This window comes from Cervus canadensis, chromosome 19 (genome assembly GCF_019320065.1).
Source record: "Cervus canadensis isolate Bull #8, Minnesota chromosome 19, ASM1932006v1, whole genome shotgun sequence".
NCBI lineage: Eukaryota > Metazoa > Chordata > Mammalia > Artiodactyla > Cervidae > Cervus > Cervus canadensis.
The window spans coordinates 34,048,539-34,307,174 of NC_057404.1; the positions used below are offsets into that span (position 1 = coordinate 34,048,539).

General features: G+C 37.5%; 1 protein-coding gene across 8 annotated transcripts; it reads left to right on the top strand.

The window, feature by feature from the left end:
• Window positions 1-6,378: 6,378 nt before the first annotated feature.
• PDLIM5 (PDZ and LIM domain 5) lies at window positions 6,379-230,114 on the top strand. Of its 8 annotated transcripts, XM_043438400.1 has the most exons (17): window positions 6,379-6,531; window positions 10,130-10,267; window positions 74,449-74,600; window positions 133,203-133,245; window positions 135,203-135,294; window positions 144,639-144,656; window positions 144,971-145,143; window positions 145,531-145,567; window positions 170,434-170,550; window positions 172,767-172,913; window positions 173,657-173,788; window positions 180,889-181,073; window positions 206,261-206,435; window positions 217,922-218,102; window positions 222,078-222,198; window positions 224,665-224,780; window positions 226,671-230,114. In XM_043438400.1, the coding sequence occupies exons 2-17, from the start codon at window positions 10,172-10,174 to the stop codon at window positions 226,758-226,760; spliced, it is 1,875 nt and encodes a 624-aa protein (XP_043294335.1). In that variant the 5' UTR covers window positions 6,379-6,531; window positions 10,130-10,171; the 3' UTR covers window positions 226,761-230,114. The 8 variants fall into 8 exon arrangements, with proteins under 8 accessions (XP_043294335.1, XP_043294332.1, XP_043294327.1 ...); XM_043438397.1 differs by lacking the exons at window positions 135,203-135,294; window positions 170,434-170,550; window positions 172,767-172,913; window positions 173,657-173,788 and adding exons at window positions 138,422-138,438; window positions 142,064-142,078; XM_043438392.1 differs by lacking the exons at window positions 170,434-170,550; window positions 172,767-172,913; window positions 173,657-173,788 and having other exon boundaries at window positions 134,876-135,294.
• The last annotated feature ends 28,522 nt before the right edge of the window (window positions 230,115-258,636 follow it).

Below are 258,636 nucleotides of genomic sequence, written 5' to 3' on the forward strand. Positions count from 1 at the left end.
TGGGTCTCCGACACTGCAGGCAGCTTCTTTACCATCTGAGCCACTAGGAAAGCCTTTAATATAAATGTAAAATGTTTTCAGAGAAGAATTTAAAAGTACAAAAGCGAATATGAGTAAAATAAAACTATAAAGAGTTTCACTACTCAGAGGTAACCATTGATAGCATTCATATCTAGACTTTTTCTATAAATTTTAAAATGTAAGATTTAATGTCTAAAGTAATAATATTCGAGTAAAACTGGATGGATTTTGTTATTAATTTATCAAAAAGCTACAGTTATTTTGTTAAAGTTTTTAAATTGTGAGAAGGAGCAGGCATCAAACTTTGGCTGAAGAATACTTTAAAATATGCTGTCATATGAAATAATGAGATTTTAAAAATATTTAAAGATTCCAGTTTCACATCTCATAGATTAAAAAAAATACATTTTGTTCACTTTCTTCATTAGTTAACCTTTTCACAGCTGGCAGAAAATGGCTTTAAGGAATTTCCCAGAATTAGTTTAATGAAATTAAATGCCAATAAATGTATGCACATTACATGCTGGCTGAATTTGACGTGATGTGTATTCCATCTTTGGTAGAATTAAGTATAGTTTTGGTTTATGTTATTGATCCATATTTGTTTCTTCATATCTTTTTATATCTTAAAAATAATTCTAAGCTATAATCAGATTTTTGATGAATTGATTCATCATTCTTAGCACAGCATCTCTTACACTTTGGCTAGGAATGACATGCCTTAATACATTCCACTATGACTACACATGTGGATATCTTCCAATGAAAATATTAGTTTCTTTGCTTTTCCCAGAGTATATAAATGAATTTTAAAAACATTTAGTAGAGTTACTGTCTTTTGGGTGGAGAGATTTTACTGTAAATAAAGCTTGTTAGAATTAGATTTTCCCCAAGGATCTTTCCAATCCAAATACATTTGCTTAAATGACCTTATTTGTACACTAGTCTTGTTAATAATTATGTCTTTGTAGCTCTACCATTGATGGAGAGACACATGGAAAAGCCTGAGAAATTCTAAACCCAGACAATGTGAAAAACTACTCAATGGCTACGTAAAGATTACATCGGTGGATTGGGACAAAACCACACTTAAAGAAATTGAGATTTATAAACCAATTAAATTTAAATTAATTTGGGGCTAACATAAGCTTATATTTTATGGTGAACTTGGTCAATTCATGTAGTTTTATAAAAACATATATGAGTTGCCTTATTCCCACTATGTATATATTAAATGTTCTCTAAAAATCTGAAATTTAGAAAATTTAAGGAAAAAAATTAACAGCCTCATAATCCCATCTCCCAAAGATAACTAACGCATATACTTTGCTATATATACATAGACAAGATCTTGATTTAATAAGTTTTACTTGTGATAAATAATTGTGATTGTTACTAGCTCTTTTACTGATTACAAAATTGACAATATACAAATAAAATATTAATTTACAGATTTTAAGTGACAGTGAGTCATCACACAACATTTTAATCTAGTGGGAATACTTCTAAAAAACAGAAAATGCCTAATTCAAAAAGTCATCAATTAAAAAAATCTCAAAACCAAATCTAGTATTTTCCCCCAAATGAGTTTGCTTTTAAAATCACTTATATCAGCAGAATATGGGACACGGTAAATGGTCAAGAAATAAGCATGCATAGCATTTTAATGATTTATCCAGGGTGGGTGATGATAAAAATCACCAGCAACATATCAGTCAGGACCCTGAGAAAAAACAGATTGTACCCTCAAAGGTATTTAATTTAAAATAATTTAACAAAGGGACTTTGTATAGAGGTGTAAACATACTGTATTCTCCAAAAGTGACCTAGTATATTTTATAAATAAAATCTAAATTTTCTTTCTTCACATTTTCCTTAACTCTTTTAGTATAACAGTGTGAGATGTTTTTACATGGATAGCTGACCATTTTAAAATTTCTCTCTTTTTGCTTTCCTAACACACTTCGTTTTAATTGATTTTACATGAATGTAAATTTGGAAACAGGAAAATGCCTCCCAGGCTGGGGAGATGGTTTTCTGGGCACTACCAACTAATTGGGAAGCTATGTTCCAGGCCCATTTCTTACTTTCTTGACTTTCTTCAAATAATATTCTTTTCAGACACCAAGTTTGCTTCGTTGCTGTTGTTGTTTTTAATTTTGGCTGCATTGGATCTTAGCTGCGCTGTGTGGGCCCTCTTAGTGGCAGAACGCAGGATTAGTTGCTCTATGGCATGTGGGATCCTAGTTCCCCTACCAGGGATCAAACCTGCACCTCCTGCCTGGACCACCAGGGACATCCCCAGACATGAAGTTTTTTCAGTGATTGATCTACATGTTTTGTTTCTCACTAATCTTCAAATCACATATTGGTTTCTCTTTCTGACTACTCCAGACTCCTCAAAGAATTGATTTTCTCTGGGCAAAACCTCAGACTAGCTAAACCTGGATCTGATCATGAGAACTATTCCTCCCCTTTTGAAATCTCAAACTTGGAGCTCCTGAGTACTTTTTTCAGTGTCCTTACTATCTACTCTTCTTATTGATACCCCTCACTGACCAACTGGGTCTTTTTGCTTACAGCAAATTGTCAGTGAAATGCATAGTCACTTCACAAACTTGGCCACTCTTCCTTCATTAATCAGTCACTTATTAATACTACCCCCCGAACCCAGACTTGAAACTTGGGAGCTACTTTTGAGAAGTTTAAACTTCTTTATAACATCTTCCTCAAGCACACATTTACTCAGTTACCTAAACTTCATGGATGTTAGAGTTCTTAGAGTCCTTCTCATCCATTAACTTCTTTCCACTCTCTGTGCCTCTTTTAGTTCTGGCCCTTCTCCCAGGACTCTGTAGTAAGCTTTAGAATGACAGTATGCCTCTCTCTCTAGATTACCAAATGTTTCTTTAGGTATTAGAATAGTTAATACTTCCTCTCCATCCCAGATTTTAAACATTAAATACTGATACCTATGAGTGGTTTATTTGCCTTTCAGAATTAGGATTTAGAAGATAAACTGACTTAGAATAATATAGGAACTTTTTAAATACTGGCACTTTATAGTTTATTGGGTGCAACTGTAAAAACTCATCACGGCCATGCCAGCTTGTAATTTAAAGTTTCTGTTATTTTTGAAGTACTGCAAGAGGAATTCTGAGTCATATATTGGATAATTAAAATGTTAGAGCAAACATTTATACATGGAGGTAAATACTGTGTTGAGATGGAATATTATTAAAAACTCTTCCTGCTAAATTAATCTTTTGATCTAATTTCCTTTTCTCATTTTAGCTTTTTGTGTACTGGTTTTGAAAGAGTGAGGCTGTTAGTACATTTTTTTTTTTTGGTGTGGTGAATGCTTCATTGCTTAGCCCATAGGGTTAATGAGGTTAAGGACATTGGTCTGATTTCCCAATGGTTCAGTAATCTTCCTGTAGTCTGTAGTCACGGACTGTCCTCCAAACCATGACCAACCATTTCATAGATGTCAGTCATGAGGGAGACAGAAAAGGGGAGTCAGGATAGCTCAGTCAATAGCTCAGTCAATTCATTCTAAAACAAATTAAGGCAAATGCCCTACCAGAAGTGGTTCAGGAGTTTCGCCTTCTCTTATTTAAAAGTAATTCAGCCTTTATTCAGGGCTTCCCAGGTGGCACTACCATAATTTGCTACAGATTATGCCTCTATGGCCCTCAACAGTGTTAGTTGCTATAGTTTTCCATCTTCTTTCTCTTGTCTTTAAGTTGGATGGTTTACTGAATTTACTGAGATGCAGTGTGTTGAGATGAAAAGGATGTAGTTTTTCAAGTCAGACCCTCTGTTCTACTTCTATCACTAATTAGTTGTGTGCCCTTGGTTAAATTTCTGAATCTCCAACTTTCTATTTCTTTCTTTGAAAAAAATAACTATATGGTTCTAAGAATTAAATAATATACATAAGTCAATAAATAGTACATGCATAATAAATGCTAAAGTTCTCTATTTATCTTTTGTGATACATAAAACCTAATCAGTCAGGAAAGTTTTACATGGTTACCAGTTATTTAACACTTTCTTGGTGCCAAGCATGCTACATATATATATATGTAGTTTATATATATGTGTATGTAGTTTATATATGTGTATGTAGTTTATATATAATATGTATATGTAGTATATATATGTATAATCTCTACTTCTCATGATAACTTCAAAAGGTAATTTATAATTATTTCTTTTAAAATGAAGAAACTGAGATGAGTTGCTATCTGGGGTGCATGGTTCTCACCAAAGCACAGTTTACAGTAAATTGGGGGTACAGGGATATTTCTAGGGAAGTGATTTTTAAGTATTATAGTTGAATGACCACTTGGATATGAAAAAAAAAAACATCCAGGTAATCATTTCACAAAAAAATTTTTGTTTGTGAAAAAAGCAGACTCTTGGGGCCCATTGGCAAGGATCCTGGGTCTGGAGGCCAGGAAATTACAGTTTTAACAAACTGCCTGTGCCATTTTGATGCAGTTGGCACTTTGGAGAACACTTGGGTAAATATCAGCCTATGCATCCAACTTGGATTTGGTTCATTTCCCCAACACCCCAGACTTTAAACTGTGGTAGGAGGAGGAAGAGGATTCAGAGGTAGGCTATCATCTATAGGCTAACACTGATTTGCATAGGTAGGTAACACTCCCAGCTCTTCACCACCTCAAGATGCTTATCTTCTAGTGATACCTCTACACATTGCCTGCAGTTATTGATGTCTTTAGTCAACCTGGTTTTATTTAGGATCAAATTAATTGTATTAGCAGTAAACAGATGAGGAGGAGCAGAGAGCGGACCCTTACAGGGTAATTCTAGCCATTGCCCTGTGGAAGTGTTACCAGCTGCAATCTCTTGAAACCTCAGTTTTCTTGACTATAAATGGGATGACATTTGTCTTATAAAGTTAGAATAATTATCAAGTGTAGTAAGAGTTATTACATTAAGTATAGTAAAAATTATTACACTGCCTAGTGTATGGTAGGTGTTTGTAAGTGGCAGCTATTGTTACTATTTAATTATTTATATATTTTGGGAGGGAGATGTCAAACATGACAACAAATATAAAAGCACTCTGTAAACCAGTTCACACTAGGAAACCCTTCCCTCCAATATAATCTTTCAGAGAATGTGATGAAAACTATGGACTAGTGCTGTCCAATGAAAATATAATAATGTCAGTCAACATTGGTAATTTAAAACATCTTAAAATCCACATTAAGAAACAGGCAAAGTGAATTTTAATTGTATGTTTAACAAATATAAAACTTTTACTACTTCAACATGTAATCAACATAAAATTATTAACGACATTTTATATTATATTTGTCATAATAAGTCTTAAAAATCCATTTCCATTATAACACAATGTGGACACTACTTTTTCAGTGGTAAAATGAAATGTACTCCGATCCAAACACTAAGGTTGTTTTTAACGGAGGCATGTTATCCTACTTCAGTTTTTAAATTTAATTTAAACTTACATAAAACAAAAAATTCAGTGCTTCAATCGCAGTAAACACGTTTCAAATGTTCAGTAGCAACATGTGATAAGTGGTTACCGGTTTGGATCGAGCAGTTTGGGGTGTTCTCTAGAATTTTGTTTGCACTTCTTGGGGACCCACGGACTCCATCAGCCTTGCTTTACACGTCCCATGGTTAAGAACCATCCTTTTCACATATTATAAGCCAATTCACAGTTCAAAACAAGCCTAAAAGTTACTTTCTCTTATGTTCACTGAACATTATTCAAATTTGCTCATGAATAAATCCCTTGGGCTAAATCTAACACCTTTATAGAAACTGGAAAGTGGACTATTGATCTGGACTTAGAAAATTAAGCTGAGGTTATAATGGTTGAACCACCTTTGGCCGCTGCTCTTTTTAACACGGTCTTCTGGTTTGATTAGAGGATTTAACTTCTAGATATTAAAGTTGCTAATTTTCCCTTTCCTAACAGGTCAACTTTAAAGACTTCTTCTCTTCTCCGGGCACATAAAGCTTGTTCAAAAAAACCAGGCAGTGGCCGCTGAACTTGCATAGATAGGGATTTATCCAAAGCCCTCTCCTATTTTTAGCCAAAGCAACTGCTTGCCAATTCAGTTTCTGGAGAGAAAAATGCATCCACGACAAAACAAACAGGCCGAGCGGACCTTTGTCAGGTACTGCCCCAAACCCCCTAAGACTGCTCCCACAGAAACTCCGTACTGCAATAGTCTTTCCGCAGCAGCTTCGGCTCGCTGCAGTTAGCCCACCGCAGATTCGGCCGCAGGCTTCCCTCAGCTCCGCGCAGCCCTGATGGTCCGGGGCGTGGCCGGGAGCGGAGAGGGCGTGTCCTGACTCGGGGGCGGGGCCGGTGTGTGTGTTGGGGCAAGGGGGCGGGAGCCAAGAGGCGGAAGTTCCCGCGGGCCGTGGGGAAGGCGCAAGCCGCGCGAGTCACTTGTCAGCGCTCGTCTGATTCGGAGGCATCGCGGCGCCGGCCCCGAGGTGAGTGGCCGCCTGCAGGGGATGCGCGTCTCTGAACCCGGGTGGGGAGGAGGGAAAGAAGGAATCGCCGTGTACTGAGCGCATGGCGAGAAGTCCTGCTTAGGGAGAGACGGTGGTGCGCCTAGCGCTGGGAAGCTTCTCAGGTGTTTGCTGGACGCGGATCTGCGGAGGTGGGAGAGTGGCGTGGGAAGAGGACTGTCGGGGAAACGGCGGCGCGGAAGCGGTCTCCAGGCCAGAGAACGGGCACTGGAGCCCGGCCGGGCTGGGACTAGCACGGCTGAGGCAGGGGCGCAGGAGTCGGGCGAGGGCGGGCCACCATCCGGGTGCTGAGCGCCTCTGGGCACCCACCTTGGAGTCTGGGGATACTCGCGTCCTGCGCAGTGTCCTGGAGGTGTGGAGAGGAAGCGGGGCTAATTTTTACTTGGGCTCACTCTACTGAGAAGCATCTATTACTCCCGGCCCCCCCCCCCCCCAACATTTAGGATTGTGTAACCTGTTAGGGGAATAAAGCTTGTTTAAAAAACAAAGTTGCGTCCAGGAATAGAGCTTGTTTAAAAAACATATCTGTCGTAAACGCCAGATTTATTAATGCTTGCGTACTTGTTGGGGGCTTTTTTAGGCTGTGCCTCTAATTCGTTTGACAATAAGTGGAAAAAGGAAGGGCGTATGGATAGGGCAGAGCCTGGAAAGAAAATTGGTGGCTGCGCTGGGCAGGGCAGGTCTAGGGTGTGATCGCCAGATCCTATCCCAAGGCCGCCTTCCTGACCACGAGGACGTTGGAACCCGCCTGCCTCGGAAACAGCCGGCTCGGGAACCTTATTTGGCAAACAGGGCTAGGCGTGAACCTCTCTGCTGGAAAACTGTCTCGTCGGCTACTTTCATCCGCTGCTTGTGGCTTTAATTCTTCCACTCTACCTCCGCAGTCTCTCAATCTGGGGAAGAAAAGAATCTCAAGATACGTCTTTAATTTCAGACCCTTCTCTGAGCCATTCATCACGAATTCTTCTTTCCAGTCTTCCCATCCACCGAAGAAGTTAGGATAGAAGTGTGGGAAATACCAGGCTTCCTAGAGCGAAGACATTGTTTGGACTTTCCCTAAGAGAAAATCCAACACTATACAGAAGTTCCAACATTTTCTACTTATTTGAAAGAAGAAAGGCTGCTCAATATTTCCTGCCTCCTTGGTAATTTAGGAGGAGTTTGGGCACTAATAACCAGACCTGGAAAAGGCCAATAATATTACTGTTGCTTTGGTTTCTGACTATTTCAAGTCACATGAAACTGGCAAAGCGAGGGAAACGGCACTGTCTAGAAATGAACTGACCCTGGTTCTATAGTGTGGCTGTGTGAACTTGCCAGTTCTAGAGATTTTAATAACAAATAGGAGAAAGCAGGAAAGGAACTTCCAAATAAAGGGAGTTGCAGGTACATGGGTTAATATATGAATTAAATACATTTTCTTGTAGGCAACAATGGGATTAGGAAAGTTGAGCCTAACTTTCACGTTCTTCTTTTGAGGAAAAGTTAAAGATTAAAAAAGGAGGGACATATTGCCTGTGAAATATCTGTTGGCTTTATACACTTTCAGTAAATATCGTGTGCCATCATACAAATAATTCTTCTCCACAAGTTCTCAGAAACGCTTTTATTATAGGGAGAAGGCAATTAAATTATGTATATTGGGTGGTTTAGTCGCTAAGTCCTGTTCTGTCCGGCTCTTGCGACCCCATGGATTGTGGCTCCTCATTACCTCGTTACTGTTCATTTTTCACCTGTATCTCATAGTGTGATGTCTGGTTTGGCCTTTTCATCTTTTTGGTGCCTGTTTCATTAGTACTGGTTTTGTTGCCTAGTAGTTCAGTGAACTACTATGCCTGGGGAGAAGCTTTCTCATTTTTTTTTTTCCCCTGGTAGATGTAGTGCAGATTTCCAGTGAATTTTCTTGAAGAATTTAGACTTATTTGAAAATTTTGCCTCGTTTTCCCCATAGGAGAAGATGGAATCTGCTTGCTTTTAATATACCCAGTTGTTCAAATATCTATATCTGCCACTATTAATTGATGTAATGGAGTAGAAATTTGGAATAAGTTAAAAAATGAAATATTTTAGGACAGGTAATGATTTGGTTAAACAACAGATTTTTCCAAGGAAGTAGGTCTTAAGCAGCTTTTTTTCAAAGTGTGGTTTTCAGCCCAGGTGGGATGCATGAGACAAGTGCTCGAACCTGGTGCACTGGGAAGACCCAGAGGAATCGGGTGGAGAGGGAGGGGGGAGGGGGGATCGGGATGGGGAATTCGTGTAAATCTATTGCTGATTCATGTCAATGTATGACAAAACCCACTGAAAAAATAAATAAATAAATTATTAAAAAAAAAATAAAGTGTGGTTTTAAATTATTTATTGTTATATTACTAATATTTTAAAGAAGCAAATAGTACATTTCTTAGTATTACATTTTAGAAAATCCCTATTCCTCCTAATTTCTCCCACATAATCACCATAACAACCAATACCAAGCTCTGAATCATGCTTTTTTTCCTTTAGTTTTTTTTTGTTATATAGAAGTACATGGGACCATGAGAGTCATTTTGAGCTCCCTTCAAGCAAAAACATAGAAAAAAGAAAGCACCGAAACACTGGTTCTTTTCTAAAGCTCTAATTCCCTTTCATGCAATAAGATTAACTCTGTATTCCTACCATGTTTAGTCAGTCTTATACACTGTGTGGTAAATGCTCACTCCACTTTGCCTGATGATGTGTGTATGTAAAACAAAAAAGCAGGTTCTGACTCAAATATCACTGTGCTAGAATATTGCCACCCACTCCAGTATTCTTGCCTGGAAAATGCTGTGGATAGAGGGGTCTGGCAGGCTACATACAGTCCGTGGGATTGCAAAAGAGTTGGACATGACTTAGCAAGTAAACCACCACCACCAGAGTATTGCCCATCATTGCCTGTCTGAAGGAAAAGTGAATAATTTAAGTGTGGAAAATACCATGTCCCTATATGAGAAAATGCAAGTTGTAGTTTATGATTAGAGAAAATAGTTTTTATGCATTAAGAAACAACGTCTCATTTTAAAGAATTTATTGTTTGGAAAGCATGAATGAGAGTCTACCATTTGCAGTTCTCTTCAGATGTTAAAATAACTTAGAATTTAGGTAAGTGAAATGGACTCTTGCCAATTTCAGGCAGAAGAGGTCAGGCAAAATCATTTTGAATTAAACCTGAAATATAGTTTTGTTCTTTTTTTTTAAAATATAAAAAGTGTTGTAAGGTACCTTGAATTAAAGTTTATATGCAAGAAGCCACAAATTGTATTCTAGCAAGTTGTAAGACTGGTCAAATGTCTAGAAATATACTCTGATATGGAATTTTTAGACTATGGAAATTGGCATAAGTTTAGAAATTGCATATTAGCTCATAGATTCCTTTTCCTAGACTGAAATGAGAACAATATAAACTTACTCTGCATATCCCCTCTTTCCCCCAAAACAAAATACTGAAGATAATTTAGTTGGGTTTATATTCAATACATTTAAATATGTAATAGCTTTTCAGATAAGCATCCTTGTTAACCATCTGATTTTCTTTCAGTTTCTTTCATTTTGAGGGATTGGACTTTGCGTCATTAGAACCATGAGCAACTACAGTGTGTCCTTGGTGGGCCCAGCTCCCTGGGGTTTCCGGCTGCAAGGTGGCAAGGATTTCAACATGCCTTTGACAATCTCAAGTGTAAGCAAACTTTACAGATTTTGTTGTAGATGTTCACTCAGTGCAGATTTTGTTGTAGATGTTCACTCAATGCATAGTCCTAGAAACATCACGGCTGAGTTGTTGAAATCTCTGAATGTCCTGTGCTGTACTTAATAGAATTGCTTATGGAATATGATCTGAGCAGATTTAGTTAATTGTCGTAAAGAATCCGCTGGGGAAGGAAATTGGATAATTGATTTCAATTAAGCATATTTTCCTCCCTCTTAATAAAAAAAAAATGGAAAGCGTTTAACTGGGGGACAGACTCCAGATCTTTGAACTGTCACTGATCTGGACCTTAGATTCTTCAAATGTGATAGGAGGTTGTGACTGTGGGATGTTCACTGTCACTTTAAGTTCCAAAAGCTGTTTATTAGAAACTGTTGATCAGTATTGGGTAAAATAACTGTTTTGGTGTTATTTCCTCAACTTGCTCTCTGATGAAGGTGATAGCCTACAGTAAAATGGCCAAAAGATACTTATCTTTGAAGAGGAATTGAAGGGCTTGGATCTCCAACTACTGGGTTGGCCAAAAATTTTGTTGGGGGTTTTCCATAAGATGGTACAGAATAGAGAGTCAATCTTTGAATAACTGAGATTTGGCTGTTTACCTCATTATGGATTTAGTTTGAATATATTCTATGTATATATTTTAAAGATATGTTTCATGATGCTAATGATACTTATGAGGGGAGTAATAATAGCTTTCATTTATTGAGGCTGGACTGGGTATCAGGCACTATTTCACTTTCATCTCCAATAGGTAATTTTTGCTTTTAATTAGTTGTATGACATTTAAAGGATTTTTTGTATATTCGAATAAATATGAATATCTGTTCCCTTTTACTTGCATGGTAGCATAATATACACACTATTTCACACATTCCTTTTTTTCTCAACAGCTTTCCATGGAGAATTTTCCTGATTAACATGTAGAGTGTTTCTTTTTATTTTTAACAGATGTATAGAATTCTTTTGTAGGGAAGTAACATTTACTTAGGTAATCCCCTACTGAAGTGTGTTTATACTGTTTCCAGTATTACTTTTACAAGTAATGCTGCAGGGGATATCATATATACGTGATTATATATGTAATTTTTGATAGGTTGTGCCAATTTGCACTTTTGTCCAATACATGAAAAAACCTATTCCCCAAACAACATTACCAGCAAACTTTTGGACTTTTGCCAAGTTTTTTACCTCCGTCATCTTAGGTAATTCTCACACCAGCCTGAGACATAGTGGTGGTATTCTCATTATACAGAACTGTGCTGTGAGCTCCCATGGCTAATGTGGAAGAGCTGGCTTTCAAGCAGGTATACTCGGCTGCCTGCTCAGTAAGCTTTATCATAAATTTAGGTAGATTCTTTCTCTAGTTAGATATTTAGAGGGTTACCTTTTGGTTTAATTATATATGTACTTGTATATAAATAATTATATATATATATATATATACATAAACACACTGCTTCTTACAGTATTATATACTACTTGATTTTGAAAGATTGAAAATAAGTTTGTAACAGTTATGTATCTCAATTAAAATGCTTCAAATCCAGTTTACTAATGAAGTTTTCCTTGTTTTTTGGCTTTGAATTTTTAAATAGTTATCTTTATCTCCAAATTCCATCTTGATTTCAGCTACTCAGGTTTTACAAGGAAACACATGTATGTAATCCAGTCTGCAAGTTTTAGGGCTTTGCATGGTTGGATGAAATTTTAACTGTAAAACATTCTTGTGAAAATGTGTCTTGTGATTTATTCCTGTTTGAGGGGAGCAGTGTCTTTTTGCCTCCTACCAAAGAGCTATTATGCAGAAAGGAACAATATTTGAATATTGTCTTTTTTCGCATTCTGTTAACATCATTTTATATTACTTTTGAATATCCTCATTTGTGACAATGGACTAAAGAAAATTGTGGTTTAAATACTCCCATTTTTTGTTAAAAAAAGATCCAGAGACAAATGAACACCCAATGGAACATACTTTGTTGTTTGATTATAGAAATGCAAATAGAGTATGTAGATATTGTGATGCTGTGCCTTTAAAACCGTTGTCTGCTTGTTTTCTGGCAGACAGTCTGAGCTCCACGTTGTGATGCTGATATTAACAGAACAGTGTGTACATGCATATGTGCTCTCTCTTGGCGCAGAAAAAATGCTTTCCTTGTGTAGACAGGGTGCTAATTAAAGGGTTTTGAACATACTGATTAAAAGAGACTATGGTAACAAAGCTGCTGAGTTATTTCTGTTCTCTTACAAAAGTCTCTGCCATCTCCTGTGACCTTTTTGGGTCTTGTGCAGTGGGGCATGCAATTCATTCTGGACTGCAGAGGATGGAGGGGGAGGGGGAGGAGAGGGAATGTTGGCGCAACTTTGCTGTTAGGCTGTTGGCCTTTCATTGTAGTTATTTTTAACCCCTTGTGTGGTTCAGTTTAAACATGTGCAGTAACATTGCCTAATAAACATGGGTGCCTAATAACTAATTTATATTGTGGTAGTAAGATGATTAATGTTATACCTCATCTTAATTAGTTCTCTGGTTATATTTATTCTGCCTTCATTATGTAAAATTATTGGGATATATTTCAGTAGGCACCAGATTAATTAATAGTATCAAGAAGCAATTAAAACCTGAAAGCATGCCTTAAAACATAATTTAGTGATTCTCTTATTTTGATAATGTGTATGGAATTCTTAACAAGGTCTGGCATGATAATTGCTCAGTTATCTTTTACAATAATAAGAAAAAGAAAAAATTATTTAGAGACTTGAAACATCAAATGCCCCATAATTGTAGGGAACAGTTGCATATTTTTAAATTTACTGTCTGTTGAAATTGAAAAATAAAAAAATGTACAAGTTTGTGCTTAGCTAGGAACCTGCATCTAAATAGAGTTCAAAAGTATAGTCTTTCCTCTGGTCATGTATTATTGTGTTGAACTTTAAAGTGTTATTTATGGTTTCCTTGTAATATTGGAACTCAGATATCAAATGTATTTGAGGTAAAGAAGTCATTGGCTGGGACTTGAACATTCTGTTTTCTTAAGATTTTGTCGTTATCAGCATAGGAATATATTGACTATGACTTGTTTCTTAAAGCATACAAACTATAAAATTTTCGCATTATGCTCAGATTTTGTTCTCCATCTCTTTTGTATGAGTTTTGCATACTTCTTTAGTTGGTAGGTTTCTAAGGTAAGATTGGTAATTCTTGCAAACTTTTTGAAAAGATCCTCAAATTGCTGTAACTGCCTGATTACATATCATTGTCTTCAATTTCCTATCCTTAAAGTGGCGTGTCGGCTACTGGAGTTTGTAGGCTGTCTTTTTATGACCCTATATTTATGAAATTGCCTTGAAGCCATGGAATGTAGGGATGGTTTCATTGTAGCAGTGTGGGTTTGCTGGTCTTTGCCAATATATTTTATAAGAAGAAATAGGAGACTTGTTGCACAATTCAGGGCTGTATTTTGGCAAGTTGATGACCCTCACCATGGAATTACAAGAAAGATACTGTATTTGTGAATAACATTTTAACTACAGCATCCTAAAATTCAAACACTCTGCTTATGTTATTTTCTGATATATGATATTAGGATCTTCCCTTAACTCTCAATATTTGGATTTCCTGAAGGTTATCTCCCAATTCTTTATAAACACATCTGTGGTGTTTCTTTAGCAGATCAAATGAGGTCAGACATTTCAATACCCAAATAATAGAGATTTTGATTCCAAGAGTTAGGGGAGGATCAGTTGTCACCAGGTCAGACAAGATTTTAGTTGGTTTTGAAAAGCAGAAGATGTGTATTATTTCTTGGAGTATGGAGCCCTATTTCGGAGTATTATTGATACATAGAACGGAGAACAGTGAAAACGCTTTGCTGTGAATTCATTCATTCAGTAGTTAAAGGGACCTTTCGTGGAGGCCATAGAGGAAGAGACAAAGTTTCAGGGAGTACAAAGGTTGGGGAGAAAAATAGAGTACTAAGCAATGTCATAAGACCTGTCACAAGACAATATTTGATGGAATGACAGAGATAAAGATAAGTGTTTCTTGGTTTCAGTGGACACAGAGCTTTTGTGTTTGTTTAGGGTAGAGAAATTACCTACAGGAGAAATTAATTGAATTGGTCCTTGAAGGATGAACTTTGAACACCTCAGAGTAAGTGTTTCTCTGTGTTGGTTTCCAGTGCCAGTGAAAATGAAGACTTTTTTTTGCTATTGCTTGACTCTGGGTGAAACTGTGAATAAAGCTGAGTGATTCTCCAGAGAGGCCAGCTGCAGAGTTCCCTCCAAGAGGCGGGTAGAAAGAGACGTTCAGTCCTCAAGCTGAAATGAGAGAACCATCCTACCTTGAATAAATGGATCCATTGTTAATTTTAAGCTGTTGAGTATTTTCTTTTACATTCCCTTCCAACTACCCTGTCATTATGCCAAGTTAGAAAGTTAATAATTTAGCTTGCTTAACTGCATAATGTATATTTCACATGTATTTTCACCCTTTGCTTTAAAATATTAATTACTTATGTGGAAGCCTCAGAGGCTTGCCTTTACTACATGGCAGTTTGCTGTCATTGGTGGTTGCAAGGTTCAAGAATCTCAAGATAATTCTGAAGATTTTTTCTGGTCTGTTATTTGTAAAAAAATGAAAGTCTAAATCAATTTTATTGTTAAGTTAGTAGTTAGAGAAAAAAGGCTTTTTTTTTTTTAGTTTTTAATGAATATTGGGCATTTTAGAAAGTTATTTGTTAACATAGGAATTTTACTGTTATACAGGATTTTTGTATCTGATGGAAGAAACAATACTGTAGAGATTGAGTCAAGTAAGAATAGCACTTTAGACCTAAGAAAAGGAGATTTTCATACAAGCTACTCATTTACTCGTGAGTTAGGTCTAATATTTACTTAAACTGAGAATAACCAAAGCCTGTAGACTCACTTTCAGTCATTTTTGAGAATTTTCAATGCAGAGAGCTTGTCTTTATGATGGTTGCTGGTCAGGCTACAGTGTGAATATACAGTTAACCAGATACCTTTGTCTGAAACATCCTGTTTGTAGTAGTTCTTACCCAGATTCCCATGTACTGCAAGGCCCTTCGTGGCCTTTCCCCCCAGTTACAACTTCACAGAAGAGAAATCTGATATGACTTCATTAATCTAGAAACACCCATGTCTCTGGCTGACAAGGGATTGCTTCTTTGGCTAGAAGAGATAATTAGGTTTCAGCTTTAGGAGGTGAGACTCTAAGCCTTTGTTTGAATTTTTAAGATGAAGAAATACTGAGTATATGATATAAAACTTCACGAAACAAGATCCTCACTTGTGAAATATTAATATATGTGTGGATTTGCAAATAAATGACACAATAGTGGGATTGAAAAAACACCAGTTTAAGAAAGTAATGAGCAGTGACCATGGTGGTCCCTCATTTAGGTATTCTGGGTACAGAGTCACTGTATAACCCTACTGGGAATTCAGATTTGTGTTTTAATTGCAGAGTAGGAAATCACTTTTGTAGCATAGACACTTTTTTTTAAAGGTAATAAAATATTTAGCTATGGACGGAACAGACAATATTGAATGAGTGTTTAAAGTCAGATTTGGAAGAATTTTTTATAGTATTAAAATGGAATCTCTCAAATCATCACTTCCCTGTCTTCTGTCACCTTTTTATCATTTCTTTCTTATGGCTTAAGTGGAGTTATCTGTCCTCTGTCAATACCCAGTTTTCTTTTACAGCTTAGATTGTTACCCGTTTTGTGTGATTATTACTGGAACAAAGTTCATCAGCCCCACTGGCCCTTAGTCTACTCGGTAGAGCTTGAGCAGTTGCAGCAGGTGTCCCTGTCCAGCCTAAATGCAGGAGAGTGAAATGAACTGGGAAACTTGACTGGACGAAATGAAAAAGAACAAGTCAGATGGAAAGTGCAAAGAGGTAGTTTTTAAAAAGTTACAGTGGGAACAGTTGTTTACTCGATCAAATATGGTACTCAAGAAATCTTAACCCTTCATGCTTTCCTCCCTTTTAAAGTTTAATTAGTTTATGCTTCTCTTTAGGTAAGACATTCATGTGAGTTGAAAGTCAAATGACTCATTAGAGTTTAGAGGAAAGAACCTCCTGTTGCCCTATCATTCATTTCTTTTGCCTGCAAGCAGCCAGTGTTTGCAGTTTCTTGTGTATAGTGCCAGGGGTAATCTATACAGATATGTGAAAGTACATATGTAGCCTCACTACCCTCCTTTTCAACACAAATAGTGTCCTTAAAGACATACTATTTTTTTTTTTGCATTTTGCCTTTTTTAACTTAACCCCAAATCAGTAAATATGTCTTCATTCTTTTTGTATAGCTGCATCGTATTTGGATTTATCATAATTTATTTAGCCAGTTCCTATGGATGGACAATTAGATTGTTTCTAATCTTTTTCTTTTAGTAATACTGTGGTGTAATTTTTGTATCTGTATCTATATCTATATTTTAGGCACATATTTGAGTATATCTGTGAGATAGATTCCTAGAAATGGAATTGCTGAGTCAAAGGGTTGTCTACATTTTGACTGATCCTGCCAAATCTCTCTGTGGAGACACTCCTACCCACAATAGGAGAATGCCAGTTTCCTCATACCTGTGCTAGCACGTGTTTTGACAGACTTTGATCTTTTCCAATCAGATGGGCCTATTTCCATCTTTCTCCTTTTTTACAGAGCTTAATCACCAGTATTGTACTGAGGATTCTGTATGTTTTTTTTTTTTTTTTTTGGATTCTGTATGTTTTTAAGTGGCTCATTTTTTCCCCCATTTGTGTGAGAATATACAGAATGAAAATGCGCTGATTTTCTTTAAATTATTTCATTAACTTTGGAGGGCTGCTGTTTATTTGAATGTTTTCATTTAGAGCTCTGATGAATAATTATCCTCTTATCACTTGCTTCCTATTTCCAAATGAATTTCCTCTTTCTGTTAACATATTACTTCCAAATATATGGTGAAATAATTTTTTGTCTTTTGTGAAATAGTTTTTGGCATAGTGCCCTGTGATAGACTTTCTAAAAAATTAAGCAGATCACATTGAATAGATTTCAGGTTGTTACTTTGGAGATTTTCCAGTAGCTTGATATATTGTGTAATATCAAATCCTACTCTTGTCTGTCTCCCTTTAAAGGATGTGACAGAGAGACTGACCATAATGAGGTATTTGGCCTGGTCCTTGGACATAGTAAAATTCAGCCTTAGGACCCTCACTGTTTTCATATCAACGTTATTAGCCAGTGGAGTATAACAAGTCACAACAGTTTCTAATGTTTCATAGCGCAGTGAGTCAGGCCTTGGGAAGGCATTCTAGTATGTGGCACAATCTAGTTCTTTGTTTCATCTGAGTGAAGCCGCAGAGAATGTAAGTGTTGGTAACCTTGATGACAAGAAGGGTCGGGATGCCAGGGCTGTTTGTATTTTATATGCTTAAAGTTGAGGGAAGTAGGGATTTCCTTTTAGTCTGTTGCCGCAAAATTTTAAATATGATGAGAAGGGTTTGGAACTACATAAGAATGTGCACCATTTGTTACTTGAATTCTGTGACTTGTTAACCGTTTGCCTAAGATTCAGAAATTGATTTAACAGTGATCACTGTTCTTCATGATAATTATCTTGGGTGGAGTTTGATTGACCAAAAGAAAGTTTTTTTTTTTAATGGTATTAATAACTGAATTCCATTTATTGTTGATTCTGTCAGGGACTTAAGTGTTGTGATTGGTTCCATTAAGTATCCAGTTATTAGACCAGTATTTCTCTAATGATTTCTGAGATATTAACTTTTAGAGATGGTAAAATTTGAAAGTTTAGTCAGGCTGTAAAATGCTTGCTAGAGGAGGTTGTGCATATATTCTGAAAGTGTTTTCTTCTTAAGAGAAGATACTGGAGGACAAATATCCTTTAGAAAGCAAATGCATTATTCCTTAACTAGCAATCCTTAGAGATAGATGTTCTGGAGAGAGATGTTTGTATATAAATACAAGCATTGTTACACACGTAATTTTCATGTGGACTGTGGACATTCTCCTGAAGTATCTCCATGGTGCTGACTTCCAAAATATTCTAGGAATGGTTCTTTTGATCTTTTTATGTTAGACATTTCTGTTTGTATGTACCTTTATTCATTCTGGAAGACTCTAGTTAGTTGATATCCAGTTCTCGGAGTGGCACTTTGATAGTTTCGCAGACAAAGGTGTTTCTGAACTTCATCACTGGCTTGTTCCCGCCTAGGCTGGTTCCTCATCTTCAGGCTGGCATCTTGCCCAGGCAGGAATTCTGAAATCCTGCATTTACTGTATCTCTGCCCTATTTAAGAACTGCAGGGCTTCCTGTTACTTACTGCTTAACTCCTCTGCCTGCCATTCAGGCTGCATGTCAGTGGGCCCATTTAACAGAACTCAGTTTATAGTCCAGAATGTTTTGAACCCTGAAGTCCTTCGTCTCTTTATTCTTCATGCACAATACCTTTGTTTCTTAACTCTGAAGCCTTACCCATCCATCAGGGCACTTTTGTATACCAGGTGCTCTTTGAAATGTTTGACTGCTCCAACTTACTGGGGTCTCCTTTCTTTCCTATATTAAATAATAATGAATATGCATTAACATTTATTGAGCCTGTATTATTGTCTAGGCCTTGCTCTAGATATTTTGCACATGTTTGATTATTTAATCCTCTTAACAACCCTCTGAGGAAGTATAATTTAAAATCTCTGATCCTCAGATGAGGAAACAAAAGTTAAATAACATGCCCAAAGTAGCACAGCTGGTAATTGGTTAAGCTTAGGATTTGGAACCATTTACACTGAGTAGAAGTAATACTGTGATGGCTTTAACCAGCATGCTCTATTTTCTGGGAACAGATAACAGCTTTCAGTACTGACAGCCAACTTTGTGTGTATGTCTCTTAAAGAGAGAATACATGCTGTAAAATCAAAGACTTTGAGATTATATTTTAAAAATATGACTGTTTTCTAAACTGATCATTAATATCATCAGTGAGATTTTTCAAATGTAGCTTCTAGACCCAGACTTTGAATTCAGTATGTTTAGGGATTCTCAAATGCTTTATGGATGTTTCTCATGTACCATTGAATCACATTTTGTACACTCATGTTTGGGAACCAAATGTAGCTTTTATTTATTTTTTAAAAATATTTTTATTATGGATCTTTTGTTATTTGGATCACTTCAACAAAAAGATTAAGGCTAAATTGCAGTGAAATTGCCACCAACTAAATAATGTGACAGATCTGCTTTTCTCTAAATCATAGTCTTTTCACTTTTTTCAGAGTTCAGTCACCATAGGTCAAATCCCTTTTTGGAAATAAATGTCAGTTTTAATAATACATGTTATCAGGTTTTAGTTCTGTTTATGACGCTGAATTGTCTTTGTGACAAGAAGCTCTGGAGCACCTTGAAGCTGGCACATTACTTGTAATATTTTAATCCTACATAATTAAATAATGTTAAATTTACCAGAGACTCCTGGAGGAATCTTTGGTAAATTTAACCAAGCATGTAACAAGTATACTTGGTTTTTTCCATGCCTCATTGTTAAGCTAAAGCGGTAACATTGACGTTAAAAGGAACTGAGGAGAGTCTTTTTAAGGCCATGAGCCCGAGATCAGTTGTCATGTTATGTTTCATAGCAGTACTGTTCAAGTATATATAAATAGTTCATATACTTTGTTACGTTGTGAACCCCTCTCACCCGGAAAAAAAAATCCTACAGCTCTGGGTCTTGTTTACTTAAAATCATGTTAAAATTCCCAGTATGTGTTCAGTGATTGTTGACTGATGATTCTGATGATGGGGACAAATGGAAAGCCTAGTTGCAATTGCAGTCGTTTCTTGTAGAATTGTTTTGTTAATGAATATGATTGATAGTTACTATTAACTGGTGAACCATTTTGGTTTTCTTTGTTTTTAATCCTGGTCAGGTTTTGTTTCTACGAAATGCCCCAGAGGTTACTTAATGTAATAGCCCTCTGCCTCCCTATACAGTCTTCCTGCGTGTCAGCCTGTATTTGTTTTCTCTCTATTTGACCCTGTGGTTCTATATCTGTCCCTTAGTGTCATGCACAACAGAGGAGAACCCTTGCTCACATTATAGCCTTCTAGGTGACTGAGTTATATTTCCCTTTAAGTCTTGTGGATATTCTGTTGGAAACCATTTCTTCAAATGTTTCTTTCTTGGCAGTTGCCTCTCTTCACAACCACGAGCATTTGCCTTTAAAAGTAGTTCAGTTTTAGATGTCACTTTATGTGTGAATCCCAGAACTGAACCTCACACCTAAGATATAGTAAGACAAGTGCAAAAGTTTAGTTATTAAGTAAAGAAACTGATTTTTGTGACTGGATAGTGCAGAGTTTAGAACTGCTTTGGGCAGCGGGCTTGATAGAATTTTCACTATTTTCTCTGTATACTTTTGTACTGTTTGAAATGTATTCATATCTTTTGTCTAAAAAGTGAAAGAAAGATAAATTGGCCTATACTTTGTTCACATGCAAACTCAGACTTGCCTGGACATATATGGAGCTTAGGAGAGCCTAAAAAGGAGCAGGTGTGTGTGTGTGTGTGTCTCTGTGTGTGTGTGTCTCTGTGTGTGTGTGTGCGCACACATGTGCTGTTTACGTGAAAGACCAAGGGACTTCATGGGAAGGAATTCAAGAAACACATAATTGAGGCATATTCAAAGCTTAGTCCTTGGAGATTGTATTATTATCATTTATTATCTTTTAGGAGAGATGGGTAAATTTTTGGTAGACCAGAGTACAGTCCTCTTGGTATTGTCTTCTGGTGCTGCGTTTTCCCTGAATGACTCATGCCACAACCCTAAGAGGAGAAGGTGTTAATTAACACACACTTGTTATCTCCTACTGTGTACCAGGCTGGGCTAGAGAGGGTGGTTCTCTATTTTCTGACAGAAAGGTACATAGAACAAGATATGGAATATATGAAGAAGCTTGGAAGTAGAAGAGGACATATGTGGAATGAAACTTGGGAAAGGACCATGATAAATGTGCATTGACCATACAGCCTAGTCAGGATAGCAGGGAACTTCTGGATTAGGATCTGTAGAATCCCTAGAGGAGACAGAAGTAGCAGCAGTAGACAGCATTTGCTATCCTACCTCGAGGCATGGAGCCATTTATTTAGTATCATTATTGAACACCTAACGTATGCTCAGTACTGGTCTAGAAGCTGAAAGTACAGAAAACAAAGTCTTCATTGTTATGAACCTTATAGTCTAGTAAAAGAGACTGTTAACTCTCGTGTATAGGGAAATGAGCAGTGTGACTTAATGAGGTGGTGTGCTAGGGAATGAGTGAAAGTGAAAGTCACTCAGTCGTGTCCGACTCTTTGCAACCCCATGGACTATAGAGTCCATGGAATTCTCCAGGTCAGAATGCTGGAGTGGGTAGCCTTTCCCGTCTCCAGGGGATCTTCCCTACCTAGGGATCAAACCCAGGTCTCCTACATTGCAGGTGGATTCTTTACCAGCTGAGCCACAAGGGAAGCCTAGGGAGTAATTGGGGGAATGGTCTACGGGGGAAGGGTCTTACTTTAAGTTCAGCAGTCAAGACAGGCTCCTCTGACTGAGGAAGCAGCATTGACTTAAGAATAAGAAGCCAGTCATGGGAAGATGAAGGAGAACAGCTTTGCAGGCATAGAAAACAGTAAGTGCAAAGGCCTGGAGACAGGAAGGATGTTGGTGTGTTCAAGAAGAAAAGGAGACCAGTGTGGCAGGAGTGCAGTGAGCAAGGAGGCAAGGGGAATGAGATGGGGGTGAGGGGGGGAGCCTAGTGTCAGAGTGAGAGAGAAGACGGTTTAATGTAGTGCGGGGAGATGACATTGGGGGTGACGGGACAGCGGGGATTTGAGAGGGATTCTGATTCCTCTGGATTGGTGCTGAGCTAGGGAGAGTGGGCTCCTGTTACTGTGATTTTACCATATCTGCAAGCTGGTGTATTTTAAAACTGGTTTTGATAGAAATTTCAGGGGAAAAATTCCAAACATTTTTTAAGCAAAGGAATAACCATATAGCCTTCCAGGGTGGTTACTTGGAAATATCTTATGTTTTAATATGTTCATTTGGAAAAGTTATTTATGTTATAACAAGTACATTATTGTTTTCTCATTGTTAATTGCACACTGATGACAGTTTTCCTATTTTGTGCTCTTTTATTATCATCACTGTAAGAAGCAGCTTGTTTCCCAGATGGCTTTTGTTTTCATTTCCTTGTGATGTTATGACCTTTTCTACTTTAATAAGGAAATGTTGCATACAGATTCAGGAGTTGTTTACAAATTATGCTGGTAACACTTTTGTTAGAGTCTGCCTCAAAGATAAAGTGAATGTTAGGGTATTTATTCTAAGTCAGATATGTTGAGCTGAGAAAGATTTTAATAGTGTCTATTTTTAAAAAGAATATTTTAGTCTCTTGGTTAATGTGCCCAATGCCAAAAGTTATGTTTTGTAGCCCTTTTATTATTTCAAGTGGAGGGAGTTTATGAAAGTTAATGTTTTTCATTTCTGAACCTTTCGGAGAGGTCACATGACAGGATTAATATCTCATAAGAGAAGGCTGTTCTTAAATGCATTGTTAATGGATAAAAGTGCTGTCACTATCATGTAGCTATAGGTCTGCATCGATCATAATGTCTTAGCAAATGATGAAACTTCGTACTTCATATTTAAGGTCAACTTTTTGTAAATTCAGGGGAAAATGAGCCTTGTTATGAGTTTTGGGGTATATTTGCAAAATAATACTTTACAACCAACTTAAATCTATGTTGCATTAGGTATAACAAAATAATATACTAATGTAAATGTCATTTTAGATATAGTTTTCTTAATGATTTTATCTTAAGATTTAAAGTAATCTAATAGTAATTAGAGGCAGAGGAACCAGAGATCAAATTGCCAGCATTTATTGGATCATAGAGAAAGCAAAGGAATTCCAGAAAAACTTCAGCTCCATTGACTGTGAGAAAGCCTTTAACTGTGTGAGTCACAACAAACTATGGAAAGTTCTTAAAGAAATGGGAATGCCAGACCACCTACCTGTCTCCTGAGAAACTTGCATGTGGGTCAAGATGCAACAGTTAGAACCTTACATGGAACAACTGACTGGGTCAGATTGTGAAAGGAGTACGACAGGACTATGCGTTGTCACCCTGTTTATTTAACTTATGTACAGAGTACGTCATACGAAGTGCCAGGCTGGATGAGTCACAAGCTGGAATCAAGATTGCAGGGGAGAAGGGCCAACAACTTCACATGTGCAGATAATACCACTCTGATGACAGAAGGCGAACAGGAACTAAAGAGCCTCTTGATGAGGGTGAAAGAGGAGAGTGAAAAAGCTGGCTTAAAACTCAGCATTCAAAAACTAAGAACATGGCATCCAGTCCCATTCTTGGCAAATAGAAGGGGAAACAGTAGAAGCAGTGACACATTTTCTTTTCTTGAACAGATGGTGACTGTAGCCATGAAATTAGAAGGTGCTTGCTTCTTGAAGGCTATGAGACACCTCGACAGCATATTAAAAAGAAGACACATCATTTTGACTATAAAGATCCATATAGTCAAAGCTGTGGTTTTTCCAGTAGTCATGTATGTATGTGAAAGTGGGACCATAAAGAAGGCTGAGCGCTGTTAATTGATGCTTTCAAACTGTGGTGCTGGAGAAGACTCCTGAGAGTCCCTTGAACTTCAAGGAATCAAACCGGTCAATCCTAAAGGAAATCAGTCCTGATTATTCATTGGAAGGACTGATGCTGAAGCTCCAATACTTTGGCCACCTGATGTGAAGAGCAGACTTATTGGAAAAGACTTTGATGCTGTGAAAGACTGAAGGCAGAAGGAGAAGAGGGCAGCAGAGGATGAGATGGTTAGATAGCATCACTGACTCAAAGGACATGAACTTGAGCAAAATCCAGGAGATAGCAGAGGACAGGAAAGTCTGATGTGCTGCAGTCCACGGGGTCTCAGGGAGTCAGATATGACTTAGCACTGAGCAACAGCAGCAGCAGTAGTAATTAATTTTCAGCCTTAAAAGAACACTAGAGGCAGTTGTGATTATATCATGATGCTTGGTCAAGCATCCATGACTGTTTTATTACCAAAGCTAGTGGAGTAGTATTTTTATTTATTTATTTTTTTTTACTGCAGTCCTTTGGGGTTTGGGCTTCCCTGGTCGCTCAGACTCTAAAGAATATGCCTACAATACTGGAGACCTGGGTTCAATCCTGGCTTGGGAAGATCCCCTGGAGAAGGGCATAGCTACCCACTCTAGTATTCCTGCCTGGAGAATTCCATGCACAGAGGAACCAGGTGGACTGCAGTCCACGGAATTGCAAAGAGTCGGACACAATTGAGCGACTAATGCACACTGGCATTTATATTTTATCCCAAAATATAATTTTTTAATTTTAGTGGAGAATGTTGTACATGCTGTTTTGTGTAGTAATACCAGTGCAGGCTCTGGAGCACAATGCCTCGGTTTGAATTCTGGCTCTGTAATTTACCAGCTGTAAACATCTGGACAAATTACTTGACTGTGTCCCAAGTCCTAACTGTCAAGTGGGGGAAAAGTAATATTTACATTATAGGGTTGTTGAATTGAATAAATTAATACCTGTAAACTGCCTGGCACATAGTGAGAACTCAGTGAGGTTTGCCTAATAATAACAAAGATTATCTTATATTAATAACTATTTACTAGTAATATCTGGTTGAAGCAGTTTGACACTATTATTGAAATAATGTTTCTAGATCCATCACTTCTTAGATAACATCATCTTCCAAACCAATTCTGGTTTTCTTTTTCATAGATTTTTATAGAAGATTCTTTAGAAGCATTCTTCTCAGTACATACACAGACACACAGAGACATACATGTGCACACATATATACAACCTACACAGACTGCAGTTCGAATTATTTCATGAAACATTTTTTATAGAAGGTTCATAAGAAATATTTGTTGAATGAATAGCCCATTTCCTTCTTCCATCTGTTATGGTCTGCCGTACACTGTCAAAGAGATCTGAAAGGATGGTTAGCACCAGTAGTAACCTCCAATTAGACTTTCTTCCCTTAGTGATTGCCTTTCACTATGGCTTTTTTTTTTTTTTAATTCTTTTAAAGAGACATTATAAGCTGTATTGCTGATGAGATACAGTTGCTCTAGAGAATAATGTTCTCTCCAGTGAAGGATGTTGTTGTTTACTTGCTAAGTTGTGTCCAATGCATTGACTTTAGCCCTCCAGGCTCCTCTGTCAGTGGGATTTCCCAGGGAAGAATACTGGAGTGGGTTGCCATTTCCTTCTCCGGGGGATCTTCCCTTTCAAGGGATTGAACCCATAACTCCTGCACTGGCAGGCAGATTCTTTACCACTGAGCCACCAGGGAAGCCCACCAGTGAAGGATAGATTTGATTATAAGAGAGAATATGTAGTGGGATGTAGACGAGATAAGCTTAGCAATGTTTCTGCCATTTGTACCATCTGTTTCTAAGAGTGCTGGCGTATCATCAGCCTTTGTGTATTGGTCTCTGTGCTCCTTCCCGTGCCCTCCTGTTTTTCTGACCATAGCCAGCTGGACCTGGGTTGGGTGCCTGACCATCTATATATAGGTGATATAGCCATCTAATAGACAAAGTTGGATGATTTATATGTGGTCATACTATGTACAAGCCTTATGAGTTTTATGAAATATAACATTTAACTATTCTGAAATTCAGCCATACAAGTAAATGTAAACCATTGCTATTCATTCATTAACTTATTTACCTACTCCATAAATATTTATTGAACATTGTTATATGCCAGGCACGGTCCTAGACCTACATGCCTTATAAGCACCTGTATCCCTGCCTACGTGCTGGGCACTGGGGGCACAGTGCTGTGAATAAAACAGAGTCTGCCCTCCCAGACTGATGTTTTAGGGACGTGAAGACGAGACAATAAATAAGTAAAAATAGTTGGTGATAAAATAGTATGGGGCCAAGCAAAGGAGTATAGGGAAAAGGAGTGATGTTTGAATGCAGGTTACTGATTTATAGAAGGTGAGTAAATAAGGCCTCATAGGTAAGGTGACATGGAACAGAGACTTGGATGAAGTCGGGGGAAGAGCCTTTGGGGCAAAGGGTAAAGACCACAGCATGAACATTTGCTTTGCATGTTTCAGAAACAGCAGTATTTGAGTGGCTGGAGTAGACTGAGGGGGAGAGTGGTAGAAGATAATTTTAGAGAGTTGAAGGTAGTTATTTTCTAAGATCAGTTGGTATTAAAATCTACAGCAGGTTAGTTGATAGGACAGTGGCATTTTGCTGCTAGTTTAAAATAAGACCTTGTCAACAAAATGAAAGCTTTTTTTTTTGGTTTGGTTTTGGAACATAGTACTGTGGTACGCAGTAAATATTTTCCCTGAATTCTGATTGCAGTGTTCTTTTATTCAGGATTGATACTAATTTTAATGCTATGTAAGGTTTAAACGGTTATAAATATTGATATTTGTATCCTTAGTACTGTTGTATATGTGCCTGCTTAGTCGCTAAGTCCTGTTTGACTCTTTGCGACTCCGTGGACTGTAGCCTGTCAGTCTCCTCTGTCCATGGGATTTTTCAGGCAAGAATGCTGGAGTGGTTTGCCATTTCCTCCTCCAGGGGGTCCTTCCAAACCTGGGGATCGAACCCGCATCTCCTGCCTCTCCTGCATTGTCAGGCAGATTCTTTACCACTGAGGCACGTAGTTATAAACGAGAAGTAAGGTCATATTTCATATATAGTTCAGTGATAGTAACTTTTGTCAAAGGGTGATTGCTCATTAATTTCATTGCCTTCACTCTTACAAGAATACTTAGTTGGAAAGATAAAGTGAAACAAAAAATTATTTTTGTCTTTTCTCTCCAAGGTTTTGGTTTTACACTTGTTTTTCAGCTTTATAATAGAGATTGAGAAATTTTGGTATGTTGGGTAATCACTAACAGGCCGGTTATTAAAGGCATATTAGTATGTAAAATGATTCAGTCTACTTGGGGATTTGTCAAATAATACTTGAAGTTGGCTTTTAAGTTTTACTTTCAGAAACATTTCCTGGGAAGCTTTAGTCTGAATACAATGGATGATCATTAAAACACTTCATTTACACATGGTAGGAATGACCTTTTGAAGTTAGCTAGCTGCCCAGGTGTATGGGTAATCATTGTCTAGTTGTTTTTACTTCTGTTACAGTCACTAGACTGTGTTTCTGTTGAAATTTAAAATAAAAATAGCTAAATATTTTCTTGGGGAAGGTCTGTTTTCACACAGGTGCTTTATTATCATCACTGTTAGCCTTCATTTTTTTTTGACTTAAGTTTTATTATTGTAGACAGTTACTTATTATCCCAGTTAAAAATCAAGTTAAAAATTTTGTAGTCAGTTGTTTTACCTTTTGTATCAATGAAGCCCCATCCTTTTTTAGTTTGTCTAAAGGAGGTGCAAGAAATGTTATAAACAGAAATTTTCCAAGAAGATTGCTGTATTAAAGGACAGGTTTATTCTAATGGAGAGCTGCGTTCTAAACTAATGGTAAAGCCCCAGATTAATCCAGGTAATTTGTTTTTCTAGAGTTGGTACAATTTAAGACTGATTTCTCAGTGACTTTGTGAAACAAGTGTTTTCTTCAGCAATATTTGGAAGTTGATTTAGCGGGTTGTTTAGATAATTGGGTCTTGTGCTTGTCTGGTTTTGGTGATTCACATTTTTGCGAATGCAATAGATTTGCGTTTCATGGTCAGATATGGCCTTCACCAGAAATTGTTATTTGTATTGATGTTAATTTTATATAACCTCAATAAAGTCATAGTCTTTCTTTGAAGGGGAAGACAAAAATTAAAAATGATAGCAGAAAAGTAGAATGGTGGTTAAAGGGGTTGGAGGGAGAGGGAGATGGGGAGTTGTTCAATGGGTGTAGAGTTTCATTTTTGCAACTTGAAAAAAGTCCTGGAGATCTTGAGAGTTTGTTTGGATGTTCTAGTAGGGTAGGTAGCACAGCTACCCTTGACCGAAGACCGGTCCTCCTCTATCAGAGATGGTTGTCTCTTTGACTGAGCACACAGCTTCAGGAGCGATGCACACGGAGGGGTGAGAGAGGAGGGATACTTGCCTAGGCAGGCAGATCAGCTGAATCAGCCCTGGTGATCAGTGGGGTGACAGGTGTTGCAACCAGATCACCCTCACATTCAGTTTTGGAGATCTGTAGTACAACAATATGAATATTGTTGTGACTTTTATTTGATTCTTATAAAATATTAGTATATAAGCCCTTGCTAGTTCTTATTAGTATTACAAATACACATTTTAAAAGAAAAAGCGTTTTTTTCTTGAAGTGCCAAAGAAATAGTAATTAGCATTTAGATAGGAATGAGTAGACAGCAGATTATCACTAACTTTTACTTGAAATTGTGGGAACTAAAATTTAACTTCAGGAATTAGTGTGGTTATGGTAACATGATTTCTTAACAAAATTGAACAGATTTACCAGGGAATAGCCTCTATATTTAAAGAGAGTGAAAAGTTTACCCAAATTTGTAAACCACCTCCCAGTTTAGTAACTCTAAGGCCATTCCTTTCTGCCTTCTCTTTAAACACATGTATATGCCACAAATATTATGTATATCCAGTTCCCAGGTCTTTTAAACTATTAAATGGTAACTCTTAAAGTTGCATCATAACTAAAACAAAATATGTTGTAAATATGCCTGCATATCTCATGAGTGTGAAGTGTGAATGTGTTTGATATTTTAGTATTAACTGATTAACATTTTGGTGCAAATACACCAAATAATGCAAAGCTTACATATACATAAGGAAGCGAGTGTCCTGTTTTAGCTATGGTGATCTGGAATCATTCCCCTTGTTTCCTTTATAGTTTTGTAGCACATGTTATTTTTGATTGGATATTATTTGTAATTCTGATATTTTGAACATTTTAGTGTAGTGGATATGAGTGTCACTTTGTATTTTACATAACTCAAACCTCTTCCCACTTCTTACTGCCTAAAAATATAGTCTGGGGAATTGTTGTGATGAACTGTTATATTTTAATTAAAGATTGTTCTCTGTCATTGTGTCTTTTATTTGTAGAGAATACTTTATCACAGTCTGATTTTCAAGAGGAAAAAATTTTGTTTACTTTTGATTATAAAAATTATATATATACATTCTAGTTAAAAATACATAGTTAATGAAGAAAAAACCAAAACACCTCACCAAACTTGAAATCCAGCTACCTAGAAAACTGTGGACATTTTCGTAAGTATTCTTAAAAACAGACGCTTTACCAGCATTCTTCATTAACAGTCCATCTCTGATCTTCTTTCACCATCAATATATAAAGACTTTTATCATCTTTGCTTTTGGTTGGTTATATCGTGTTTGAGTGCCATACTTAAACATTTTGGGTTTTTATGTTGCTGATCTAAAAGAGATGCAGTGAGGGTAGGAGAAACAGGATAGATGGTGTGTGCAGCAGCATGGACTCTGGAGCCTGTCGTTATGTGTTTGAATCCCAGTGCTTAACATTTTCTGCTCTGTGACCTTGAGCAAATCACAAAGCTTCTCTGAGTCTCTCCCTTCTCATTTGTAAAGTGAGATTATGAAGAGTGTACTTACACTATTAGATTAGTGTGGAGGTTGGGTTCATGGTTTTTAAGTAGTTGAAAGTGAAAGTGAAGGTCACTCAGTCATGTCTGACTCTTTGTGACCCCATGTCCATGGAATTCTTTAGGCCAGAATACTGGAGTGGGTAGCCTTTCCCTTCTCCAGGGGATCTTCCCAACCCAGGGATTGAACCCAGGTCTTCCACATTGCCGGCTTCTTTACCAGCTGAGCCATAGGTACTTGAAATACCTGACAAAGAGTGCATGCAATATAAATATAAACTATTTTTGCTATTAGTAGGGATATTATGGTTGTTAAATTGTAGGGAGAGGTAGATTTCAAATGGTTTTAGATCTTTAGTCCAGGCATCAGCACATATCCTCTTGCCATTTCCCTATGTCTTCAGAAGTCTGTGCATGGCATTACTCGGTATCTGTTGGATGAAGGAGGATGAGGGGGAGGCTGGTTAGAAAGGAGGTTTTGAGTTTCAGAGACCTGGATAGAATTATTGTTGGCAGTTGTCCATGCTTTTCTAGCCATATTGCCTTTGGCATATCTTGGGTGGCCTTTGACTAGAGCTCCTCTAGGTAGAGCCAGCTGAACTTCCTGTATCTTGGAGCCTAGGGAATAGTTTTAGAGATTCTCAACCCAGAGCCAGAAAAAAGCAACTTAAGTCAACTTATGAGTTAGTCAATTTTGGCGTGTAGTCTAGCCTGGAGGTGCACTTACCATTTTCTTCATTTTTGTATTTAAGTGTTCTTAAAGCGGCTTCCCCGGTGGCTCAAACAGTAAAGAATCTACCTGTAATGCGGGGGACCTGGGTTGGGAAGATCCCCTGGAGGAGGACATGGCAACCCACTCCAGGATTCTTGCCTGGAGAATCCCCATGGACAGAGGAGCCTGGTGGGCTACAGTCCATGGGGTCACAAAGAGTCCCATGACTAAACAACCAAGCACAGCACACAGCACGTTCTTAAAGCATTAAAATGCCATGTGTCATTTGAAAGACTCTTCTTCTGGAATTTGCCTTTTTGACTTCTCTATTCAGTTTTTTTTTTTAAGGGTGAAATTGGAGAAAAGGAGTGAAACTGAGATTTCTGTTCAGTAGTTTTTCATATTAAAAAGGTTTTTATAAATGACCTGGAATAGATGAAATGTAACGAAACAAAAAATTTAAGGAAATTTGACCTGTGGGTTCATGGATTTGTAAAATTTTATTTTAGTGTAGTCTTCTATGAACCTCCTTAAAATCAATGAAAAGTTATTAATCAGATGATCATTTTTTGTGGTAAGTATACATTTAAAATAATATTTGATTTATGACTACCAATTTTTATGTATATTTCACTTTTGATAGCAAGTTAGGCACGTACGAAGTTAAAGAAACTTACTGGGACCTGTAGAATATGGGTTAGTGTAGTATTACAATTATGTAGTCAGCCCTCATTTCTGGGGATTGCATATTTGCAAGTTCTGTGGGTTCTACCAACTGTGAATTGAAAATATTTGAAAAAAAATTCCAGTAAGTTCCAAAAAGCAAAACTTGAATTTGCGATATTGGCAGCTATTTACATGTCATTTACATTGTATTTACAACTATTTACATAGCATTTACTTTACATTAGATGTTATAAGCAGATGATTATTATAAGTAATCTAGATATGACTTAAATTATATGGAAGATGTATGGTAAGTTATATGCAAATACTATACTGTTTTATGTAAGGAACTCAAGCATTCTTGAATTTTATATCTGCAGGGGCTCCTGGAGCCAAAGTCAACCCCCTTCTTACTAAGGGATGATGATTATACCAGGTGACAGTGAAGCTCAGTCTGGCTGGCTGACTAGAAGTGTTCGGCTATCAGCAGGACTATTAGGGCACTGGTTGAGATTTATAGTATCAGTGATTTCTAGAGACAGTGATATCTTTTATTCTGTAAAACACACCCAAACTGCTCTTTTCAATATACTTTTTTTTTTGGTTACACTTTTCTTACTCAGTTTCCTTCCCATTATTGGTTAGTCAGAATGACCCTTTAAGAGAGTTTGATGAGGATATCTTTGTATATGGGATTGTTTTCAAGGCAAACTGTGGTGAGACGTGAAACTATTCTTAGATTATCTTACATTAAGATATGGAAAAGGTATAGATAAAATATTCTATCATGTCTTGTGATGTTTTTCACATACAAGCTGTTTATCTACTCTTACCTATATCATCATCAATTTATGGTATTTGTGTTTGCTTTTATTCTGATTTTTTAGTCTTTGCAGAAATATCAAGAGTTGTTATCAGTCTAATTTTCAAGCTTCTGAATAGAACTTCCCACTGCCTTTCACCAACCTTTGAATTTTTCTTCTTCCTGGAGAAAATGTCATTAGGAGGAAGGGGAAAAAGGAAAAAGTTGAGAGTTTGAGAGGAGGCTAGAGCTAAAGATTACTTCATAGTACATTACTAAATCAGAAACCATCTTTTTATTTAATTCATTCTTTAAAACACTACTTCTTTTATTTAATGTGATGACTTTTTAGGTAAATGTGGGCCACAGAGCATATACCTTAGTGTTAGAATCATTAGTGTTGAGTAATTCTGGATCGTGGGTAATTTATAATCTCAGTTTTCTGGTTTAATATATATTTTTTTTTTTCTTCCTAAAAAGTAAGCATTACCTGTTATATTGAAAGGTCTTGATTTTAGGAACCAAATGAGTCAGAGTCCAGTTAGGAAAATTAAAACACTTTAGGTGTTCTTTTATTATTTTGGCAGCTTGGCATGTGGAATCTTAGTTCCTGACCAGGGATTGAACCTGTGCCCACTGCAGTGGAAGTGTGGAGTTCTAACCACTGGACTGCCAGGGAATTCCCACTAGAGGAATTTTGAATAGGAAATTTTATTTCATGGAATTGGTAAATAGGTTTTGGTAGAGTAGAGAAGCCAAACACTATGGTGGGGAATTCTAGAGATGAGCAACAGCAGGAAACCATTGGCATCTTTAGGACAGAGAGAGGCAGTGGGAAGATGTAATGTCACCAAGCCAGCCTGGATGTTGGGACCATGTGGCATGGGCTAAAAACCCCTGAGAGGGCTCAAGCCCAGAGCTGGGACCACAGAACCTGGGGCCAAAGAACTGGAGTTGGAACCATAGAGTGGATGTAGAAAGAGGAGAAATACCAAGGCTTCTCTCCTACTCTCTAGGCCTCTGCCACTGGCTCTCTTATTGGTGGAATCTATTCAGAAGCCAGAGCAAGGGAGCCTGGGAATGCAGTTCCCTGTCATACAGTGGGGGGCAAAGAAGGACAGGGCATTGATTTAAGAACAAATAGACAAATGATCAGTGGAGATTATACAAAAAATGTATTCTCCCCCGCCGCCCCCAAATGCCATGAGTGCTTTTCATATTCTGAGACACTGCGCCTCCTCCGTGGCCCAGGATCCTTGTACTATATATAAGATGGATATAATTACTATGTATATCGTGTCAGTTTTCAGGAAACATTTATATTTAGTAGTATTAAACTGTTAATTACATTTGCTGCATGTATTTCTGCCAGTCTTTTTTCATTTTTGTTGTACATGTATATGAGAGACAGAAATTTATCATTTTCTTTTGTTTGCATCTTTTCCTCTTTTCTTTTTCAAAGAGTAGGCAGTTAGTTCCCTTGAGATATTTAATAAGTATTCTATCCTGTCATCTGCTTTTTCTGGGTTTTCAACATTTTTAAACTCTGTAATCCATCTGGAATTAATTTTTGTGTGGGGTTGATATTTATTTTAATGTCAGTTATTTTATTTTATTTATCATAATGTCAGTTATGATATTTATTTTAGTGTTTCATTTTTAAAGATTACCTGTGCTTGGAGAGCCTTAATATTTTCTCTTTAAATTATCTTGTTTATGTTGGCTTTCTTTAAATTGGGTAGATACTGATCTACAATTATATTCTAGATTTTATTTGAAGTGTCATCCTTGCTGATTTTTAAATTTATTGACTGTAAAATGTACATCTGTGTTTAATCATCTTTTAAGTGGCTATCCAAAGACTTTTTACCTCCTTTGTAAATTAAAAAAAAAATCTTAAAATGTCATGTTGAGATTTAGGTTGCTTTTAAGGTCTTTTAATTGTGCTTAGTCACTCAGTTGTGTCTTCATTCTTTGTGACCCTATGGACTGTAGCCCACCAGGCTCCTCTGTCCATGGGATTTTTCAGGGAGGAAATACTGGAGTGGGTTGCCATTTCCTTCTCCAGGGGGTCTTCCCGACACAGGGATCGAACCCAAGGTCTTTTAATGTTAATGGACAAATAGGTACAAGTTCAGTATTGATTCATGCATATTTGTTAATTGCTTTTTATGTGCAGGTCCATAGAAGACTGTCAAGATTTTCACTTTTTATTTAGTTTAGTCATGGGAGAGTAAAGTGACTGTCTCAAATAATAATTGTCTAAGGTGTCTTGAACTTGGCTTTTTACAATTAATTGCTGTAATCATATCAATGTGGTATTTGTGGTATGGAACATTGTCTAAATTTAGTACACAGGGAAGTAAAAGTATGAAGTGAAAGGAAGGGTAGGTTACTTAATTCTTAACTCCTTACCTTTTTTCTAGATAAATTATTGACTTATGATGAGGATATTGGAACTCTGAAAATCTCTTAAGTTGAGAGATCATCAGTTATTTTATTTGCTTCTGAAATGTAATATATTATTATTAAATATTTGTGTAGTGACAGAATGGTTAACTTAGCATTTAAAAAGAATTGAGTTATAAGGGAGGGTGAATGAGGAAAGAGATAGGTTTAAAATGTATTATTTCTTCAGAATAGATTCTGAAAAACAAACCCCCCATGTTTGGTTTTGAAGTAAGATATTTTTGCTTTCAATTCCTTTATGATCACAGTTTTAAATTTTGGTGTAATTGGTATCAATCAAAAACTTAAAAAATGTGAATTTTTGATGTGGCGATTTTCAACTATATAAATAAACAGAATATCGTGAGCCTACTATATCTGTCGCTGAGGTTCAACTAAGCATGTAGTCAATTTCATTTTATCTATATTCTCATTGACTTCTCCCCTTACTTCCAGATTCTTTTGAATCAAATCCTAGTTATATCATTTCATCCAAATAGTTCAGTATGTATCTCAAAAAGTAAGAACTTTTGAAAAAACATAACCAACAATATCTTTATGATACCTGAAAAATTGACAGTGATTTCCCTTTATCAGCAAAGCTTTTATTTTCCTGATTGTCATTCACAAGTATATATGTGTGTCTGTATAGTAATTGTTAGTATTTTTAACAAATAATATCTGGATTTGTTTGAATCAAGATCCAGATAAGGTCCATTCTTGGTTTTATACATTTCTTATATCCGCTTTAATCTGTACACTCCTCTTCCATATATATATATTTTTTGCTTTCAATTTTATGCTTAAAAAAACTGAATCATTTATATTACATAAAACATTTTTTTGAGAGAAACTTTACTGTAGAAAAGTAGAGCTGGTTCAACATGTTTTCCAGATTTGTCTTTGTGTACCTACCATGTTGATGATTTTTTGCTACATTCCAAGTTTACTTGTCTTCTCTGGTGGCTCAGATGGTCAAGAATCTGCCTGCAATGCAGGAGACCTGGGTTTGAACCCTGGGTCAGGAAGATCCCCTGGAGAAGGGAATGGCAAACCACTCCAGTATTCTTGCCTGGAGAATCCCATGGACAGAGGAGCCTGACTGGTGGGCTACAGTCCATGGGGTTGCAAAGAGTTGGACACGACTGAAGTGACTTAGTATGCACAGGTTTGCTTACTATTTTCATGATTGTTACCCTGCTTTTAAAACCAGAATTCATAATTTATTCTAATTATTCACATTTATGGAATCATGGTTTTAATGTCTTTGTTATATTTTAAAATACTTGTTAAGGTCAGTGTTAACTATTATGGATAGAACTCTTCATATATCATCAAAAATCATCTTGAATACCACAGTTCAGGAAACACCGCTTTGATACTGTTTTTCTCCTATTCCCTCCACTCACTTTCTGGGTTGAAATCTCGGTTACCCCAAGAGGCACAGGTTTGAAACCTTAGATATGTTTCCTGCCTGTGTCCAGAAACAAGGTACATTCTGTGCAAAGTGTGGTTTTACCAGCGTGCTGCTAGTGAGTTGTGTTACCAATCTGAGATCATGGTCTAGACAGCTCAGCATTTTCAGGTTCAAATTCCCTTATGTGTGAGCTATAATTTTACAGAGGAAGGCAAAAAAAAATAAAATGCAGGAACCTGCTTCTGGATTTTCATTGAAATCTTCAGTTTATTATTGATAAATGGAATTAGGTGATGGCTGAAAACATTTTTCTTTCTCTTGAATAGGATTTAACTTTCAGGGAAAGTTAAATTTGAGTATCATAAATTAAGAAGAAAGTACAGTGATAATTTTTTTTAAGTTTCTAAAAAATTTGTGGAGAAGGCATTGTAGCAAAATTTGTTTGGATATATTAGCCTTGGGAAAAATGGAATTTATTATTTTGTGTAGATTGCTGCATTTAACTCTTCTGTATTTAAAGATTATCCTTATTTATGTGTCAAAATAATGAGCTGCAAATAACTTGCAAAGCTTTTTCATACACATCCTCAGTTGTGTCTCATGTTACCTTACAATGACTTATCCTCATTTTACAAACTAGGAAGTTGAGGGACACCCAGAGAAATCATGTGATTTACTCCTAGACACACAGTTGGTCAGAGTACATACTGAGAACCCTGTGAAGATCTGTCTTATGCCATAGTGAAAGGCTACGGGATTTGAAATCATGTTCTGGATCTTGTACTATTTATAAGCTAAATTATATAGACTTGGATAATTTCACACCACTAAGTAACATTATCAGTTGGGATAATTTGCTATAGAACTTTCTTGGGAACAAAGTTGAAAAATATGTAAGTAAGAGCCATATAAAATTTTTTAATTTACAAAATGCTTTGAGTTCATTATAATGACATTTTTCATATTAGTAACATAATCTTTAGTAAGTACTTAGAAATATGGATTTGTTGCCTTTTTAAAAAGTTTTTATAGAAGTCTAAGTAATGAAACAATAACTGGAAGGCATTCATATATTTTTTTTTAATACAATTTATTTCCTCTGAATTTCCTTTTTCTATAATTGGGAAATTCAGTGTACATTTCATTCATTTCATGAATTTTGAAAGGCTCTGGGGATATAAAAATGCATAAGATATTTCATTTCACAGTCATGGGAGGGATACATACTTAAGAAAACAAGTGAATTTCAGCAGAGCATAATGCTTTATTAGAAGATGAAAGAGTGCCATGAAAGTTTTGGGGAGGGATTAGTTATATTTGTATGGTATTATATACAGGACAAGACTTATATTTCTGTTATTTATCTAGGCACAAGGAGTTTATGCCTATAGGGAGCTGTTGGACAATGAATTATAATGAGTAGCTTTGTTGAAACCTCATGTGATTAGTCAGATGAGGCCTTTCCCCAGCCCCAACCAGGAGTACCTCTGCTATTAAGAGGAGGGGTGTCATGAAGGAGGGAAGTGGAAAGGGAAAAAGAAGCTGATGTTTTGAGAACAGAATCATAAGGCAAGTACATGCCTTAATGGGCATCTCCTACTTGATAGATGGACAGAAGAAGGTACAGATCTCTACTTCTGTCTGTTTTAACGTGGCCAAATTCTGTTTCTCTCTTGTTCACCTGTCTTTGCTAGTTTCCAAGTTTATTTCTCTTAGTCTTAACCGTTTAGTCATGATAGCACTGTAGGATTACAACTGCAATATGTCTCCTTTTGGTTATATGTTATTATTGTGCTAGGACTGTGTCATCAAGTGACGTAATAAAATATTCTACAAACAAGCATTTGTTTCACACACTGCATGACCAATATAATATACATGCAGTTGGGAAATTATGTGATTAAAGTGAGGTGAACTAGTGCATACCCCTTATGCTTAAGGAATGATATAACCTCTTCTGTCTCTTAAAAGGGCTTCCCTGGTGGCTCAGATGGTAAAGGATCTGCCTGCAATGCAGAAGACCCAGGTTTGATCCCTGGGTCGGGAAGATCCCCTGGAGAAGGGTATGGCTATCCACTCCAGTATTCTTGCCTCGAGAATCCCATGGACAGAAGAGCCTGGAGGGCTCCAGTCCATGGGGTAGCAAAGAATCATAAACCATGTGATAGCTGTGTGGTAAAAGGTGAATAGATTATAAATCTGGGTTAAGGATAGTAGGAGGTCTCAAAGGTCTTCCTCATGGTTAGGAAGGCAGAATTGGGGAGTCATTGTGCTTCTCTAGATCCCTTAGAGTCACCTCTCAGGTGAATCCTATACATTTAAGTTCTGCCACCTTGATGTTAGTTCTTACGCTCCAACCATTCAGGGCAGATCTGTAGGTTACTACCTAAGTATCTAGCTTAGCACTAGCATTTCTTTCCTTAAAAATAATTTTAATTTTTTTGTATTTGGAAATATAACCAAATAGTAAAGGGTACTGTTCAGTAAGGATCCTTTTGCTTTTGATAGGTAAAGGTTGCATGGCGTTTCCAGATAAAAACACTATACTTGTAGCATTAAGGTTGTAGGAGATAAAAGAAAGATCTTTTGTGAGTAGGATAAGTTGGTATGTTAGACCTCATGGTAAGCTCGGGGGAAACGGTGAGATGACTTTTCTCATAAGAACCTTTTGGGTGATACCCACCGCCATTTGCCTGTTTAGTACTTTTCGTCAACACTTTTCCATACCATCAGTGCCTTTTGGGGTGGCAGTGGTACCCAGCTGAGAGATTGCTCTCTGTAGATTCATTGCAGCTGAGTCTCAGTGGATATTTGCTAGAGTACATTTCCATTTGCCTGAGTGAGATTCCCTCCATTCCCCACTGATTTTCTTCTCATCTGGAAAGTGGACATGGTGCTCAGACTTGCTTGCTGTTATTTGTAGCAGTTAAAAAGTAGATGAAGTCTGTGTATGTGGGTGGCTGAGGAGAAAGCAAGCCTTTATTTTCTTGGGCTCCAAAATCACTGCAGATGGTGACTGCAGCCATGAAATTAAAAAACACTTCCTCCTTGGAAGAAAAGCTATGACCAACCTAAGCAACATATTAAAAAGCAGAGACATTACTCTGCCAACAAAGGTCCGTCTAGTCAAAGCTGTGGTTTTTCCAGCAGTCATGTATAGATGTGAGAGTTTGACTATAAAGAAGACTGAGCACCAAAGAATTGATGTTTTTGAACTGTGATGTTGGAGAAGACTCTTGAGAGTCCCTTGAACTGCAAGGAGATCAAACCAGTCCATCCTAAAGGAAATCAGTCCTGAATATTTATTGGAAGGACTTGATGCTGAAGTTCCAATACTTTAGCCTCCTGATGCGAAGAACTGACTCATTTGAAAAGACCCTGATACTGGGAAAAATTGAAGGCAGGAGGAGAAGAGGACGACAGATGGTTGGATGGCATCACTGACTCGATGGACATGAATTTGAGCAAGCTCCGAGAGTCAGTGATGGACAGGGAGGCCTGGCGTGCTGCAGTCCTTGGGGTCGCAAAGAGTCGAACATAATTGAGCAACTGAACTGAACTGAGGAGAAAGAATGGGAGCCTGGGGCAGTGGTGTTCCTGGATTCCCACCTTTACACTTCTCTTTTGTTGTTGTTTAATTGCTAAGTCGAGTCTGACTCTTTGTGACCCGTGGACTGTAGCCTGCCAGGCTCCTCTGTCCATAGAATTCTCCAGGCAAGAATACTGGAGTGAGTTGCCATTTTTTCCTCCAATACTTCTCTTTGCATGAAGAAAATAACTATTTCCTTTTTATTGAAACCACTGTAGAAGTATTTTCTGGTCTGTGTTGCAGAATAGAATCCTAACTTTGCAGCATAGGTAACATTTTGTTTTACTTTTACACTAGGACCTTTGTTGCTAAAAGCTATTAGTACCTGCCGGATACAGATTTTGTCAGTGAACTTCAACTAGAGCAGAATTTGACTAGCTAGGATGGAGAGGTTATGAGAAAAAAAGCATGTATTTCAATGTAGTTTGAAATTACTGTTTCATCAAGAGTCACGTGATTCAAGACCATTCTCCTTCTGAACAGGGTTTTGAAGAAAATTTTGAATCTGGGTAAGTTCTTGCAGTTTGTTTTTTGTAAGTTGTTTGCAGCTTTCTTAACCTCTTGCAGCCTGGCCATTCCTTAAAAGATACAGCCTCTAAGATGATGGCACGTGAACGTACCCCAAAAGTGGCTGTTTCTCCTTGCTGATTTTAGGCTGTCAGTACTCTTTTAAAAATTCTTTGGGGATGGAGACTTTATCGTGCTTCAGGTGGTCAGAAATCGCATCGTACACTGTGAATAACACGGGTTTTTCCCATAGTGTGGTGGGAGTATTGAGATTTTTCTTTGAGTACTTGAGGATGGCTGTATGTTTCTTAAACCTCAGAGAGTGTAGGGGAGTCTCTGGAACAGTGTTTCTTGGCCCACCTGTATCAGAATTACCTGAAGCTGTTGATAAAAGTACTCATTTCTGTGCTTCACTCTAGACTTACTGAATTAAAATCTGTGGGAGTAAAAAGTAGGAATTTGTGTTTTTAATGAGCAGTGTGATTTCAGGATGCAGATATTCGAGAGATACTGTTTTCAAGCCTTCCTAGATTCCCCCACTTCTGTAACAAGTCCCTCGATCTGTGTGTTTGTATTAAGGCGCTGAATTAACCTGTTCCATTGGTGAGTGCATCCTTCACTCTCGGCATTTGTTGTCTATGCCTTCCAGCTTGTGGGATGGTGGCTCTCCCATCTGTGTGAAATCAGCTTTTCCATTGGTTTTTCCTGAATGTTTAATGTTTGACAAAACATATCTTTGTCTTGGAGTAATTGATACTGTTCTTGAATTGAAATCAACTTTTGTCTGCAAATAGCCAGGGAGCTGTTTTTCCTTTAATAGTGCTTCTCTGACTTGTCAGACTTCCCTGGTGGCTCAGACGTAAAGAATCTGCCTGCAATGCAGGAGCCCTGGGCTTAATCCCTGGGCTGGGAAGAGCTCCCGGAAGAGGGCATGGCAACCCACTCCAGTGTTCTTGCCTGAAGAATCCCCATGGACAAAGGAGCCTGGCAGGCTACAGTCCATGGAGTCGCAAAGAGTCGGAGACGACTGAGCGCCTAAGCACAGCCCGCACATCTGACTTGCAAGATTCCTGTTCAATCAGAATGAATTTTTCCAGAAATTCCTCTTACCTTCATTTTACTGAGGCAACCTTTGTTTTCTTTTCTTTCATAGGTGTTATTTTTTTAGTCACTCTTGCCCAAAGTCCTTTAGAAATGGAAGTGTAATTTTAAAAATTGGTGCCATCCTTAAAAAACTTACTTATACCCTTGAATTGTTTTGAAAAATGGCAGTGTCCATTTTTGGTCAGTAAATGCATACTATAAGTAGCCATGACAAAAATGTCTTCTTTTTTTGTACAAAAATTTCACTTCCAGGTAAAATTTATAAGCAAGCAAAACTTTTCCCTAAACTTGAATCTGTACATCTATAAAAATAAAACGCTTAACACCTTTTAAAGTGTTTGTACTTTTTGAGTTGTTTCTTTAGCCATGGCAAGTTCAGTTTAGCTAGTAGGTGTTTTTGAGACCTCCTGTTTGAGCATGTGTTTTGCATTCCCCCTTACCAACTCCTTCCTTATTGAGCTGTTTCAGTTGTCATAAAAGGCCTTACCCTTTGCTGAAGCAAATGCCATAAAGGATTTGCCTCAGGGGCAATTATTTCTCCATGAGTTAAGGTGGAGTAAGAGTACTAAGGAAGTGAAGTGAACAGTACAGCTTATCTCCTTTTATGGAAAGTAGTTTTGCAGGAAGAATTACTTTGTACACCACCCACGGAGGGTGAGGCAGTTCAGAAGATGCCTCTTTTGGAATGGTCATGAACTGTGTGTTTTCTTCTGTTTGTGAAATGCAAGTAGCCTAGAAGATTTGGCAGTTCTTCAGTCTCAGATAGTATGTGGGCTCTTTTTAGTCCTGGGGGAATAGGATGGTCAATGGAAAGTAGTTATCCTAGCAGCTGTGAGGCAGGCACACGTCAGTCTGGGACATTCTGTTCCTAGTTCTAGAATTTTACAGGCCGATGGGGAATGTTTGATCATCTTAGGTTACGTGACATGCAGTTCCTATGAATGCATATCCATGTAAGTTAAACATACTTTAGGTAGACACTTGTGTATGAGTGGTAAATATCACATAAATGGTGAAGTCAATCTACAGTTTGATTATCAGGTAGTTAAAATTTACTGCTTTTGTGGTTTTCATCATGATATGAATCTTACTAATTAGGTGTAGAGTGTCAAGAATGTTGACTAGTATTTGGTAACACCTTTTAAAACATGTATTGTTATCTAAAACTTAAAGTTTAATGCCATTTGTAAAATATTCAAATAATATAAAGGTATACAGGGTATAAAATAAAATTTCCTCAGTGTCTTCTGTCCTCTGTTCTTCCCAGGTGTAATCTTTCTGTCTTTTTACTCTTTTTTCTATGTTTTAATGTGCATCACCTTCCTCCACTAATACACATTGGTACGCATTGCTATGCAGCTTTCCTTTTTTTCTTTAATACATATCATAGATATGTTTCCAGGCCAGTACATATAGCTATTTATTATTGATGTACATGATTTATACATCATTGTTTTTGAATTGTTTTTTATATACAGATTTTAAAAATAAATGTTTGCTTATTTATTTTCACCTGATACATATCTTTATGTAACTGTTAATAACAGAAAAAATTAAATATAAAGAGTATATAATCTTACTGATGAGTGTTATGAGTTTTATGAAGATTTCCCATTAAAATTAATTAAACAATTGGAAAATGACCTAAGCATTTTTGTCAACAAGGAAACTATAAAATATTGTAAACTCTGTTTATGAATATTTTTCTATATATTTGATTCTGTGTAAAACAGTACTGTGTAAAATGATTTTTAGATTAAAAAAAAAATCTTTGAAACTTTGACATCTTCTAATATGTATTCCATTAAGTTTTTCTGAAAAATGTGTAACTAATGTGTTGTATCTCTGAAAATGTTTATTTAAAGATTTATAAATAAAGTAGCTAGAATTACAGTCCCATATGCTCAGCAGTGGCCACAGGACTGGAAAAGTTCATTCCAATCCCAAAGAAAGGCAATGCCAAAGAATGCTCAAATTACCACACAATTGCACTCATCTCACAGGCTGGTAAAGTAATGCTCAAAATTCTCCAAGTCAGGCTTCAGCAATACGTGAACCGTGAACTTCCAGATGTTCAAGCTGGTTTTAGAAAAGGCAGAGGAACCAGAGATCAAATTGTCAAGATCCGCTGGATCATTGAAAAAGCAAGAGAGTTCCGGAAAAACATCTGTTTCTGCTTTATTGACTATGCCAAAGACTTTGACTGTGTGGATCACAACAAACTGTGGAAAATTCTAAAAGAGATGGGAATACCAGACCACCTGACCTGCCTCTTGAGAAACCTGTATGCAGGTCAGGAAGCAACAGTTAGAACTGGACATGAAACAACAGGCTGGTTCCAAATACAAAAAGGAGTATGTCAAGGCTATATATTGTCACCCTGCTTATTTAACTTATATGCAGAGTACATCATGAGAAACGCTGGGCTGGAAGAAGCACAAGCTGGAATCAAGATTGCCAGGAGAAATATCAATAACCTCAGATATGCAGATGACACCACCCTTATGGCAGAAAGTGAAGAGGAACTAAAAAGCTTCTTGATGAAAGTGAAGGAGGAGAGTGAAAAAGTTGGCTTAAAGCTCAACATTCAGAAAACTAAGATCATGGTATCTGGTCCCATGACTTCATGGGAAATAGATGGGGAAACAGTGTCAGACTTTATTTTTCTGGGCTCCAAAATCACTGCAGATGGTGATTGCAGCCATGAAATTAAAAGACGCTTACTCCTTCGAAGGAAAGTTTTGACCAATCTATACAGCATATTAAAAAGCAGAGACATTACTTTGCCAACAAAGGTCCATCTAGTCATGGCTATGGTTTTTTCAGTGGTCATGTATGGATGTGAGAGTTGGACTGTGAAGAAGGCTAAGCGCTGAAAAATTGATGGTTTTGAACTGTGGTGTTGGAAAAGACTCTTGAGAGTCCCTTGGACTGCAAGGAGATCCAACCAGTCCATCCTAAAGGAGATCAGTCCTGGGTGTTCATTGTAGGACTGATGCTGAAGCTGAAACTCCAATACTTTGGCCACCTCATGCAAAGAGTTGACTTATTGGAAAAGACCCTAATGCTGGGAAAGATTGGGGGCAGGAGGAGAAGGGGACGACAGAGGATGAGATGGCTGGATGGCATCACCGACTCGATGAGCATTAGTTTGAGTAAACTCTGGGAGTTGGTGATGGACAGGGAGGCCTGGCATGCTGCGATTCATGGGGTCGCAAAGAGTCGGACACGACTGAGCGACTGAACTGAACTGAACTGAACTGATGCTATGTACTATTTATCCATAGTGGTTAAAATTCCTGACCATATCCTTCCATGTAACAGTGGATAAAAAGTTAGTGAGACGACCCAGAGTAGTAAATGGTCAAAATTATTTTGTATATTGCATATATTGCCTTTCTTGAATTTTTCTTTAGTTTGATATTTGTAATTCTACTTTATGGAGGCTGCTATTAAAATAAGTCAGTGTTTCTGATAATTGTGCAAATGGTAAGTGGCAGCAGAAGCCAATTTAGGGTTGAAAAAAAATGTGGTCCAAATGTGAGAATCTGAGAGATGATTCTTGATGATGCAGGTAGGTAAATGATTCTTGAGACTAGCATTTTACTGAATAGCCAACGTTGCAGTCTTAAATAATTCAGTAAGTTAATTTGGGTTCTATCTGGACGAAGGTAGGAGTGGATTCTAAGTATACCTTTCAGTTCTGTGTTTGGTTCTTTTTGTATTATATGTGAAAATATATTTTGTACTAGAATATTAAATGACCATATACCATTGTTTTTTATACAACTTTATCTTTCAGGAGCTCTTTATTCTCCATCTCTGTTACAAAGCAGCACTATCTATTCCCAGTGGAAATTTTTATACACTAGTGTGAACTTTGCTTGTGTTCACTAACAGAGATTCTTGATGTTTTGATCTAAGGGTGTGGCCACGTGCTCATTGTGGAAAATGGCAGTGATCACCACCTTATTTGGAATAAAAGCCAGAAATGAATTCTGACCTTGGTTTAATTGGCATCTAATATTTGCATTTGAGACAAGAAACAACCCTCTTTCAAGCTCTTTAGCTCATTGGTTGTTTGATTAGTTCTTCTTTCTGACAGGTCAGTTTATTTCTCTTCCTTGGTTCTTGTCTCATTGCAACAAACACTTGCAATGATGGACTAAAGAGATTAAAACGACAAACAAGTTACAGCTCAGTTCAGCTCAAGCAGACAGATCTTTTATTGGCCACTCCCAAGACATGGGCGCAGGCTGATCCCGAAGGACTCATGGTCCTCCTAGTCCCTCTTGGCTTCCTCCTGTTTATGCTTCTTATCTCTTCCTTTTGGTTGTGCCCTGTGCAAAACAGAGCTTGTACCCACCCACCACCAATCAAGAAAGGGAAATGCAAATGGGCACACGCTCGAGGCTGGTTGACAATTACAGGTTACAGAACAACAGGCTCTGTTGTGTATGTCTTCCCATAATTTAGTCTGTTATAATCAGATGTGTGTATGTGTAGATTACATATGAACCCTTAGTGGGCTCCTAGCTGCCTGAGGTTGCTTGGAGAAGCCCCTGTAGTCGGTTTGTATCCTCTGTGCCTGTGGCGCATGTGCAGGAGTTGAGAAAGTCTGTGATGATTTTTGTAGTGAATCTGTGAGCTTTCCTGCTCAGGCCTAACTTCCTCCCTGACAATTCCATATCTTCTTAATTCTGACATGGATTTTGATGTTTTAGGGTTAGTATGATCATATTAAAGTCCTGGGACTGGTTCATACTGAAGTCCTGGGACAATTTCCTTTTGTTTTGAACTGAGAACAAACTGGATATTGAATAATCTCTTCAGAATGTATCTTCAGTGTTTGGCTGACCTGCATATTATATTGCTGTTCCTTTATGCCTTTGGAAGTTTTCAGTGACAACCAAGGGTCATAATCTTTCCAACTGAGATGTGTAAACTGTGCTTTACTCTTTCATAGCATCAATAAGATGAATATCCATTTCATCATCTCTATCTCATTTAAGTTAGAGGTTTCTCATGCCAGAATCAGATAAGGGAAAGAAAATAATTTTTACAGTATGATAGAGAACTTTAACTTACTTTTAAAATATGCTCTAAAAATAATTACATAATTGTCAATATTGATGTACTTTTTTCAGCTTTAAGATGCTGAACTAATTCCAGAGGAGCTGTTTAGTTTTAAGAGTTGCTTCCCTCCTCCCCCATTTCCCATTGGTTAAGAGATAATATGACCAAATTAAATTTATGAAGCAGACTCTCCTATGTGTGCTTTGTAGATTAAAAGACACTCTAGATTTTTATTACAGCACAGTGTGTTGGAATTATTGATTTTTATGGTAAACTGTGCTTTCTTACCTAGTAGAAGTTTAGCTTATTTTTGGTGAATTATAGACAGTATTCAAATGCATGTTTGTGTTTCCATGATGGAAATAAAAAAGAAAAATAGCCTTATAATCCCAGTAGGAAGTATATACTACCAAAATATTATTTTCTGTGCATATAAATGTTTATTTTAAAATGCAGAAATGGAATCACCATGTGTTGTAGCCTAAATTTTTAGATTTATTGATGTTTAGTTGGCATACAATATACTGCTCATATTTAAAGTGTACAATTTAATAACTTTTGACATATTTATACACCGCTAAAACTGCTATCACCACAATCAAGAGAATGACCGCAATATATTGATCACTCCTATAAGTTTCTTGGAAGCTCTTGTGGTCCATTCTCTCCACTTCCCCCACCCTCATCTCCTCATCCCAAGCAACCACTACACTGGTATGCTTTCCATCACTATAGATTAGTTTGTGTTTTCTAGAATTTTATATAAGTAGAACTATATAGTATACATTTTTTTGGTGTGAATTTTTTCATTCAACATGATTATTTTGGGGATTCATGCATGCTGTAGCTAACAGTGGTTCATTACCTTATATTACTGAGTAGTATATCTTTGTGTAGATACAGTATTGTTTGTTTATTTGCCTGTTGTTGGATGTTTGGGTTATTTCCCAATTTTGGCTGTTAATTTACAAAGAAAGCTGCCGTGAACATTCATCTACAAGTCATTGTAAAGATGTGTGCTCTCGTTTTTCTTGATTAAGTACCAGCTGGGAATTGGCTGCATTATCTGGAAGATATATGCTTAACTTTTTAAGAAGTTACCCAACAGTTTTCCTCAGTGGTTGTACCATTTTACATTTCCATTAGCAGTGTGTGTGCGTTCAGTTTTTGCGCATCCTCACCAACACTTTGGTATGATCAGTATTTTTAATTTTAGCCATTCTAATAGGTATGTAGTATCTTTTTGTTAAATCAAGGATGAATTGTTAGAGTCTTCAACATGTGGTGTACTCTTTAAGTCTTTTTTTTCTTTAACTGAAATGAAATTCACTTAAAAGTAACAATGCTAAGGTGAAAAATTCAGTTGCAGTTTAGTACATTCACAGTATTGTGTAACTACCACCTTTATCTAGTTTTCAAAACTTTCCATTATCCCAAAAGGAAATCCCATCCTCATTAATTAGTTACTCTCCATTTCCCTTTCCCCTCAGCCCTTGGCAACTACCAATATGCTTTCTGTCTCTTACATTTACCTAGTCTGAATATTTCATATGAATGGAATGATATGATATGTGATCTTTGGTGTTCAACTTCTTGAACTTACTACAGTGTTTTTGAGGTTCATCCATATTAGCAGATATTAGTACTTCTTTCCTTTTAATTTTGGAATAATCTATTGTATGGCTGTATCACATATTTTTTATCCATTCATCAGTTGATGGATATTTAGGTTGTTTTTAATTTTTGGCTATTGTGAATGTAGATGCTGTAAACATTCATGTACATGTTTTTTATGTGGACATATGTTTTCATTGCTTGGGTATATACCTATGAGTGGAATTACTGGGTCATATGGTTAATCTGTGTTTAACCATTTTAGGAACTGTGAGACTGTTTTCCAAAGAGGCTGCACAGTTTTATTTCCTAACAGCTCAGTTATAAGGATTGCATTTCCCCACATTCTAGTCAACACTTTGTCTTCAGTGGGTATGAACTGGTGTCCCTGTTGTTTTGATTTGCATTTCCTTGATGGGTAGTGGTTCTTTTTTTGTACGTATGGACATTTGAAGCACAAGTGTTTTTAATCTTGATGAAGTCCATTTTATATATTTTTTCTTTTGTTGTACCTTAAGTGTCACATCTAAGAAAGCTTTGCCAAATTCAGAGTCTTGAAGATTTACTGCAGTATTTTCTTCCAAGAGTTTCATAGTTTTAGCTATTGGATTTAAGTTGATGATCTGTTTTGAGTTTATTTTTGTGTGTGGTGTGAGGAAGGAGTCCAATTTCATTCTTTTGCATGTGGATATGAAGTTGTGGAAAGCTGTCTTTTGGTTTTATTTCCTTAATGACTGATGATGTTGAGTATCTTTTTTTAGTTAAAATTCTTTCCAGCTTTACTGAAATATAATTGGCTTATAACATGTAGGTTTAAAGGGTGCAACATCTATTAAAGTATATAATGTATATATTTTGAAATGATTACCACAATAAATTTAATTAACACATCCATCACTTCACCTAATTGTAATTTTTTTTGTAGTGATAACATTTAAATTCTACTGCCCTAGCAACTACTTTCAAGTATATAATACAGTATTGTTAACTGTAGTCACCATGATGTATGTTAGATCCGCAGAGCCATTTCATCTTACAACTGTATTGAGTATCTTTTGTTTGCTTTTTTGCCATCTGTGTATTTTCTTTAGTGATATATCTTCTACTTTTTCATTTAATATGTCATGGACTGAAATCTGAGTATAGAGATCATTCAGTTATTGACATAGAAAGAGATCTAATTTCATAATCCTTTTAATGATGGAATAGTATTTAATTTTATGAATATATTATAATTTTTAAACTTTGTACCATGAAGGTGGTTATTTACTATTAAAAAAGCTATTGCCCTGTACTCTTATTTGACAGATTAAGTACTTAGAAGCCTAAGTACTGGGGTCAAAAGTTTATATATTCTTAAGGCTTTGATAATTATTGCTAAATTGCCCTCAAGAAAGACCATACTCCAACAGTGGGAGCATTTGAAAGGGTTAGAAAAACCTGTGGAAGCATAGATCTTGACTAGATCATACTTATTTCTTGACTAACTTTCATGTCTCTGAGAACATTGTAGCTTTTTTCTCCTTCTGATTCATATTTCTTAATATTGCTGAGATTTAGAGCTACATCACTTAGTGAATTTTGCTTTGTGTATCTGTAAATCCCACATCTTTTAAGGCTGAAGCTAGTGTGGCCCTCTTCAATGAAATCTTCCAGCACCATAGTGTAAATTTATTCTAAGCATGCACTGCATTTTATATATCTGTCTTCGAATTCCAGAACCTCCCACTGTGCCTGGCATCGGTACTGACTAGTTAAATTATCCATGGATCAAATCAGATTTCTTGTCTATGTTATATTCTACAGTGTATTTTTCATATTAATGCTAATTTCAATTTGAATAGTTTCTTGGTCTGATTATATCCCTAACTTCTAGCATTAAATGAGAGATCCAAGTTGTGTCTGAAATCTAGATGTCATCAACACATATGTTAAAATAACTTTTTGTGTCTTTCACAATTTTGTGATCTCAAATGCACAACTCTATAAGCCTGATTGTTTTTAATGTCTAGAATTACAGAATTAAATATTTTATTAAATGTTAGTTCAAGATTTTTTAGAAAAGATTTTCCCGTTAAGTTGCAGTAACTCTAAGTATGGTTCAGTTAAGATTGTGTTATAAGTTGACTTTAACAACATCTATTAGGTAGCTGGCCAAAATTAAAATGGAACTTAGTTACTTTTTTCAAAAAAAGCTTATCTGTTGCGTTTAGGCTTACAGATTTGTCCATCAAGCAGTGAAGACATCAGTTTCATATAACCAGATATCTAGGAAATTTTAAAAAATTAGAATCTTCTTAAAGAGTCGGACACGACTGAACAGCTGAACTGAACTAATGTTAACTTGAATGTAGTAAGTGAATGTATTCCTTACTTTGATGGAAAAGCAGAAATGACTGTTCTACTGCCAGTATTAGAATTCTTGTAGAAGCCCTACAGAATTGATGAATATGTAAGAGGACATTTTTATGAAGATCAGTGCAGGCTGGTTTCCAAAGAAAGTCTGGGGAAGTATTTTTGCAACTTGAACAGCACTAATGCAGCAATTTGAGTTATTTGGGGGCTTGGCCAGCACACTGATGCCCAGAAAATGTCTGGGCTGACTCCTTGCCAGATGCACATTTGACCTAATAAAGGAGAAACTAAAGTGACTGACCACTCACTGCCAATTTCAGTTTCCGTTGGACTTAATTCTAAAAACTAGAGCATAAATAGATAACAGTCTACAAATTCAATTAGTTAGAGAAAATACACATTTATCTAAAATTATATTTCTTATTGTAGTATAGTTCTGTAAATTTTTTATTGATGGTAGTAAATAAAAAGGCATTAAAGTTTGAGTCTTTCTGATTTCAGAAGGTTTATGCCCAGCAGGTGTGACACTTTCAAACTCACACCAAATGAGTGAGCTGTGATTTAAGAATTGCTTAAGACTGTCCTCCTGCGTAGGTTTCTGTCTTGGAAGACCATTTTACATGTATGTTACCCCACTGTGAAGGGACAGTGTGGTCAGTAGCTCAGTTGTGTCCGACTCTTTGTGGCCCCATGGATTGCAGCCCGCCAGGCTTCTTTGCCCATGGAATTTTCCAGGCAAGAATACTGGAGTGGGGTGCCATTCCCTACTACAGGGGATCTTCCCAACCCATGGATTGAGCCTGCATCTCTTGCATCTCATCTCCTGCAGTTACAGGCAGATTCTTTACCACTAGTGCCATCTGGCAAGCCTATGCTTTATGTTTGAGTCTTTGTCATATGTGTTATTTCCCTCAAAGAGAGGTATTGTCAATGGATTTAGTTGAATTAAACTTAAATTAAAATTTTAAATTAAATTTGATAATGATTTTGCGTTCCTGGTGATAGTGCTGAACATTATGAGATCATGTCTTAACAAAAATTTATTTACTGTCAGTGAAATATTTCTGTTTAGTATTTTAAAGTTGAAAAGATAATTTTTTTTACTTTACTATAATGACTACCTTTTATTTTAAAAAGTGAAAATAGTAATTCACACACTTAATACCAGTATCCTAATGGAGGTTAAAAAGTAAAGGAACAGTTTATTCCCAATGAGTAAACTTTTATACAGTTATAAAAGATGGTATAATGATGATAGAAGTATGGTTACCAGTTATACGAAATTCATTTTGAAAAAACAAATTGACTGTGCTTATTTGTTAAGATACCTTTTTGAGGACTTTAACATTTCTATTAGAGAGAGAAAGTGGGCAAAACATCTTAGTACGTTACTCTGGAATTCAGGCTTATGTGACTTGTCTGTAGAGCGTCCCAGAGATTTATGTAGAGATCGTGAAACAACTTCATTTAACAGAGTGGGCACCTCTTTTGTGTTAACTGCATATATTACTGCAGCATAGGAGAATGTGTGTCCAGTGTCAGATCATAAGTTCTGAATCACTGTTTGCCGTCAGCACTTTTCTCTTCAAAGCTGCCAGACCGAGGGTAGACCTACATGCTGTGACAGAGTTTTAACTTGCTAGACAGCCTGAGAGGAGAAACTACGTTCATTGTTCTGTTATTGGAGAATCCTTGGAGAACTATTTGCCACTGCTTAGCGAAACCTAGATGTTCAGCCAGTAATCCAAATGAGGAGTGACCTGCCCTTTGAGGTCAGGGCTAAGCACTGAGAAATCAAATGCGTGTGTGCTTTAAAAAGCAGGCTTGTTTGGATTGTACCTGCAGAAAGATATTATAGTTACCTTTATTCCTCACTCAAATTCAGTCACACAATTTAAAATTGAGTACTCCAATGAGTGATTTCAGAGGTCTTTTTGCTCATGACTAAAAATGAAAATTAAATATATTTATCAGAGATGCTTTTGTGTTTTCATATATTCATTGACTTTTTATTTTATTATTGTAGTAAAGTATTGTGTATGTAGTAAACTATTGTGTATGTTTTCCCAGCTCAGGATCTTCACTCATACTGATCACTTCTTGGAATTCTTTCTGCCTAGTTAACCCCTGGGCTTTCTGAGTCACCTAGTCGACCCCTAGACTGGTGGAGATACCTGTATTATTTGCTCTCATAATGCCTTGCTTTAAAAAAAGGTAGGACACTTAGGAGAATTATATTTAAGTACTGTAGTTATGATAATTATTTAATTAGTGTCTACTTTCTGTGCTAACTTCACCAAGGCAGAACTGTGTTTTTCCTGTTCACTGCGGTATTGCCTATTTCCCACTGCTTTCTTGGTGTGTAAATGGATACGTACAGAATAAATGAATATATGGCTTGCATCTGTTGCAAGATGAGGAAGGGGAAACTGAAGCAGGAGGGAAGATCTCTGAATAATACATAAAGTTTTGAGTGTTTATTTTCCCCTTTTCAGCTATTTTGGAAATAGGTTCTTCACTTCTTAGTGTGTGACTCGTCACAAAATGGTTATGTTTTTGATCAAAGCTCTTTTCACTTAATTATGTGATCTTATGATTATAACTGTCTAATATTTTATTCTCATTTAGAAGTTAGCTAAAACAACAGCTGTAAAAGCTGTTAATGGTATAAATACTGAGAGAAGAAACTTTACTCATACGTTTTTATTGCAAATTATTTCATGGAATTGTTTAGGATTGAGCACTATGGTCTACTTGAGTAGGTAAAGGAATTCTATTCATATGAATGAGAGCTTGAACATTGTAAAAATGATTTGAGATAAGATTGATTAGAGCAAATATTAACCAAAATGTATATAATAGATGTTTCTGGAAAAAGTGAAGTTATGTCTATAGAAGATAAAAAGGTAGAAATGATGTTTTGGATACTCAGGCTTTTATATGCCATGAAATAAGTTACAGCAACTGAAATGATATTTATTTTTTAATTTTTTATATACTTCTACTAATTTTGAAAATATAAAGTATAAAGAAAAAAGATCATGAAGTTGCTCATAGTCCTGTCTAGTTCCTCCTGGTAATTCCTGTTGACATTTAGAAAAAAATATTTTCTAAATTTCTAAAAAAAATTTTAATTCTTTCAGATATCATAATATTTAAGACACAAAAATTGGTCTTTGATGTTCTAATATAGTATTATTCAAAGTGTTGTTCTAGAGAGTTGTCAGTTTGTGGTAACACAAGTTCAGAAATTGAGAGTATTTAGAAATTTTTATAGCATTTTGAGATAGTAATTTTATGTCTGTTGGATATAACAGTAGAAATTTGGGGCTTATATTTTATATATTTTAAAAATTATTTTTCTGATAATTTGTTGTATTTTTATGAAAGTATTGATCTGAAACAGACTGGAGGTTTAAAAAAAAACTGGCTCTTTGCAAATCTTTTGAGGAGCCATGCTCTGTGTGAGTTTATTGATCATTTATATTTCATTGATCAGTCGTATTCCTCTCTTACTAGCCTCCTTAGAGAGAAAGTCCAGTCATCATTTACCAAGGGCTCCCGAGACAATCATACCAAAATTAAAATGTTGGGAGGAAACAGGGTATCCCTTATCTTGGAAGGCAGAAACTGGCAGTCCACCGCCTCTGCTCCCCAGATGAGCCTGTGAGTTGGACTCTAGAGTGAGATTAGTTCAGTAGGAAAACTGTAGGGATTTTAAAATGAAAGGAAATTGGGGGCCAGGGAGGTGGTGGAGATCCTGTCTTTTCTGCCACTTTCCCTCTCTTTACTTCCTCTTTCCTACTTCTCTTTTCTTCCTGCCTCCTGTCTTCCACTTCCTTTGTTTTCCTTCGTTTTTGGTCTGGATGGCTAGAAATTTTGGTAGAGGGTGTGTGTGTGTGTGTGTGTGTGTGTGTGTGTGTGTGTGTGTGTGTGTGTGTGTGTGTGTGTGTGTGTGTGTGTGTGTGTGTGTGTGTGTGTGTGTGTGTGTGATGTATGGATGCCTGTTGAATGTGTGTGTGTGTGTGATGTATGGATGCCTGTTGAGTGTGTGTGTGTGTGTGATGTATGGATGCCTGTTGAATGTGTGTGTGTGTGTGATGTATGGATGCCTGTTGAGTGTGTGTGTGTGTGTGTGTGTGATGTATGGATGCCTGTTGAGTGTGTGTGTGTGTGTGTGTGCGTGCGTGCGTGCGCGATGTATTGTTGGTTACCAGGGTAGCAGTTTAGAGCTAAACTTTTAAGGGAGAGAGATTTCCCTCCTGCTTTATCCGGTCTAGTTTATCTGAATAGTAGGGACAGATAGATGGGATTCAGGAGGTACTCAGAGAGTACAACATGTGCCTTTGGCCGGAGTGTGCCATGTGTTCTCAGGAGGGAGAGTGGCAGATGATGTGCCAGGTGGGAGGGCAGCCCAGCAGGGTCACAGGATGGACTTTGGAATCACACTGCCTGGGTTCCTGCCTCAGCACTGTGACCTCCTAGCTCTGTGACCTTAGACTAGTAACTTAAGCTCTCTGTGTCTTAGTTTCCTCACTTATAGATTAAGAATGCTAGTACTTTATCGTCTGTTTGTGAGGTTAATTAAATGAATGCCATCTAACTCTGCAACGTTGATTCCCCTTTCCTCCTACTCCTCTTCTGTATTACTAGCATCAAGCCTGTACCAGGCAACATGTTGCAATAGATTTCTGTGGATGTTGCCGCTGGTGCAGGATGGGCACATAGTCAGATTTCTTCCTTCCTAGTTTACCATTTTGAAAGTTTTTTTATTTTTTAATTTTTTTTAATTTGGAGAATTTTTATGGCATCTCTGCATGCTTGAAAATTATGGTAATGAAATAGTCTTGCAAAAGAATAAAACAAGCCACTTTTCTTGTGAAGAAAAGTGTTATTGATTTTTAAATCAACAGACAGAAGCTTGTGATGGTGATGATCTTTGTGTTTTCAAGATTGGAGGTATTAGGTGTTAGATATTTCTGAAATTGTTTTCTGTATCTCCGTGGAACCAATAGTCACAAAACAGGCATGGGAAAGTATATTGTTAGAGTGGCAAGACACCTTGCATTATACGATTTGCACTCTCTCCTCTCCCCCATCACTCATTTTCTTAAACAGGTAAACAGACTCGAGACAGATGTGCTCAGTGTGGGTGTACTCGTTTTAAAAATAACTTTCTTGAATGTTAATTCAGTATTTAAATTATTACTACAAGAGGATTCCTTAACCTTTCTTTAGCCAGTAGAATTTTTAATTAAGAAGACTTTTCCACTGCTCTCTCCCCAAATAATATTGTTTTATAATAGCCTTTCATCATGTATCAATAGAAGGAAGATGTTTTTGATGGTACAACTTCACATTGTAAGAAAAACAGCAGTAATATTATCTAGGTTGTATGTGAATATATTTTAGAGATCTGCCCAATTTCTCTTCCTAGGTGTTTGTATCTGTCACTTGGTCACCAGAAGGAATTTTTTTCTTACCAGTTAAACCACTCAAACTCTGATGATAGTCCTGTTTTAAGAGGCCCAAACATCTGATTACCTGTACCTGTTTCAGTATCTGAGACTGCTTCTCATCTGTCAAACCCTCAAGGAAAGTTATGAAAACATCTAACTCCAGACTGCTTGGTGTTCGCCCCCTTTTACGTTTTCACTCTTTTGTTTGTTTCTGTGAGCTCCGAAGCTGCAGGTTGTGACTTTGGCTGTCTAACATCTAGTTACTTAATATATTTATTGTATATGGAATGATAGGAAATTAGCTGCATTTAGCTCACCCAGCATCTCTTTATTCCTATTTGAAGCAATTACTGTTACATCATTATGGGACAATTTAAATATCCAGTATAGGGATGATATACAGTCCCCTGTATATCACTCAGTTCTTTCTGGCCTAAGAGACCTCCCTCTCTCTTGTTTCTTCCATTTACCAGTATCATCACAGTTTAACAGAAAGTTATTTTACTTCTTTTTGAAATTATTTTGAAGCTGTGATTATTATTTATTTTGATAATATATCAATAAATTCAGTTTCTCTGAGCTCTAGCTAGATTGAAACTCATATATATCATTTAGCATTTGCTGTGGTAACACAAAAAACGTTTACAGTCTGATTGAGATGACTGATGTGTAATGAGAACCAGCACTTCATGATTAGATTACTCTCATGGAGAAAGACCATTTACAATGTGTGACTGAAGTTGTATAGTGGTTTCTTGCATCTGGCTGTTTACTCACCAATAGTTTATCTGTACTTTGTTTCTCCTGTTCAGATTCACGTATCCCCTGTGTAGCACCCATGGCTGTCTACCTTATGCTTAGACATACCCGGGAATAGAAATTTTATTACTTTGCAAGGAAATCATTTTATTCTGGAATGTTCTGAATGTTTTCAAGTCCTTATCTGCGCTGAGAACTGAAATTTCTCTTTTTGGATCATGCACCTGCAGACTCTTGTTCCTGCCTAGAGGATTTTTAGATTCTTGGGTCATCACTCAGACCTTATAAATCAGAGTCTCTTGTAATGAGTTTCTATAACCTGCACTTTAAAAAAGTGCCCTGAGAGATTTTGATCAGCCAAATGTAGGAGTCACTGCTTTGTAAAACACAGTAATTCTAGTATATCTTTATATACACTCAGTCTTTTCAATACCATCCATTTTTTTCATAAGTAATTCCTGGTATGATGTAACTTCTGGATCTTGTACTTTTCTGACTGTGGTTATTTCTCCATTCCTGAATTATACATAATATTCCTTATACATCTAAACATACAAAGTACAATAGGTCTAACACTTTCCCTATAGTGGCTAGTAATTTTTTCGTCATGCAGTCCAAGACTATGTCCATTCTAATGGCAGAAAGCGAAAAGGAACTAAGGAGTGTCTTGACGAAGAGGAGGGTGAAAAAGCTGACTTAAAACTCAGCATTCAAAAAACTAAGATCATGACATCAGGTCCCATCACTTCATGGCAAATAGATGGGGAGAAAATGGAAACAGTGACAGACTTTATTTTCTTGGGTTCCAAAATCATAGTGATTTTGATGATGATGATGATGATGAATGCAGCCATGAAATTAAAAAATGCTTGCTCCTTGGAAGAAAAGCTATGACAAACCTAGGCAGCATATTAAAAAGCAGAGACATTACTATGCCAACAAGGGTCCATCTAGTCAAAGCTATGGTTTTTCCAGTAGTCGTGTGTGGATAGGATAGTTGGACCATAAAGAAGGCTGAGCGCCAAAGAATTGATGCTTTTGAACTGTGGTGTTGGAGAAGACTCTTGAGAGTTCCTTGGACTGCAAGGAGATCCAACCAGTCCATCCTAAAGGAGATCAGTCCTGGTTGTTCATTGGAAGGACTGATGCTGAAGCTGAAACTCCAATACTTTGGCCACCTGATGCGAAGAGCTGACTCATTGGAAAAGACCCTGATGCTGGGAAAGATTGAGGGCAGGAGGAGAAGGGGGCGACAGAGGATGAGATGGTTGGATGACATCATCAACTCAGTGGACAGCTCAATCAGTGGACATGCTGCTGCTGCTAAGTCGCTTCAGTCGTGTCTGACTCTGTGTGACCCCATAGATAGCAGCCCACCAGGCCCCTCTGTTCCTGGGATTCTCCAGGCAAGAATAGTGGAATGGGTTGCCATTTCCTTCTCCCTCAATGGACATAAGTTTGAGTAAACTCTGGGAGATGGTGAAGGGCAAGGAAGCCTGGCATGCCACAGTCTGTGGGGTTACAGAGAGTCCAAGATGACTGAGCAACTGAACAGCAACCAAGACTATGTTACTACTTAAAAATAATAAAACCCCTAACAAACTGTGACTTTGTTGACTCAAAGTTGTGACATGGCCTTCTAAAATCTCACAGCTTTTATTTTTGTGAGCTCCTTGTTAAGCCTTCCAAATTCTATTGAATTTCTCTTAGAATTTTTTTTGCTTTTGAATACTGGGTTATAGATTTATTCTTGCCCATTTCTGTATCTTCACGTTAAGAAAGAGCTTTTAAGTCTTCTTTCCACAATCCAGCATACTACTCTTCTTTCTACCTGTTTGTTTTTTTTTAACATTTGTGAATTGGTATACAAAAGTATTAAGTCTATAAAAGGTTGCTGGAAACAAATATTCAATCGGCTCTAAGAAATGGAGCTAGTGTTATTGATTCTTTTAAATTTTTATTGAAGTTTAGTTGATTTGCAGTTTGTGTTCGTTTCACGTGTACAGCAAAGTGAATCAGTTGTGCATATTCATATGTCTACTCGTTTTTAGATCTTTTCCCCCCATATAGGCCGTTACAGACTATTGAGCAGAGTTCCCTGTGCTATACAGTAGGTCCTTATTAGCTATCTATTTTATATATAGTAGTGTGTATATGTTAATTCCGGTCTCCCAGTTTATCCCTGCCCCTCCTTGTCCCCTGGTAACCATAAGCTTGTTTTCTACATATTGATTCTTTTTTCATTTGAAGTATACTTGTTATACTAGTGTTATATTATTTTTCAGTTGTACAGCATAGTGATTTGATATTTTTATAAGTATTGCGTTAATACTTAAGACATTTGAGCAAGCTCTAGGAGATGGTGAAAGACAGGGAAGCCTGGCGTGCTGCAGCCCATGGGTCACAAAGAATCGGGCACAACTGAGTGACTGAACAACAACAGCAGCTTCACATACCGTGCAGAGTTATGACCGTGTTATCATAAACTGTGTCCCCTACCCTATACGTTACGTCCCCACGGCTTCTTTCTTTTATAATTGGTATTTTGTACCTTTTAGTCGCCACCAGCCTTTTCGCCCATCTTCCTACACCCATCCCCTCTTGCAGTGACTAGTTTATTCTCTGTATTTATGAGTCTGTTTCAGTCTTATTATTTGTTCACTAGTTTTGTTTTTTAGATTCCACATATAAGTGGAAATGTATGTACAGTATTTGGCTTTCTCTGTTTGACGTATTCACTTAGCACAGTACCCTCTTGGTTCATCCATGGTGTTGCAAATGGAAAGTAATAATCTATTTTATTTGTACACACACACAAACACACCCCCCCACATCTTTATCCATTAATCTATTGATGGACATACTTTGGCTACTATAAACAATGCTGCAATGAACATGGAGGTGCATATATGTTTTCAAATTAGTGTTTTCATTTTTCTTGAATAAATAGTCAAAAGTGGAATTACTGGATTGTGTAATAGTTATGTTTTTAATGTTTTGAGAAGCCTCCATACTGTTTTCTGTTGTACTTTTACCACTTTATTTACATTACCACCAGCAGTGCATGAGGATTACCTTTTCTCCACATCCCCACTAATAATGCCTGTCCTTCTCAAACTACTCTAACAAATTGTTACTGACATTTTTTTATGATTGTGGAGTAATTATCAAGTGAAAATCAGAAAGAGTTCATTCATTTCATCAAATACCTAAATATAGTTTTAGATTTTGGGTGAAGAAAATAATTATAATTGTTTCAACTAGATCTGGGTCATATCTGCGAGTTTTTAGTGTTTTTGTGTATTTTATATGCTTTAAGGAGGAACATTTTTGGTTTGAGAATTGCTTTGGTAGGGCAGAATGCCTATTGTCTCTCCATCACTTGTTGCTTCCACACAAAATAAGGTAGAACAAAAAACCCCACTTATTCAAAATATCTTTACTCTTGAAACTTGTTGTTTCAGAGAATTCTCAGTGAAAAATTGTTTCCATCCCATTGTTTTTTTGCCAGAACCATTTTTAGTCCATGAAGTGTGCCTTTGACTGAAGAATCTGTTGCAAGGAATATGTTTCTTACCTGAGTTTTTCCGAGTTATTAGACATCACATGTGAGCACATTGGTTTCTAGTTTAAGTCTATAATGTTGAATAGTGTTGCTGGGGAACTTAATGGACTAGTTTACAGGTTGTTGCTCCTGGAGGAAGTTTTCTAACTCAAATAATATTGTAACATAGTGTGCTATTTTCCATCTTGCTTGGAAGTTGGGGACATGGCTTACAATAATTGCCAGTGAAGCAGAATAACTAACCAGAGGGTTGCCAGATAGATTTTTTTTGGAAATGTGTTCTTAATATTTAACTTTTTGAGTAGATATTTGCGTATATGGAGGAAATGTTAAGGCAAATGTGTTTTGGAAGAGATGGAAGAGCATGTTGCTTTTTTCATTTGCTGTCTTTGTCGTTTTGCATGTGGAATGGAAACTTTTGTAAAACTTGTAAAAAAGTGCCTAGCATAGTGCCTGGCATGTGGTGAATAGTCAATAAATGGTGGTCTTGTAAGTGTTATGTTAATTACACATACTTTTAACAATGATGATATAACTCTGTTACCTCCCCTTTCCTGTCCCCTCTCCTCCACATAGTTTCTGTCACACGCATCACACAAACACGCACACACATGCATGCACACACACACAGAGGCATGCATGCAAGGTATCTTATGTCCTGGTATATATCATGTACTCACTATTTGCTGAAAGAATGGAATTTTTGTTAGTAATCTAACTCAAAGACTTTTAAGTAATACATTGATCTTCTATCATTCAATAGTTGTAGTATTGATATTTTTGATTTATACAAGAAAAACTCTATACAGATGTTTAACTTCTACCTCTACCTTTCTAGATTTACCAGAAAATTCTTCCTTTCTTTAACGGTAATGGCTTAGTCTTAATCCTTATATTTAAATGACCCTGGGCTCTTACTCTGAAGGGAGGAGATGGTTTGAATCATTGAAGCCCTGATGTAGTATGTAGGAAACCGGGTGAAGATGGCACAGCAGACAGTATGCTTGAGGCGTGTTCTACAGGCAGACCAAACCTTGGTCCCCTCCACTCGCGCTCTCCCACCTCTATGCAGACTTTGCACTGCTGGGAACAGTGACGTTGCTTAATACACTTTCCCTGACTGCTGTCAACACTATGCCCCCTGCCAAGTCGCATGTTGCCCAGAGCTAAGACACTCATAGTATTCCAGTCGCACTGGAACAAAAATCCTTCAGTGTTGCTCTAATTTCTTTTACACTGAGTTTAAAAAAGGAAAAAAGAAATAATGGTGCTGACATGAGAACATTTCCTTTCCATGTCTAGCTGCTGTTTGTGATCATGTGTTTGCTTTCTGTGGAGGGAATAAAACATCTAGGGTAAATCAATGTTTTGTGACTACAGACCTGCTAGAAGTGCTATACCATCATTTGGTGCTATCTCCATAAAAGCCAACTGTGCAGGCTGGATAACTGGGCTAGAAAAATAAACCTGGGTTGGTAGGAAAAGGCACAGGAGACCCATAAAGGGGTGTTGATGGTAGTTCTGACCTAAACAAAGTGAGATGGAGGGAAAGGATTCCCAGGATTTTTTGTTTCTCTCAACAAATCCCAAGAAGAGTAAATAAAATAATTCCATGTACAGAAATGTTAAATCCCTGGGTCCAAGCGTTGATGAGTCTTAGTTCTGAAAGGCCACAGCCGTACAAAGGAAGCTGAGATTGCAGTTTCAGAGATGGAAATGGGGTGAAGACTTACCTGTCTTCTTTGAGGGATGAGATAAAGTGCATGGTAGAAAAAGCCCAGAAAGGAACCAGGAGTTGACAGGCATGGGTTTCTTGGAAACAGCACGGTATCTAGGAGTGATGGTTGTAAATGTAAGCAGTCTTCTAAGAAGACCCACATGAGTTGATGTGGAAGCAGCTTGTAGGCTTCAATTCTTCTGAAGTTATTTATCGTCACGTACTATTCCGCTTATTGTATGCCTGACATTTGATTAGTTTATCTGCATGTTTATATATTGATTTTCTCTTTCCTGTTGACTGAAGTGAAGTTCCATGAGGGCAAGGACTCGTTTTGTTTGTTGTATCACCATGTCTAGAATAGCTTGGCACACAGTAGATACCTAGCAAGTATTTGTTAAATGACGGAATAAATGAGTATTTGCTTTCCCCATTAATCTAATAATTTATTGTTGTCGTTAGTATCTGCTCCATATGTCCTCACTCAGTAGATGTATAATGAATGAATGAAGGCATAATTCAGCATTAAATGTCAGAGGGCTCAACTGCTACCAGTGGAAAGAAGATTCTTGTTGAGACTAATTCATTCTAAAAGAAAAACTCATTTGGGATCTGAAAAAGTAGATAAAACTAGAGTCTCTTCTCTCCTAATTAGCTCCAAAATCCAACCTTTTGAGTTTCTATTGTTGACACAGTTTCAGGTTTTTGAAAAGCACCCGTGTTTGCCATTTTAGTGTTTTATAATAGAGAAATAAGAGTAAAGAGTAATATGTATGAAGTAATTGGAGAACAACACAAAATTTACTTTAGTGCCTGAGTAATGGATACTAATTGTAATGACTGTAGACTAATGAGAGGTTGTAAAGTCTTTGTAAATATTTATTATGGTTTATAGTTGAAAGGGACCCTAGAACATTTGATTCAACTCTCTTTACAGCTGAGCAGAATGAGGCCAGAGGGGTAAGTGATTTGCCGAAGGTCACAGGGTTTGTTAGTAGTAGAACTATAATTACCCTCAGGTTTCTTTTACAAAACTAAGGATTGCAAGGGTGTGGATAATGGACACTATCATACAAAGTTTGCAGAATTGTAAATGTCTGCAAATATTCTTGTATGCCAGTCTAGAGTCATGGATCAAACATTTTAATGTGCATACCTTCTTAGAAATAATTCCTAAAGCAAAAGTCAGATAAGTGTGCCAAAATAAAGGTACAGTATTTTTCATCACTTTAACATGAGCCCCCAAAGTAGAAATAGGTTGAATTATTAAATAATAGCCTATTTGCAAAATACCTTTAATTTCCTGTGTGGTGACTCATCAGATGTTTATTGTGTGTTACGTTTAAGTCTTTGTACGATGAACTTAAAAAGAAATAAAAGATATAGTCCTTACCTAGGAGGAGCATTCTTGCTGATCTGCTCACCTGCCAACTGTCAGTTACAGAATGAGATGAAATAAGGTTAGAAATGAAGAGTAAGTATCTAGGAACTGTCATAGTTGGACAGAGCAATTTTATGTCTGTTGAGTCTGATGAGAAATAATTTTGTCTTTTATTTTGAGTGATTTCTTTGAGTTTGTTTTTTCAGTACTTTATTGTAGATCACAGAAGAATTGGTAAAGGCAAATGTGGGTGGGAGGGGACTTCTGCATAAGTGGTGTCCACCACAGATGGTTCGAGGAGCACTGCTTTCTGGAGAGCTGCATACAGTTGGGAAAAGTGAAATAGTAGAAACCAGTAGATGAGGGGAAGGGCCATGCCTGTTCTCAGAATTCAGTATTGAAGGTAGTGCCTCATTGAAATAGACCCTTATTAAATGCTAGTGATTTATGCTATGAAGATTTTAAAAGCGAGTCCCCATTTTGTTAAGGTACACTTACCTGCCATTTAGGCTTTCCTGGTGGCTCAGGCAGTAAAGAATCCACCTGCAAAGCGGGAGACCTGGGTTTGATCCCTGGGTCATGAAGATCCCCCAGAAAAGGGAATGGCAACCCACTCTAGTGTGCATGTCTGGGAAATCCCCATGGACAAAGGAGACTGGCAGGCTACAGTCCATGGGATCTCAAGAGTCGGACACGACGGAGTGACTAACTCTTTAACTTACTTGCCATTACCACATGAAATTATGATTTTCCACCACTTTGCATAAATATTAATAATTCTGTTCTGAGTTATTAAATTTTCTTGATGCTGACAGACTTTTTTTGTTTTGTTTTGAAACATGTTTAGCTTGTGGGTTGTGAAAGCTTGTGATTTGTTTCCTTGTCATCGAAATAGGCTAACACTGGTGGTTTAGGAACCACGCTTTGAGAAACACTGTTCTAAGGTTTCATTAAATCATTAGTTCTTAACATTTGGTCATAGATGCCTTTGAGAATTTGGGGAAAGCCGTGGGCCAACTCAGTGGAAAATACATGTATACTTGACGATTTGCATACAATTTTGAGGGGGATTCATCTCATCATTGAAAAGAACCTTATGAGAAGGGAGGGTTGAAATGTGTGAATTTCAGTTAATCTGTTCTCAGGTAAACTTACAGTTGACTAAAATGGTTTTGAACCTTTACAGCTCTCTGTGACATTTCTTATCGTGTTCCTTATTATTGTAGAGTGGACTACATAGAAACTAATTTCTCTGTAAGTAACAAATTTGTTTGATTTTGAGATGTTTGTGGATGTACTCTTTTTTAACAAACCACCATGCTTTTCACATTTCTGGTAGAATTATATTCACACATTAACTGCAAAGCGCAGGAATTTTTAAAATACGTATGGATTAATTGTAAAATGAAAATGCTTTGTGGCATATTAATAGTGAATTACAGTTTAAGAAGGCATGTTTCTGTTTTGTTAGGTCACTCTGTAGAGAATAATAAAGATATTATTTCAATTAAGAAGGAATCATTGTGGACATACATTTAGACTGCTAAAACAAACATGTTTGAACTAGATGGCTCAGTGGCTACGTAAGGAAGGAGGCGTAATCACTTCCTTTCTTCTGTTTGGTTTTGTAAGACATAATGACACATACTTTGAGGTATTCTCTTCAGTGCTACCATATAAGGTGGATTCTCAGACTTTTGGGTAAAATTGATTACAGTTTGACTCATAAGCCAAAATAAAGTCCATGGTTAAAATAACCAGTGCTCACAGAGTCAGGATTTTATAGACTTAAGAGAGACATCAGTGATTGCTTGCTTTATTTCACCATTCTAACCTGCAGAAAGCAAAATCACTTTATTGCAAACAAAAGATGTTAAAGTGAATTCAAAGTAACCTCCAATTTTAAGGGGGTATGTTCATATTACACATTCAGGCCGAAGATAGACATTCTCTATGTTGCTGAGTTGCATTTGTAGGCTGATTGAGGCGCCAGCACTCTGTAACGATAAACAGCCCAAGACAGAACATCTTTGAGTGCTGAGTAATGTAGAGCAGATTAGCAAGACTGGAGTGATAGTGAATAAACTGGGACTTGGAAATAAAAAAGAGTATTTCTCACATGTTCTTCTGCTCACCTGAGTGGCTGAAAACTCTGACCTTTTTGTTTATTTGTGACATTTCTTGGTGATTGAGTAGCATTCATGATTTGTCAGGAAAGCAGGTTCTGTGAGTTCTCATTTGGAGTTGTGTCCATTCAGTCTTAGGTTTTTATGGGGTATGGTAGTGTAAAGAATCACATTCTCAGTATTCTGGGAAGCATGTGGGAGATAAATACCTGGGTACTTTCAACCATAGGTTTCTATCTGGAGTCAGATTATTTATTCTACAGTTGGTACTACCAGAAAATAAATTTTAAAGCAAAATTAAATATTGTCCACTAATTAGGTATTTTTTAAAATGAGATTTTTCTCTTTGCTTTCTTCTGTCTCATGAAGGTCCTTTGGTCAGATTGATAGAATTTTTTTTTAGTATATGTATTTCTCTGAATTTTGGTAATGGCACTTAGAAAAACAATAGCTTTTACTTTCCCAGGATTTAGTTCCCATGGCTTTTGGACATGGAAAATTTCTGTTAGTGTTTCTTTCTCTAGCTGTCATAGTTATGTTCCTTTTTTACATTTACTAGCCTGATGGCATTCCTGTCATACCCATGGTTTTAAGGTCACATGTTTCCAAACATCCCATATTTGTTGAAAATATGCAGAAGGTTGAAATTGGCACATTGGTGATAACTCATTACATAGGTACCTATTTCCTACTTGTTACCTGTAGCATGTAATAGGATCAATACCAAAGTAAATTTCTTTTGAACCAGCATAAATTGTTGTCAGTAAACAACTGACTTATGTTATGTTACAATTTACTATTGTAAAATGATCTTTGTAATATTCTTGGGCACATATATTTTCAAAAAGTCATTTTTATTGCTGGCACCTATTTTCTGAGATTTGTAACTACTGACTTATTTTCAAGGGAAGACAAGTAAGAGATTTTTTTGTACATATTGAGAATTCCCTATGATTTGGAAGGATACTTTTCATTAGAGAATTCTAAGGTAGTACTGGAGTCACTGCTTTAGTTATACATTTTGCCTTTTTATGAAGAATCTTTGTGCAATATAGCAGCTGTATTAAACGTGCATTTTATAGATAAATCTTAGGTAGTTAGATTTATTTAAAATGTTATCTGCCATGTTGGCTCCTAATTTTTAAAAATGAAAGCTATATAATGCTTTCTTTGATTTTGTTTGTTTTTTTACTATGAGTTCAATGATTGGTTTGTTTCTGTGATATACTATTAAGAGGTGATAGCTATGGGGGAGGATTAGTTTGACAGGTATGTCTATAATGCCTATGAATCCTAAGTAGTTTACTGCTTTGTGGATAAAACAGATTTTCTCTTCAGTGCATTTTGGAGATTCTCACCTAAGTGATATGCTCTCTTGAGATAATATTTACTTTTGATGCGGTTTCCTAAGGATGTGATGCTACTTTCTTCTTCTGTTAAAAAGTTTAAAGAAGAAATACTGTTGGAACTACAAATTTGTATACAGGCTAAGCATTTGGGAGAAGTTTAGTTGTAAATTTTACTTGAGTCCAGTAAAGTTAATGACATGTTTAATGGCATACATAAATATTACTCTGAGTTAATTGGCTCTGCATCATAGTTATTAATTATAGTTGTATAGATTATTTTATCATAATTGTTCAAATCAAAGTATAAGACCTTCTTGCTTCTTTAATTACTATTTTGCTGTTGTATTCAATTTGCATATTATTTTGTACAAACTCAGTGATGTACAACACACTCAGAGAGAAGGCCTGGACCCCAAACCTGGGGCATCTCATAACTTTCTTCGTTCATGTACTTGGTTCCCTGTTCTGCCTTCCCAGGGCCCTCCCTTGTGATGTGTTCTTTTGTCTTCTTTCCTTCCCTGACCCCTAACTCAGGATTTCTTCACCAATATCACCTTATTGATTCTTGCTCTTTGGCCTTTTGGTACAGCGCCAGACTGTCGTGAGTGCTGATAATGAGGCCACCATCCTGTGGGAACAGAGTTTGAAAAATTCAGACTTGAATAGTAGTAAGCAGGGAGGGAGGGCCTGTGAGCTGGGGTTCTGATTCAGCATTGTATCAAGCTCTTTGGCTAAGTGAAGAGAAAATTTAGGCTTAGAGAAGCAGAGGGAAGAGAAGAGGGCTGTTTGGTCTTCCTTTAAGTAGGAAAGGGAAAAATAAGCCTGACTCGTCAGCTGGAAAAGTTGTCTTCCCTGCCCTGTAGGTCCTTGAAGTAGGTGACCAGCATGTGTGAGTTGATGGCGTATTATGGTAACGATAGTGAGCATTTACGGTGCGTGGTGTGAGCTGTGTGGTATGTGTGTGTTAGTTGCTCAGCTGTGTCTGACTCTTTGCCACCCCGTGGACTGTAGCCCACCAGGCTTCCCTGTCCATGGAATTCTCCAGGCAAGAATACTGGAGTGGGTAGCCATTCTCTTCTCCAGGGGATCTTCTTGACCCAGGAATCGAACCTTCATCTCCTGTATCGCAGGCAGATTCTTTACCATCTTAGCCACCAGGGAAACCCATGTGCTCTGCTGGGGCCTCACTTAATCTGCTCAGTAGCTCTTGAGGCAAGTGAAACCCTAGTCCGCATTTTCAGGAAGAAATATCTGAAGCCTCGAGAAGCCTGGTAAACTCATGGTGCACACTTAATAGGGGACCAAGCATAATATGAACTCACGTTCGCTTAACTTCAGAATCTTTTCCTGAAACTCTGTTCTTGCTGTGCGGACAGAGGCAAGTCACTTAATCCCTTTGGAGTTCTCTTTTCCCATCCGCCGAGCAGAGTAAAACTACCTGATAGTGGTGAGGGATGATAATGGGTCTCCCAGGATCCTTCACTTGCTGTTGGTGCTCAGTAAGTAGTTTTATTTACTTTTTCTGAGTCATTTCTTTCTCAGGACAGAAAGAGTGACAGGAGCTATCCATCCAAAATGTAAGAAAATTTACCTTTGGGTATTTCCCAGTTGCAGCAAGATGAGGGAAGCCCAAGTCTGTGATGCCATTTCCTCTTATATCTTCCCCCCACATCACGCACACATGGGTGCACATGAACACACAGTCACACATACACATACAGTCTGTCCATCTGCTTACTGAAGGCTGGGCTTTCTTTTCAAGAGAGGACTTCTTATAATTCATAATTAAAAGGGTTAAAGTGTAGCCCTAAGGGTGAGGTTTAGATCCAAGTGCAGGTGATTAATTTTAGATCCTTTCTTATCTGAGTTAATGGGGAGGCTCAGTAAAGATCCCATTCTCTCTTGAAGAGCAGATAGTTATCCTGCTTTCTGCATCAATAAACCGAAGCTCAGAGGTTGTTCCAACATCTGCAGCCATATCTGCTTGCAACTTAAGTGAGACCACAAAGCAGTGTTTTTAAAGAAGCATACAGCTAAAATTAAGTTTATGGAAAATTGGACAGCAGTACTGAAAAATGTATTTGAAGATCAAAAGAGAAGCATTTGTTTGTGATTAATTTGATTTATTCTGGACCGGACCCAGGAGCCTCCTTTGACTGCTTCCTTCCTACACATTGTGCATTTATGAAATACACACATACTTATAGCTGTCATATAATATGGACAAGATTTATTGGTGACAGAAAGTTGTTACTGACTGCCTCGAACAAATGCAAGCTATTTAGACTTGCCACAACAAAGAAGAAATGAACTATGCAAATAACAAGTGACCTTGTAGTCTTTTCTTAGCTGCTCACAATTTATAATAGTGATACATCCTACCCAATTAAGGGGGAGATTTCATCTTTCTATTGAGTGGCTGCCTTGAGGAAGTAGTTCTGGGGATAAATAAAAGGTCATGGGAGTTTTCAATGAGATGCCATCTTTAACAGTTTTACATTTGTTTCTATGCATTGGGCCTTTTCCACTGGCATTAGTTTAGGCTTTTCTGCTCTTTAAATTAGTGAGTAGAAAGCCTAAATATTGAATAATAAAGATGGTTAGAGATTTAGAAAATATGTTCATGTCAGAAACTCAAAATAATTAATATTACTAAGCTCAAAAAAACTGTAGGCAAAAAGGAGTTTGGCAGTTTAAATAACATGAAGTATACAGATGGCAATAGACATTTGTTTACATTTCTGATAATTGAGAAAGTTTTGAGATTAAATACAATTAAATTCTTTCTAAGCTAAAACTCCATTACTTTGACCACCTGATGTGAAGTGCTGACTCATTGGAAAAGTTCGTGATGCGGGGAAAGGTTGAGGACAAGAGAAGGGAGCGGCAGAGGATGAAATGAATGGATGGCTTCACTGACTCAATAGATGTGAATTTGAGCAAACTCCGGAAAATAGTGAACAGGGAAGCCTAGTGTAGTTCATGGGATCACAAAGAGTCAGACACAGCTTAGTGATTGTACAACAACAACACTGAAAGTTACTAAGGGGAGTTGTGACATCTCTTTGGAAATTCTAGGGAAAATATATTAACTGTGTATCCGAAATGTGTTCACTTAGTTCTGTTGGAAATGTTGTTTGATTTTTGACCTTTCTTAGGTTAGCTCAGCCTAATGTTCATCTGAAGATTCTCATTTTCAGATTAAAATTATTTTTTTCTCTTTGATGAATTAAGTATATTTTGTCAGAATTTAGCATATTAATCTGATGGATGGATTTATTGATTCCTTATTTACTATGGTTTAATCAGATATTTTTCTAATACCTACAATATTCAAGGCTCTTGAGAAGACATAATGTAAAACATGATCCCTGAGGAGCTTGTTTTGAAGTTGTAAACAGGTTGACTACAGATTATAAATTGCTTGTATATCAGGCTTCAACTTTATTCTACATTGTAGGAAGCAGAAAATATTTGAAACCTTTTCACCCTCATTTTATAAATAGTTGACATGATGGAACTCTTCAGTGTGAGATGGTAGTTGGGCCACCATTATGGAAATAAGATGAAGGAAATGGCACGGAATTTGGAGAGTTTGGCAGTACGGAGGTCTTTAGAAAACTCTTGCTTTAGACAGCAGGCAAGATCAAGGTGACAGACGACCAGGGTATATGGACTGGCATGAGAGGGGAAAGGAAGATCAACAAAATTTAGCAATTTCCCTGGATGTGGTACCCAAGGAAAAGGCAGAATTCACAAGGGCTATACGACTTCTATGCCGCATGCTTTAAAAAGAAGGGTGGCAGAGTAAAAGCAGTCCTAAACAGATAGATAATTATGAGACATTGGATCTGAACATCTTGGGATCGTAGCATCTCAGAATCTAGTAGGCTACTGGATCAAAGGAGTGAGAAAAATGTTATCCAGTGTGTGACATTTGATTAAATTATTTACTTAATTGTTCACTACCTTTATATTACTATTGGACTGGGGATATTTAAATTGCTTTTGTTGGGTACATTTTGCGCAAATGCCCATAGGTTTCAGTCTTTCTTTTTAAAGGCGACATCTTATGTTAGGAATTGTGAAGTAGGTAATTTAGCTGTGTTCTGTTTGTGGTTAGAAAAATTTCTTTTTTTATGCTTACTCTTCTTGGTTAGAACAACCTAGGATAAATAATGTAAACATAATTTTGTTTCCATAATTTTGCCTCTTTATCAGGATTCAAATTTCAGTTCATTTATTTTAGTATGGAATAGATGTTTCTTTGTCCTACCAACAAAATTGTTCAGATATGACTTTTGTTTTAGGATTAGAGTTATACCTTTGTACAGATAGTTCACAGATAGATAACCTTTTAAGACTGGAAGGAACCATAAAAGGCCTTTAACATCATCTAGTACAGCCACCACATTTCTTGGGTTAGTAATCTGAGATCAAGAGAAAATAATAACAGATAACATTTATTAAGCTCTTATCTCACATAATCTTTATAAACCCCTACAAGTAAGTCCCATGGAGAGCAATGACATCGCTATTACAGCTTTAGGAATTGTTTTCTTGGTAAATGTCCTTTATAATTTAAACAGTTCAGCTCTGTGCAGGAGAGAGTAACAGTATGCTATTTAATTAAATAATTAATATTTATATTAATAAATACTAATTATTAAAAGACATTTCACACCTATTATTCAATACAGTAAAGCTGTAGTATTTAATGTAGGTATTATTATTTTTAAAGACTTTTTCTTACTCTTGACACATACACATTTTAATAAATGTTTCTGTCTATATAGTATTTTAAAATATACTTAATAAAATTCTATCTTAATGTTTTTCTTCTTGATCCTGTGGTCCTGGAATTCAAATTAGATTCATTTAATTTTTATTGAATTTTGGTATTACTTTGTCAGTCATATAGTATATAATAAAAAATGTGTCTATATGTATGTGTGTGTATATATATATATACACACATGTGTATATAATATAGCTATGTTGATCAATTTGATATGTGTTAAATTTTAATCTGTTTTGCTACTCTGCAAATTTTATTTCTTTGTTGTCAGCATTTCATTAACTTTTGTTACCTCTAACTATCTGAGCAGCTGAGAGGAGTTGTTTGTTTACATTAGTACAATGATGAAAACAAAATCACTACAGTTGACCCTTGAACTCTTAGAGATTAAAGGCACTGACCCTCTGTGAAATTGAAAATCTGCCTGTAATTTATAGTCTGTCCTCTGTCTATACAGTTTGGTTCCTCCATATCTGTGGTTCTGCATCCCTGGATTCAACCAACCGTGGATTGTGTAGTACTGTTGTATTCACTATTGAAAAAAATCCACATATAAGTGGACCCATGAGTTCAAACTCATGTTGATCAAGTGCAACTCTATGTACTACATTTATATTATAATAGAGAATATTTCATTGAAAGGCTTGAAGTCTTTTTTTATACTCTGTATCTGTTGGATTTTATATGTGTGCTGTGTGTGGTAAGTTGCGGCAGTCACGTCCCGTCTTTGAGACTCCATGGACTGTAGCCTGACAGGCTTCTCTGTCCATGGAGTTCTGCAGGCAGGAATACTGGAGTGGGTTGCCATTTCCTACTCTAGGGAATTTTCCTGACCCGGAGATGGAACCTGAGTCTCTTAGATCATCTCCTGAATTGGCAGGCAGGTTCTTTGCCACTAGCACCATCTGGGAAGCCTAGACTTTACATATCCTTACTCAAATAGATATTTTTTCTTACTAATTTCTAGAACCTTGTCCATCATTGATAGTTATATGTTAAATGAAATAGAGTTCAAATTGAAAATCTTAGTTCTTACTGACTTCACAATGTATAACAAACGATAGATTTTGCCCGTGTTAGATAACATATGCCATCCATTCATTGAGCATATTATTTTATGAAGGTCTGTAGTGTTAGGCACACTTCAGCTTTAGGGTAGTGGGAGAGAAACACAGACATGGGCCTGCCTGAATGGATCTGATAGTCAGTGCTGTTTCCTTGCTTTTAGATCCAAATAGTTGTTCTTGTACACTAGGATTTATATGCCTTGATCATTATTTTTAAGGAAAGAATTAGAGAATTGATAGTAATCAAAACCTACAGAACATACAATATTCATTTGTATTATTGCTTTGCTTCCAAATTATGAGTTCCAGCACTCAGCCATTGTTCAGTTTGCTGAGGGATGTTTTTCTTTTAGTCAAATAGCAATTTTAGTAAAATGTGCTCTAAAACATTTAGTTTTTTAAAAGTTGTGGTAAAACGTACTTATCATAAAAGACATTTTAGCCATTTTTTAAGTGCACAATTCATTAATTGCTTTTACAGTGTTGTGTTTGTAGAGAACCCACCTGCTAATGCAGGAAATGTGAGAGACATGAGTTCGATCCCTGGGTTGGGAAAATCCCTGGAGGAGGGCATGTCAGCCCACTCCAGTACTCTTGCCTGGAGAATCCCACGGACACAGGAGCCTGGTTGGTACAGCCCACAGGGTTGCACAGAACTGGACACGACTGAGCGACTCAGCACCACTCCACAGTGCTTGCAGCCATCACCACTATGCACTTCCAGAATTTTTGTTCATCCCAAGTAGAAACTCTGCTTGAGATCTTTACTTCTAATTTTTAGAGAAAGTGGGCTTCCCTGGTGGCTCAGTGGTGAAGAATCCGCCTGTCAGACAGATGTATGTTCTATCCCTGGGTCAGAAAGATTCCTAGGAGAAGGAAATAGCAACCCACTCCAGTGTTCTTGCCTGGCAACTCCCATGGACAGAGGAGCCTGGCGGGCTATAGTCTGTGAGGTCACAAAGAGTCAGACATGATTTAGGGACTAAACAACAATAATATTAGAGAAATTACAACAACAACGTTAGAGAAATACTGCTTATTTTCTTCCTTTTTCGGGTCTAGTCTCAAGAATATGGCTTCTTCCAGCAACCCATGTTTAGTGTGACCTACTTGTATTTAACTGAATTCTGAGCTTGTCATTTTAATTAGAATGGTTCCTTTTGGTTTGTACTTGTTCCTTATTTCTGAGTATCTATTAAAAATGCTTCATCTTCCATTTTACTGTCATTTTATATTTATTTGCTCCTTTTGGAGCAATGAAATAGATCCATATGGAGTTTAAAGGAGATCAAATTAAATGTAAACATGTATAACGTTTTGTAAGGAAGGGAAGAAAGATTGGAAATTAAAGACTGTGGTACACAATAAAGTCTGACAGTCTCAGACACAACTGGTTTTCTTCCCCTCCTGCTAAATGCCTGGAACAAGAAGCCTGTCCAACATAAAAGATATTTGGACCTGTGATCTAAAAGAGTTCAGTCCCTCAAACACTGGTCACGAATTGGACTCAACAGGAAGGATTGTTAGTATATCCTTCATCTGTATTAATCTTTGTGCTGAAACAAAAATACAGCTGTTTAAAAGAGTTTTAAAAATTATTTCTGAAAGAGTATTAAATACCCTATTCAGATTACTTTTTTTCCCCTAAAATGTGGTTTCCTTGGCTACTTCTCTTCCTCATTTGTAACAATCACACACTCCTATTACACAATAAAGAAATGGAGAAATTACCAAAGACTCTTTTTCAAACAATTATTTTAGAGTCTTAGACAGCAAATAAAAATTTAAGAAAATAAGTGTAAAAGTCATTTAAATTTTTACTTTACCTGTTAAGTAAGAAAATTTGTATTACTTTGTCTAGTAGTATATGAGTATATTTTCTTTTGATATGACAACAGTATAATTTTCATCTGTGTTTATTTTTAAAGAATGACGGTCCTAATGAAATATATTTTTTACAGCTAAAAGATGGTGGCAAAGCATCCCAGGCAAACGTAAGAATAGGCGACGTGGTTCTCAGCATTGATGGAATAAGTGCCCATGGCATGACTCATCTGGAAGCCCAGAACAAGATTAAGGGTTGTACAGGCTCTTTGAATATGACTCTGCAAAGGTAAATTTTTTTCATTTGGTTCTGATACAGAAAACAACACTGATGAATGTGTTTTTGTGTGTCTGATTCATGGTGTTAAGTAAGAAGCAGTTTCTACTGCCTTTGTTTCAGGTAGATAAATAAGAAATAGACAGACTTTTACATTGGGTATTGAGCAGTATGAGAACTGGTGAAAGCTTTGGTTATAAGGCATGTATTTGCATACTCATAACTATTGTGTGTACAGTTTCATAGAGTTTAAGAATTTCTGCAATTTCTCAGTGGAATGCAGCCTAAGGATTCTTGTTATAGGGTAAAACTCTTGACCTTAATATTCTAGGCAGTGTATTAGAAGGTATTCTTTTAAAATATTTGGCTTTTCTTTTACCATAAGTATGTTTTTTGCCTTTTATCCCAGATAGAAAAATATAATTTTAATATATTTATTTGAGGTCCTAATTTTCTGAACTTAGTTTGGCTTCAGTTTTAAAATAGATAAACATTTTGTTGATTATATTATATCAGGTCTTTTCAGCATCCCAACCTTTGAACTGTATTGAGATCAGCTAAATTGCTTCTTAAAAATACTGCTAGGAAACTTGTACAGCCACTATGGAGAACAGTGTGGAGATTTCTTAAAAAACTGGAAATAGAACTGCCATATGACCCAGCAATCCCACCGCTGGGCATACACACCGAGGAAACCAGAATTGAAAGAGACACGTGCACCCCAATGTCCATTGCAGCACTGTTTACAATAGCCAGGACATGGAAGCAACCTAGATGCCCATCAGCAGACAAGTGGATAAGAAAGCTGTGGTACATATACACAATGGAATATTACTCAGCTATTAAAAAGAATGCATTTGAATCAGTTCTAATGAGGTGGATGAAACTGGAGCCTATTATACAGAGTGAAGTAAGTCAGGAAGAAAAATACCAATACAATATATTAATGCATATATATGGGGTTTAGAAAGATGGTAATGATGACCCTATTTGTGAGACAGCAAAAGAGACCCAAATGTAAAGAACAGACTTTTGGACTCTGTGGGAGAAGGCAAGGGTGGGATGATTTGAGAGAATAGCATTGAAACATCTATATTATCATATGTGAAATAGATCGCCAGTCCAGGTTCGATGCATGAGACAGGGTGCTCAGGGCTGCTGCACTGGGATGACCCTGGGGGATGGGATGGGGAGGGAGGTGGGAGGGGGGTTCAGGATGGGGAACACATGCACACCCATGACTGATTCATGTCAATGTATGGCAAAAAACCCTACAATATTGTAAAGTAATTAGCCTCCAATTAAAATAAAGAAGAAAAATACTGCTAGGAATCAGAGTATCTGGAAGTAAGGACCAAGAATTATATATTAATCAGTTTTCGATGATTATGATGAAATACAAAGTTAGAACCACTTCATATGTTGGGTTGAGGGGAAGGTAGGGGAAAGAGAGAATGGAAGGAGGGTTCTTGAATAATGGCTGTGAACCTGTAGGTTTATAAGGAAGGTAGCTATTCTTTACCAGGTGGTCATAAAGGGTTTTAAGCAAGTCTTGCTTTTTATAATTATATTAATGGAAGGATTGTCTGTTCTATAAAATTTGGAAAATGCCATTTCCCCCCAAAACATATCATGTCTTTGTCATTGTTTAGTCGGTAAGTCATGTCCAACCCTCTTGTGACCCCATGGACTGTGCCCACCAGGCTACCCTGTCCATGGGATTTCCCAGGCAAAAATACTGGAGTGGGTTGCCATTTCCTTCTCCAGAACATCTCATCAGTTCAGTTCAGTTCAGTCGCTCAGTCATGTACAACTCTTTGCGACCATGTGAATTGCAGCATGCCAGACCTCCCTGTCCATCACCAACTCCTGGAGTCTACTCAGACTCATGTCTGAGTCGGTGATGCCATCCAGCCATCTCATCCTCTGTCGTCCCCTTCTCCTCCTGCCCTCAATCCCTCCCAGCATCAGGGTCTTTTCCAATGAGTCAGCTCTTGTCATGAGGTGACCAAAGTATTGGAGTTTTAGCTTCAGCATCAGTCCTTCCGATGAACACTCAGGACTGATCTCCTTTAGGATGGACTGGTTGGATCTCCTTGCAGTCCAAGGGACTCTCAAGAGTCTTCTCCAACACCACAGTTCAAAAGCATCAATTCTTCGGTGCTCAGCCTTCTTCACAGTCCAACTCTCACATCCATACCTGACTACTGGAAAAACCATAGCCTTGACTAGACGGACCTTTGTTGGCAAAGTAATGTCTCTGCTTTTTAATATGCTGTCTAGGTTGGTCATAACTTTCCTTCCAAGGAGTAAGAGTCTTTTAATTTGATGGCTGCAGTCACCATCTGCAGTGATTTTGGAACCCAAAAAAATAAAGTCTGACACTGTTTCCACTGTTTCCCCATCTATTTCCCATGAAGTCATGGGACCGGATGCCATGATCTTAGTTTTCTGAATATTGAGCTTTAAGCCAACTTTTCACTCTCCTCTTTCACTTTCATCGAGAGGCTTTTTAGTTCCTCTTCACTTTTTTCCATAAGGATGGTGTCATCTGCATATCTGAGGTTATTGATATTTTTCCCAGCAATCTTGATTCCAGCTTGTGCTTCTTCCAGCCCAGCGTTTCTCATGATGTACTCTGCATATAAGTTAAATAAGCAGGGTGACAATGTACAGCCTTGACGTACTCCTTTTCCTATTTGGAACCAGTCTGTTGGTCCATGTCTGGTTCTAACTGTTGCTTCCTGACCTGCATACAGGTTTCTCAAGAGGCAGGTCAGGTGGTCTGGTATTCCCATCTCTTTCAGAATTTTCCACAGTTTGTTGTGATCCACACAGTCAAAGGCTTTGGCATATGGCATTTGGCATTGTCATATGGAAGACATCTCATGCCTTCCATAAATCGTTGTTTTTATTATGAGTCTTTATGAGGGGAATAATGTATGCTATATATTCCTATTATTTTTAATATGAAACCTTTTTATTCTTGGAGTCTCTCCTGGGAGGATTTAAAGGATATATACAGGGTAAATTACATGTAATTTTCTGAATGAGTATCAATTTTGTCTTAAAAGTGAATAGGAGAAATCTATAAAAACTTAAAGAGATTTACTGTGCTGTATCATGACTTTCTGACCAGTTCCCGTTTGGGTGCATATGTGTGTGTGTCTGTCTGTCTGTCTGTATGTTATGTCTTTGTGTGTTTCTGTGTGTGAAATTCCTTTCATTGGGACTGTTGAATCAAAGTTAATGTGTATTTAAATTTGGAAAGCTAGTAGCTGTTTGTTTCAGTCGATACAAAAGTAATCAAGGAGAAACAATAACTTTGCTAAAAAGTTATATTTTGATAGTCTGTTTTGTATATTGAGACATATAACACGAAAATTGTTACTAATTAAGAGAAAATAGTCATTTTAATGATAGGCATTTTTACTAAGTATGAATTTTGAAAGGGAACCAAGAAGTTAAGAAGCTTGATGTGTCATGAAATATCAACACAACAAAGCAAATATGGTGTTAGGTTGTCTCTCCTATTCTCAAGTGAAAGTTTGTGTGTGGTGTAAACTTTTTTTCTGGGCTGTATATAGTTTCTTTCATAGTAGCCTACTTGTTTTCATATTGTGCTCACTATTTTATGACCTAGTACAGTATCTTATTTTCTGTTGAAAAGACTTCTGGTTCCATGACAGTAGATGAAAACCAGATGTTACCCTGTTTGGGTGGGTTTCTAGTTTGAGTAATCTGCTACTGATTTTAATAGATTCTTTTAAGCTACTTAAATGCAGAATCTCACAAGCCAACTTGTTACAAATACTTGGAGATACTACTTAATCTTATCTTCATGTATCTGAAGATACATGACCCAGATGTGTATCTGGAGTGTATCTGAAGATACACAGACCCAGAATGTGAGAGAGAATTTTAGAGTCCTGTTTTTCATTGTTATTATTCTCAATTTTTCGAACGCCTCTTGTATTAGGTTATGTCAGTCTGAAAGAGATTTGCATTTAAGAGAATTCATGGTATAACCCTGACAATGCTACTGAAGAAATACATTTTGCTTTTTTATGAAAAAAATAAAACTTTGAAGAGTTATCTTTAATCTTGCCCTATACTAAGGCCATTTTCTTCCTAAATTCTCTTTCTTATATCAAGGCAAGATTTCTTTTCCAACTCATTTAGTAATTTGAACAACAACTCCTTACTTGGCTTCCAGTCTCCTCACCCTCTTTATTCCAGCTCTCACCAACTAGTCTGCTCAGAATTCTCCTTCCAAATTGAGTAACCTACAACAGCACTTTCTCTGTTTTCTTCATGACTATCTGGTACTCTCCTTTACAGACTTGTCTCTAGTCTGGTTTCTCTAGAAGCAGAACCTGAGATGGGATTCATGTACAAGTGATTTATCAAGAGAGTTGTTTCATATGTTACTTATAAGGGAGTGAATGAAGCAGGACTGGGGAGAAGAAACTGAGGTGAGCAAGGATGTGGTTTCAGGGGATGTCTATCTTCAGCTTGCCCCAGGAGAGAACTTGGGAACAAAATTGTACCATGGAGTGAGTCTTGTCTTGAGGGAACTAGGTTTTTGTCCCCTCTCCCCTGCATTTGTTAGTCATTGGCCACCATTGTCCTCGAAGTGTGTGTGTGTGTGTATTCAGGGGAGGGCTAGGAGCTTCTGTGACTTCCACAGAAAGTTGCTGGTGTGAACCATTAGTAGCAATATAGGGAGCACCTCGGAGCTTATGTACCAAACCAGTAGACTGGTTCCAGAGGACCCACACTGGGCACCAGCATCATGTGCTGTGAGATTGCATCCAGACTGAAGACCTTTATTCAGAGGATTAGGCTCTCTGTGACCCAGGCCCAATCTGGTTGTCCTCCTCAGATCATCACTACTCATCAGCAGATATCATCTTTCCATTTAAGACAGATTTCTTACTGTCACATGCCTTTTTGTCCTCTTACAAACTTTGCTTCAATGGAATGCCTTCCCACTTTTTCACTGCCAGTGAGTGCCTCCACATCCTCAAACCCCATATTGAAGCTTGTCATCACCCCGTAGTCTTTTCTAACTTGTAATTTGTTCATTTCCCCCCCTCTAAACTCCTGTGACAAGTTTATACTGTTTGAGTTAGCATTTAATTATATACTAGATACAACCAGGACAGTTAAGACAGATTCCATGAATTATATACAAGTAAGCCTAATTGGTTAATAGTCATACTTTATACTGCCTATGTAATTAACTGATTACTTCATGTACATTCAGAGAAGGCAATGGTACTCCATTTGCCTGGAAAATCCCATGGACGGAGGAGCCTGGTAGGCTGCAGTCCATGGGGTCGTGAAGAGTCAGACACGACTGAGTGACTTCACTTTCACTTTTCACTTTTATGCATTGGAGAAGGAAATGGCAACCCACTCCAGTGTTCTTGCCTGGAGAATCCCAGGGATGGGGTCACACAGAGTTGGACACAACTGAAGTGACTTAGCAGTAGCAGTCATGTACATTAGTTCTATTTCACCAACTAGACTCCTTAAAAGCAAAGACCATATTTATTTGCACTGTCATTGTTTGATAACATCTTGTATAGTTTGGTGTTTTCAGTGTCATTTGATTGGTACCAGCATTATTTCTCAAACTTGGCATTATTCATTTATTCCACAAGTATATTTTGAGCCATTACTATATGCCAGACACTGTTTTGGATGCTAAGAACGTTGAGCAGTGAGCAAAAGAAGCAAAAATCCCTGTTCTCATAGTGCTGATCTTTTAGTGAGCAGAGACAGACAATAAACAAGTAAAAGTGTGTAATATATTACATGATGATGTACTATGATATGGAGAAAAGCAAAGCATGTAAGGGGCATAGGGAACACAGGAGTGGAAAATTGCAATTTAAAATAGAGGTGGTCAGGAGAGCCTCAGTGAGAAAATTATTGGATACCTGGATCACGAGTGCCCCAGGCAGAGGGAAAGTTTGGTGCAGTGGCCCTGTCAGGAGGGCCACCCAGGACGGACGAGTCATGGTGGAGAGTTCTGATAAAACTAGGTCCACTGGAGAAGGGAATAGCAAACCACTTCAGTATTCTTGCCTTGAGAACCCCATGAAACAGTATGAAAAGACTAAAAGATATGACACTGACAGATGAACTCCCCAGGTCAGTAGGTGCCTGACATGCTACTGGAGATCAGTGGAGGAATAACTCCAGAAAGAACCTGAAGAGACAGAACCAAAGCAAAAACAACACCCAGTTGTGGATGTGACTGGTGATGGAAGTAAAGTCCGATGCTGTAAAGAGCAGTATTGCATAGGAACCTGGAATGTTAGGTCCATGAATCAAGGCAAACCGGAAGTGGTCAAACAGGAGATGGCAAGAGACCGTCAACATTTTAGGAAGCACCAAACTAGGATGGAGTGGAATGGGTGAACTTAACTCAGAAGACCATTATATCTACTTCTGGGGGAAAGAATCCCTAAGAAGAAATGGAGTAGCCATCATGGTTAACAAAAGAATCCAAAATGCAATACTTGGACACAATCTCCAAAATGATAGAATGATCTCTGTTCGTTTCCAAGGCAAACTAGTCAATATCACAGTAATCCAAGTCTATGCCCTGATCAGTAATGCTGAAGAAGCTGAAGTTGAATGGTTCTATGAAGACCTACAAGACCTTCTAGAAGAACTAACACCCAAAAAGATGTCCTTTTCAGTATAGGGGACTGGAATGCAAAAGTAGGAAGTCAAGAAATACCTGGAATAACAGGCAAATTTGGCCTTGGAGTACGGAATGAAGCAGGGCAAAGGCTAATAGAGTTTTGCCAAGAGAACGCACTGATCATAGCAAACACCCTCTTCCAGCAACACAAGAGAAGACTCTATACATGGACATCACCAGGTGGCTAATGCTGACATCAGATTGATTATATTCTTTGCAGCCAAATATGGGCAAGCTCTATACAGTGAGCAAAAGCAAGACTGGAAGCTGACTGTGGCTCAGATCATGAGCTCCTTATTGCCAAATTCAGACTTAAATTGAAGAAAATAGGGAAAACCACAGACCATTCAGGTATGTCCTAAATCAAATCCCTAACGATTATACAGTGGAAGTGACAAATAGATTCAAGGGATTAGATCTGACAGAGTGCCTGAAGAACTATGGGCAGAGGTTCATGACATTGTATAGGAGGCAGTGACCAAGACCATTCCCAAGAAAAAGAAATGCAAAAAGTCAAAATGGTTGTCTGAGGAGGCCTTACAAAGAGCTGTGAGAAGAAGAGAAGCAAAAGGCAAAGGAGAAAAGGAAAGATATACCCATTTGAATGCAGGGTTCCAAAGAATAGTAAGGAGAGATACGAAAGTTTTCCTCAGTGATCAATGCAAAGAAATAGAGGAAAACAACAGAATGGGAAAGACTAGAGATCCCTTCAAGAAAATTAGAGATACCAAGGACTGTTTCATGCAAAGATGGGTACAATAAAGGACAGAAATGATATGGACCTAATAGACACAGAAGATATTAGGAAGAAGTGGCAAGAATCCACAGAACTATACAAAAAAGATCTTCATGACCCAGATAATCACAATGGTGTGATCACCTGCCTAGAGCCAGACATCCTGGAATGCGAAGTCAAGTGGGCCTTATGAAGCATCACTATGAACAAAGCTAGTGGAGGTGATGGAATTCCAGTTGAGCTATTTCAATTCCTGAAAGATGATGCTGTGAAAGTGCTGCACTCAAAATGCCAGCAAATTTGGAAAACGCAATAGTGACCAGCGGACTGGAAAAGGTCAGTTTTCATTCCAATCCCAAAGAAAGGCATTGCCAAGGAATGCTCAAATTACCACACAATTGCATGCATTCATTCACACGCTAGCAAAGTAATGCTCAAAATTCTCCAAGCCAGGCTTCAGCAGTACATGAACTGTGAACTTCTAGATGTTCATGCTGGATTTAGAAAAGGCAGAGGAACCAGAGATCAAATTGCCAATATCCACTGGATCATCAAAAAAGCAAGAGAGTTCCAGAAAAACATCTATTTCTGCTTTATTGACTATGCTAAAGCCTTTCACTGTGTGGATCACAACAAACTGTGGAAAATTCTTAAAGAGATAAGAATATCAGACCTCCTGACCTGCCTTTTGAGAAATCTGTATGCAGGTCAAGAAGCAACAGTTAGAACTGGACATGGAGAACAGACAGATTCCAAATCAGGAAAGGAGTATGTCCAGGCTATATATTGTCACCCTGCTTATTTAACTTATATGCAGAGTACATCATGAGAAACGCTGGGCTGGAAGAAGCACAAGCTGGAATCAAGATTGCTGGGAGAAATATCAATAACCTCAGATATGCAGATGACACAACACTTATGGTAGAAAGCAAAGAACTAAAGAGCCTCTTGATGAAAATGAAAGTAAAGAGTGAAAAAGTTGACTTAAAACTCGACATTCAGAAAACTAAGATCATGGCATCTGGTCTCATCACTTAATGGCAAATAGATGGGAAAACAATGGAAACAGTCACAGACTTTTATTTTGGGGGGCTTAAAAATCACTGCAGATGGTGATTGCAGCCATCAAATTAAAAGATGCTTGCTCCTTGGAAGGAAAGTTATGACCAACCTAGACAGCATATTAAAAAACAGAGACATTACTTTGCCTACAAAAGTCCATCTAGTCAAGACTATGGTTTTTCCAGTAGTCATGTATGGATGTGAGAGTTGGACTATAAAGAAAGCTGAGTGCCGAAGAATTGATGCTTTTGAACTGTGGTGTTGGAGAAGACTCTTGAGAGTCCCTTGGACTGCAAGGAGCTCCAACTAGTCCATCGTAAAGGAGATCAGTCCTGGGTGTTCATTGGAAGGACTGATGTTGAAGCTGAAACTCCAATACTTTAGCCACCTGAAGCCAAGAGCTGACTCATTTGAAAAGACCCTGGTACTGGGAAAGTTTGAAGGCGGGAGGGAGAAGGGGTCGACAGAGGATGAGTTTGGATGGCATCACCGACTCAATGGACATGAATTTGAGTAGGCTCCAGGAGCTGGTGATGGACAGGCAAGCCTGGAGTACTGAAGTTTGTGGGGTCACAAAGAGTTGGACATGACTGAGCGAGTGAAACTGAACTGAACTGTTTTCATGGGCCTTTCAAAAGTTGGGAGAGAGCCTTAAGGAGTTGGCCGGCTCTACAGCAGGATTTGGGAGAGAGATGGCTTTGTTATTGGAGAGAAAGGCTAGAAGGAGGAGCAGACCAAGGTTCTCCCAGTCTTAATCGCTGCTGCACTGTCTTTTCCTTCTAGTGCGGTAGAGATAGTGGACCATTACCACTTCTGCTCATCTCTCCCCAAGAATCCCCAGGGGGAGACTGTAAGAGAGAAAACGCATCTTTGTTTTGAAATCAGAGCCAGCAGCAATATCTGTTCATTAAGCCCAAACTCAAAATCCTAAAATAAGATTTAGATAAGAAAAAATAAGGTAAAAGTACTTGCTTGAGTAGGGTTATTTTGGAACCGTTTATTGTATCTTATCTAATTTGGAGGGTTGTTGTTCAGTTGCTAAGTTATGTCTGACTCTTTGCAAGTCCATGGATTGCAGCATGCCAGGCTTCCCTGTCCTTCAGTCTCCTGGTGTTTGCTCAAACTCATGTCCATTGAGTTGCTGTTGCCATCCAACCATCTCATCCTCTGTCGTTCCCTTCTCCTCCTGCCCTCAGTCTTTCCGAGCATCAGGGTCTTTTCTAATGAGTTGGCTTTTTGCATCAGGTGGCCAAAGTATTGGAGCTTCAGCTTCAGCATCAGTCCTTCCAATGAATATTCAGGTTTGATTTCCTTTAGGATTGATTGCTTTGGTCACCTTGCTATCCAAGGGACTCTCAAGAGTCTTCTCCAACACCACAGTTCAAAAGCATTAATTCTTTGGCACGGTAATAAAGCTCATATACTATTTCCATTGATATCCTAAAATAATAAGATGACTCACTATATTCTAGTATCTAATGAATATAAAGGTGTGAAAGATTTCATTTCAATTTGTTTTTTACCTTTGCATAGGATTAGAAGATATTTTTTCCCCCTGAAACTGGCATTGATTCTAAGAGCACTAGAAACTAGACAATGAAAAATTATATTTCAAATTATTTTTCCTCTTGTGAGAATCAGGCAAATTGTAGTATGCTGTTTTTAACCATCAAGTGCTCTTTGCCTAGGTGTGTTTGATTCACATCAAAGTGGATCATTTAAAAAGTTCTGTTATTTTGGCTAATAAAAGAAAAAAACAATTTTCTGAAGCTTTGATGTCAAATAACTATGAGCTATATTAGAGTTGGAGCCTATGAATAAGATTTTTAACTATTTCATTTTATTTCGGTAATTCTCTGCATAAGATAGATAAACTTGCTACTGACTTACCATGTGAATTGAGGTAAATTGCTAAATTTCTGAGCCTTTATTGTCGTGACTAAAATGAGGTCATGAGTATTTCTATGTTCCCTAAATTCTGTTTCTTGTTCTGGTTTTTCAACTGTAAATGGGTAAGTTCCGTAGAGCTTGCTATTAGATCACACTAACTTAAGTTTGCTTGTTTTGGCTGAGAGAATCGGGAAATTGGACTTTCTTCTTTGGCGTTATCTTAAACTGTGCCAGGTTAGCAGTCACTTGTACTACCCTGCCGACTTTAAGGTGAAAGGTAGGTCAGATGGATATTCAAATAGCACTTAATCATAAAAAAAAATACTCATATGTTTCCCTGTTTTATATTTTAAAATTAATCCTCTCAGAATCACAGAAAATATATGTAACTTTTCTAATCTTCCTTGTTTTCTTGTTTTTACATTAATAGTGGCATGTCTGTGGGTTTGTTTACTTATTTACTTTGGTTCCTTAGGTTTCATTTAATATATAGTTTGTTATGATTGAAAGTGAAAGATCTAATGAAGGACTGAGTATTGAAAAATATTGATGTACTCTCTTATTGCCTCCACCTTCTTCCTCATCCTTCAAACAACAGAAAAATTGTCAGACGTCCAGTAACTACTACTAATGAATGACACATTGGAATAATTTAATAGGTACATTGAATTACAAGAAAAAAGAAGTAGCTTTGGTACCACACTGAAGCTGTTAGCCATCTTTTGTTTCATTTTAATGGATTGCTTAACATCCTATTACTGTTAAGTTTAATGAGTTCAGCTCTGTTCTTTCACTATGAGCATAGAGACAAGATTTTTTTTAAGTTTTTTTTTTTTAAATCCAAGTTTTCAGTTCTCTCAGATGTTTCAATTCATGTGAATTAAAAGGCATTTAGTTTGATTATCTTTTCTTTCAGTTGGAGTGGCACATTACCCCACCTCAGGTTCTTTTTGCCCCTTTGGTGTTGCACATGCGTTTTGTTTCTTTCCTTCTTTTTGGTGGTGCTAGGTCTTTGTTGCTGCAGGGGCTTTTCTCTAGTTGCAGAGAACAGGGGCGACTCTGCATTGCAGTACCCGGGTTTCTCATTGCTGTGGCTTTTGTTGTGGAGCTCAGGCTGTAGGATACTCAGGCTTCACTAGTTGCAGCTCCCGGACTCTACAGAGCACAGGCTTTATAGTTGTGGTGAATGGGCTTAGTTGCTCGTCGGTATGTGGGATTTTCCTGGACCAGGGATTTTCCTGTCCTCTAAATTGGCAGGTGAATTCTTTACCACTGAGCCATCAGGGAAGCCCTTCATATGCTTTTTGAATGTGTTTTCTGCTATTTAGATTTTACTGTTTGGTGATTTATATTGGTTTTAGTTTCTTTTTTTAATTTTGTTTGGAGTATAACATTTGCAGGACTGTGATTAAACTTTCCTCCACCTCATCATTAAAATTAGAAGTGCTGCTTAGGAAAGGGGGTGAGGGCAAGCAAACCATTGACATCTCTTTTGTGCAAATCTTTTCACATATATCATTAAATCCTCCCATCTGTCCACTGAAGAGTGAGTTAATATACCCATTTTCCAGATGATTTATTTTATGGTATCAAGAGTTTATGTGACTCCCCTAACAAACTTCAGTTCAGTTCAGTTCAGTCGCTTAGTCGTCTCCGACTAAGCCATCCAGCCATCTCATCCTCTGTTGTCCCCTTCTCCTCCTGCCCTCAATCTTTCCCAGCATCAGGGTGTTTTCCAGTGAGTCAGTTCTTCGCATGAGGTGGCCAAAGTGTTGGAGTTTCAGCTTCAACATCAGTCCTTCCAATGAACACCCAGGACTAATCTCCTTTAGGATGGGCTGGTTGGATCGCCTTGCAGTCCAAGGGACTCCCAAGAGTCTTCTCCAACACCATAGTTCAAAAGCATCAATTCTTCGGCGCTCAGCTTTCTTCACAGTCCAACTCTCACATCCATACATGACCACTGGAAAAACCATAGCCTTGACTAATAAACTTAGATCATGTCAAAGACTATGCCCTGTCTACTTTTTTATGCTAGGACTTAGTGACTATGGTCACCTAAAAAAATGTGATAAGATAGGATTCAATTGGGGAAACTCTTTGACTTTTTAATTGGAAACAACAGTGTCTCTTTTCACTGTCACCTTTTTGTATTCTGTAGTAAATATTATACATAAATTGTTTCCTATGTGCTTCATAGATCCTATATGGTAGAATAAAACTAAAAGAGATAAAGGAAGCTAAATAGGTTGGTGGGTCACTAGACAGGAACATTCATTTGGGTATTGATTTGTATGTATAAGTTGCCTGTCCTAAATCAGAATATCATCTTTCTTTTTCTCTCTCAAGTTTATTGGCCTGTTGACTATATTTGCTAAATTATTTATGTATTAATATCTCTTCAACAGTCTTCTGTATGTATCCCATGAATAACTCAGGGTTCAGGAATTAAAAAAAAAATGTTTTAAAGACTTTTTGCTCAATCTGATACTGAAAGGAAAAGATACTGTAACTGTCAATTAACAAATCCATCAGCAGACATGAAAGAGAAGTATTTCTCTTTTCTTCATTTCAGTAGGGATAAAGACTGTTGAAAATGAACTTGAAGTCTCAAGTTAGTGCATCTCTTTTGACAGTAGCAGATTTGGTAAATATGAGTTCATCAGGGTGTATTTTGCATTTTGAAATTCTTACCAGAACTTTGCCTCTTGCCTCTTGAAAGCATGCAGTTATTTTTAAGCATAAAAATTACTTTCCTGAAGGAAAAATATTACTTCAGTAATAATTCTAGGAAATAATATATTAAAAGACCTGTTTAAAGCTTTATTGTAAGTTTTTAATTTATAGAATATTTCACATGTGCAGAGTTTTTAAACAAGGTCGTAAAGTAGAGATATAAAGAACGGGACTAGTAATAAAACTGGTTTTGAGTTGGTTTGGTATAAACCTTGATCCCACCACTTCCTAGCTGTGTGACCTTAGGCATATTACTGAGTTCCAGTTCACCATTTGTAAATGGGCATAGCCTTGTAATAACTGCCTTCTAGAGCTCTTGTAAAGATTAGATAAACACACATGTAAAGAACCTAGAACATGACAGAGAGAAGTTTTGTCTCCTTTCTTCCTGTTTTTCTCTTAAGTGTAAGTAACTATTAATACAGTATCCATTGTAAGGTTACGTCCAGGAGGTCATATTTATTTTGTTTCTTAGCAACAAAATGGGTGTGACTAGAGGGAAGTGGGGAGAAAATGAGAGGGCAGTCGGGTAAGTAGTTATCTTCGAAAGTCAGAAAGATGATGATGCCAAGTGTTAGAAGAAAGGATTCTTTAGTTAAGTGAGTGGTTTTTGATCATACAGCTGTAATTAAAGCTTTTTAAAAGCTTGAGGGTGTATAAACATTATGCTGAGTGCCAGCTAACTACTGCTTTGGCTAAGAAATTGTCTCAACCAATAATTTATGGCAGCAAAGAGAAATCAGTATACACCTAGACTTGTTTATTTGGCTAATTCCTCTTGTTATCCTTATAGGAACAATGCAGATGTAATTCTGTTTTATTGTGAGTTAGCCCAGAAAGACAAGCAAAATAAACTTTTTTTTCTGTCACTCAACCAAATTCATGTATATTCCCTTTAGTTTCCTGAGTAACATTAAAATCAAGTTAAATTGCAAACTTTTGGACTGTGTTTTTATGATACTTAAAGAAATAATTTTCTAACTTTTCATCAACACTATCATTACTTAAGTTTAGTTGGAAAATTTCTTAATGTTCCAAATTTTTGAAAATTGTACTTTTCTATATTTACCTTATGACCAGAAGCCATAAAGGGTAGATATAAAGAGAATGATTTATGATTTCTGCCTTTAAAGAACTTGTATGTATTCATTAAGACGTTCATTGAGATAAGAAGAGACAGAGGTGCTACATAGATTCAAAGAGGGCAAGACCCAATTGAAATGAAAAGGCTTCCTGGAGGTGCTGTATCTTGGGCTAGACCTTGATGAGAATGCCATCTCGTGGAGGTTGCCAGTCCCCAGACATCTGTTGGGAGGAGCATGTGGACCATTTTCAGTGGAGATAGGAATAACAGATTCGAATAGTGCTTTGCAGATTTTTAGACATTGTGATATTAAAAGGTTTTATTGGAAAAGTGACATTTTTCAGGATAACGTTTAGTGAGACTGCTTGGAAAAAGGTGGAGAGAAACAGGGAGACTGATCAGGCAGTGTTGCTGTAATGTGGCTACTTGAGGGCTTGGAATGGAAAACAGAGGAGAAACATAAGAAATGAGAACTTGTGAACAGTAATTCTGAAAGCCACAATAACAGTGTGGATGTGAAGAAAGAGGGAAGAACCAAAGACTGCTCAGGTGTCCAGCCTGCTTTACCCAGGCTCCATTCTGCTCTCACCTTCTCCTTTTTCCTCTCCTTTCTGGAGTCTGGCTTCTGCTGCTGTCAGGTCTCTGAAACTATGTTCTCACAGGTTCCTCAGACTCAGAACTGAGCTCTATGCTTCCTTCTCAGCACTTAGCATCTCCTGCCATTTAAATTGATGAAGGGCCGCCATTCACCCCATTACCCAGCTCAGAGAGACTCATTCCTTGTCTGAACCTCCCACGTTCGTCTCTACTGTCTGTTCAGTGCAGTTTATATAGGTCTCAAACCAGATGGGGCTGCTCTGATAACTCAGTTGGTAAAGAATCTGCCTGCAGTGCAGGAGACCCTGGTTCGATTCCTGGGTCGGGAAGATCCCCTGGAGAAGGGAATGGCAACCCACTCCAGTATTCGTGCCTGGAGAATCCTGTGGCCAGGGAGCCTGGGGGGGCTACAGTTCATCGGGTCACAAAGAGTCGGACTCGACTGAGTGACTAGCAACCAACCAAAACAGACTATGGATAGAATAAATTAGCATAGCCACAGGGTGTGGTGGTGAAGAGAGGTTCAGCTCCTAGTCATAATGCCTATATCTTAAACAGAAAGGTTTAAGATCCATCTGTTTGGCATATACTAATCGAACATTTGCTGTCCTGATCACTGCGAATAGAAAGGAAGTCTTCACACCTGCCCTCAAGGAGTTCATAGAGTGAAGCACTGATTTCTAACCTTGAATAAAGACCCATTTTTTCATTGTCAAATATTTCTTGGGTAATCCTTCCCTTACCACGTTAAGGTAATAATTGTAAACTGCACATTTTTAAGTATCATGTTGTGGTTTTAAATGAACAGGAAGGTTTTTTAATTTTATGTTCAAGAGTCTACATTTCTTTAAAAATTCGAATATATACTGATTGAAACAGATTAAGCAGACTTTAAACAGTGTTTAGTACCCAGAAAAATTCATGAATCATTTGTGAAAACTGAAAATTGCGTGCCCTTTACCTCCAGCTGCTTCATGTGTGATTCACAGATTGTGAACCACTGGTCAAAAAACACATAAGCCATCTGGAAGTAGAGAAAGAGGAGCAGAGACATTCACAGGGAAGACGAGATTAAGGAGAGACACCATGAGACTGGGGAGGGAAACAAAGACAGACAAACACAGATAGCAGGACCATTGGAGGAGTAGAGTAACAGGAGACAATTCTCCTGGTCATGACAACTTCTGGCAGATTAAAAAAAGACCATGGTTCCACAGCGTTGAATTCTACCAACCTTCATTTTAAGAAAAAAGCTAATTTCAGAGTTTAAAAGGAGTAAGCATATAATACTTCCTTGTGTTAAAAGAAAATAGCTCACTGAAATGTTGTGAAGTAATTAGCCTCCAACTAATAAAAAAATTAAAAAAAAAAAAAGAAAATAGCTAAGAAAGATGTAATATGCACCCTAAGTGGCAAGAATATCAAATCAACTTTTGAAGGGAAGAAATAATGTTCTCTTTTTAAACACCCCAGTGCCTGTCAGTATGACTTGGACATAGAAGATACTCAGTAAATAGTTACTGCCTTGAATTGTAGAGATTGCTGCTTTTAAAATTACAATAGTTTTTGCTACTTTTGCCTGGTAAATTTAGAAATAATTCTTAAAGTTTTATTAGTGAGACAGAGTGACTAACTGCTCATTCTTGTGTTTTGATGGCAGTAGTCTCTTTGGAATTCCAAATAAACATTGCCTTCCACAGCATTGAGAGCTTTTGAAAGGACTGAAATTCAAGTCATTCCCAACTGTCTCCAGTGGCTGTTGTTGCTATTTAAGGGCTCAAAGGCTGAAATAGCTTAGGCTTTATATGAGTTGGAAAGTAAATGGGAGTGATGGACTGTGCAGAACACAAGCATAGAGTATTTATACTGTTCAGCTTTGCAGCTTACTTTTTCTTTCATGTGTTTCAAAGGCTGTATTGTCCTAGTAAACTAGCTTTATAAATAGATTTCTAAATGTTGCTAGACCCAATAATTTGTTTTATCAGCTATGCTCCCTAGTAGCAGTCTTTTTCTAAAATTTAAAGCATATAAAAATAATCTTTCATTCATCTATTTTTTTGTATGTATGAATTTTAATTTATTGTGTAATATGGTAAGAATTCCTTTCTGTACTACAATAAAAACCCATAGATGATAATCTTTAATTCAGTGACCTCTTACAATTGAGTCTGGCTTTATCTTGACTCCTTTGGCTGAAGTTTATAGCACCCTTTTCCTGTGTAATTCATCCTGTTACAATGAGTACCAGGGGCTTTCCAGGTTCTTTTGTTTTACTGGAATTTTGTTCTATAGACTGTGTTTTGAAATAATGGATTATTTATTTGTCCAGAATGTTTTTGTTATCCTGAAGATGGATCTGATTACTAAGTGATTCTTAAAACTAAGAAAAGTATTTTTGTATGAAAGATAAGCTATTTAACTGCCTCTTTCAAACTGGATTTTAATCTCTTTGACACAGTGAAATATAGAACAATAGAACTTTCCCATGTTCCATAGATTCTATAATGTTTATGTAGATTTCATTTTCTAACGAGAAACTTGTTCACTTAGTAAGGCAAAGAATTATCTCCAAGGCATCAAAGTAAATTGTTTTTTTATTGAAACTTTCAAACTTTACTGCAATATTTTTGATTTGTACATGTAATTTTTGTTGCTATATAGTTTTTACAGTTGGGATTTGTATTACGCAGAATTTGTATTATTAATCCATTGTATTGGTTATAGCAATATTTATGTTTCCAAGGACTTTAGATAATAGTTTTTCTTCTGAATTAGTTGATGGAAAAAGTGTTAAAGTTGCTATGGATGCCATCATTAATAGTAGCATTATTTACAGTTGCCAGGGTATGGAAGCAGCCTTAAGTGTCCATTGACAGATAAATGGATAAAGAAGATGTGGCAGATGTACACAATGGAATACTACTCAGCCATAAAAAAGAATGAAATTTTTGCCATTTGCAGCAACCTGGATGGACTTGGAGGACATTATGCTAAGCTAAATAAGTCCAAGGAGGATAGACACTGTATAATATCACTTATATATGGAATTAAAAAAAATGAACTAATGAACTAGTGAAAAAAAAGAAGTAGGCACACAAATACAGAGACAAACTGGTGCTTACTAGTGGGAGAAGAAAAGGCAGAGGGACAGCATACAGTAGGGGATAAAAAAGGATTGGTATGGGATTATATGAAATCATGTATGTGAAACTTCTGAAAGCTGTAAAGCATTATAGTATGAGAAAGTAAAATAAAATACCAAACACTTAAAAAAAAAGTTCCTAGGTATGCAATTTCAGTCTTACTTCTTAGTACACAGTAGGAATTGAGTAAGTAAAGCATATTGAAAAAAAAGAAACAGGGGTTTTAAATTCTTACTCCAACAAGTTACTGAGCTAGGAACTTTATATACTTGAGTCATTTAATTGTCACAGCTGTTATTGAGGCAGATGTTGATATTAACCCTCCACTTTACAGGAAAATAAAAACTTCAGAGTCACACAAGTTGTAAGTAAGCCAGAAGTCAAGCTCAAATCTGTTTTCCTCCTAATATAATGACTTTTTCTACATTGTCACATTGACTCTTTAAACAAAGGAATTAAAAAATATTTTTATAGTTATTGTAGTACCTGTTGTCTAAAAGTTCATTTTACTTTTTCAAATACACCACAGTAAGAATTTTTGCCATTAAATTTGTTCCATAGGAGGTGCAAAAACAGGCAGTGATGGAGACATTTGTTTGAAATTCCAGTACATTTCAAATTCCATTGAAAATGCTAGCAAGTAGTCAATGCTTTCTGAAAAATTTTCTTTTTAGAAGCTCACAAAATAGTCTAGCAGTAATACTACCTCATCCATTCCTTTAGCAGCTCCAATGTATACCTTCTCTGGATAAATTAAAGTAGCATTAATAATAAAGCTGTAGAACAGTTTTTCAGTTGAATTAAAATGCATGGCTAAGTACAAGTATAGAGACAGACTTCATAGATTCATAGCATTTTAAGAGTTTGTAGCAGCTCCAGCTGTCAACCTGTGGAGCTCTTCTTAGTTCACCTACACCATTTGTCTCTATTTGTAGTTCAAAATTTCTTTGTGACCTGTAAAAAAAATATCTATAGTGACCACTCTTTGACTCTGGATTGGATTAGTGAGGCAGAGGAGAGTCACAGAGGTTGGCCTGTGAGCTGAACCTTCTCACTCCAACACTTTTCACCCAGCTCTGCTCTTTCCTCCTCCTGTTTTGTGGTCTGACTATTCAATACAGTGTTCTTTAGCTCTCTCATCAGTATCTTAACCCAGGTGTGGGAAATATGCTGGATTTTATCTCATCGGTATCTTAACCCAGGTATGGGAAGTATGTTGGATTTAGTAGTAAAGTGTTTATAGGAAATACCATAACTGATAAAGAAGCCAACAGATAATAGTTTTGTCTTTTCTCCTACTTTCTTTAAGTTGCTCATCTTCCTGCATTTCTTTCTTTAGAGCCTTAAGATCCCTCCTCTTGACTCTGAGGGGTCCAGATGTTCTCCCTGAATTATACATGTCTGAAGCATGAATAATCCATATGCAATTGAATTACAGAAATAAGAAAACTGTTTATGTTAGTTTCACTGGACATAGAGACCTTAAAAATACTAAAGCACAGCTGCCTCCCCCACCCTATCACTCACTCCCCTACAACACACACACACACTCACTCAAATATACACACACACACACACACACACACAATCACAGGTGGGATGACTGGTGATGGCAGGAAGGAACAGAGTAGCATTGTTCCATCACCTGAAGTTTTGAATTCTGGAAAGGAAGAATTGTTTAGACTAAGGGCAGTGAGAGAGTTCGCAGGGATGTCCCAGAGAAGAGAGATCCTAGTTCAGAGTGATTCCACGATTCGAGTACCGGGCAAATTATAGGTTGGTACAAAAAGAACTTCGTTTTCCCAAGAATCAAATGAGATGGCTGTCCTTAAAAGCCTTGTAAAACACGTTAGCAAGATGTGAATGAGTGACAAGATGAACTGAGTTTTTCTGTAACTTGTACATACACACGTGTATCTAGATATAATATAGAATTCACAGCCCCAGTTCCTTTGTAGTGTGGAAAACTGCATGTGTACTTTAGGCTGCTAACTGAATGTGTTGGCTAAAGAAGACTTTAATGGAGAATGGAGAAATGTCAGGGAAGATCGGGGCCCCTGAGGCCATGATGTGTGGGAGACAAGGCACCCTCTTTTTCTCCCTCCCTTTCTCCCTTTCTTCTGAAAGCATGTTTACCTATAGTTAAATGTATGAGCAATGACTATGCTAGAATCAAGGACTGGGTAGAGGAAAAAAATGCATCTCTTAGTTCAAGAAGCCCCTAATGGGAAGGAACAGAATGGAGTTAGAGGGTTCAGATTATTCTACAAGGTTCCCAGTTGTCATAAATCACATTTTGAATTTTGGTTCTTAGTTAATGGGAAACTGTGGAAGAGTTACTTGGGAATAACAGCTTTTAAAACAGTACTTACTGAGCAGATACTGTATGTCAGGGCATTCTTTTAAATGCTTTATGTGTAATTTGTTAACTCCTGTGAAGATTTCTGTGAGGCATGGATGCAGTTCTTCTTCTTCTATCAGATATAAGGAAACGGAGGGAAACTATGCCTGCAATCAGCTATGGGGTTAGCGCCTAGGTATTGGGGCTGTGTGCAGTATGTGTTAGGCCTGGGGAGGGGGAGACAGATAGGAGACTGTTTCACAGGTGTACATGTAGGTGGGAGCTTGTGAAGGCCCAGTGGTGAGAATTCTTCTGATGGTGAGGCCAGAAAGTTCCAGAACTGGTTGGGTAAGTTTCTGGTGAGCAGCCTTGCTGATTCCGGTCTTCCTGCTTCCTTGCTCTTGCTTCTGTCTCCCATTTAGGATTCATTCTGTTGCTTTTGTTTTGGTTTTCTTCTCTCCAATTAGTAATGCTTATTTACTCATAATTTTAACAAATATTTTTCAGGTTTTTAGTTGATGTGAAGCTACACTAATTTGCAGTTACAGAAAAGAAAAAAAAGAAGCATAGTCCCTGTCTTAACCGAGTGTATACAGATCAGATAAGTGCAGAACTTGTAATTCAAGTCAGTGTGAGGAAGGCCATGAGAATGACACCAACTTCTGGTCAGACATGTTGGTGTGTATACTTCATCTTCCATTTGTATTTCTCAAGTGATTTGAGAGAGCTTCATCTGGTCTGGCGAGATCTGCAGCTCCCTGGCATCTCAAAGGTCAGAGCTGGGCCCCTCATAGGGCCATTACGTAGTCTATTTTTAGAGGTATAGACTACTTACTGTCCCTGACAAACACAAGCCCTTCCCAACTTTCCCAATATTTTGGCCTTAGAGAACAAAAATTCTCATTCATGTGAAACCTCATTCTTATCTGCTCCTGGACTGTAAGTTCCTAAGGGCAGAGGCCAGGCCGCTCTTGTTTGTAGTACTTACGTTCTGACCTTCCTTGTATAGAATTGGCCCACGATGTCTGCTGAAATAATTGTTGAATACTGCATCTGAGGGTGAAGCTTTTACCAAGAATTAGGAAAATTCTGCCCCTTTACCTCCGTCCTCAGGTGTGACAGATATCCTGGGCAGAGGAGAGGATTGCTGTTCTCCACTACCTTGCTAAGTGAATGGAGTCAAGGAGGTAGTGTTTGGGGTCTTAATGGGGTCTTGCATTTTTAAAGGGTTTACGTTTACTTCTCATTTTGTTCACCAAGTCTTTGTAGGCCATGGCCCTGCAGAGAAGGAGGTTTCAGTGATACACGTACCTTGTAGGTGAGGGAAGGTTTGGGGGCCCACTGCATTTCCTGGGCTGTTTAAGTGGCTGTGTGTCTTTTCTGGTTAGAAGTCATTGTATTTAATATCGATACACTGACTGAAGCAGTATTTCACTTGTTGGGTAATGAGTAGTTTTCCTTTTCTTTGTTAAACCATTCACTCTGTTTTTATAATTCCGTCTATTCCCAGTGAATTCAGATTTCTTTTATTTCATCTGTTTAATAGATTGGGAGTGAATAACATGTTATCAAGGCTACTAGCATATTTAGTGTTAGCCTAAGTTACTGATATAAATGAGAAAATCATTTAAAAGTTACTTGTCTTTCCTTGAAACAGAGCTTAACAATTACAGTTGCTAATTTTAAAAAATATATTTACTGGGGTACCAAGTACACATTGGCAATTCATTTCACAGTGAGAAAAGAAATTTGTGATGGTTTTCTGGAAAACATCAAACATCCATGGAAAAATTCAAAACAGATATTTTCATGTAGAATAGCTATCTCTCTCATATATTCATTCATTAATAGTAATCACTGATATTTACCATATACTTACAGATTAAGGTGCTTTGAATACACTCACTCATCAGATCTTTTCAGCACTTTTTTTTTGGTCCTGTATTTAATAGTTTCTGGTAGCTGATATAACAGATTACCAAAAACTGAGTGACTTAAAACAACAGAAATTTATTCTCTCACTGTTTTGGAGGCCTGGAGTCTGAAATCAAAGTGGCAGAAGGACTGCAGTCCCTTTGGAAGCTCCAGGGGAGAATCATGCCTTGCTTCTTCCACCTTCAGGTGGCTGTTTGCATTCCTTATGGCTGCATTACAACAGTCCCTGCCTTCATGGTCATTTTCTCTCCTCCTCTGCATGTCTATGTCTCTGCTCTTCTGTCTCTTATAGGAGATTTGCCGTTGGATAGAGGGTCTACTTGGGTAGTACAGGATGATCTCATAGCAAGATCTTTAGCTTAATTACATCTGAAAAGACCCCATTTCTAAATACGTAGCACTCACAGGGTCTGGGTGTTAGGGTATGGACTTGTCTTTTTGAGGACCACCATTCAATCCATTATAGTTACATACTCTTATTACCCAAATTTTCCAGGGAGGCACTGATTGAGCAGGGGTTAATCTGTTGTGACCAGGAGCTGTGCCTTTCCACCACCACACTGAGCTGCCAATGCTAATTCATTCTGCCTAGTCTGTAGATAGTCTGTTTTGAGGCATTTTGTGTGATAGCTAGTCCTTTATTTAATTAGGAATTATTCCACACTTGGTAAATTTTTTCTACTTGTTGCATAGTGTCTGTTTTGGGATGTATATGCATAAGATCCATTAATGAATTCTCTTGAAAAAGATGGGAGTTACTGTGCCATGGTTAACTCCAGCAGAACAAAGGCAGCATAGACTAGCTTTTCTGGTTCAGTGAGACCAATCAGAAACATCAGAGTTCTAATCCTGACTCCTGACTTCATTGCTTCCTAACTCCAGGACTATGAGCAAGTTACTTCAGTTCTTAAAACCTCAGTTTATTTACTCATAAATTAGGAACCTCTATTTTGCAGAGTAGTTAGATTAGTTGAAAAATTAAACCTCAGCATTTAAGAAGTAGTTTGCCAAATCAGGGCTTCCCCATGGCTCAAATGGTAAAAGAATCTGCCTGCAATGCAGGAGACCTGGGTTCAGCCCCTGGGTTGGGAAGATCCCCTGGAGAAAGAAATGGCAACCCACTTCAGTATTCTTGCCTGGGAAATTCCATGGACAGAGGAGCCTGGGGTCTACAGTCCATGGGATTGGACACAGCTGAGTGACTATATTTCATTTCATTTCATTGCCAAATCAACTACACTTCAGTTAAAATTAGTTTACCTACATTAAGCATATACGTTTTTAAAAACTATCATTGCAGTGTATGTGAATGTTTTATTTAGTCCTCTTTGCTTTTAATAAAAGTCATGATTTTTGTTTTTATTTATTTTTATAGATTTTTTTAAAAATTAATTCTTACTGGAGTTGAGCTGTGTTACAAGTGTGTGTTGGTTTCTGCTGTACAGCGAAGTGAATCAGTTATACATAGACGTATATCCACTCTTTCTTTAGATTCCCTTCCCACTGAGGTCACCACAGAGTGTTGAGTAGAGTTCCCTGTGGTATACAGTAGGTTCTCATTAGTTATCCACTTTATAGTTGTATATATGTCAGTCCTAACTTCCCAATTCATTCCACTTCCCCTTCCTCCCATTGTTAACCATATGTTTGTTTCCTACATCTGTGTCTGTCTTCCTGATTTGCAGATAAGTTCTTCCATACCGTTTCTCTAGATTCCATACGTATGTGTTAAGTGATTTGTTTTTCTGTGTATGACTCACTTCACTCTATATGACAGTCTCTAGGTCCATCCACGTTGCTGTAAGTGGCATCATTCCATTCTTTTTTTATGGTTGATCATATTCCATTGTATATATGGACCACATCTTCTTTATGCATTCTGTTGATGGACGTTTAGGTTGCTTCCATGTCCTGGTTATTGTAAATAGTGCTACAGTGAACATTGGGATGCATGTATCTTTTGGAATTATCATTTTCTCTGGATATATGAAGAAGACTGAGCACTGAAGAATTGATGCTTCCAAACTGTGGTGTTGAAGAAGACTCTTGAGAGTCCCTTGGACTGCAAGGAGATCCAACCAGTCCATCCTAAAATCAGTCCTGAATATTCATTGCAAGGACTGATGCTGAAGCTGAAACTCCAATACTTTGGCCACCTGATGTGAAGAGCCGACTCATTGGAAAAGACCTTGATGCTGGGGAAGCTAGAAGGCGGGAGGAGAAGGGGATGACAGAAGATAAGATGGTTGGATGGCATCACTGACTCAGTGGACGTGAGTTTGAGCAAGCTCTGGGAGATGGTGAAGGACAGGGAAGCCTGGTGTGCTGCAGCCCATGGGGTCGCAAAGAGTCTGACACGACTGAGCAACTGAACAGCAACAACATCTGGATATATGCCCAGGAATGGGATTGCTGGGTCATGTTAGTCCTATTTTTAGTTTCTTAAGGAACGTGCATACTCTTCTTCATAGTAGCTATACCAGTTTACATTCCCACCAATAGTGTGGGAAGGTTCTATTTTCTCCACATCCTCTTCAGCATTTATTGTTTGTTGACTTTTTGATGGTGGCCATTCTGGCTGGAGTAAGATGATACCTCATTGTAATTTTTATTTGCATTTCTCTAATAATTAGTGATGTTGAGCATCTTTTAATGTGTTTTTTGGCCTTCTGTATGTCTTCTTTGCAGAAATGTCTGTTTAGGTCTTCCGCCCATTTTTTGATTGAGTTGTTTGTTGATGTTGAGCTGCTTGAGTTGTTTATATATTTTGGAGATTAATCCCTTGTCAGTTGCTTCATTTACAAATACTTTCTCCCATTCTGTGGGTTGTCTTTTTGTTCTGTTTATGGTTTCCTTTGCTGTGCAAAACCTTTTAAGTTTGATTAGATCCCACTCGTGTGTTTTCATTTTTATTTTCATTAGTCTAGGCAATGGATCAAAGAAGATCTTCCTGTGATTTATGTCAAAAAGTTTTTCTGCCAGTGTTTACCATCAAGAGTTTTATAATATCTGGCCTTACCTTTAGGTCTTTAAGCCATTTTTAGTTTATTTTTGTGTATAGTTTTAAGGAGTGTCCTAATTTCATTCTTTTACATGTAGCTGTCCAGTTTTCCCAGCACGACTTGTTGAAGAGACTGTCTGTTCTCCATTGTATATTCTTGCCTCCTTTGTCATAGATTAGGCGGCCAAAAGCTATACTTTTAAAATAGGTCTCTATGTTACAAATGATGGAGGATGCTTTAAAAAAAAAATTTTTTTTTTTTTTTGGCTGTACCCTGGTCTTTTGGGATTTTAGTTTCTCAACCAGGGATTGAACCCCAGCTCTCAGCAGTAAAAGCAATGCGTCAGCATCTTTGATTATCCATGTACATATGTGGTATATTTTTAAAAGCCTAGATAATATTTGCTTTGCCTATTTGTGGCATCTCCCTCAGTAGACTTTGGTTTTATTGTTTATGCTTTTTTTAAAAGATCGTTCCTCTTACTCAGCTCCTGACACACATACCAAAAAGGGAAAAATTATAAGAAAGAATGTTCCTGAGATCACAATGTTGGATTATTGTACTCTCAGCATTTTGTGAGTGCTAGCTTCTTCCTAAGGAAACATTCTTGTTAAGGTTGGAGGTCAGTGTTTCTTTTTAAGAGTCTTTAATGTTCCAACTCTAAATAATTCCTAGATGGGAAACATGGACATCTTTCACTTATTGCCCCTTTTAAGTAGATGTTTATTGAGAATACTGGTTGCTGAATAAAACAAACAACCCCAGTCTAGTTGTTCTTACTTATTCTTGTTTTTCACAGTTGCATAAGCCTGTTTGATAATAAGGTCCAGTTGTGCAGATATATTTTTAATCTATTTTTCTGATGAAAAGACTGACTTTTTTCAGTCTTTTCAATATTGTCTTCTCTTACCCTACTAAATTCCTGACAACTGAGACATTTTCAAAAATACATGTTTTGGAAAACAGCATTTTTTGAAATATGTCTTATTTTTTGGTATTTTATAAAAACTTGTTAGACTGTAGTCTTAACATAATCTGTCTTGAATAGCACTGTTGTTTAGATAATGCAGAACCCTGTGAAGTTGTAGGCCCAGTTGAGTAGTATTTGTAAATATTTGTTTTCCACTTTTGTGCAGATAATAATAGATGCAAAGTTTTTGACCATTAGTATTTATGATGCTTGCTTCCAGAAGAGTATATTATCACAGAGTTGAATGGAGTGATGGGTTTTTAAAAATTATTCTGACCCAAATGATACTGCATTATTCACACTGCTCTTGCTGTTCATCTTTCCCTGGAGTAGAACACGGTTTGTTCCTACCACAGCCCGTTTAAAGATCCTCACCAGCTCCTTTTCACAAAGGTGTACATCCATGTGCACACACATATTTCTGTTCAAAGCAGAATGGTTTCAAGGTGGAAGTAGCAATGTAGAAAAAGAAGTTCCACTTAGAGAAGTATATGTAAGTAGCAGTTCCCCTTTGCATTTACTTATTTTTTAAATTGATATCAAACAAAAGCTACAGGCACACCTTGCAAACACTGTCGGTTTGGTTCTAGAGCACCACAATAAAGTGAGTATCACAATAAAGTGAGGAACATGAAGTTTTCGATTTCTCAGTGAATATAAAAGTTATATTCACACTATTTTGTAGTCTGTTAAGTGGGCAATAGCATTATGTCCAGAAAACAGTGTACATACCTTAATTAAGAAGTACTTTAGTCCCAAAATATGGAAACTTTCATGTGAGCTTTCAGGGAATCATAGTAGTAACATTAAAGTTCATAGATCACCATGACAAATATAATAATAATGAAGAAGTTTGAAATATTGTGAGAATTGCCAAAATGTGATGCAGAGACTCAAAAGGGGCAAATGCTGTTGGAAAAATGTACCAATAGGCTTAATGGATGCAGGGTTGTGACAAACCTTCAATTTGTAAAAAAAAAAATCACAATAAAGTGAAGTGCGGTAAATGCAAGACAGGATCTGCCTGTATTTGGAAATCTTTTGGAGTTTACTCTGAAAAGGTTCCAGATGTATTGTTTTTCTGTACTTTTACTCTTAGGAAATACATTAATGTGTTTAATATTTATCTGATATTAAGTGTAAATGAAAACTTCTGTTATCAATAGAAAATGTCTGAAACATAGGTGTTCTTGATTTTTTTTTAGCATCTCATCTATAATTTGAAGTAACTTTTGAAGTATAAAGCTAAATTTAATCTATGGGATTAAGTATGAAAGCATCAGGCATGTAAAATTTTTAAACTATAATGTTTTAGGATCTATTATACATATGTAATGTATTATACATATAACTTATAATATTTACTTAATTATATTCAACCCTAGCATTCCTTTTGGCAATAGGTCATTCCTTTTTCAAATCTAAATATGTAATGGATTTAACATATTTGAAATTGCATTTGGGTTATATTGTGGTTATCTCAATTAGCATCATAACATAATGTTTTATAGTAACTGTTAGTAATTTTAAGCTTAGGGAAGAAAAGCATTTTTCTATGGTTAGTGGTAAACTTAAGTTATCCCTAAAACCTCAAGGCATAGCTAATTCTGAATAACTGGATTTCTAGATACATTGACATTAAATACCTCAATTCTTTAAAATGTTTACTGTAAAATTTTCAAAAAAGTCTTTCAAAATGATTTCTTTGTGTATTAGTTTCTTATTGCGGCTGTAACAAACTACCACAAGCGTAGTGGCTTAAAAAAGTCACAGATGTATTGTCTTACAATTCTGGAGGTCAGAAGTCCCAGTGGGTCTCCCTGAGCTGAAATCAGAGTGTTGGCAGGGTTGCCGGGTTTCTGGAGGCTCTAGGGATGAATCTGTTCTCTTGTTTTCAGTCTTCTGGGGATTGCCTGCTTTCTTTGGCTCCCGTTATTTCCCTCTTTCAAGGCAGCAGACACTACAGAGCCTCCCACCTCACATCTAGCACTGACTTACAGCCTTCCTCTTCATATTTAAGGACCCTTGTCATTATATCCGGCCCCTTGGATAATCCTGGATAATCTCCCTATTTTGAAGTCAGCTGATGAACAGTCTAAACTTCACCTTAAGAATACCTTAATTCCCTTTTGCCATGTAATTTAGCATTGTTTACAGGGGACACCTTTGGATTGTCCATTTGGGCCATTATTCTGCTTACCACATTTTGCTTTCTTCAGTTCAGCTGCTCAGTCATGTCCAACTCTGCGACCCCATGGACTGCAGCACGCCAGGCTTCCCTGTCCATCCCCAACTCCCGAAGCTTGCTCAAACTCACGTCCATCGAGTCGGTGATGCCATCCAACCATCTCCTCCTGTGTCGTCCCCTTCTCCTTCTGTCTTCAATCTTTCCCAGCATAAAGTCTTTTCCAATGAGTCGTCAGTTCTTCACATCAGATGGCCAAAGTATTGGGGTTTCAGCTTCAGCATCAGTCCTTCCAATGAACACCCAGGACTGATCTCCTTTATGATGGACTGGTTGGATCTCCTTGCAGTCCAAGGGACTCTCAAGAATCTTCTCCAACACCACAGTTCAAAAGTGTCAATTCTTCGGTGGTCAGCTTTCTTTATAGTCCACCTCTCACATCCATACATGACTACTGGAAAAACCATAGTTTTGACTAGATGGAACTTTGTTGGGAAAGTAATGTCTCTGCTTTTTAATATGCTGTCTAGGTTGGTCATAGCTTTTCTTCCAAGGAGCAAGTATGTTTTAATGTAGTCTTTAGTGTCTTCTAAAATAGTCTGCCACTGTTTCCATTGTTTCCTATCTATTTGCCATGGAGTGATGGGACCAGATGCCATGATCTTAGTTTTCTGAATGTTGAGTTTGAAGCCAACTTTCTCACTCTCCTCTTTCACTTTCATCAAGAGGCTCCTCAGTTCTTCTTCACTTTCTGCCATAAGTGTGGTGTCATCTGCATATCTGAGGTTATTGATATTTCTCCTGGCAATCTTGATTCCAGCTTGTGCTTCATCCAGCCTGGCATTTCACATGACATATAAGAAGGCATTTTTGCCTTCTTAAAGTGTTGAATTATGTGTGGGGAGTTGACTAATTATGTAGATTGCATGAGATAGGAGGTCTGACTGATTTATCTTATCACCATCTACTGCCTTAGAGTGATTAAAAGTTGCTTCCAGGCTTCCTCAGCTTGGTTGGCGGGCCTTCTCTGTGGTTCACTGGTACTTTTTGTAGGTTGACTGTACTTCTGCTAACATGGTAGGGACTTTTTCTACCAGAGTCACTAAGGGGTACTAAGGGGATACAGATCAGTGTTTGTTGGGTTATTGATCAGTGTTTGGACACTCTTTCTTGCTCCTGGGAGTAACAGTGCTATTAAATAATCTTTCAGTTGTTCACTCTTTTTTTTTTTTTTAACTGAAAAACCCATTCCCATCCTTATTGTCACATCTCTCAATATTACCCCACTTGATGTATTTGATGTCTGGTTTCTTAGGGTGCCAGTTTTTTAAGACGTCTGATCTTCTTCAGATTCTAGTCTTACCCTTGTCTTTTTACTGTCTGCTGTACCCTTTGTTCTTCTTATTTTTTTTTTCTTGTATACAAGAGTGCATTTTTTTTTTTTAAGTTGAAGAAATGGAATTTTGAGTAACTTGCACAAGGTTACACATCAGTGGCTGATTAAGGGTTTGACCCTAAGGTTACTTAGTCGAGGAGAGCCCAGACTTATGGCTTCACTGAATTGCTATCCCACATTCATTCCAAACCCTGAGCTTTTTCTTTTGAAATCCATTTATCATGACTTTTTAATAAAGAAGGCCTTGCAACTAGAAAAGAGAACCTTAATAATTTCGTTTATCACCAGGAAGATAGAAATAAAATGGACTGATACTTTCACTCTGCATTACCCCTTTTGAAGGCTGAAATATGAAATCTGAGGGATGATGCCTATGTTTTAGTAGATTCAGTAGAAACAGTTCATATACCCCCAGTTCTTAACTTGGGAAGAGATAAGGAATTGGGCTGTTTTTTTTGACAGCCTTATAAGGGAAGATAAGAGAGGAAATAAAGGGGTGAACCAAAAGACATCAGATATGAAGTGCCTGTTTACTCCCTGTGAGTCACTCACATTATTCTAGTTAAAAACATGTTAGGAATTCATCTAATCTTCTTCAGGGCACACCCACTTCCCTCTAAGCCCAGTATAGTTCACAGATAAATTGGTCTTTCTCAGCTCACCACTTTTTGCTAGGCAGTTACCTTGCCAGCGGAGATTTGACGTCCTGCAGCTGGCCAAACTTCCTATTCTCAGTTTCTTCCTTATATAATCGGGTACCTGACTAACAAATACTTTATCTAATCCTAAATGTTCCATTGCCTTGGCAGGATTTCCATAAGTTGAAAAAGCCAACTAAGGTACTGAGTACATAGTGATGGTCACTTTGTCCTCTAAGTCATGTTTTGCTTTATTTGACTACTCTTCTTAAGGTAAGAATACTGGAATGGTTAGCACTGACTTCTCCAAAGGATCTTCCTGACCTAGGAATCAAACCCAGGTTTCCTGCATTGCAGGTGGATTCTTTACCATCTGAGCCACTAGGGAAGCCCATAGAGTATATAGTGAGTTGCTAAATGACTTCTGTACTCCTTAATTTCTTTTCTTCCTTCCTTCCTTCCCCTCTCTCTCCATAATTTCTGTCTTACTCTGTGCATTCTTTTCTCTTGTTAGATTACCTGTTTGTATGCGTTGCCAGAAAAGGCCCTTGATGGACATGGCCTCTTGACAGTTGGAACTTATGTTTTAACATATTTATATTTCTTTAGTTTTGAATTTTTCTTTTAGAAGGAGAGAGTGCATAATAATTATTCTCTATATTGAAAAATGTACTAGAAATCAGGCTCCATAGTTGGAGACTGTGCTAGAAACAAGGATTCATGCTGTTTGCTTCTATTGTCAACTTGGCAGATCTAGAAATCTTCTATGCCTTATTGATTAAACTGTAAGAATGTTTGGAGTTAAATAGATTTGGCATCTCAATAGTTCAAAATATTTAAGTCATTATTCTTGAAAGTAACTACTGCCTCTAGCAAAAATGTTTAAGGCTATATACATGATAATTTGGAGCTGAGAAAGTTCAGTTAAAATGTCGTGGCTATAACAAATTACTACGATCTGAATCTCCTGGATAAGTGAGTTGTTCTCTCTAGCTGAGTGTCAGAGCTGAAGTTTATCTGGATAGCATTTACTTGATTTCTGTATTAGAAAATGCATGATTTGGCTTTTCTGGAGGATCAGAATGTTTTTTATAAACAGCATTTATTGTAAGGGGCCAAAGATGCCATTGTAAGTAGTGACATGCTGTAATGGAAAAAGTTATTGTTTAAAAAAGAAAAAAAAAAGACTAGCCGAGTAGAAAGGGTTTCCCTGATAGCTCAGTTGGTAAAGAATCTGCCTGCAATGCAGGAGACCCCAGTTCCATTCCTGGGTCGGATCTGGGACCCAGATCTGCTGGAGAAGGGATAGGCTACCCACTTCAGTACTCTTGGTCTTCCCTTGTGGCTTAGCTAGTAAATAATCTGCCTGCAATGTGGGAGACCTGGGTTTGATCCCTGGGTTGGGAAGATCCCCTGGAGAAGAGGTTACCCACTCCAGTATTCTGGCCTGGAGGATTCCATGGACTGTAGTCCATGGGGTTGCAAAGAATCGGACACGACTGAGTGACTTTCACTCACTCACTTACTCTCACTCAGCAGAGTAGAAAGCAGGCACTTTCTTGTCCTTCTCTTCTGCATCACTTGCAGTGTCATGGAGTGTGAGAGACCATCCCTGACAAGAGATAGCATTCTAGCTGACATTTATTTATTCCAATGCTTACAAGTTTTCCTCAGGCTTCATGAAGACGTTGCATCATCTTCTGTCTTTGATATATGACCATATCACAAAGATCTTGAGCGTTTTCTCTCTTTCTTCTTTATAAACAGAAGTTTATATGAATTTTGAACTGAATTATATAGTTTGAACTGAATTCTGAGGATTAGGCTCATTAACCTTTTGTAATACTCTGAGAGTTTTGTATTTTAGCTGTATGACAGATCAGTTCTTGAATGAACTTTTCTAATAACATTCACCTTGCTACTGGGTGCATCGGACGTGGTGAAAATCAGGACAAGAGCCAGGTATGAGAACACCTGTCACATAATTAATAGTATCTAAATCATTGTTCTACTGATGTATATATATTAACTCATGTAACACTCACAGCAGCTTTCCTGTGAAGTACATGGTAGTCTTACTCAGTACGTTATGTATGAGCCAAGTAAAGCACAGAAGGATTAGGTAACTTGCCTGAAACCATCCTTTTAGTAAATGGCAGCACCATGCTGGCTCTCCTTCTGTCGTATCCTACCCTTAGTTTAACAGATAGATCTTTAGTGTGACATTTTGGTGCTCTTAGGGACTGCTGAAATCTAAATGACTGTCAGCTTAGCTCCCTCCTGTCACCTATCTCTGCTCACCCTTTCCTTCACACACACACATCCCTCACACCCTGCAAAAATACCCTATGGACAAAGTGTTAACTGTGCTACTAAATTTAGATTGTACTTTGACTCACTGTTCTATTTTCTGATTCTTTTCTCTGAAGTCAGCATTGTATAAAAGCTACCCTCTCTGTTGGCACAGCGAACGAAGCAGTCACTTTCCCCAGCCATGTTTACTTGCTCTCTTAGTCAGAAGTGGCTTCTTTATTACTGAAGAAGGGGTGTTTTGCCAGCTTCTTTCCTCATTTATTCTTAACCACTTATTAAGCATCCCTGGGCCAAGTTCTTTACAACTGCTAGGAGAATGGAGATTGGTGAAGTATAGCATGATCAGAAGCTTGGAGTCTAGAAAACCGTGATTCTAAAATTCTTCAGTAAATCTTCAGGAACATAAATCTTTAGGAAAATGATAACGATACTTGTGCTAGTGGTAAAGAACCCGCCTGCCAATGCAGGAGACATAAGAGACATGGGTTCAATCGCTGGGATGGGAAGATCCCCTGGAGGAGGGCATGGCAATACACTCCCAATATTCTTGCCTGGAGAACCCCCATGGACAGAGGCACCCGGTGGGCTACAGTTCACAGCGTCACAAAGAGTTGGACACAACTAAAGTGACTTAGCACGCACACACCAGTACCTTGTGTCTTTAAAATGGCTTACAGAATATAAAGCTTCTATTTATATGCTTCCTTGCTGAAGTCAGTGGTACAATATCTGGCATATACACAAATATGCTCATACTGATTTTATAATAATAGAGTTATAAAATTATATAATGATTGAATAGAATTGTCATCTGAACACATTTTCTTAATTTGCTTATTTACAAGATTTGATTTAAGACATCTCTAGTCTTAAATATCATTTTTGTCCTAATCTGTGTTACATATGAATTGTATTTCTATATGAAATATATTTTATTCTCATCTTTTGGATTCAAAACTACAACATTTCAGAAAGATTTATGTATTATCTATTTAGCAGAAACCTTTCAATTACTTTCTAGTATATAAAGACTAAATGAATCACAGAAGATAAGGAATTTGAAAGACTTGTTAGCAATCATTTAACATGTGCTATTGTCCTTGTAAAATTATTTTAAGCTCTATTTGTTGTCACACACTGAAGGATGAAGGAAACAATCTGGCTCTGGCTGGAGCTTATCACTTCTCAGAATAACTTTGGTGTATTATCTTTAGTGGCATTTTAGCTTAGTTGGCCCACTTCAAAATATCCATCAGAGACACCAGAGATTGACTTAAACTTTGTGGCTGCATACACATCTAATTTTGGAACCCTCAAAGTTTGGAATTTGGAAACTCTTATTTTGAAATTCTGCCATGTCTGACAACAGTTCTTTCTATTTGAGGGGCAAAGGGGAATAGTTCTGATACTTGTAATTAATGATTTTAAAAATTACCTCTCATTAAAAATTACCCACCAAAAATATTTTGGCATATTATTTTACAAGAATTACTAGAAAGAAGTCCATGAAAATAGTGTGTAACCTGTCTTGAAAATACATTCTACCTGAACTATGAAATCAAGATCCTTATCAGAATAAAATTAAATAGAATAAAATTAAATATAGAAAGGACTGAGAGAAGAAATGCCAACAAAAGCAGAAAGAATAGAAACTCGAACTTTAAAGATGCCCATTTAAAAATTCAAATGAAAGAGCAAACAGTTGAGAATACTTGAGTTTAGAAAATTTTAAAGAACGAAGGGAGAGGTTGCCCTACAGTAAATCACAGTGTAAAGACAAGCGCCATGAGGCTGCAAAGTCATTTTAATTTTTTTAAAACTTGTTCTCAGCTTTTGCTAGAAAAGGTCATTCTCATCTCAGACTTTTCTGGCTAGTCTGTCTCTGGCTCAGTTAAATCCACAAGTCGCCCCTGCCGTGAAACTATTTCATTTATTAATTAGCATTTATTTAGTAAATGTATTGTGTACCTGTTTTGTGTCAACCATTCTGCCAAAAGCTAAGGAGAGAAAAAATGGTAATCTGAGTGAGGGCTAGTGGATTTACTGTTTGCATAGGGCCCCGTGAGCTGCGTGTACTCAAGGTGGCCTAGTGAATTTATGAGTGTGCAGTATATCAAAGGGTAACCCTTAGCTCCTCCAAAATTAAGGTCCTGAAACTTTATTAAACTTATTATTGAACTTAAAAAGCTCGAGGCAGATTACTGGGTTCCATCCCCAGAGATTTTGGTGCCAGAATGAAGTTTCTCTCCCTCCAGAGCCCATGTAGTTAACCTCTGGCCCTTGCTGCTTGTTTATTTATCTCCCCCAGTAAATGTTAAGATCCTTGAAAAAAGAATTCATTTCTTATTCAGCTCCGTAATGTCTCCTACAAACCTGTTGTTGTTGCTTAGTCACTAAGTCATGTCCAACTCTTAGGACCCCACGGACTGTAGCCCAGCAGGCTCCTCTGTCCATGGGATTATCCAGGCAAGAACACTGGAGTGGGTTGCCATGCCCTTCTCCAGGGGATCTTCTTACCAATCCAGGGATCAAACTCCTGTCTCCTGCATTAGCTGGTAGATTACCACTGAGACACTAGGGAAGCCTCTAGAAACGTGTAACAGAGTCTTAATATGCAGGAGGTGCTAAAATATGCATAAGCATGAGGAATTAAATCCAGGTAACATAATGGTTTAGCTAACCAGCCTCTATGTCCAGTATATGACCCATAAAGGCAAAACTGAAAACAACTGAGGTCAACTCAGAAAGGAAAATCTTCCAGTGCAGCTGCAGTATAAATTGTTCTCTAACAGGATATGGAGGAGTGGAAGAAGCTTCCTTTCTTTTTGCTTTAGGAAATGACATTCATTCTCTGAAGGAGGACTGATTGATTTTTTTTAACTAGTATATGGACTGATTATTTCTTGTATATTAAATAGGCAAAGGTATTGTAAAGTTCACTTAAATAAGGTAAATTTTTTGGCTCTACCTAATGATTTTTAAGGAGAAGGAAATGGCAACCCACTCCAGTATTCTCGCCTGGAGAATCCCAGGGACAGAGGGGCCTGGTGGGCTGCCGTCTATGGGGTCGCACAGAGTCGGACACGACTGAAGCGACTTAGCAGCAGCAGTGGCAGCAGCAATGATTTAAAGCTTGCTAAAGCAATCCTCAGGAGCTGCCTGTTGGCTCATAAGAGTGTGTTTCTCTAGCTGAGATGACAGGGACATGGATGTGAGTTTGTTTTACTGTTGTGAAAAACACATACTTTGGAGATTCTTTTTTATGTATTATTGCAGTTCACTATTTTCAGAATCTGAGGAGCTCAGTATCCTTTATAAGTCATATATTCCATTTAGTGGCAACTGTTTCATGACAGTGTAAGATATACTCTAGTATAATTTAAAGATACCACAAGTTGTCAGGTTGAGTGGCTGAGAGATTTGTTTAAAGAAATGTGGACAACATTCTTGTGGTTGGAAAAAAATAGGGAGAAAATGAAATTATTGTTTAAAAGCTGTTTTTAAAGCTCTATTATGAAATGGATTATATCTGAGACTTAGGGTCTGTTTTTAAAATAAAAATTAGACTAGATTCCTTTTTTGAGCTTTATGATGTTTTCTTTTTTAAACCTTTTATTTTATATTGGAGTATGAAGTGAAGTGAAGTGAAGTCGCTCAGTCATATCCGACTCTTTGCGACCCCTTGGACTGTAGCCCACCAGGCTTCTCTGTCCATGGGATTCTCCAGGCGAGACTACTGGAGTGGGTTGCCATTTCCTTCTCCAGGGGATTTTCCCAACCCAGGGATGGAACCCAGGTCTCCCGCATTGCGAGCAGATGTTTTAACCCCAGCCACCGGGGAAGCCCATGTTGGAGTATAGCCAGTTAGTTAACAGTGTTGTGATAGTTTCAGGTGGACAGCAAAACCACTCAACCATACATATATATATGTATCCATTCTCTTCCAAACCCCTCTTCCATCCAGGTTGCCACATAAAATTGAGCAGACCCTGCGCTTTACAGTAGGTCCTTGTTAGTTGTCCGTTTTAAATATAGCGGTGTGTACGTGTTGATTTCAAACTCCTTAACTATCCTTTTCCTCCACCCTTCCCCCAGGTAACCATAGTTCATTCTCTAAGTCTAGAACAGACTAAATTCTAACTCTGTAAGTATCTTCTAAGTAGGAGTCACGTAAAGAGACAGTATTAATTTCTGATTTGTGTTCTGTGACCTCAATAGAGTGTTTGTTGACTAAGTGAATGAAAATAAAGGTCTTAAATATGACAGAGTTTTCTCTAAAGGTGAAATTTTAATGTATACTAGTGTTATATAAGTCAGAATAAAAAATTTTCCCTAAGCAAAATAAATAAGTAAAATAAAATAGCGAACATAGAGAAGGAAAAGATTTTTTTCCTTCAGATTTTGCTTCATAAAACAGTGGCTATTTGCTACTGGCTAAACCATGATTGCTCAAGTTTCATGTGGTGTAAATAGGAAAAAAGGCCCATTAGGGAAACTTTAGGCCCATCTGTGGCATAGTCATAGGGTCTGGAAAGGACAAGACAGGACTGGGTAACTTTAGGCCGTCTGGTTTACCCAGTGCTTCTGGAGCAGAAGGGGAGTAGCTGAAAATGTAGTGAAGGGTTTGTACGTTGGTAGATACGGGTTTCTTTTGTTTTTTAGTAAGCAATTTTCTTATGTGATACTTGAAAGTATTAGGCATAAATTCACTCTTTATATATATTCCTAATGTTTCTACCTTATTTTACATTTTGAATCACCAAATGTATTTTTAAAACTTTATTTTTAATCAAAATGTTTTATGCAAATAGTATAAGAATTTAAAAGGCTTGTTTACAGAAAAACTCTCTAGCAGTCCCTTTTTTGCACCTCCACCTATCTGTTCTCTTGCATCAGAGGCAATCAGTTATTTCTTTCGGTATTGACCTTTGCATTTCTAAATAATCTTCAAATGCTGGCTCTTGACTCATCAGTTTTAATTATTATTCACTAACTGCTTTCGGTAGGTAAGCATCTTGCCTTACCTCTAGCTCTGTTTCTCTAGCTGATTCGTCAGTGTCGTCGTTTTGGGAAGATTATTTAGCAATATATTTTTAAAAATCTGTATCCAATCTTTTCATTCATAGAATGTAAATGCTCAGTTTTGGAGAATTCAGTGTATCCATTCAACAAGAGTGCCCCAGTATCCCACAGAGAACACTTTCAGGTATTGTGGGTCCTAAAGGAGCATGTGAACTGTGGCCCTTCCGGTCTGTGAATTAGCTTGGTGTGCTGGGCCAGTGACTGCAGGTTCTTCATTTCCATTAGTATACACATATATACTTTTAGCATTTCAGAGAGTATGTATAGATGTGGCATTGGAGGATGAATGGGTTAAGTAAGTTTGTGGGAAATGAGAAAATGTTTTCTGAAAACAGTTTTCTAAAAAAAAAACACCCTTCTTTCACATTATATATTTATTTATATTGTTCCACAAGGTTATCTCGACAGATAATGTCTTCGCAATCACATTCTCTTTGCTAGAGATGAGACATTCATCTTCCCTTTTATTATTGGACTTAGCATCTTTCTATTGTCTTTATACAGTTTTCACCATTTTATGACTTAAAGTTAGTTAATTGCTTTTCTGTGTCCTTTTAGGTGGGTACGTGATGTGTAATCCCTTTAGAGTCCATCTTCTATTAAGAGATTACAAAATCATTTGAGTTTAAGTGGCTTTCAAATTAGTGCTGTTGTGTTCCTTGTTCTCTTATCTTTTTTTTTCCATTTATTTTTATTAGTTGGATGTACAGAACAGACTTTTAGACCCTGTGGGAGAAGGCAAGGGTGGGATGTTCTGAGAGAACAGCATTGAAACAAGTATACTATCAAGGGTGAAACAGATCACCAGCCCAGGTTGGATGCATGAGACAAGTGCTCAGGGCTGGTGCACTGGGTTCTCTTATCTTTTATTTCATGCACTTTTCTCTTTAAAAAAATATTTAGTGGCTTCTTCCTATTTGTAAAATAGTTACACCTTTCTTGAAAATCATTTGGAAGATGCAGAAAATGAGAAACTCATATGCCATCCAAAGAAGACAAACATATTTATTATGTGCTCTTCTAGTCAGACAGACAAGAAGAGTCATGTCATGCACATGCATTATCTAGTCATGCACACAAAGATAATGCCTTCTCTCAACACAGACTTCAGGAATATAGAGGTGAACAAGATAGATGTGGTACCCGCCATCACGGACCTGCTACACTGGCTAATAAAATAATCAACATATATTAACGTAATTCTTTAATTGTAATTTTGACAAATGTATGTGGTATAGGAACACAGTTTTTTTAAATTGAAGTATAGTTGACTTATCATATTATATTAATGTTGGGTATATGGCATAGTGATTCAGAGAACACAGTTTTAAGAAAGGGCATAGCATTATCAAATTTGTGAGCAGGTTTTGTCATTAAAAAAATTATTGTCACAATATGTAATTAAATGCCTCTGTAACATGCCACATTATATATATTTAGTTTTCCAGTGATTGTAACTTTGTCAAATAGTACTTCTCTTTAGGAGATATTATAGAATTGTGGCCTAGTAAAATTGAATATTAGTGTGAAGAATCCTTCTGCTTTTTACTTTATCTTTCATATAATAAACTTTTTCATTTGACTCTTTTATTTCAGTCACTGCTGAAGTGCCAGGGTAGTGAGATACACTGCTCACACTGCATCTGCCTATGGAAGAATCAGGTGATAATGGTGAAGTAGATTTATTTTATAAATACATGGGAATGCCATGCAAATTCTAGACTGTTTTATTTGCTGGCTATGAGTAATAGGTATAGTGCTAGATGGTTTACATACATGGCATCAATTAATCCTCCTTCTTGTAATGATCTCAGCTAGACCTTCTTTTTAGTGCAAGTCTGCTCTGCCTTGATGAATGTGCCTTCTAAAACACTGGTTTCTTATAACCATATGCATCAGTGTTCCAGCACATTTAACTGCTAGTCTCTTTTCTTCAGAAGTAACATTAAGACACATAATTCAATTAGAAGGTGCAGTAAGTCATCTTTTGTTTTCATAGGAGTACCAAAGCATAAGCATATGCCCTATCTGCTTTGGAGTAGGTTACCTAGGAAACAGGAGATTGGTAAGGTGCTAAATTGCAATTTTATGTGACAGACAGCTGAAAACAAGGCCATGTGTGAGAGCAGCCAAACCCTTAGATTTTGTGCATGTCAAAACGGGAACAAAGATTAAAATGCAAGTTTTAATTTCCTTAAATATGGATCCCAACATTAATTGAGGTATGCAGCTCACACACAGCCTTGGATGTGGCCTGTGAACACAGCTGCAAACTCTGATCTGTAATTTTTATTTATTTTTTTTTCCCTGTATGATGGAGCCTTGGGGTTTGTAACCCTTGATGCAAATGAAAGAGAAGAACACATACAGCAACATACATATTTTTTGGCTTTGGTGTTTGTGTCATCGGAAGTTTTTTGTTCATAAAACTTTAGTACTTGGAAGCACTTGTGGAGAAAGTTTAATATGCTGGATTTTTTTTCTTGGGGATTGGGAGCAGAGTATGTTCTCTGGCCAGTCTGTGGTAGTTTCTTATCTGTGCAGGCTCCATTGCTGATCATGGCGATGATTTCAGAGGCACCCAAGGCCTGCACTGTCCCCCTTACATGACCTCTGCAGACAGGTGCCCAGAATCACCTGCCGTGGTGAGCCTCAGTATTGTACCTTGTGTTCAGGGAAGTGTGCGAGGGGATTGCAGAAAAGGAGAGTCATTGACCTCACCTTTCTCCTCCATCTAACTTTATAAGAACCAATGTGTCATCACCAAGCCCTACATTGTTGCCAGGTGAAAGAACTGTTTAGAAAACCAGTAGACCTTAGTTTCATTCTGGGATTTAGGGATGACTGTATATTATGGATGATTTGGAAGTGAGTTCTCTCTCCCATTGCTGCCAAAACTCCCCCAATACTTTCTCATTCTTATGGCAGCCAAGAATGGACATTTTCTCAATTGGGACCTGTGAACTGGCTTTCACAAAACTATATTGTGTTTAATGTCAGACTCTTACAAAATCCTAGAGCCTGGAAGATTACAAAATTTATGTTCAGCTTTCATGTCATGGAGAATGATAAATATCATGGCTGACATTAAAAGAGTGTGTATTTGTGGGGCAAGCACTATTCTGAATATCTTACAGACATTTTTCCTTTAGTTTTCACAAAGCCCTGTAAGATGGATTAGTATTGTTATTGTTCTTAACTTACATGGGAAGAAACTGAGAGAGAATGCCTAAGTAACTTGTTGTAGTTCAGATAACTAGGGCATGGAGGAATTAGTGTTACTTGAAAACCAGGTTTGCCTCTTGGTCAAGCCAAAAGACACAGCCAAGCCAAAGATCAGGAGAAAGAAAGATTTATGACGTGCAGCAAGTAAGGAGAACTTTGGGGATCTTTATCAAAGCAGTGTCTCCCTGAACGGCAAAATCGGGGACCTTTTAAGCTAAGTGTGCATGCAGATTCATGAAGGGGGTCTGCACAGAGGAGAATTCAGCATAGAATTGGGGCAGCAGTTGCCAAGCTTTAGTTGACTGAAGTCATGAGGGTCAGAAAAGGTCCACATCATCCTTCCTTAGGTTCTCACCAGTCTGGGGTTTTAGCATCCTGTACCTGGGTTAGGGCCTTGGTTCCTGCAGAACTCAAAGATATGTTATCAGATGGTTATGCATATCCCTTGAGAAGGAACTAGGACATTGTTTTGCCATTGAACTAGTGTTTCTTGACAGCTTTTCACTTGTTCCTGAGTTCCCTTAATTCCTTTACGATCATTAATTACTGAGATCTTTCACAAGCATTGTGGCCAGGCTGAGATCACAAAACAGCTTGGGCCAAAAATGGCTTCTCTTATGTCAAGAAAACCGTGCCTTGTTCTTTTTCTCTGGGGACTCCCTACTGTATCTACTTATGCTAAGATTTGATTCTGGGACATCTGCTTTCAACTCTGTGAGATACTGGACATTCTAGGGACTACATTGCTTATTAAAGTGACCAGGCTAAGAATTTTTAAAATTTACTTATGGTTTGCTTGCCTTTCAGGCAGGTTGGGCTTATTTGCCAGTCTGTCCTGAGTCTCACATCTTGTTATAAGTAATAAATGCTTAAGAGAAATGAAAGAGTTAGCTAATGTAGACAGTTTTTCTGAAAGAAAAAGAATACTGTATGACGCAAGCTGTGTTACAGAGGTGTTCACGTTCCCCTGAGCTGCAAGGCACCTTGTAGGCAATCGCCCTCATCTTCTCCTACGAAAGAGCCCCTGTGACGGTATCACAGCTCCTGTGTGAATATCATCACTGGACAGCCCTTTCCAGGTAGACAGCTCAAACTAAGAGAAAGCCCATTTCACTGAAAGCTCACGATCAGTATTTAACAAGAGCATTTTAGAAAAGCGGCCAAAAGAATTAAATATCAGAATAGTTATGGAAGAAAAGAAGCATTGTTGTCTTGAAAGGAATTAGGAACTTTGGTATCAGTTACAAAAATGCGTTTTTCTTTATTGTAAATGTTTTTCTAAGGATCGCAGTACAGAGCGCATTGTGTGTTTGTTTCTGAATTGGTTCTAATCTTTTGTGAGGTCTCAGGTCCTTCTGTGAATCTTTGAAAAGAGGAAGTAAATATGACAGGAGTCTCCTATTTCTGTTCTCTAGAGACTTTTTAGGGGACGCTTAACATTGTGTGTGCATGCTAAGTCACTTCAGTCATGTCCGACTCTTTGTGACCCTATGGACTGTAGCCTGCCAGCTCCTCTGTCCATGGGATTCTCCAGGCAAGAATACTGGAGTGGATTGCCATTTCCTTCTCCAGGGGATGTTCCTGACCCAGGAGTCAAACTCATGTCTCTTATTTCTCTTTAATTGGCAGACAGGTTCTTAACCACTGACACCACCTGGGAAGCCCTATGCTTAACGCCAGTGTGAGGGAAACAGTGAGGATGTATTTTTCTCTCACTAAAGAATCAAATATATTTCAAGTTGCTTGTCCTGAGAGTTAAGTATTGGTGTTTGGCTTCTCTAAATTTTCACACATTTTCATATAGGGAAAACATTCATCATCCAGTTGTTTTTAAGTACTTGCTAGGAGCATTTATAAGTTTTTGTAACAGTTTGACATTGCCAGTTTTCAATGTTTTGATCAGTGGATTTGTTGGAACAATACAATACATATGATAGCCTGTGGTCAGCAGTTCTGTTCTTGTCAATGATTGTAATTGTGTCAAAAGCAAATTTGGTGAGATGGAGCTTTAAGACATGTCTGAGCCAGACTCTTGTGTTAATTGTTGTTGCTACATCTGTTTATTTTGTGCCTTTAAGGATATTATTGAATGTAATACTTTCTGCAAGTTAAAACTAGCCTAATATTGTTTTGTGAATTGGCTGTTTCAGTTCAATGAGTATTTTTGTGTGGCCTGTTAGGCAACCATCATGTTTGTTATCAAGCTTCCAAACCCTTCTGAGTTCTCTGCCCTCCTTCCGCTCCCCCCACCTGCCCCTAGTCAAGAGATTCAAAATACTGTTCATCAAACTGAGGCTCATATGCATTCAGTTTGAGTCAGGGCCAGCATCTCCTCTCCCCCTTTTTTGTTTTGTAAATAAAATGGACTAGAACAGAATATATTATAATGGATTGCATGTGAAAATACGTGTTTTTGTTGATTCAGATTTGTACCAGTTAGGTCATGAAATTATACTTTTCCCTGTGTATTGTGATGAAAAGCTTGAAAACAGTGGTCTACTTTGGTGCTGCTCAATTTGCAGCCCCTGGACACTGGTACCAGTTCGTTTCTTCCTGGTCTACAATGGGATAAGTACTGAAATTGAGAAGAAGCATTTATAAGTTTTTGTAGCAATTTGACATTGCCAGTTTTCAGGGTTTTGATCAGTGGATTTGTCCCATTGAAAGGTGTAGCCCAGTTTGGGTGTTGTTGAACTTGCATGATGAGACACATATATTTTGAGTTGTTTACCATTAAGAAGCACTATTGGGGGATATTTTTATATATGAGATTCACAGTATGGTGGAGAGAATGAATTGTCTCAGGATAATAAGCTTATTACCTTTTGGTAACATAGGCAGAATGTGTTTCTAATTTGCTAGAGTTTCAAATTTTCTTCCTGTAATGACAGAGGTATTAGAGAATATACAATGTTTACTATCTTCCCTTTGCTTAAAAAAAAAAGAAAAACTTTGTTAACATTGGAAAACTTAAAAATTCTATAAACAGAAATAAAGTTTTTTGAATAAAAGAAACAACTGACTCTGTTTCAGTCCTTTCTTTGTGATAGAATAATTGTGAAGTTAATCACAAATAAGAATTTTAAAAGATGAACAAATACTTGAACACTTATCAGCTTTATATTTTCCTTTTTTTCAGATTTAGATATTATTATCATACAGACTACTTTGAATTTTTAATTTAATAAGATTCAGTGATGAGGATGATTGTACTTCTAAACTGATAAGTGTGAAATTTAGGGCTCATCTTAAAGTTATTAAGGATAGATCTGGCTTATCTATGACTAAAATAGCCGCATTTGATCATTAATTTTTAAATTCCTAGACTCTGAGTACTCCAGATTTTTAGGAAACCTAAACCCACCCCAAGTTATTTTTTAAGTGTTAAATAAATGGAAAAACCTAAGTTTAGACTATAAAGAATGAAAAGTTTTCATTTCTGTGCTTTCCACGAGACAGCAGCCTGACTTTGTTTTCCTAATAAGGCTGTACTAAATGTTGGAATGCTTGTCCCCTTGAATTTTACTGAAATACCTAAAAATACTTACTTTACCGAAAAATTTCACAATTTAATTTGTTTAGCCTAGACAAGAATAGAAAAAGTGATGTATCTGGAAAAAGTTAGTGGCAAAATTGTGCCTCCAGTACTAACACAGGACAGAGAGCGTATAGAAGTGAGCCTCAAAGAGCATTATCTAAGCTTTGGATGTTTGAAGAACAAATTAGCTATTTCGTTCTTTTCCATCTGTATTCTGTTTGTCTTTATATATTTAAGATCTGGGACAAGTTTTAGTCCCTCTCTTTTCTCCTTCCTTAAGCAAGTAGTAGCTTATATAGTTCAAGCATACTTACGGGCTACTTTATTGCTTGGCACTGTGTTGAGATTTACTCCTTTGATGTGAGATTTGGATTTAGCTTTCTTACAAAATGAAGTACTATATGTAGGAATACGTTTTCATCTGACTTAGAGGGGTAAGAAGACAGGGTCCTTATAGTGGTGTGAAGTAGCTTATGTGTTCTGCCTCCTAGTTGGCTTTCTGGCTTTCTCTCACTGCTCTTTCTGTTTTTCCTCTCATTCCAGCCCGTTGGCACGTTCCTGCCTCCAAGATTTAACACTTGCTATGTTATGGTCTGCCTGGAATTCTCTGCTTCAGGTTTCTTATCAGATTTCATCTTACAGAGACTTTCTCTGGCTCCTTCATATAAAATAATATATCCCCGCCCCTGTTTTTGGAGAAGGGAATGGCAACCCACTCCAGTATTCTTGCCTGGAGAATCCCATGGACAGAGAGGCTGGCGGGCTACAGTCCAGAGGGTCGCAAAGAGTCAAACACAACTGAAGTAACTTAGCATGCCCCTGTTTTTCTTTACTATACTGCATTACATCATTGCCATGTGACATACCTTGCTTGTTTATGTTTAGCCTGCTTCTTCCAAGTAGAACATAAGCAAATTCAGAGTAGGGATCTTGTCTGTATTATTCATGGCTGTTGTGCCATCTCCTACAGCAGAACCTGCTCTTTAGGGGCTCAGTAAATATTTGGGGAATTAATTAATCAATGAAATAATCAAGGAAAAGATATAGCATGAGTATTGCCCTGCGCTTGAAGTGACAGTAGGTGTAATACATATAGGTCAGGAATGAGAAGGTGCTAGGTTAAAGTAATTTATGGTAATAGAGAAGCCCATAGTAATTATAACAGATCAGTAGGGTAAACAGAAGTTAGGTTCTGACCATAACATAAGGGTATGTGTTTGTTTATAAAAGTATAGGCTGATTCAAAAAGAATTGAATACTATTAAAAATGTATTACCTAGTGACTAGGAATATATGAATATATGTTCAGTTCAGTCGCTCAGTGGTGTCCGACTCTTTGTGACCCCATAGACTGCAGCACGCCAGGCTTCCCTGTCCATCACCAACTCCCAGAGCTTGCTCAAACTCATGTCTTTCAAGTCGGTGATACCATCCAACCATCTCATCCTCTGTTGTCCCCTTCTCTTCCCGCCTTCAGTCTTTCCTAGCATCAGGGTCTTTTCCAGTGAGTCAGTTCTTTGCATCAGGTGGCCAAAGTATTGGAGTTTCAGCTTCAGCATCAGTCCTTCCAGTGAATATTCAGGACTGGTTTCCTTTAGGATTGATTGGTTGGATCTCTTTGCAGTCCAAGAGACTCTCAAGAGTCTTCTCCAACACCACAGTTCAAAAGCATTAATTCTTAAGTACTCAGCCGTCTTTATAGTCCAATTCTCACATCCATACGTGACTACTGGAAAAACGATAGCTTTGACTAGATGGACCTTTGTTGGCAAAGTAACGTCTCTGCTTTTTAATATGCTGTCTAGGTTTGTCATAGTTTTTCTTCCAAGGAGCAAGCGTCTTTTAATTTCATGGCTGCAGTCACCATGTGCAGTGATTTTGGAGCCCCCACAAATAGTCTCTCACTGTTTCCATTGTTTCCCCGTCTATTTGCCACGAATACATATAGCTAAACCAAATTGAAAAGCAGGCATCATAGTCATTTCTGTAATCTTGCACGTGCAGTATGCACCCCTGTATCACAGGGCACTCATCAGACTGGCAGTCTTACTCATTCAGGGATCCTGGTAGCACATCACCATCAGGAGGTGTAATGGGGACTGTGATGCCAGTCCCTTATTTTCTCAAGTTCACCAGGAAGAAGAGATAGAAATGTAAAGTTTTTGACACATACCCACAAGAAGATATGTATCTTGGGATCTGCATGGCCACTGACCGAGAAGCCAGCTGCTACCTTAATCAGAAACCCAGTTTAGTTTAGCACCCAGGTTAGCACCTTTATTAAGGAACCTTCAGCTCCATCTTGCTGGGAAATGAAGTTATTAGAGAATTCCTATGGGAAAATAGTCCTCTTCTCTGGAAAAATATGGAAGAATGCACTGAAGGTGCTTGTTTCTTTGTTTTTGCATGTTTATAAACCCTAACTGGGAATCTTGTGAAGAACTTAAACTTTTTTTTAATGTCTGTATTGTTCAAGCTGTAAAATGTGTACTTTCTATAGATCAAGAACCAGATAGGTAGATAAGATATCTGTATATATATCATCTATCTCTGTATATCTGTATGTGAACTAAATATCTATACATATATGTGTGGTTTACCATGAGTAACTTCCATTTTTATATGAATTAAAACAAAGGTGGCATTCTGTAAATAACATGATTAAAAATAAGATAGTTTTTAGTTAATAGAAAATTAATAGTTATTCATTGTTTGAAAGCATTTCTGTCTGTAGTTCTTCACCAAAGTTACTTTTGTGGCTTTCACGTTGATGTTATTCCTAGAAGGCAGAGTGTTGGAGTTGCATTTAAAGCATCTGGAAGCATCTTGGGTTCAAATCTTGGCTCTACCGTTTTAAAATTCTAAGCTATGGTCAAATTATTGAAGCTAACTAAGTTGCTTCTTCCTGTGATTAAAATGAGAACAATATTATTTTCTTAGAAAAAGTAAATGAGGTAGTTTATGTAATGGGCAAAATGAAATTATTGGCATTTGGGATGTATTCACTTAAGTGATATTTTCTTGTTAATTTCTAGTTTGTTGTTGTTTTCTCTTGAAACATACCCTGGTAGATAATTTGACTTGGCTCTGACAGTATATAATCCAAAGGGAATAATTTCCAGAAATCGAGGCTCGTATTTTCTGCATGGGGGGTAGGAAATTAATGTCTGTCACTGCTTACTTTGTGCCAGTCACTGCTGGGTGTGTTACATGCATGACCTTGTTCCATCCTCAGAACAGTTTTATAGGGGAAGAATTACTGTCCTTGTGCTAACAGAGAAACTATAGCTATTTAATTTTGTTAGTGTCACAGACTTGGAGACTTTATTTAGTGTTTCACCTGTTTTTCAAAGTATTCCTGTATCAATGAAGAGCTTGATAAGAGAAAAGGCTGAGTATGAAAGATAGGAGGAGCTCTCTGTCTCTTTAAGGCTCTAAGCTTTTCCTAAAAGGAAGAAAAAAAAAAATCGGTAGACAAACCATCAGGGTATGAACTGTGCCTGCTTATGCTGCTGAAGCCCCAACACTGTGGCCGCCTGATGGGAAGGCTGACTCATTGGAGGAGACCCTGATGCTGGGAACGACAAGGTGGGAGGAGAAGGGGACGGCAGAGGATGAGATGGTTGGATGGCATCACTGACTTGATGGACATGAGTTTGAGCAAGCTCTGGGAGTTGGTGATGGACAGGGAAGCCTGGAGTGCTGCAGTCCATGGGGTTGCAAAGAGTCGGACATGACTGAGCTCTTGAATGGAACTGAACTGATGCTGCTTTTATCCTGTTTTTCAGCATCTGACTCTTATGTGTTGCTAGATGTCTGTGAAAATCCATGTGTGCATATGATTTGTTATTGATTCCTTCTCTCTTAATGAATTTTAAGAGATTTTAAGAGAATTCCTTCTCTAAATGGGCTTAATGAATTTTAAGCGCATTTGTTAAGGGTATTTTAATAATGTCATGAAAAAAGCCAAGAATAAATGGAATAAATGTATAAATGGAATTCCTAATGTTTCACAGGTAGGTTATTTGCTTTGAAAATCCTATTAGTTTCTTATTAGTAATGAAGTATTTACTATTTTGATAAAAATTTGTTTTCTCTACTTGATTGGAGCTGGAAGAGAATGTATATTGAATAAAAGTAGTTACCATTGTGCCTTAAGGAAGATAGAAACCTAGTAGGTTTTGAGTGAATGAAACTCTGCTACAGATTGCTTGTTTATATCAGTCCTAAAAGTATTATAATTGTGTCTGATATGAAATAAAATACAGAATTTTGGTGAAAAATTGGAAAAGAAGGAAATTATACTCCTCAGCTTCTCTCACAGAAAGCATGGTACACTTTCTTTTTCTTTAGAACAAAAAAGAAAAACATTACATTACTTACACAGTTGCATTTGTAATACGTAGAAGCAGAAGGTGAGAGAGGTCTTTAGTAGACTTTATCATGTATTAGCAAAGGAACCGAGGTGCAAAGTTAAAAATAGTATTTAAAATGTCACCCTTAATCCAAGAATATTAAACCTGTCCCTGCTCCAAGCTTCAGTATCAGTGCCCTATGGTATGAATTTTATTTGATTGGGTAGTTTGGAAATTTAGATGGATCATTCAGTGGCAAGTAGTATGAAAGTTTGAAGTAGAGGAATTAAGAGGGATTGAAAGGTAGTGTCTTGCCGAAAGAGTAATGAGAAGCTCAACTCTCCTATCTTATGCCAGTCAGTGTCTGAACAGATTGTAATTCGAGGTTTTCCTTTATACAAAATGATTATGAGGTTTAGACTCCAAAAGAGCCATGGTCATGTAGGATTATTTACTAGAATGTTTGTTATAGTCAAAACCATGAAATAATCTAAACTAGGGGTTAGCGAACTGTGGCCTACAGTCTATCCCCCTACCTGTTTTTATAAATGAAGTTTTGTTGGAACACAGTCATGCTCACTCACATTTTGTCAGGATCATCTTTCTTGCTATAATGGCAGAACAGAGTAGTTGAATCTGTATCCTATGGCCCACAAAGTTTAAAATATTGACTGTCTCACCCTTTCCAGAAAAGTTTGCTGTTTTTTTAACAATGGGGCATACAAAATAGCCTCCTTGCATTATATAAACCCTTTATTGAAATAGTATTTTTACTTGATAAAAATTTTATTTTTGATGAGAATGAATTATCCTGAACATTGAAATACCTTTTATTGAAACTTGAACATACCTATGATGTTATATAATCTCTTCAACTTTCTTGTTTATAGAAATTATTTTATAAACACTGGTTAGAAAAGTGCATTTTTCCCCTTAAGTGATGCTGAGATTATTTGGAGTGTGGACATGAGGCACAATAAACAGATAAAACTTTCTTCCCTGATAAAAATGCTTTTGTGGAAATAAATATAGCGTTAAAAAATAATTTTTTTCCATTTAGAATCAAGTAGAATAATAGGAAAATTTGCATTTATCACTGTGTGAAACTTTTATTTATTGACTTATTATATGCCTCTTCCACCTCAAAATTATTGAAGGCTGGCCAAATGAAAGGGTGATCTCAAGTGAAGGATATCAAGTAATATATAAAACTCTCACTCAAACTAGTTATTTAAATTGATTAGTATTCAGTTTGCAATTCTAAAGATCTTAATAGCGTTAAATTGGTGAGCTTCAACCGTAGAAAATAAAGCAGAACATCATGAGATGAAGAAATATTTGTTAATTTGCTGCTTCCTGCTATGTGAGATGGATATATCAGAGGAAGGATAATGTAGATATTTGCCTTAAACCTTTTAGTGATCCAAGTTCTTTAACATCTGTAGACTTTACTTCTGAAACTTAAGGAATACCTTGTGTATAAGGCCTTTAATTTACTGTGGAGCTCCTAATAAGACCCCAGTACGTGTAATGTCGACCGTGATCCTTTCATTGTTTGTATAATAGGAAATTATGTTGTCATTTTAAGTTCAGCCTAATGCTGCTTTCTCTCGCAAGCCCCTTACATTCCATCTTGAAAATGCTGTGACCGATCTGGTCAGGGAAGCTCAGTAGAAGGCCTTTCCTTCCCTTCCTTACTTCCTCAGCCCCTCCCTGCCTCACTTGGTGGCTTGATTTAGAACTTGGTTGCTGAAAATTTCTTCTCAAGCCCCATCAACTCTTGTAACCACCGGAAAAGAATCTTTACAACAAAAGCCATTTCCTTACACAGAGAGGTAATTATTAATATCAAGTGGTAATTGCCTGTTGTGAATTTTTCAGCACCCCTTTCATTTTCAAGCCAAGCCTCAGTAGAGGAAGGCCCCAGGTACTCAGAGGGCTTCTAGCAATTCCATTGCTTTTCTCTTTTCCTTCTTTCTCTACTAAGTCTGTTGCACTTTCAGTTGTTATTTCTGTCTCTCTATATTTAGTACTCATAGTAATAGAGAGGGACTTCCCTGGTGGTTCAGATAGTAATAGAGAAGGTGCAAAGAGAGAGAAGGAAGCGGAGACTGTGTGTATGAATACATGTGTATGTGGTGAGTATAATCTTTTATAAACTGAAAGCTGTGTTAATAATATGCTGCATGCATGCATGCTCAGTTCTGTCTGATTCTTTGCAACCCCATGGACTGTAGCTGGTCAGGCTCCTCTGTCCATAAAATTTTCCAGACTAGAATACTGGAGCGGATTGCCATTTCTTCCTCCTGGGGATCTTTGCAACCCAGGGATTGAACCTGTGTCTCCTCCGTAGGCAGGTGGACTCTTTACCACTGAGCCACCTGGGAAACCCTGACGTATAGCTACTACTGTATATGCAGCATACTGATATATAGCTATTTTATACTTTTGTTTGTAGGAAAAATAATCCTTACGTGTTCTCAAATCATTTGGGAAAAAACCACTGATGCATTGCCATAAGTGATTTAAATGTTTAAGGTCTGAGTTTTAGAAAAGCCGACTAACTAGAAGTACAATTAAATATGGGGAAATGGTTTAAAGAGACATCCCTCTACACACTTGACTACTCACTTTTTTTCCCTCTGGAGTTGCTTTGTTATTGCAAATTGACAACTTTGCAATTAAAGTGATTAATGATGTGCCCTAGTGTTTATGGGTCCCAAGGTCAGTGAGCCCAAAGATGGCCATGCTGTGGGAAACTTAGATAGAGCTCATCTCACGGAAGATGAACTAAAATTCCTTCCCTTCTCTGTATGATTGTTTATGAATTAAGTGTATTAGATATGGTTGAAGGCATCACCAAGACATAATGAGTAATGTGAGTAATCTTTATCAGTCCAGTTCTGTTGCATAATTCCTCATTTTTAAACACTAATGTGAACATTCGTTAGTGACTTTTATTAGCTAAAAAAGTTTTACTTTATACAGCAGTATTAGAAAATTCAATGAGTGTTCATACAGTGAAGTTTTTCATGATCCCTTTGATTTAATCTTTATTAGATCTATTGCTTATTTTTGGTATTATTTTTCCTATACATTATTCTAACCAGGGCATCAAAATTCTGATTTCAAACACAATGTTGTAACTTGGAACTCCTTTCAACTATTCAGCCAGAAGTTCTGAAACTGGCTGTAATGCTTCAGGGATTTTTATTTTGGATACTGCTCTTATAAAAATCAATCAGCTTTCAAAATAGATTGTTCTAACCACACTGTGGGCTTTGTTCTTTGGATTCCATGAGCTGAGCATAGTACAAGGCCAAGGCACTAGCCTCTCTCCCCGTCGTGGCTTACTGCCCTGCAGAAGCGTCGCACCAAGGGAAGAGAGAACAATAAGTGGATTGTTCAGTCTGTGGCACCGAGCCATTGCCAGGATCTCTGCTGGTTTTAAACACACACACTGCACAAAAGTGACTTGTGACAATCTCTGTGGTTGAACGGGAGATCTATATGTTACACCATTGCTTATTTTCCAGGATTTGAACAGAAAAATGTAGGGATAATTATTAGCAATTATACATCAGTTTTTAAAACTTTGTCTTTACAAAATTGTTTGCTTTTAAGTAATCTATTAACATTTCTAAAGTAGAGGAGCAGATATTCAGTATAATACTGTTCTTAAAAGAAAGGCAACTATAAAAATTTTAATTTTGGGACGTAGTTTCACTTATTCATTTATTAGGATTTTCTCCTCAGGGAATATGGGAAATGTATATTTCAGTTTGGTGGAGGAAATGAGATTTTCCTCCTTAAACACTGATTAAATTATGCTCAGAGTGTTTGGGTATCTTGCTTAACAATGTTCAAGAAAGCAATAGCTTGTCAAGAAAGATACTCTGGATAACAAAAGGTTTTGAGGATTTTGTGGGTTGTAATGTTTCTTTCTCTAATTTTAGCCACCTGAAGGAGATTTAAGAAAACTTTTCAGACTGACAGAGATTTACTCTCTTTATTTAAAATAACATTTCTCAGAGGATTTTTCCCTTTCATAACTCCAACCTTGAGAAAGGTTTCCTAAGTAAATGATTATTCTAAACAGGAGTTCCAGAAATGAGTATTTCAAGCTCATGGGTGTGGACCATGATCCACAGTGTTTTCTTCTTTAGGCATTTAAAGGCTTTGAATAGCCCTATGGTTACAATGCTTATGTAACTTTAAATTTTCTACATTTCTCTGATAACAGAACCTTTTTGGGAGGAGGGTGTTTTGGAAAGTAGTTTTCTGTGAAGCCTGCTTTGAGAAATAGCCTTACTTATCATAAGAAGTAGAACATGTACAGTGCATAAAATGTGAAAAATACAAGAAAGGAGAAAACATATCATTCACAGAGAACTTCTACTAAAATGTTGGTGTGTTTCCAGTATTTTCCATGTGTTAATCATGCTCCATATATGCTATTTTATATTTTTCTTTTTTTACTTAATATCATAAAGTAAGCATGTTATCATGTAATTCAGAATTCTTTCTAAAAATTATTTTAATCGTTGTATAGTGTTTCATCATTTGATTTCCTCATTGTATATTTAATTAGTTGTTTCCTAGTTTTCACTGTTGTAAGTTATACTGTTCAGTTCAGTTCAGTTGCTTGGTCATGTCTGACTCTTTGAGACTCCATGGAGTGCAGCACACCAGGCTTCCCTGTGCATCACCAAATCCCAGAGCTTGCTCAAGCTCATGTCCATTGAATCGGTGATACCATCCAACCATCTCACCCTCTGTTGTCCCCTTCTTCTGCCTAAAATCTTTCCCAGCATCAGGGTCTTTCCCATTGAGTCAGTTCTTTGCATCACGTAGCCAAAGTATTGGAGTTTCAGCTTCAGCATCAGTCCTTCCAATGAATATTCAGGACTGATTTCCTTTAGGATGGACTGGTTGGATCTCCTTGCAGTCCAAGGGACTCTCAAGAGTCTTCTCAACAGCGCAGTTCAAAAGCATCAATTCTTTGGCGCTCAGCTTTCTTTATAGTCCACCTCTCACATCCATACATGACTACTGGAAAAACCATAGCTTTGACTAGACTGACCTTTGTTGGCAAAGTAATGTCCCTGCTTTTTAATATGCTGTCTAGGTTTGTCATAGTTTTTCTTCCAAGGAGCAAGTGTCTTTTAATTTCATGGCTGCAGTCACCATCTGCAGTGATTTGGGAGCCCCCAAAAATAAAGTCTCTCACTGTTACCATTGTTTTCCCATCCATTTGCCATGAAGTGATGGGACTGGATGTCATTATCTTAGTTTTCTGGATGTTGAGTTTTAAGCCAACTTTTTCACTGTCCTCTTTCACTTTCATCAAGAGGCTCTTTAGTTCTTCTTTGCTTTCTGCCATAAGGGAGGTGTTGTCTGCATATCTGAGGTTATTAATATTTCTCCCGGCAATCTTGATTCCACCTTGTGTTCATCCAGCCTGACATTTCCCATGATGTACCCTGATAGCTCAGTTGGTAAAAAATCTGCCTGCAATGCAGGAGACCCTGGTTCTATTCCTGGGTCAGGAAGATCTGCTGGAGAAGGGTTAGGCTACCCACTCCAGTATTCTTGCGTTTCCCTTGTGGCTGAGCTGGTAAAGAATCTGCCTGCAATGCGGGAGACCTGGGTTCACTCCCTGGGTTGGAAAGGTCCTCTGGAGAAGGAAAAGGCTACCCGCTCCAGTATTCTGGCCTGGAGAATCCCATGGACTGTATAGTCCATGGGATTGCAAAGAGTCGGACACGACTGAGTGATTTTCACTTTCACTCTTCATATAAGTTAAATAAGCAGGGTGACAATATATAGCCTTGACATATTCCTTTTCCAATTTGGAACCAGTCTGTTCCATGTCCAGTTCTAGCTGTTGCTTCCTGACCTGCATACATATTTCTCAGGAGGCAGGTCGGATGGTCTGGTATTCCCATCTCTTGAAGAATTTTCCACAGTTTGTTGTGATCCACACAGTCAAAGGCTTTGGCATAGTCAATAAAGCAGAAGTAGATGTTTTTCTGGAAATCTCTTTCTTTTTCAGTGATCCATCGGATGTTGGCAATTTGATCTCTGATTCCTCTGCCTTTTCTAAATCCAGCTTAACATCTGGAAGTTTTCAGTTCAGGTACTCTTCAAGCCTGGCTTGGAGAATTTTGAACATTACTTTACTAGCGTCTGAGATGAGTTCAATTGTACAGTAGTTTGAGCATTCTTTGGCATTGCCTTTCTTTGGGATTGGAATGAAAACTGACCTTTTCCAGTCCTGTGGCCACTGCTGAGTTTTCCAAATTTTCTGGCATATTGAGTGCAGCACTTTCACAGCATCATCTTTTAGGATTTGAAATAGCTCAACTGGAATTCCATCACTTCCACTAGCTTTGTTCATAGTGAATCTTTCTAAGGCCCACTTGACTTCGTTTTCCAGGATGTCTCGTTCTAGGTGAGTGATCACACCATTGTGGTTATCTGGGTCATGAAATTCTTTTTTGTACAGTTCTTCTGTGTATTCTTACAACCTCTTCTCAATATCTTCTGCTTCTGTTAGGTCTATACCATTTCTGTCCTTTATAGTGCCCATCTTTGCATGAAATGTTCCCTTGTTATGTCTAATTTTCTTGAAGAGATCTCTAGTCTTTCCCATTCTATTGTTTTCCTCTATTTCTTTGCATTGATCACCGAGGAAGGCTTTCTTATCTCTCCTTGCTATTCTTTGGAACTCTGCATTCAAGTGGATGTTCCTTTTCTCCTTTGCCTTTTGCTTCTCTTCTTTGTAACAAAGTCAAAGATTTTATATATGTATTCTGTGCATTAAAAATGCTTTTCCTAATATTTTTAATGTGGGCAAGTTGACTTGTTCTGTTTATTAAAAAATAATATACTAAAATGAAGGCCATTTTAACAGAAATATTCAAAAATTACATGGCTTAAACTGTGAGCTCCTGTAAATATTCAAACAGAGGTCAAACATATATCTGATTGGCATGTGATAGAGTAACTCTAAGGCTTCCTTGATAGATCAGATGATAAAGAATCTGCCTGCAATGCAGGAGACCCCGGTTCGATTCCTGGGTCAGGAAGATCCTCTGGAGAAGGGATAATCTGCCCATTCCAGTATTCTTGGGCTTCCCTTGTGGATCAGCTGGTAAAGAATCCACCTGCAATGCGTGAAACCTGGGTTTGATCCCTGGATCGGAAAGATCCCCTGGAGAAGGGAAAGGCTATCCACTCCAGTATTCTAGCCTGGAGAATTCCATGTATAGTCCATGGGGTTGCAAAGAGCTGGACATGACTGAGCGACTTACATTTCACTTCAAGGAGCCTTCTAAATTTTAATGATTCTATGATTCATTTGGTAGTTATTTAAGTATTTAAACCAGCATAACTAATTTTTATTGCATATAGTGTCAGCTCTTTCATTTGATATTTAATTATAAGCCAGTTGTTTTTTTTTCCACCTACGACATAATGCTTGTGATTTTCATGTGTAACAGACTCAATCCTGGAATTTTGAGGACAGGTTTTCCTCTTTTCTTTGACTGCTTTTCTTATTTCATGTAATTGTACTTGTGGGCCTTTATCAGAAGGTGAGTGGGCCAGATATTAAAAATTTCAGTTTAAATTTTTTTATGAATCCTATATTTTAAGAAATAGTTTTGTAGAACTTTCAATCCATAAAATATGGTAAGACTCGCTGTTCTTTAAGTTCTCAACAGATTAAGAGGTTGGACTCCATAGAGTTAGTGAAAACTCACCATTCTGGGGATTTTGTTGTTGCTAACACTATTCAAGTAAGAACTAACACCCAGAAAAAACTAAGGGGTTTATTTTCATAGACATGGGATATATGCATTTTATTCTTCTTGGAAACCACTTTATTCTGTTCAGGTTAAACATCATCTTTTGTGTATATTGTTTTTGTGTTAATAGAAGAGCTGCATATACCTTTAAGTGTCCAGAGGAAAAAGGATTCTGTCCTCTCTGTTACGGCAAAATTTCAATTGTGTCTTGGGTGGTTTTAATAAGTAGATCCTTTGTCATTGCATCTTACTGTGAAATTTCAATGAAAGAAAGATTACACTGTTCTGTTCTTGAACTTGTTTCCTTTGCTTGTTATAATAACCCTACAAGCTAAAAGAGAAATTGTCTGATTGATAGCACACATGGAAAGTTGTGCAATTGTAGAGTGTAATTCTACATAGCAGTAACCGAATGTTAGCATCCATTGTGGTCTCTCATTATGTTAGCCAATTATTCAGTCCATGCTTGCCCTGGCTAACTAAATTAGTTGTTATTGGAAAATTCAGTTGCTCCTAAAAATGCTGATCAGAGTTCATTACTAGGTTATGACTGTAGAAACCAAATATCCTATGTTAGCTTCTCTGTAAGTAAAATGATCTCATGATTTGCAGCTTAAAATTTATCACTTATTATTTACCTACTGTGGTTATATTTCTTGAATTCTGCACTTGCTGTCTTATCCTCAGTCTTGTGTGATATAAGAGGAGTTAGACTGCTTCTGACATTATTAAACCTAATGTATACCTTAATGCTGGGAAAATAGCTTTAAATCATTAGGAACTCTCCAATCATTTACTGTCCTTGACTGCAGCCAGTGTATTATAATACATAAGGATGGTTGCTTTAGCTCCATTCTAGAAGTAATTTACTTTAACTCTGAAGTTCCTCCTGTGAAGAATGGGGATAATGATTGCTGCTGCTTTGGTTATTTGTCATGATTATAAGAGATAATTGCTCCGAATCAATTATTGTTACTATTAGTCCATGCTAACCAAACTGACAGTAATAATACAAAAAAGCATAGATTAAAAATAGTAAATTTGTATACAAGAATACTTTTGTGCATGGATTTTTGTCCTCTTTTCCTTTTTATCTTATTTCTATGCTCAGTACTGATAACCTGTTATTAATACACGCCAGGCCATGCTGATACAGAGACTCAAGTAGGCCATGATCATTGCCTTCACTGAAATTGTAGCCTAGTGGAAGAACTTACAGTTTGGTTTTAGCAGGACAGATCCATTAACCTGCACTTAAAATATAAATACAAAATTAATACTCCATGAGCCAGTTCAACCAGAATTTATTATCTTCACACAAAGATCCACATGTCCTTTGGGCATATTCATGGATAATAAGAGAGAAGGCAGATACTGTTGGACAAAGAGATCAGTTGTTTGTTCCAGGAACTACTGAAAGTCATGTTTATTTTACTTTACCCTTTTTGGTGAGGGATAGCCTTAATTTAAAGGTTAAACATGGGTACGTTAGCAAACAGGATTGGTGTTTGTCTTTCCTCATTTGAATGTGTAGAGAACTGTTGAATACTTAGTGTATGAGTTATTGGATCTTACAGCATTTGAGTTTCGTGAACTAATTAGTAGATTGTGAATAGTTAAAAGCATGAATTATGAAACTATAAATTCTGATGATTTAGTATATTAAGGTGAAAGTGAAAGTGAAGTTGCTTAGTCGTGTCCGACTCTTTGCGACCCCATGGACTGACTGTAGCCTACCAGGCTCCTCTGTCCATGGGATTCTTCAGGCAAGAATACTGGAGTGGGTTGCCATTTCCTTTCATTAATAAGTTTGCAAAAATTCATGTTTTCTTCCTTTTTCTTTTTTTTCCTCAGAGCATCTGCTGCACCCAAGCTTGAGCCAGTTCCTGTTCAAAAGGTGTGTTTCTAATCCAGCATTACTGGGGTAATATTTGATTGTCCCTCCTGAACCACTCTAACTGCCATTCCTGTCTCTGACCATACTGACAATCTGTAGTTCCCATACAGTTTTTCCTCACAGTTCTTTAAAGATGATGAGGGATAGTGAAAATCAACACATAACAGAATTATCATGTAATTATTCCTTATTATTTAAACAATATAATTATTCCTTATTATTTAAATAGTATTTCTAGTGTCATATATTATCGGTAACTCATATCCAGATTTCTTACCTTCACTTTTAATTTGCCTCTTTATTCAAATAATCTAAACAGATTAAATAAGTGGTTACAAAAATGAATGTCACAATAAGTCTTTAATGACAGTTTACTGGTAATATTTAATTACATTTTTATATTTTCAGAGTATTCTTGGATTAGGTTTTTGGCAAGTACCCTTTTTTTTTCTTATATATATATATATATCTTCAAATTGTCCCAAACCATTGTTCATTTACATCTAGTTTTGTGCTTTGGGGGTTTTTCTCCTTAATTTTACTTGTGCCTTTTCAGTGAATTTGCTCATATTGATTCCCTGAGGCATTAAGTTACTTTATCCCCCTCAGCTTTATTATTTCTGTAAGATTAGATTACTTTTTCTTCCTTTAAATTAAACATAATAGAGCTACCATTATGTACTTTTTAAAGAATTCAATTGTTTTTCTTTGGGGATGATAAGGACTTATTCTTGAATATCATAGATGATTAAGCTGGTTTTATTTTTAAATTCACACTTACTTTGTGATAGGGGTTTGCAAACACAAATTCTGTTAATTTTAGGTGGAATTGATCTTTCTTAGTTGTTATTTTTTTCTTTGATGTCTGTGAAGAAACATTTAAGATCTTTTTTTTTTTTCTCATGTTACTTTTGAGTATTTATTTTGGCAAAGGGAAGAATTTTATTCCATCTTTAGCGATAACTCAAAACATTCCAGAGAGAGAAATAGGTGGACTGTAGAAAAGGGAAAGGATGGATTTTGTTTCATTGTTTTGTGTTTTATTTTTAAGGGGCAGTTTCTTGAATCAAAATAATTAGAATGTTCACATTTCTGAATTAGATGAAAATGAACATTCCTTATTTTTTTTTAATTGAAGAGTTAGAAATGTCCAGCTGCTTCTGCATGAATCAAATAATTGTACTCTGGAGAGTAATTAAACGTGTTTAAAAGATGGAATTGTAGTTGAGTCTCTGGATATTTTAAAATAAATGTTTTGATTAGTGATGTTTTGTTTACTGTGGGGTATTAAAAAAATTTTCCTTTGGAATATGTCTAAATTGGCACTTATGTTGGCCTTTAGGCTTTTTGATAACTTTCCTAATCTCTTTCCTAAATATTTTGAACTCCTTTCATTTTTTAAAAAAAAAATTTATCTACTCAGTATGTGCATCTGTGTTATGCATGTTGAGACCAGTTAGCATGCATGCTAATATTTTATCAGCTCATTATTTTTACCTGGAAATGTGTGAAGTTTGGCCTGCTAACATAATTGTGTTTGTCTTTTTACAAACTAGCCGTGTGTTCTTTTCAGTGGATCTGTTTCGCATGTCTTTGCCGTGTTGTGTGTGTTTGTTTTTATTTTACATAGGGAGAGCCTAAAGAAGTAGTCAAACCTGTGCCCATTCCATCTCCTGCTGTGTCCAAAGTCACTTCCACAACCAACACGGCCTACAATAAGGCCCCGCGGCCCTTTGGTTCCGTGTCTTCACCAAAAGTCACATCCATCCCATCACCATCGTCTGCCTTCACCCCAGCCCACGCGACCACTTCACCACATGCTTCCCCTCCACCCGTGGCCGCTGTCACCTCTCCCCCACTCGCTGCGTCTGGACCGCATGCTAACACCAGTCTTAGTGCTGACCAGCGGTCATCCGCTCTGAGCGCTGGTAAACCTGCAGTTAATGTCCCACGGCAGCCCACAGTCAGCAGCGTGTGTGCCGAGACTGCCCAGGAGCTAGCGGAGGGACAGCGAAGAGGATCCCAGGGTGACAGTAAACAGCAAAATGGGTAGGTGGCTGAGGGTGCTTTCTGCTCTTATCAAACTCTTCTTTCAGGCGATTTCCAGGCAGCACAATCTCCACCCACCCCCAAATCAGCTGTTCTCTGAAAGAAGGGAAGTGAAGTTTCATTTGCTTCATTAACATGTAATGTAGCTTTATGTTATATACAATACAGCACTCTCTGCAAGGCAATTATAGGTTAATCCAAACCTAATTATGCATCCTGACCTGTTATGAATCATGTAACGGACTCTGTAACTCTTTTTCTCCAAGTCTGGAACAATGTGGAGCAGCTGGCCCTTATAATGCAAGGCAAATCTTGAATCCTTCTTTCTCAATTTTTCCATTCTTTTATGAGTCACCAAAAGTTGAAATAGAATGGTTGCAGTTGTGTCAGCTTATGGATCTCATGCTAAAGAGAGAGGAAAAGAGAAACTTGTAAGAAGCTTTTTTTCTAGGAAGTATTCTGAAGACAGAAAACAAATTCACTTTTGACTCATGTCTGTGTATGATGCATTAGCTTAGGTCAGCTAGCTAAGCCACATTCTTTTCAGATAAACTTACGCTGAAATTTAGTCCTTAAAAGCACAGTAATGAGAGGACAGTAACAGTAACGGAGGCTTAAAAATTCCAGAAGCAAATTAGAGAATACTTTCATTGTAAACATTTTTCTAAAATGGATAGATTTAAAGCAGTGGACACTAAATATATAATGTTATAATAACTTTCTGAGAATCCATTCCTTATAATTTTCTTCTTTTTTCTGTGGCACAAATTTTTAAAAAATTGAAGTCTGTTCTCAGTAGCCATCATTTATAGACGGTTATTTTATTTTTGGAATCCAGTGACTATCCTTTAAACCAGAGTCATTTCTGTAAAGTCATTTTGATCAGATTTATTGTGACAAAAGTGTCTTTTAAAAGGAAATAATCTGCATGCATGATTGTTTTTAACCAATGTCAGTTCCCAGGAAAATATAATTAAAATAGTTGTGTAGTTAGGTCCTTTCTGAGATAATCCCTTCTGAATGTTAATTCACGTAATGAAGGGGCTGTGCTTTCATAGGACTGCTCCCATGGCAACTTGGGGGCTTTGAAAAAGAAGGTGGCAGGGTTCCAGTCTGCTGCTGAGAGAAAGGAGCAAGTCTGGAAGGACAGCTCCTGGGCCCTGTGTGTGGTTTTGTGGTTGTGGGTGACTTGAAAGTGTTGATGTATATACTGAGGAAAACTAGTGCCTTTCAAAGAAAGTTATTTCTTTCATATGAGGAAGATAAATAGTATGTAGCGTTGAGGTGCATTTGGTTGTCATTTTTCTGATTTGTCTATTTTAAGACAATAGATTTTAGAGTAATCAAAGTAGATATCTTGAAAAGACAGAAGTGTGTGTGCTCAATTGTGTCTGACTCTTTGCAACCCTGTGGACTGTAGCCCGCCAGGCTCCTCTGTCCATGGTATTTCCCAGGCAAGAATAGTGGAGAGGGTTGCCATTTCCTCCTCCAGGGGATTGTCCCAACCTCGGGATCAGGCCTGTGTCTCCTGCGTTGCAGGCGGGTTCTTTACTGCTGACCCTCTGGGAAGCCCCCTGAAAAGACAGATGCTGCCTGTCAAATGCTAGTCTCATGGAAGACTAAAAACAAAAGTTTATTTTGTTTGTTGAATTCCAGGTTCAGTAGGAAAAAAGTACTTCTTTTGAAGGAAGTGTTTAAGATAAAATCTTTTCTCCTTCCTAACATTTCATAAAATTTTATATGGAAGGCTTCTTAATAGAAAATTTGTAGAGATAAAAGCAAAACTGAGGTTACAGAAAACTATTATATTGAAAACACCAAGCTGAAACTTTGTGTTTTACGGGTATAGCTTTGGTGATTCCTGAAATGACTTATTATTTTCAACTTTGTAGGCAGTGATATAGTTACAGGGACTTTATAGCTGTTTCTTAGTCAGTTGACATGTAGTTATTGAGCACAAGTCTGGTGTCCTACACTGTCCAAGATTCAGGAAGAAAGGGACTATTATATATTTTGCATCATTAACAAGCAAGTTACTGCTTTGCATTTGTAAATTGATTGTATTTAAAAGTAACTTAATTTCAGGTGTTGACCTGATGTGTTAGCACAATGAAAACTTGATTACCATGAAAACAAAAGTGTGGTGTTTGTGAAATTCTATAGACAGATTTGCAGTGCTCTTTCTGCTGTTTCTCTTACTACATTTAGATCAGAGAAATCAAAAATAAATCTCACATTTTACTATTTACTAGTCAGTGATGTCATTTTGAAAAGCAGGTGTTTTGTGGTATTAATGAATATATTTCCTTCATCGGGTGTCAAACTCTTTTCCTGAAATCACTGTCAGCCTTTTTACTAAGTGTGTGATTATTGAATTTTCCATATTTTTATAGTGTTACAAATGATTGCAGCAAATGTCTTTCACAGTTGAGAGTTGTTACTTTTTATTACTCTTTATTTTAAATCCTAATTGCCAGTAACCAAAAATTTAGGAGTTTACAAAGATATAAAGTTAAATGCATAGATTATGTTTTTATTCAAAGCAGGAGGACTATTAGTTTTTATAGGTGTCCCACTCAAATTTATTTAGTTTTATAATAAACATAAGACACAACAAATGCTTATGAATTATGCATCATTACTGAGAAATAGTTATCCTAATAGTATGAAATCTAACAACTATGTTGATATTTTTAGAATATTAATAATGCTATGCTAGCATTCCTGTTCCTTCTTACAAATAATAATGGAACGAGACACTGTTTAGAAATTTTTAGTCCATCTTCTTCATATATGAATTTGTAGTCTTGGCTTACTATTTTCTTTACTACTCTCTTTACTCTGCTGCTACTTAGAGCAAAATGGAGTTTTATATTCCAAACTGGAAGGGGATCTATTTTGCATCAAGTAGTTTGAGGGATTTACCTTTTTCCTTTCCATATGCTCTTGCATTATAATGTGCCACTGCTTTCAAGAGGTAAGTCTTTCATACATTCTTTATTAATTTTAATTTCATTGGACTGCAGTCTCTTCTAACAGTTCGTATGTGGTATTTTGATGAACCTGGCCTTGGAAGATACAAAATATGATATGGTAGTAATATTTTTAAATGCTTTTCTCTTTGCAGAAAACAAAAGTGACAAAGTTAGTATCCACATTACTGGAGAGGAAATATGGTGATTTATATATGAGTAAACAGCATGAATGCCTGATTTTTGCAAAATTAAGTTAAATTTTGCAAAAGAGCTGTAATTTAGAATAACCACATTTAGTCTTTTCGATAAGTTTTGTTTGCATTGCTATGTTGCGGTGAATTGCTTTATGGTAATAAATAGTAGTGTTTAACTTTCGTCATGAAGTATATGTGGGGTTTGCTGTGTAACAGTTTAAAAGAGGTTATGTTGCAGGTAATCTGTAGCAGTCAAGACTGTTAGACGAGAAAGACAGAAGAGAAGGCATAAATACATGTGCCACTAGTGAATAGTCTATATTATAAAACTGAGTTGACTTCCAAATTCATATCAAAACCCAGTATTTCCCAGGTAAAATCTCTAAGAACCTTTTTGATTTCTCAGCCAGTGTTGCTGAAAGATGTAGAACTCTATGTGTGCAATTGTGTGTCATTGGCTGATAGAAGGTCTGTACACCTTTGCAATTAGTTAAGTGCCACAGGCAGTTGGCATAGACATTGGAAATCACAACGTCAAAACTTTGTGTCCGTATTGATGATAAACTAGTGATTACTAGCTTTAAAGTTGATAAAAATCACATTAGACAAGAACTTAATTTTGTGTTATGATTATTCTGAGCATATGCTGAAATTTCCTTATCATCATACTCTAGAGTAGAATTGAAAATATGGAGTATCTTAGACACACTTGAGGGAATTAGCTATTGAATAATAATAATTATTATTATTATTAAATTAGAGCAACTTTATTCATGTATGGTTATGATCTCACTAATTGAATAGGGCTTCCCTTGTGGCTCAGCTGGTAAAGAATCCGCCCGCAATGTGGGAGACCTGGATTCGATCCCTGGGCTGGGAATATCCCCTGGAGAAGGGAAAGGCTACCCACTCCAGTATTTTGGACTGCAGAATTCCATGGACTGTATATTCCATGGGGTCTCAAAGAGTTGGACATGACTGAGTGACTTTCACTTCATTTCACTTCACTTCAAGGAACATGTTACAGTCATATAAGAATATTATACACCAGTGCACTAGAGAAACATCCCCAAGCCCTGATTTACTGATTGTCTACTTAAAGTTAAATTCTTGTTAAACAAAGGCTTTCACATAAGATTCCAGTGTAATAATTTGACTTGTAAGGGGGGAAAATGGGACTTGAAAAAACAACTACATTTAGGTTAAATGTATATTTTTTTAAATTCAAGGATAATATTCATTAAATTACTAAATATTACTATGCATTGTGCTCTATGTTTTTAACTGCAGTATATGATTGAATTCTCATTTAAACTTTGAACCTTGAGAAGTTACTTAATTTTCTAAGCATGAAGCTTGTAAGTGATAGAGCTAAGATTGGAGCCTAGGGATTTTTGAAGCTAAGTTTTGGTGTTTCTTGCTCTGTCACCTGTTTGTGACCTGAACTTATTTCTGTTACTTTGAATTAGTGTTTGTTTTTAATGGTTATAGTTTTGATAAACTGAGTGAATTGAAGCTACATGAATGAATAATGTGCATAAACTACAGTTGGGTTTAATGGTACTTTTTTTTTTTATATTGAGCAGCTGAAGGATCTATTCTAACAACAAATTTGTATTTGTATAGTTACCAAAGTGCTTTCAAGAGCATGTAAACATATGCCCCTACAGGAAGTCTGAAAGATAGAGAAGTATCCATTGGATAGACATCTCTATCCAAAGAGAGAATGTAATCTGTTTCACTGTTGAGGGAAGAGGAGCTCCTGGGGGTTGCAGCTTGTCCAGGCATAGAGGAAGTGGGCAGTATAGTCAGGGTGGAAAGCCACGCCAGTCTGACTGCCCCATTGTGCAGATGCCACTGTGTTGTATGATGGGCTATTCCACTTGGACACACTTTCTAAAACTCATGAAAATACCTTTTCAGCATATTAAAATTGACATCTTTAGACTTTAACCAATCAACCCTCTTCTGCTTACCCCTCACCACATCATAGAATACCTCCACCCCCACAACTTCATTTTGACATAAAACTTCTTTCTCAAACTTTGCAATGTTCAAATATGTTTCTAAGATTTTATTCTGGTCAGAGGAGGTTATTTTAGAGAACTGTTTCTCTACTATTTGAAGTGTCAAGGCAGAGGAGAGAGTACTTTTCATTGAATAATAAGGCTTAGAGAAGAGTAAATACCCATAAATTACTGAGATTAATTTAATCCCGTGTCTCACCCCCACTCAGCAAAACTCAGCCCTCTGTTGAGTTTATGACACTGACTTTAATGTGGAAATACAGCTTAGCTTCACTGTACAGTCTTAGCATTCAAAGTGGTAGGCACTTTTTCTTACTACATTTATAATGAATTTTTACTTACTCTGACTAAACTTTATTGTAATAGAATTGATTCAACAATGTGTTGAGAAACTAGTTAATACTTGTCTTCTTTATATATAATGGAATGTGAATATATTTGTTTTTAATGGTTTGATACTTAATAGGCTATATGAATGAATTTTATTTTCCCTCTTTAGATGTTATTAACCTAGTTCTCTTACCATATATCAGACATGCCTTTCTGGGCAGTAATTATGCTGCTGCTAATACAGTACTCTGGAATTCCTATAAATCAGTTCTGACTTCCTGGGATTTGCTTGTGCATGAGGGCAGTGGTAATAATCGACAGGGGAGAGTATGAAAATTGAGTAATAGCCCATTATTAATGACCCACTGCTTCATATGTTTTTCATCACAGTCACTACATTTTAAAAAATAAGAAATTTTCAAAAGTGTATCATTCCTTTGTAATGTATGGTTCATAATAATTCATCTGAGAGGACTATACTTGTTAATATATACTTGTTATATTATGTGAGAATGAAAGATTTTCTCTTAGTCTGCTCTAAAGTGATTTTAAAATGATCTGTTTCTACATCTGACATCTAATTTATATTTTAATCTCTGACTTTTGTTAGCCACATTGTAGGATAAAATAAATTTTATAGAAACCTAGAAAAAAATATTTGAGGCTTCCTGGTAGCTCAGTGGTAAAGAATCTGCCTGCAATGCAGGAGATGCAGGTTCGATCCCTGGGTCAGGAAGATCCCTTGGAGAAGGAAATGGCAACCCATTCCAGTATTCTTGCCTGGGAAATCCCATGGACAGAGGAGCCTGGTGGACTACAGTCCATGGGGTTGCCAAAGAGTCAGACACGACTTAGCAACTAAACAACAACAACAAAGAAAATATTTTAAATATTAGATCTTTCTCTCTTGGTATTAGTAACTTGAGGCTTGATCTAGCATTAACACACAAATTCTTTTTCAGAGTTTTTGGAAACAAGCAGTGCAGATAAAACTGTTATCCAAATAATAACAATGTAATAGAATTTCAACTAACACTTGTTCATTTTGGTTTGTCTGCGTTTTACATAATTATTTTGAAGCATGATGTTTGGTCTTAATTTTCATGTAAATTCAGTGTTTTGAATTTTGTTATTTCATTTTTTTCTTCTTTTTTTGGCCTCATCTATGTTTTCCATCATCCTGGAAACTTCAATGTCTTTTCCCCTCTATCACCTTTTTTTGTGTGTATTATTCCTCCTTCAGTAACCCTGGCACCGTGTAAGTACCTAATCAGTGGTTTCTTTCTAATTTTCATCATTGTCTGTCTGTAACTTTTCATCTGGCTTTCAACTTAACACTGTCAGCAGATTTTATTAGTGTCTTCTCATGGCTTCGCATTTTCAGATATGCTGAGGAAACTAGGAAACTTGTTTTTCACGTTAGAGAACTTCATATGAATTAGTGGGTGTGTTTAGAAAACCCACACTTCTGTAGTGGAAAAACTTGTCTAAATTTTCAGGAAGATGGATAGGTATTACAGAAAGCAGATACTGGAGTCAGAGATGTAGGTGGGGCCTTCCTTGTTTAATATTTTTTAAAAATTTGAATAAACTTGCTACTTTTAAGATCTATTTTGAAATAAATTATTTGCTCTTGATAGTTAAGTTTATATTCTATCCCAAATGAATTTTAAAAATAAAAGTATTCATATTATTCCCTTATTTAATCATAATCATAAGAGTCTATAGAGTGTCAAAGCCAGTAAATGTTTAGAAACTTTCTGTCACTTGACATAAAACTTAAGCTGTGGTGAATGTCACAGAGTCTAAGATGTGCTGTACTTTTTCAAGTGTGTGGTAGCTAAAAAATATTCTTAAGTGGTGTCATTTTATTAATCTTAGTGTCTTAGACATTTTTTTCTTTTGTATTTTTATAATCCAAACCTTTTATAGAGGATAAAATACCTGCAACTGGCACCATTTAAGAGTAAACAACATTTACTGATGATAGAGAAATTTAAAACTATAAGTTTAGTAGCTTAAAAATAAAGTTTTTCAAATAATTGCATAAGATAAGGTGTTGTCTGTTTAGGAATCTGTCAAAGACAATGTATTTATGAAATAATGTTATTTTCTAATTTAAAAAATTATTTATAAAAGAACTAGGAGATTTTATTCACTATTAGTAAAAGGTGTTTCAGGTATTTCATTTTCAGGTTATTGAATTTTATCATAAATAATCATTTGAATTACTATTAAATATAATCATTAGATATTAATAGTATTAAATGCTATTATTAGTATTATATATAAATACTATTCTGTTATGTATATATAGATGATTTATATACATCTGTAAATATATATATTCCTATAGCCCACCAGGCTCCTCTGTCCATGGAATTCGCCAGGCAAGAATGTTGGAATGGGTAGCCATTCCCTTCCAAACCCAGGGATGGAACCAGGGTCTCCTGCATTGCAGGCAGATTCTTTACCGTCTGAGCCACCAGGGAAGCCCTAGATGATTTATAGTCTTTGAATATGCATTGCAGATAATTGTTCTAGCAATCATAAAAGAACACCATTATGTGATTACTTTTTGTTACCTACTCCGGGAAGCATTTTACCTACTTTACCTATCTTATTATTTCTCAAAACAACCCTTTCAGGTAGATAAAATCCCCATTTCTTAGAAGGGAGATATTGAAACTTGGAGAAGTTCAATGACTTGCATAAAATGTACACTGAGTGGAAGATGTGTGCTTAGAACTATTGTCTGACTGCGCAGCTAGTGTTAAAGTTAATTCTGTCATGTCGCTGGGGCAGAAATGTGTACTGTGACAGGTTTTGATTGTATCCCTGTTAAAATGACAGCAGTTGTGTGGCATTCTGATAGCAGTGTGATTTCCTAGCAGTGAGTTAATCTAACAGGTGTTGCTGTGCATATCTGACTCTCTGAGGGCACTTTTCTGCTTGGATCTTGTCCTGGGTATCTGCTAGTCCATACTCAAGTTCCTATTTCTCTTCTTCTGAATTGAAACTCAAAATTCATTAGTATTTATCCTGTTTTGCCTGGAGATGTTGAGAAGGGGGAGTATTTATAAAGTTACCTACATCTTAAAGTGTTAAAATAATGTACATTGTAAATTCCTTAATATTTATGCTTTCATAATAGAAAAATGAATATTCTTAGCAAACTCAAGGTTCTTGAACTCTGTAGTTTGCAAATTCCTTTCATATATATTATTTCATTTAACCCTGAAGACAGTGCTACTTTGTGCATGATATTTTTATTTTATAAATGAAAAAATTGAGACTCAGTGAGATTGACTTGTCCAAAATTACATATTTGAAAAGTCACAGAGCCATGATTTGTATCTTGGTCTTTTGATAAATATTTCATTTGTATAACACTACATATCTTCACAGTGATGGTCCTGCACCTAACTTTGTTTAGGGTGAGCTATATCTGTACACATAAATGAGAATACTGTAGAAAATACCAGTTCTAATCCTTTTCAAAAATTGTGTTTGGAATTGCTGATTTAGCCTGTACCAGATTATTCCTGGTTCTTGGCCCTAGTGATGATATGATCATTTAATTTTGTGAAAGCCAACACATTTTAGCAGCATAGGGGTATTTAACCATGCTTGGGAATATAATTCATATCTGTTTTGTTAGCCAGAGGATGGATAATACAAGTAATTTTGAATTGTTTGATTTTAATTACTGTGGACTTTGCAATTTCTTATTATTTTCCTTGTTTTCTTATTCTTTTCTTTTCCTTTTCTTCATGTTGGAAATCTCTCTTCTGCTGCCTTCTTCTGTCAATTAAAAGGAAAATCCCACCCAAACGGTAACCTTTCTGTTAAATAGACATTTATACTGTAATTTTATGTTATCATATAAGTACCTTTTTTTAAAACTTAAAAAGCCCAGTATACTTTTTAAAAGGATGCTTTTTTTTTAAAAGAAAAAAATGTGAGTATACCTGAAAGTCAGACATGACTGAGCACACACACATATGTCACACATACTTGAAAAAAGCAAAATATACAAAAAGAATATTGAGGCTTAAATGTATAACTTGTAAATAATATGGGAGAGGATATTTTAGCCTTAATGTAATTAAAAATATTTTAATCTTTTTTTTTTCTTTCTTAACCCTAGCCCACCAAGAAAACACATTATGGATCGTAATACTGAGTTTTATCACATACCTACTCACAGCGATGCCAGCAAGAAGAGACTGATTGAGGATACTGAAGACTGGCGTCCGAGGACTGGAACGACTCAGTCTCGTTCTTTCCGAATCCTTGCCCAGATCACTGGGACTGAACATCGTAAGTAAATAGCTAGGGATTCTAATGGATGAATATTTTTTTGCCACGGAGAGTAGCATTTAGACTGCTGGACAGTCACTGGGAAATGGTAATATTCCTGAAACAGTTTGCTTTTAAATTATGCCTAGTGAGACTGTAAATAGTGGTACTATAAATAAGCAACCAGCCCAGAAGAGTTATGTTAAAAAAGTACAGAAATATTAATAGTTGTAGTACTGACTATAGTACAGTCAATAACAGTATAGTGATAAGGAGTTTTTTAGTGGCTCTGGTAACTTAACTGTTTGGTATAAATTGATAAAGGTAATTGCTTAAAAGTTAAAAAAGCAAAAAAAAAAAAAAGTTAAAAAAGCTAACTGACATTGGACATTGCTTATTTTATTTCAGTGAAAGAGTCTGAAGCTGATAATACAAAGAAGGCAAAGTAAGTGGTCCATTTTTTGTGAATTGAATGCTTTCCTTTTATGGATGGTCTCTGTTTTTGATTTTCACCTTTTCAAGGGAAGAGTATGGCGTTTTGTCTTTACAACTAGGGGCTTAACTTGGGTGCCTTTTGTGGTACTTAAATACGTGATTTAGAGGTTTTTAATTTAGTTGATAATGTCTGCATTTTTTGTCTGCGGCCTGTTTTCTTCAGTATCGAAGTAAGTGGGCAGAAGGGTATATTTGGGGGTGCTTTGCTAACACTGCAGATCTCTGTGAATGAGTTCATGTGTCTTGCAGTTGCTTTATTTGGGGAACAAAGATTGAAGTTTCCAAGAGGGCTCTATAAATTAATTTCCATATTTCTAAAAAAGCTCTACACTTAAAATCTTTGCTATTAAATCAAACAGCTCTGTGGAGATTAAGCTTTTAGAAGGCATGTTTTCTGCATGGTGATCTAAATGTAGAAACTTTTCTTTCTCTTTCTTACAACTCTTCTATCAATCTCTTTTTCTTTTTTCTTTTCTTTTTATTTCCACAGGGAAAAGATACCCCTTCACGTCTTTAGTCCCAAATACACAAAATTACGTGACTGGCACCATGAAGTTTCAGCACGTGCTCTTAACGTGCAGTGATTTCTGAGGCTTGCCCCCCTCCCCCAGCAGGCAGCACATACCTTTTCATTCACTTGTTCTTTTTCTCCAACTTCTTAGCCAAATCTGTATTAAATTTGCCTTGTGAGAGAAAAAATAGAGCCTTTCTATACTTTTCTAACCATTTCCTGCTGTTTCGAAAACGAGGAGGATGAACATGTTTTGTGCCATTTGGTAGCCCACAAATGTTAAACCAAGAGAGAACAGTAAGGAGCTAGATTGATTCAATGGATTTACATGTGTTTTTATTGTTTTTATGGGAGTAACCTTGGAAAAGGAGTTCTTTTCGTAAGTGGAGTTGGGTTGGTTGGTTGAAGCAGAGGTGGATGAGCAAATAATGTCCTTGTGTAATTGGGAAAATACTTTCTTTATGTTATTACATTTCCCAAGGTTACTTTTAAGTTCATTATTATGTAATGTTCAAAGTGGGTTGTAAACGCTTCTAAGTAAGCAAATACAGAGGCAAGATAAAATAGAAATGACTTTATTAGAATAGAGTTTGTTATAATTTGAATATGTTTTAAAGGAAGAGCTATTGAGGATGGCTGTCTGAAGAGCAGGAGGCCCAGATTTGGCTCCTAAAAAAGGAAAGAAGAGAATTCTGCCCCTATTTGCAGTGGGGAAATAAAGTGCTCTTTTGGTTTGGTTAGTTTAAAAATCCTATTTTCTACCAAAGCAAGTATCTCTAAACTGGTGGATACATTTAGGGTATAAACAACTTCTAGGTATCAACTAGTAACATGTAGACAAGATAGCTTTGTTTTATTTCTAAAACAGGGTAAATGAACATAAAATAAATTGCAACATGAATGATTCTTTAGGTGACATCAGAGGAATAGTTTACTTAGTGATATAAGTAATTGTGCATTGTTGCTCTTTCTAGGAATCTTTGTTTTGGGAGATACATGCAAGCTAAATATCTGACCAGAAATGCTTTCTATCTTGTAATATAATGTATTATATATTAGATTAAATTCAATAATGAATGCGTTTTGAAGTTTGGAAAAGTATTGTAATAAAGTTGCCTTTAACTTAGCTTTGTAGTTGTTTTCTGTTTCCTTGAAGTTAGTAACAAACTATCTAAGACTTTACAGTACCACTTGGGTAAAATAAATATTTCTCTTGATATTTAACTTGGAATATGTTTTTTTAATTTTGTGAGATTGCTAAAATGTGAGCATAGAATATGACAAAGATACATATTATTTCTGTGCATTGTTACATTATTTTATATAATATCTTCTGTGAGAAACAACACAAGAATAGGTTGGGACACAACATAGAATTAGGCTTTGTGTGGAAATTATCCTGAAGCATCTTTGTCTTCAATCAAGGTTCCATTTTTATTTTCCCAGATTTTCTTGATTTTAATATCATTGTAGGATAGGGAAACTGCCTCATAATTTGGAGAAACTAACATTAATTTCCATTAGTGATTACTGTTTAAAATTTGGCATGCCAAATGTGTTTTTAAAAATAATTCTAGGATTTATCTGTGTTCATTTGTACTACAATACTTTTCTTTCTTTTAATTGTATCAGTTCTTCAGATACTGCTTATGATTTTATGTTTCTGACATCAGTCCTGGTTGCTACTATGTCTTTGGCCTCTGTAAGAAAACCTATTTTCTTAGACCAGGTTTTCATATACCCTATAATTCCACTAATCTCAGGAGATGATGCTTGAAAAAAAATCAAGTTCTCATGAAAATAAATGGTCTTGGCTAGAGTAAACATGGTATCTTATAAGAATCAGATTTCTAGACTAGACTTCAGAGTTGAGAGAAAGAGCTACTAGAAAGAGAGTTTTACGTAAATAAAATAATTTTTCCTTAATAAAAAAAAAGAACATACGTATGTAAAACCGTAAAACTTGAAATACATGCCACTGAAAACTAGAGTTTTAATACCATACCTAATTAAAAATAAAATACTTAATGTCTCATTGAAACCATAGATTTAGATAAATGGAATGATCCATGAGTATGTGGGTACATGTTCAGCCAGGATCGCAAAGGACATTCTGTTTGACCCTGTCAGAGGTTGAATTCCTGTGCTCAGTTAATCTCCTGGGACATCTTATATTCCAAGCTTAAAAGCTAGCCAAAAATTATAAAAACGTCTTGCAAAAATATTGTTGTAAGTCTAGTGACCTAATTTATAGCTTGTTTTTGTTTGCCTCTCTTCAACAGACTTTCTTTATCAACAGGCTTGTTTTTCATGTAAAATTGGAAATGTTACTCTTAAGAATTTTCACCATTTTTTTCTTTTAATATTTTAACAGCCAGAAGATAGAATGACTCCCACATAGTCAATCTTTTTTTTTTTTTTTTTTGGTTACCTTGAAAAACAATTATTTGTGGAAACAGAAACCTACTCATTTTGTACATTCTTATGCCCTTTAGGAAAACCCAGATAAAAACAGTCCTAGAGAGCTTGTTTAATAAAAGTTGTGATGTTAAAAGAGTTTTCTTTTATTCACGTTTTTGTTTTTCAGAAATGTAGGATGAATTGATTTCCCCAAATAATTTTGCAATTGTTGTAGTTGCCAGTGTATATTTAAAATATTATAAATTGTAAGTATTTATTTGTTGCCTACTTTCATTCTTTCACGTGAGTAGTTACTGAATGCTTGAATTCCGGGAACTGCTATGTGCTAGGGATTCAGGAGTAGATAGCAGATAAATATGTGAACAAGATCATCTGTGATAATTGAGTTACCAAGATAGTAAGTTAATATAAAGGAAATTGGTTTAGGCAGGGTGGGATCACTTAAATTGTGTGGATGGACAGGGGAGTCTGGCAAAGAGTTGGACATGACTTGAGCACCTTATCACACGTGTACACATTGAGGAGATGACCTTAATGGCATTGCCTGAGGGAGAAAAACGGGTCAACCAGGTGATTTTATGACTTGGGATGAGTGCTCAAGACAGAGGAAACAAATGTGAGAACCCCCGCGTGGGAGGAAGCATAGGAAGTATACAAAACAGAAAGAACAGTGTGGCCAGAATGTGGTATGTGACCGGGGAAGCATGATACAAAACATAACTCTTAATCCATATAGACAAATAAATTATGTTCCCAATACTGTCCACAGCATTTTAAATGGGAAGTTTAAAGGTGATTAACATATCTGAACACTTTCAAGTAAAATCAGAAAATGAAGAATCAGGGCGGTAATCAACTTTCTAAATAAAGTTTACACCACATAGTTATTGCCAGCCCTGATCAGTGTAATGCATTTCCCACTGAGATCTATTGAAGATGAAAAAAGGGCGACATTAATGTGTATTGTAACGTATTTGTAGGGAACAGAATGCCCCGGAACACACATAAAATCACTTAAAAACAAAACTTTTATGTATAGAAATGTGGCATATAATGCTCTGTGCATAATTTAGTGATGAATTTGACAGTTTAGTCCTCTGTAAAAAACTCTTGGTTTTCACATACTGCAGCTGCAGACATCCCTTGTTCCAAGCCTTCCCGGAGCTGCCCACCTGCAGTGAAGTGATGGAGGGAGGGTGGGGAGGAAGCCTGGCCCTTGCAGCACCGGTAGGGCTGAACCTGAGGGTCCGTGCTAGCTCTGTTACATCTCAGGGTGAACCTGGCTTGTATTTGTTCTCTTCAGTGTGGTTCTGGTACTCACCTTCTCACCGTTCATTCTGGGACACTTCTCATTGCTTCTCTTTACATCTCAGACCAGATTACAAACACCATTTAGGGAAATCGTTAGTGAAAGATCAGTTTAGGGCAACCTGAAACGTGTGGAATTCAAAAGAAAGATATGTTTACTTTTCTTTGCCTTGAGGAAAGGATGTCTATTTGCCAATTGCATCACAAATACCCTGGGAGTAATAAGTAGGTAAAGGTATTTCTATTATAGATAACTTTTATTTCCTACCTTGGTGTTTGTAGTGTTTTATTTTTTATCCTTGAAATAAAGCAGGTTTACTGGCAAAAAAAAAAGGAGAAAGTAATCAGATGTAATCAGGGCTATAGGAATGAATTAATGAAATAAGCTTCAAAACAAAAAAAGATTAACTCTGAATAAACGTTATAAGATCCGGTAACTAATAAATAGTACTTAATAAATATTTTACATTATAATTTTCCATATGGAACATTTTAGAATCAAATATATCAGCCACATAATACATTTTATTTGAACACTTCTGTTTCCTTTATGTCTTTAAAGTGTGAAAGTGAAAGTTGCTTGGTCGTGTCCGACTCTTTACGACCCCATGGATTATACAGTCCATGGAGTTCTCTAGGCCAGAATACTGGAGTGGGTAGCCTTCCCTTCTCCAGGGGATCTTCCCAACCCAAGGATCAAACCCAGGTCTCCCACATTACAGGCAGATTCTTTACCAGATGAGCCACAAGGGACATCTTTAAAAATTTACCTCTAATTCTTCTCTCCTGGAAGGGATACTGCAGCTGAGTGGCCTTTGGAAATGTATGGAATAAACAGAGATCTCACAAGGACAGGAGGGTGCTACTGGGGGCCAAGGGAAGAAGAGTCTTCTAGTGCTCTGAATAATTCCACAGAACCAAGTATCATCTTCCCAAAAGACCAGTGGAATGCCCCTGAGAACGGTGGGGCCGAGTACAAATGCTTCTCTTCCAAGATCTCCTTATTCTACCTGCTGCTCTAGCCACAGGTTCTAACCCACAGTGCCCCACCCCCACCCCACTTCCTTTTCTAATTTGTGTTATAGATATTTGTCTACATATCCTACATCTCCAACTAGAATTTGAGCTCCTTGAATACAAAAGTTTTAATGAAACATAAATTGAAGGGAAAAGGCATTCTAATAGGCATGCTATTTCCTCCTAGACATTTATACATAAATGTATATATAAATATAAATATTTAAGTATATAGATGTAGTTGCTCTCTGAACAGTGTAGGCGGATAGGGGTGCCAACCTCCTGTACAGTCAAAAATACACATATAACTTTACAATCAGCCCTCCTTTTCTGAGGTTCTGCATTCTTGGATTCAGCCAAGATGGATTGGGTAGTACTACAGTATGTATTATTAGATTAAAAAAAAAAAAAGTCCACTTGTAAGTGGGCCAGTACAGTTCAGATTCATGTGTTCAAGGGTCAGCTGTATATAATATACAAATTCTATTTGCAAGTGGGTGTTTGCAGTGTAAACTTCATCTCTAGTAAACTACTTTAGTCAGCTGAGGCTGCCATACAAGATAACCAGACTTGACTTAAACAACAGAAATTAAAATTTTCTCACAGTATTTTTTCTTTTTATTTATTTTTTAAATTTAAATTTTTTTATTTTTTCATTTATTTTTATTAGTTGGAGGCTAATTACTTTACAATATTGTAGTGGTTTTTGCCATACATTGACATTAATCAGCCATGGATTTACATGTGTTCCCCATCCTGATCCCCCTCCCACCTCCCTCTCCATCCCATCCTTCTGGGTCATTCTAGTGCACCAGCCCTGAGCACTTGTCTCATGCATCCAACCTGGACTGGCGATCTGTTTCACACTTGATAATATATATGTTTCAATGCTATTCTCTCAGATCATCCCACCCTCTCCTTCTCCCATAGAGTCCAAAAGTCTGTTCTATACATCTTCGCCTCCTTTTCTGTCTTGCATATAGGGTTATTGTTACCTTCTCACAGTTTTAAAAGCTAGACGTCCAAGACCGAGGTGCTTGCAGGGTAGGTTTCTGGTGAGGCATGCCATGTCTGGCTGAAAGCTGGCCTGCTTGCCTCTGTGTCCTCACACGGCCTTTCCTCTGTGGACTAGCAAAAAGCGTGAACCATGGGTGCCTGTCTCTTGTGTTCCTTTAAGGACACCAGTCGTCTTGGATTAGAACCTCAACCGTTATGACCTCATTTAACCTTAATTACCTCCTTATAAACCCTGTCTCAAAAATACTGTTGCATTAGATGTTAGGGCTTCAACATGAATTTAGAGGAAGGATGCAATTCAGCCTATAATACACACCAGCTGCCTGTCTATACCAATATTCATTTTGACAAATTAGCATTTAGAAAAAGCTATTCTAGAGTAGAGTCACTGACTTAGACCCAGTTGGAAGTACTATTGTTACCTCTGTTGTGGTGCCTCCTTTTCTGATTGGGATGCTAAGTGTTTGTCTCCATGTCCTATATCCATAACTAGAGTGTAAGCTCCTTGAACACAAGCTTTTTATGTTCTTCACCACCCCCATATTTGGCTCTAATTAGCACTTACTAATGGTACCAATTATATATAATTGCATATTTCTCCAATTCTCTGTTCAGTTTTAGAGAAATTGTTTGCAACAGGTTTTACATAACTTTTAATTGAGTGAGTTAATTCAGAATAAGGTCAAAGCTTCATAAAAATATCAAGGAATTAATATCTATAGTGAGGATAAGGGAGAGCCACACCTAAGCTGCTTGGAAGGGGAATTGGTTTGCTATGGGCAATCTAACTGGCAAAAGTTGATGCTCTTCCCTTGGGATTATCTGTTGAATAGTTGTGGAAGATATTAAATAAACATTTGTTTGTTAATCCATGTTCCTTTCTGGTTTTGGTCTGTTTTAGCATGAATAACTCCATGACTCCTGTGAGGTGACAGTACATGACTAATGTTAGAAATAGGCTTGTAAAATACTTAGTGCTCTGATTGGAAAAGCCAACAGAAATTTTATCATTACTAAGGAAATGTTTCAAGATAAAAGTATAATCTAAAACACTGATTAAAAAAAAAGCAGCCTCCATATTATCAGATGTACTGAAAGCTGATATTAATATGTGGCTGACCATAATAGAGAATTATTGAAGGCCATAGAAAATTTTATTTAAAGTTAATTATTTTGGAAACATATATGCCTAAAGTACAAGCACCATACAAGGGGTGATTTTTCTTGACTCACTATTTTCTCAGTTTCTACTATATGTAGTAAAATATTTATCTAATAATTTTAAGTTTTTTATGCCTGTATAGAAGATCCCCTGCAGAAGGGAATGGCTACCTACTCCATTATTCTTGCCTGGAGAACTCCATGGACAGAGGAGCCTGCCAGGCTATAGTCCATGGAGTTGTGAAGATTCCAACATGAGTGAGCAACTAATACTTTCACTTTCATAGGTCTATATAAATTAGTATAAAGTAGTATTTTGAGGGCTTCCCTCCTAGCTCAGTCGGTGAAGTATCTGCCTGCAGTGCAGGAGACCCAGGTTCTATTCCTGGATCAGGAAGAACCCTTGGAGAAGATAATGGCAACCCACTCCGGTATTTTTGCCTGGAGAATCCCATGGACAAAGGAGCCAGGTTAGGTTACAGTCCATGGGGTCGCAAGAGTCAGACACGACTTAGCAACTAAACCACCAAACCACCACCAAAGTAGTATTTTAGTTTAGCAAAAAAGATTTCTAAAATTATCATGACCAAAACATGCTTTAATTAGTCTTTGTTTTTTCTTTCTCTCTTGTTCAAGTAATGGTGGGTTCTGATTTTTCACAGGTTATGGTGAAGAATTAATGTGTGATGTAGTTTCCCAATTTTCAAAGACTTAAATGTCCTCACCGAGGGAAGAGTGACTGCCTCTCCCTTTAGCTAGAAAACAGTTCAAACTCCAGTCACCAGTTATATTACACAAAACTGAAGTGGTTATGCGGGGAAAACAATCTTCTAGGCTCTCCCTTGGCACTAACTAATGTCTCTCTGATTTTCAGTTGAAGGGCATCAGAACAGATGTTACTTCTTGAACTGAAACTTGTCACTTTTGTACATTCATTGAAAATTTAGACAGCAGAACCTACATAAATTTGTCCAAACAGGCTCATTTTATAGCAGATTTTTAAAACATTTTAGGTTGTTCACAGATATTCACAGGATACACATAAAACAGATTTTTAAAAATTTATTTATTTATTTAGCCTCTCGGCTTGTTTTCCCTGATCAGGGATTGAACCCGGGCCCTCGGCAGTGAAAGTGTAGAAATAGATTAATGAAGAAACACATTTTGCTAGCCTGTGCATGTCTTCATTATTGTTGTTTTCACAGATATACTCTCTGTTGTATATTCTTATTAGGACATGTGTCATTTGAGTAAATTACATAAAATTATTATTTAAAAGTTTACACATAGAAATTAGGAATCATTTCCTTGGCTCATAATCTCACATGTTTTCATGAGGTTAAAATCAGGTTTGCCCCAAAACACAGAACACAAAGACTTTGACAGCACAGTCTAATTTTTAAAAGCAAAAATAGAACATTAATAACCAGATAGAATTGCTTAGCTGATAATGTTATCATACGCATTCCTGCAAAGTATTGTGTTAACCTGGGAAAAAAGACCACAGGTTCAAAAATGGGTATATAACCAAATAGTAATTATTGTCTATTGCAAAATATGGGATGTTTGTAATTTATCTCCTTTCATTTTCTACTGGTTGATTACATTGTCCTGGGGCTTCCCGTGTAAGGAACCCGCCTGCCATGCAGGAGACCCGGCTTCGACCCCTGGGTCAGGAAGATCCCCTGGAGGAGGGCATGGCAACCCACTCCCAGTATTCTTGCCTGGAGAATCCCGTGGATAGAGGAACCTGGCAGACTACAGTCCATGGGGCTGCAGAGTCAGACATGACTGAATGACTAAGCACAGCACAGCACACATGCGAATACTGGTTTGATGACTATAATGTAAAAGTCGCCATCTATTGAACATAAGTAATTACTACACTTGAGCTCCTTGTGAGAAAAGTATGTTATTGAAGCAAGAAACATAGTTCCAATATACTCTGTTTTCACACACAGATTGTTTAATTTTCTGTTTAATTATGGAAATACTTGGATACTTTTTCCAAATTTTACTGTGAAGACTAGTATTTATGAAGTTGTTTCATGAAAATCAGTGCTTGTAATAAGCAAGCATTGACTTTCAAAGTACAGAATATGCACTAAGTTCTTTAGAAGTTTTATCAGACTAGCACTGCTTCTGTTATGATGCTATTTAGATAAATTCTTTTCTCTTAACCTTAAATAATTCAAAATTATTTTATTGAATTAAACAAGAAAAAAAAAGAACTTATTTTCTTAACTAAAACTCAATGTTGAAGACATTTCCTACAGCTTACTTTTTTTAATTCAAAGGAAATTATAATTTAAAAAGATTAATTGGGGGTAATTATAATAGTCTTCTCCCTGATGGAAGACTTAATTTTCTATCTTTGACTGCCATTCAGTTTTACATGTTTCCATCACATGGAAAGTTTTAAAACCCCAAGTTTTTTACCTTTATGTGAAGGTGTGTTTATTATGATGGTGAAGTGAAAGTTGCTTAGTCGTGTCTGACTCTTTGCGATTCCATGGACTATACATATACAGTCCCTGGAATTCTCCAGACCAGAATACTGGAGTGGGTAGCCATTCCCTTCTCCAGGGGATCTTCCCAACCCAGGATCAAACCTAGGTCTCCGCATTGCAAGCAGATTCTTTACTGTCTGAACCGCCAAGGAAGCCCAAGAATACTGGAATGGGTATGTGTTAGTCGCTCAGTTGTGTCCAACTCTTTGTGACCCCGTGGACTGTGGCCTGCCAGGCTTCTCTGCCATGGAATTCTCCAGGCGAGACTATTGGAATGGGTAGCCTAGCGCTTCTGCAGTGGATCTTTGTGACCCAGAAATCAAACTGGTGTCTCCTGCATTGCAGGCAGATTCTTTACCAGCTGAGCTACCGGGGATTTTATAAAAGGAAATTGAAATAATTTGTTGCATAGTATAGCATAAAACATTTGATAGGTATGGACATTCAGATGTCTTAATTTTCTTCTTCCTAGTCAAATTAAAGAATTCTGTTTTCAAGTTACATTATTCTTACGAGCATTCTTAATTGTCTATGTTTTCTCTGTTGTATTTCTCTATTTTTATATTAACAGGTATACATTGGGTGCTGCTTCTTTGTGCAATTTTGATACGTGTTCATCTCCCAAATACATCTAATCAAATGCTTCTGAAGAGTCTGTAGTCATTTCTTTGAAGTTATGTTCAAGCTAGGACAACACCTCATCAATTTTTGAGTTAGTGTTACATATGTATTTTATCTTTTCACATATTTATTACCCTACTATCCTAATAATTCTAGGATAGGAAAAAATGTTTGAGGATAAATTTCTGAAAGATTTTCATGGGTTCAGGTAGTTGTATATCACTCTTCAGATAATAGGTAAACTAGAAGTTTTGATACAAAGAAGCAAGACTTTTAAGTGAACATGGTGTACTCAGACTTATCCTTTGCTTACAACAATGGAATCAAATACCTCTTGTTAATATCATCAGATCTCTTAGCAGTGATACAGGTAGGGATATTGAAGCAGTACCACATGCATGTTAAGAAAATGTACATACACATAATAGTCATTTATTTTTTTTTGTTGTTGGTTTTTTTTTTTTTTTGTCAAAGAATAAATCGTAAGGAAGAGAGAGAGAGAGAGGGAGTCACTGAGAACGACCACCAAAAAAATCCTACCGAGAGTGGTGGCGGCCAAGAGGTTGGGCTTATGGTATGCTTTTGGAACTGTTTATGTGCCTGCATCGTTGCACGGAAGTTTTCTTGCTGGGGCCGGCACCCTAGGGGTTTCTAGGCCGTTCCGTGACCCCGTTATCCTCTCACGGGAGTCTTCAAGTGGCAGGCGCCCTAATGGCCTTTAAGTGCCTGACCCATGCCCACAAGAAGAATTTTAGGCCACGTCCTCAGTTAGGGCTGTTAAAGGAGAGTTTCACCCGGTCGGGCTCTAGTTACTGAGGCTCGCTTATTGTAGGGCCTTCAGAGTCTGCCAAGTGTAGCCCTGGCCAGGAATCATCAATTGCCCCCACAACCGTTCGCCTGTTCACTGAAACTCCCGAAAAGAAAAGGAGTTGAGGGCAGATCAGAGAAGAAGAGAAGGAGAATAAGTCAGAAGAGAGAAAAGAATGATGCACCAGAAGAGAACGAGACTAGAGACAAAGCCAGCACACACAAAAACACGGACAGCCGAAGACAAACACATGGCAAACAAACATTGGCCGACGACACAGCGCTGGGTTTTTGGGCCCCCTGAATTTTCTTGCCTCCCGGTAGCAGATTCACCTTACGGAATGGCGTCCGCTGTTCACCAGACTCGGGGTCGGGAGAGGAACTTTCTTTCCCGCAGAGTCGGCTGCCTCCCAGCGCGTCCACTGGCCTCGGCCTTACGCTGGCTGGCCCCCCTTTATAGAAAGCTTTCTTCTGTGCCAGATACCTTCCTGCTTCCCAGCAGGGCCTCGGATTTACACTGGGCTTTCCTGTCCTGAGCACTGGTGTTACTATTTATCCTTCCCCTTTGTCCTGTAAGTGTTCTCTTCTCCCGGTCAAGGGATCCCGGACGAGCCCCCAAATGTTATGCCCGATGTCTGAATCCCCGAGCAGGAAGAGAGAAGGCTTCCAAGACAATGCAACTCGCAAAGAAAGGGAAGTTTATTACTGACTTGAGCCAGGGCTTTCTGCCGCAACCATCACAGTGGTGCAGGGTCAGAAAGCCCAAAATAGTCATTTAAATGTGAAAGATAAAACAACCAGACAGTGTTAATTTAAAAGATTTTAAAAAGTTAAATATATATATATATATAAAACAAGATGTTGTCAAGGATTATTATTAAAATAATAAATGCTGGTTGTTGAAAGATATTAACAGGCAAACAAAAATCACTCAAACCCAGAAATAAACACTAGAAGTTTACATTTATTTACCTTCTGGAGAAGATTGAAGCCCAGGTAGAAAGTTTTTCTTAATGTACTCCCTAAAATGGGCTTAAAACTCAGCATTCAAAAAACTAAGGTCATGGCACCATCACTTCATGGCATGTAGATGGGGAGACAGTGGAAACAGACAGACTTTTTTCTTGGGCTCCCAAATCACTATAGATAGTGAATGCAGTCATGAAGGGTAAATGTCACTTGCTCCTTGGAAGAAAAGTTGTGACAAACCTAGACAGCACATCAAAAAGCAGAGGCATGACATTACTGACACAGGTCTGTCTAGTCAAACCTATGGTTCTTCCAGTAGTCATGTACGCATGTGAGAGTAGGACCATAAGAAAGACTGAGTGCCAAAGAATTGATGCTTTTGAACTGTGGTGTGGTGTTGGAGAAGACTCTTGAGAGTCCCTTGGACTGCAAGGAGATCCAGCCAGTCCATCCTAAAGGAAATCAGTCCTGAATATTCATTGCAAGGACTGATGCTGAAGCTGAAGCGCCAGTACTTCAGCCACCTGATGTGAAGAGCTGATTGATTAGAAAAGACCCTGTTGTTGGGAAAGATTGAAGGCAGGAGGAGAAGGGGACAACAGAGGATGAGATGGTTGGATGGCATCACTGACTCAATGGACATGAGATTGAGCAAGCTCCAGGAGATGGTGAAGGACAGGGAAGCCTGGCATGCTGCAGTCCTTGGGGGACACAAAGAGTTGGACACAACTGAGTGACTGAACAACAAATAGGCTATAAATCACTGAGAGAAAAAGACTAAGTATTTAGAGAACTTATAGATGAGATATAGAACTTATAGAACTTATAGATGAGATTTGCTAAGTAATACAATTTTTTTTTTAAAGTCTGGAGAATGGAGAAGAAAGTAGAAGACTGGGAACAGAAAATATGGTGCTAGGTTTTAAAAAGGAAAAAGGTCAGCTTCTAAACTATAAATTAGTTTGAACTCGAGGTCACTTGAAAAAAAAAAAAAGGCCCTGAAAACATTATTAAAAACCATCTAGTGAGACGAGGAGGGCAGGATTGCCATGACCCAGAATTAAATTCTAAAGAAACAGATCACACCCAGCTAACGCATTTTGGATAGATTGGGGGAGATCTTAATTTTAACAGTTATCAAAAGCTTTTATAATCCTCTTGAACTTAATGATAAAATGAGGCTAATGATTATCAAGTAGATTCATAACAGGTTGAAGGAGTTTAATGAAAGGACAGTGTTTGGAGATGAGTCAGTGGCTTGGATGAAGACCCCTTCTACGGTTGACTGCCTTAATTTGTAGCTAATATGAAGCAGAAGGTATAGTAAGTATGTTTCATAACCAGATCCTCCTCAATAATATATTGGCCATGTAGGAAAATGGACCAAATCTAGATTTTTTTTTAAAAAAAGAAAGGAAAGAAATTTGGTTATGTACAGTTTAGATCAAATCATCTGCTCTTCTTGAACACATTGGGAGGAGTGGGATAAAGTTATCAAAAACAAATATCTGAAAAACTAGGGATTTTGGAGGAAAATGAACCCAATATGAGTTTATCATGTCACATGGCCTCTAAAATTATAAGCAAGTAAGAGTTGTGTTCTGTGCTAGTAAACTCTCATGTGCATATTATGTGTAATGTTTATTGTGTTTAGTCTTTGACAGTTATATAGCTAACCCCAACAAAATAACTGAAAAATCATGGGACATGTAAGCAGTCTTTGGGTCAGAGGCAATTATATAAGTGCTTGTTTTTAGCTGATAATATGAGCTAGTTCCTTGATCAAAACCCATAGCTCCATCTTCCACACTCTCCCTTAGTCTCAGGCCTCATAGATGGCTGTGGAAATTGATAAGCAACTGAGTAAAGAACTAGTAAGGGGCCAGAGCATTTATTGCCTTGTGTATAACATTAAGGGATTTAAATTCTTATCACAAATAAGAAACCAAATACAGGATTTTAATCATGGGAGTAACATCTGATGTCAGTTTTTAAAAGATCATTCTGAATACTGTGGAAACTTAATTATAAAGGAGAAATAATGAAAACAGAAGGCTAGTTCTGTGTATTTTCTTAATTCAGGCAAGAGATGATAGTCACTCAGGCCATGAAAGTGCTAATAGAGCTGTAGAGAATTGAACTGGTTTATATTTTAGAAGAAGAATTGGCAGGAGTTTAGGAATAAGGGGGGTTATTGATGGATAATGGAAAATTGCTGAGTCAGTGAATTTGGTAAGCATTAATTCCGTTGGTAAAAGTCAGTGAAATTGACAAATCAACTCAGTACAGTCAGGAAGCTAAGGGGGTCAAAATGTAGAGGAGTGAGTTGGGAAAAAGCGTGTTTAAAACATAGATTTTAGACACGTTAGACTTGCTGATGAAAAAGTAAAGGGTATGAATTCTGGAGTGCATGGTTGCAGCATTCCAGGCCTGTGACCTAACTGTAGAGGGATTATCACTGAACTGAAGAAGTTAAAGAATGTAGCGGTCTGATTATGTAGTGATTCAGCATGATAACATTGAAGTCATCAGGAAGATTATTGGAATGGGGTAAAGCCAACAGTGGGGAGGGTTAAGGCAAGACAGTGACTAGGTGTGGAGTCAGTGGTGTAGTCTGGCCCAGGCCCCAAAGCACTTGGCATATTGCAGGCTCAAAGATGATTGCTGGTAGGAAGAGTAAGAAGAAGGACACTTGCTCCATCTCTAGGTTTATAAACTTATGCAGTATGAGAAAAAAGGGACCTCTGAGGGACAGCAAGGGAGATCTAGAATGGCAGAGGGTTTGTGAGGTCTGAGAGGTATGGGAAATGGATCAGATTAGGAGACATAAAACAGTAAAGACATAAGAGGTCAGAAGATGATGGATGGATGACTCAATGGGTAGTATTTGTGGCAGGTAAATAGAGATGGGAAGTATGATGGACTTGATCCTTGTGGTCTGTTACAGAAAAGTGGACATTAGACCATAAATTCCATGAGAACAGGAAATTAGTGGGCAGCATGTATGGTGTGAAATGGGACTTCGAATAAGATTTTGTTGTTGAATGAATAAATGGATGCAATGAATGATTGAATGGGAGAGCTCAGGATGTGTGATCCAGAATATTTAGTCAGAGAGCATGTGGTCAGTGGCTTTTGTTCTCTAATGCTGGAAGAACATTCTTGCTGGACATGGGGTGGTGTAGTGACTTTCCCAAGATACCTGGCTTCTCCAAGGACTCACACTGGGTGGCTGTTGGACACGGCATTCAGAAAGATTTATTTATATTTTCAAATAGGTAACAGATTGACTCAACACTATAGAATGATACATTATTTTAATCTGAATTTGGAAAAATACTTTCATCATAAATTCTTTTTATAATATTAGGATTACATTACCACTACAAAGTGACAGATTTTTGCCCCATACAAGAAACTGTTCCTAACTATATAGTTGAAATCAGTGAAATCACTAATCGGAATGATTCAGTGATGAAATTGATGATGCTCAGTGAGATGAGCTAAGTTTAGTGCGAAGTACCCTGCTGTTAGTGAGGGAGATGGACTTTTATCAGGAATAGTTACAAGTGATCTTTAAGTTGGTATTATACCTTAAAATCTTTATACTGTATTGGTATTTTTATAGACATAGTGTAAATATATACTCATTCTTTATCTATGTTATCTTTAGACCACATGCTATATTTTCTCTAAAGAGATCAAGAAATATTATAGATAACTAAAGAGTTCAAAATCCTAAAGGATAATGCCGTCAAGGAGTTGCATTCAATATGTCAGCAAATCTGGAAGACCCAGCAGTGGCCACAGGACTGGAAAAGGTTAATCCTCTTCCCAGTTCCCAAGAAAGGTAGTACTAAAGAACGTGCTAACCATCAGACAATCACACTCATCTCCCATGCTAGTAAGGTCATGCTTAAAATCTTGCATGCTAGGCTTCAGTGTTATGCAAACCAAGAACTTCCAGATGTCCAAGTTGGGATTAGAAAAGGAAGAGAAACCAGAGATCAAATTGCTAACATTCGCTGGATCATAGAAAAAAGCAAAGGAATTACAGAAAAACATCTACCTATGTTTCATCGATTATGCTAAAGCTTTTGACTGTGTGGATCATAACAAACTGGGGAAAGCCCTTAAAGAGACGGAAATACCAGACCACCTTATCTGTCTCCTGAGAAACATGTATGCAGGTCAAGAAACAACAGTTTAAACCCTTTATAGAAGAACTGATTGGTTCAAGATTGAGAAAAGAGTGCGAGAGGGCTGTCTGCTGTCACCCTGTTTGTTAACCTGTATGCTGAGTACATCCTGAGAAATGCTGGGCTGGATGAGTTACAAGCTGGAATCAAGATACGCCAGAGAAACAGCAACAACCTCAGATATGCGATGATGCTATTCTAATGGCAGAAAGCGAAGAGGAACTAAAGAGCTTCTTGATGAGGGTGAAGGATGAGAGTGAAAGAGCCAGCTTAAAACTAAATATTAAAAAACCTAACATCACAACATCTGGCCCCATTACTTCCTGGCAGATAGAAGGGGGAAAGGTGGAAGTAGTGACAGATTTCCTCTTCTTGGGATCTAAAGTCACTGCGGACGGGGACTGCAGCCATGAAATCAGAAGATGATTGCTTCTTGTCAGGAAAGCTATAACAAACATAACAGCATGTTGAAAAGCAGAGACATTACTCTGCTAACTAAGGTCTGTAAAATCAAGGCTATGGTCTTCCCAGTGGTCAGGTATGGTTATGAGAACTGCACCATAAAGAAGGCAAAAAGTCAGAGAATTGAAGCCTTCGAACTGTGGTGCTGGAGAAGACTCCTGAAAATTGCTTAGAAAGCAAGGGTATCAAACCAGTTAATCTTAAGGGAAGTCAACCCTGAATACTCGTTGGAAGGACTGGTGCTGAAGCTGAAGCCCCAATATTTCGGTCATCTGATGTCAACAGCCGACTCATTGGAAAAGTCCCTGATGCTGGGAAGGATTGAGGGCAGAAGAAAAAGAGGGTGTCAGAGGATGAGATGGCTCAATGGCATCACTGAGGCAATGGACAGGAACTTGGGCAGACTCCAGGATATGGTGAGGGACAGGAAGGCCTGACATGCTGCCCATGGGGTCGCAAAGAGTCAGACACGACTGGGCGACTGAAGACAACAAAAAGAGTTCACATAATATTAAGACTGGGCATTTAATAATGTAACATCCATTACAGAAAAGCAAGATCAGAGAAATGCATGAACGCTAAGGCAGAATTTGTTTTTTTTTTTTTTCCATTTATTTTTATTAGTTGGAAGCTAATTACTTTACAATATTGTAGTGGTTTTTGCCATACATTGACATGAATCAGCCATGGATTTACATGTGTTCCCCATCCCGATCCCCTCCCACCTCCCTCTCCATCCATCCCCTGGGTCCTCCCAGTGCACCTGGCCTGAGCACCTGTCTCATGCTTCTCACCTGGCCTGGTGATCTGTTTCACCATAGATAATATACATGGTGTTCTCTCGAAACATCCCACCCTCGCCTTCTCCCACAGAGTCCAAAAGTCTGTTCTGTACATCTGTGTCTCTTTTTCTGTTTTTCATATAGGGTTATCATTACCATCTTTCTAAATTCCATATATATGTGTTAGTATACTGTAATGGTCTTTATCTTTCTGGCTTACTTCACTCTGTATAATGGGCTCCAGTTTCATCCATCTCATTAGAACTGATTCAAATGAATTCTTTTTAATGGCTGAGTAATATTCCATGGTGTATATGTACCACAGCTTCCTTATCCATTCGTCTGCTGATGGGCATCTAGGTTGCTTCCATGTCCTGGCTATTATAAACAGTGCTGCGATGAACATTGAGGTGCACGTGTCTCTTTCAGATCTGGTTTCCTCGGTGTGTATGCCCAGAAGTGGGATTGCTGGGTCATATGGCAGTTCTAATTCCAGTTTTTTAAGAAATCTCCACACTGTTTTCCATAGCGGCTGTACTAGTTTGCATTCCCACCAACAGTGTAAGAGGGTTCCCTTTTCTCCACACCCTCTCCAGCATTTATTGCTTGTAAGACTTTTGGATAGCAGCCATCCTGACTGGCGTGTAATGGTACCTCATTGTGGTTTTGATTTGCATTTCTCTAATAATGAGTGATGTTGAGCATCTTTTCATGTGTTTGTTAGCCATCTGTATGTCGTCTTTGGAGAAATATCTGTTTAGATCTTTGGCCCATTTTTTGATTGGGTCATTTATTTTTCTGGAATTGAGCTTCAGGAGTTGCTTGTATATTTTTGAGATTAATCCTTTGTCTGTTTCTTCATTTGCTATTATTATTTGGCCACAGCAATCAGAGCAGAAAAAGAAATAAAAGGAGTCCAGATAGGAAAAGAGGAAGTGAAACTCTCACTGTTTGCAGATGACATGATCCTCACATAGAAAACCCTAAAAACTCTACCAGAAAATTACTAGAGCTAATCAGTGAATATAGTAAAGTTGCAGGATATAAAATTAACACACAAATCCCTTGCATTCCTATACACTAGCAATGAGAAAACAGAGAAATTAAGGAAACAATACCATTCACCATTGCAACAAAAAGAATAAAATACTTAGGAGTATATCTACCTAAAGAAACAAAAGACCTATACATAGAAAACTATAAAACACTGATGAAATAAATCAAAGAGGACACAAATAGATGGAGAAATACACCGTGTTCATGGATTGGAAGAATCAATATTGTCAAAATGGCTACACTACCCAAAGCAATCTATGGATTCAATGCAATCCCTATCAAGCTACCAACGGTATTCTTCACAGAACTAGAACAAATAATTTCACAATTTGTAAATACAAAAAACCTCGAATAGCCAAAGTAATCTTGAGAAAGAAGAATGGAACTGGAGGAATCAACCTGCCTGACTTCAGGCTCTACTACAATGCCACAGTCATCAAGACAGTATGGTACTGGCACAAAGACAGAAATATAGATCAATGGAACAGAATAGAAAGCCCAGAGATAAATCCACGTACCTATGGACACCTTATCTTTGACAAAGGAGGCAAGGATATACAAAGGAAAAAAGACAACCTCTTTAACAAGTGGTGCTGGGATAACTGGTCAACCACTTGTAAAAGAATGAAACTAGAACACTTTCTAACACCATACACAAAAATAAACTCAAAATGGATTAAAGATCTAAATGTAAGACCAGAAACTATAAAACTCCTAGAGAAGAACATAGGGAAAACACTCTCCGACATAAATCCCAGCAGGATCCTCTATGACCCACCTCCCAGAATATTGGAAATAAAAGCAAAAATAAACAAATGGGACCTAATGAAACTTAAAAGCTTTTGCACAACAAAGGAAACCATAAGCAAGGTGAAAAGACAGCCTTCAGAATGGGAGAAAATAAGGTAGAATTTGAAAGGTGCTGAAGAAAACTGCTTCATACTCTGGTGACCGAAATGGGAAGGAAATCTGAAAAGGAGGGGTGTGAATATGCATGTAGCTGATGCACTTGGCTACACTGTAAAGCAGCTAAACCCCATGAGCGAGAGAGAGAAAATGAGATAAAACAACAAAGAACAAATTCTTTCCTCATGCAAATAAGTTCCAGTTCTTTCAAGGTCTCCATTTATATTTCCTTCTTTTCCTTGTTTCAGTAAAGTACAAGCTCCAAGTAAAATTTCTTTGACCCAATCCCTTTTATTCGCTCTCATAAAAAAATAAACCTTATTTTGGATGGTGTTATTCTTTATTTCATAATCTTCTTTTAACTTCTGACAGTTAGTCTCCTCAGCCCCTGCATGTGCAAATCAAGGATGCCCTATTTGCTTATTTTTAAATTCTCTTCGGGATGAAATTGATAATAAATGTAGAATTAACAGGCTCAAATAATGTTTTTAGGCTGATAAAAAAAAAAAAACAACAAAGGCAGTTGAAGTGAAAAAATTTAGCTTTTGATTAAGGGCGTCAGAAATTTCCACTTGAGGTTTAGTTAATTTAACTTACCAGAGAGGAAATCGTAAAAAGTTACAAGTGAATGCATATTTGTTGTTGGGAATCTGGCAGAAAATTCCCATTTTTCCTGACAACAGACAGTTTCCTTGGCTAAAATAATTAACTTTGCTCCTCCAGTGAACCGCAGAAGTATGGAATGCAGCTACAATGCTGGTATATCCCACTTTTCTTTTTTCCATTTTCTGCTTAGCAGTATTATTCTGTGAATGCTTGCTTTGTGGAAGACTGAAAATACTAACAACAATTTATTGTCATTTTGCTCTTTTACCTGCTATAAAATATATGTAAGGTTTCTGAATTTTTTTTTCCTATTGAAAACCTGCCATTAGGGATTAGTAAACCTGCCATTAGGAATTAGTAAATCATTCTGTCTGATTATTTTGTGACATTCATGTGGAGAGTGAGGAGGCATTGAAATTTGTGTTTGCAGACTGAAAGTTTTCATACTGCAAAGGAAAGTTTCTGTATTCTTTTTCAAGGTTAGTCTTTCTGAAGAATTTATTCTTATGTAGTTTGGATGTCATTCAGTCAAAATATGGATGAGCCAAATTAACATTTTGATACTTTGTAACTGAGGTGCATTTTAACATCCTTCCACCAGAAATAACTAGTGAAATAGTACTAAAACCAGGTAAGTGTATAGGTAAGGTCGTAGCACAGAAGACGGAAGAGAAGTGGTCAGTTGGATCCTATGATGCGACTAAGTGAAATTAGGAATGCACCCCCAAAAGACAAGACTGTGTGACTCCACCTGTGTGAGGTATCTACAGTGGTCAAATTCACAGAAACAGAAATAGAATGGTGGCTATCAGGAGCTAGGGGGAAGTGGGGAAAGGGAACTTGTTATTTAGTGGATATATAGTTTCAGATTTATAAGATGAAAAAGCTATGGAGCTCTGGAAATCTGTTTCACAATAGTAGCTATACCTCACATTACTAAACTATACACTTAAAATGGTGAAGGTGGTAGGGTTTTTTTTTTTTTTTTTTTTTTTTACAATTGAAGTGTAGTTGACTCACAGTGTTGTGTTTCAGGTGTACAGCAAAGTGATTCAATTATTCTTTTTCAGGTTATTTTCCGTCATAGCTAGGACAGTAAATTTTATGTTGGTTCTTTTTACCACAATAAAAAGAAAGTGAGGAATGCAAATTGTCAATTGCATTTAGCCACAGAGAGGTCATTCAGGACCTCAGCAAAAATATGATTTTCTAGCGGTTGGAGAGTGAGCCCACTTGAGGCAGTGGAAGAGGGGCAGGCAGGTAAGGAAGTGGAGACTATGTAAGTAAACTTATTTCATTGTGTTTGGATGTTAAGGTACATGGGGGAAATAGAAGATGAAGGTGTTTTCGTTGTTATTGTTGTTTTAAAAGAAACTATAGCATTTTTGAATGGGGATGCAAAGCCTGCAGGAGACAAATAGAAAATGTGAGAGAAGTTGATTGAGACTGCTGTGAAAAGGGGAGGAGCTAGAGTCTACAGCATAAGGAATTAGCAATTTGAGAGTTGTCAGGACTGGTGGATAGAGTTCCTCTGGCTGCTCCTACAGGGATGGTCAGGTTGGTAAGTTAATGAGATGGGCAACCTCACTCCTGCTTTGCCCGAGCAGACGGTTTACATGGGTCCCCACTGAAAAGCGTAGAAAGGCCCAGTGCAGAGATTATACAAAGAAAGGCACAATTGCAGAGAAAGATAATGCACAAATAGCTCTTTGTTCATTTTCCCTGAGAAAAGCAGGCCAAAAGTCTGCAAGCCCAACTCTCCAGACATATCTGGGAAGTGTTCATACCTCTCTCTAGTGAGAAATGAAAACTGACTTACATAACAGACCGAGCAGAAAGTCTTGCTGCTTCAGAGATGCTATTAATTAGAGCTTCTTCCAACTCTAAAAAGAATATATATTGGGGAATGACAAAATGAGTATAGATATTGATGTGTGTTCATATTAAATGAGGTAGTTTAAAATTTTCTTAAGTCTATTATTTTCAGACATTGGCTAAGCAAAGGAATAGGTAATCAGTGTTTGTAAATGTGGGAAACCTCCCAAGTGCATTTGTTTGGAAACTTGAGAAATCTGGCTTTAAAGGGTATTTTATGAGTTACATGAACTTTATTTTCAAATGGTATTCATTTTTCCAGTCAACAGAGTTTGTGGAGGTGTTGGAAAACTCAACTCCTTCAATTCACTCTTTTTTTCTTACCTGTCCTCATTATGTATTATATACTAATTATGTTATATAATACATACATTATGTATCAATATATAGGTGTTGATCATTATTTTTTCTAGGATATTGATAATTCTTTATGTTTTAAAGGACATTTTGAAAGGTTTTTTTGAGTTCTAGTCATTTCTTTGAGGTTGTTCTTGTATCAATTCTTAAACAGTAACACCTGTTTCACCTGAATTGGGAAACAGTTTCTAGAAGGTACAAGATATATTATGTGGGAAAAAAATGCGTATATAGTGAGTTTGTACTTGAAAACAATAAATTTCTCCAATGCATTTATTCAACAAATACTTATTTGTTGTTTACTATGTTGTAAGCACTTTGTTTTACTTATACCAGTGAACATATCTGTCCTTGACCTCAAGGAGCTTCTAATCTAGTGAGGGAGTCCAAATTCAAACAAATAACCACACAGATTGCATAATTAATATAATAACAAGTTATGTGAAGCAAAAGTACAGGGTGGTATAAAACCATATGACACAGGCAGCATTTAGGCAATTTGGAAAATTAGGGAGGCCTCCCTGAGGAGGTGACATTTAAACTGAGGCCAGAAGGATACTTAAGAATTAATGCAATGAAGGTGTGGCAGAGAGCTGGGTATAGAAAGTGAGATGTAATAGACTGTGCGGAGGCCTTGAGATGGGAAGAAGGTTGGCCTGTTTAAGAAGAGATGAAAGACCGCTGGACTGGAGCAAGCCAGACAGAGAGAAAGCTCTATAAGAAAGGCTGGTGAGTAGGGAGCCTAGGATTACAGCTATCCATAGAGCAGTGCTGGCAGCATCTGAGAACCAGACAGGATCAGATTTATGTTTTTAAAAGTTCACTCTGGTAGCTGTGTGGAGAGATTATTCTCTGTGACAGGGAGTCAACAAACCTTTTCTGTAAAAAATGAGATAGTAAATATACTAGATTTTGTGAGTCATGTGGGTCTGTTGCAACTACCCAGCTCTCCATGTTTTATGGAAGTAGCCATAGATGTTATGGAAGTAGCCATAGACGTTATGTAAGTAACTGAACCTGGTTGTGTTCTATAAAACTTATTTATAGATGCTGACATTTGAATTTCATATAGATTTTACGTGTTGTGAAATAGTCTTTTTTATTTTTTAAATCATTTAAAGATACGAAAGCCATTGTTAATTCCCAGGCCTTGTGAAGCTAGGAGGCAGGCAGACTTTGACCTGGGAGCTGTGGTTTGCTGACCCCTGTTATAGCGCTTATTTTATTTGTCTAACTTTTTTTTTTACTCTGCCTCTTAAATGATGTTTACTTCTACCTTGACATTTTTCTTAAGTTATCTACACTTTTTTTCAACACTCTGGTAAAGGTATGACCAGTACTAAATTAAAAAATGGGACTATAACCTCTTCTATTTCTTTATCTTAGTGTTACATTTTCCATTTGAAAATCAATAGATATGACTGACCCATTCTACTTTTTTTCAGAGGCTTTTAAAAAAATGAATAATTTTTTGTTTTTCCTGTTTATTTTTTTTCCCCAAAGTGTTACACTTGGTGCTTTCTTCTTTCAGACCTCACACCGAATTTTTTCATCTTCTTTTTACCTGGTAATGCTCTTAAATTTAATTCTGACATTTGAAAGAAAAAATGGTAGAGGCATCAGGAAAACAAAATGCATCATATTCAAACAACACAATTGCTTGCAAAGGTTTGTTTCTGATTAGATAAAATAGTTTCTTTACATCAAGGTAAACAACATCCGTATTATTTCAGATCTGCAAATAGTTATTCTGACTTGAAGGGAAATTCCTAGTTGCTTTTGTATATTGTGCTATTCAGCCCCACAGGATGCTGGAAAGCATAAGGTTTTGGAAAGAGTACATACAGACTTGGTTCAACATCCATCTGAGCCTTACTAAGTATATGATATGATATGTTATTGGGCAACTTAATTAATTTCTTGGAGCTTAAGTTTCTCTGAAGCGTGCACAATGCATAGTCAGTGATGGAAAATCCCACCCACCTTTTTTCCCCCTGTAAGCATGATAGTTTATCACATAAAAGTTGCTATGTTAAAAAACAGTCTATATTTGGTGATTGTGAGGGTGTTTGGTGTTAGTTTTAACCTTCTGCAGATACAAAGTTTAAAAAAAAAATCTAGCGGTATTCCAAAATGGAACCAATGTTCTTTTAAGGTAGTATGCATGATTAATGTCTGTACTTTTCATTAATATTTCCTCTGCCTTGTTTATTTTACTTCTGAAAACTCAGGTTTGACAGTTCTCTGGAAGACCTACCTCAGAGTGGACCTCACCCACCTACAACTGCTCAGGTTTTACATATTGGTGGCCAAGTAGCCACACTTTCTAAAGTAACTACGTATTCTAGGTAGAGTTTTTTCCTCTTGTCTGTCTAAATTTTAATGCTGGTGGTGATAGGTACTAAAACTGTTTGACTATTAATAAAAAGGAAAAACTGATCATAGATTACAGAACTGACATCGCTAATATATAGACAGAGCTTGGCACTCAGCCTTGGTGGAACACTGCTTTACACTACTTTTAAATTTTTCATTTTTTGTTTTGATTCTGAGTTCTAATTTAGAGTCAGGAAATCTGTGCCTTTTCTCTATTCACTGTGATTTGGAACGTCATCTTTCTTGAGTTTGTCATAAGTCTATTGAATTAGAGCATTCCCATCTAAAAAAGAAGTGATAGAGATTTTATGTTCTAGGTGCCCAGATATATTCTAAATGTATTGAGGTTAATTTTCTTAAGATTTTGATGGACTCTGCTCATACTCGATCTTTTTATACTATCATTTTTGATACAGTATGATGAAAGAAATTCATTATAGTTTCCTTTTCTTCTTACAGAAGAAGGATAATTTACCTGATTTATTTTTTTAGCTGACTTTTTTTGTAGACTTAAGCGTCTTGTCATTATTTGCCATTATTTCCCTCAAATAGAAGCCATTGTCTCAAAGATGCAGAGTAATCGAAAAACTCAAAGTTGAGTCAGTTGGTAACTTTATTCTTCCACTTTGTATGATACTCATATTCCTCTGCTCTGCTGCTTATCGCATTTTTCTTTTCTTTTTCTCAGACCCCATTTTTTCTTTTCTAGCCATTCAGAACAGTTAAAACGTATCTACACAGTTCACTTAAATTATAGACTTATCAAAAATTATACTTAAGCAATTCTCTCTCTGTGTGTACATATATATATACGTATATATATATATAAATGGCTTACCACTGTTTTCTTAATTTGTCTTCTAATGGTTTGTAAAATTATAGCCAGTGGAACTAGGAATAATGAATTATCAAATTCTTCTAGATGGGAGAAGAGGAGTAGGGAGAAGAGACTTATATCAACCCTCACAGTTTCAGGCATCTGAGCTCTTATTCGCTTGAGTTGAGTTTGATACATAAGTATGTTGTGTTAGAGGTGGCCATTGTCACCAGTTTTGGAAAAGGCAATCATAGTAGTGAGGATATTCATTAAGAACTTATATGCGTAAAGAAGAGAGGCATAGATTTCATCCCATGCATTTTAAACTTTCTTTTTACCTAATAAAAACAAGAAGTTCTCAATTCCAGCCTGATAACCAGATTTGAGAGGAGGGCATGGCAACCCACTCCAGTATTCTTGCTTGGAGAATCGCCATGGACAGAGGAGCCTGGAGGGCTACATACAGTCCATGGGGTCGCAAAGAGTCGGGACACTACTGAGAAACTAAGCAACAGCAGCAACCAGATTTGAAAATCATTACAGTCCTAATGACGCAGTGTTAATTCCTATCTAGATATATGAGCTTTTCTAAAAGACCAAAGGACACTATTATTTTAAATAATTGGAATTTTGAAGGTAAAATTTCATAGCAGCATTTTTGAATCTTTACAGAGCTAACTGAGAATAGAAATACAGAGCATCATTAGAGAAGGTGATCTTTTAATAAACTGTAACTACTGTTTATTTCTGCAAAGGTGTTTGCCCTCCCCAAATAGTTTTACTCTCAATATTTAAAAGTTATTTCTTGTCTGTATTAATATGTATTGTGGCTTCTTAATAAGCAGCCGATTGTACCTGCTTCTCTTGAAAACTTGAGTCTCATTAAAATGTCAGGCTCTGGGTGTATATCATCTCTACATTCTCATTATGTAGAAACTTTTTGGAAAAGTTGGCATAACCTTCTTTCTTTTTCTGCTTACTGAAATTCACACTTCATGTTTGAATTTATTTTCTACTTAGTTGTTGACAAAGAAAAAGAAAGGAAGTTGTTGACAAATCAGTCTTCAAATGTGTATTGTTATATGATACTGATTTCACTTTAAGTAGGATTAGAGACTGTGAGCTTAAAAACATTCAAAAATGTTTGTATAGTATTTAAACCAGTTTTATGGAGGATTATGTATCAGAGTTTAATTTCTGAGAGAAATCATAGTAACAGTAAATAAAGGATCTGAACTGCTTTAACACTTGTGACATGTCCCGCCTTTAAAAGTCTAAGTATTAACACAGCATGGTTGCTGTCTTACCTTTATTATGCTACGCCTTCTCACTTTCCTTTTTGTTCCTCTTCTCTGTTTTTCTACTGACCAACTTAAGCAGCTCCACAAGAAATGTGGCAACAAGCTCTTTGGAAGCTTTTCGAAACTTGTCTACCTTGTCTTCTCCTGCTAGATACAGTGCTGCGGTTCTGAGCAGCGCCGCCGCCACTGTGTCTGCTGTTCTCGCCGCAAAAACCAGGTAGAAACACATGTACAGTGTGCCTCTGATGTGAGCCCAGCGCCCTTCACTGTCTTACAGCTCACCTCTGAGAAAGCATGCCCGTTTGACTCAGCCACAGCCCTGTTACTGGACCGTAATTGTATTGGGACATTTTTTCTAGGTTGTGGCTAGATCCCACAGAGTTTTTTTTACTGATTTTTCCTGAAATAATCCTTTTGTCTCTTTCCATTACCACCATTTATCTGCGATACTTCTCAGTTGCGTGGATTGTTGCATGTTGTGTGCCTATTGACTTTTGAGTTTTTATCATTTTAAATTTTTATGAAACAGAATTCTGAAACAGAATCAAGCATAAATAGGTATTTTAGGTTTTTGTTGGTTTTACCTTTTCGCACACGCTGGTTGTGTTTGAAGTTGATCTAAAGCCTAACTATTCTAATGTCCATCCATCCCATAGAAAGAGTAAACCTTTTTATTGTTGTAGGGTTCTGTTTTTACATAATTTCTAGTAGTTTTTATAGCTTTCGATGCTTTCCAAAAGATTGCCTTGATCAACTTTGATGAAAATTTACTCAATTCTGTATTAATGAGTAGAATAACATGATAGACGCTTCATCCTCTTTCTGCTGCTTTGTTCTGTTTCTGTCCCTATCTCTCTCTCTCTTTGGGAATGTTTCAAATCATAAACCATAAAAACTACATACTTCTTGCTATCAGTAGTGTGATTTTTCGGCTTAAAACTCTTTCTGAATGCTCACCAGGCTCTCCAGTCCTGAAAAATATCACTCACTCCTGGATGCACTTTGCATCAGCCCTGTATCCAAGCCTTTAGCTTTTTCATATCTCCAGCCCTTGAGGAAATCAACTGGCTCTGTCCATGTTAAGAAAACCAGGTACGGGGGGGAGTGGATGTCATAAGGGGGGGCTTGCTGTCAAAGGTACTACTTTCTCTGACACTGAAGCACTGTATTAACAGCCCAAATGAGAAAATCCTAGAGCTGATTTGTGTCCAGTTTTAAATTAACTGTAATTTCAATGCAGCGATAATGCACGAGCACATTATTTTGTATGATTATTAACTTTTAATCCTTTGTGACATCTCTTATTAGCACGCTTGATATTTGGTATGAAATAAGACCCTGTTTTTTATTGCATGGATATTGCTATATGAGAAGAATTGTTTAATAAAACATACCTTTATACTGTTCAAAAAAAAGGAAAAAATAATAAACTAGTTGCTGTTGATTGGTTGCTATCTTATAGTTCTTATATATGAGAGTTTTACTTTGGCAGACAACTTAATTTTCACCATATTTGGGAAATGCTAAAATGCAAAAGTGAATTTTTCTCCCAGACTTAACAATTATGCTAAAAATTATTAGGTATAACGTAAAAATAAAAAATCCCAAATGTTTCCTAAAGGTATAATCTTAATGAAATGACTATATTATTTCTGAAAGAACATAAAATTAATGGCAAAGAGCATACTGTAATTCGTAAAAGCCTGATGTGACACAGGCTGCCTATTGATCATATGTTTGTGTCCTACCCACAGTTAACGGATGTGCTCAATATACTTAATTACAGACATCCCTTGGAGATATTACAGGTTTGGTTCCAAACCACTGCCATAAAGTAAAGAGTGCAATAAAACAAATCACAAATTTTTTGGTTTTCCAGTGCATATAAAAGTTATATTTACCCTATTATTGTATTCTGTTAAGTGTACAATAGCATTATGTCTAAAAAATTAATGTATATACCTTAATTTAAAACTGCGTTATTGCTTAAAGATGCTGACCATTATCGGAACCTTCAGAGAGTCATAATCTTTTTGCAATAGTAATACCAAAGATCACAGATCACTATAACAAATGTAATAATAATGAAAAATTCTGAAATCTTGTGAGGGTTACCAAAATATGACACAAAGTGGGCAGCAAATGCATTTGGAAAAATGGTGCTAATAGACTTGCTTGATGCAAGGTTGCCACAAACCTTCAGTTTGTGAAAAGAAACATAATATGTATGAAGCACAGTAAAGTGCAATTAAATAAGCTGTGTCAGTGTAACTCTGGATAAATTTTAAGGGAGACGTTTGAACAGGGGGAAGACATGTCATTGTACATTTTGCTCTAAGGAAAAAAAATACCCAAAATTATTTGTGGAATTGTAATCATTAAATGAGCAGAAATATAACACTGTTAGGGCTAAGTCTATACAAAGACAGGTGCTGACTACCCTTGGAATAAAAATTCCCTTGAGAACACAATAGAGTCTCTAAATCCTCTGTTGCTTTCTTTCTTTCTTTCTTTCCTTTTAACTAAATGGCTTATGGTATGTTTTGGCTGACATCAGATGGAGATGGGATGGGGAAAAGCATTGGTTATGAGAAAATACCCCGTTTCTCCATTTGTGCCATGCTCATTCAGCTTCTGATTTTTTATTCCAGTAACTTATTTTGTTCTCACTGTTGAATAGAAAAAGAACAACATAAAAATCCTTGTATACCTTGTTTGAAGAATTAATGTTTTTCATTTATCATTGTAAAACTGAGAACAGTTTTATAACTTTTTGGTATGTAGTTGTTACGTGGTAAGTCAGTCTGTTTTTAAGCAGAAAAAGTTACTCTAAAAAAAATGCATCCCTGATTTCCTTTCAAATCAGGCTCCTTATTGTTTAAATGAACTTTTTGTTTTTTAAAAAAGGTGTACCTGCAGTTATGAATGGACGGTTTGTCCATGGACCTACTTCTAGAGGAAGTGTTAGTAGTAATTTTCATTACTTTTTATTAACAGTTGTAGACACAAGCTAAATATGTTTGATATCCAGAGAAGGAAAATGGTTCTTGACAAGGTGAGCTAGCTGGTATTCTGCAAAGCAAGAGTTTTCTGAAGAGACCTTGCCACCTCAGTGAGAAGTGTACTAGAAAGAGCAGTTCGGATATTTTAGCTCTGATTTTTGCTTTTGTTTAACAGTAGTCTTTAAAACAGAGGTCTGTATAGTCAAAGCTATGGCTTTTCCAGTAGTCATGTATGGATGTGAGAGTTGGACCATAAAGAAGGCTGAACGCTGAAGGATTGATGCTTTTGAACTGTGGTGTTGGAGAAGACTCTTGAGAGTCCCTTGGACTGGAAGGAAATCAAACCAGTCCATCCTAAAGGAAATCAATCCTGAATATTCATTGGAAGGACTGATGCTGAAGCTGAAGCTCCAACACTTTGGGCACCTGATGTGAAGAGCTGACTCATTGGAAAAGACCCTGATGCTGGGAAAGATTGAAGGCAGGAGGAGAAGGAGAGGACAGAGGACAGGATGGTTGGATGGCATCACCAACTCAATGGACATGAGTCTGAGCAAGCTCCGGGAGATGGTGAAGGACAGGGAAGCCTGGAGTACTGTAGTCCATGGGTTTGCAAAGGGTCAGACACAAGTGAGCGACTAAACAGCAACAAATCTTTAAAATTATAATAAAATGTGGTACAACACAAGACTTGTCTTTCCATTATACTATTTATATTTAACATGTTGAATTTTAATACAAAAAGTTGAAGAATTTTGCTTAGCAAAATTCTGGAACAAAAGAGACTCAATGACTGCTCTATATATCTCGATCCTTTTCTAGATTTCTTAAAGAATTAAGAATTCTTAATAGCATTCTTTAAGAATACTTATGATCTTCCAGAAATATTCCTTTCTTACCACTTCAGAATGTGTGTATCCGTATATCAATTTTTGTAAGATTTTAGCTAAAAACTGCTTAGTTTAAACATTGATGTTTAAATCTGTGATGTACAATTGGCTTTTAAAAAATTTAAACATGTAATTATGATAATTAGAATAAAAGTTACCTCAAGATTATTCGTTAAGCAGAGATTCTCTTTTGAAAATAGACTTGAAATTTCCAATTCTTCCCCATCTGCAGCTGAAATTTATTTGTTATAATAGACAAATGTGGGGAAAGAATGTAAATTTAAGATAAATCAGGTTGCTGACACTGAAAATTAACTTCTTCCTTTTTCTTTTGTCCTCATTAGCTCAGTTTTTAAACCTTTGCTCTATCAGTATACATTTTTCTCCATTTTAAGGTTTTGAAATATGAAACAGAATCTTTGGTATTCTTGAGATGGAAGTCATATTAATTTTAACATTTCATTTCAGTGCTTGTTTATTTGGCAGACTAGTGAAAATGACCATGTTTGATGCTGAGCTTGGTATTAGTCAACATTGCTAATGGATTTGCTCTGGTTTTCTTACTAGGATCTTTTAGAAAGCAGTTTAATTTTGTTTAGAATTTAGGTATACCTTAAACCATTTAAGTTTAGAAAAAATGTATGAGTCATGATTTTAGAATATACCAATCTAAGTGTTCATGACTATTATATTAATAAATTAGTCATTAGTTTGAAATATTTTGCTGTTAGTGACTATTGCATTTTCCCCATTTTCCCCAAATGTAGAATTATATAGCCAATGGCTTTATTAATTTTTTAATCTGTGTATAATGTTCATATATTTCTTTAAGTAGAAAGTAATAGTTAAAAATTAGAAAAAAAAAAGATGTTTGATTTTTAGGGGCTTGGACATCATACATTTCAACATGATTGTCTAGATAAAACAATTTTCTCCCATTACTACATTAAATATTTTCAGTTAATAGAGATCTATTCCCCTAGAGATGTTTCAGCTCTGTTGATCAATCCTGATATAAATAGAACTTCCTTGCTTATAACTTAGATTTTTATAGATTCTTTATAATCTGCACATCCTTTGTATCTAAAGAGTACTGTTTAAGATTTAAACATCTTAGAGTCTTTGGGAGAAAATATATACAGAACTGTGTACAAAGGTTACAATAAAAAATGAAAACATTTTTTGCTTATGAGATACTGTGTGTCATTTAAAATTGAGTTGAGGAGGCAAGATTGTACCTGACCTCAAAATCCTGGATCAGAACTATCTACAAACTACATTTAGAAGCAGAATTGCTAGTGCAGATGAAGGATGTTTATTTGCTAGATGTACTTATCTCTCGATATCTGAGCTGCATATTACAGGATATAGCATTTCTGGAGCACACGCTCTGTGCTCAGCAGTCTGTTCAGTACTTGATGTGTGTTACATGTGTTATCTCATTGTATTTCATTTAATCCTAGCAATAACCTTGGAATAACAGTAGTATTTTTTTTGAAGTAGGTTGAGTCAGTGTTTCAGGTATACAATATAAGTGAATCACTTTACTGTATGCCTGAAACAGTGTAAGTCAACAATATTATATTTTCCATATTCTTTTCCACTACAGGTTATTACAAGATATTGAGTGTAGTTCTCTGTACTATACAATAGGCCCTTGTTTATCTATTTTATATACAGTAGTAGGTATCTGTTAATCCCAAATTTCTAATTTATCCCCCCTTTCCCCTTTCATAACCCATAAGTTTGTTTTCTGTGTCTGTGGGTCTGCTTCTGTCTTGTAAATAAGTTCATTTGTGTGTTTTTCTTTTTTTAGTCCACATGTGAGTGATGGCATGTGATATTTGTCTTTCTCTGTGTGACTCAGTATATAATTTCTAGGTCTATCCTTGTTGCTGTAAATGGCGTTATTTTGTTCTTTTATGGCTAATATCCCATTGTATATATGTACCACATCTTCTTTATCCATGGGAATGCATTCTGTTGATGGACACTTAGGTTGCTTCCATGTTTTGGCTGTTATAAATAGTGCTGCTATAAACACTGGGGTGTGTGTATCTTTTTGAATTAGAGTTTTTGTAAAATAAATATTCTGTCCACCACAAATCTTTTAAAAGGTACTTAATGCTTAAATTTGGTCTCCATTAATATTCTTTACTGTGTCTTTACTGATAATTGTGTTCAGCACTGCCATTAAGTAAAGCAACTGTCTTTCATTTCTTATTTATGATAAAATTATTAAACTGCTTAAGTTTTTCATGTATTTTTCAACATCAAGCACATTTGAGTTTTCATTAAACTCATTAGAAATAGAAGAAGGTGATGGCTCTGCTACACTTGAATATGAGGGAACAATAATAGGGAATAGTATTTCAAGGTAGTTAAAATAGCTCTAGTATGATTTTTCAAAACTACCTGTTATCAGAAGTGCCCTAAGCCCACCATCAGGTTTGGATGACTCATGGGAGGGCTTAACAGAACTCAGTCTATAGTAGTGCTCATGATTGAGAGTCATGACAGTGAAAGAATACAAAGCAGAATCAGCACAGAGAAAGATGCATGGGGCCAAGTCGAGAAGAAAGGAGGCTCGAGTTTCCAAACCTCCCCGTGAGGTCACCCATGCTGTGTGGATGCCTGTGGCAAGGAGTTACGATAAGACATGCAAAGTGTTCTCTGCCAGAGAAGCTATTTAGAAACTAAGTACCTGAGACGGGTTTCGTTGGGGCTCATCTCGTAGGCATGCTGTGCCTCATTTGTACCCAACCTCCAACTTGCAGGAGGGCAGCCGGTGTTTATCATAAACCACACTGTTGATACGGCTTAGGTGCAGTGAGCTCTCTTTTTTAGAGAAACTTTTATATGACTGTTTGGAACTGTTGACCAACCAAAGTCCCAAAAGGCAGTCAAAGGGCAGCCTTGAAGCAGCCTTCCTAAGGATAGGTAGCGTCAGCCTGCTGCGTTAGGCTATGCAGGGTTCAAGAGGCATTGGGAAAACTAGGTAATCTTAGTCATTTACAGTAATATAGTGGGCATGATTGCAGTTGAAACTTCAGCCTGACGGTATAATTAAGGGTATTTATTTTGTCTAGCTGTTGATTTCTCATATTGAAGGAATTGAGTTTCTGTGCATAGGATTATTTAGTAAGTGGTAGCTCAGCTTCTGTTGAAAAGCCAGTAGGATGTATTATTGTTGTTGTCATTGTTACCATTTTTATTATACTTCATTTGAGAGAAACTGTTTATAGTATTACATCATTCCAAAAGGGCCTACTTTATAATTTGGACTACCTAGAATTATTTTTTAATGATGATATATAAGTGTAAATAACAAATGACTGGGATGATACAAGCCATATCATCTTCTCTATCAAACTGGAACCAGCGTAAATAAGACCTCCTGTTAAGCAAATAGCTCTGCTTGAGGGAGGACAGTGGCAGACATGTTTCTTGTTTTCTTGTATCATGAACACAGCACTGGATGCTGTGTTAGGCTGCAGATATTGTCTCCTGTTTTCCACTATGTAACACAGTGTCTGGCATGTATTATAGTAGGTGCTTGAGTATTTACTGAATGAATGAGTAACTGAGCGAGTGTGTGAGTGAAACGAGTGACTGGTGAGATGTCAGGGAAACTTAGTTCATGAGATACCAGAAGAGTGTGGTAAAGAAAAGCTGCATATGCCATTTCATACGAATGATCAGGGATTCTCCAATAATTGTTGTATTCTACACGACCCTTCTGGAATGCTGAGATAGAGGAAATTAGCTTCTTATTTAAAAAAACTGGCTGTGTAACTTTTTCAGTGCCTAATTTCTCAGGTTTGGGCTTCCCTGGTGGCTCAGTGGTAGAGAATTTGCCTGCCAATGCAGAAGAGGTGGTTTGATCCCTGGGTCAGGAAGATCCCCTGGAGAAGGAAATGGTAACCCACTCCAGTTCTCTTGCTGGGATAGTCCCATGGGCAGAGGAGTCTGGCAGGTTACATACAGTACACAGAGTTGCAAGAGTCAGACATGGCTTAGCAACCAAACAACAAAAACAACAATTTCTCGGAGTAGACCTTTTAAAGGGAATTTCCAAAGATTAAAAAACAAATGCGACCTGATTGTTTTCCTTTCCTTTTCTTTTTTCTGTTTTAAAGAGAGTCAGTCCCCTGTCATGGTATTAAGAGTTTTCTTTAAAATATCAATTAATCAGTATTTTCGTTTTCCTTAGAGATTTAATAGGTTGAGAAAAGGACAAATCACTACTAAGTTAGATTACTGCCACTTTACCAAAATCGTCTCCTCCTTTTCTCTCCAGCAATGCCCAGGAGCCTTCTCAGCAGTCTGCGCCATCAGCAGCTGCAGCTTGGAGCTCCCCCGAGAGGCCGGGAAGCCCAGGCTCGACCAGACCAGGGGTGGCCGGGCTCACCACTGCTGCTGCCTTCAAGCCTCTGGGGTCCAGTGGGATCAAGTCACCAAGCTGGCAACGGCCCAGCCAAGCAGGTACTTCGCCAAAGAAATCTCTTGCTTTTTTGCATTTAAGTGTAACAATGAAAATGTGTTCTGGGATATATTTCAGCTAGAATTCACTGCTGAAACCCTTCTCAATCATCTAAGATTGACAAAAGACTGGGAAGAGTAGTTGCAGCTATTTTTCCTCTGAAGTGTCTGATTAACATTATGTATGTGTGTGTGTGTGAGACACAGTTGCCACTTGCTATTTATAATTATAGAATTGAGAGTGTTTCCTAGTTTTCCAAATTACCCAGGAAGCATGGGTTGAGTTGTAAATTTGGGGTCTTATTAACAAACTATGTTGTTTGAAGGTTAGCCGTGGACATACATCCTAGTTTTGATCATTTACACAGGATAACAGTGACAGATGCATTTGCTGCTGGAGTCTTTTACTTCCTGTCCTTGGGCTCCATCTGGAAACCTGACTTTACATTCACTTCTATAGATAAATAACTTTAAATAAAGTCACTTAACCTTGACCCTCAGTTTTCTGATCTGCAAAATGGAAGAAGACTAAATACTTCTCCCAACATGAGTGAAGGTTATGCTTATAGGATGAAAGTACTGCTTTAAGATGGGACTACACTTAAATGTTGCTGATCCCACCCTCAGTCTTCATCTCTTGCGCTCTTTACACTCTCCTAGATGATATGTCATCAAGATTCCCTTTACTTCCCAGCCACTGATAATTTACTTCCTATCAGTTGGTAAAGAATCTGCCTGCAGTGCCGGAGACACTGGTTCGATTCCTGGGTCAGAAAGATCCACTCGAGAAGGGACAGGCTTCCCACTCCAGTATTCTTGAGTTTCCCTGTGGCTTAGTTGGTTAAGAGTCTACCTGCAATGCGGGAGACCTGGGATCGATCCCTGGGTTGGAAAGATCCCCTGGAGAAGGGAAAAGCTACCCACTCCAGCATTTTGGCCTAGATAATCACGTGGACTGTATAGTCCTTGGGTCGCAAAGAGTCGGACTTGACCGAGCGACTTTCACTTCACTTCTCCTGAACTTCATACCCTCAACCTTGTTGACCTCCAACAAGGAGGTCACCTTGTTGGAGGTGGCACCTCCAACGCTGTGTGTCTGAGAATACCCTAGCTGTCTTTGGGGATGATCACCAGGCACCAGAGCTAGAGTGGAAGCTTGAGACTCCATTCCCATGCTCTCACAGTAACTAACACCTAATGATTCTACCTCTTACTTAGTATTTCTCAGATTTCTTTTCTCCTCTTTGCGGTCACAGCAACTGCTTTGGTTCAGGCCCTGATCTTTGCAGACAACTAACTAATTTCCCCATCGCCTTCTCACGCTGTAAGTCTGTCTTCCTTACTGCAAGTGATATTTCCAAAATTCATTGGCCCATGTTACTCTCCTGCTGCAGATGCTGGACTGTTTCCCCCTTCCTTCACTAATCATTAAGAGCTTTTCCCTCTGACCTCTACTAACTTCAGTCTCATCTCCTGCTGCTCACACTTCGTAACTGCTCTGGTTTTACTAAAACTGAAGTTACTGAGACTTGCCATGTTAATTTGCTTTTGAAAGTTCAGGCTCCTCTGCAAAGAAGACACTTTTTAAACTTATCCCTTGTATATTTCTAGTCTTCCCTCATCAGTTTTGGGATGGGTATTAATTGAATACACAAGGGGCTGCTTTAAAAAATAAGATAACTTTAAAAAAAATAAAAATAAAAATAAAAATTAAAAAAAAATAAAAAATATGATAACTTTATAACTTTTTATATAAAAATAGGTAATTTATTACTTTTTAGTTGATAAGAGTGGAAAGAATGAATTTTTAATTAGGAATCCATCTTTGTTTTGTATTTTCCATAGCATTTAAATATATTAATGCTAACTTCATTTATTGTAAGTAAATTTTCTTTAAGAAATTACTAATTATTTATGTAGTTAAAATTTATTTCATAGTGTCATTTACATATTTTTGAATTACCATTACTAATTTTTAAAGCTAAAAGTGTTGTGTGGAAGAGAGAGGAAAGGCCATTACACATAACCTAGACTGTTTTGTTTGCTTGTTTATTATTATTACCTCAATTAAAAAAAAATTTTTTTTTAATTTGGCTGAGCTGCCCAGCAGGCGGGATCTTAGTTTCCCAGCCAGGGATCGGGTCTGTGCCCCCTGCAGAGCAAGCGCAGGTCCTAGCAACTTGACTGCCCAGAGGTCCCCTGATGGAGACTATTTTAAACAAAAGGCTATTTTATTACTTTTGAAAACTTAAAAAACTTAGAATAATACCATTAGCAAGACCTGTTTTCTTGGAAAAAATGCTGACACTTCAGCCCTACACATTTTAAATTATTTCCACTTATTTAGAGCTTATCTATAACAATGAAGAATTGCTGTAATTATTTTATGTATGATTAAAATACAAAAAGTAACTTTCACAAAAAATTTGGGGGGTATAGTAATTGGAAGCAAACAGGAGAATGTTTCCTAAAAGAGCAAGGAAAAGACTAAATTTCAGAAAGTAGAACTGAAAGGAGGGTATGGACTGTGAAGGGCAGGAAGTTATGTGTACCGCTTTTGGAAATTCAGAAGCTATGGGCAAAATACTACTCAGCCTGTTAGAATAAAAAGAAAATTTCCAATTGATGTCAAACTCCTGGAGGATACACTACAGCAAAATTACCACAAGAGGGCGATAGAATCCTTTTTTCTCTCAATCAAATATAATTTAATAATCAAAACAGGCAAATAAGTATAATCATGATCCACATGGTTAGTATTTAAAATATTAATCCTTTTATAGAAGGTGTAACTGAATTTAATCTGAGCAAAACTATAACAGGATAGAAAACTGTATGTTATATAATATTATAAAGCATTAATTGTTATTAAAAGAAAGTATGTTTTGCCATTGTGCAGTGTTAGTTGAATTACATCTTGATGCTTAAATCAGAAAATATTTGCAGAACTCCTGCTGTTTATCTTGCTTTAGGTACTATACTGGCACTTAGTTTATGTTATGTTAAAGTTACTTATTTTATGTTCAGTTCAGTCGCTCAGTCACGTCCGACTCTTTGCCACCCCATGAACTGCAGCACACCAGGCCTCCCTGTCCATCACCAACTCCCAGAGTCTACCCAAACCCATGTCCATCAAGTCGGTGATACCATCCAACCATCTCATCCTCTGTCGTCCCCTTTTCCTCCTGCCCTCAGTCTTTCCCAGCATCAGGGTCTTTACTTTGTAAAAATTGTAAAATAAATACAAAATTCCTAGCTACTCAAGTTCTTTTATTTTATTCTAACCATAAACCATATTTCAAAACAAAATAAAACAACACCTCAGAAGCTACTCTTAGTCTCTAATAAATAGTTTCAAGGACTTCTTGTGCACATATTTCCCATTTGTTCTTTTGACTTAGAAGGTTGTAAGTGTCGCATTTGGCTGTGTGGACCATGACAAACTGGGAAGCTCTTAGAGAGATGGGAGTACAGACCATCTTCCCTGTCTCCTGAGAAACCTGCATGCAGGCCAGGAAGCAACAGTTAGAACCCTGGATGGAACAACGGATTGGTTCAAGATCAAGCAAGGAGTAGGACAGGGCTGTCTGCTGTCACCCTGGTTGTTGAACCTGTATGCCGAGCACATCATGAGAAATGCTGGGCTGGATAAGTTACAAGATGGAATCACAACAGGTGGGAGAAACATCAACAGCCTCAGATATGCGGATGATACCACTCTTCCCTTGTTGAGGGTGAAGGAGGAGAGGGAAAGAGCTGGCTTAAAACTAGTATCAAAAAAACTAAGATCATGGCATCTGGCCCATTACTGCCTGGCAAATAGAAGGGGAAAGGAGGAAGTAGAGAGTTCCTCTTGGGATGTAAAATCACTGCGGATGGTGACTGCAGCCATGAAATCAGAAGACAGTTGCTTCTTGGCAGGAAAGCAGTGACAAGCCTGGATAGTGTGTTGAAAAGCAGAGACATTACTCTGCCAACTAAGGTCCATATAGTCAAGGCTACGGTCTTCCCAGTGGTATTGTTACAGTTGTGAGAGCTGGACTGTAAAAAAGGCAGAACGCCAAAGAATTGATGCCTTTGAACTGTGACTGGAGAAGACTCCTGAAAGTCCCTTGAACAGCAAGGAGATCAACCCTAAATATTCACTGGAAGGACTGATGCTGAAGCTCCAGTATTGTGGTCATCTGATGTGAACAGCTGACTCATTGGAAAAGTCCCTTATGCTAGAAAAGATGGAGGGCAGAAGGAGAAGAGGGTATCAGAGGATGTGATGGCTGGATGGCATTACCAATGCAGTGAACATAAACTTGGACAAATTCCGGGAGATGGGAGGGACAGGGAGGCCTGGTGTGCTGCGGTCTATGGGGTCTCAAAGAGTCGGACACGATTGGGTGATTGAACAACAAAAGTTGTCGCGTGATGTGTTCTTAATGTTCTTCACAACTGACCTGTAAAAAGGAAAATTTCCACCAAAGGTTGCAAAAGCTTCAGAGGCAAGTCACTGCACTTCTTTGGACTCAGATAAAGCATTAGCAGGTGGCGTTGCTTCTCTCACGCTGAGAACTTCAGGTGTCTTTTTCTTGATGGTTCACAGCTGTGCTCTAGTGTGGGTTAAGAAAAGAGGAAAAGATTTTTTATCCCCCTACCCTCCCACCATCACCAAAGAGTTCCTATCACCAGTGATGTCATTTTAAAATAATTCCTACAATGGGGTAGGAAGGATGGGATCAGAATCATTAAAATGCAGTCTGTGGCCCATTTAGTTGATAATGAAACAGTTTAATGGATCATAGCCAGTATTTTCATTAAAAAATGAAATAGAAAATTTGAGAATATTTTACTAAATGAAGTGTTTTAACATATTATGGGTAGGTATCATGTTATGAAAATGTGGTTTTAGTTTACATATATATGTATGTATGTGTATATGTATGTACTTATTTGTATACAAACATGTATTTTGGATCAGCCGATAAAGTGTACAACAGGAAAAGTGTATTTATTATTTTTTTATAGTTAAGAAAAAGTTTGAAAGTCACTTATTTAAAGAAGTATTTTAGTCATGAGTTTTGAAATGATAACCAAAACGAAAAAAGATTGCTTTGAAAGGGTAATTGAAGTTTTAAGCCTTACTAGTATATTCTGAACCTGTCATGGGTTTCTATAATACCACCTCCATTAACATTCTGACTTTAAATCTTAGATCATTTCACTTGTGGTATAATAGAGCCTGTGTTATCCAGAAGTCTTTCAAGAAGACAGTAAAGCATTAAGTGTTAGTCGCTCAGTCATGTCCGACTCTTTGCGACCCCATGGACTATAGCCCGCCAGGCTCCTCTGTCCATGGAGTTCTCCAGGCAAGAATACCGGAGTGGGTAGCCATTCCCTTCTCCAGGGGATCGTCCCAACCCAGGAATCGAACCTGGATCTTCTGCATTGCAGGCAGATTGTTTACTATCTGAGCCACCAGGGAAGTCCATAAGGTGTTGTTCGCTGAGTTGTGTTTAACTCTTTTTGACCCCATGGACTGTAACCCACCAGGCTCTTCTATCCAGTTGATAAATAGGAACTAGGTGTGTATGTAACAGCATTATGGTTTAGACTGGGTCCTCTTCATTTTCTCAGGCATCTTCTTTAACATACACCACCATATATACACAAGCTTGCCAGTAACTGACAAAGAAATAAATATTTTAGAATGCGAAATGTTAAAGAGTTCATAGTCTGCATGAAAGTATCAAGATACAACAGAAAGGTGAACCCACGCTTGAGTTTTTATGCACGCTAGCGATACTGCTGCATGCTTGCCCTGTGCTTTGGTATGCTTCCAGAATTCAGATGCAGTGGTCTCTTTAGAAACGTTTACTGATCTATAAAAATACATAAAAGGTGAGATTCTTGATATTTTTCAGAATTGAAGATTTGTGCTTTTTTACACTAATATTTTAATACATGCGTATATTTGTATGTCTAATAGGTATTTTAATGCTTGAAACCTTCATATTGTATATGAATAAGTGGTTAGATAGATAGTCTTAAAACCTTCATGAATGTAACGGTGTAAGTTTAAAAATACGTTCCTGTGTTTATGTAGGTGCCCTAATTTGCTCTGTAATATTTTTTCTAGATTCTGTTTAGGTTATAAATACCAGATTGTGTGCTGAGTCGCTCAGTCATGTCTGACTCCTTGCAACCCGATGGACTGTAGCCCACCAGGCTCCTTTGTCCATGGGATTTTCCAGGCAAGAATACTGGAGTGGGTTGCCATTTATTCCTCCAGGGAATAGATACCAGATTAGGTAAATTTAATTCATTTGATGCAAGTGTGTGTGTGTGTGTGTGTATAAATATATATATATATATAAAATCTTACTGTCTTACCAAATATAGTCAGATTTTTTTTTACAAATCCAGTCTTAGTTATGAAGGACTAAATGTTTGATGCACATCAGTTTTCTAACTTCAGTTATTTGCAAAATGAGAATGACCAGTTCCTTAGAATACAAGCAGTGCTTTCTTAGATCGGGCCATTGTTCATCACTGTTTTTTGACGGGAGGGCCCTGAAGCATAGGAGTTCCTGCCTTCTGCAGTAGGAATGTCACAAGACCAGAGATGTTCCCCAGGTAGAGAATTCTGGGGCTTTGGTTTCTTTATCTATTAAAAGAAGAGTCTAAAAAGGTCCCCTGTAGCATTATTAGGAAGTTCAAATGATATACATATAGTGTTTGGTACATAGAGGGCACTCAAGAAAGGGTAAGTTTTCAGCCTTTTATTCCTTTTAATGATAGTATTTAAAACTTACACTGTTACCATCTAGTAAAGCACTTCTCCTCATGTGACTTCCTTGCTTAAAAATGTTTTGGGAGCTCTGCCACCCACTAAATGTTTGGCTTCTTCACAGGGCTTACAGCCCTCTCACACCTCGTGCCAGCCTCGCCTCCAGCCACAGTATGTAATATTGTTCCTCATGGCCCCTCCAGTCCTGTCACACTCAAGTTCATGAGTTCATCCTGTTCCTGGGGCACACACCTCAGTGCTTTGTACAAGAGGCTCTTTTTATTTGAATTGCTTCCCTACCCTTTTACCCCTGAAAAACGTTTCTTCACACTTTAAGACCAGGTGTCATCTCCTTTGTGAACCTTTGTTAAACCCTGGAAATAGTTGCCTATTCTTTCTCTGTGCTCTACAAAATTTTGATTATGGCTGTATTATAGCATTCATCATGTTTATTTTGATTATTTACATAGGTGTATTTTATCATCATTTTTAGATCCCCTAAAGGTCTTACTAATCTTTGTTTTACAGCACGAAACCAGTAGCTGGCGTGCACCGTTTCTAGGCCCTCAGTAAATGTCAGTGAGGGATGAGTGGGGGACAGGTTAGTTTGTCTTATTTTAGACATCTTCCCATGATGTGAGGGGTTCTCCAGACATTGTTCTTTCCTCCTAGTATGTGTTAGTCGCTCAGTGGTGTCTGCTCTTTGCAATCCCATGGACTGTAGCCTGCCAGGCTCCTCTGTCCATGGGATTCTCTAGACAAGAATGCTGGAGTGGGTTGCCGTTTCCTTCTCCACAGGATCTTCCGGACCCAGGGATCAACCCAGGTCTCCTGCATCGCAGGCAGATTCTTTACCGCCTGAGCCACCAGGGAACCTATTCTTTCCTCCTACCAGACTTGAAAGTCCCACAACAGTCCTTGAACAAAGGTGGACGTGCTGTCTGCCATAGGCTGCCAGCAAACACTGTACATATCCATAAAGAAGAAGGTGCTCCATCGTCCTTGTAGCTTTAGACTTCCAGAAGGCTTCAAAGTTTTGAACATAAACAATACTGTAATTAAACTCTGTTATTATTTTTCCAGTGATTAAAAAAGTGTAATAGATCCATAGCCACATATTAGGAATTTTTACTCAAAAAATTTAGAAATTTATGGCATATAGGGTACCAAGCATTGGAATGCAGAGGAAATATTAGGGGTATTCACCCACCATGTCACTGTGGATAAATTAACTTCGATGCAAAATACCAGTAACAGAAATCAATTTAAAAAAAAAAAAACGAAAAACAAGGTCCAAAGAGAGAAATCCAGTTACAAGATCCAGGTCAGAAGATTTGGAGGTCTAGATTGATGTAACGGGGAGAAAGAGACCAATAAAGTTCCAGCAACACAGTCCTAAGATGAAGTATACATTTGTTTATACTGGAGTCATATTTTATGCAAGAACACAGTGTTCATGTTTGTGCCTAAAGTAAGATCGTATGAGTCGATGCCCCTTGAATATTTTTAGGAAGAGGCCAACTTGGAGAGGGAGCAGGTATGCAGAAGCTCTCAGAGACTATTGAGAGGTTGATGAGGTAATCCAGTGTAGGGGTGGTGATAATGAGTATTACCCTGAGCATTGGCAGTATAAACCCAGAGAATTCCAACAGCAAGAGAATGTAGAGTACTTACATGTAAACCTGCCTGGGAGGTAAGTTCTAACCAGTGCTCCCATAAGGAGCTGTATTCTTTATAGAATATTCAATATCCTCAGATAAAATCCTGGTAGAGAATTGTACTAGGCTTGAGGAGACTATACTTCGTTCTAAGTCAGACTACAGCACAAAAATTTGGGTGAATATGTCTTTATGTTATGTGTGTAGCTACAAAATATAAATCTGAATGGATTGCATGTTCTATTGTACTTGAGAAGTGAGTTAGAGTTAACTTTCATAATATAGCTAGTCTATTTTTGCAGCATTTCCTCAGGTGAGTGCATTGACTTCCCCTAAATCAGCATTTTCTGAACACTGAATATTTTTGATTATTTATAGTTGCAGATATGAGATTGGTGACTTGGGCATGATCCTCACAGCATTGCTTACCTTTGTAGGAAGCACTTGTACTACATGTTGTCAGGGAAATAAATATTATAAACTGGAAAAGGGGTTTCTTCCAAGATACCCCTTTTTATTCTTTTTAGAAGAAAAATTCTATAGAGTCCCATTGATCAAAAATTAAATACTCATGTTATTATTTGTATGTAGTTCAGAAAGCTTTAACTCCATAAATAGGCTTTTCAATTATTTTTCATACAGGTTTTTTCCTTCTTTCACACTTTCAAAATGTGTTGATCTTGAGAGCATTTGTAATAATACTTCAATGTATTAACACTTTTATGTTTTTAATAAATAAATTATAATTTATTACTTAAAAATCATTGAAATATACAGTCTTGGCTAATACTCTAATCACCATTTTCTATAGAAAGTAATGTGACCTTATTTCATACGGCCATTGAAAATTAAAAACTTTGCTGTGTTTTCTTTCACAGTGGTTCATGTTGTCTGGCTGTGCTGAAAATTTTCCTTTTTCTGTTTTCGTTAGTAGTTCGTATAGCATTTTAGAATAATGCCCCATTCGCGCTTTAATTAAACACAACTCACTATTTATTCTTCTGTTCCCTGATGTTGGCAAGGAATTATTGGATTTATTTATTTTTTTTTAATCATTAAATGTGTCCAGTGGAGAGAGACATTCTACAGAGGTGTTTAGTGACTATTATGATGAAGTACTCAATACACTGGGCTTCCCTGGTGGCTCAGTGGTAAAGAATCTGTCTGCCAAGCAGGAGACGCTGGCTCAGTCCCTGGGTTGGGAAGATCCCCTGGAGAAGGAAATGGCAACCAACTCCAATATTCTTGCCTGGAAATTTTCATGGACAGAGGAGGCTGATGGGCTGTAGTCCATGGGTTCGTGAAGAGTTGGACACGACTTAAGTGACTAAACAACAACTCAGTACACTAGTAGTATTTTATCATGTAATATTAGACGTGAGGAGGGCATGGCAACCCACTCCAGTATTCTTGCCTGGAAAATCCCATGGACAGAGAAGTCTGGCAGGCTCTAGTCCATAGAGTCAGACACAACTGAAGTGACTTAGCACATAGCACATTAGACATTCTTAACCTTTGATGCTGTATGTTGAACAAATGTCTCCCTGTGTTCTCCTTATAGCATCATTCCCTTTATACGTACCAAGTACTGTTTTCTCCTATCCAAAAGCAGAGTTCTTGTGAAACCTTTTGGCAAGTCAAAATCGTGTAAAGTGAAGAGTTTGCCTTTTTTTGTAAAAGTGAAAGTTGGATTTCTGTTGAGTTAGTGAAAATGGGTACCAGTGCATGTCTTCCATAAAAGTAAAGTGGTTTTAAACTTTCTAAAAGCTGGAGATAGCTGTAATATGTATATAGACTTTTTACTAGTGAGTTGCTTTTTTCTTTATGAAGCAGTTTTAATATATGTAGTAAAGGCTAGGCTTATAATTGACAATGAGACATAAAAATTGGTGGTTCTTTTTAAAAATATGGATTATGTTTTGAAGAAATACAGTGGAAGTAAGCTATAAATTGAAAAGTTGGGATCATTAGAATATCTTTTAGTGACATAGTAAATTTCTTCTAGTCAAATGAAAAAGGGAAAGAGAAACAAACTTGCTTTCAAAATGAATATTTAGTTAATTTTATCTTCTATCACATCCTGTCTTGGGGAGTACTTATCATCCCCGTTGGCCATTTGGAACTCAAGAATATAGTTGGTAGACTCAAAGGGAGCAACATCCTCTTTCAATAGTAAATGGTGGGTATCATTGATTAATATGAATAGTAATAATTATGTTTTTAAAATACTCTCAGCTTTAAAAGTATCTTTTTATTCAGAATTGTAGTAAGAGAATGTCATTAAATTTTTAATGGGCCATTGTTTTCCCAGTGAAGTGACAGAATCTGAGAAATGTCAAAAGAATTGTTCAGAGTCCTGTAGTGATTTGAACCCAGTTATTTTGATTAAATAGTGCAATTCTCTGTATCACAGGATAACATCAGTGACTATATTTAGGGAGAACTAACTCTCTTAGGGATAGTCTAGAAAGGATTCTTGCCTTGCATTGGGTGGATAAAGTAGGTAACTAGCAGTTACTAAGATCTATTTCAAGTAACATTTTCATTGAATCTCCACTTCATTTCAAAAAATTTAGCTAGGATTCTAGTTAACATGACCCTTTATCATACCCTGCCTCTGCTGTATGCAACATTTTAGCAATTTTTTTAAAAAGTTTCTTTATTTACTATGGACAGAGCTTTGGAGAGATCTGATGTATTCTTTTTTTTTCCAAGGAAGACTTGAATGTATTTGTGAGATCTGATTAGATCAAAAACTGAATGATGTGCATCTCAGTTATAAGTGGATATAAATTCTATATTTTACTCAAAGTCTAAAGGAGATAGGAGTGAGAAAGGAAATTACTGTTTCTTCAACCATCCCAAATTTCATTGTGGGCTTTACGCTGCAGTAATAAATCGAGATAACTAGATTTACTTAGCTAAGATGGATAGATTTATTGGTTCCATTTAAAAATTTTGATATGAATAAGTAAACTGCTACCAGTTGCGTATGTTTCATCTCTTCTAATAATGTTTTATTGCCATCTGCTCCCCTACATTTTGACGTCATTAAACTGAACAGTCCACTGCCATAAAGGCCTACTGGAGCTGTCCATTGTCAAAACCACAGTGTGAAGCATGTAAATATGCTCTATGTAACAGATATATTTTTGTTTAGAATTATGTTTTTTAAATTTATTTTTTTATTGAAGGATAATTGCTTTACAGAATTTTGTTGGTTTCTACTAAACATGGACATGAATCAGCCATAGGTATACACATGCTTTCATATAGGAAAAAATAAAAGTAGTAGCCATACACTGCCCTCTTTCTTTTCTTTTAAAAGTTCTTTTATTGAAATTTATTTCCATGTTGGAAGCTTCCCAGTGCTGTTTCAAGTACACTGTGGTGAAGGCTCTTTTTTCCCATTTCCTCTCATCCTGAGATTAAAATATTACATCTTTAATAAGAGAAGATACCTGGGTTTATTCACATATGCTTTTCACAAAGAATTACTATTTCTAAGTCAGAAAGGAAAAGACAAATACCATATGACATTACTTATATGTGGAATCTAAAATATGACACAAATGAGCTTATCTAGGAAACAATAGACTCAGAGATACAGAAATGAGACTTTTGGTTACCAGTGGGGGCCGAGGGTGGGAGAAGGAAGGATTGCAAGTTTGGGATTAGCAGATGCAAACTAGTATATGTAGAAAGGATAAGCAGCAAGATCCAACTGTATAGCATGGGGAGCTATACTCATATCCTGTGATAATCTCTAATGGAGTGCAATATATATATATGTATAATTTTGCTGTACAGAAGAAATTAACACAACACTGTAAATCAATCATTCTTCAGTAATATTTTAAAAAAGAATTATTACTTCTTATTAATTAATGCATATGGTTTAAACCAGGAGCTGGCAAGCTATGGCCATTGACCACATCCGGCCCACCACCTGTGTTTGTAAACAGTTTTATTGGAGCACAGACATGCTCATTCATTTACATGTCCATGGCTCCTTTCATGTCCCAGCTATAGAACTGAGTAGTTGCAAAGTAAATTATATGGCCCAAAAATATGTTGGATAATTCTGCATAGCACAAACTTTGTTGGGGGTCATGAGCACCCTACCCTAGATAGGGGCTAATCCTAAAGTGCTCTGTTCACTTTGCTTGTGACCATTTCCCGTAAGAAGTGGGTTACTTCTTTTGGGCACCAGTTTCTTTTTCTTGAGTGTATCTTTCATACCACAAGAGTTCCTAGGTCTAAAACATTGAATGTGCTCACTAGGTAGCTGCTGAATGAGTGTATACTTTATTTTTTTAACCATGTTAGGGCATTATGTCAGAGTATAAAATCACATTAATGAGGCATTTCTTACACATTCAAGGATCTATAAGTAAAACACTTTACTTAGACTACCTTGTTTAACCCTCTCACACTTTTGAGTTAGTTGTTACTTTTGCTGTTTTACAGATGAAGAAACTAAGACCCAAAGTGATGGCATTTCTAAGTTCATATAACTAGAAGTTTAAAAAACAAGGATTCCAAGTGTATCTTAACATTAGACACTGTGCTCAAGATACTGTTTCCTCCAGGATAAAATAGCCGATCAGTGTTCTCTGCTTTTAAATGATATGAAATTCAAACATATGTTTGGATAATGAAATAAGGTTTTGTTTACTTTAGAGATCTAATGACTTTAAGAAGAGTTCCCCATGTCAAACAATACCAAAGATGTCTCTAATGATGAATACAAGTTATCTGAAACTAAAAGCTGGATACTCCTTACATTTCTATTACTACTACGAATTCTCTAAGATATCGTTCTCAATTAAATTTTTTTCCCTTTCTGCTTCAGTTGTTTGCCAACCTTTTCTATTTATATAATCACTCAAATCGGAGGTAGCTTTCTCCTTGATTTCTGAGACTAGGTTGCTTTCTCACATATGTAAACAGATGAAAGTTGGTGGGAAAATGGTGTTGGATTTCACATTAATTTGGAAATAACATGTGAGAACTCCATATATAATGTGAGTACAAATAATTTTAAGATATGTTCTTATGGTTTTTTCATTCAAATGTGAATGAAAATCTACAAATTTAATATTTTAAATAAATCTGTAGCTTACAGAGGTCTGAATGAGTTTACCAGTGATCCTCTTTAGTATCCTGAGGTCATGAATCAGTCTTCAGATTTCTGTTTGTTTTTTAAAATATTTTATCTGATTTTGTTCTTTTTCTTTATCCACCCCTCTACCCGCTTCAGCATGAAGCACATTAAGCACCCAAGATTATATATAGCATGAGCTTGTCTTCCCATTATAAAATTTGAAATTGGAACAGTGGTATTGAGATTATTTAGGAAACTCTATAAGTGATAAATAATTTGTTGGTTTTTAATTAAGTTTTGGCAAAACATACTTTATCTGCAGTATTTTATATTTTATCTTATCTATATCTGAAAGTTATAGATTGGGATTCTTTTACTTGCAGCTTTAACCAAATAGAAGTTTTCAATGTAAGGTTAGTAGGGAGAAAAAGGCAAGTCTGTGTATCTCGAATTTTGATGATGTATGATTCAAAAAACTAAAAAAGAAGAGAAAATCTAATTCAAGTCCCCACACTCACTTTAATTAAGACACTTGAGATCCAGTTTAATCTGGGTTCTTAAGAGTTGAAAGGTTGGTTGCTAATGGAAGAAGCTAACCTACTGAAGTTGCAGAAATATTTGATACTTAGCCTTGGGCGCACCTGTTCCAATTCTTTATGACATACATACCAACATTCTCCACTGCTTAGGGAAATGATAATAGTTTAATCTGTCCAATTTTGCTTTTAATCATTGAATTTAAAAAATGCTTGATTTCACTTAATAAAAGTTGTGCAGACCTCTCTAGAATGTACTTTCCTCTGATCCTAGATCTTGGCTCAACTTTAAACCTTTTCTATTTCTACTGGATATGATTTCATGCCTGGATTATGAAGAGTAGGCTGTTGTTTATGTGTTCAGCATAAGGGGCTTGACAGACGAAATGCACAGATTCTGCATTTCTCATGGCCACCATCTGTTTGAGGTGGTTGGGGAAGGGACAGAGAAGAACACGTTTGCCTTCTATGATAATATGCAAGTGTGTTACTGTCGCTGCTACTCAATTTAGTATGTGTAAAATTTCTACCATACCTTTGTGAACACATTCTCTGAGATGTTGAATTACAATACTTTGTCTCCCCAAGAGTGCCAGAGTGTCACTTTGATGTAGCCCGGTTATTTATACGAGGACAACGTTAGCCTCAGTGTTTATAGCAGGAATACCCCTTGTGGAAGAGGCAGTTGTTTTTCACACCATAAACCTCACATATCACTTCCCTCTGTCTTGTCCAGGCTGTGAACATTTGTCCTTTTTCTTTTGAGGGATAATATTAATATTCTTGATATCAGCCTTATTTCTGACTTACTGAGAATGAAATATTATAGGATACTTAAAACATTTTATGGTTATTTGCAGATTTACTACCATGACTTTCTCTATTGTTTTCTTTTAATTCAGATGTATTAGTTGAAATATTTACATCAGTAGAGTTTGCACAAAAATGAATTCAGCACTTAATGCTTCAGGCTTCTTTGTCCTTAGCAAAAGCGTTAGATTTATAATTATATTTCCCTTTCTGAAGCAGCTTATATAACTTCTCTGAAACATTTCTCAAAACATGAAGAATCTAGCTTTATAACCATTTGTTATAGTTCAGGAACTTTGAAGCCATTAATTATAAATGGCTAGAAAGGATGTGCAGCCAGGTGGAGGGAAAGAAAGTTAGATCTCTGTAGGAAATATATCTTTTACAGAACACATGAAGGGCTTAAAAGTGATAATATAAGATGTTAAGTGTACCAGGGCAAATAAAAAATAATACTTTCATACATTATTCAAAAATTTATCCTAGCAGGCTTATTAAGGAAATTAAAATAGCAGAAATTAATCACCTCAGTTATCACTGTCCCCTTCTTCTCAACTGGTCTAGAAGTTAGTACTTCAAGGTTGAGATGCATTCAAGAAGATCTGCTTTCATATTTTCATGGGTCAAGGTTCAGTTCAGTTCAGTCACTCAGTCGTGTCCGACTCTTTGCGACCCCGTGAATCAAGGTAGTGCCTGGCAAAGAGCTTCGTACACAGCAAGCATGTAATAAATATGTGATGAATGAATGCTTAGGGTCATAGGCTCTGGAGTCACATGGAAATGATTTTGGATCCCATATGTTCTCTACTCTGCTTCTTTGGCTGCCATGATGTACTCTCCTGGTTCTCCTGCCTCTCTCTCTGTTCCCAGAGTATCTCTTATTATTTGTCTGATACCTTAAGAGCTCTTCTATTTCACGCTACTCTTTCCCTGAACAGTCTCACTAATTCCCACAGCCTCAGTTGCCATCAGTATGCTGATAACTCTTGAATAATTCTAGATCAGATCTTTTTCTTGAGTTCATATATTCAATAGACTGTCTATACTTAGATAAACCACAAGAACCTCCAACTCAAAAAAAAAAAAAAAGGCCTTAGCTGTATGAAACAAAGGACAAAATGTGTTTTGTCCTCCAGCTGGGTACCTTCATGTAATGCAGTGCCTGCCACACTGTAGGCTGTCAGTAGACACTTGTGACTGAAGGAATATCTATAATTAAACTCGTTATCTTTCCATCATTCTAGCACTGGCCACACTATAACATATCTGACTGATTTCTGGTCTGTTCAGTTCAGTTCAGTTGCTCAGTCGTGTCTGACTCTCTGTGACCCCATGCACTGCAGCGCGCCAGGCCTCCCTGTCCATCACCAACTCCCAGAGTTTACTTGAACTCATGTCCATTGAGTCGGTGATGCCATCCAACCATCTCATCCTCTGTTGTCCCCTTCTCCTCCCGCCTTCAATCTTTCCCAGCATCAGGGTCTTTTCGAATGAGTCAGTTCTTCTGGTCTGTAATCCCTAAACTCGGTGAGGGCAGAAATCACTTCTGTCTTGTTTGTAGCAGTAAAACCTAGTGCATTATTTGATACATAATAGTTGAATTCAAAAAAACATTTGCTTCGTTTTATTGCTATACATGAAAGAAAAGTGTTAGTCACTCAGTTGCGCCTGACTCTTTCGTGATCACAGGGACTATAGCCTGCCAAGTTCCTCTGTCCATGGAATTCTCCAAGCAAGAATACTGGAGTGGGTAGCCATTCCCTTCTCCAGGGGATCTTCCCAACCCAGGGATGAAAACTGGTCTGCTGCATTGCAGGTGGATTCTTTACCGTCTGAGCCACAGGGACTGTCTTCAGGCAGATACTTACCCTTTCTGAGCTTTGTGTTCCTGGCCCATCAAGTAATAATAATAATACCTTATATTGTTTCTGTAAATAAACGATTCAGTTTAATAGGTATAAAGCTTTTCATTAGCTTTTTACTATAAAAAAAGTTCAAATACACAAACATATAACTGGAGACTTAGTTTCTTCTATAGGTATTTTGCAGGGAGTAGGGAGTTGGAAGGGATTATAGACTAAAAAATTTAAGACACACCAAATGTAGTATGTGGACCTTTATCATTTGGATCTTGATTAAACTGTGTTGGGGTGTATGTGGTAAGTAGAATAATGTCCCCACAAAAATGTCCATGCCCTAATATCCATAACCTGCGAATATGTTATATTTCATGTCACAGGGGGATTTGGGATGCTGATGGAATTAACAATTGTTCATTAGCTGAGCTTAAAATAATTATTCTGGTGGGCCCATTGTAATCACAAGGACCTTTAAAAGTGGACGAGGGAGGCAAAGAGAGAATCTAGAGTGCTGTAGTGTGAGAAGGACTCAATCTGCTGGTTTTGAGATGGTGTGAGAGGACCCTGAACCATGAAATTTGGACAGCTCTAAAAGATGGAAAAAGCAAGGAAATGGATTTTCCCTAGAGCTTTTAGGAAGAAGCAGCCCTGCCAACACCTTGAGTCTGGCCTGGAAATATCCATGGAGGAGAACTGTAAAATAGTGCACTTGTGCTGTGTTTAAGCCAGTACATGTTTAGTAATATGTCGCAGCAGTGAGAGGAAACTAATATAGAGGATAATCAGAAGTAAATTGGAAAATTGGTTATTTGATGAGGTTAAAGAAATTTTTGTTTTATTTTAGATGTGATAATGGTATTATTGGGTAGATTTTTTTAAAAGAGTACTCTAGAAATGATATTGAAATATTATGAAATAAATGATTGATCTTGAATAGTTCAGAGACAACAGAGGAATGAATGGTATATAGTTGAAACATGATTGGCTACCAGGTGATAAATTGTAAAGCTTGATTTCTTTCCTCTTTACTAAATTTTACAGGTTTTTCAAATAAATCTGTTTTTTTCTTAGCATCCTCTAAAGGTGATCAATGTGGTTTTTTAAATTACAAAACCATTGTGAGCTCGTGTAAATTTATTTCAGTCTTTGTAGTTATTATTAATGCTCAGAAGGTCTCATCTGCTTCAAGTCACTTGATACAACTCTAGTTCTTTGCTAGCATTTTTGCTTTCTGACAAAATATTCTAGACTTTCCATGTTGACTTTTTTTGTCCCAATCCTAGAAACAGTAGTTTCTCTAAGGAGTCTGTTTCCTTTCCATGGGAAGACAGTAATTTTGGTGCTGGAGTCATTCTTGAAACGAAGATTTGTAAAGCAAAATGCCAGGAACTGTTCTAGGTGCTAGAGATACAGCAGTGAATAAATTAGACAGCTTCTCTGGCCTCAAGGTATGGAGAGAGAGATAATAAAAAGCAATAAGAACATAGAATGCATTAGATGGGGATGATAAACCAGTTAGGGAGTATGGGGAATGCTGGTTTGAAGGGAGAGGGTTGCTCCTTATTATATAGGGTGATCAGAAGGAGCCACATTGCTAAAATGACCTCTGAGCAGAGGACAGGAAGGAAATGAGGGAGGAAGCCGTGGGAAAATATTTCCTGGCAGAGGGAATAGAAACTACAAAGGGCCTGAATCAGAAGCACACTGGCCATTTAGAGAAATAGCAAGGAAGACAGGAGATAGTAAGGAGATCCAACCAGTGCATCCTGAAGGAAATCAGTCCTGGGTGTTCATTGGAAGGACTCATGTTGAAGCTGAAACTCCAGTACTTTGGCCACCTGATGTGAAGAGCTGACTCATTTGAAAAGACCCTGATGCTAGGAAAGATTGAAGGCAGGAGGAGAAGGGGACGACAGAGGATGAGATGTTGGATGGCATCACTGACTCAATGGACATGAGTTTGGGTAAACTCCGGGAGTTGCTTATGGACAGGGAGGCCTGGCGTGCTGCAGTGCATGGGGTTGCAAAGAGTCAGACACGACCAAGTAACTGAACTAAAGGAAGACAGTGTGCCCTGTGGCTAGTGAGCAAAGGATGAGTGGCAGATCAGGCCCGAGAGGCAGCTGGAGTCAGAATCTGTAGGACCTTTCGTTCAGGTCTGAGTTAGAAGTGAGTTGTTGGAGCAGAGGAGCTTGAGATGAGCCAATTTAGTTTTTCTTGGGCTCCATGTCTTGGGAAGGACAGAGCAAGAGCTTAGGCCATTGCTGCAATAAGCCAAACAAGAGATAATGACTGCTTGAGCTGGGACATACTCTGGATGTGGTAAGAAGTTAGGTTATGTGTTTCTCATATTGTTGTGGGCAGTTCATCTTTCAACACCAACTTGCTCTCCTGCTGAATGATATTTTCAGCAGTTCGAAAGCACTACGTTTAGTAAGAGAAACCTACCTTGAAAGACAATAGCAACATCTGTTTGTTTGGGGGGATATTGTCCCCCAGCCCCAGTTGACTTATGTTATTTTCCAAATACAGTCTGACATAATGTAGTATTTTTTCTAATAGATGCCAGTAATAAGATTTTACTGGTGGTTGAATGATTGGACTTGAACCAGAGGAATTAACAGATGAAATTTATGTTTATTCAGGTACAGCCTGGCCAGGTATTTAATGTATACATTATAATCTTCACTACTCTTTGTTTTTAAAAATATTGGTTTAGAGCTAACCGCTTTTTTTGAACAGAGATAGAAAGCAAAAATGTCATATAACCTACCTTGTTACAGTTGGAAAACATCTGTTTCAGAGAATTCACACATTGAACTACCTGGAGTTGTGAAGGTCTTAATCTGTGTTTTCTCTCCAGAAACTCTTTTTATATAAACAAGTGCCTTTTAGTGAGCTTAGCTATATTTGAACCACATAGTAAATAATTAGATAGTTTCTAATTCCATATATATTACATAGTCTTTTATAATATTATACAAATCCCCAGTTATATTCTTATGTGCCCCATTACTGAGGATTTACTTGGATCAACTTGAAAAATCACTTGGTTAGGACCTTACAGTGGTTAGAAAAGAAAATTAAACCTCAGGATAAGAGTGCTTAAAACTTGTGTTAACTGATTTGCTAAATAATGCAAACTTGAATCATCTGCTTGGGGAAGAATACAGTTAAGATCCTTCTAGAGTAAAGAGTTTTCACTTTATCTTTCCAAGTGATATATCACAGAGATTTCCCCAGTAATGGGAGGTGTGTTTTCTACTAAATTAATGAATATTACGTGGTTCAATTTTTAAAAATTTTTTATCTCCAATTTATTGTCTGTAGTCCAAAAGAGATGACTTCATTTCTTTGCAGTAAAGTAAGTCTCATAATTAGTAAGTTGGTTTATTTGCTTCTTTAAAAAGTATTACCCCTTAGAATACTCAGATATATCACTATTACAGATATTTTAAAAATGAAGAACTTAACATTTTGTGTGTTAGTTATATTTTAGTTGATTAATTTGACAATTTACATATTAAATGCTGAGAAAGTATTCTAGTGTGCTGCTGGATTTTCCAACTAATTTATATCAACTTATTTAATGTTAGTGTTTGCAATCTTAGGCTTGACTATCATAGTGCTGAAAATAAAAGCTTAGAATGTATTTCATTCCAAACCTTTAGAAAACTCATAAGTAAGCACTCTAAAGTTAGTAAAAGATATCTCACTAACACTGTTAGTTTGGAGAATAGCTACTGGCTTTAAATTTCTAGATGAGTTTTGGTGCTGAAATATATTTGATACAAAAGAAAAAAATTAACTTTTAAACTTGATTCCATTGGGTAGAGATCAGCCACAAAACAAGCCTAATTTAATGGAAGTCATTCAAGATTAAGGTTAAAAAGGAAAGCTTGAGTCAAAAACTAACCTCCTTTTAATGTTCTCTTTGTGACTCACTCATTATTCAGTTTAAATAAGTCACTTACATTTTTGTGACTTAGATTTCTAGATTATGAAATGGAGCTAATTCAGAGCTCCCATTTATTACTTTTATTAGAACTTAAAAGAAAAATCTGGTTTTATTACAGATCAGTAGACTGATATCTTTAAACTGCTATCCCTGAAGAGATGTATATTTTTTCCTACATAAAATTGATTTTTATGGCGGGGTCAATAAATCTGAGATATTTTGGTCTCTGTACCCCTCATGGAAGACTGTTTTTGTCTGTGTGGCAGTGCAGTTTTCTACAGAATTTTAAAGGAAGCTGGACTCATTTGTGGTGCTTCCCCTTTTCCAAAACCTCACTTTCTCACACCTTCCTCTCCCCAATAAGCTAGATGAGCAGAGGCCAGGGGGTTGGTAATTGATGGCTCAGAAGTTGCCTGCTTCTGTGCTGGAGTAGTGAGAAATTCAGTCTGAAGAAATGAAACATCACTTTATTCATATGGGAATTAACTGTTCCTTGGAAATGTTTGGGGCTTGGTAATTAACAAGCTGGTAGAGCTTTGCGTATGGGCCAGTGTACTCGCAACACAGCAACAAAACAGAGGTGTGAGAATTTCTGTCTCATCCAAAGTGGCTAAAATGGAGCATTAACAAGAAGCAAGGCTTTTCTCCCCAAGGAAGGTACAGCAGTGAGCTTAGAGCCTCCTTCTATGTGTTTAAGACACAGTCACATGTTAATGTGACTTCTCGCGTTCAAAAATGGCTTCTCATGTTAAATAACTTAGTTCCCCCATGTATCTTCTCCTTGAGGCATGGGCCAGATGGATTATGTCCCATTTTACAATGACCGATGGAAAATTACTACACTCTTTTATTGCTAAAAATGCCTCAGTGACTCAGTACTTTAGGGCTTATGCATAGATAATGTGATAAAATAAAGGCATATGGTAGATGAAAGGGTTTGACTCCCTTTGAGGTCTGATTTTGAGATTTTTCAATTGGTAACTTTCCCACTGTTTGAAATCCTGAACCTAATCCACATTTTAAAACTATCTCAATCCTGTTCTTTAAAAAGGCAAAATGAAAGTGATTTGGAACCTTTCTTTTTTTGTTTACTTGATTAAATATTAATTTTTTGCCTTCTGTTTTTAAGGCAGTTTTCTGGTAATGTTAGAAAGAAGTTAATAGAAAGTTCTCATTTCACCGAGTTTATCATTGACATAGGAAGGAAAAGATATTATAGGATATTGATAAATAGCAAATATATTACATAGATGGGGGTGTTAAATATGTTATGAGGGACAAGAGAACATTCTGGCTCGGATGGTCAGGGGATACCGGGGAAGAAAACAGAATTGCTATGAGCCTTGCAGAATGGGAAAACCATGAATAGCTGTGGAGAAAGGGGTCATTGGCCAGGGGTCATAGAAGCAGGGCCCAGCACGGCACATTCAGGGAAGGGACAATGAGTAGACAATTGCATAGTGTTTAAGAGCACAGATTGTGGAACCAGACTGCCTGCTTTAGGGTTGCCCTTTATTTGCTATTTGATGTTAGGCTTGTTACTTAACCTCTCTTTGCCTCAGCTAGAGTAAAAACATGGTACTGATCATGCCTCCATCATAGGGCTATTGTAAGGATTTGAGAATAGTGCCTTCAGGTAAGGATGGCACAAGTTAAATGTTAAATAAAGATAATTGAGTTTGTTGATAAAGGTGGGTATTTGGCTGAGCAGAGAAGACAAGATTGTAAAGAAGACTGGCATGAACTCGTGGAGGGACTAGACTGTCAGTGGTGCATGTAGCTTGCAGGGAGGAATTATGAAAGCTTTGTAAGCAAGAAAATATGAGCAGAGTAGTGTATTTGGAAAAATAATCTAGCAGATTAGGTTGAAAAAGAGATGGCAGCAGACAGACTGGTTAGGAGACTTACAATTGTCCAGACTTGAGGGATTCAAGTGTTAGTCACTCAGTCGTGTCCGACTCTTTGTGACCCCATGGACTGTAGCCCACCAGGCTCCTCAGTCCCTGGGATTCTCCAGGTAGGAATACTGGAGTGGGTTGCCATGCACTTCTCCAGGGGATCTTCCCAACCCAGGAACTGAATCCAGGTCTCCCGCATTGTAGGTGGATTCTTTACCGTCTGGGCCACCAGGGAAGCCCAGGACTCAAATGCCAAAGCATGGGTTTGGATTAATGAACAGACCTTGAACACATTTCCAGTGGACCAGCTGTTAGGGTCTGGGAACTGACAGGGACAGAGGAGCCAGAGGACCATTCCTGAGTAAGTGGGAGAATTCAGACACCTCAGATTTCTGAGGATGAGCTGGTAATGTGTCCTAGCAGATGAAACCCATGTTGCCTATCTTGAAGCCAACGACGAGAACACGATTTGGCATTGAAAATGCTTATCTGCATTTCTCTGAGAGCAGTCGGGCCTGCATATAGAACCTGAAGGAGAGTTGTGTTGTATACGTTAGTGAGAGAACAGGAAGAAAGGATATTCTTTCTACAGTATGGATTACAGTATGGATATCGCAGTAATTTTCTTTCCCATTTCTGTAAGAGAAAGTGTAAGTTAGGAAACAAGGAAGAACATACACAGTATGGGTGTTAGAGTAATTTTCTTTCCCATTCTGTAAGAGAAAGTGTGAGCCTAAAACATGTTCCTAGTTCAGTTGAATCTCTTGAAACATGGACACTAGTTGAGCTCCCAGCCTATAAAATGCCGTTTCACAGCTCAGGTACCAGGCAGAGCGCTGGAGGGGATGTGCTAGGTGTTTATAAATGCTGACTTTCTGGATCTGAAATTGCAAGTAGGCTTTATTTTCGTGAGGAAGAATTAGTTTTTCAATTATCCTAATTAAGTTTATCCAGTTCTAACCACACCTTTAATATGAATCCTGTCGATGTACACACATGCATATATAACTGTACACACATACATACACACATCCTGTTAATTTGTATTATTTATATGCTTTTCTTAAAAATTGTTTCTTTTAAACAATTAGAATTTATAAGCGTTTTCTCTTCCACTACATTTTAATTGCCTGTGGGTGAAGAATAGGCCTTCTGTTGGGTTTAATCCTTTACAGTTGTTGCAGTTGTTCATTCATGTATTGATTCCAGTTTACTCACTCATTCGTTCATTCTAGACACTGTGTTAGTTGCTGGGGCGAGGAATAAAACCTAGTTCCTGCCCTCAGGGAGCATCTTCTGTAAAGTCATTCACAGAAAATTATGGGAACATGGAAAAGAGACATTAATCTGGATTATGTGGAGGGGCAGTGGGGAGAGGTGGTTGGGGGAGGACTTTAGAGCAGTTGACTCCTGGGCGGCATTGTACCAAGTAGTGGTTACTAGGTGAATAGGGGAAAGTAGAGAAATGAGACTGAGGACAGGCTGTGAATGGACAGGTGCCTCACAGGGACAGTGAGGCAGTCTGGTATTCACTGTAGTAAAGAGAAAGGCAGAGGATGGTGACAAGTGAGGCTGTGGGGAAGATGGAGACCACTGCAGGGACCTATATGTGGCGCTTAGAAGCTTAGACTGCACTCACTGCTGTAAGAAGAGGAAGAGCCTTGGAATGATTTATGCAGAGTTCTCATCAAGTAAGATTTCAGTCCGCAGGGGCAGCGGAGAATAAGACATTGGGTATTAGTTCAGGTGGGAGGCCTTGAGGACATAAACCAGGACAGTATTGCAGGAATAGGCATCAGGGGGCAAAATCAGGAACCAGGAATGAAGAATCAGCAGAACCCATTATAGCCACAGGTGAGGGAGAGGAAAGCCCTAGGATGATTCTTTTGTATCTCCCTTATATGACCGGTGACCAATTTCACAGTATTCTTAGGCAATACAGGACAGGAGAGAATATAGGGGGTTCATTTTTGTTTCTGTCCTCAACACATTGGCATCTGTAATGTACCTCTGATACATTTTGAGTTAAATATAATTAATGGTTATCAGAGACTCTGGATGACTAGAAATATTTTACCATCTGTATTCGATATTAACCATATCTCCTCTGGAAAACATTCTCTCCCGTCATCTGTCATAACTCTTTCACTGGATTACAGTCTTTGAATTTTTCTATTTAACTCTGTAGTCTCAGTCCAGCATTTGATCCATAATCTCTCCATAAAGTGTGAGTGACTGAGTGAAGAATTGAGTGGATAGATTATTTTTTAAAGTAAAGTGTTTTTTTGAGCCGGGGGGCTTCCCAGGCGGCGCTAGTGGTAAAGAATCCTCCTGCCAATGCAGGAGACTGAAGAGATGTGGATTTGATCCCTGGGTTGGGACGATCCCCTGGAGGAGGAAATGGCAACTCACTCCAGTATTCTTGCTTGAAAAGTTCCATGGTCAGGGGCGCCTGGCAGGCTGCAGTCTATGGGGTCACTGTGTCCGATAGGACTGAGCACACATGTATGCAATGTTATCATTTGATTATTAGGAAAAGCTTATATTTGGTTTATTCTCATTCTGATTCCCTTGTTTAACTCCTAGCACCTTCCGCTGGAAGAGTCGTAAGCAGTGGACCATCCACAGGAGTCGTGGCACCAGCCAACTCAGCCAGAGGGCAGCCTCAGCCCAGTGATGAGGACACTTTGGTGCAAAGGGCCGAGCATATTCCCGCAGGGAAACGAACTCCAATGTGCGCCCACTGCAACCAGGTTATCAGGTTGGTCATTTGATTTTAAATTTTTCTTGAGAAGGCTTAGTACCAATGTTGATTTTTTTTAATACTTTGGAAGATTAGAAATTTTATCAATGAGAATATTTCTTTCTATGTAATAGTTATTATGGAAGTAGATATGCATGAATATATTAATAGATATTTGTTAGAACCTGTTTTAATGAAAAGTAATTCTGGGCTCTGTGAAAATAAAACTAAAAATACCAATTGAGTCAGTTATTAGTTCCTATGCAAACTAAGAAAAATAATGATTAATGTGGCATTTCAGAGAATAATGAAATATTAAGACTCAAAGGGACCCCAAAGAACTTCATTATTTCACAAACTAGAAAAGTGAGGACTCTCATTTAGATGAAAAGTAACTAATGATGTAAAATAAAGAACTTTGAGCCCTGGAGAAAAGATTGCATTTTCAAACTAAGCCTTGAAAGATATAATTACCTTCGGATCTATTCATAAATGCTTTGCTTTTTGGATTAGGTCATAACATGCTTCTTTAAAATATTTTTTATCCCAATGTATTTTATTGTTTCTTAAATTCCTAAAAGCAGGAAAGGCTAAGCTCTTAAGTGAGTGTACTACACTAGCACTTATTAAACCTCAGCATTTCTGAACAAGTGACTTTTCAAATGTTACGAGGTTTAGGTGTGAATGTTAATACAGGGATCCCACCAGAGGACCTTGCTGCTTGTGTGAGTTGCTTGCTGGCCCTAACAGATGATTACTTGACATGACTGCTCAAGCTCCCTCCTCATATTTAATTTACCCTGTTTTGTAATAGTTGAAACAACAGTGTCTCTAAAGTTGAATAAGGTTAAGACTTACTTGCATGTTCCCCTCTTGTCTTACATAATTATTGCTTAGGGTAATGTTTCTAGTTACTACTTAAAATGGAGCTCTGGGAGTCTCAATATCTTATTTAAGAACCAAATATAAATACCCTTCCCCTTAACCCACTATTAAATAATAAATGTGTCAAGAACACAACACAGAGTATGTGGGTTTTTTTTTTAAAGTAGCTTTTGCCTCTTAAAGGTAGTCCGCATTCATTGTGACATTTCCAAACTATAGGAAAACAGAAAGCAAAAATAAAAATTCATATATAATTATACCTCCCAAGATACCCACAATTAGTTCACAGTTTAAAACACACTTACACACAAACACACAAGGACAGATATTGTTTTCTAGAAATGGAATCATAACATGCTATTTGATAAGCTGTTATTTTCCACTTAGTTTGTATTTTCCACAGTAAGTACCTGTTGTATGAGAATTAACCTGCAGCCGTGGCAGGAGTAATAATGGTTGTGGTGAGACGGAGGAAATCTGTAGTGGCTTTTGAAGTCTAGCATAATATCTGACATACGAAAGGCATTTGGTGAATGTTTAACCTGAACAGATCATACATGACTCTAGACCCACTCATCCTTTGGTCATAGTATCTTTGTGGTTAGAGTCACTTTTTTTTTTTTAAAGTACTACTATCAATGGGTCTTACAGAAATATTTAAACTAATATAGAATCTAGTGTGCTACTGCTTTTTCTCAATAAATAAAACAATGTTTCAAATTACTGACTCTATGTAGGGTTATGTTTTTAGAGTTAATGTTAATAAAAATAAGCTTTGACTTATAACATTGTTCCTATAAGCTATGATGCTTTGGTTTCCTAGACTGGTATCAGAGGATAATATGATTTAGACAAACACACCTTTTATGGAGATGGGTTACGGAGACAGGAGTCAGCGCTGCTAGTGTGCTGTTGTCAGCGAGCAATCACGGGATGGGTTAACAGAATGTGAGACCACGTCAGTTTCTGACTCTTGTGGGCTGATCATCAAATTCTGTGATATCCTATGATCACCACTGCCAGCACGTCTGAAAAAATCAGTATAGGGAAAATATGAAGATCAAAATAAAAACTACCTTCCCCCCCACAACTGCCTTGGTTTCAGTTTTTAATGCTACACCAGAATGTGGTTTTCATGCACTGTCTTCTGCCAAGTAAAATAAATACTATGTTAAAAACATGAATGGCCACCACTTATTGCCCCCTCATCTGTTAAATTTTATATTGCTCTGGATTATCCCAGCGCTTGTTATCAGTTAAGCATTAGAGCTTCATTTACTAGAGAAGTTAATAGGAACAGGGATTAGCTTATGTCAAGATCCTATTACAGTAATTAACATAGCATATTTGCTTGGTGTTCAAATGCTGAAGCTGCTTGAATAGAGTGTGGTCAGTTCAGAGACCTAGGCAAAGCAGGTTTTCCAGTTCATGACTGCAGTGTCAGTATCACTTACCAAAGCTAGGAGGCATCAGATCAAGTGACATTCTCTTGGACACCTGTTTTAGAAACAGGCTGCAGTTGCAGGTTTGACACTTTCAGTATAGAATATTGTAACCTGGCAGTTTAAGATTATTTGTAATTTAAATTTGTTTTATTTGTTTTCCACAGTGTCATTTATATTATGTTTTTATAATTTATATTTTTTAATATTTATTTTCTAAATGTTCAAATTTTCAAAAACATTTTTAATTAAAGGCAATCTAATATTGTTTTCTTAGAAAAATTTTTGGACAGTTTCAGAAACTTGTATCTCTGATGTTAGTACTGAACTGATTATCTCTTATTGAACATATTTTTAGCTTAAAACTCCATAGATCATTTTCATCTAATGTTAAAATTTTTGGTTTATTTGAATCTGGGAAAGATTATGAATGTTTTTCCTAAATTGTATTATTTCATGGCAAATAGATGGAGAAGCAGTAGAAACATTGGCTGACTTTATTTTTTTGGGCTTCAAAATCACTGCAGATGGTGATTGCAGCCATGAAATTAAAAGATGCCTACTCCTTGGAAAGAAAGTTATGACCAACCTAGACAGCATACTAAAAAGCAGAGACATTATTTTGTCAACAGAGGTCTGTCTAGTCAAGGCTATGGTTTTTCCAGTGGTCATGTATGGATGTGAGAGTTGGACTATAAATAAAGTTGAACACTGAAGAATTGATGCTTTTGAACTGTGGTGTTGGAGAAGACTCTTCAGAGTTCCTTGGACTGCAAGGAGATCCAACCAGTTCATCTTAAAGGAGATCAGTCCTGGGTGTTCATTGGAAGGACTGATGTTGAAGCTGAAACTCCAGTACATTGGCCACCTGATGTGACGAACTGACTCATTTGAAAAGACCCTGTTGCTGGGAAAGATTGAGGGCAGGAGGAGAAGGGGATGACAGAGGATGAGAAGGTTGGATGGCATCACCGACTCAATGGACATGGGTTTGGGTGGACTCCAGGAGTTGGTGATGGACAGGGAGGCCTGGCGTGCTGCGGTTCATGGAGTCGCAAAGAGTCAGACACAACTGAGTGACTGAACTGAATTGAACTGAGGCAAAACTCTGATTAGCTAGTTGCCTTTTACAGATGGATAGAATGTTACATTTTGGGAAATTCTACAGAAGTTCTGGTTAAGTTTGCTCTAGAACATTTCCAATCCATTTGTGATAGAAGTACCATTTTTTGATTCATGCTGGTGAACAGATTGACTATTTGGAGTGCTGATATAATAGGGGAACAGAAAATCAGGATACTAGTACAGCCAAAGCCATGTTTAATTTCTCTGGTAGAATAGGCTTATGAAAATACTAGTTTATTTTTGGACTGTTATATCTAGTGACATTAAAAATCCACTTGTATTATATGGAGTTAAATGAACCATTCACATTTAGCTGCTCAGCATTTTGATAAAAGAAATAAGGGGTTCATGGTGCTTGAATTTCTCCCTTGATATGGAATACTTTAAAAAAAAAAAAGGAGCCATGATGCTATTGTCCCATCTTTGCCTGCAGTCCAGCACCAGAAAATCACATTGAGACAACTCATTGTTTATTCCAGTGACAGAGAAAATTTTAACAGTATTGATTTGTTTCTTACTTACTTGTTTTTAAACTTTTCTCATAAGAAGGGCCATCTCAGTTACCCTGGAGAGAAGCCAGCAGAGTTTTTGCCTGTCTTAGCATCCATTTCTATCTCTGAGAACTCCATTATTAATAGGTTTTATTTATTGTCCCTTCTGGTTAAGATTTTACTTGAAAATAAAAGACTTCTTGAATTAATATGTTAGTCCCTCAATTTACGGAAACAGCAAAGACATAGATCTTATGAGCAAGGCGTAGACCAAGATTTCAGACCTATTATGGGGGAAAATGGGAAGAACAAGATGTTCAGCATTTATATGATGTAGTGTTATGGTGCTGTTATTATCCTGTCTTTGGATAATAATTGTTTTATGTAGTCTTGTGTGCATGCTTAATTGTTCAGTTGTATGCGACCCTTTGGACTGTAGCCTGCCAGGCTCCTCTGTCCGTGGAATTTCCCAGGCAAGAATACTGGAGCAGGTTGCCATTTCCTACTCCAGGGAATCTTCTCAACCCAGGGATTAAACCCACATCTCCTGCATTGGTAGATGGATTCTTTACTACTGAGCCATCCAGGAAGCCCTTAATATATTCTTAGCATATGCCAAATACTGTGTTATAATTTTACCTGAATCATTATTAAATTCTCATAACCTTGTAAGGCAGTTATTATGATTGCCTCAGTTTTACATATGAGAAAACCAAGGCACAGAAAACTTACATATTTGCTGAAGTTACATAGATAGTAGATGGTAAAACCTGCATGTGAACCCAGATCTGTGTAACTTTATATTCATGCTTTTAACTTGCACTACTTAGGAAAATGTTATAGTATTATATTATGATAATTAAAAACTATAGAACTCTAAATGAAGTTCTTTTACTTTATGTAGAGAAATACATACCAAGATATATTAATGTGTTTCCATTTCAGTTCAGTCGCTCAGTCGTGTCTCACTCTCTGTGACCCCATAAACTGCAGCACTCCCGGCCTCCCTGTCCATCATGAACTCCCGGAGTTTACCCAAACTCATGTCCATTGAGTCGCTTATGCCATCCAGCCATCTCATCCTCTGTCGTCCCCTTCTCCTCCCGCCCTCAGTCTTTGCTAGCATCAGGGTCTTTTCAAAAGAGTCAGCTCCTCGCATCAGGTGGCCAAAGTACTGGAGTTTCAGCTTCAACATGAGTCCTTCCAATGAACACCCAGGACTGATCTCCTTTAGGATGGACTGGTTGGATCTCCTTGCAGTCCAAGAGACTCTCAAGAGTCTTCTCCAACACCACAGTTCAAAACCATCACTTCTTCGGCACTCAGCTTTCTTTATAGTCCAACTTCCACATCCATTCGTGACTACTGGAAAAACCATAGCCTTGACTAGACGGACCTTTGTTGACAAAGTAATTATTAATATGCTATCTAGGTTGGTCATAACTTTCCTTCCAAGGAGTAAACGTCTTTTAATTTCATGGCTGCAATCACCATCTGCAGTGATTTTGGAGCCCAAAAAAATATTCAGCCACTGTTTCCACTGTTTCCCCATCTATTTGCCATGAAGTGGTGGGACTGGATGCCATGATCTTAGTTTTCTGAATGTTGAGCTTTAAGCCAACTTTTTCACTCTCCTCTTTCACTTTCATCAAGAGGCTCTTTAGTTCTTCTTTGCTTTCTGCCATAAGGGTGGTGTCCTCTGCATATCTGAGGTTATTGATATTTCTCCCGGCAGTCTTGATTCCAGCTTGTGCTTCATCCAGCCCAGCGTTTCTCATGATGTACTCTGCATATAAGTTAAATAAGCAGGTTGACAATATATAGCCTTGACGTACTCCTTTTCATATTTGGAACCAGTCTGTTGTTCCATGTCCAGTTCTAACTGCTGCTTCCTGACCTGCATACAGGTTTCTCAAGAGGCAGGTCAGGTGGTCTGATATTCGCATCTCTTTCAGAATTTTCCACAGTTTATTGTGATCCACACAGTCAAAGGCTTTGGCATAGTCAATAAAGCAGAAATAGATGTTTTTCTGGAACTCTCTTGCTTTTTCGATGATCCAGTGGATGTTGGCAATTTGATCTCTGGTTCCTCTGCCTTTTTTAAAACCAGCTTGAACATCTGGAAGTTCACGGTTCACGTATTGTAATATATATAAATATTGTGGCTACATATACATGTAACCATATATACTACTGTATAAATCAGGGGAAAAGAAACGACTTAAGCAGACCTGCCATATCTTGAGAATGTGGAAGTGTACTCTTCTTCATAGTGTTAGAGTGGGTAAGTGAGAAAGAAGTGAGTAAATAACAGACTGAACAGTTATGAGTTCTTACTTCCCCTCCAAGTGACTTTGTACCATGTACATACATTCTTAGGCTCATAGAAATGACCCAGAGAGTGAAGGGTTTACTTTGCCAGTTTCTCATCTAATGTGGATATATAGTCATTCTATAAGCAGCGCTCATTGAGTATTTTATGTGCCACTTCCTATAGATACCGGTGATACAGAAATCAAAGACATACTCCCTTGCTTTAAGGAGGTTGCTCTTCTAAACTGATTTGAGTCCGGTCCCTTCCCAAATTCATATGTTGAACCCCTAAAACCCAGTATTTCAGACTGTATTTGAAGATAGGGTCTTTAAGAGGTAAAATGGGGTCATTAGAATGGATCCTAATCCAGTATCACCGATGTTCTTAATAAGAAGAGGTTAGGACACAGACACACATAGAAGGAAGACCAGGTGAAGATGGCCATCTAGAAGCCGAAGAGAGAAGCCTTAGAAGAAATTAACCCTGCCAACATCTTGTTTAGATTTCTAACTTCCCAAATTGAGAAAATAATTCCTGTTGTTTAAGCCACTCCATCTGTGGTGCTTTTTTAAGGCAGTTCTAGCAAATGAATACAGTTTACTAGACAAGCAAAGCAACAGCTGTATCATCGTGGTAAGTCTTACAGAGATACATCCAGAACCTGTTGGTGCAAAGAGGAGAGATGGGGATTATCTAGCTTCAACAGCCAGTTACTTTTATTGGAAAGAAATTGCCAGCAATAAAGTTCAGTAGTCTACTTATAAAGCAGTACTTTTATACAACAAATATACGTTGAAAGCTTACAAAGTGTTAGCTAATACTAAGGTGGGCTTCCCTAGTGGCTATGTAATAATCATCTACCAGTGCAGGAGATGTGGGTTCAATCCCTGGGTCAGGAAGATCCCCTAGAGAAGGAAATGGCAACCCACTGCAGTATTCTTGCCTGGAGAATCCCATGGACAGAGGAGCCTGGTAGGCTACAGTTCATAGGGTCGCAAAGAGTTGGACACAACTGAGAGTTGTTAAGAGAGTAAATCCTAAGAGTTCTCCTCACAAGAAAGAATTTTGTTTTCTATTTCTTTAATTTTATATCTATATGAGATGGTACCTGTTGTGGTAAACAAAAAAAGAAGCATTTATTTTTCAACCTGGATCCCTACTAGCTTGTACCTGTTGAAATTTACAGTTCCTTTCACCTTTCTGACTAAGCTGTTCTTTTTCTCTGAATTCTTACTACCTTTGCTTCCTTTTTTTGGCTTAAATATCACACCAAGAAGACGAACATACCACAGCACTTCTCTCTCAGCCAATCAGTGCTCCAGCTCAGCCCCCTGCCTTCCCATGTCAGTCAGCAGGCATTCAGTGAGGCTCACGGTTGCAGAGGACTCTGAGAGGGAACCGAATCCTTCATTCCACTGTGCAGTTATCTAAGCCTTTCATTCCAGTTCCCAGACGGAAACCCAATCCTACCTAGGACAAGAAGAACGTATTCAGTGGTAATCCTGTGTTAATGAGTTTGTTAAATTAGTCTCTGCTGACACAGAGAAGAGTGGACTTTGTTATATGTAAGAAATGTTATTGTTTATACATAACTTCAAGGGCACTGACAGGGAAGATGCTGTTTCGGCTTAGCCGAGGAGAATCTGTAGGAGCCTGTCCGTATTAGAATGGAGGTGTGGCAGGAGCAGGGTCACTGTCAGCTCACTTTTTAAAGGTGCAGAGGGAGTTTCTCTGGTGTCGTTAATATCATTCACTATTCAGATTTGATAAAGAAACTTAAGTAAATACCTTAAGATGACCCTTCTGATGGACTGTTTATTTATAGTGGACTCTATCCCAGAAGGCTTTCAAAAAGACTCTTTAAGAATAGCTGAAATGTAAGAAAACCTTCTAAAACATACAAAAGAAAGCAAAAGAAGATTGGAAATCATGGATGAGGCTATTAAAAAATGAAGAGTGGAAAGAAGTTTGTCATTGAGCCTGGACAGTAATGACGTACATACATCCTTGCCTGTGGTTAGACTTTGGCTATGAGCCTTCTGTGCTGAGTCACTTCAGTCCTGTCTGACTCTTTGTGACCCTCTGGACTGTAGACCACCAGGCTGCTCTATCCATGGGATTCTCCAGGCATGAATACTGGAAGGAGTTGCTCTGCCCTCCTCCAGGGGATCTTCTCGACCCAGGGATCGAACCCGTGTCTCTTAACGTCTCCTGCATTGGCAGGTGGGTTCTTTATCGTTAGTGTGGCAGTTGACAAAAAAAAAAAAGGAAAATTTTGCAAATTAATGTTTAGTGAGATAAAAAATAAATCTCTTGCTCAGAAGAAGCAAAACTGTTCTTGTTACAGAAACTTGAAAGGAATTTCTCCAAGGAGTCCATGTAAAAATGGCCCTGTATGATCTTACAGCCAGCACTTTCCACAGCTGCTTCCAGGAGGAGTGCGAGCGGGCTTTGTGGGTCTGTCTCCTCTCCCAAGTGTCAGCGCGGACTGAAGGTGTCACACACAGCACCCGTCGTTACAGAGCATCCTATGCAGTGGGCCAGGCCCAGTCTGCTCAGATTCACAGAATGGAGTTGTGTGCTGGTCTGAGTTGATCTCAATACATATCTTAGAAAGTCTAGAAAATAGGTTGTATGTTCCTCAATCAGCTGTTCTCAAATGTCTTTTTTTAACCCCCTCAGGTGAAGTTTGTTAAATATTTGGTAGCACTGATAGGCATGTTTCAAGAGGAAAGCTTTCTTCCAAGTGCATACTAATACTTACGCTTCAACAGAATGTGGAAATCGAGGTTGAACTGACTTGTTTTGCGAACTGAGGAATCAAATAAAGATACAATAAGGATACTGGCCTCAAGGGGCCATCCACCCTTCTGGATGAGCTGAAGATGTGCCCTGATAGATACTACCTAGTAAATAGGTTTGAATCTGCTTTAATGTCCAGACAGATGGTAGCATAAAACCTTGAAGTTCCGCCATCCTCTGCTTCTGTGTTATGGTCATAGTCAATTTAGCATGGCAGATTTTTCAGACAAACATAATAAGATATCCACCTGGTGAAAAGTGCAGCGCACTCCTAAAACTTTGTCAGCCTTTGAGCTTGTGACTCCTTGGCTTATCTTTGAAGGTAAACTACTTGCCAGATATATATTGAGAAAATGAATGAAGTGTTAAGTAGGACTGTTTATAAACCAGTTGAAAATAGAGGGACAACCTGCCAAAAGTGCCATATTCTGTTACATAATAAGTGATCTATAGCTCTTTTATGTTCTGGTGAGAATTAATTAACAAAAGGCATTCCTTACTAGTGGTAACAAAAGTGGTACCCTAAAGTTTAAAAATAATAACAATAGTAAACTACTTTTCTCAAATGTTGAAAGCTGCTTATGCAAAATGGCATCATAATAACAATAAGAACCAAGGCTCAGACGGTAAAGTGTCTGCCTGCAATTAAGGAGACCCGGGTTCAGTCCCTGGGTTGGGAAGATCCCCTGGAGAAGGAAATGGCAACCCACTCCAGGACTCTTGCCTGGAAAATTCCATGGACTGAGGAGCCTGGTAAGCTGCAGCCCATGGGGTCGCAAAGAATCAGACACAACTGAGCGACTTCACTTCACTAACAAAAAGTAGGGTAAAAAATGGGGCTTCCCTGGTGGCTTGGATGGTAAAGAATCCACCTGCAATGCAGGAGACCCACGTTCGATCTCTGAGTCAGGAAGATCCCTTGGAGAAGGGAATGACAATCCACTCCCAATATTCTTGCCTGAAGAATCCCATGACAGTGGCCTGGTGGGCTATAATCCATGAGGTCACAAAGAGTTGGACACAATTGAGCGACTGAGCACACACACAGGGTAAAAATTACTTTCTTACACCCCACAGAACACATTTTAATCATTCATTGAAAGCCTTTCAACTTGCTTGATTCTTAGAGAATTAGGTGCTGGTTCTGAGAAAACAATGTATTTGCAAAGAATTTCCCAGTAGTAGGTAGTTACTCAGTACAAAGGTTATTGTCAAAGGCTAAAAAATGTTTTAACTTTGTGATGCTCATTGCTGTGACTTTTCCCATTAATTGTCTGCCTAAAGGTTGAATATCCAATGTTTACTAAGAATGAGTTACCCTGTGGTCACTCAGTCATGATAATTGATGGTAATGTAATCAGAGGCAGAACATCGGTTGACTAAAGCAGTGTAATAGAAATCAGGAAGTTCAGCCTCTGGCCTTCATTCAGTCAATGATTTTATGATATATGTCATATCTTTGACCATTCTATATCTCAGCTTCTCCATCTGTTAAACTGAGTTCATAATAACTGTCCTGGTCTGTCTCACAGGAATGTTGCATGGACAAATTAGATAAGTGTAAAAGTGCCTTGGAGGTAAAGCCACTCTATGAATAAAAATTAGTGTGATGTAGCTACTGAAAAGTGTGTTGCAGAACCTAGAATAGTTAATCTCCACAGGCTTCATGACTAGATAAAGCTTCATAATGGATTCCTGTCCGGCAAACGAAACCCATCTTATCAGTTCATGGCTGTATAGTATTTAATGGAAAAGAAATCTCTTTACAAACATTTTCTTACCTTGATACAAATGTGCATTAGAAATCAGTCATGCTTGAATTAAATAAAACCTTTCTAAGTAGCTTTAAGTCACCTCTAATATCCAGTTTATAATTTCTGTAGTCATTTTGGAGGGTGAGGATTTGATATGTTTACTAAAGTTGTAAAATAAGTATATGAAACAATGTATGGGGGAGAGAAATTGACTAGAATGGTTTTTTTTTTCCAGTAATAATTGTTACTGTTTTTAAGACTCTGACATTACCAAATTGAGATTTTAAAAATTTTGTTTATTTTATAGAAATCTCAAGCTCTCATTTCTGCCTAACCGATATATGTTTTCCTGGTTACTTCTTTTTCTGTCACAGTTAATATTCTTATTATCAGTTGTTATCATGACACACTCAGTCATTGCAGCTCAAAAAACCTAATTACCAGATCCCTTGAAGACAGAAAACCAGGGCCTTTCTTGAAGGAATCCCGTAAGTGCTTATTCCTCTCGCCTGTTCTTTTCACTTCAGTGCACAGAGAGTTCTGTGTAAATTGCCAGCACCCATGTGTTAAGTCCTTGAGAAGGAGAATTGAGCAAGTATTTAATTGTTTGGACATTGCAAATAAGAGTTCCTATTCAGGCTAACTAGGAACTTTTATTCCAGAGCTAACTTGATCTCTTTTCTTTTGGCAGGGGACCATTCCTAGTGGCATTGGGGAAATCTTGGCACCCAGAAGAGTTTAACTGTGCTCACTGCAGAAATACGATGGCCTACATTGGATTTGTAGAGGAGCAGGGAGCCCTGTATTGTGAGCTCTGCTATGAGAAATTCTTTGCTCCAGAATGTGGTCGATGCCAAAGGAAGATCCTTGGAGTGAGTATTGGAAACCTTTTCACTCTGAGTGAGTTTTAAAGCAGAACAATTTTTTGGTATGAAACCCTTCCATCATTTTTACTTTTTATTTTCTTCTTGCTTGATCCCCTCTCTGCTTTCATCACTATTTATTTTTGTAAAGCAAAACTAAATAGACCTCTGTGGAAGTATATTGGACTCATGGGGTTAAGTTGTCTTTGGTTTTGTCTTACTGAGTACTGGCTTGTCTGGTGAAAGTCTAGCCACTGTGGGGAAAAAATAATTTACTGTGGGTGTGCTGCCTCAACAGGACCCTGTTTGCTCAGGAATGAAGAGGTCGCACAGGACCACACACATCTGAGTTCTCAGAACTGACACCTTCACTGTTTTAAATTAAATTCCATCACTTTTATAAGAGCAGCATTTCCCCATTTGTCAGGGTTCAAGCACAGGACACAGATCTCATGAAATATATAAAACATGAGGCTTATAAGTGATACATTTTTCTTGAATTCATATAATGTTTAAAAATATAACCTCAGGTTTATGAGGGTATACATGTGATAGAAAAATAATCAAACCACACCTTTTTTTTTTTTTTACAAAAAGGTAGTAATTTAGGATTAAGATACATAATAAATAGTGATGAATGAATGAATTTTCTATTCTGGAATACCCAATTTGCAGTTGTGAAGTAAGGGTAAGGCATTTCCTATGGGTGACCAGGAGTTGAAATTTTACCTTAGAATTAGCCAAGGTGACTGGACTAGTATGAAACACCTACATACAACTCATACAAAATTTGAAAATTACATTGCTGAGTTCTAATATCCCCAATATAACAGTGTAATAATGAAGCTCTAATTCATTCCCATTGAGAGAAAAGAGTATGAAACAGTGATAGATTTTATTTTCTTGGGTTTGAAAATCACTGTGGACAGTGACTGGGGCATGAAATTGAAAGATGCCTGCTCCTTGGAAATAAAAGCTATGACATAGGCAGCATATTAAAAAGCAGAAAAAACACTTTGCTGACAAAGGTCCCTATAGCCAAAGCTATGGCAATTATGTACAGTCATGAGAGTTGGACCACAAAGAACTCTGAGCGCCAAAGAATTGATGCTTTTGAATTGTGGTGCTGGAGAAGACTCTTGAGAGTCCCTTGGCCAGCAAGGAGATCAAATCAGTTAATCCTAAAGGAAATCAACCCTGAATATTCATTGGAAGGACTGATGCTGAAGCTGAAGCTCCAGTTCTTTGGCCACCTAATGTGAAGAATCGACTTATTGGAAAAGACCCTGATGCTGGGAAAGGTTGAGGGCAGGAGGAGAAGGGGACAGCAGAGGATGAGATGGTTGGATGGCATCACTGACTCAACAGACATGAGTTTGAGCAAACTCCAGGAGATAGTGAAGGACAGGGAAGCCTGGTGTGCTGTAGTTTATGGGGTTGCAAAGAGTCAGACACAACTTAGCAAAGGGACAACAACAACAAATTTTAGAATACATCTTTAAATGAGTCTAAAATTTTCAAGACACTTTAAAATTATAAATATACTATGTGAAATATTTCTATGTATTTAATTTGTACAATATGTAGAGAGGAAAACAGGAGGATAATTCAGGCTATACCTTTTCAAATGACAAAAAGTAGACTACATTAATACTGTTTTAGTATATAAATGTGTTCTATGGATTGTAGAATGATTAATAAAACAAAATCAAGTAAGAGTTTTAGCACCAAATGAGGTTCTAAAAAATGAAATCTTCAACTCGTTGCTTTACACATGCACCAGAACTTTACTAAAGGGACAAGTTTTCTGAATTGTGTTTTAGTTGTTTGATAATCTTACGTTAAAGTGGCTTAAAACTCAACATTCAAAAAACTAAGATCATGGCATCCAATCCCATCACTTCATGGAAAATAAATGGGGAAACAATGGAAACAGTGACAGACTTTATTTTCTTGGGCTCCAAAATCACTGCAGATGGTAGCTGCAGCCATGAAATTAAAAAAGACGCTTGCTCCTTGGAAGAAAAGCTATGACAAACCTAGACAGCATACTAAAATGTCTACTGCTGCACTATATAAAATATACATCTTTCACAACTACACATCAATAAACTTATTTAAAGAATGATTAGTGTTATTTAAACATATAAATGTGGTGAATAAAAGTAAGTCTTTCATAAGCATTTACTACACTAACTGCTTTCCGTCAAAGGGTGTCAGGAAACACTAACTTGTAATGGTTTCACAATGTTATCTTGAAAATGTCATGAAGAAAGGGCAAAACATTTAAAAACTAAAACAAACCTATACATTGTCCCTATACAAACCTATACATGTCTACAGCAGTAGACATTGCTTTGCCAATAAAGGTCAGTCTAGTCAAAGCTATGGTTTTTCCAGTGGTCATGTATGAATGTGAGAGATGGACTATAAAGAAAACTGAGCATTGAAGAATTGATGCTTTTGAACTGTAGTGTTGAGATCCTTGGACTGCAGGGAGATCCAACCAGTCCATCCTAAAGGAAATCAGTCCTGAATATTCATTGGAAGGACTGATGCTGAAGCTGAAACTCTAATACTTTGGCCACCTGATGCAAAGAACTGACTCCTTAGAGAAGACTCTGATGCTCGGAAAGATTGAAGGCAGGGGGAGAAGGGGGCGTCAGAGGATGAGATGGTTGGATGGCATCACCGACTCGATAGACATGAGTTTGAGCAAGCTCTGGGAGTTGGTGATGGACAGGAAAGCCTGGAGTGCTGCAGTCCATGGGGTCGCAAAGAGTCAGACACAACTGAGCGACTGAACTGAACTGAGCCTGTTAAAGATGGGATGGTAACCTATCTCAAGGACAGAAAGCTGAGTAGATACTAGAAGCCTTGGTTATTATTTGGTTGAATGTTTATCTTGCTGTACATGCTCATAGTGATCTCTTTGGGTCTAGATAACTGCTGTTTTTTCCCATTGTTCCTCGGTAGTGAACTGGGGCATTTTCTATGGCTAATGACAGCTGTATCATTTTATTTTGACAGTTTTTTATTAGAAAATATTTCACTCCACAACAATTAAAAAATACAAAAATGTAAAGAATAAAATTAAAATGACCTATATATTTACCAGTCCCAGATAGATCCTCTTAACCTGTAGGATGTGTTTTCTTCCAGTTTGCTCCTGATAAGTAATTCATTTACAGAACTGTAACCATACTATACTTATAGCATCTCGTTTTTGTGATAATTATTATGGAAAGAGTAAGTGCCTGTATTACTAACTGCTCTTCAAAAATGATTTCTAATAGCTCCATCTCTTTCTCTGAATTCAAAGAAATGATTCTTTACAAAGCAAAATTCTCAAATTTTCTTTTACTAATTAAAATCTGGTCCAAGTCTTTGATACTGGTATATATAACCATAGGGCTGTTTGTTGACTAGAATCCATGCCCTGTGGTTCAAATTTTAGACCCTCATTTGAATATGTGCTTAGTATAGTCATAGCTGATTTTCAAAATCCTAAACATGTGTTAAACATGATTGGATTACACTGATTAAGTTGTTGCTTCCAACATGGGACAATGTATAGGTTTGTTTTAATTTTTCAATGTTTTGCCCTTTCTTCATGACATTTTCAAGATAACATTGTGAAACCATTACAAGTTAGTGTTTCCTGACACCCTTTGAGGGAAAGCAGTTAGTGTAGCAAATGCTCATGAAAGACTTTTATTCACCACATTTATATTTTAAATAACACTAATCATTCTTTAAATAAGTTTATTGATGTGTAGTTGTGAAAGATGTATATTTTATATAGTGCAGCAGTTTAGATGATCTGTGAGTCTGTCCTTAAATATCTAGAGTTCCTTAGAGGAAAAGCTTAGGCAAAGACAAAGCATGTATGTCTACTTTTGGGTCAATTTAAAAGGACTGTATTGGTACAGCCGGTAAAGTATGTGTCATCTTTCTTTACATCCAATTACCTTTCTATAACAGGAAGTCATCAATGCTTTAAAACAAACTTGGCATGTCTCCTGTTTTGTGTGTGTGGCCTGTGGAAAGCCTATTCGTAATAATGTTTTTCACTTGGAGGATGGTGAGCCCTACTGTGAGACTGGTAAGATCTTTAAGCCAGTAGTTTCTTAAGTTGTAAATGAAGATAAAATCCCTATATTGCTATCAATTTGAAAGGAAATGCTAAGCAAAATAATATAGTTTTACTAAAGGTTTTAGGAGCACTTAATGTTACTGTAACTATGTAGCAAAAATGTATAAAATTTTTATATGACTGTCAAAATCAGATACTACCAATTTCATTAAGAAAAGTGCATGTATAGGCAGTTACTTAGAAAACTATTTTTCTTGAACCTCCTATAACTTATAGATATAAATCATATGAAATTATATAGCTTAAAGCCTTATTTTACACTCCACTAGTGAATTTTGAGTGATGATAAACATGAGAAATGTTCATCTTTTAAATAGAATATTGATACGCTCTTGAAGGCAACTGCCTTGACAACAAATTAGAATCCTTTGTTATTTTTACTGAATCGGAAGGTAATCATGATTTGCTCCCTTGGTGAGATTATTTTTAAGAAAACAAGCTCTCAGTATTAATGCCAATCTACTACATTTGTGCTATTACCTAAACTCTAAACACTTCCTTTTCCTTTCCAAAGGCTGTAAGTAAGCTTTCATAGCACTTATTTATTAATGTTATTCTTACTTAGATATTACTACAACACATACATCTTTCAAAAAATAAAATATTTCCCCTTTATTATTAGTACCACCACATTCCCCCATGGGGTTTTATTGTTGTTCTACCTTGCAGTTCAAAGGGTGATTCTGGACGAAGGGAATATTCCGCAATACTCAAGTTAAAGAAACAGTGAGCCTTCTAATTTGAGGCTGTTGACCATGACTTGACCCTTCTTTGCCCAATCTAATTAATAAATTCTAACAGTTCTATCCCCAGTGGATATTGAATTGATACATTTCTCTAACCTCAACTGTCCCCACTAAATCCAGGTCACTCTTACCCTTTGCCTGGGCATTATAATTGCCAGCTAAAATGGTTTCCCTTCTTTCCCTCAAGCCTCAGATAGCTATAGTAATATTTTTTTAAATGTGAATCAGATTGTGCTTGATACCTTATGGCTTTCAGTAGAGGAAAAACTGTATTCCTGCCTGAGGCCAGCTTTGCCAACCCCATTTCCTACACCTGATTGTTTGGATTCTAGAGAATGTCAATAGATTCTTAGCCACACCTGGCCCCTTTGTTGTTTCTGAACCTGCTAAGATCCATCCTGCCTCAAGGCTTTTGTATTTGTCTCTTTGGACTGGAATTTCCTTTCCCAGGTTTTCTGAAATGGTTCCTCCCCCTCTTTTATTTTCAAGTCTCAGCACAGGTATTATCTCCTCTTGGAGGCCTTTCCTAACCCCTTCTGTAATATAGTGTTAAACACCTCCCCCAGTTATTCTCGATTGCATCACTCTTGTCTTTCCTTTATGACCCTTATCACAATCTGAAGTTGTTTGCTATCATGTATTTTTAAAACATAGTAAATGACGACATCCTAATCCCAGGGAGAATATAAGCCCCATATGGAGAACAACCACATCTATCTTCCCCACCATTGTGCCTCTAAGCAGCGCCTAGACCAGCACCCAGCACACAGGAGGACTCTGTGGGTGTGTGCTGAGCAGATGGCACTAAGGAGTATTGAGGATTGTTGAGAAAGGTGACTCAAGTTGCAAATGGCAGCCTACTTTCTCCTCTAGGCCAGTTGGGATTAGAAATGTCAAAGAGTGAACCATGAGTGAAAACACATAGGAAGAGTAGCTGCATAAAAGAAAATTGCCAATAAATTCTAATTTAGTCATGATAAACATCTTGTCAAAACTACTTTCGTCAGAAGGAAGACATTAATACTTTATAACTCTGTGTCAAGTAAGAGGTATTCCCTGGGTAAGGATTTTTAGCATGAAGTCATAAAATGGGAAGGAAAATACAGCAGAAGAAAAAGTGGCTAATATTGTTGTGATACAATCCAGCTAGAAATTCAGTCACAGCATTTATTCACGAAGGTTTCCTGTGACTTTTTTTCTTCCTTACCAAGTAGATGTGCTGTGGAACTTGCTAATAGCGGGGTTGCGGGAAAGAAGGTTTTTTTACACATTTTTCATGATTTATGTTCATTAGTCTTATTGTTGATAGGTATTGGACGTTCTCTTATATTTTATTGAAATAATCATGCCTATTGATCACTTATCAGAGAACAGTGATCTTCATATACATTTGGGCATTTAATAAGTTGGACAGAACTGAGAAGTAACATATGGAAAAACATAATAAAGAATGTTAAGTTGTATATATAACGTTTTCCAAGGGTAAACTGAAATAAACTACACATAATGCTCAAGTCAGATGTTCTGCCATCTGAAAATTTTTCTGTTACTGGTAACTGTATCTTTATCGTCTCATTTAATTCTCATTTTGTTGCTGTTTTCTGAAAGCTCTTATTCTACACCTTTGTCATGTTTCAATTACGTCTGCCCCACCCCTGCTCCAATACAGATTATTATGCCCTCTTTGGTACTATATGCCGTGGATGTGAATTTCCAATAGAAGCTGGCGACATGTTCCTGGAAGCTCTGGGCTATACCTGGCATGACACTTGTTTTGTATGCTCAGTAAGTAAACTCCTGATTCCCATTCAGAGGAGCACCGTTCCCCTCCTGATTCCCATTCAGAGGAGGCCAGTTCTAGCCTGAGCACTAAATGGAAATAACGGTTTTTATATCTATCAGTCCCTGAAACCTAGAAATGTTTTACAGTGGTTTTGAAAGTCAAGTTCATTAAAATTTTTGGTACTTTTTGAAATTGTTTGGCACAGAATAAGATGCTTACGCCTTTAGAGAAATATTCTTAATACATCTGTTTGTAAGGAGAATCTATGAATTTCTTAAAAACAGATTCTTTTACGTTTTTTAAACTGTGTTTTATTGGAGTGTCTTTAGTAATTTATGAAAACAGGTAGTTCTTAAAATAGAAGTAAACTTTTATAAATATCTGTTATTGACTCAGTACTGGAAGTAAACTATATGTTGATCCATTTCCTTCCTTAGCAATAGTCTATGAATATTCTTTTCTTTTTGAGACTAAAATAAACTTGTAGTAATATATTTACCTCTTTCATTTCATATTTTAGTATATTTGGTTTTATTTTTATTGATGAATATTGATTCAGAGTTAACTTTAACCTAAGATATATATTTTTTAAATTTAGAAGTAAATATTTAATACTCTATTCAGATGGTTGATTTTTTTAAATTATATTTAATATTTTTAATAGTTTTTAATAACATTATATGAAGGGGGAAAGGACTAGTTAATTGAAATCACATACTTTCCCTAAATGTTACTATTGAACCCTGTCTTGTTTACTTCATCCATCTCTTAGACTTCATAAAATCTGTAAAAAGCAGTAATTTTAGCAGATTTGCCTCCTCCTGTTCTCTGGTAGATCTGCTCAGGAGCATTGTTGTTGTTGTTTTTAGTTGCTCAGTCATGTCTGACTCTGCAGCCCCATGGACCTTTGGGGCTGCCAGGCTCCTTTGTCCATGGGATTTTCTAGGCAAAAATACTGGAGTAGGTTGCCATTTCTTTCTCTAGGGGATATTTCAGATTCAGGGATCAAACCCGCATCTCCTGCATTAGCAGGCGGATTCTTTACCACCGAGCCACCTGGGAAGCCCTCTCAGGAGCATGAAAATTAGCAAAGACAGTGGGAAAGATAAGAAGACATAAATGTGAATAGCTCACTGACAGTATAACATCCAGCAGCCAGATGTGGACTATGGTTTTCTTAATAAGAAACAAACAAACAGACAAAGAAGTGAATTAAAAAGAACTCTCAGGTATTCTCTGGTGGCTCAGACAGTAAAGAATCCGCCTGCAATGCAGGAGACCTGGGTTCGATCCCTGGGTTGGGAAAATGCCCTGGAGAAGGAAATGGAAACCCACTCCAGTGTTCTTGCCTGGAGAATCCCTGTGGAAGAGGAGACTGGCGGGCTACAGTCCATGGGGTTGCAGAGAATCAGACATGACTGAAGTGACGAAGCACAGCACACTGGGATTTTCGGTGCCTGTGTATTTAGGGGCCTAGGGCTGTGTGGCAAAGCACCTGTGTTGGATTTTTTTGGTTTGTTTTTCTTAATGCCTTGGGTCTCTACAACAGAAGGCACGTTTAAAACATTGATTAGAATTTGAGAATAGAAATTACGTTTAATGTGACCGCTTTATGCATTAATTTTTTCTTTGTGGCCAAATATTCACTCCCAATTAAGAAAAATAATGATCAATAAGTTTAAATAAACTAAAATGCATTCCAGAGAAAAGTCATTCTTCATTGCTTTTGAAAGATGACATGGAATGTTATAGTAATCGCTAAATGTTAGGAGGTCTGACACAACCAACTGAAGTGTTTTGTCATACTATCCATTGGGTGAAAAATCATTTTCCCTTTTTTAGGCATACTTGATAAGATAATGACATTCTCTCAAATAATGCTTCTTTTTCAGGTATGTTGTGAAAGTTTGGAAGGTCAGACCTTTTTCTCTAAGAAGGACAAGCCGCTTTGCAAGAAACATGCTCATTCTGTGAATTTTTAAAAGTCAGCTGTCCAGGGGAAGAGAAGAAATTTGAAGAGAAAGAGGAGAATTTAAATTACCAATTAATTTTTAGATTTAATATTTATATGAAGTTTTGAAAAATAATAGTGGCCCTCAGGGGATAAATTCCAAGCTTTGAAAACCAAGTCTATGAGGAAATATTTGGCTTCATAAAGTAAAGAAACAGTTTGGTGTTTATTATTACTTTTTTCCCTGTATTTTTGCCCATAAAGTAACTTTTATAAAAATCAATTTCCTGGTTGATTATTAAATTCATCTTAGAATAAATTAGTGAAGAATCAAATTTTAGAATAAAAACCTTCAACTTCTATGCTGAAATAACTAAAGTTTCTTTCCTTGTTAGGTAGTTTTGAGTTAATCTATAAAAAGACAATGAAAATGCCTTACACTTAAATGAAACATTGTGTTTTTCTTTAACAAAAATAGCATTTATCTTTAAAACAGTAAATAGGAGTTTAAACAAAGAATTTTATCAGTAGTAGGTGTCAGGTTTTTTTAAACTGTATACATTTTTTTTTGTTTTTACAGTTGATCATTCCAATAGGAAAGGCCAATGAGATTTTGATCAAAACATGTCTTGCCAGTAGATGTTATATTTTTGTGTGATTTCCCTCCACCCCTAAAAAGCCACCATGTAGCTTATAAATTTCAATTTTTTGCCTTTTATTAGAATATGACCATTTTCTATTAATTGTGTATGTTTTATCATCTTTGTCAGTCAAACTATTTTTTTCCCCTTGCCTTATGCTGAGGTAAAGAGCTTGTTGAATAACTTTGGACTCTGAAAGTTGTCTCTCTCTAAAGAGAATAAATAGAAAAGAATGTGGTTGGGAGTGATGGTAAATCACAAGATTGGATCAGAAATTTTTTAGAATTCCCCCTTTTTAGACAGTGAGTCAGTTTGATCAGTTCCAGAGTTATACTATAGACTGATGAAGGTTTGAAAGTTCTCTTTGCAGAATAATTTTTTGTTGTTGTTCAGTTCTACATTAGAAAAGTAAAATGTTGGTTTGAGGATATTATAAAAATTTAGATTTTTTTTTCTTTTGGTAGTTTTTTCTCAATAATAAATGAACCACTTCTAAAAGTAATCATGAAGTTTGGAAAGCTTTTGTTCACAGAGGTTCGATAGTATAGAGAGGAACATGATTAATTACTCAGACCAGCCTGTTCTTTGTTTTCTTCATTTTAGGGAAAAAAATTATGTAGATACCACATGAAGACAGAGAAACAGTTGTGGTAAGATCGTGAATCCTGTTGATATTTGCCCAGTGAGAAAAGAGATTATGGCATTTGGTAGTTTTTTTTTTTCCTTTGTTTCCAGAATGGACAAAGCCCATGATCACACAAGTTATCACTTGGATTTGGTTGGGGAAGGGTGCTTTTACAGTTGAGACTGAGCCCCACCCCCTGCCCATCCCATCCATCACTTGAGACTTCACTTCCATTGTGTGCATGTTTGTTAGAGGGCAGGGTGTTAGGCTACAATATTTGTTTAACCGCCCTAAGAACTGTTCAAGGTATCTGTCCTGAAAGCTGCTAATTCATGGTCTAGCAGACTACATTATATGCAGATAGTAATTAACTGGGAATAAAAGAATGAGAAGTGTGACGCAAAGTAGCAAACTGAATGTTTCACCAATGGCAACCCAGAACTGTCCCCTTGCCCTGCATCTTGTAGGGAGGCAGGGAGTTTTTTCTGTTGTGTTTTAAAAGCTGGAACTGAATCGTGCCATATTTCCCATTGCTGCTGAAACCACCCATAGAAGACACGCTGCATTTTCACTTATCTTAATGTCAGTTCTTTGCCTTACATGACATAAAATAAGTTGGTGGTTTTGTTTTAGTGTGGTAGAGATTTTTTTGTTGTTTTTTAGTTTTGCTTTTACAGATGGTAAAGAGTCTGCCTGCAGTGCAGGAGACTTGCATCTCTAGACTCGCATCCTTAGATCCGGAAGATCCCCTGGAGAAGGAAATGGCAACCCACTCCTGCATTCTTCCCTAGAAAACCCCATGGACAAAGGGGCCTGGCAGGCTACAGCCCATGGGGTCACTAGGAGTCGGACACGACTGAGAGACTTCACTTTACAGATTATATGCCAAGAGAGTATTTGATAAGTCAGTGGTATTGGAATGGCATTTGGGTATTTCATTCAAAGAATTTTATTTGATCTGGATTTCTTATAAAGTTATATTAAGGATTTTGTTTTTATTACACTTTTCTTTCTGCATATTATTCATGGAGCATAATGTTGCATTTCTCTAAATTTTATCCCTAAAAGGATAATGTCATTTCCTAACATCATTTGTCTTTGGCTTTGTCCTTTGCTTCTATGGCAAAGCCTTCTTCTGTCTATTCTTAAAACAGTTAATCCTGTGAAATAAATACTGACTATAACCCAGAAGAATCTCTGTATTTTATAGTGGGGAATGCCATATTTAATACACCAGCATTAATCTTTTAATAACTGGCAGAGCACTTTATTCTTCTGGTGAGCTCCCAGAATATTTATTTTTCTGATTATAAATATTCCATGTCAGTAGCATTTTTGAATTGTTACCTCCTTATTGTAGAGCATTACTTTTAGTCTCTCTTGATGTATATTTTGGAATGTTGTGCTTAGAATAATACAGATTAAAATCACAGTATGTGATTCTAAAACATCCTCTGCTTGGTTTCCCAGTTTCTAAATGTATGGCATGTCTTCAAGGGCAAAATGTTGGTCACTGAAGTAGCATCTAAAAATAATGCCCTCTACATGTGCATGTAGCATTTGTGTTTCCTATTGATTCAAGTTACAGTTAGCAACTAAAATTAAAACCTGATCATTGGTCACTGTGCAAACAAGTAGAAATTAGAGTGTAAATCTTCAAAACAGCATTATGTTTAAAAATGATTATAACAAAAACAGTATTCATGTTAACATTTTCAAGGACTACTACTATAGAAAATACTCTTTCCTGTTCAAGTGTGAATCTAGAGTTATGTTAACATTTTGGTGATATTTGGGGTTTAGTTATTGCTATTGCAATAGAGGCTTTTCAGACATAAGGGAAGGGAGAACACACTGAATCATTTTACACAATTTGATGTGTCTTCCGTTTGTCCTCCTTCAATCCCCAAATGTTTTAAGGTTTTGGGTTTGGATTCTCAATATATCATTTACCATATGTATTAGTCTCTATCTTCTGTTTCTCTGCATTTTTTAGTTTGTATATGTCCGTGCTATTTTGCTTCTGGATACATTTTCTAATTAAAAACCACATGAGAAATATAATCAGTATATAAACCTTAATGTGCACATAATAAATAAATGGCTGCAGTGATACAAACAAGTTCTCTTGGTTTTTCTTTTTGGGGGACAAGAGGTTTCTATTGAGTCATCAAGGGAAAAAATAATGTTCACAGGATAGGCTGATTCTCAGGAGAATTCCTCCTTTATGGTATTTGCCTATCAGAATATCCCAGAAACATATTTGAAAATATTGTCACATTTATTTTAATCCATATTTATGCTTTGCATGTAGTATGTATACAATAAATGGTATGAATAGATAAGTAAGGTCTATTGTCTTTCTTTTTAAAAAAAATACTTATTGTTGGGACTTCCTTGGTGGTCCAATGGTTAAGAATTCGCCTTGCAATGCAGGAGACATGGGTTCACTCCCTGGTTGGGGAACTAAAATCCCACAAGCTGCTGAGCAACGAGGCCTGCAAACAACACCTTCTGAGCCTGCACCCTTTGGAGCCCCTGTGCCACACTGGAGAGGCCGCATGCTGCAACGACCAGAGCCGGTGGGACACAAGTCGGCCCGCGTGCCACAACTACTGAAGCCCACACACTCTGTAGTCTGCGTGCCACAACTAGAGCCCATGCCCCCCAACAAAAGATTGCACACGACGCAGCATAGATCCCACATGCTGCAACTAAGACCCGACACAGCCAGATGAATTTTTAAAAGTTTTAAATTTATTGTCGAAATAATTTATTGGAATAACCTGTCATATCTAACATTATATTATGTCATATATCATATTCAAACAACATCAGTCATCTGCATTTTCATGTCTTTCATTGACCAGGGTACATTACTTCATTCTTAACTCATCCTGATCTCATTAACTTTTCTGTAATGAGGTAGGCTTACCTGTTCCTTGTTTGTTTATTGCTTTAAGGTTTTTTTCCAACTGTATAAAGTTGAGAGGACTGTTTCTGTTGCAGGCTGTATATTGGAAATAAAAGACAAACTCAAGTCTATTTGCTCACAGTATATTAAACTGCAGAAGCCAAACTTATAAGGGCATCAAGTCTGCATGTGACATTTTAATAGCTGCTGTTTGGTTTCTATCAATCACGTCATTGCACATTAAAATATACCAACAAAATAAGAGATCTGTCATTCCTTCGTTAAGAAACAGTAATCCAGTACAAGATTTATAGGCTTAAGACTCAACACTGTGTGTTCACAATAAATCCCCATTCAGTGCTCAAATCAGAACAAGCTTCCCTGTCGTTCAGTGTTTTCTGCTCAAAATGTCCCCCATATAAGATTATCAAAGGTTTTCTTACAGAACTACATATAAAATCTTTTTTTGCCAGAAAAGCTTAATTTAGGTTGGCGGTTTCCCTTTTTGAGTCCTCTCAGACAAGATCTTGGTTATATCAGAAACACATAGGACCTGATGTATTATTAGTGGGCCTGGTGTTAATTAGGGAGAATTACCAGAAATAGTTTGCTTCATGGGAATTTATTACAGAATCACACTTGACTGATGGCAGAATAGGAGTTGCTGAGAGAGAGCAGCTCCCACTCATAACCACTAATTAATAAGGTGCCAAAATTCTGCAGAGGAGGTTTCATCCCCAGTGTGGGAGCCTCAGAGGGAAAATGGTTCCTTTGCAGCATTTAAAATTTTAAAGAGGAAAGGGACTAGGACACATGGCTACCCCACAGAAATCCCAAGACTGATACAGGTTTGTGTTGTATTTATGAATGAGAGCATTTAACTCAGGAAGCACCGAATCCAAAAGTTTGTGAAAGAGTATCCTTCCCTCCCAAAGTCAAAACTAGCCTGTACGTTAATTGTACTAAGGAGATACGGACAGTGTTTTTAATGTGGCAAGGGTCTGATCGGCTTGGCTGCTCATTTTATGAAGAATCGAATTTAGAACCGACTATTTGTCTAGTATTTGTAGTAGTATATTACTGAACTTCTTAGTCCATGATTTAGAAGCTGACTGAGTAGGTGGCAAGATTTCATCAATGATTAATAAGCAAGGTTGGTTTCCACACCTTAAACACAAAGTTGGGGAAAAGTAAGGTGTGTTTAGTGATTGGCACTAATGGAAAAACACTGGGGGAGCCCTATTAAATGAAGGTTTGCCAAGAAGGAATTTTTTTTCCTGTGTCTGTAACTGTTAATCATATATAATAAAGCTTGGAACATTTGCTTAATGTAAAAGAAGAAAACATTTCCATGTGAGAAAAGCACAGATCACTGACCTCAGGGAGAAAAATAACACAGTTGAGAATTCCCAGAGTATAATTTGTCAATTTCTCTTCAGCTCCCAAGGAAAATGACTTCTGTGCCAGCTCCATGAATTGACTGACATGTTCTCTAATGCGTCCATCTTTCAAAGGATAAAGTCTTCTGTTTAATAACTGGGCTCTGTTTAATAACTGGGCTACTTTGGTAGGTTTTCATCTTTGTGTTCTAAATTGTCACATTTGCTCTCTAGTTCCAATACACTTAAGTTTGTTTTTATTTTTCTCTTTCCTTCCTTTGTTTTTTGTTTCTTTTGCTTGTAAAGGACACAGCTGGTGCTGTAGTTGCATGGACACACTTGCTCAAACATAGCATTGTTTGTTTAAGGTATTTTAGTAGACTGTAGTAATCTTTAGAGGTGTCTTGACTTTTTTTTGGATGTGAGAGTTGGACTGTGAAGAAAGCTGAGTGCCAAAGAATTGATGGTTTTGAACTGTGGTGTTGGAGAAGACTCTTGAGAGTCCCTTGGACTGCAAGGAGATCCAACCAGCCCATCCTAAAGGAGATCAGTCCTGGATGTTCATTGGAAGGACTGATGTTGAAGCTGAAACTCCAATACTTTGGTCACCTCATGTGAAGAGTTGACTCATTGGAAAAGACCCTGATGCTGGGAGGGATTGGGGGCAGGAGGAGAAGAGGACGACAGAGGATGAGATGGTTGGATGGCATCACTGACTGGATGGACATGAATTTGAATAAACTCCGGGAGTTGGTGATGGACAGGGAGGCCTGGTGTGCTGTGATTCATGGGGTCACAAAGAGTCGGATATGACTGAGAGGCTGAATTGAACTGAACTTTTTTTTTACCTAGTATATCACTGATATATCAAACTGTTCCCTTGGTAAGTAGGAAAGTAAAGTAATTCCAATGACTTTTTCTACCAATATTAATTTTTGTGTTTTGAAATGAAAAGCAGTCTATGGCCATACCACCCTGAACGCGCCCAATCTCGTCTGAAATGAAAAGCAGAAGAATCCATGGTGTTTTTCAAGTATGAAATTTGAAATATAAGTTAAATTAATTCTGGCTTTATCAACTGAAACTTACCATTTATTTTGCTCTGTTAAATTATTGTGCTACTGCTTATTATAAATACTTCAAATAAAAATGAACTTAATGAAAAAGATGAGAGGCACTGAAGTGAACCCAGTACTTATGCCTGAAAAGATACAAATCAACAATGTGAATCTGCTATAGTTTTCTTATGCCTGAATCAGAGAGTTGTAGATGATCTTTAACAATATATCAACATAATATAGATGTTCAGAGTATAAATTAGATTTGGAGGGAGGAATGTGTTTGATTGCTTCTGGTGGATCAGACTGGGTCCCTTCAGGAGACAAATATTACACAGTAACTTAGGAGAAGTTTAATGCAAGGAATTATTAAGGTATGAAAGGAAAATTATAACTGAAAATATAAAGAGAACTCTAAAGGGTAACCTAGGACTGAGAGGCCCCAAGGAAGGAAAACCTTAAAAGAAGGCCCCCTTTCCATGGCTGGAAGTCAGACCTTGTTGAAGAAATTGTGGTTGCAGCCCACAATAGCAGAGAAGTTCTGTGGGTCAGAGCTGGTCATCAGTTGCCCAGAACTAGGAAACAACTCTCTGAATAGAGAAGCCAAGACTGGTAGGTCAGTGTAAAAGGGTGTTGGAATCCTGCTGTGGGTGCAAGGCCTGAAATACATTGAGGGGGCTGTGGCAAGGTGGTCACTAGGGTCAGGCCAGGGAAGTAAGGTCACTGAGCGACTGTGTGTGTGGATGCACAGCTCAGGCAGAGGCCACCAGATGTCCCTCCACACACAAACCATGAGTGGACCCTGCAGCGGGAGTCAGACAAACCCAAAGGCAGCACCTGAACCCAGAAAAGAAGCCCCTGACTTCTGCATTATTCCTTCAGTCTCCTTAGCTGACAGAGCTTCACGCCATGCGCCCTGGAAAGGAGAAATGTTTGAAGAGTCCAGTGCACCATCATGGAGCAGGTACTGAAGGGTGAATTTGGAACTAAAAATCAATAAACTGATAATTGGCATATATGAGTACAATATAAAACTAGATTCTCAGCTAAATTGAAACTTCCACTATCCAGAACATCAATGCCTGTTCTCAATGAATCAGAAGGTAGAACAAGATATTCTAACTTCTTTCTTTATTGTCAAAATCCTCTGATAATTACTATACTATCGGTTTGCGAAGTAAACATATTGGCACTGACTTTCTTTTTCAAGAGCTGCCATCTAAATATGCAGTGCAACTCTGAATAGCTCTGAATATTTCAGAGATTTAGTTGGTATAGCAGGGTTGGACACTGAGCAACTGAGCATGCACACATGTCCTAAGATATAACCAAAAGTTTTTTAATGAATTTATTTTATTATACTAATACTTACCTATGGTTTACATGAGTAAAACATTCTTAATTTAAGGTTTGTGTTCATTGGGTTTTCAGTTAATAATAGAAGTTTTCCTGTATAAACCTAAACCCCTATCAAATATTAACAGAAAATGTTAATTGTTTTCATATTAGTAATAGAAAGCAAAGAAATTAATATTTTCCTCTTCACAATAAACCATGAAAGATCAAGCCCAGTGGATCTATAATAATAACATATTTATTTGTATAGTCATTGTAACTTGTATGGCATATTATCCCTTACATGAGGGTACACTGATACCCTCTAAGTTTCTAATAATTTTTGAGAAACTAAGAGTCAAGTATTTTTAACTCACATATTAGAGATGAGAAAATGAAAACTCAGAGAAATAATTCTCTAACAACACAGAGAGACTAAGACATTTTTAAAGATTAGGGAGAAAATTTATTATTTCATCCACATTCCTTTAGAGTTCCTCTTACTAACAAGGGAGAATGCCAATATATTCCATTGGTAAGGACAGTTTTAGGAATTACTTAATTTTCATAGAATGTGTAAAATTTAAGAGCCATATCCATCTGACTTATACAGTTGCCTGCCACACAGATGTCAATATTTGGGAGGTTTGCAATTGGACCATCTGTTCTTCAAGGATATTTGTGATGCAGTAGCCCCCTCTGCAATGCACCATTTGCTGTTCTGTGTGCTGCTTCAGTTCAGAGAAGCACAGAAATAATGAGAGTAAATTATGTTAGTCTGAAGCGGAGGAAACAGCCAGTGTGATACCAAACAAATCAGAGGACTATAGGAAATGCAATTTCCACTACTTTCACACTCAGATCAGTAATAACTTATTTATAACATCTTGGGAAACAGGTCAGGGTGGTTGATACCCAGTTCACTGTTACCTTTGCAGTGTGATAAAGTTAGTTCCAGGCCATGAGTAAAGAATGGAAGATGGTAAAGGTGAGAACTTGGTGAGAAACTGCCTATACATCCAATTATGCTGACAAGGTTACCTAAGATTCTCATTTGAAATAAAATCTCTCTGCTATTTGGTAATGGCAGGCAACACTGCTAAGTCCACTGAAGCATAGCTGGAAAATCCAGCTGCCCTCACATCTGTTTTGCATGACCTTTCAATCATCAGCAAATACTTTGGCCTCTAGGAATGGAGGACTGGGTAGGATATGGCTATGTGACTTTCTAATCTATCACTATGGAAAACATATTGAAACAAAATTCACGCATGCCATGTACTGTGCCCAGAAATTAGAGACTTGTCTAGATGGTATTAAGGTTTTGACCTATCTAGAGTGCTCACACCTGCTTCTTACATTCATGTTGTTAATCCTTTGTTCACAAAATGAGACATATTATGAAATATGTGAATGGACTTCTCTGGCTTAAGTCTTAAATGTTTAGGCTCTTAAACTGGTTCAAACTAAAATAACATTCATGAAATAGTGTCTTTTAGGCTTCTAATGATTACATTTATTATATTCAGAAGCCTGTGTGATTTCAGTTAACTCTCTGCTTCCATGAGAGCCTTGACTTTATTACAGTACTTGAGTTCTTGGTTGTACCAAAATGTTCTAAAATTAAGAAAAGAAGGGAAAAAATGACTAAGGAATCCCTTGAAAGGATTGTCATGAAGTTTACTCTTATGCTAATAAATTTCATTCTCACACTAATTTGATGAGAAGCCAGTGGAATAGGTGCAAGAACACAGTTCGGTTTATCTCAAGACAAACTTTAGCTGTTGTCAAAGAGAAGCAGTTATTCTGAACACAGTAGTTATCCATAAATATTTGAATCAAGCATTTAAAGAGAGGGAACTTTGTTTAGGAGGAATACTGTAGGTGCTGGCATTTGATAAGTGTCTCTGAGCTGAATTTTGATTACCCCAGGCTGAACTTAGGGCTTCCCTGGTGGCTTAGATGGTAAAGAATCTGCCTGCAATGTCAGAGATCTGGGTTTGATTCCTGGGTCAGGAAGATCCCCTGAAGGAGGGCACAGCAACCCACTCCAGTGTTCTTGCCTGGAGAATCCCATGGACAGAGGAACCTGGTGAGCTATAGTCCATATAGGGTCACAAAGAGTCAGACAAGACTGAGCGACTAAATACAGAACAGATTGAAATTTGTAGGATTGCCACAGGCAGGTTAATAATTTGGATAAATCAACAGTATTGCTTTTTAAATTTTTATTCAATATTTATGTGGAGGGAAGGTCGAGTACTTTGTTCAGGGAGAAGAGTGGGTCCAGGATCCCTTGAGGCAGAGATCAACCTTCTAGGATGCTCTGATCCACTTAACTCTGCCCCATACTTGCCCACCGCGCTCAGCAAAGCAGCCCTCAGCCAGGACTAGCTGGCGTTGTTCCAGAGTCTCTCTTAGGAGTCAGTCCCTGACTCTGTGCTACTTATTAAAGTATCTCATTCAACACCATGAAATTCTCTCCCCTAAAATCACCCCCCAAAATCACAGTTTTCTCCCCCTCACAAGGTTTTCAGTGATGTTCAGAGTTTCACATGGATGGGCACTCTGGGCAACTGGCCAGCCAGACCAACTTCTCAAACTGGTGTTCCCTCCCCTGAGGAACTACTGATCTTGGAAAAGCTACAGAATTTGGTTGAGTCTATGCTTTATTTTTTCCCCACTAGTGTGTCCTACATCTTGGAGAATGATTATTTTCCAATGTCTTGGAGAGTTGTTGAGACACATATGGGATAGTACATGTGAACATACAAGAGCTACAATCCAGTCTTTTTTTTGAGGAGACAGTAAGTGATATTACTCAAAATACAAGTTCACATTTTTAGTCCTTTGTCCAGAAAATGAGACATATTTTGTAATATCTGGATGGACCACTATAGCTTAAATCTGAAGTGTTCTCAATTAGGTTTGAAACTTGCCATCAACTATCTCAGAGTCACAATGCACATTTAAACATCTTGCTGTGAAAAAGAAAAATAATAAACTATGTTTTACTTAAATATATTTGACCATGAACCCTTTTACTTAAAAAAAATTTATGTATCCTACATAATACAATTTGGGAAATACTGGCTTATCTTTTTTCTTTCTTTAGGGTGAATACCCTTAGTCATGAAATTAAAAGACTCTTCTTACCCCTTGGAAGAAAAGTTATGACCAACCTAGACAGGATATTAAAAAGCAGAGACATTACTTTGCCAACAAAGGTCCATCTAGTCAAGGCTATGGTTTTTCCAGTAGTCATGTGTGGATGTGAGAGTTGGACTGTAAAGAAAGCTGAGTGCCGAAGAATTGATCCTTTTGAACTGGGGTGTTGGAGAACTCTTGGGAGTCCCTTGGACAGCAAGGAGATCCAACCAGTCCATCCTAAAGGAGATCAGTCCTGAATATTCATTGGAAGGGCTGATGTTGAAGCTGAAACTCCAATACTTTGGCCACCAGACACGAAGAACTGACTCATTTGAAAAGACCCTGATGCTGGGAAAGATTGAAGGCGGGAGGAGAAGGGGACAACAGAGGATGAGATGGTTGGATGGCATCACTGACTCAATGGACATGAGTTTGAGTAAACTCCGGGAGTTGGTGATGAACAGGGAGGCCTGGCATGCTGCAGTCCATGGGGTTGCAAAGAGTCAGACATGACTGAGCAACTGAACTGAACTGAACCCTTAGTCATGCTTACCTTCACATTTTAAACCAGGGGTTCTCAAACTTCTGTGCATATTAGAATCTTCTGGAGGGTCTGACTCCTGGAGTTTCTCGGGTCTGGAGCTGGTGAGTATCTGCATTTCTACCAAGTTCCAGGTGAAGCTGATTCTCACCACCTGAAGACCACTCTATGAGTAACACCTGTTCTAGATCTCGCGTTAATATGCAAATACCCCGAGGACCTTGTGCCTGAGCCCACCCTCAGAGATTCTGATTGGGTAGGACTGGGATGGCGTCAATAACCTCTCATTTCTGAGCGGCTCTGACGGTATCGCTGGCCCACAGACCACGCCTGAAGGAGGCAGGCGTTCTCTCGCTTGGACCTCTCTGAAGGTGAGTGACCTTAAGAGACTACAGGTAGAAACCGGCGTTTTTTTCCTTCCTCTTGTGTCTGAGACCAGAGACGCACACTTCAGTTTCTGAAAATTAGATATGTTAGGAAAGTATGCCCTACTCTGGGAATCCTGCAAGTTTCTTTTACCCTCTTTTCTTCCCAGGATTTTACGACATTCGTGGAAAGCAGGGCAGAGACAACAGATCCTACGCAGACCTGGCTTTTGGCTGAAACAGAACACTTAATGCCCCAGTGTGTGCAGCCCGGCAAGTAAGTGAGGAGTTAAATTAAATCTCAAATGGTAGAGGTTTCTCCCATCATTCCATATCGGGAGTGTTAATTTTCCTCACCTTTAAAGATAAACTTCATGGGGAGGTGAGGGAGTGGGGTGCGGCAATCGGTAATAAAAGAGCACGCAGGGAGCCAGGTGTAATGCAATTGGGTGTTTGGTCTGGTTGATTACTCTTTCTCTGATGCTGGAAATTGGCCTGAGTCCAAATCCTGACCAGACCGTCCTTCTCTACAAGAATTAACTAGGTCAGTGGCTCCTACATTTTTACCATTTTTGTAGCTCCTCTGAACAAACTTCAGAAGCTTACATGTAGAACAGCCCACAGGAAAGCATTTCGCACGTTTATTTCTTAGTTTTTCTTTCTTTTCTTCTTGTTTGTTTGTTGTTGTTGTTGTTTTAATAAAAGATACTTTTAATTCACAAAACCACCAAAGAAACTCTGGGCTCCTCATGTTTTTAGGAACAGGGTTTGTAAGTCAGTTAACCAGAAGGTCGCCTAAATTTCTTCTGTTGCAACATTCAAGTACCTGTGAGGATTGCGGATTTATTCTGGTTGATACACATCCATTTACATTATCTGCAGTGACTCTGACTTCTAAAGAGTAGTTTGTTTTTAATCATAATTCGTGTCTTCAGTGCTTCTCTCTCCCCTAAACACAAGCCGCGTTGTTTGTTGTTGTTATTGTTTTTTTATTTGCAAACTACTTGGTCTGGGAGGTGGGGCGTGGGGGGAGGAAAGATTGTCTGCAGCCGCTCAGGGAGGTCTGGGAGCTGCTCTGTTTTCTTAGCTGTGCTGTGCAAATGAACTGGAGGTTTAACACTTAGGTGCTGTTTGAAGATATAATACAACAGAGCCCAGAGGGAGGGAGTCTGGGCCGCCATTGCCGGCCTGGCCCAAGGCCCCTCGGTACAGCTGCTCTGGGGGCTGCAAAGCTAGAATTTGTTGCCATGGCTTAGACCTAAACAAACCCTTGCCTGTTCTGGTATGTAGATTATGTTCTTCCAGGACAGCCCTGCTCACTCATTTTGCATCCATCTGTGGGACACACCGGTTTCAATCATTCCTTCACCGTCTCCCATTCTAAAGCTGCAGTTTGTTATATGATATAGTGCCTTGTCACTTAGCAGCAGACGCCACGGAGCTGGATTCGGCCTGTTCCTCCAGCTTTTCCCCAGCTATACTGGAACCTCTGTCCTCAGGGACCTTGCTGTGGGACCACCTTGCAGGCGTTAATACTTTTCCCACTAAACCTGCTTGGCCAGAGGCCAGCCTGAATGCTGTTCTCAGTGGAGTAATTGAGATTCCAGAATACCTTTAGGTTCGTTTGGAGGCAAGAGAGCACAGGATTTCTTCCCTCTTCCATCAGGGTCATCCTCTTTTAATTTCCCATTTCTCCCTTCACCATCTCGGTCTCTCTCTCTCTCTGCCCACCCTCTGGGAAATGACTCTTCTCTTGGTTTATTCAAGTACAGTGATATTTGGCTTGATTTTTTATTTCCCTCCATTTCAGAGGAAGAACCAGAAGGTCTCCTGGGAGACAGCAAAATAACATTTCTTCTAATTCCATGCAACATAGTATGGAGCAAGAAGATAACATATGTGTTTTCTTATCAATATAAAGTGTAAGAGCAAGTGAAGATTATAAAACTTAAAGCACAGATACTTTTAATTAGAATAACTGCACAGTGGTTTCCCTGTACTAGTAACAACAGTGTTACTACATTGTTTCTCTGGCAATTAAGAGGAAAGTGGTATGTGGTCTATATAGTCAGACTGAAAAGTTGCAGATACATGTCATGAGGAATACTCTTGGCCCTGGGTTCTTGAAGGAACTTGTGTTGATCCTTGGGCCATTTTGTTACCCAAGTCTCTTGCACATGTTTTCAGTCTTGAAATGAGTAGAACCATCATTTCTATAAAGTCATCATTTTATCAGCTCTAAGAGCAAAATATGAAATGTCATCCCAGAAAACATTCTTGCAGGGGAGTTTAATATGGTCCATATACATTGATGCCTCCTGCACCCTTTCACACATTTGTTCATGGAACAAACATATATTGGAGCACCTAGCACTTACTGTGCACCGTTTTAGTCACTGGGCATTTAGTTCAAGTGTCTTCCCTCCAAAAGCTGACATTCAGTCAGAAGAGGCACGATGGACAAGGTAGCAATTGAATGGATAGAATAACAGTGAGTGAAGCAAAATAAAGAAGAGGGAAAGGCAGGTTAGGTGTGGGTAAACCAGACAGAAAGGGGAGGAAGGGAGTCACATGGATCTTTGGAAGAAGATTGTTCCAGGCAAAGGAAAAATCTTGCCATGTTCAGAGAATAGTAAAGAGCCATTGTGGCTGGAGCGAGTGGGAGAGAGAGGGGTCTGGGGAGGAGGATAGAGGGGGATTAGGAGGCCCCAGAAGGGGGACCTGGGCTTTTATTTGAGTGGTAGATAGTTAACAAGTCCTTTAGGATGGCATCTATCTCAACCGACCCCACCCCCCCCCTTGCTCTCCTCTATCCCCACTTGTGAGGCAGGTCGTTGGCAAGTGGAGGACCACATTCCAGTGTCTGAATGAATGAAGTCCTGAGTGTCTGCCACGTTACTAACCACCTTTGACTTTTACTGTGATTTGCTCACAGGGCAGGGCTTCCTGAATACTCTATTCTTGGCTTGTACAAGAAATTATGTAGTTCTCATCTTGATGAAATTTCACAAGTCTGAACTCACTCTAATTTCCGTAATAGAGAATTTAGGAGTCTCCAATGTTCCTTTTCTTTCTTGCTGTTTCTGGGCCTGGAGGAAGCTCTTTCTCACGGGGCTACCACACTGTGAGATGAGCCTTCCATGACTATCTGCTCAAATTGACCCTTAAGCACAGGGAAGAGGCTTCTCCTCGGTTTCTTCAGGGCCAGGATTATGGGGAAGTAGGTGAAGGGACTGATGATGAGTTGCTGAAGGCCCAGGAGGTTAAGTAGATGTACCTTCATCCACAGGTGAAGGGAATAACCTCTGCCTTCTCATGACCCCTCAAAAGAGGTGTTATGGAACTTCACTTGGAATCATAAGACTCTTGTATTTTGTTTTTCACTGATTACCTCTTTAAAGTGTTGCCAATCACTATTCTAGAAACCTGCAGAACTTTGGGGAAATCAGTGTAATGTCCACCCCCAAACACTTTTGTCCAAGAAAAATAACTGTCAGGAGCAGTTTAAAGGTAAAAGGGAGTCCCCTAGACAAATCTTGAATATATGCATGTTAAGAGTATGAGGACTTAAAGACTGTCTCGGTGTTGAACTTGGTCGGTGGTGGAGGCTCTGAAGTGTCGAGAATGTGACTTCCTTGGCTGCCTCTTCCACCCTGCCCTCTGTTCTGTCATCTTGAGCTACTGTCAGCTGGACAACATTCACCTCATTCTTTAAACTGCTTTCTGGTCACACAACAGAGTTTTAAAATCTTTACAGACAGTTCTCTCTACACACACATAACAATGTTCTATACTCCGGACATTTGTATTTGTTCCTTCCGAAATCCAGGTGCATTGTGTGCGACTGCCAATTTGTGTGGCTTGTTTTATGAGCTTCAGATTACAAACCGTTGACACGATCATTTACCCCAAGGAGAAAGGTTCGTTGGTATCACATCCTCCGTTACCACCCTCTTTGACCAATCAGTCATCAGGATGATTCCCGCAAACACGTCTCTCCCATTCTGTTTCCAGATCACCACCTCTGTGTGACATCATGGGAACTTAGTGCAAATAAATCTCCAGAGAAACATGTGCTGGACAGATATTGAAATGGATTGCGCAGAAGAGCATTGCTTATCTCCTTAGACAGCAGGGTTTATCACTAAAGCAAGACTTTGACAAAAAACACTGCTGGGGCTTCCACCATACCTCAGTGTAGCCAAAGCATTTCACCATCAAGTCTGGACACAGCCCAGAGCAAGATGAGACAGAATCTTATTAGCAGCTCTGAGCTAGGACCGTGTTTGGGGGACAAGAGGAAGTAGCTGTGACAATACATTCTAATTATCATTGAGACTATTGATGTTCAGCCAGCAGGGTAGAAGAGGTTCCTAGCTGTGGCTATTGAAATTTGGTCCTTGTCGATGTTAAAACAGTCAGCTGTTAAAAAAGATACCTCTCTTCCCAATCTCTGCATTATCCTGAGTAGAAGTTTCTGTCACTGCAGTGGGAGTGTATGGTGTTTTATAGGATGATGCTTAGGACTGATCAAACTTTGAAACCTATAGAATTTCTGAGCATGTCCTCTTTTCAAATAATTTCAGTCTTTCTGAGGTTGTAATTTTAGAATGGGTGTTATTTTCAACACCTTCTCTTAAATCCAAAATGAGACAAAGGAATGACAGACAAAAAAATTTAGGGGAGAGAGTGGTAGCAAAACCAAGTGTTCATGGAGGATAAGGCCGAGAAGTCATTCCACATTTAGCTGGTCTGAAAGGACTGCCTAAAAAGTGGGATAGTCAGGCCTTACCATTTTTGCAGAATCCAGGAGAACGGGTGCAGAGAACAAGCCCAAGTACAGGACTGAAAATGAAAGTCACTCAGTTGTGTCTGACTCTTTGTGATCCCATGGACTATACAGTCCATGGAATTCTCCAGGCTAGAAAACCAGAGTAGGTAGCCTCTCCCTTCTCCAGGGGATCTTCCCAACCCAGGGATCGAACCCAGGCTCCCACATTGCAGGCAGATCTTTACCAGCTGAGTAAAGGACTGAGATGTACCCAAAGATACTCCTAGTCTGGAAGGAATAGGGAAGGGGGAGGCAGTATTCAACAACCAGAAAGTAAGAATTGGTGACTTTATTTTAACACTAGAGGAAACTGAGGTTCAAAATAGGTTATTGTTTTTCACAGGGTAGCAAATGACAGAAAAAAAACTTTCATGGCAGTCTGTCTTCAAAGCCTCTGTGCCCTTGTCTGTCAGAAGTGTTGAACTCATTTGCTCGTTCCCAGAACACAACAAAGAGAATGTTTGGGGCCCAGTAAAAGTCAGGGTTTTATGACGGAGTCTTGATCAGAATTTTTACCCTTTATGTCAGAAATTGGAAATAAATAAGCAGTCTCCTTGCCAGTTGGAATCTTTATGTGGCCATCAGGTTAAAAAAAATTTAAACATAGTTGCTGCTGCTTCTTAGTTGCTCAGTCATGTCCAACTCTTTGCCCATGGACTGTAGCCCCCCAGGCTCCTCTGTCCATAGGATTTCTCAGGCAAGAACACTGGAGAAGTTTGCCATTTCCTTTTCCAAGGAATCTTCTCAATCCAGGGAGTGAACCCACATCTCCTACTTGGCAGGTGAGTTCTTTACCACTGAGCCATCTGGGAAGCAAATGTAGTTGCCCACTGTAAACTCTGGAGATGATATACCCGGAAGTCAGAGTTGTGTCTTGGCTCTAAAAACATAGCAGCTTTTGGCCTTCCAGGTGGGAAGGTGCTGGAATCAAGTGGCTGCTGTCCCTTCTTTCTCAGTTTGCTGCTATTGGCCCTGAAGGCTTTTCACTCATCTTTGACATCTGCCTGACCTGGCAACCACTTGAGTGCCTGGCCCCTGATATAATAATGAAGAGCCATGGAGGGCTCTGAGTAGGAGAATAACATGATTAAAGAATTTTTAAGAAGCAGGAAAAAAAGAAAAGGTGAAAATAGATCTTTAAATTTGGTCCATATGGCCCTTTATGCAGCTGATGGCAGTCATTAATATCACCATCCTCCATTCAAATCTCCCCACTGAACAAGCTGTTCTGAGGAGCAGAGTATTATTTGTTAGTCTTGGGAGGTACACTAGCAGCTGAGTTCAACCCTTATTTTACAGTTGAGGACAGAAAGGCCTATTTAGGAAAAGCGATGTCCCCCAAGGTTGTTTAGCATGAGAGCTGTTCTCTGAATATATATGAGAAAATCCATTTATTCAAAATGATAGAAAATGATGCAGAGTATCAGATCTTGAGTAAAAGTCTCATTGGAACTGTACATTTCATAATGAGCCTGATTTTCTTTTTTTAAATCTTTCATGTTTCTTTATAACCCTTCTCAGTGGATTTCGTGGTGGGCTGTGGCTCTCTGTGCAAACCTGTATGCCTTGAGGTTGTGTCTGAGAACATGGAAAGGATATAGGCACCCTCCCCTCTCCCCACCCCCATGTCAGCTTTGTCTATGTCAGAGCAAACCAGTGGCCTGGAAAATAGAAACTACAGTCAGTCTTTGGTTCTGGTGCCTTTGGATTTTATGTAGCATTCACATTTAAAAAAAAAAAAAACAACCCTGAGATTCAGAGGGTTCCAATTTTTAAACTTTTCGCAAATTGACAACTATCATTTCCTTATGGAAATCATTACATGAAAGAACATTTTAACATCAAAGATGAAAGACATGATCTCAGAATAACCAACAGCTTTTCCTCAGTAAAACTTATTGGCAATCTAGCCCTGACATATATGTAAAAACAAATGTGTATATGTACTTGTTACAGATATAAAGTTATCTGATCTTGCTCTGAATGAGTGAACATTTTAACTATCTGGTATTTGGGAACATTTGTTCTAAACAGCACCCAACTACAAATTAAAATACTTTATGGCCACTGTGACTGAATTTTGATTGTTGCTTTGTTTTCATGTTAAGCTATCTGCCAAGTTTTTTTAATTTTAATCTGAAGGAGCCTGTAAAAGCCATGTTCAGAGCCTTTCTCTGCTTGTAGAAATTGCATATATTTATAGTCTGTGCTCTGTACCATTTCTGAGTATACTCCAAAACCTTGCAGAAAAGGAGCCGTCTGCCCTGTGTTCTCGAATTCACAGTTCTGTCTGGTTGTCGTTTGATTCCTTTTAATATAAGCTGTGCTGTTGAGGTGAATTTTGCTTGCTGGTGGTCATGGGTAAGGCAATTACAAAGTCTGACATTATTCTTGGAATGGTTTTAAGCAAAATATCATAGTTCATCAAAACCTGTCTACAGAATGCCAACAAGTTAATAGTCATTTATGTACAGAAGAAAAAAGTTATGGCTGCCAGACCACCTTCATGTGGGAGATTTGGCCATAAATTTTAAATATCCATTGTGAGAATTATATTATGTGTAAGGAAATCAACGTCCTGCAGTTTTACTAGTAGGCCTAGAAGAGCCTAATGTACAAGAAATGTAAACAGGACAGGCAAATAAGGCATCTCCAAAACTTCTGGTGCCTTCTACAAAGCTTTTGGAAAGAGCACCATTCCTAATACTTTTTTTCTTTTTTTTAAATACAGAATGGTTGTGGAGCCTGAATGTTTTAAACTCTTTGCTACAAGGTTTGAACACTTTCTATGTGCTGAGTATCTCTTTGGACCATCTAACATAAGCTTTGAAAGAGCCCCATGAATTGTAGCTACTGAGGAAGCTGGAGTTCACTGAGATTGGTAACTTGCATAAATTCTCAGTCTGTAGGCTAGACTGTATCTGGCCATTGTATCAGATCAAAAGGCACCATCTTAAGGTTAGATGAATTACAGAAAGGTACTCCTCTGAGCACTGGAGTTACAAAAAGGTGCCTGTCCTTCTGTGTCCCTATAGCCCACCAACAGGGATTCAGCTAAGACTTCTTGGGAATGTGGGTATTATCTTTATAACAAAAAGATGCCACTTCCTCAGAGCAGACAGTCTTGCCCCAGAGCATAAGGCTTTAGGAGCACTGGGCTAAGTTGCACCTCCACTGACCCCAGTCTGGCCTAACTTCTGCTGCAGCTTTTTTTTTTTTTTTTAATTGGAGGATAGTTGCTTTGCAGTGTTGTGTTGACACATTATATCAATTCTTAAACCACACAGCAAGTAGAGGGCTTGGGGGTCAAACCCGGGTAGCACGATGCTAGAGGCACATGCTTAGGTGCAATTTTCCCTTTCTCGTCCTTAATCAGAGTTCAGGCCAGTGGGCAGATATCTCTGTCATTCATGCAGAGGTCCCCAGAGTCATTTCTCCTTTCTTCCCATCATATTCCATTTACCTAGGTGGTATGTGCATGCACACCCCCAGTGAATGAGAAATGAACACTGCCCTCAAAGAATTCATGTTCTAGAGGCATCACAATTTCCCAAGTAATTAAATGAGTTGATAGAGCCAGTGACAGGTGCAGGTAGAGGGAACATAAAAGGAGCCATGAGCACACGGGGCAGGAGCCTGACCCTGACTCAGCGTCACAAGACTTCTGGGAGCAGCTGCGGCTAAGCTGGGGGCTTGGGAAGGAAGAACAGGAATCCACCAAGAGAAGGAATGGATACAAGCAGCGGGTGTGACAAAGGCGGTCTATGGGAGGAAGCAGGACACAGATCTCAGAGGACTTCTGGGCCATGTCAAGGAGTTTACACCTTATCCCAGGGCTAAGGGAAACCACTGGATGTTTTTAAGCAGAAACATGTCTTCTAAAATAATAATCCTGTATGTTCACATGGCCATATTTTAAAATGACTTTACAACTTTGCTTTTACTCTATTTGTTATTTACTCTATTTTTGTTCAGTTACTCAGTCATGTCTGACTCTTTGCAACCCCATGGACTGCAGCACTGCAGGCTTCCCTGTCCTTCACCATCTCCCAGAGTTTGCTCAAACTCATGTCCCTTGAATCAGTGATGCCAGCCAACCATCTCACCCTCTTTTAGCCTCTTCTCCTCCTGCCTTCAATCTTTCCCAGCATCAGGGTCTTTTGTAATGAGTTGGCTCTTTGCTTCAGGTGGCCAGACTGTTGGAGCTTCACATTAGATACTGAGATCTCATCTGGTTTTCAGTGTTTTTGAAAATGGCTTGAAATTAGTTCCTAGTCTTCCCCCAAGGGCTAAGTGACTTATCCTGGGTCTCCAGACTAGGTTTGGCCCATCACCGTCTTCATCACAGCATTTAGCATGATTACATCGACATATGTATTCCTACAGTGCTTTATTCGCTGCCTGCTGTGTCTGAATGTAAGCTCTGCGTGGACAGGGACCTTGTCTGTCTTGTTCACATAATACATTATTCAGCAAACACTTACGTGATGAATTAATATCCCATGTCGAGGGGCCATTCTGCTTCCTGATATTTAGTGGCTCCCCAGCACTCCAGTACTCTTGTCTGGAAAATTCCATGGATGGAGGAGCCTGGTAGGCTACAGTCCATGGGATCGCAAAGAGTCGGACATGACTGAGCGACTTCACTGGTTCAGCATCTTCAGTCCTTGGGAGCTGGTACCTGAGACATGAATTGTGAACCCCCTGTCACTGAGAGTTTACAACAGGCTCTTGGGTTGTGCATAGTTAAAATTGTTTAGTGCAGCCTTTCCAAAAATTGACATTACATTGTCATTGTAGTTCCCTCTAGAAGCCCATTCATGGAAACCATGAATTTCCATGAAAACCATGGTTTCCATGAATGGGCTTCTTTAAGAATGAAGTAGAAGTTGCTGGAGGTTACCACTAGTCACTGAAAACTAAGGCTTTGGTTACTTTAGTAGAGGGATGCCCAACATCATCCTGTTTGGGAGCACCCTAGAACTGAAGTCTTCACAACTCATAATGTCTTTAATATCTCTTTACAGCTCATGTTGTGGGTCAGTCCAAAAAAAGTTTAAGTTTGTGTATTGCTAGACATTGACTCAAGTTCTCAATTAATCATGAACAGATGGTTGTTCTCTTTAGCCTATGTGTTAGTTTCCTTTCTCTCTTATAATAAATTATCACAAAATTTAAAATAGTACAACTTTATTACCTTACATTTCTGAAGTTATAAGTTATTACATTGTAATATATTATATACATTCTTTGTCTGGCATCAGTTCAGTCACTCAGTCGTGTCTGACTCTTTGTGACCCCATGAACGCAGCATGCCAGTCCTCTCTGTCCATCACCAACTCCCAGAGTTTACTCAAACTCATGTCCATCGAGGCAGTAATGCCATCCAGCCATCTCATCCTCTGTCGTCCCCTTCTCCTCCTGCCCCCAACTCCTCCCAGCATCAAGGACTTTTCCAATGAGTCAACTCTTCGCATGAGGTGGCCAAAGTACTGGAGTTTCAGCTTCAGCATCAGTCCTTCCAATGAACACCCAGGACTGATCTCCTTTAGGATGGACTGGTTGGATCTCCTTGCATTCCAAGGGACTCTCAAGAGTCTTCTCCAACACCACAGTTCAAAAGCATCAATTTTTTGGTGCTCAGCTTTCTTCACAGTCCAACTCTCATATCCATACATGACCACTGGAAAAACCATAGCCTTGACTAGATGGACCTTGGTTGGCAAAGTACTAGGTTGGTCATAACTTTCCTTCCAAGGAGTAAGCATCTTTTAATTTGATGGCTGCAGTCACCATCTGCAGTGATTTTGGAGTCCCAAAAAATAAAGTCTGACACTTTCCACTGTTTCCCCATCTATTTCCCATGAAGTGATAGGACCAGATGCCATGATCTTAGTTTTCTGAATGTTGAGCTTTAAGCCAACTTTTTCACTCTCCTCTTTTACTTTCATCTAGAGGCTTTTTAGTTCCTCTCCTAAAACTCTTAGAATTTCCGTAGTGAGAAGAGCCTTAAAGATATCTTTTGTTATGTTAATGAGGGAACTTTTGGAAGCTACTTAAGGGAGGAGGGTGCTGTTTGCCCAGGGAACCAGCTGTTGAAACTTTCCCTCCCACCTTCCTTCACCCAGACCTCTGAGGAGAGAAGAGATTGAATTCAAGATTGAATTCAATCACCAATAGCCAGTGATTTAATCAATCATGCCTCTGTCCTGAAGGCTCCATAAAACCTCAGAAGAATAGGATTCTGAGAGCTTCCAGGCTGCTGAAGACAAAGATTTCAGGAGAGTGATGTGCCCAGAGAAGGCGTGGGAGCTCCATGCCTTCCCTCCACACATCCTTGTCCTACACATCTCTTCTATCTGGCTGTTCCTGAGGTTTATCCTTCTATAATAAACCCATAATCTAGTAAGTAAACTGTTTCTCTGAGTTCTGTGAGCCACTCTAGCAACTTCATTGAACCCAAGGAGGGGATTGTTGGGACCTCCAACAATCTGTAACTGACTGTAGCCAATCAGTCAGAAGCACAGACAACCCAATCTTATTTGGCATCTAAAACTGGGGGCATGGGTACACTCTTGTAGAACTGAGCCCTTAATTTCTGGAAACCGATGCTATTTTCAGATAGTATTAGAGTTGAGTTGAATTGTAGAATATCCAGCAGGTGTTGGAGAATTGCTTGGTGGCATGGGGAAAAAAATACACATGCATCATAACTGATATTGGTACAGTTGAAGTTCAAAATAGAACTTAGCTAAAAGCACAGGTTGGGCAGGGCTATGTTCTACATCTGGAGGCTCTAGGGAAGAAGTCATTTCATGCGTTTTTCAGCTTCAGGTGGCTGCCTGTATTGGATCACTGTGATAATCTCTCCAGGACATATCTTATACTTTTACCTCTGTCTTTAATGCATAAGTGTTGCAGGAAGGGAGACCCTTTCCAGGGCCCGAAACTGGGCTCTTGTCTAACACTTGGAAATGAATTGTCCGAGGAGACACATGTGCTGACAAAGCAAGAGATTTTACTGGGAAAGGGCACCTGGGTGGAGAGCAGGAGGGTGAGGGAACCCAGGAGAACAGCTCTGCCATGTTTTATGGTGATAGGATTAGTTTCTGGGTTGTCTTTAGCTAATCATTCTGACTCAGAGTCCTTCCTGGTGGTGCAAGCCTTGTTCAGCAGAGATGGATGCCAGAGAGAAGCATTCTGGGAGGTGGTCGGACATGTGGTGTCTCCTTTTGACCTTTCCTGAACTCTTCCGGTTGGGGTGGCTTATTAGTTCCGTGTTCCTTACCAGGACCTCCTGTCATAAAACAGCTCATGCAAATGGTTACTGTGGTGCCTAGGGTGGGCGCTTTCAATCATTGTGCTTCCCCTAACATAAGGATCCTTGTGATTACATTAAGACCGCCTTCATAATTCAGGCGAGTCTTTGCATTTCAAGATCTAGAATCTAATCACACTTCTAAAGTCCCTTTGCCGTGTAGATACCATGTTCCTAGGTCTTAAGGATTAGGCTGTGGACATCTTTTAGAGGACTCTTCTCTGCCTACCTCAGCTGCTATATGGTGCATTCACCCAACTGGTATAGGAAAGAACGATGAGTCAAAGTAGACCTAATTCCAGTTCACTTCCCCCACTTACAGAAATACAGTCTTAGGAAAGTTACTTCATTTGTCTAAGCCTCAGTTTCCTCATCTGTCAAATGAGAAAGATATTGTCTCACCTCAAACAGTCAAGAAGTGTATAGACAATTGTACAGGTATTATTTACTGCCTCTATCTAGGAAACACTTTAAAATGTTAGATGTTATCATTATTACCTTGTTTTCCTTGAGAGGGCATCTCTGATAGCACATGAGTCTTTTTGACTTGGGGAGATTTTCGGAAGTTTATCATGGTACGTCATCATTCTCTTAAAGATTTTTGTTAACTTGAAATGTTACCATTTTCATAAATGGAAGTTATAAAATACTCAATAGTAAGTTCAGAAATAGTCACTGAGAGCAATACAGATTTTGAAAAACAGCTTTCAATTCCGACAAGAAATTAATTTAGAGACTGGGTATGCCCTCAGAAATATTTTTAAAGTACATCATTCCAATTTCAGTGGGTTCAAGGATCCATCAGCCTTGGGCACGCTGTGGTCTTTGAGTCTGCTTTCCTCTCTTTGAGCCTTGACAAAAATTGCTTCGGGACTCTTACTAGAAATCATCGTGGCATATTTAGGGCTAGCATTGTAAATTAGACTGTGCACACCCTGCTCACCTCTAAAACTAAATTCCCATAGAATAAGACTCATTTCCTTCTGCTTCTTTCCCAGCTGACTTTTGGATAATCAGTTTCCTATAAATTCAAAACGAGATGCCAATTTGCCATAAAATTTTTAAAAAGATCCTCAGCAGCTGCCTGAGCTTGCCTTGAGGCAGGGTTCTATGACACCCTTTCCTTTCTCCTACTTACTGAAGAGCAAGTCTGCCTGCCGCAGTGAGAGCTCTGTTCTCTGCTGACAGTGGGCATTGTCTCTACACAAAAAGCTGAGGTCTATGAGCACATTTTGAAAAACTGAGTAGGAAAACAGTATGAGAATGGTGAATTCACCCCTCCTCCAGCACACATGTTCACACATACATATCCATACATACACACATATACTCAGGAATTTACAAAGAATCCCTTGAATCTCGGTGCAGAAGTGAATTGCCAGAATAAAAGAAATAATGTCTTTGTTGAGGCCATTTCTAGAGGCTCTGAGCTTTGAACAGGGACAATTCTTGGTTCATACTTTTGCCATAGAATTAAAAATCAAAAGTACAGTTATTGAGTTATGAAGTTGTTTCTAAAAAAATGCCAGAAATTCTACATTCAAATGTTGTCACTCTTGTACTTAAAGGTATTTAGTTCAATAGATATTGTTAAATGACCAGAGTTTTCACCCATGAGAAGTGTTAAACACTATGATTACACAATAAATGTAGCTTATTGCTTTTTTTTAAAGAATAGATGATTCTTGAAATACTTTGTGAGTTAGATTTTTTACAATTAAGTTGTTAATAAAGTCCTAAAGGATGTAATCATTTTAAAACTCCTTGCAGTGAATCTTTATATCAGTATGTTTTATAAAACAGTAATTGGGGTAGTGTTGACACAAGGATAGATGGACAAATAATTAAATCAAACAGAAGGTCCAGATTCAAATCCATGAACACATGAAAATTGGATCCATAGCAGAGGTGTCTGCAGATCAGCCAGAGAAAGTCATCTTTTCAAATAACAATGCTATTATTGGTTGGCCATATACAGGGAAAATTGGATTTCTATTTCTATATAACGCAAATTTCAAGTGTATAAAGATGGAAATGTGAAAAGTAGACCTTCAAAATGCTAGAATAAAATAGAGGCAATTTTTTTATTACTTGGATGTAACATAAGAGTTTTAAAATATCACACATATATACACACATAAAGGAAAATATTAATAAATTATCTTCCATTAAAATACAAAAGCCTAGATTTGTCTAAGACCATTTTTAAAAGGTGAAAAAATTAGCCACAGTCATGGAGAAGATATTTGCAAGGCAAAAATCAGCAAATCAATTAGAAGCAGTGTATTTTATAGATAATGGGTATGTAATAGAAACAAAACATGTATATAATACTATAAAAATGAAGTTAAGGGCTAAGATTGAAACACAAGATTGAACAAAGCTGATTGAGAACTTGCAAAACCACAATTTTATCATTAATAGTTATAACTTAAAAAAATTTCTTCCCACGTGCTTGGCATTGTGCTAACTTCGAATGGATTATCCCTTTTATTTCCTACAAACCTGTGACACAGGTACTGTTTTTAACAACCCTATTTTACAGATGAAAAAACGGAAACCCATGGACTATGTAATTTGCTTGCAATGGAATATCTAGTGGGTATTATTTTTTAAATGATTTTGGTATGTTCGTGACTCAGTCGTGTCCGACTCTTTGTGACCCCACGGACTATAGCCCACCAGGCTCCTCTGTTCATGGGATTCTCCAGGCAAGAATACTGGAGTGGGTTGCCATTTCCTTCTCCAGATTTTTGTATAGAAGATATAAAAACTTCCATTATTATGCTCCTCTCTGACATCCTTAAGTGAAAGAACTAAGAGCAACAATGAAATAATTGTTGTTTTCTCAAAACATTTGTTTGCTTAATTTGATATATTCTCTTTGCATAACTGCTGATAGGTCTTTAAATCACATTGAAACTTGTGATTTAAAAACTGAGGAAAATTTTTAAAAGTAATATTTTCTAGTTTCAAATAACTAATAGATGGACTCTTACAGAAAGCTCCTGTTTAGATAACTTCTCTGAAAGAGAGCAAACTAGGATGGACGATAATGTCTTATCCTACCCTGCTGTGACTTCTTCAGGTGGGCAGTCAAATTGAGCCCTTTTAACGCAGGTCATTGCAAAAAGGAAAAGAGGTGTTTAATGAGATGTACTAGACAGAGAAAAATGAAGGAAATGCCATGTACCTCTCATCCCCATTTACTCTCTCTGGACTGAGGTTCAACTCCTACACCTCAAGTGGTGGCATCTACTCCTAAATGGAGGTTAGTGCATGCTGGTTTGAAAACAATCATTGCATATAATCTTCTGTGTTGCCTTCTTCATTGCCTTACCTTCTATAGGCTCAAGCTTGGTTTCTGTTTACTTCATCTGGCAAGGCCATTAAGAAAATATTTGCATAAAATGGAACTCTTAAAAGGCATCAGCATATTATTAAACCTATATAGATGTTGGAGTGCTTTTTATTCTGTGCTATTTAAATTGTGAATTGTATTTGGAAGTAATTAAAAGAATAGCAGACAGAATCAATGAACATACTTAAGTTTCTGTTTTGTAGATGCAGTTAGAAAACACCTTCTATTAAAAACAAGCACTAGCAAGTAGTAAGTTCAGGATTCAAGTCTAGAGAGCCTGACTCCAGAGCTTATCTAGGTTGGATGGATGCAAAGAAAAGTCAATCAATGACCTATCCCTTCTGATGGTAGAAACTGGTTCTATTTCTTCTTTTTGTTTTTGTTTTTAAATTGAAGTGTGGTTGATTTACAGTGTTAATTACTGCTGTACAGAGAAGTGTTTCAGTTCTACATATATATACACACACATTCTTTTTCATATTCCTTTCTCTTATGGTTTATCACAGGATACTGAATATAGTTCCCTGTGCTATTCAATAGGACCTTGGTATTTCTCCTTTCTATATATACTAGTTTGCATCTGCTAATCCCAACGTCCCACTCCCCCACCTTGACCACCACAATCGATTCTCTGTGATCCTGGCTGTATGAGTCCTATTATTTCTATATACCTATGTCTATACACCCTATGCCCTTCTGAGAACACCTGTCCAAAAACTGAGATTCCATGTATATTCTAACTAAAGCCCTCCTTAATTGAGTTCTTTCCTTTGAAATTCAATGTCTAATAGAAACAACTCATGAATTTTGTTAGAGAAATCTTTCATACTGTGACTATTTGAATAAATGACTGTCCTCTTTAACATTTCACAAGTGGATCACATAAATTAATACATTTTTTTTGATTAATACATTTTTGATTCACAGATTAAATTCACATTCTTCACAACATGATTTGATTTTCTTTACCTCATTAAGAATACAAATTTCTAACTTTGTTTAAAGCAAATAAATTGTTCATCATATTCTTAAGTTTGTGTTAAAGAATACAAAGATTTTCCCTAGTTCAATTTTATCTTGAATTAAAACATCTTATCTTCAACCCTTGTTTTCTGCTTATTGTACACAACAGTGCAAGTAGGTATAACGTGCAGAACATCAAATACACTTATTTTCTCATCCGTGACTAAACCATTTTTATTCAATAAGCCCGTCCTTTAAAATTTTCTCTTTTTCTTTAATTGTGGGAATTCTGGTACTATTGGCTCTTGATCTAATGCTTGTAAGAGAATATTTAATGGTTGGTGGCAGTTTTATTGCCCCTTAAACATTTAATAGGTTTTCTGCATAATTTCTCAGTGTGTTCTTATTTGTTTACATTTTTACACTTTTTGGTATAAAACTGAAAACTTATGGTATTGAATTTTATGACATTGGCAGAATTCCTCCCCCACAGTTGTAGTATATACTTATTTCCACTTTATGTACTCTTATTTCTAGGGGCCAAAATATGAACTTAACAGTGCAACATGGCCTTGATCCATAAAGTTTATATTTAGATCACTATTACAAATCAAAACCTTTTTCTTCTTTAAACTAATAAGATTGTAGTTTCCTTTTCTTAATTTTCATTTATTTTAAGTACACTGGAAAAATTTGGAGCTACATTTTATTATAATTTTTTAAAGTTCAATGTAAGTTTGATCAGTTTTGTTTTACTTGCCGAAGTATGTTCTAATAGAAATGGCACCAGGGTGGGAGTCAGGAAATTCAGATTCTAGTCATAACACCGCCGTTCATTTAGATGTCTGTGATCCTGAGCCTCAGTTTGGACGAGATCAGAGATTTCCAAATTTTTTTAGGCTAACACTCTTATTTAAACAAAATCTTACAATATTAAAATCAGAACACAGTATCTGAGAGTGTAATTTTGTGTGTGTGTGTGTGTGACTTTATAATCCTAGAACAGTACAATTTACTTGATGAAGGAAATAAGTCCTGCAAGCAACTAAGGAGAGGTTTTTCAATTGTTTTAAATGACTAGTTTGCTCTTCATGGCGATTTATTTTACAAGCACAGAAATTAGAAGTTTAGAAAGTAACTTCAACTTTCACAGATATATTTATAAAAACTTTCTATTAGTCTGTGTCCCCCAGTCATTCTACTGGTATTTATATTTACAATTTAGTAAAATTAAACTAAAAAAAAGCAGTTTTCAAAAGTCCACACTTTAAATGGGCAAAAACCAGAGTGATGATACTGTAAACAGTTTTTACTCTCATATTTAGACTTTATATAAAGTGAGCAAGCATAAATGTTTTTGTTCTTAAATTACATGTATGGGAAAGTTCATTATTTCTTCTGTCTTTTGGGAAATGCTCCCAAGGAACCTGACTGCATCTCACAGTTGATTTCAAACAGGCCATTTCATGCACAACTCAGAACCCACTGTCAAGAGACAGAATGACATAACTGTTTTACAGAAAAACTGAGAATGAATGCCCACTTTATCTTTTGCTCACACTCTCTGAAGTCACGTTGTGACCAGCCCCCCTCATATCATTGGCACCCCACTTTGGCCCGTCTAGCCCCAGTCTCCACTTGCCTCCATAGCCATTCTCACAAGGAGGCCCTGGGGCTGCTGCTTCCTTTGGGAACAGCTCCCCTGACTTCCTGCAGGTCGCCAGGAGAATCTTGCCAGACTCTCGCTCACAAACCTCTTTACTCCCCTCTCCTGTTCTTAATTTCATAGCAAATCTTGTAGGTTTTTGATGTCTCCTTTGTTCTAGTTGTTTCAGCCTATGCTTGTTCTCTGATTTGTTTTGATGCTCCAAGCCTTGGTTCAGCCACCCTCTCACCCAGGACTCCAGACGACTTTATTGTCCTTGATCTTGGCCAGAACAGCCCCAGGATTTCCCTCACTTCAGTCCAGTTGCTCAGTCATGTCTGACTCTTTGTGACCCCTTCGACTGAAGCATGACAGGCTTCCCTGTACACCACCAACTCCTGGAGCCTACTCAAGATGAGTTTGAGTTTGTCAGATGATGCCATCCAACCATCTCATCCTCTGTTGTCCCCTTCTCCTCCTGCCTTCAATATTTCCCAGCATCAGGGTCTTTTCCAATGAGTCAGTTATTCTTATCAGGTGGTCAAAATATTGGAGCTTCTGCTTCAGCATCAGTCTTTCCAATGAATATTCAGGACTGATTTCTTTTAGGAGGAACTGGTTGGATCTCCTTGCAGTCCACGGGACTTTCAAGAGTCTTCTCCAACAAAACAGTTCAAAAACATCAATTCTTCAGTGCTCAGCCTTCTTTATGGTCCAACTCTCACGTGCTTGCATGACTACTGGAAAAACCATAGCTTTGACTAGACAGAGATTGTTGGCAAAGTAATGTCTCTGCTTTTTAATATGCTGTCTAGGTTGGTCATAGCTTTTCTTCCAAGGAGTAAGTGTCTTTTAATTTCATGGCTGCGGTTACCATCTGCAGTGATTTTCAAGCCCCCCAAAATAAAGTCTCTCACTGTTTCCATTGTTTCCCAATCTATTTGCCATGAAGTGATGGGACCAGATGCCATGATCTTGATTTTTTGAATATTGAGTTTTAAACCATCTTTTTCACTCTCCTCTTTCACTTTCATCAAGAGGCTCTTTAGTTCTTCTTCACTTTCTGCCGTAAGTGTGGTGTCATCTGCACGTCTGAGGTTACTGATATTTCACCGGGCAATCTTGATTCCAGCTTGTGCTTCATCCAGCCCAGCATTTCGCATAATGTACTCTGCATATAAGTTAAATAAGCAAGGTAACGATATACAGCCTTGACGTACTCCTTTCCCATTTTGGAACCAGTCTGTTGTTCTATTGGAGAAGGAAATGTCAACCCACTCCAGTATTCTTGCCTGGAGAATTCCATGGAAAGAGGAGCCTGGTGGGCTGCTGTCAGTGGGGTCACACATAGTTGGACATGACTGAAGCGACTTAGCAGCAGCAGCAGCAGCTGTTCTATATCCAGTTCTAACTATTGCTTCTTTATCTGCGTACAGATTTCTCAGGAGGTAGGTAGGGTGGTCTGGTATTCCCATCTCTTGAAGAATTTTCCACAGTTTGTTGTGATCTACACAGTCAAAGGCTTCGGCATAGTCAATAAAGCAGAAGTAGATGTTTCTCTGGAACTCTCTTGCTTTTTCTATAATACAACAATGTTGACAATTTAATCTCTGATTCCTCTGCCTTTTCTAAATCCAGCTTGAACATTTGAAAGTTTTTGGTTCAGGTACTGTTGAAGCCTGGCTTGGACAATTTTGAGTATTACTTTGCTAGCGAGTGAGATGAGTGCAGTTGTGTGGTAGTTTGAACATTCTTTGACATTGCCCTTCTTTGGGATTGGA

Bases quoted from the DNA above. Each gene is read 5' to 3' on its own strand.
- PDLIM5 (XM_043438400.1), top strand. From the start codon at position 10,172: ATGAGCAACTACAGTGTGTCCTTGGTGGGCCCAGCTCCCTGGGGTTTC. The intron at 145,568-170,433 runs GTAAGTGGTCCA...CTGAAAACTCAG, and splicing joins GATAATACAAAGAAGGCAAA to GTTTGACAGTTCTCTGGAAG. The intron at 170,551-172,766 runs GTAGAGTTTTTT...TCTACTGACCAA, and splicing joins AAAGTAACTACGTATTCTAG to CTTAAGCAGCTCCACAAGAA.